Source organism: Rissa tridactyla, chromosome 6, assembly GCF_028500815.1.
Source record: "Rissa tridactyla isolate bRisTri1 chromosome 6, bRisTri1.patW.cur.20221130, whole genome shotgun sequence".
Lineage (NCBI taxonomy): Eukaryota > Metazoa > Chordata > Aves > Charadriiformes > Laridae > Rissa > Rissa tridactyla.
The window spans coordinates 39,757,637-40,028,794 of record NC_071471.1 but is presented as its reverse complement, the minus strand read 5'-3'; the positions used below and the strand labels follow the sequence as shown (position 1 = coordinate 40,028,794).

The following is a 271,158-nucleotide window of genomic DNA, read 5'->3' as shown; positions in this document are numbered from 1 at the left end:
TGCGAGGGCTCCCGCTGCCGCCCCCGGGCGGGTGTCGCCGCCGCCCCCACGGGGGGCTCTTCGGCCGCCGGGGTGGCCGGGCAGCGGCGAGCCGCCCTTCCCGCCCTCGGGAGAAACTGCTTCCAGGAATTGAGGGCTGCCGCGGCAGGAAATCCTGCGGGGCCTGCGAGGGAAGCGGCCGCGTCCCCTGGTCCCCCTCAGCGGTATTGATGTACTTTAGATTGGGACTACAGTGTGACTGGCGAGGACACCCTCCCCCCCCCCCAGCTCTGTGTAAGCACGCGCATAATGAAGTGTTGAATCCAGCTGCGGGATCCCGGGTGTGTGTGTTTTGGTGGAACGTGAACAACTTCTGTGCTGAACATTTCTGTCTGCTGAGTACGTTACTCTGCACTATTCACCTCAGTTTCCCCACAGAGAATTTGCATGATGGATCGTAGCTAAAAGTCTTGATTTCCTACCAGGATGCTTCCCATTTACACTGTCCTCAGGGTGTCTGACCTCTCCATCAGTAATACACTAACGCCACTCTTTAAAGAAAACAATACTGGGAAGTCATAAGTAATCCAGCGCCGTAAGGTATTTAAAAGGGCTGTAGAGCATATTGCTGAAATGCTGAGGTAAAGTTTGGGGCATGGCCCAGTAGCCTGGTATTAAAGGAATTCCCTGCTCACTCAGTGTCTTGTACTTGATCTTTTCGCTCTGGGCCTTTCTGGTTTTGGGTTCAGGAGGACTTCGGAGAACCGCGGAGACCAAGTACTCAGCAGTTGCCAGAGCTTCATGTCACTCAGCAGTGACATTTAATATTGGTTATGGAGGGTTTCTGACAGCGTAGCTCTTCTGGGCTAAAGAAAAAGTGATACAGGCCCTAAAGACAGCAGGAGCTGGCAGTATCACAAATAGAGGCAGGCTGAGCTTGCTGTCAAAGTGCTCTCCCGTTTGAATGGCAGAGGTCAGATATCCTTCTGTTTAGAACTAATTAATCCAGCTCCCAGATCAGAACAAAAGAGGGGTTCATTGAATTTGCTTTCTTTTTTTTTTTTTGATACTTTATATTTCACATGCTTTCCCGTGGAGTCATGAAGGCCTGAAACTTAGCTGCTGTATACTATATCAATACTGCTGTATACATGCATACTGTATCAATACACGCTGTATCAATATGCTGAACTGTACAGCAGGGTGAATTAGCCCATGTGGAACTCCATGCTGCTGTGGATACACTGCCTTCAGCACATGTATCATCACTTTAGAGTACTGTCAAGCACGGGCATACCCTGTGCTTTAACTTTGTCAAGGAAATGCGAGAGGATAACCACAGGATTCCAGGAGCTGGGCCTTTAAAATAAATGACACTTGGTATTCTGAGCCCCTCATTGAGGGAACAAAAAGAAAAAAGTGTTAACAGCTTGGATAGATTTTAAGATTTTGAATAAATCCTGAAAAGGAATGACCTTTGTTGCACATGTGCTACCAAGGGCAAAGAAAGATGGCTGGGCCATAGTTACTCCCAAGGAATGGAAATATTATTTTATTTGGGAAGAGTTTATTCAGAGTTCTGGTAACTCATATTTAGAGTCCCCAGTGAGGGAGCTTCCACAGTGCTTCCACAGCTTTTGCGTGCAGAAATGCATAGTTGTGCAATTTCAGTTAGTACAAACAAACTGTCTAAATTCCTATAACTTGTGCTGGAAACACACTATCATTTGCAAGGCGATTGGAGCAGACAGCTGAGCTCACAAGGTTATCATCTGCGTCTGTTCAGAAGATGGCCTCAAACCTTGTATTGGCTAACATTTTTAGCTCTGCAAAGTAAACCCACGTGAGATAAAAGTCAACCCATGCAACAGGTTCTATAGTTTGCTTTAAATCAGCTGGGTTCTGTGAACACTGAATGACTTGTTTCTTTTTCATGTATTTCCTTTAGCACTTCAGAATGAATTTAGGTTGTGTGAAAGGTTCTTGACTGACAGTTTTGGAAATTGAACTCCCTTTAATCCCAGACTGGGTCCAGCACAAGCTAGCTTCTCAGTGCTACTAGTGAGGAAATTTTGCTAGGCTGAGGATAGTCCATTCACTTGCTTTCTCATGCCGGCAAAGGCAGGATTTCCTATTTCTTCACTTACCTGTAGTTACTGGGTCTAGGACATTTTTGTTACATTAAAACTATGCCTTGGATACTAAGACTGCATGCTTAATTCAGAAAGGCAAGTATTTAGTAAGTCATCTGCCTTTTAAAATATGATTATTCTGGTTTTGCCTTAAATTACTTAGGCAGTAGTATGGAAAGCTAATGGTCTTTGCAGCACACTTGCTCTATTTTTACCAACTTTGATTTGTTGTCTTTATTTGATTTTTGAAAACAAATTCATTTATGCTTTTAAGATGCAGCTTCTTTTTGTGCAAAATTGCAGGTGTTGAAGCTATAAGCAGAGACAGAGAGTGTGATACTATCCTTCAAAGTGCACATGGAACAGATGAGGAAAAGCTGTGTAAGTCCTAGGCTTCCAGGAACGGATGCCAAAGTATTTCATTAAATTTGCTGTTAAGAATAATTGCTGTCTGACAGATGTGCAACTTTTATGACAGTATCTCTTGAACCCAGTCACAAGACAGCCTGATACCAGTCATGATGTCAAGACTGTGATTACATTGCTCCCCATTCACAGAAGATACTGTGATGACAAAAGTATTTATGGTTGTCTTTTCATTGCTGCACCATTGTAGATGAACTGCAGTTACGTTATTCTGACTATAGTAGCTCCAGATGACTCATGCCTTCCATTATACATCTAAGTTCTTAAAGGATAATAGATTTAGGAGAAGGTTTTGTTCTGTGGAGAAATGATACAAAATCTGTTCTGTGATGTTTGGTGCATTTGTCCTCTTCAGCACCCACTAAACATACAGGAAGAAGGTAGACTGTCTGAAGTTTCTGAAAGTCCTAACACCTGTTTTCAAACCCTACCTGGAAGCATTAGGTTGCACCATCAGTTAATAGAGCGCAGACCTTTGTGCTGTGGTGGAATAGGGAGTGTTCGTGCACTCAATTCAGCGAAGTGGATTATGGCTGTGGTTACTATAGCCCTTTACTGCCATGTTGGACAGGAACAGGCTTCAGATAGTGACATTGCATTGTTGAGTATTCTCTGACACTGCCCACAGGCTCCAGCAGGCTGTCACCAGCTCTGGCTTACATTCCTATTCTCTGTTGTTTGGTGTTAGGGCAGGTAGAACTCCTGTTCTCCACACCTCTGTGTGGCAAAGATTGCACTGCCTTGTGGCTGCTTCTTTGACCCAAGAGACATCAGAATCACGCTGTTTTAGCTACTGAGGGCTTTCAGAGCCTTTCTTAGAAGGTCTTATTATGGCTTTCAGCTGTAATACAACAAATCATTCCAGACTAGTGAGAGGTTTTAGTTCTTTCCAATGAGGTTTTGTCAAGTCCACATCTAAAACACTGTACGTAGTTTAGTGGGATTTGTGAGCAGAGCAACAGCTGAATAGAACATCAGAAGGCATGCTATAACCTTTTGCTGAAGGTTTACGTCATCTTTATAGGCTGTTATAAACATAATAGTCTAAACACTGAAGTAATCACCACTGTGAATCACTTTGTGTTCATACTAGACAATTCTTCTGTGTAAGACTGATGGAGGTTTGTCTGGGTAAAGATACTGGCTTAGGAACTACATGAGAGAGAAAGGATTTCACTGGCAGATTGTTGTAACAGTGACATTATTTTAACCTGAGCAGAAATACTAGTTAGGTTGTGGAAATGCCAAATCTATAATATACAAAAGTCATGCAGAGGGATTCCATTCCTAATTTTGCAAACCTACCTGAATCTCACATTGCTTTGGGGCTCAGAAATAGCAGGAGTGAAATGACAGCAGAATTTCTGAGGTCTAGTGGTTTTAACAAATACATTTTTGTTAACTCTGCTTTGTCAGACAGCTTCGGTTTAGCCAGCATCCCTCAAAATGGTGTCCTCATACAGCTCCTTGTTAAATAAAAAAAGCTTATTACCAGGTTGGACAAACCTATGTGGAATACACTCCAAAGAACATGGGAAAGAACAATACTGCTATGAAAAGAGAATAGAGAAGACAAAACTTTTCACTCTTTAATTTCCACAGTTTCATTATACATAGTGAATACATTTAGCCACACCCACCTATTCTTTTGTAAAGCACAAAGTTCAGCAAGGAAAGCTTATATGACTTTATAATTAAACAAAATTGATCCAGGCAAAAAAAACAGTGTTAGACTGTCTGAAGCTTATCCATTTTCGTGTTCAGATGTAAAACTGAGACAGAGCAAGAACTGACCAAAAATTCCTATCCTATCCTTTTTTATACACTGTAACTACAGAGCTCAGGGATGGATTTACTATGGGGAAGGAGAAGGGACCAAGTCCTTCTGTTTGTGTGCATCTGTGTGTTTCTGCAACATTTGGTAGAAGGATTGTGTCCATATAGTCTTCCTCTGCCTATCTTGAGTTGCAGAATTTAATCCCTGCTTGAAACCAAGGTGGATTGCAACAATGCATAGTGTGTGCGGTTGTTTGCCAATATAGAGGATTTACACCCATGTAGCCGCATTCCTAGCAAATCCTCTGTATAACAAGCCAAGGCCTGTGATACCACCTGGACTTAGTTCTCAGCAACCTTTCACCATAACCTTTCACCATGCAGAAAATGTGAAATGGTACCAAGCTAGAACAGGATAGTTTTACTCTGCTTTGGAAAGCATAAGTGATCAGAGGTAAGTAATGGAGAACAGGCCCTTAGTGAATTAAATGCTGGTTAGCTGAAAACGTACATTGTATTTAATCAAATTGCATGTTTGCTGGCACAAATTCTATTGGTGACCATCAGTTTCCAAGAAAAAGATACAATTTTTATTGCCCTTCCTAGGTTTAGCACAATTCAAATGTCAAATTGTTTTGTGTGCTTTCATTCCTGATCCTGAAGTCTGGGACCAGTGGAAGATGAGAATGAGCACAGTACCTCCAACCCTTATCACGTAGGACCAAACTCCTCTTGTGTAGTGTGTATGAGAGTCTCTCACAAGCATCACTCTCACATTTTTCTGGTGACTGTATACTTCAGTTCTAATGCTGGTTGCTGTAAAAGAACTCTGGAGCACATACTGGAGCTGCCATGCTTGCTCCCTCCCACCTCCTATTTATCCTGTTCATAAGTTAGAACAAGCAATTAAGGATATGAAATATGACTTTGTTTCTGTCCTCACAAATATGACTTACAGTACCAAAGGACTGTGGCCAAAACAAACCATTCTGTACAATTACAGGAAAAACAGTGCATTCTGATATCTCAGATTATGATGTGCATGCAAAAATGAATACACACATATCTGAAAGGGCAACACTGGCAATTTTGATAGTTGTCAAGCTGGTACAATTTGTTACTGTAATTACGTTGTGTTGTTGAGTGTTTGAACCTCATAGAAACATCCTTTTCCAAACCTGGTAACAGGCTACCGTCCATAAAAGGAAATTTAACTGTAAATAGTATTTCTTCATGCTATTTAATCTACTTGGTCTCTGTTTCCACTTCTTTGTTCTGTCTCCCATTTATCAGCTAAAATAAAATATAGGCGTTTATATAAAATTTTTCAACAAAAGTTTTGGCTTTTAAAAAGTCCCCAAACCAAGCCTCAAGTTGATGTATTACCTTCTGCCGTGGGCTGTCAGTATCGAGGTTCCTCAGAAGCCAAAGCCAACACAGCATAAGCTGAGAAGGCAGAGGACCTGGGTGTCAAGTAGGCCTTCTCCTTTGCTGCACGTGCAGTTTGAATCCCTGGTGTGCTGTTAGCTTATGAGACTCTAACAGAAGTGTTTGGTTGAGAAATCACCTTGCAGTGTATCACCAGGCTATGACCAGTGAAGACCAGAGTTGTCTCGCTGTAAATAAGAAACGTCTGCTACAATGGTGGTTTCATTGAACAGTCCTTGGGTCTGGATTCAGATTCTGTCCTCTTTGTTCTAGCAAGATGTTGGATCAGATGGATGCCTCCAAATGGTCTGGATTTTGTTTGTGGAACTGGAGAGCAAAGAAGGATCAAGAAAGAGGATTATGATTCTTGTATTACTTCTACATTTTAAGATTGTGGTATACTGCATGAGAAAACTTTCACATTTTCTCTGTGCATTTTCCAACAGGAGATGTATTGAAAAGATGCCAGATACATTTAAATGAACCCATTAAAATATAAGAAAATTTGAAAATATGCAGAAAAAGAAAGGGGAAACTGAGTTTTACTTTCAAATTTTCAGATTTACATTTTAATGGAAATAATTAAGTAAATAATGCCAAACTGGTATTTCATCTGCGGAGAGCTTTGCTTGGGCTGAAGGTCTATATGTCTTGATAGCCATAGAAAGGTTGTTTTCTGAATACATAACTAGCTCCTGTAAACATTGACTACAGTACTTGTAGATTAAAAAAAGAAAAAGCATGAAGATATTTTTAGTACAGATAGAAAATTTTGGCAACCTCCTGCTTCTCGTTACCAAGTACTTACTCTTTTCAGAATGAGTGCATATGCCACTAAACTTAAGAACGTTTTCCATTGTCCTTAATGAGATCAATCACTGTCAAAGCTCCATCAGTGTTTCTAGATACTGATTGCTACTCTGCTAGAACTTTCAGGAAACACAAGAGTTTTTGAAGAATCATAGTTTGAAATATTCCAGGAAAAGTACAGACCAGTTGGCGTAGGCAATGTTGTTACTTTTTATTTGACTGCCAGCTCTTAAGCAGATGCACTGAAGTAAACTTCAAACAGTTTGTAAAGAGTTAATATACATGTTCATAAGTACTTAATATTGTGGTTCAGCCATTACAATTATAACTTTTGATAATACTTTTTTGTCCATGACATGCTTAAAACGTATATTAATAATTCACTGAAGTTTTTAATATTATGTTTTTATTTCTATATAGTTCAGAAACTATGAACTGTTTTGATTTTCTTTTAAGGATTCTATAATTTTAGTGATAAACTTCTGAAATATTTTTGCCGCTTCAATTATAATCTATTATGAAGAACAACATCTTTAATTTCTCTGTTCCTTGTCCAGTAGACCTGCAAGCACAAGTGTAAACAACGTTTATTATGTGACTTGCTGTTTGTACCCTGGAACTTGTCAATGGTTAGGGTTAACACAACCCACTAGCACAAAAAAGGATCCATTGATGCTTGTGTCTCTCAACACAAGTATGCACCATTTCATTCAGCTGGGACTGTACACAAACCCACTAGCCAATATATGGAAGATACAAGGGAAACGGAAGAATTAAATCTGCCCACAAATTCTGAAATAGCAAAATAGTCTAAAAGAAGAGTCCTGCCAGTTTAGATGGCAGCAACTAGAGTTGCTAAGAGAAGTTGTTACAAGTTATCTGCATAAACCTCAGTTATTCCTAATTTCCCTAAATAAAACTTCTGAGACACAAGGCTAGAGGGGGTTTTAAGGCTGTCAGTGAATCTTCAATAAAGAGTCAGACTCCCAGCTTTAGGGATGAAGTTCTGGCAACTCTGATACTAAAATCACCAGCAGAGCCTACAGGGCATCAAGATTCAGTTCTATCAAAAGGGATTTGAACTTCCAGCTGTGCAGTGACATGCACTTTCCCTACCTAGTACAGAGAAGGAACGCTTCCGCAGGGTCTTATTTTGAGACTACTCATCAGCAGGTCATAGACCATGTTACTGATAGCAAATCAGTTAAAAGGACCTACCCTAGCAAGTAAGTCATAGACAGGAAATCAGTGTCAGTACTTCTGACTATAGAAAGTTTCCTTCGTTTCCACCCCTTTGAAAGATAATGTGGCAATCTGTCCTGTCATCTGTTCTATCGCATCGCCTATACTGTTACATATTGTGGCTCCCAGGAACAGAAAATACAGTGGAAAAACTTGACAAAATCCATAGTTAAAAGCCAGGTTATTTTTAAATTCTGGGTTTATTTAGTGGAAAATATATAACTTTTTCATTTCTTAGGCTGAAGTTGATCTTTGAGGTAAAAAAAGCTGTAGCCTCAGTGACGTGATTGACTTTCTGAATTATTTGGCCAGGGCATTAGTATTTTGGTATTTATCTGGGCCATTAGAAAGAGAACTAAGAAGTAGTTTGTGATTGGCCACTGTAAAATTGATTAATAAAGCATATGCATTCATCTGAAAACATTTTAGTTCTTAGACTGTATTTCTGAGCTTTCAAGCACTCTTGTTAATTATTCATTGATAATTGATCATGCTGGGAATTAAAAGCAAAGAACACTGCTAACTGGATAGTGAGAATAATATGGATTCATATCTACTTTTTAGTGGCAGAAAGAAGCAATGAAAGTGAAAAAGCCCATGGCACAAATTGGTGCAAATCTGAGAAATCCTGCAGCATGGGGATTTTTTATCTGGAATGGGTGTCTTTGATAAACTCAGTGTCTTCAATAGTTGCTGTATCACACACCTGGAGAACAGAGCTGTCATTTTTGCAACTAGAAAGCTACCCAGAAATGAAGTAAGTGAGCACTTTTGTGGATCTGCCAAGGCACCTTGTCTAGTTTATGCCTCTCTCTTGAGAGAACAAATAGTTCTGCAAGTAGTAGAACTGAGGAAGATCCAATTTCATGTTTGCATCTTCTGGGGATCTAATAGTTTCTGCACCATGACCAAAATTTCCCCCACTGTTGAGATATTCATTGGCTGAAATTGGCTAGGTATTAGGATGGGACTGGGTGTGTGCATATAAAGAAAGTGCCAGGCCATAAGAGTAATTGGTTTTTAAGGGGTTCTTTTCTTACTAGCCTGGTTTTCTGTAAAATATGCTGTGTCTTACTTCTCCACTGTGTAATGGATTTGGGCTTCTAGGCGAAAGCCCATCTTTTTGGTGTCCCCTGGTATAATGCAGCAGCAGCCTGCCAAATAGTTTAGGTATCAATAAAGGCTCAAATTGCCATTAGCTCAAATGCTGTCTTGGGCCAATGTGTTTACATTGGATTTGGTTCTGGGGCAGTGTAGGCTTCCTGGGTATGTGTCGTGCTGATCTCCTGTCCATGTTCTGTGGGAATAATTGGACCATTCTTATGGCCTTTATTTATGCTGATGCGCAATTACAGGCATTATCTCAGCTCTAACAGATTTAGCACGACAGCTTCTGTAAGGAAAGGTTTACCAATATGAATAAATGAAATACACTGAGTTTCTAAGAATCATACCCAGGCTTTATGAGTGAGGTGTGATGAAGTCACTGTGGGTTGAAGGTAAAATAAGGCATATCATTAACAAAGACTTTGCTGTTTATCAACGCCTGCATATATGGAACATTTCAGTTCAGTTGATTTTAAGCCCTGTACTTACTTTGCTGCCTCACTGTTCACTTTTTCCCTACCTGCAAGTCATAGGGTGACTGTTTGAAGAAGATCATGTGTCTCAGAGTGTGCGGGTGAATGGAAGGTTAAACATTTTGACTGGCATTCAGTTGAGTCTTGTGCAATCAATCCCAGTGATACTGTATTGAGTCAAAAGAGTTGACGGTCATGGGGAGAAGAAAAGGGAGGGGGAAGGTTAAGGGGAGGCTCTTGAATGTATCTTCCAATGGTGCATTAGAAAAAAAAGACCTGGGCTTTGATTCTTGCTGCAGCTGCGTCTCTAGCAGGTATGAGGATGTGCTGAATGCTTGCCCAAGTGTTCAGGAATGCAAGGGAAAGGGCTGGAACACAGAATCCCTCTGTTCACGCTCTTCTCAAAGTGGCAGGCAGATGGGGAGGGCTGGGACCTTGGCTGTATCCTGTAAAATAGTGACTGTTCCCTTGCATGCATGGTCATAGGAGGGCCAGATAGATTTCCTTTATGCATTTTGTACTTGTGTAGCAAAGCAAGAGAGTTTAACGTTTTTCTGCAGAAAGATGCTGAAATGTGTCAAAGATTTTGATGTTCATAAATAGAAAAGATAGCCAATGTTTAGATAATCCAAATGTGATGATAAGGTGATTTAGAGATTCTTTTTGGCCTGGAGCTCAGGGTTTAATGGGCCTGTTCTAGCAATGCTATCCACACATGTATCATTGTACAGTAACAAAAAGAAATTAGTTTAAACCTTAAGGTGAGAGGCAAAGAGAATGTCTTTGCATTCTTTTTCAGTTCCTGTTTCACTCAGTGAAGTGCTCTCAGCATACTGGTAACCACTTAATAGTTTGCACAAAGTTCATATTCTTGCCATTATGATTGGAAATCTTTTTTTATTTATTTTGTATATGGTGTTCCTGAGAAGCACTCAGTCAAGTGCACTTCCAGTTACAAGTTCATCTACAGACTGTGTTTGCTGGCTTACTATCGAGGTTTTCTTGTGGTGCTAGGATATTGGTTTTCCTGAAAGGACTGGGCTTCACTCAATTTCTATTCTGTCTGGCTGCCTTTCATGTAAAATTGGGAAGCAAATTTTTGCAGTCTTGTACATCCAAGGTATATAGGTAAATGCCAGTTTCTGTTATCTTGGAGTCAGTGGTATTAGTGATATTCAAATTCTTGAATGTTTAGGTTATTTCATATGATAAAGGAATGTCTGTTATCAGGAGTCAGGAATTGCATGCTATGTCATTATATAGAAGATACCTAGGCATAAATTCTTTCTTTTGGACGTCTGGGATATATGATGTTTGTGCAACTGTGCAGTTACACAGAAAAAACAGCGTGATAGAGAGAAGCAGATCAAGTAGTATTGTACAACTGATACTTACAAATATATACCTAACTGCAGAAAAAAAAAAAAAAGTCTTTCTGAGGTAGAGGAGGTAGTGGAGGGTGTTAATAGAAGGGACACAGGACATGAAATTTCATGTCTCCGTAGGCCTTTGGAGGGATTCCAAGAGTGATTTAGAATCTGAGGAGAGGTGGGGCACAGAGGCAATGAGGCAGCTGTGGATGGCAATGCATTCCTAAGCAGTTCTGCAGTTCTGTAGAAGGAGTAAGAGATAAAAAAAGAAAGGTACATAGGCAGAGAGATGTATAATCTGGTAGATTATCCTCTTAAAAGTGGAGCATAGCCTGTGCGCTCCTTTGCTTTCTAGCTTGCTGCAGCAGGGAGTGCAGCTAGATGAGTACTTTTACCTTCACAACTGAGAGTTACTTGAGAGAACAGTCGGGCTCCAAGGTCATTGCACACCAGACACTGGGGAAACATAAATACAGTTTATTTTAAAAAGACATTAAAGGTGGCTTGCACCCCTTAACCTGCCCTGCCCCTCCCCACCCTCCAATAAACCTCATAGCGTTTTAGCGTCATGTACCATCACACAGGGAGGTCTTTGATTACATTTTTTGTTTAGTTGCACACAATAACTGGGTGCAGCACAGCAGAAAGCAGATATAAACTAAGGAAATAACATAATCCTCCTCTGTATAGGTCTAGTGATCTCTGCTATAGGTGTTGCTATATCATGATTCTAAGGCAGCTTTATGAAAAGTGGACGCAACAAGGGAGAGTGTTTCCTGTAAATACAGAAGCTTCCAGCCACTAATGAAGGTATCTTATGTAGAATTTAATTTAGGATTTCATAGCCATCAGTTTCCCTACAGCTGCCTCATCTTGTACAGTCATTAAAACACTTATGTTTTGCAGATGCTGGCATGGTTTTCAAATGCCTAATGCAAAATGGAAAAAGGACATTTGCCCTTAATATAAACAGTGTTTTTTCTTGGAATAAAGCACTTTTTCTAAGATTTACTGTCTCATTGCCAGTGGCACTCATGCTGCCTTCTTTCTGAAAAGTGTGGAACACCTGTCCTTTGAAAACCCAGTCTTTTCAAGATGTCTCAAATTTGACATCCCAAAATTAAGGCACTCTTCAGAATCCTGGCTGTTATCTCTACTCAGCCCAGGTGACCCCACATTGCACGATGGGGAATTTCCTTATCATGAATTCCTGGTTAAGTCTTAAATGTCTCTCAGGCAGAGCTGTTATTATTGTTCTATTAAAATACAAAAGCACGTGAGCCAAACTGAAGGTGGTGCTCACGAATCCACAAGGAACATGGCAGTTTGACTCCATAAGCTTGAAATTACATTCCAAATCCAATTTTTCCCAAATGGCGTTCTATAAAACAGCATGTAATTTCCTTACTTACACATTTCGTACTTTGTGATCCCAGGCAGAAATAATGTTACCTGGAAAGAACCTACTTCAGAATAATGAGGAAAGGAACTCTGGCAGTAATAGGTCAGAAAACACCTGTGGCTGTGGGGACCTCTTATCAACCTTATTTTTTTCTCAGCCTTATTAATCTGGATAAAGCTAATTAAATATCTTGAATGCACTGGAGATATATAGAACACACATATGCCTTGTACCTTTAGTAGCCTTACCTAGCTCCTCACTTGCTTAATTGCTGATACTAAAGTATAACCCTTCAGACTCACAAAGGCCGTGTTTATGCAACATAGGGAATTACTTTGAGCCCAGGAGCAGAATGAGGGACATACAGTCCTACTCCAATAAACTATGGTGTTTGGGATCCATTTGGAACAGGAATGTCCGACTGAGAAGATAGCTTATACTTTCCCTGAGCTGCAGGTCTTTCATCTAATTCTGTTAGGACTTAATATGACCATCTCCTTTCTCTGCCATAGTGAACAGGCCATTTGAAAGAAGAACACCGAAAGTGGTCATATAATTTTCCTCCACCACGAGGCCTGACTTTGTGATCCCTTGATACCAATACAATCACTAATTCCTGGCTGTGATTCTTAGGGTTTATCCTACATGCCTGGCGCTCTCAGTCTTTGTATATATACATATGTGTTCTATCTGTGTCTCTGGAATATCCTGCTGTATTAATTTGTGGTTCCCCTACATACATTGTTATGAAGAAACAGACATACTGTGAGATCACAACTACATTAAGCCTTTCAGGGAAATGATATGGAAAGACATAGGTCAGTGAACAGGCAGTGGAAAATTGGACTAAATTATCAGATCAGAAATTGGGTTTTGTGAAATATAGTGTGTAGCTGCATATGGCAACTTCAGCCCCAAACCCTACATTTAAAGTAATTATGTAAAGGAAAAGTAGATCCACACATAGAAAATCAGTCAATTCCTGGAAAAAAACACCATCAATGCCATACTTTTCATGTGCAGATTTCTATCACTGTACTCTGGCTGCGCAGGTGTACCATAAATCATTCTTGACAATCCCACCTACTATGATTAATATCAACTGAGTATAAAGGAGAACTGGTTATTTGGCAACTTGCACAAACGTTGCAGCAGGATATTCCACGGTCTGGTTGAGGCTGGTAGAAAACTCCACTCTGTGGCTGCAGAGCTGCAGCCATCCCAATGCCAGGCTGGTCCCTAGCATATGTGATAACAGCCTTGGCCCTTGGGATCTGTACCAGCAGAGAGTGCACATTGCGTTCTCCTGTCCGTGCCTCTTGCAATAAAAGAGGCCCATTGGAGGAGATGGTGAAAGAAGCTACTCTGGCAGCTCCATGCCCCCTGAGAATATCCTCTCTACAGCAAAGGTCACTCACATAGTCAAATTCATCAGACTTAAGGATGCTTTGAGTGTCCCAGAGAACAAATCAGTGACCCAGTTCTTCCATTCCATTTGATTGAGCCAGAATTACCGATGCCAAGGGAATCCCTGGGGTTTGATAAATTTGGTGTGAAAAGAGATGTTTGAATTAAGTACTTAATGGATTAAGAGGGCAAAACAGCTCAAAACATCTTTGGCTATTCCTGCTTCCATTAAGAAACTGTGGTAATATTTGGAGTCTGCCTGCATGTTTTCAATGGAAAGATCTCCTTTCTCTGCTGTAGCGTAACATTTAATACATAATGTATAGTAGGCATACAATGCATTGCTGATACTGTTACGTGTAAATCACCTTTAGTATGCAGAGCTAAATAAAAGAAGTTCCTACTCCCATCAGGCTTGCAATTCAAAGACTACCCAAAAACTAAGAGCAAAAAAAATTTGCACGCCTATGGGTGGAAAGTAGCTGTAGGAGTGTGTCCTCCACACATGGAATGGGATTTGAGAATTTTTTTATTGTTTTCAAATGAGGTGAATGATAAGTTTTGCACTTGTATTAGTGATTCCCATATTTACTGAATGGTACATTAACTGGGTTGATTTTTGATGGCAAATATTTGTGTCTTGTTATCATAGCTACCAAGAAAGGTTCATTCTCCCTCAGTTCATCAACAACCCTTCATTTAAAAGGCCCCCTGAAAGCCTCTGACACAACTGCTGCACTTAGGAAATTTTGTTTTTCTTTTCTCTACCTCTATTTGTATTGTTCCCTAACACTTAACTCCACTGACTGTAGACTGTTGCTGGTATGCTTGCGGAGTAGCTACAGTATTACCAATGTTACTGCAAACTACTTATTTTAATGAAATCCTCAATCATTCAAATGCATTAGCAACCTTATGTATATAAGAGAAAAGTAGTCCCAGTTGCGTGAAAATAAAAAGTCATAAAAGATAAGAGTCTAGTGAGGTCATTCACACATATAAAGTGAACGTGATCATGATCGTGATCATGCACAACCCCACCTTTGTTAGAAGTTCATTGTTCTGCTGTCAAAAACTATGAATGCATCCATAGTAATTTTCTGCAGCAAGCACTAACAAAGACAGCCGTTTGGAAAAAAATCGGCTGAAAGGCCCATTCTGCATCTTGGGAATGTGAGAGATTACATCAGTCTGGAGGTTTCTGATGATTGCACTTAACAGTTGGAAACCCAAAACCTAAAGGTTAATACCAAGTTATTAACGAATCACAAATGCTCATTGTTGTTAGGCTTCCCTGTGTATTGCTTACAGCTTCCTCTAATTCTTCAGGACTTACTCATGGATGACCTATAATTCAGATTGGAACAAATACCATGTACAGTAAATTATGTAAGAAGATTGCACAAGGTGCCTCTCCCATGACGTAACTTACATTAAATTGTTAATCATAAACCTACGGCTTCTCAGCTTTAAATAGCATATACAGCTGTTTTACAGCCAGATGAAACATTGTCTGAGGAGTCTGGTGAAGCTGCACTGTTCTTACTGACATTAGTTGAAAGCCATACTCTGCACAAAAACTAAGAAGAGAGCAAAACCTTGCTTAAAAAATAAAAGCTTTGTGTATGGGAAGGATGCTGAATTTTGAAAAACTACTTTATTTTAGCAAGGACATCTTTATATTTGGTCTTTTCTGGACACATGGCAAGAACTAACCCTAAGGGAAATCATTTGCTACAGCTTAGTGGTGTGTTGTATTATTCTCTGACAAGATTTGTTCGCTATGTCAGTTTTAAATGCAGCTTATAAACTAGTCATGTAGATCAAAACCAGAAAGCTAAAACATTCTTAAACATTCATTGTGAGAGATGTTTTTCCCCCTTAAAACAAATCCTCTTTACTTTTTGTTAGCTTGATTAACACACACTTTTACTATAACGATGACTGGAAAAAAAACGTAATCTTTTAAGCTAAAGTTGTGCCATGTCAGCTGGAGTGTACCATTCCCACAGTGTTATCAATCATAACCCAGTCTATAAAACAATACTATGTTTCTCTGCATGAGGTACGCTAACTAGCTTGCAATTTCACTGTTTTTAGCCTAGCTTTGATTCTCCAGTGATATAAATCTTCAAGTAATGCCTGTTTCATTCCAAGAGGTGTGTTTATCACATTATATCTTTTGTTTTATTGCATTTTTTTTCTGCTCTTTTGACATTCTTGTTCTACTGTAGGTAACTGTTATACCATGTTTATAGAAGGCAAATGAACAAACTGTGTACTGTTGCAAACTACCCTGCATGTTACAGTATGATAGTACAGTACCTTACAATATAGGGAATCATGAGAAATACATAGGAGTGGTTTGGATCAGTTCCTAACAACCTGTATGTGCTGATGTGAACTTCATTAGATCATAACTGTTTCTATATTTACTGATATCATGACCAAAAATCTTTTCTTCCTCTTAGATTTAGTGCTTATTTAAAATTTTTTTCAGATAAGTTTCAAATCTTTCAGGCATTTCTAGACAGATCTGTATATACTCTTTCACCCTCATTGATACAGTGCTATCCCTTTATACATATTTGCGCTTCTCCAAAGCCAGAAACACCTTTCCTTATGCTGATAAGAAAGGGACCAGGTGTGATTGCAAAAGAATGTAGTACAGAGAGTTGAGCACACTTCTCCTCCTATGCTGGCAGTACCCAAACTAGCTAATTCAGAAATTAAGGATTTTAGAGAGTAATTAAAAACTGTTGTGCATTCAGTATGTTTTAAGAGTCCATTAGCAAGGGGAACATCTTCCACAAGTTTTCTATCAACAGTTAACTACGGTTGAAACTTGCTATTTCTCCTTTCTGTCTCCTGCTGGGTATTGAGTCTTCTTTGCTAGCACACCCTTACCTGTCAGTCACTTGCCCAGGAGGCTTAGACAGTGCTGAGTCAGACCTTAGCTTGCAAGTCCATGTCTAGACTTGTCCTCTGTGTCCCAGACCACTTTGGCTGGCACTGCCACATTTTGCCTGGGGCTGCTGGTGGCTGAACTCTGTACTTGATTGACACGGTGGAAAGAGGCTTAAAATATTACAGTAGGTGCAAAAGTCAATGTGCCAGTATTGATGACTAATTGCCTTACGTCATTGTAGCGGTATGGCATGCCATGCTGTTTTCCTCCACTGCAGGCCATATATAGCCTGTTACACTTTGATCTGCCCAGCAAAACAGAATGGATTCCTTTTGTCTGTAAACAGCAGCTGGGCAAAAGGAAAGGGTAATGGAGCCTGAAGGTATTTGATGGATTGGTGCTAGCTTTGAGTATATTCGCTGACAAGATAACAACCCATACATGTATTGCCAATGTCAATTTGGTCTGTACTCCTTACTTCTAGAGCTCAGTTGTGGTCTAGGCTCATCTGCTCTGATTTCACCCTGGGAGATGTGATTCTGGGAGGAAAATGTGGCCTGGCTAAACTGGTGTGGTGTGCCTTCCTGTGACCTTCTCATCACATGAGTTATTTCAAATAAGACTCCCCTTGCTCTTGGCAAAAAGGACATATTCATTGATGGGTAGCTTGCACGTCCTCTTACTTTGAATGTGGATCTTCACATTTAAGGATTTCCAACTATGCAAATGGACCTGTTTTGTACCTTTAATCAGATGCAAAGCTGACTTAAAATGAGCATATGGAGGCATATGAAAGGCTTGTACTGCAGTTGAATGTGTCTGAGGGTCAAGGAGGACTGACTAATTTAGAATAAATACTTGCATTTTAAAACATTTATTCTTGAGCTGGGGGAAGTGTCCATGAAACTTGAAAGATAGTGTCATCTCATCCTACCTCATCCCACATTTTCTAAGCAAGTATTCATGGTTCACATCTGCTTTATTTACTGTCTGTTAGATTTACTGCATTCTTATCATATATTAGAAAAGAAACATATCTTCAGACAAACATGTGGTTTTAAAATGGGATTATAATTCCAGGGCCTTCAAATACTCATGTTGCAATGAATAAAAGCAGACTTTACTGATTCATTTTGCAGAAATGGTTGTTACATGGTTCATACTATATAAAATGATATAGAACCGTTCTCTCTTTGACTACTAAATCACATACTTAGTAACAAGGATAGATTGTGAATGCAAAATTCATAACTCTTACAGTAAAGTGTAGAGTGTGAGACATATTAAAATTCTTAGCATACCAGAGGGTGTGAACCAGATTTGGAAATCTGATAGTGGTTTTTAACACCTCTTTTAAAATGAGGTAGATGCAGAATAATCTAATCAAGATGTATGTCCAAAGTATGGAATGGAATCTGTTCTGAAGCCAACTTCCTATATTCAGGAACTGCATGTCCGTGAAGCTCTCAAATAAAGCAATGTACAACCCAGGTTTCTTCCTCTTAGTGGGCATATAAAATGTGAGATTTTTAAGCTTCTAACAGAACAAAAGTGCTGTGTTTTTGCAAAATCCTGCTTTAAAAGTAAACATTGAAAGCAATTGCAAGTGCAGAGGCAAATGCCCCATCTCATGTGCTATCCATTCACATCAAGTCAGCTGATTATGAGTAATTATAAACATGCTTTTGATTGTGGTGGAGAGCAAGGCCTAATGAAGGCTTGTGTGGCTTTGTGGATTTGCAAACGTAAAGTGTTTTAAACCACTTTTAGTGACAGCAAGACTGCTGCAGGACACAAACACAATTTATGTTCTACCTCTGTGAAAATAAATGCATTCCTCAGCTATAACATAAGTTTGTTTTGACCCTGGTTAACGTAGATTGAAACAAGGCAAGGTCTTTCCTTAGCATCCAAAGTAGGGAATGCTGGGAGAAAGGCAGTTTAAGCATAGAATTGGCAGGGAAAAAATTCCTCCTTTTGCCTTAGCAGAAAAAAAGGGGTTACCTTCATTGCTTTCTGTCCTTTTCACTGTCTCATCTTTACACCATTAACCTGAAAATCTTTTCACGTTACATAGTTCATTATTTTTCCTGTGGCTGAAATTTCTTTCATTTAATTTTAAATCCTCCTATTTAGATGTTTACAGCAGGAATCAGTTGCCTAAACAAAGACATGTAGTGCCATTTCAGATGCCTTACAGTGTCATTTGAGATGCCCTATGTTTTGTAGGATACTGACATAGGGCTGGCAGGTATGACACAGGACTTAAGGCAAATCTTTGCTCTTCTGGAGCAGTAGTGGTTACGCCAGGGCATCTCACATGGGACTAGACTCTTGCATTCAGTCCATAGCCTAAACACATTATCTTGGCTCCTTGTGTGGTCAGAGAAGAGAGAGGTTGGCTCTTTCAGAAAATGGTTGTGCGTGTCTGTCTTAGGCATCTAGACAAGTCAGTCATCCCTTTTTAGTATTTGTCCATTCTACTGGGGAGCCCAGGTGACAAGATAAGTTTAGGATTCTAATTTGTGGATGGCAGAAGTTAGTTATGGTAAATCTTATCCTTTGTGAACAAAAAAATACAGAAATTATGGGGTTTTAATTTGAAGAGTTTGATCTAATAGTGTTGCTGAGATGTATCACTTATAGTTGAACTGTGGGAAGTCCTAAGGATGAAACTAGCTAAAACTCATGTGAATTTCAGATGCAACCGAAAATCTGAATTATAACTTCTTTCCTAGAGTTAGTTGGTATTTAAAGAAATACAGAAAGGCTTTTATTTGTTTAATCAGCCAGGGGAACTCTACTTCGCAGTGTTACTGGAAGATACACATATGTATTTTCATATTAAGCCATTCCTCTCAGTTTTAAACTGGCTTGTTAACTGTCACCTGTCTAAAGTAGATTTCTTGCAGTTGTGGTGGCCTGTGGATCAAATGAAGCATGGTTTGTGAGAGGTAACATTATATTATCTTTTATTAGACCGCTACTCTAGCAGGAGAACACAGAAGAGCATTCAGCACACAACCCACTCCTTTAGGTTCTGCAAACTTCTCTGTTTTCTTCCATTATTTCAGTGCAGCTATTTAAAGATACTACTCTCCTTACAAGACTAGCCTCATTTATTAGTCTTAAGGAATGCAAATCTATTAATAGTGAAAATGAGGTAAGGAGGTCAGGATTGTGAACAGAACACAAGATATAACCTTTAGAGTTGTCCCTGTCTCACTTCAATTAGACTCAAAATGATAAAAAGATTCCTTTGACATTCTAAAGCGGTACAGGAAACGCAGCAGGACGGTTTAGTGTGATACAGTTTCCAGTACCATTTGAATGCCAACAGCACAATTGTGAGGTTTAGACAAATTATTCAGCACAAAGCTCCAAGAGGGAAAAAAGGACTATATATGTCACTGTCATATGTCCCGACAGATTCACACAGGATGCAGGGTGAACACACACATCCCGTACCAGAGAACAGTCCCCACACTGTCTTATGGTGCAAGTGGAGGCCTGTGGAGGGCAAAGCATAATAAAGTCCAAAACTGGAACTTTCCCAAATGTACAAATATAATAACTTCTTGTTTAATTTTATATTACCTTTGTTTGCCCTTTTAAATATTCGGGCATCATTACTGATACAGAATCCCTTGCTGTAGTTTTAGGGGATTCTGTCATTTTTAAATAAAATGAGAGTGGAAGCAAATATATTTCTTGGCTTTGAATTTAAAGGCTTAGGGATGTTTTGGTTTTGGTTTCGTGTTTTTTTTTTTTTTTTTTTAAATAAATCTTAAGGGAGATAAGTGACCAGCTTTTGGGTTAGATCTGCCAATAAAGAATTTGACACTGAAGAGACTGAAGGCGTTACCTGGTGGGGCTCATCCTACAACTGTGAAAAAAGTCTGTACAAAGCCATCGGTAGGATATTAGATGTTAAAATGAGGTTTAATCAGTGTGTAAGTAAGTGGCTTAATAACTGTCTGTTGGGTTTGGGATCTAAAGTGATTTCCCGCCCCTTGCTTGTTTTGACATTGGTATTTTGACTTTGGTATTTTAAATATATGCAACGATAATGTTATTCTCTTTGTACTGGAAAATCTTGTGTATAATGGACACAACCTGCTGAACTCTGAATATTTATGATGTTTTTTTCTTCCCTGTATTTCTTTGCTTGCTTCCTTGTATGTGTGGGAATATGTATGTGTAGTTTCTTTTTTGGATTTCTTTTGCATTCTTTTCATGGACTACTTTATGACAGGTTATGGTCTGCCAGTGATCTCTGGACTGAAGTGAGGTTGAAGAACATTTTGAACCATAAACACAGTTATCTATGTGCTGTGGAAAGGCTGGAAAACATAATTTGTTTTGTTAAAATGATTTTATGACATTATTTGCTGTTGAAAAATCATAGTCAACTAATACTAGGATTTATTAATAGAGTGACTAAGTGTGCAAGGTAATTAACAGATGAGATAGCAGACAGTCTGCTAGAAATGTCTCATCTGAGGACTTCTTTGAGGATTTTATGCCATATTCTTCTGTTGAGGTACTGGTGATGAGGCTAGGTAAGAGATCACCTATTGCACAGACTGTAGGGTCTGAACAAATAGGAATGAAAGCTCTGCAGGATCCCCTGGAAATCAGTTCAGAGCTGGGCAATAGCAGCCAGTGTGTGAGAGACGTTGGTGACTGCCCAGGACCATCAGGCTCAGGACTGTGTGTACTTAAATGACTATTATAGAGAGAAGGTTAACCATAGTTCCCCATTTTAAAGGTTCTCCTGGGAATACTGAATTAATTAATTATGAAGGCAACATAATGTTCCTAGCCATACTAAGCAAAGTAACTATTGATTAATGTTTGTTTCCACCTCAGTCTGAAGGGCCGCTATAATGCATGATCCAACAACATATGTTACTGATAAGATGTTTGACGTCATCTTGATAAAAACTTTTAATCACTTTTCCTTAGCTACCAAAGTTTTCTGAAAGTACAGATGTTTGTGTTGTCAGCTTTGAATATACAGAAATGTTGAGGCATGTCCTCACAAAGTAATTTCATACATTAGGTATGAATTGCTTAGTTTGTGTTTCACAATGTACTAAATTTTTTATGATGAACATAAAATTAGAACAATCTGATACTACATGTGCTGAGATTTATGACATTCCCCATTCCTTGAAATGCAATTTGCAAAAAATAATGGATGATAAATTATTTGATGTAACTTCTTCTGGAAACAAATAGAGAAGTTAAAAAGATGAAATTTATTTTATTCAGAGATCTCAAATACCTGACTTTTAATTTTAGTGAATAAAATTATCTTAGCTTGATTCAGCTAGTCCCTTAAAAAGAGGTTTATGTTTTAGAAAATTGTAACAAAAAAGTGGGTATGGATTATTTGAGGACTATTATGTCCTGAGAGATTCAGTAGAACGTGTTCTCACACTTAAGAAATCTTGGATTAGAATATGATCAAATGTTTTATGGTCTCATTCTCCATGTTCATATACTAGTTCTTTCAGTTTATTACCATTTGAAGAATTTCTTCTGTCAGTTCCTATGTTCAAATGCTGCATCTGAAAGACTGTTTTCCACACATAAGCAAATTTGGGCCTGATAGGTTGATTCAGTTAAGGCTGAGGTTCAGATTAACATTTGTATGTATTAAGAGGTTAATTGTTTAGATAACCTTTCAGTTATAAAATTGGTTCAGTTTTGTGAAATAGAGAAATTCAGAGATTGCTTTGAAAAGTATTAAAAGATATGATAATTTCCATTTAAAATAATAAAGGGAAGGTATGAGTATGCCTTATGCACTGTATCTTTGAGGGCAGTAGAAATATGCAATTGAGAGGACAACATATGGCATGTTAAAGGTAACATTACTTCCCTAAAATCTGCTGTAATATAAAACATTGTTTATTATTTTTTATCTGGCTATTTACATGGCTAGTTATATTTATTTATATCGCTGTTTCCATAGAACAGAGCTTGTCACCATATCTCAAGTACAGCCCTTTGAGAATAATTCCTGCTGCGGAAAAAATTTGAGAAAAGTACCATATCTTTAACATGTAACCTCTTTGGGTGAGATCTGAAAAGGTGCATCTGAAAATCTGACAAATTCGTTAAAAACAGTAATGGACAAAAATATTTTAGGTGCAAGAATGTGTAGTATTTTGAATAATAAAATAATGACAGAAGTTTTCTGGTCTTGTTATTATGTCCTTCCTTTCCCAAGCTGGGACATCTGATCTCATTGCTTTTTTGAAGAATGTTGCCTTTCTGGTGAAGTCTCTCCTTGAGCACATAGCTGTAGTGCTTCAAGATGTCAGGAAAAACTGTATTAGGGCATGAGAATTTATATACAGCTACTCTAAAAGGCCACTTCAGAAAAATCTCTCTGTAGCATACATGAGAAACAAGTATAGTTCAGACTTGCTGTGGCAGGAAGAGGTCAAACCACTGAGTGGTGACCGTGCTCATACAGTTTATCTTGTAAAAGTCAGTAAGTTTTGATCCAAGTATGGTATGACTATTTGCATTATATAACTACATATATATATATATATTTATAGCATAACCCTGGAAAATTTGCTACTTGTATCTGAATGTGTTGAACTAGCAGTTCAAGCAAGTTAAAAAAACCTGAAATGACAGATTTTCATTGCATATATATAAACCTTTGCCAGATTTTTGTTTTTAATGCTTACCCAGTGACCTCAGTCAGACTACACAGTGAAATCTGCAGAAGTATTGACATGGGTTGTGTATTGCTTAGGTAATGTTAATTTGCTGTCTTTGGGAGAAGTTAATAAATTAGACCAGTGGCCAAATGACGCTAACACATAATCTGCTCATAGCTGCTAAAGAACTATGTAAGCTCTTGATCTAATGCACTTTCATTCTAATCCATGGTCTTGTTTACAAAGGGTAAAGTTGAGCAGAAATTTTGAGTTTCTGCAGAATTAGGCCTTTATCATGCATCTAATATGTTTTCCATATATATATATTTACATTCATATATATACACACACATATGTAAGTTATTTTACATTTTAAAGTGCTTGAAACATATGATAATGGATATAAATATAGTGGCTACGAATACTTTTTATGTCATAAATATCAGTTGGCACAAATAAGATCTTTATCTCTTCTTGCAATTTCTTGGTAACAAATGTATTAATTAAAACCTAGGAGTCTTCAACGAGGTTCTACTCATGGAAGATGAGAACAAATGTATTTCTCTGATCTACTGACAGTAGAAGATAACAGTGACACTGAAGCTATTGTTGTCTACCATCTTCATCCAAGTCTGATGAGGAAAGATGTAAGAATCAATGACTTGGTGAGCTGGAAACAAACTTTAAAAATGAAAGTAAGCCAATTATAGTAAAATACTAAGTAAAGTGATGGATTCTCTACCTCCTGGTGTATTTAATCAAGTCTGGATGCCTTCTGGAAAATATTTGGACAAACGTCAGTGTTTTCAGCAATATAGAGGCAGGATGGGTAATGATACGATGTTTGTTTCAGAGACCATGTTAAATGATCTTTGACTCCTGCAGCCATGAACGTTGTATACATCAGGTCAAAGAATAAGTTAAAATTCATCAGGCTATTTTTATCCACATTGCTACGCGTAAAATGCTCGTGAATTAGTGATTCAAGGCCATAATATTATAAAGGCACCTAAAGCCTTCAGAACCCCACCATCTCTTCACTAAAGAGGTCTGTGGCAGACTCAAGTGTCTGCCAGTGACCGTGACACAACACAGCAAGGGTAGATAGGAGAAATAAGACAAGGCACAGTGTGTCCATTCATTCACGCTGCATAAAAGTGTGTGTCTAGGCTTACCTTCATGGTAGAACAGGACACAGCATGCCTTGGAGCTCACTGAAAACTTCTCCCACTCATGGGTGGGAGAAGAGCTTAAGCTCAGGGTTGGGTGTAAGTTGGAACTCATGCCTCAAATACGGTGTAGATCTGCCTCATGCACTTGAAGATTCTGTAAGTTCTGGAGAACCTGCGGTGGAGAACCATCAGTGATAAAATCTTACAGCTCAGGATTTACAAACCACTGTCAGGCCTTACATTTTCAGAGTACCCATTTGTGTTTATGTTATGTTTCTCTTAAAGCATTACATATCTGACTCTGTAGTCTGATAGGCAGCAGTCCCATGACAGGTTCATGGAAGATGTATAATTGCTTGCTGTCTCTAGTTTCCTTTGCAAACTATAGAAAATAAAAGATGGGTTTGATAGAGACATTGGTAAGTTAAGAGGTCCACCTCCTTGCTTGCAAGTGGTGTCAACTGTAGCAATGACAGCCTTAATAACCATGGCTGGAGAATTACTGGCTGAAAGTAGGATGAATAAGTTGTAAAAAATCCAACTATCCTTTTTGCCTTATAAAAGCCATTGAAATCCAGAGTTAGACAATTCTGCATGGCTTAGAACTGGGGCAGCTGCATATGCAGCAGCAAATTTGATCACAGCTCTGGGTTTGTTTGCTCAGTTGCTCCTGGAAATCCATCAGCATCTGTAAAAATGCGCAGTAGTACAGCAGATAGTATTGCAGAACAGGGCATCTTGTTCTCATTCACAACTGAGTGTTCCCATGTATCATCATCAAAAACTCATGGGCATAATAGGAATAGCAAGAGTCAGAGCTTATCATAGCACAAAACCATGGTCGTCTTGTCATGACTAATAAACAACCCGTATCATAGCATGTGAGTCATATCCTCTCCATTTAGCTCTGCAAGGTAAGTGGTTGTTCGCATCGTAGCAGTTACCATATAGCCAACACAAAATAAAAGAAGGTACAAATTGGTCATCTTAGCGCCAGCAGAATAATGGATTTTTTTGATGTGCTGAAGGTGTCAGCAGAGCTGTGTTTAGGTGAAAAGTAACAGATTGTGACTTGGAAGGCAAGGCTGGATGTAATTACTTTATTTAAAACTTATGAAATATGAAAGGTAGCATCAAAGCTGTTCATTTTCTACAAACAGCAAACGTTCTCAGTCTGCCTTCATCAAAACTTTCATATGCTTAATGCCAACTGCTAGGCTACTGGGCTGGTTCTAGCAAAAGCTATGTCTTGTTCTTTTGTGTATGTTTTGTGCAGATCCAGGAGATTTTTCAGAGTTGTTGTTTTTCATGGTGGTATGGATGGTGTAGTGGCTGTTGGCCTTCATGGAGCTGCCAATGAGATAATCATTGTTCAGGCAGACTTCAGATACCTCTTTGTGTCCCATTTTTGGCTTTTGTTTCTTAAATTTTTGTGTATTCTCTGTTTTGTTTTCCTTCCCACTGGCTGGGGAACCTGAACTGTTGCAGTGACAGCTATGTTGGCTGGAGGTTGTTGGCTGCACCTGCCTGAGATGCTTACATAGTGGGGCGGTGAACTCAACATCGTGTGAAAGTCTCCTCAGTACTTTAAAGGGGATTTCCTCTAACAGGAAAATCAGATATTTATCCCAACTTTATGCTTTCCAGCAGAGTCCTTGGAGAGGGAGTGAAAGACTGCGAGACTGAACCAGTACTAAATTTGCTTTAATTTTCTGCACGTGTAGAGTTTTTCAGAAGAACACCCAAAGACCAGCCACATAATAGTCAATGGTGCAGGTTTCTAGGGCATCCTCTGAATTATTCCTTGTCCTATAAACAGTACCCAGTCTCCTTCCACAGCACCATGCTTTTGACCAAAGAAATAGCATACTAGCATGGAAGCAATTCCAGGAGTTTGCTACAAGTGGCAAATTTTTGATGGCTTTAGTAGTGTGTTCATGAGTGTTGTATCTATATGCAGTGGCTTTACTTGGCTGCAGCTTGAGGAAGTAAAGATTGTTGAACGCTATGCCAAGTCTGTTTGAATGAATTACTTTCTCTAAGGGAGCCATCTCTGTATTTATAGGCAAGAATTGAACCAAACTTTGCCAGAAAACCTCAATAAGAAAAAATGCTATTTCTCTGCTTATTCTCTACCTGTATGTTGCTAAAGATGTTATTTACAAGTTTGTGTATAATTCTTGTCTTTAGGAAATTTTTCCCCTCTTTTTTTCTGTTACATAGCTGAAAACCATGGAAACAAATGAAGAATACATTTTGTATCTATTCACTGTTACTCAGATATTAGTTTTTGTAACATGCCACATTAGTTCTTAAGGGTTGGGATTCATTGCACTAGCAAGAGTTGTTATAAATGTGCTTTACTGAGTATTTATTATCTCTTGTATGGATTTCATATGCATAGATGCATATGCAGTATGCCTATGTATAAAATACGACTTAAGTATAGATGCCCTGATATTTTTTCAGGTAGTTGAAAATCCAAGGAAAATCATGTATTCCTTGTAATATTACTTCATCTATTTCTATGCCTTACAGGAGATTTTTCTATTGTTGGTGTTCCACATTGTGAAAACAGTGTATATTTTTTAAGCAGCTATTGCAGGAATCAACTAAATGCAGATCAAACGATGACTGTGGTATCTAACTCCTAAACAAAAAATAAATGTAGCCTAGTTAAGCAGCATTTTTGTAGAAGACAATATTAGTGTTGGCCTCTGGTCTTTAATTTATTTATTCTTGTTTTACCAAGAGACTACACATCAGAGAGGTTCCCCCCATGCGCCATCTGTTTCCTTGCAATCGGGAATGGTAGAATAATTTTCTGAAGAATTGCTGACAAGATGTGGCAAGGGAACAGTAATCCATAAGGACGAGATTTCTCATTAAAGTCACTCAGCTCATCTGTGATACAGCAAGCTCTTGATTTACACTGGTCACCTCTGGAGCAGGGAGGACAGTGACTGGTAAGTTACGTTTTTTATTGCTCAGGTTAATGGTGAGGTTCTTGACAGTAACTGGGATTGCTGTCAGATCAGTTTTCATGGCGCAGACACACTTATCTAAGTGAGATTATTCTAGTTAGACAGTTTATCATGATAACAGATGTGACCATAGATGCCTCTTGACCTTAGTTACTTCATGATGTCTTAATGTTGTCTGGCTGTTGTCATACCATTCTTTAGGCTTTTGCTAGGAAGGGCAGGTGGACTGCACAAGGCCCCTCATGAATTAGAGCAGACCTTTCTTTTTGGCCTTGTGGTAGAGACCTTAATTTTTTTTTCCACGTGTGCCTCCTGGTCTTCTCTCATGAACAGAGCCTTAGTGCAGATCTCTGCTTCTGCTCTTGCTGAGCAGCCAGTTTATGGCATATTGGCACAGCTGGACATGTCAGCCAGCTGACAACAGTTGCAAGCAGACAAAGGAAATTCCTGTAGGACAATTTAAAAATTAAATATCTGCCATAGAAGCTTGGGTGGAGTGAGGAGAGCAAGGAATAATATAGAAATGAGAGACTGAATCACTGACAAGGTGGTTGGAAAGGATCCCGCGAGTCATCTAGTCCAGCCTCCTGCTTAAGGCAGCAGCATATACCTTGGAGGGCTGAGAGCACAGGGAACCATACATAAGTAGGAAGTATAGCTGGGCTGAAACAGAAAGAGGAGATGTTCTCTTCCAGTTGAGGAACCATGTCTTTCCACATAAAATTAAAGTTACTTTTAAGATTTTATTGTGTAAATTATTGGCTGGAATAAAAGAGTTATTTCTCCTTCTCTGATAAAGGGCAGCTGCTTTGCTCATTTTTTATTCTTAGTGTATAAGGAACCTTGGGACAGAGATCTTTTCCTACCTTACACAAATCTGAGTAAAGAAGTGTAAAAGCCAGTCAGTTTTCAAACAGAATCATGTTTAGTCTTGAGCTGCCAGTATTGCCACGTGAATTTCACATCTGGAAGTCCGTGTTCCTTCTGGCTTATCCATTGTTAACAGGAGAAAAACAAATGAAAAATCTAAGGTTGGAATTTCAGCCCAAGCCCTGATGTGCTTATTTTCATAGAAACATAGTTAAATGAGCTCAGGACATGATTCCAGTCCAGTTTATGTGGTTGGAGGAGCACTTCCTTAATTATCCATGCTGATGGTGGGTGATGGGATGCTATACATTTTTAACAGGAGTGACAGTCTGCTATTTGGCAGATCTGAAAAATAAATACGTTTTCATAACATTTCACTCCAAACTTTGCTTTTAACAGCGGTTATTCTACCCGTTCCTTCTCCCATATACTCCAAGGAAAATGTGAAGATGCAGCTGGTGACTCTAAGAAAATCAAGATCACAGCACAAGGTAGAATATCTAATCGAAGTAGCTGTTTGGTAGACAAAAGGGTACATGCCTTCAAGCAGTGAGAGCCCCAGCTCTGTCATGAGGTGGTGGATGTACTGACCCACATTAAAGTGTTCTGCTTTGCTTCCTGGCAGTGCACATTTGTTTTGGTTTTGTTGCAAACCCTCTAGTTGGGATTCTCTGGAAATAGGAGCCTAGAGGAACAGCATGATTGGCTTCAAAGATTATTTTGTTTTGATTGCTAAACCAGCTGCACTCTTCCACCAGCTCACCATGTCAGATTCACATAAGCATGCTCCAGTGCATAAGCACACTTTTACAATGCTAAATTCAGCCAACCATCTCTTCACTCCTCAAGGGCTGAGATAAAGAGGAGTGTGAGTGGCAGATACCGGAGGACAAGACTAGCAGATCACAGACAGCCAGACTAACTGCTGAGTTCTGAGTCACTTAGTCAGAACCACTTAGTACTGCCTTAATAATTCAGTAAGACCAAGGATATTTTGAGCTAGGTGAATAGAAATGGAAGATTCAAGAGTAGTCACCCACATATCCCTCTCTCACAAATATGAAACATAAGAGCAAAATTTGGTTGCATCACTCCAAGTAACTCCTAATGAAGCAACTTAAGAGGATGTTCCCAGAGAAAGTTCTACGATCCAGCTGTCTCCGGCATGGTCTTTCTAAGATGGGTGTTGCTGCCTGACTGTTTCTTGTTGGCTCTTCCTCCAAGCAGACAATCTACACATATGTGTGGCCTTAGCCTGGAATATATGCTAGCAGTTTTCTAGAATACAAGCTCCTTTAATTGAGATTCATAACTCTCTCACAAGATAATAATACAAAACATCTGAGTCAGGCCAACAACTTCACTTGTCTAACACCATATAAACAGAAAAATCCATTTCTGTTGGCTACAATTATTGCTAAGGTTCATTAAAGCCAGTGCACAGACACTTGAATATGCTGGTAACATGCAGCTTTGAAAGACTGGTTATTTTTTGAATAAAAAAAAATGCAGAACGTTTAGGATATTGTATATGAAGACGAAAGATGCATGGTTTAAATTGAATGCGATAGGGGTGACACTGGAGTGAAGCTAATGTGTCTGAAGAATGGATTAGTAACAAATGATTTTTGCCAACTGTTTGACTTTTTTTCAGAAGTGAAAGGCATAACTACCTGTGTGTGAATACACAATTCTAACTTGTCCATAAATGCAGAAACCATCTATGTAAATTACATATGGATTGCTCAAAACCAAATTCTCTGTGTATCTTATTTCACTTGCATTTGCAATCTTCAGTCTTTCCAGTGAGTCCGGTAAGGAAACCTCCATCCTGACATACTTCCTATGTTTAAACTCATAATGGCAAAGTAAAAATAAATAAAAAATGCTCTGTACTCCTGAAATTTAGCTGTCTTCAGCTCTTTTCATCATGGACACAATCTGAAAATTTACTAGCTTTTATGTGATCACAGCTATGCGTATATTTGCAATTTACATAAGGTCTCAGCAGCCTTGAAATCATCATACAGGTGAAAGTTTAAGAATAAAACAGTGGTCATTGACAGTGTATTTATCATCATGGATCCTTTTGCTATTTCTTACTTGTCTTGCATAGGCAATGAAAAGGCTGAGAAGAGCAGCTGGTGATTTCTCTTCATCTCTGTACCTGGGCCCCTCGTCATGACAGGATTCTTATCTACACCGAAAGAGGGGAAGCTACTGCTGTTACAAATGTGCTCATTAAATCAGGCTGATGCTTTCATTCAAAAAATATTTGCATGTGTTTGGATGTTTTTCTTGATGTATTTTTGCCATCTGTGGTGATGGATGCATGCACACAAGTACATGCAAAGCTTAAATGCACTTAGGGAAAGCCCCCAAAATGCAAAGCTTACGGGTTTTGAAGCTAGATGGTAGTCTCATATTTGACAGAGAATATTTAGATATATACCTAAAAGGAACACATTCACATTGCCTTTCATGGTCCTTTTTATCCTATGTTTTGTGTTGACTATCAAATGATAAGGGAATCAAGACAATTGTCTGCATTCTGAGAACATGCTGAATAACCAATGCAAGAAAAAACAGGTTTGAAAAGAGATTTGCAACTGAAAGGTCATGTGGCAGTATGGCAACTTGTTTAATGTACAAGAATACGATAATTTAACATGCTTCTCAGGGATTCTGAAAAAAGGCCTAGTGTTCCTCTGTGTCTGGTGTTATTTGTATTTGGAGGCCTTTTTCTGTGTTTGGAGGCCTGTATTTGGCCTGACATTGTATTTGGAGGCCTTTTAAAACACACAAAGAACTAGTGTTATTTAAGCAGAACTGTCCCATCCTGATGTTCACCACTAAGATGACTTAGAGGATTACATCAGAAATTGATGATGACTAGAACAAGCATTTAATGTTTATGTAGAAGGCTCTACCTCATACCAAATGTGTTCATTGACAAATATATTACAGTATTAGTGCATTAGTGCACATCAGCAGATATTGGAGTTTGGGCTTTGCTAGCTGTTGGAAAGAGGGATTCTACCTATTTTTCGTCTCCACAGCAGAAGCATTCTGAATGTTACCTTTGGCACTTGCTAAGGCATGGGCTGGCTCCCACTTTGATACCCAATGCAAGACAGAAGGCGTTTTTCCCATGCTGCAGCTTTGCTTAGATACACCCAGTCCTTCAGTTTACAGTAAGGATGCTTAAAGGGAGTCACAGTTTGGTTTTACCTGAAAATGCCTGTAAGAGATTTACAATGCCTATCTCAGATTTTTTTTTTTCAAACCATTTTCTCAAATGAGTGGGGCAGAGTATGTCTTGCTAAATAGTAGGATAGGGAAAAGCTTTACCACAAGCACAGGTTAAGTACATCTTATTCACTTAAGTTCTTGCCCCGAGGTTAGAGACTTTTGTTTGAAATGCATCTCCTTATGTTGATCTTGCTAGACATCTTTAATGGGTGTTTCCTGGTCAATCAGTCCTCCCATGCTAGTTTGATTGTTGGGTATGAGGACTAAGATTGGTTGCACTTTGCATAATAGAATTACAGTTATTTGCTGAGACACATTATAGTCTTTACTCATTGGCTTCTCAATGGCAGCCCAAATTAATCTCTTGCAGAAATACTCTGTAGAAATGAATATACTGCCAAGTAGCAAGAGAGAAGTTACATGCCTGAGGCGGAACACTTTAATTTATTACAAGGGAATCTTTCAGAAATCAAATCTATATGCGCTCATGAAAGATACAGAATAAGGTAAAGGAGTACACCTCCCATCAACTAGTCTTCTGTATACTACTTAAAATCTTATTTTCTCTACTTTGGCAAAGAAGTATTGGAGCTCCTGCTGAGTTTACAGAAGAACAATAAATAATAGAGATGAATTAATAACCATGGTCTGAATGACACCATGGAAAGTACTCTGCAGCTTGAGCACTGTAGAACTTTCTGTATACAGTATTTTCTTCTTAGTTGTTCCACTGGGTGGCACAACTCCTACATTGCCTTTTTCAAAGATATCACTCAATATTTGAATATGTTAAATTATTTTGCCGTATTATTTTGTGCTGGCAGCTGCAGCCTTGAGTCCTGATCGCATTGCCTAGCCAGGGATTTAAAATAGGGATTTAAGCTAATTGGAAGGCAAGTGCCACTGTACTGTCTTTAATCCAAGACAAAAATTACCCCCTCACGCTTGTTCCAAACTGTGCTTATCTGACTTTGAATGAAATCTAATGTGTTAGGAAAACATGTAGCTCAGGACTTAGGAGCAACAAAAGCTTTCCACAAACAGAGCACTTTAGTTTCAGGAAAGAAAACAAAAAGTGTCTTCTCCCTTCACGGGAACTACTTCATGACCTGTATTTTAAAAAAATTCTTCTCAGACCCTCACAGTTCCTGGGGTGAAAGTGGTAAGGAAACTGTCCTGCACTTCAGGTGGATCCACCCACAGTCTTTTATTAAATACTTGCCAGTGGCAAGGAAGAAATCTAGACCTCCAAATCCTGTCTGCTTAGAGAACTGTCAGTAAGAACTCATGACAACATTTCTCTCCGTGTAGTTGCCTTGCTGATGAAGAATATCTGGTTTTTTGTCCTTCAATGTTATAAAATGCTCTGACGGACTAACAAGACCCAGCTGCTTCACAGCTCCCCCAACTGTTATTTGCTCTCCAGTCCTTCATCTATTTAAGGCTTTTACTTTAAAAAAAAATTAAAAAATTCACTGTATTCCCTGCCAACTCTGCTCTGAAAGGTAGTTGAGCCCACCATAGTCCCCATTTCTAAACCTATGAAGACCTTCAATCCTTAGGAGTGGTTGATTCCTGACATGACAAGGCTAGCTTGTTACCTCAGCTTGTCCTCAGGCAGAGGATGTACGGTGGCAATAACAGCACAAGCATCTCCTTTTAAGTTAGATGTTTGCTGTCTCTCATTATATATAGGTATGATTAAGGAAAGAAATTCTATGATGTTTTAAATGAAGTGTTTTGTTATAGTGACAGGATTCCGTGATATTTCCGGATTATTTTTTTTTTTTATTTGTAAGCCTGGTGCCCAAAGAAAACACTTCCATAGCGTAGTGGTTTTCTCTCTGTCAGTTCTGCCCTTACCTCCATTTACTGTTGGGCCCAGGGGTTAATTTCAGTGAAATCTGGAGGAGGAATAGGTAGAACTTGGAGGTGTCTAAATGAGTACAAAATTTGTGAGAACTGGCCTGTGCCTAGAAGAGAACTGTACAAATGAAGATCCCCCTGAGAGAACTCACATGTTATATTTAACATTTGGTTGTAGCTAATCAGTCAAAATGTACCTGACCATCCAATTAACATTTGTGCACTGTCAGATTAGCTATAACTCTGCTTTCTGGCTGTCTCTTGCAGGATGCAGCTGGAAATATTGCAGCAGGAACTGGGTCATGACAGTAGGGGACAAATCTATAAGAAAACCATTTCATTAGTTATGCTACAGATGCAACAACTATTTTTAAATGAAGGAGATGTCTCAGCAGTCAGTTGCACGTAAATCTTTTGTGCAGGCTTATGCTTTTGTCTTTCAATGCACTATGGTTTTTATTTTTTGAATAAATATATTTGGGTTTTGTAGGTTCAATTCTATTTTGCCAAAATCCTGTTACAGTAGGGTTAGCTCCTTTGTAACTGTAAAAGGAGCAAGGCTGTAAGGGTATCCTATATGGAAGGTGACAGCTCCAGAGAAGTAAATCAGGATTACTGAAGCTCATTAATTTACCTGTATAAGGAAATTTCTACACCTCATTTTTGTGTCTAGAGTGCTTCAACTTTTCTTCTTTCTTTTTAAGCTACAGCTGCTATGCCCCCAGATCTTTACACACATGGGATAATTCCCCTTGACTTCAGTGGAGTTCTACCAGCCAAAAATTTTGCTTCTGGCCTTCTTTAGGACTTAAATTGTGTGTGTTCGAAGAAAATGTCAGATTAGACTCAGGAGAAAAAGACATATGAAAAATACCCACATGTCTAAACTATGGGCTGAAAAAGGAAAGTGGGAACTGGTGTTGGATTATTTTCATTTAAATTTGCTTGGAAATGCAAATGTGGCTTTAGCTTTCCCAGGTTAAATAACACATCTGAAGTATTGTTTGGAACAGCAGACACTTAAGAGAAAGCTGATAGGAATAGAAATAATAGAATAGTATTGTTGTGTCCTAAAATTAAAAAAGACATTTTTAGGAGAAATAAGGAGGGCATTTTTAAAAAATCAGGTTTCCATACTTAATTTTTTCCCACTTCTAAGGAAGTTTCAAAGGAGAACTTTAACTTCCTTTTACAGAAAAAATATGCTAAAATATGCTATAAAAAATATGCTATCTTCCCAAAGAACTTACCTTTCTTAATTGTATTTAGTATTTGTGTTGCTTCTGCAGTTCCAATTATACTGATGTATCCTGGTGCCATGTATCAATGTCCTTGCTAGCACTTACATTATTAGTTCCCCCGTTCTGCTGCATCTCTTGCTAAGGTGCTGTGGCTCTGCTGAGGGCTTGCCCTTGGTTAGCTTGCCCTTTCAGATGCCTGGCAGAAATGAGGTTCTGCGAGGGCTCCAAATGAGAAGAGGGGAAATGACAGAAATTAAGTTGTTAGGATGTATGTGTCTGTGGATGATTAAAGGGTGAGTATGGGGTAGGGTGGACGACACCCTAACTCATAATACCTGTCTTTCAAACAGTAGCTTGGCTGGGTTGCTGAGGGATTGTGGTTAGAAGAAGAGTATTTCCCCTGTGGGCACTTTGAGACTGTAGCTACTCTGCACAACCTTGTTCTTCACTTGAAAGCAAGACCTGTAACTATGTGAGCAACAAGGATGTTTGTGTGAAAGGGAGAGGTTCAAAGTGAAGCTCTGTATGAATGAGAACCTACAGGTAAGGTGAGAGTGCTCTTGCTGGGACAATAATGAAAAACAGGAGATGAAGTTACTTGCCACATGTTTTCTCTCCTTTTCTGTTCTTTTCTCTCTTATCCTTTTCTGAGAGGGAACAGAGCTTCTTATCCCTTAATGGCCTTTATTTTTCAAAATGTATTTTTTCTTCTGGAAAATACCATCTCTGCACATGATTGTACCAGAAGAAACCTCCTTTTAGTGATATGTTTTTTCACTTTGTTTAGGGAACAGAGGGAAAGTATGCTGGCCAAAACATTCTTTCCAGAGGAAGGTGTGTCTCTCCTAACTTACCTTCTGAGCACTTCCACCCTCAGCTTAAGTTTCTTCCTTTAAAATCTTTGTTCTATTGGAAAGGGGGGGTCAGGCTTTTGGTTATTGCATACAGGAATCCCAATGGCTGTAACTTGTAACTTTACTCCTAGTCTTAAAAACATGAAACATTTTGTATTATTTACTACATGGGACATTTTCTTTATGAACTATTATCTAAAAATAGCCCATATCTTATCCAACAGAATAGCAATGAATTCTCATAAAACAAAGTGAAAGTTCATGATTATTTGTGGCTTCGCATTAGGGTGTGAATCTAATCCTTTAAACCCTAAATTGTTGATTTATTTTTTTGAAGCTATTTCTCTAGCTCTGATACTAGCCCGCCTAGCTAGATGCATAATTAGTTTCAAGATCAGAAGGACTTCAAATAGAACAGTGCTGTGAACTGGGTGGTCTGGTTCCTTTTAAGTGCTTGCCTGCTGCAAAACTGTTAGACATAGAAAGCATGGTTTTTCCTTCAAATTTTAACTTTACACCCTTGCTTGCACAGGTAGATTTGATATTAGTATTAAAAAAGAAAAGCAGTAGATGATTTAAAATGTTTTTTAAAGAGAAAATTACACAGCATCAAATTCAGTGTTAGAATAGTTATCAAAGTGCTTTTGGTAGCTAGTTGCAGGTAAGCAGTATTCCACAGGGGAATTCGTGTTGGTTACAGATGATGAAGACAGTAACAGAAATTTCATGCAATTAATAATAACTGATTTTACAGAACTTTCTACTCAGAGGTGAATCATTAGCTTACTAGTGATCTCTTGGACTGTTCTAGTGCCATCTGTAAGGAAGGAGGGCTTGGGGTCCAGGAACGTCTGTCATGAAAAGTGACTGTTCAGAGTACGTCTGTAGCGTACAATGGATTTGCTGTTAATGTGTAGAAATTTCTGCTATTGGGTCACTAATACCATTGTTCTTTGGACCGTCTAACTCAAAGCTGGTGCAGATAACTTTATCTGCATTGTGTCTTTGATGGCAGGCATTTCCAAGCCGAAAGAAGTAAAGTCACATCAGTAAGTGAAACCATAAAAACAAAGAAGATAGAGAAGGGATATGGTGAACCTTGGAATAAATCCAGACTCTGTTGCAGCCAACTGGTGGCATTTAGGTATCTCTCTATCTGTTGCATTATCCTATAGAATGCTTTTAAGGCCTGAAACTTAGCAAAGTACATAGTGAAGACTGAAGGAGGGGTATGGCAAAAAGTCCAGCAAACAAGCAGAGGTGGTTAACGCTAGCCATAAAGGATGAGGAACATGGAGATTGTAGTGATTCGGGTCATGTAAGAACTTGCAGACAGAGATAGAGGGAGGAACTTTACAAATGTCAAGTACAAATGTACTAAGAGAAAATAAGCCTTGAATGATTTTGAATTATGGATTTGATGTTAATGACACCAAAAGAGCAGAAACCCTTAGCTTTTGCTGTAGAATTGGTTTGGGTAGATTTTTTTACTGTTTTTAATTAAGTATTAGGGATGTTGAGAAAGCAGACTGACATGGTAAGATTTCTGCTCACTACCTGAGAAGGAGTTCCAAAACCAGTATTTGAAGGAACAAGACAGATCTTTGTTGAGGTATATTGTTTAAATGAATGTCATTGGTTTGTGAGTACTCACAAAGAGTTAAAAAATTCTGTGCTGCTGAAGAATACAAAGATGACTTAAGGAAAAATACTAAAATGTAGATCAGTCTCTGGAGGAATAAGCAGTAAATGAAGTGGGACAAAACTCAAAAAGTTTGTGCTGGAGTGAACTCCTTCAGTCCCGAAGTTAGTCATGTAATTGGTGCTGTATGTGGATTCAGTGGTTTTCCTGTACATATCAGCTTGCAAAATGGGGATGTGAATGATCTAATGCCCATCTTCTCTTTCAGTATGTTCACATCAGTTTAACTGCACCATAATTCACAGAGAGGTTTTCTCCAGTGCTGTTCCCCAGTGGCATGACGACACATGACATTAGATGTAATATCTTTTTGTATCAGTATATGAAGCAAACCTGATACTTTATTTAAGAGGGGAAAGTATGGATGAAAGAACCACGAATTCAAGATGTTAAGGTTAATAGGTCAAAATCTAACCTAAATAAAACTCTCAATGAGAGTTTTGCCTGGGCAAGGACTGTGGGATTTAGCCTTAAGAGAATTAACAAGGTACATCAGGTCTCTTCACTGTTCTGATTGCCAGAAGCCTGTCTGGACTGTGTCCAGAAATACATTCTCAATCACAGCAGATTAAAGCCGCTAATACAGGAAATGATGTGTGCTGTTTCACATTGTCTGTTCTGGTTTTATCTAGACAGGTACAGTAATAACCATACAGAGAAAATAAGAGGGAAAAATGCTGAATTATTTTAATCAGCTGATGTTTTTCTCACATACCTGTTTTCTGGGAAAGTAATTATTTTAAAGTAATTGTAAGCTGACTCTTAAAAATCCTGTTACAGTTCTTTCTTGACCTTGGGAATACTTTTTGATCTTTTAAAGCTGTTGTGGATCCCTCCCCCTTCAAAAAAAGCATCTCATAAAATGTTTACAAGTCTTGTTTATATTCCCATAACATTTTTCATTTTGCTTTGACAGCTTCACTGAAAAATTATTTTAATTATCTCAAAATGAATCGCACAAAGAGGGAATATGAAAATATAAATCTTATGTCTGACTGTACTTTAATTGCTTCGGCTAATGAAACAGGCATGAGATATCTACACAATGTGAAAGCTAAATTGCATGAACAATATAACCAGTATTAGAAATATGCTGAATCTGTAGTACTCACTCTGCTTCAGTGGGAAGATATGGGGACTGTACCTGTTTTGCAGTGCTTGTTTTCTGCTCCTGATATGACAAGCTAATTTCAATGGGAAATGGTGTTGAAAACACCTAATAATTATCTCTTCTGTTCTCTAGGTCAGCAGCATGGAGACATTAACGAACAAAACAAAGTAAATTTATGTTCCAGAAGCTATGGACCCTCTCCTGCCAACCTATCCGCAAGAGTTCAGTTATGTGAGTAGTTCTTGTGTGGCAGTACAATGTGAGACAATGCCTTGTATAGGTTATTAAAGCAAAATGTCCATTGATTACATTAAGTAACCTATTCCTACAAAAATGTCCACGAAGCAAGATAAAAGTGGGCACCAACAGGTAATAGAATGATTTTAAATATATACGCACATAACAGGTCAAATCTGTATATCTAATTACATATTGTCTGTTTCCACAGTAGAAATTTTTCTTCATCAGTTTCTAACCTTGTGATCTTTGACCAAATTTTATCCAACACATTGCACACAGGCATTTTACTTCTACAGACTTCTGACTTTTCAGCTGTTTAGAAGCTATTCGTTGAAGGTGATGAATGCAACAAAGAACAAGGGTATGACAGAAAACCAGTGTTCGAACTGTTACTTTGTCAGTGACTCCTCCACCAACATAATGCAGGAATGCTGCAAGGTTATTAACCAACAAATCTCTCCTCTGCAGTCTAAAAATATCTCCCAATTGGGTGCCTCAGTGAAATGCCATGTGTTATAAATGGCAAAGCTGATTTCCAACTTACGGGGATAGTGAGGAAGGACTGCAGGAGCTTTGATATTTAGCAGAGTGGTAATGGACATGTTGCCATACACGTAGCTAGACCTGAGTAATTGTCTTCCTCTATCCTCTTGTGATAATGTTTTAAGTTAAAATCCTGCCGTTGCTTACCATTGTCTTTATAGGTTGTTTTGGGTTTTGTTTTTTGTTTTTTTTTCTTTTTTTAGTTTTGGGATAATTATCTTTAAATCTCAAAGGGTTTTCCCTCAGTTTGCAAATATTGTACTGAGTTGTAAATCTGTATGATTAGTGACAGGCATTAAGGGAACTCGCTGACTCAGGAAATTAGTAGTAATTAGGAGAGGCTTTCACTTCGGTCAAATCAGCAGTGACAGGACATTTTTGCCATCTGACAGCTGTTTTAGGTTCATACTGGCCTTGGATGTTTTGAATCTTTATAGCACATTGCCTCTTCTGCTAGGATGTTTTACCTGCTGTTTTCAACAGTAACAGTTTCATCCGGTGTAGCAGTGGGACAGATTTGTCACTAGTGTAAATCAGAGGCGTACTATACTCTCTTACGCCAGCAGTTCATCTAATTGTATGTATCTCTAATAGCGTGACATGGCGGCATCAAGCCAAAACTGAGATACTTTTTCTGGAAAAGCTAATTCATGTGTTGTTCATGGGAGAAAAGGAGTGGGCATTAATAATTAATGCTGCCTTCTCACATGCAATAGAAACTTGCAGGACAATCTCAATTTCTCACAGTATATAAACCAGCATGGCACACTATGTGTCCAGAGTATAAAGTGTGTTCTTACCCAGCTATGTTATTTCAAACTGTTAAACATTTTTCTCCAAATAATGTCTTTTCTAGTCCAGATTTCTTTGTCTCCACTCATCACCTTGCAGTCCGCCATTCTGTCACTTTACTGTATTGCATTAACCTGTGTTGGGCAGAGTGATAATCTGACTCTTTGTCAATATGAACACCCTTGCTACAGGGGGCATCATTAGCTTTCTGTCTTCCATGGTAATGTGATCCCTTGGAAGTAACCTCTCACATACTATGGAAGCAGTGCTCGGGTTGCTAATGGATTTTCCTGTTACATTGTTGGTTTAAAAAAAATAAAGAAAAATTCAAGTATTATAAATACAGAGTACATATATAAGTCAAATGAACAGGCAGCAATTTCAGGAGTTATGTTGCAGACACCAGTTACACATACAAATCAGAAAAACCAGATTTTTACAACGTCACTGATGAATATGAATAGATTTTATGCAATTGAACATCTATTGTGTTCAGTTTGTTCCAAGCTATTGATTCACCTACGAAATGACCCACCAGTGAGCAGTATCATCTGTATTCTTCTTTCTAAATATTTAAACTAACTATGTATTATTTCATACTCATCAAATATTTCAAGGCTTTATAGTCTTTCTAGGCTGTTGTTTGGAACAAATAGTTTGGAATCTGTTATTGTGTGTTCTTGCTACTAATTCTGTTTCACCATAATTGATGCAAATGTTTACTTAGCTTCCTCCAGTGACTTGATGAGCAAAGAAGTCCGTGGTGTGCTATCATTCTAGATACTGCAAAATAAGTTACCACAAAAGGCAAGTTCAGTTCTTTAGATGAGATTATATGTAGCATTCTGCAGCATAATGAGTAAATACTATGTGCTAAACCCATTGTAGTGTACAATAAACAGAACGGTTGAGATTTACCACGTAATTCTACTATTGTTTATTATTAATACTTTCTTATACTTGGCAGAATTAGTGAGTGAATTTAAACATTAAGTGGGAGTGAAAAAGCTCCACGCTTCTAGAAGAGCATTAGTATTTTTAGGAGAAAAAGGAGTAGGTTCAGAAACTGAATTCATTTTGTGAGCTGTATTGAAGATGCTTCTTCAATCTTTATAATGATATGCAGAAAAACACTAGCTATAATCAACTACAGAAACAAAAGTACTATACACTGTATCCTGAGGAAAATCTGTGTGCTTTTACTAATGTTAGAGGGAACAAATTTAACTGAGATGGGTCCATTTGTGAAAATCGTGCCATTTTTGAAATATATTTGGAGAACAAAAAAATACAGTTGTTTATGAGCTAAATTGAATCAGGAAATGCTCTTGGAGCTGAAACGTTATGGAGAAGGCTTTGCAGATAAATTGCTGTAGTATTCATAATAGGAAGAGGAAAAATGACAGTATAAAGAAAACTGATTAGATACTCAGAGGGAACTTTTAGTCCCATTGAAGTAAATGGAAATTTTGCAGCTGATTTCAGCTGTACCATGATTTAAGTATGTTAGAATGATGCTCTGCTAGAGGTTCTTTGGTTTTGTGCCTCCATCACTGAAAATACATCATTAAAGGCTTTAATTTTAGAGGATTGCATTTGCACTGTGAAGAACTGTTTTTTTTAATTTCTTAAATACCCCATCTCAATTCCTTAATTATTTCAATAAAAACAAAACAAAGCAAAATGCAGTGAAATTGCTCTTAATAAGGCTCTTCATGTTGAGACACATTCTCAGTGGTTATAATTTTTTATTTGTTTTACCTTAGCATCTAGGAGGTCCCCTTCAGGACCAAGCTATAACTTTATTAGGCCAAAGCCCTCATAACATAGTGCCAGCCCCAAAGAATTAAGAGGGTATTAGAAGTTAGTATACCAATTAATGAACTGGAGTCAGGCTGAAGGCAATGAATTGAAATCCTGGCTACAGCTGTTGGCATCTTATTTTCACCAAAAAAAAAGGGGGGAAAAAATCACAAATCCAAGAAATTTTCATTTTCTTCTTCACTTCTCTTTCCTATACTTTACACTTTTCTCCTTTGCCCTACAACTTCCTCTGCCTTCAGTGGGAAAAGCAATGAAGAAAGCAGAAAAAAGAATGAGGAGGAGAGGAAAGATGTGCAAATTTAGATTGTTATCTTGAAATTATAAAAAGCTATCAAAATTGCTAAAAAGAAGAAATAGTGTTTCCACAGGAATATAACCTGTGGAAAAACACAGTGTCAAACAACTCCAATGCATAGAGGTTGGTCTATAATAAAAAGCCTGATGTATACAGCTGTACTATAATAAAAAGCCTGATGTATACAGCTGTAGAGCTGGTGCAATCTTCAGTGTATGGTGACCTACAGCAGGCAAAACAAGGGCTATTCCCTGACTTCCTAGAAAGAAAACTTTTCCCAGTAAGTTTATAATTTACAAGTACAAAAGACAGTTTTAGGTGGTGGAAAAAAAGAACAAGTGAGCATCTTCTACAAAAAATATGCACTTTCTCATGGAGATTTGACAAAGCAAGTTAAAAAAATTAGTGGAGAAAAATTAGTTGTCAGGAAATAGAATATCCTGAAATCTTGGGACTGGATCTTCATTTCTTAAGGGTGCTTAATAGTAACATTGAACCAATTTTATATACTAGGAATTTTATAGTATAAATCATTTCGTTATGAGCCACATAATTTTTCATTATGCAATAAAGTAATGCAAAATACAATGTATTCCTGTTACAACTGACCATGAAAGAGTATGGGTATTTCATGAATGTTAACCCATTCAGTGGGTTTTCGTCTGGGTGGGAATGGGTGTGTGTGTCTGTGTGTGTCTATAAACTGTGACCTCTAGTTCTGCTGGAAATATACTTATTCATCGTGTAAGGTATTTCACCATAATTGCCATGGGCCTGCATAATTTTTACCCAAGTTGAAACATTGTGTATGATTTCTTGTTGTTTTTGCAATCTGTAGAAAATAAAGCAGGACAAGGTGGGTCAGAGAAGTTGGCTTTGTGCTGTGTTGTGATCATGATGGGAGTAATTCTCATGTGTGTCTCTGATTCCAGAGTGAATGTTCTGTGTTTTGTGTTCAGTTCTTGTTCCCAGAGCTAGGGAGTCACTGCAACACCCTGAATATCTTCTAGCTTTGAGCTCCCTACAGTTGCCACTCCTGCAGCTCAGTCTTCCCTATAGCTGTACAGGCCAATGGCAGCCACAGCCAGTGTCATCTTGACATATTTGCTGCCCCTTTGGGGTATGTTGAGGACCTCCTTCTCCTTGATTTCTGGCTCCTGCTCTTCTCCTATCAGTTTGTTTCTTCAGGCAGGACACAGCTGATGCTGGACATTGTACTTGTGCACTGAACGGCAGGCCAGGGCCACAGAGGGCTCATAGGTACACGGAGTTCAATAATATGGCTCTCTAATCCATGTGGCATGAGTCTGAAAATCATATCTGAAAATCATATCAGTGACAAAGTAGCAGTACACTCTGTGTTTCAAGAAGAAAACTGTTGTCTTCTGTAGTAGTTCACACTGTTGCCCCAGGGCGGGTGGTCTTATTCCTGGGTAGAATGAGGAACTTCAGAGGAAGATCTCTGGGCAGGAATGCCCCTTATGTGTAGCCAGGTCTGGGTGAGATGATATGAGAGCATAGGCTCTCAGCCAGCAAGTGAAGAAAAATAAAAATGGGCCTCCCAAGAGCAGACCAAACTACATCTTCTGTGCAAAAAAGAGCATAAATGTTCTAATTCATTTGGCTAGTGAGACAGAAGAATTGTTTATACTAGAGTTGTCACAGAAAAGAGTTTAGGTTTGGGTTTTTTTTAGGTTGTCGAATCAGAAATGTCACCCATCTGGAGTATTAAATTTTGATCACTGAGTCAGAATGTCGGAGTCCTTTTGCTAGGTCCTCTGAAATTAGAATGCTGCTCTGTTGCTAGGCTGGGTCTCTCTGAATCTGTGTTTGTGCTGTTTATGTTATGGTTTGCTCATGATTAATAAAATATTAAGTCTCCCTTTCCGGGCAAAAATGAACAGATGGGGGAATCAGCTGATCTGATGAACTCTGTGTGTACGTATACGCAGTCAACAAATAATCAGAAAAATAGGAAGGATCATGCTCAGATGTTACCTATTTAAAAATATTTATAAAATCACATACTAAATATGCTGCCAAAAGGGTGGATTGACTAAGGAAAGTTTATTATTGTGTGCATTATTTATCTGCTCTTTCATTCACAACAGGTTTAATTAAAAAACTGCAGTTTTTCTAAATATTTATTCACAATGCAGTTATTAAATGTAAATGTGGCATTTTGCATAACGTCAGTGTTAACTTTTTGGATTAGAATTTTAAAGAGAGGTAAACAAATCATGAGTATTTCTTAGGAAGTGTTTGTGCTTTTCATTTCAATAACACCAAGTCAGCTGGCAAAATTGTGTAAAAATAAGTATCTATGAGAAGTAAGAAACGGCTCCGGAATATATTCAGAGTCTCTTTGGCATGTTTAGAGTTGCAAAACCCACCAAACCGCTCACATAAAAATAGCCGGAACACAACAAAAGAAAAAACCAAAATAATCCTCATCTGATAAAGTAAACCTGTACAATTACCTAGTTTACCCATTCCCCAAGTAGTGACTCACGCCAGTGTTAGAGGTGAAATAGCTCACAGAGCAGAGTCAAGCACTGGAGGAGAGTTGCCAGCCTTGGGGAGAGTGAATGAGCCCAAGAGAGATGTGAGGAGACAGAGGTGTAGGGAGTGAGGTATTCCCAGCCCCAGCTCCCAAACCAGGAGTGAGAGAGAGTCATTGATCCCAGATAGCTCTCATGCAGGTAGGGGCACTTTAGGTCAGTGGCTATACTGAGGAAGCAGGCCCAGCCACGTTCTTTGGTACAGAATTGTATCCATGGAGAAGTATGAGGCAAGAAGAACATGCCTAAAAGGAGTCAAAGTGTCTGAGTGCTACAAGAATACTGCAGCCCACTTCAAGCACACATCAGTTTGGCTGGATGTTCCCACCAATTCAGTAATAGCAGTCTCAACATCCAGTTTTGCCCCTGAAGTTCCCCAAAGGCTAGCACTGGCAGTTCTAAAGCCTGACCTTTTGTGAGTCTCAGGGACTCAACACTCGCAGCCCTGTTGAGTACTCAGGACTATAAGAGGCACATGTCCAATAGAAGAGATGCATTCCTGTGCATCACTGGGTAAACTATGTTTGGAGGACCGTGACCGAAAGAAGGAAAGCTATGTTCAGAGGACAGTTCTGAAAATGGGTTTTACACAACCTAAACTGCGCATGATATTGTTTCTAACCTTGAACAAGAACCACCCACAGTTGATTTAACACTGGGCACGGCTGAAGACATATAAAAGACATTTTGCTTATCTGTATTTCTAACTTCTTTGGATCAACCCATCAGTCTTTTACTGAAAGGTGATTTCCCCATTGAATGACAATCAGGCTACATTGCTATTAATAGAATTGAAGAAGCACACATCTGCTCTACCCTCCCCTCTTGCTGTCAAAGCTAAACACCTAGGAGACAGCAAATGTTTCTGTTTACTAATGGAAAAGTACCTGGACAGACCTCACTTGCCCTGGGAAGGCTAAAAAGTGGGCCACAGGCACTTTCAAGATAAAAATGAAAGCTTAGATAGGAGGCAGACAAAAACCAGCTATGAACCACTAGAGAGAAAATACAGGAAAAATTTCCATTACCTCTCTTCATCCTTCTGAATTCCAGCCAAGACGAACTTTCAAGACAGCTTTACTCTGTCCATCAGAACGCCTGTGATAGAGGAAATTTGCAATTTTCCCATTCTCTGACCTTCTAATAGGACAGAAGTTTCTGGGGTTGAGAAGCTATCTTTCCTCTCTAGGCTGCCTCTCTCCAGGTACCCTCTGCACTACACACCCTGGTTCATTGATAGGGCACCCCATTTTGTGTATGCAAGGAGACAGAAGTCGTGGAAAAATGTGGTATTAACAGAAACTGAATCTCATTTCCTGATAAATGTCTAGCCCTTCAATAACTCTTTACAGAAGCAGCCTTCAGAGCATGTAACAAGTGAGGTCATTATAATTTGGGACAGGGAAACTGAGGCAGCATTATGCAGTGCTTTCATACAAAGTTGTAAGTAAAATCACAGAGGCAGCATGAAAAATTACCAAGTATGATAATTACTGTTTATTCTTTGTACTGCCTGAGTGATGAACAGAGCTCTGTCTGTGTCTGTGCAAGCACTGGGTGAACTTACAAATGCATTTCGAATGCATTATGCACAATGATTTGGTTTAAGGGCAATTTAAAGCTTTTCCCAGCTTCTTCAGTAGTCTCGACTAAAGGTTCCGTCACCATCCTGGGATAGGTAGGACTGCAAAGACGGACAGAAGTTATATCTAAAATGTCAGGAAGTGTTTCTTGTGTGTGTTATCGAAAGGTTGCCATATTATGTCTCACTTGGATAGAATACAATTTGCATTCAATACACTGGCAGTCTTTGAGAGGGCTCAGATTAATGCCCAAAATGTTTCTTTTCGTGAAAAGAGACCTTGTCTAAATAATAAAAAAGATTTACCTCATACATGGATTGCTGTAAGAATCCTTTGTCAGAATTACCTCAAGAAATAGCGTCTCATATGTAATTGTTTTGTTAGTGTATAGATTATTTTATTAGTATATTGATAAAAGTTGGTCAAACCTCAGATCTCATCTTTTTAACCATTAATGTAGCTATGGGCAGTTCTGCGTTGGAAAACTGCTCTAACTTTTAGGCAAAGTATGATCCAATGAGTTCATGAGTTTCTCTGTGGAACAGATCTGATACCATCTCACCTAGTTTCTCTGTGCTTGAGAGACCTTGGTGCCATCATAACCCTGGCTTTTGTAATAACTTTGAGTGGGTCAAGTGAAAATTACAATGGCTAGAAAATTAAATTTGCTGAAATGTGAATTTTCCCTTTGGTGCTACACCCAAAGTAGTTTGCTCTCAGTCTTGTTGTGGCTGGTTTTGTGGAGCTACTAAGTGTCTAAAGATGTCTTACTTGCTAAACAGCCTAAGAAACGTGGCTTGGTAAAGGGTACTTGGGGCCATATCTTGGAATACTTTAATACAACTGAAACTGTGCCCATGTGAGGCTGCTATTGCATTTGGAGTTGAGGACTGAACCTTTTGATGGAGTACAAGATGGGAAGGTTTTATTTGCTCATCCACTCCAAGATTCGTGGTTAACCTTTTGGGCCAGGTGGCATTCCATGTGAATTGGTTTTAACTGGATTTCTGACTGTTGCATAGGTAGATTAGACAGACTTGTCAGAAGCCAAGTATTATCAAGTGCTCAGAAGGATCTTAGGGTATGGGAATGACTGCAGTCCTTCTGTGAACTCGTGCTTGCACTTTGAACAGACACCTCAGCGTTTTCTGCGCATTGCTGAGGAACAGAATCCTTGAAATGGCTGGAATGGTGCCTGTGCGTTCAGTGCAGGTCTCCTTCTCTAAATGGCATATTTTATACTCTGGAAACACTTAGTACTCAGCACTGTTGCAGTAAGCCTAGTGCATCCCAAAACAAGTGTCAAGTCCCTGTAAATTACAGAGTATAAAAGCTGTAATTTCCCCTATTCCCCATGGGCAAAGTGTAATTCATACATACCATTATTTTAATGAAAATCTTTTATTCTATTCCTTGGTGGGGAGGGAAAAGGTAGAAACTATCACAGTGGCTAAATATTTCTCCTTGGGCATTCATATGAATGTTTAAGTTGATTTTTCATTTCATTTAACACAAATACTTTACACTCCCAGGGGAAATTATTTTCCGTCATATTTTCAGTGTTACTGTCTTTCAAGGACTAATTTGTTACATACAGCTGTTCCAAGGTGGAGGTGAAAGGGGAATGAAAGGAGAAGAACAAACTAAACTTCAGTAACAGTTTGGAAAAAAAACCCCAAAACTTGTAGAGTATCGTAGGAATTATCCAAGTCTCCTCTACTGCCCACTAGGCTAAGTGGCAGCTGTTCTGCCTGCTTGACTCATCTGGGAAACATTTGTATTTGAATCATTTTATAAACCATCCTGAGAAAAAAACATTTTGTGGCTGTGTCACAATACCATTTCAGTGCAGTATCAGCTGCTTTTTACAATTTTAAATGAGAGCAGAATCAAGCTTAGTGAGAATATTACCGTGATCTTTATCAGACTATTTGGGATGAGAGTTGTTGCCATTAGGGATTACATCACTGTTTTAGGCAAATTGTTCCAGATGTTCTGCTCATTAAGGATATGAATCTTTTTAGAAGAATAGGACAAAGTAATTCTTTAAAAATCATGGTGGGCTGACAGACAATTACTGTATTTCTAAATGTAGGTTTCATGGAACTTGCAGGTCCTGAAATGGAGTAAAAAGGGGAAATTAAAGGAAAAAGTCCCATTTTAATAGGTACCTATCCAGAAAGAAGTTGAACAATAAATCTCTCATTGTTCTCACTGGAATTTGGGCTGAAGACCTGGTCTTTTCTCAATGGAGGGGAAAAAAAGGAGGGTTCATCTGTCCTTTTGTATTGCTAATTGGAATTTATACAATACATACAGTGAATCAGGCTTTGTAAGGAAGAAGCTGAACAGATGCTTCAGAAATCAGAATTTTCTGTGCATCACAGAGGAAAACAACCTGTAAAATCACTGAAACATATGAATGGTCTCATTGAAGTTAAAATGTTGTGTAAGGGTATTAAAATTCAGCCCAGAGGACTGTACACGTGAAAACCCAATTCATTCAAGTCCTGCTATGCCTTGCAGTATTCTTTCTCAGAGTGCTCACAAGCACATTTTCCTTTCTAAACATTTATCATCTGTTAGAAACGATCTGAGCAACCATATTTTGATGTATGCAAATTCTTAAATGAAACACGGGATTCCCACATTTGAAGACAAATATTCTCCTCAATTACGCTCCAAGAAGAGCTGTTCTTCAAGGACATCCTTTAGTGCCTATGCTTCTGTCCAGACAGACTCTTGTTTATATCGAAGCCATAGTGAACATTCGCAACTTCTAGTTCACCGAAACTACTCATATTTCCGTATAATCACCTTACTCCAGTTACAGGTCTTATGAGAGTTGCAGGTTTCACGGATAGCAAGCACAACTAGTTGCTTTTACAGAATACAAGACTTTGTCTGATAGAGGACAATATTAAATCCTATGTTTTGTATTAGGAAGAAAAGCTGAACAGAAGCCTTTTGTTGATGCTGAAAATCTTTGAGGTTACTATGTTTTTATATTCTCACAGTCAGCTGTCTTCCTAGAAAACATTTGTACTTCCAAGTATTTCAGAGTAAACTGTGTGATAGTTCAGATAATATATTTCATGGAATGTATTTTAGTTGCTTGTTTACAGGCATACACACGCAATAGGTCTGGATGGGTTTCTTTAAACATAGATAATTTTTCATGATTATTTTTCCCCAGTGTTTTTTGACCAGCTTGAGATAGTAGTTAAGCTATTGGTGGATTTGAACAAATAATAGGTAATTAAGAAGTGTATATGTTAGAGATGTAGGACAGCAGAGAAAAATGTTTAAGATCAACAAAATTATGAATTGTGGGAGGAAAGGGATAGTGGGAGGGAGGGAGGAATGGATAAAAAAAGGAAAGAAGAAAACAGAGAGATTTATCATGTGAGCAACTAACAAATCAAGGGAAGAAAGAAACAGTATAATCTGTCTACAGAAGCAGAAGTTTTTTTACATAATTTGCAGTGGGATTTTTTGCTATGTATGATAAAACTTTATAGATCTTTTCCAAGTATATACAGATATACATAAATGCTGGCTCTAATTTTGACGTGGCTTTAATAAAAATAAAATTAAACCCAGCCTTCATAACAATGTTTGGCTCTGGCATCCTGGAGGGGTGGATTCCATGGGCTAAAACCAGATTTTGAGAAGCAGTATGACTAAAGGGAGGGAGGTGCCTCAGTACCATTGAATGTTTGTAACCTTCAGTACTGAGACATCTGGCCTTCATTGCGCACAGGACAATTAGCATAACTTGTTATTAGTGAAATCAGTGATGCCTGTGAGAGTTACAGGAATGTTTAACACATTTCAGAATCCGAGCGTTCAATGTCATTTATCCTTAAGGTGCTCAAAGAGTAATGAAAAAATTAGCGCACTGTGTGGAGCTACACTTCTTTTATACATTCTACATTTACAGCTATTAATTCCAGCTGAATTCCTGTCAGCAGATATAAAAGCAGATATATCAGATAGCAAAAGAAATGCCTCTGCAGCTATTTCAATTATGATGTAGAACTCGGAGGATAATAGCCTTGATGTACTTCCTGCTTAATGAAGTAACATTCCTGTCGGATGGGTAATTGCTGCAGCAGGGCTCTGTTCAAAGAGATTTCTTCTCTCTGCTCTTATTCTGCACTCACCACTGTGATACCTCAGCTTCTTGAAGTTTAGGATGTTACTTTCCTTTTGTGAGCTGCAGTCTTAATGAGGGCAATTGCTCCATGTTGGCCAGCACTGATCATTGGTAACAGGCCCTATATTGTAAGTATACTCTGTGTGATCCCCACTGCAGTTAATGGGGCTGCAGGTAGAGAGTTTGTTGAATAACACTGATGTTAAATGGAGAGATTGATCTTGCATATAATGAGATTAAAGGTTGAATTTCCATTTTGTTTGGTGGGAGCAGGGCAGGGAAGATGTAGTGGCATAAAGTACTGCTTAAACCTGGAATCTGAGGTACTAAGAGTATGAATCTGGTACTGATCTGGTACTAAGCTGAATCTGGTACTGATCCAGCAGCATTTCTCTCTATTTGTACCTGTACTATGTAGATATCTATCATCACTGCCAAGCGTGTACCAGGAACATTCAATGGTCTTGACCATACAGGGCACTGATCTGGTAATAGAGTTCAGTGATCCCTCCACTGGGGAACTGATACCGTTCCTTATTAGTGAAAGCTGAAACAAGAACCAGCCAAAAAACAGGGAACAGATTTTAAAAAAAAAAAAAAGCCAATATTTTTACTTTTGTCACTCTCTTCTGCTATCTGTCTCCAAGCTGCATCAGGCCGTTGGTCTGAACTGAGTCCTGACACTGCTGATCGTGGGAACTATGGAGAAAAACAGTGGCCAAGAGGAGTCATGGGTCTACTCAGAGGAACTGGGAAGCTGAGAAACATGGGTTTCAGTTTCTCCATTTTTACTGGTTGCTTCTATCAGCCTGTCATTGCTACTGCTGAGTTACAGAATTGCTGCTGGACCATATTGCTGCTATTGTGATGAAAGCAGTGGCTGTGCAGGTTAATGCCTAGTCCATGTGTTACCCTGTAGCACTGTAGGCAGACTAAGATTAGGTAATCTAGGTGGTTTCCTATCAGTGTTCTTGTTTACATAGTGAAGAAAAGGTGGGTGCCAGAGACTGGTAAAGACCTGTGAGTTATAGACTGTGCTCATGTTAAAATATCATCATCAAACCAGCTGAACAGAGAATGTGTGTATTCTTTGTGCACCTACACATACATACATACATATATATAGGTGATAGAGCACATGGAATAAATGTCTTGTTTCAAATACTCTACATTGCTTTTAGGCTTTGAAGTCACATTAAACTGTGGATGAAACGGCATGCTCACTTCCCTCTTACGGTCTTTCCCAGTACTTTCTGGGCAGCCACAACAACTGAACACTTGAGGTAAACATAAACTGACAGAATTTATTGAGCTGAATCAGGTCCATAATTAAGGCTTTTCTATAGAATATTTCTAATTGAATGTTAGAAAACTAGAGGTTGTTGACATTTTCATAAGCAAATCACATTCTTTTAACAGTAAGTCAGGGGTTAACCCTCTTTATAGAGTTTAGATTGAATCCAGTTGAGATTTCACTCAGAGGGGAGAAGAAAAGGAGAAGTTTGAAGTGCATTCCAAGAAAATGAACTCCCCTCTTTTCCTTTTTTTTTTTTTTAAATTCAAATTGATACATATTTGGAGAATTTTGCTGATGTCATAGCTGACTCCAATGACCTCTAAGGGCATGAGGAACCTTGTTTGACTACACGGCTAAAGAGGCAATGCTGCTTTCCCTTTGATTCAATTGATGGCTGTAGTAATACGTGTCTTTGTGAATCATGAGCTGGATCTCTGCCATTTAACATGGTTTTAGTAATTTCACCGATGATGAAAACAATGTGTTCTGTTATTTGGAGAAAGAAACCACTGTGTGCTCCAGTGCTGTATGCATTTTAGATGATGTAGACACCTGAACTCATTTTTTCCCCAGGATCATCTGCCACAATGCACACCTCCACAACAGCACTGGTTCTCTGTAATCAGGAGATTTGTCCTAGTGGAGGCTTTGGTTTCCACAGAAATGGAAACCCCATTTTCCCTCAGCCCCACAAGCAAAAATGGAAGACTGGTCACTGCAGAGTATAAACAAAAGTCAAGAAAAGAACCTGTGTTTAAGTGATACGTAAAGAAACTGTGATGAGTAGACATGTACTTTCAGGATCAAAATATATACTATAGAATGTGTTTAAGAGAGACTGAATAACAAAAAAAACCCAACATAAAACCCCAACTAATTCATTTTTCTTTCCATCTGCCCCTTGTTTAATTCTGGCAATCACTGCATGCTTTATATTTCCATTTCAATGCATTATTTAATGATAAAGCGAATTTGGAGAAAGGGAGGAAGATAGTTTCACTTGGACAGCAATCAGAGAGAATTTCTGTAAACATCTGGTTCTATTTTAGACAGTTTTTAAAGCATTTAATATAAAATGCCATTAGAAGGTAGCAAATGAATGCTGAGTGTTCTCACTGTGTAAACAATGCATTTTTCCCTCCTGGAAGTTTGCATACAATTGAACGTGAGTCAAGTTTGTAGATAGGTTTCACAAAGATAACCTTGCATTATCTAGTGTGAGTGAAAGAGACTTGCAAGAACAGCAGTTAAAGTCATTAAAGACCTCTTTAAAAAAGAAGTTCAAAAGACGATAAAGCCCAACTGGATACATTTCAACCAGCTGGATTTCAGTAATTGAATGAACATAGTTGAACAAGTAGTTAGAGATGAAAAGAGAGTAGTGAATAAAAATGGAGACAATGGAAAATTAATGACACAATGGTCTAGTCTTTTTCTCATTTGGACAGGACTCAGTAGATAACTTGGAGGATTGCCTGTGTCTTTGATATTCTCATATTAAGTGATATGCTCAAGTGATAACACCGAAGGGTATGTTTTTAGCTCAATTAATTATTAATAGCATGTTTTTATTGTCTTGAAATACTTCAATCACATATTTTATTCACTAAAAATAAATGCTCCAAAAGATATAAGCAGGATTAGTGTCACAGCTGCAAGTAAATGTACTTGATTTAGAGATTATATTGAGTAATTGTAAATTTATAAATGTTCATTCATAGAGGAAACAACATAGGCCAAGAATGAAAATTGTGCTTTAGGACCTTACTGCTCAGGCCTTCCTATTTGGCAGGTCAAATGCTTTTGATGCTTAGTGAGCAGGCCGTAGTCAAGGTAGTCTTTCCTATAAGGGTTATTCTTGGGTCACATTTTCATTTTAGAACAGAAACACTAAATATATCAAAATAGAGTAAAGACAGCCAAATTCTTCTCATTTTCAAAGCAAGGAACTCAAAAGGGTAGCTGAGGCCTGAATAAGCAAACACATTCTGAGACAACTTTAAGTCTACAAAGTGTAGATAACATCCAGTATGACCCTTTTGATATATATGAAGACATAAAAATTTGAGGGTTCCTCAAATGCTTGGGCTGAAAAATGTAGGGTTTTGTATCCTGTGACCATTTGAAATTAGCTCTGAGTAGTGGATTAATATTATGTAGTTGATACAGGCCTGGCTCTTCCCAAACAGGTTTAATCTGAACAAAGGAACAGAACAGGCTGAGCTTAGAAAGGGGACATTTCAGAATGTACTTTGTCCCTAGGATTTCTGTTAGCTTGCTGTTTATTTTTTTTTTAAGAATTAGTCCTCACAGCTTACTGGTTTATGCTTCTGCCCCAGATTTCATGTTTCTGGTAGAGTCTGATGCAGATTTAAGGATGGGTCTGCAAACAAAGTTTTGTTTAATCTTTTTTTTCAAGCAGCCACTGTAAATAAGAATGATTGTGAAAAAAATACTCAGAATAAATAACTGCACCTCTTCAGGTTTAGATGTATCTCCAACCTTCCTCTAAATGGATTACCAGCCTTTGCTTGCCTCTTTCACACAGATTTTCTGACCACAGTCAGCTTCTTTCATCATTTCTCATCCTCCTGAGGTGGTTTATTGAGAATTAATTAGTATCTAAAAGTGCCCTAAATGAAGGTCCAGCTTGTGGCTTTACTTGTGCTGGTGAAATTGCACTTCAGGAATAACCGGCTGCTTCCTACTTAGCTTGATGGAAGGTGTGGGGCTGGGGTTTTGCTGTAGAAGTACAGTCTCAGCCACTGGCCTTATTTACTTACCACTTCCTCTTCTAATTTCATTCAGGTTTTCTTTCACAGTTACTCAGGGTCTGAAGTGCAAAATCACGACTTTGTCTCACAATCCAGTAATTTGACAAGAGAACAGCTGCGATATATGTTAGAATTCGGCTCAAATAACAATGGTAAAAGACAAAAGAGAATTTGTATTCCAAGTCTGCAAATGTAGATACATCACAACCGTCTTCTCTTAACAAGTACATTGTGTGTTTTCAGAGTTTTTACACTATAGAGTAACACCATTTTTAACTGGGTAGAAAAAGGAGTCTTTATGCCACTTGTGATGGTACTGTGAACCCTGAGAGCAGTAAATTTGTAAAACAAGAAACATTTGCTAAGACGAATCATTTAAATTTTACACCCATGAATACTAGGAACAGGCACTTTTTTATGTTTAGAGGTAGGGCCAGAGGAAGAACATGGGCAGCACAGTTTGCAGAATTCATAGCATGGCAGATTTTGGACCCAGTTTGGCCCACACTGGTAAATCTTCCTGGGACGATTTAAAATACTTCTTCACCTCAGCTTCTGATGGAGGTTACTGAACTTGTAGCAGGAAAAGATGCATGGGTATCATGTTCTTGTGTCTTAACAAGTGCAAAACAAATTTCATGGTCCTGAAAGGAAGAGATTTAGACACATAGTCCCTCCCTTTGCCCCTGCACTGGGAACAGTATGGTCATGAGCTTGGAAATAGTAGCCAAGAATGGTGACTTCCTCAATCAGCTCAGGAAGATATGTTGGATGGAAACTTTACTCGTGCCATGCTGTGTGGATGGTGGACGCTAATAGAATCAAAGAAGGTGGAGTAAGGGGAGGGCTAAATATAAACTTCCACCTCTCCCCACCCGCTGCTCCTTCGCATACTGACACTGCATTTGCACTGGGTATAACAATAGTGCATGGTACATCATCTGTCTCAAAATTGCCACCCTTAGACTTAAGTCCAGCTTTGCGCAGGGCTCGATTTTGAAGATGAAGTTGGAGACAGAAACAGGCAGTGGTTCACATATAGTATTGCCTTAGACATGTGAGCTGTCAGTGGCATTATGGCTGTTCAAAGGCAGAAGAGGGATTGTTATCTCTTGTACAAATGAGGAGCGAAAGCTCAGAGGTTGAGTGATCTGGCACATGCTGTTTTGCTTACTCCAAGGAAGCAAGCCTTGGTCTGTGGGCCAGTTCATATGGGTCAGCTCATGCTTACACTGCCTAGGTGCTGGCAAATGAACTTAGACAGCTGGGCTGTACCACACTCAGCTGGGATCTGCACTGAGTCTGATGTGACATTCTTCTGGCCCTTTGCATTGTTGCCCTTTCTTGGTGCTCTTTTTTAAAGGCTCAAATACTCAAAGGTATCTGCTGCAGCAGGCCAGATTGCTTTTTGACAACATGACACAGGGAGCATGGGCTTCACACTCTTGAGTATGCTGAAGTGGCCTGTATGGTCTTGTAGAAGGGCAGCGGTGCCTGCTGGGTGCTGTTCGAGGATTGATGCTTGTGGAGAGGAGACAAACCAGATGTGGTTCGTGTCCTATCTTCCTACTTCATATCTGGAGTGCACCCAGCAGTGAACTATTCTGCACTGCAGTTTCCTCTGGGTAGGAGCTAGTCACTGTTCTCTGGAGGGCAGCCCAGAAGTGAACAAGGAGACATGCAGTCTGGATTAGTAGAGGGCCAGGCTCAGGTGTGAAAAAAGGACTGACACCAATTGACAGGAATTGTGTACAAAGCCAGGATATAGCCTGGGTTCCAGACCAATATATAGTGCCATCCTTCCTTCCTACACTTGCGACCAAATAACAGTTTCTGCTTCTCCTGAGCGCTTTTGTATACACTATTGCTTCAGTATGACCCCCTCTATTCAGAAGGTATCGTTGCATCAGAAGATGACAGAAAATAGACATGCTTAAGTGCTACTTAATGACATTTTAGAACCTTTTGTGGAATGTGAAGGATGTGTGGCTATCCTGATATTTTAACTTTTACTGAGATGTGCTCAAAGAAGTGAGGTGACCCAGGCAACCTTCTCCAAGACCTCTTACTGCACATTTCTGAGTGTTCACATTCGCTTTTTTTTTAAGGTGAGAATCAGACAAGGTGTAGGCTGCATCAGGAGATGACTGTACTTAAAGGTGTTTGAAGCATAAAGTGGCACTGTGGACAGATGACATTTTTGTTTGATTTTAATGCTAACCATGTGAGAAGCCTGGCAATTTAAAAATTGACCATTTGCTTGTATTACGTGAAGGAAATGCATGGAAGGTAAACTGTGATACTTTGAAACTGCAGTACATTTAGTTGCCCAGCATCTACTGTACTGCTGTAGTAAGATTTGCAAGCTTTTCAGAAGAGACAGAAAGGATTTGCAAAGGCAGTGATACATTTCAAATGCTTAAGTAAAATTATTTTAAGGCAATATGAGAATAATGTTTCTATTTAAAGGCACCTTGAATTTTTCTGTTAAAAATTGGACTGCTTTTATGGCATTTTCCTAGAGAGGGCATGTGATCTGATGTTGGTAATAAGGGAATAATAGTGAGATTTGACTTGAATTTAGGATTGTCTGTCTTTATTACTAAGCCTACCCCTTAAAGTATGCTGGAGCAATTCAGCAGCATTGAAGTACCTTGTGAATGTCCTATCTTAAGACACTTTCTTAGGAGGACTTTGTCTATATCAATATACTTGTATGCTATGCTGCTTAGAAAAATTCATCTTATATATGAGTGTAATTCATACTGACAAAACTTACTGCACACACGGGTACACACACATGTTGAATCAGCCAGCCCTGTCAAAAATACACTTTTGCAGGCATCAGTTTGTCTACTAATGTGCCTTTTGCTGCCACATTGTTTCAGGAAGGGATCACATCCCTGTGGACTCTCAACTAATAAACCCATGCCAACAAAAACTTCTAATGAAGATGTAATTGTATTTAGAAATCATGTACTGTACTTCCATGTATATAGTACATAAGTTTTGCACAGAAACAAAACCCACTTGCAGTTTAGTGGATGTGCAAATATGCATTTTGTTGGTGTTTTTCTTTAAAGTGGAAAGAAGACCTTAGAAGTCTGAGATGAAATCGTCCTTAAATGAAGCTGTTGCTTTTGGCTGGTTTTACTCTCTCTGCACCCCTCTCAAATCAATATCACTAAACATTTGATTTCATATAATGCAGGCAAAATTTTCCATCTATTTAAAGTTTTTATGTTAAAGGAGAACATTGAAGTGTCAAGACATTGAAACAATTTTTATTACAAATGACCTTTACACAAATCACTGATGAGAGTAGTGATTCTTTGCATATTGCTTCGTCTTTGGGCCATTTTCAGGAAAGGAGAGAAAAACTCACATTGACTTGTTCGGTGGTGTGTATCCTGTGTCCCACAATAAAAGCAGTAACTTGCTACTGGCTTGATAAATCAAGCCGGTATCATTCAATTTCCTTACGCAGGAAAAACAACCTCAATTGTCATGAAATTGCACCTGGTGTGTCAGTAGGAAGAAAAGTCGTGCCTTTTGGCTTTAAGAAATCACAGGGCCTAGGGGAACAGCTGTGTTAGCTCAGTTGTGGAGAAGAACTCAAATTTGGCTAAACTCTGCTCAGATGTCAACTGATTTTAACTCATTTGATTTCAGTGGAGTCACATCCATTTTATACTAATGCAAACAAGTCCAGAATTAGGATCTCTTGGTATTGCACCTAGTCTTCTGCTTTGTACAGGATCATCATGCAATACAAATCATGGAGTTACAGTGGTATAGGCGATGGTATAGGCAGGCATATAGCCCACATATTATAGTGTTTTCTAGCATTTCTGTGAGGGCTGGTCTTGAATTTAATGCCATGAGAATTGTGCGAACCAAGTGCACTTCATGGCCATGACTATTATTTTGTTGTTGTAATAATAAGTTCAGCCAAAGAATAATTTGTGCATCTGATCACCAACTATCAACGGGTAGCCAGGAGGAAGATGAAAGGGAATGCAATCTATGCAATGAATTCTATCACCAGTAAGGTACCCCATAGATTTCCTTGAAAACAAACATTTAGGAGGTAGGCAAGGGGACTGCAGAATACGTTATGTGTGAGTAACTCAGTATTTCCCTTAAAATTATATTCTCGTTTGCCTACTGCTGCTTACAAAAAGTTGGCACTGTCACGGTAAATCATTCCTAATAAAGAAATGCTGAACCGATATTGTTAGAAACTGTTTTCTATTTCTGGTTGTCTGGATTTGTAGTGACAGATGTGTTATCCCTGCAGGAAAATACAGAAAAAACAATGATGCCACTCATTTTCACAACTCTGGTCTGGTAAAAATAACTGCTTAACCTGTGAGAACAGAGGCCCTTCAGCTGAACCACAACGTCAGCCCTATCACAGTTACAGCTTCATCATCTGTGCCTGGCTCTCAGTAAAGGAAAAGACCAGCATCTCTCCTCCTCATCACATTGCATAATACGTGCTCTTATATTCTGGATTACATGCACTCTGGAGTTTATTAATCATAAGGAATATGAAGAAGCTAATTAACACTTCCAAGCAGTTGTTAGTGTGTTACATGGACACATAATCTGCTTGCTGTATACTTCAAAGTGTAAATATAGCAATTTAAAAAAAACTTAGAAGCATAAGGAATAAACTAATGGTAGGAGTTATTAGAGGAGGAACAAGTTTCTTTCTTTCTCTGTAGAAGACTTTCTTTCAATATTTTTTAATTCATAGTTTCATTTAATGTCTTAAAAGGAATAAACCTCAGTATCTTGCATGGCTGGGATTGAGTAGGGAAAAAGGGTCTGACTTTTCGAGCATTCACTGCCACTGGTTGAGTATGTGAACAGGTAAATAATGGAAAAGTATTTATTTTCTATTTAAGCCTGATCCATTAAGAATCTGCATTGTTCTTTCCACTTTTTCCCTGCAGATCATGTTTACCTCAATTTTTTGACAGGTCAAGGTACAATGTCTTGAAAATTAAATATGCAAGAAACATGTATATTGGAAGATGCCATGAATATGATTAGTTAGCAGCTGGTTATTGTTCACAGTATTCTGTGCTTGGGGACAGACCTGTCTTTGAATTTTAGAAACTTTTGGAAACTATGACCTCTCCAACTCTGGGTAGTCTGCTTAAAGAATGTTAAAAGAGTCTGGGCTGCCTACTTCAAGGCTGCATTGAGGAGCAAGGAGTGTGGAAGTCCTTAGGCTCCTCATGATGGTCAGGAGGCTCAGTCCACACAACTGCCAGCCTTGTGACAGTGAACTTGGAAGCCTGACCTCTGTGGCTGTCCTGGAGCACACATCAGGTGTCCCTAGCAGACTGTTGTCTGATTTGCAAGTCATGGATGTTTAGAGAGAAATACTGTGTGTTTGCCCACACAGTTGCTACCACTTCGATGAGTCTATTTTGCTGAGATTTCTAATATACCTTGCAAATTCATATCATAGAACTGAGAAATGTCAGCACTTCTCCTTTCCTATTTCCACCCACAGGTGCCCCATGCTATGCCAGCTGTGTGTAGATTGCTTTCGGTCATGATTAGGTTATGATTGCACAGCATTTCCATTTACACTGGTTCTGCACCTCCCCATGGTTTAACTCCTCAACATTAATTCCGTAAAATAATTAATGGGATATCTTCAGGGATATTTTCCAGTTTTCTTCTGTCCCAGAAGGTCCCCTTACTTGAAGGCAGCTGGAGTAAATCTTTGTTTTTTGTAGCACAAATTGAGGATATATTTCACAGCACTGCATAGGTGTGAATCAGAGACAGAGAACTCTGACTCAGTTAAATCATTTTCTGAATAACTGGAACTCATCTCTTTTTACAGTCTGACTGCCAGACATAGAGACTTGGGCCTTTAAAAACTTCACGTATCCCTTCAGCCAGGAAGCATTTGCAGTCAGGCTTTGATGGCAGAGAAGGAAAGTAGCATTGTCTATTTTTGGTTCAAACCCAGCAAGTTTCTGTAGGAGCCACAAGAGAATTTTTGATTTTTTAAATTTTTTTTTTTTTTTCTCAGCTAGAAACTGCTTGAACTTTATTACAGTGCTGTATTTTGAAACAATAGCTAATCATTCATCAGAACTCCTTGCAGCAACCAGTTTTGTATAGCTTCTGAAAATGTTTTTTACATTTTAGCCAGTTTCTAATCTAATTTCCACAGCCTGTTTTCCTGCAGCATTTATCTGCTCCAGTGAAATTGTTCAAGGGAATTCCATAATCATTAACTCTCTCTCTGCATTTCCATGATGACTCTTTCCTAGAAATGGAAGGAGGACTGCAAAATTGGTTCAATGCTGAGGATTCCTCATTTTTTTGGCTACAGAAATTTGGGTAGAAATGTAAACCCTAGTGCTGGTACGTACCACCCAGGAAAGAAAGCAACAATGTCAGCACATCACCAGGTTATCCCTGGCTTCATTGTTGCCTGTTTTTGTATCTGCCACCAAAATGGAATGGGACAGACTTCAAAATTACATCAGGCTGATGCGACAGGGCATTTGTATCACATTGTCATGTCAGGGATATTATCTCATAGTCATAATAGCAAATAAAAATATCAGATAATGTTGCTTGGCATTACTGCACACTTACTGCATTTCAGAACTAGCCTCTAAGTCTATTTCCCAAAAGGCAAAGTGTTGCCTTTTAAGCCCATTAAAGTAATACTCATAAGAGTCAGCAAAACCATGGAAAACTCATTTTCACATCATTACCACTCTTATTTGGTTTTATCTCACATCTACCTCTTTCCCCCTTTCCATTGTCTAACACGTGCTCTTGTTTCTGGGTCAGACGTGTCAGAAGTTCCCTGTATGGAAAGCTTGCACTGCTAAACTCACAGGAAATTCCTCCATGCATTACCTTTTCATAAAACTGATGAAGATCAAGGGTTATGCAATTTTGCTTCTGACCCCAGAAATAAATAATTTCCCCCTTTAAAGTTACATACCACAAAGATGACCGTATCTGTTTATTTTAATAAAGATTATGATGATTATGTTAAGATATTTTCTGTTTATGCTAAGGCTTTTTATAAAGCTGTGTATAAACATATACGTGTCATTTATGCTTTAAAGAGGCAAAAGGTTTTGTTAGATCTTACAACAGACGTGAGAGTATTAGACCTTGAACAGAAACTGAAATAAATATGTCAATATTTAATATATGAAAAGGCACCTGGTTCCTGTTCATGGAGTAATAGGAGCAATTAACTTGGTCCACATTTAAGTTTTAGTTCAAAAGGTTTGAACTAACTAATGGAGATGTTTTAGGATTAACTATCCTTACATGACATCTATGAAGTCAGACTTGTTTTCCAAGACAATTTCAATGTTAATCTTTAACAACTCTGTAACTCAGATAATATTCTAACGTAAACATAATGTCAACTAATAGAATAAATGCATGGAAGCTATTCTGAAGTACCTAACTAATATTTATAAATAAACTAATATTTATAAATGATGTTAGGAATTACCTAGTTTGAAATTATTTTTAGCTGAGATTTCTGTATCTCACCTCCATCTTGTATCCAAAGAGACAGAGAAAAAATTTAGAAGTACAAGAGCTGGTAAGAGTTTGGTTTTGCTTGAAGGCCTATGAAATAAATGGACCTTAAGGGCATTAAACAGTTATATCTCATTGATTATACTGATATTTCCTATACTACTTTGCATTTGACTCCACAGGGATGTACAAATTTGGGAACAGGCATTTGACTGGACTCTTTATACAAAAGTTTGTAGGTGAAGGATGGCTTTTGAAAGCTTGCATATCCTCCAATGAATACATTGGGAATTAAGTAAAAATTATAAATTAGAATGAGCCTCATGATTCCAGTTTCTGAAAATGTTCTCAATGTGTAGAAACAGAAATTATAAGCATATCAAAAGTGAGTTCAGTCAGTTTTAATAAATGAGGCCTGCAAACTTTCAAATAGCATTTACTTGGTTTTCCAGTTGACTAGTCTGTCCATTCAAGAGTAAACAGAAACAGAGGTGGTGTTGAAAAGAGAATAATTTAGAGAAAGGGCCAACAATGTTGGATGGATTTTTTTCACTTCATAAACTCCAAATTGGCATATTTTAACAGGAGATTTCTCTGTTATTCTAGTTACAATGAGTTTAAAATTAATCTAACTGTTGATAAAACAAACAATCTCTCCTGTAAAAATCATTGTATTGTCTCGACGCTGATATAATAGCCACTATTTAATATAACTAGTCTAAGTAGGGTCTAGTTGTTTAGCACATGGGCAGGTTTTGCATGAAAGTGGTTGCAGCATTGGACTCATCTTACATCTTACAGACTGTGTTTTTTCATAGGGACGGTTGGAGTTTTTTATACACTTCCTGATAATCTGAGGTAAAAGTGCAAGGCTGGATTTGCAATATTTTGTATTGGCCACAGCAGTGAGTACTGCTTGGAAGGACAGCACATCTTAAAAATATGACCTGTAATTCTTAACCTTCCATCCACAGAGTATACCTCTTATTTGATGTAGACAAAATGTTTGCTGCTTTTCCTGAGTGAACCTTGTATTTATCACTCTTTACAGATACCTTAAAGAGCCTTCCTTAATAGTAATGCAAGAGGATCTATCAGGCATAACTAGAGGATTTTCCCAGGATTCTTCTCTGGAGAAATATGATCTCAGCATCTATACAAAAGCAGTGGTTGGTAGTAGAAGTGTGGGTCATTCCTGAGTTTCAAGTGATCATCTTTTCAGAGCTAGAAAAAGTTTATATGTGTAGTGTTACTACTCAGGAATGGACAGGTTTTGTTACTCATATTATCAGGGTTTTTTTGATTTATTTTCTTTTCATCCAGAGTTGCAGTAATTGAAACATCATTGTATTTCATTGTATATATATTTATATAACATGTATAACATCATCTCTCATCCCAGAGATTTCTGGGAATATCACCAAGGACTTTGTGTCATCATGCTGTATATGGACACTTAACAGGTCAAAACAAGCTAGAGTGGTCTCTGTGGCCAAGACATGGCACCAATCTATTTGTTTCCAAGAACGAAAGTTTGTTCTTTCCACAACTTTTGATACAGGTCAGTGATTCCATTAATGTCACCTGATAAGCAAGCCATGGCCTTTATAAATTAATGATCACATGCCCTTGTAAACCTAGACCTTGTTTTAATTTAAAACAGAAGTTCTTTATTTCTGGGAGGGCTTTCCCCCCCCGTTTGGAAGCAGTCAACTATGTATTATCTTTCTGCTGTGGCAGTTCCTGAGTATGTGCTGGAAAAGATCAAAGTCCTGTATTAATTGCTAGGTATGATATACTTTATCATTTTATTGTGATTTGTTGAGTAGAAATATATGGTACATTCTTCCAAAAATACAGAAAAGCCACTAAACACATAAGGAATCAGAGCATTAAAATCTCTAACTTTTAGAACAGCACTGCTAGTATTAAACAGTGAAACTGTCCCTTTTTCCCTATTGTTCTCCATGTTTCAGCCTAGATGCTGATGGGATTGTAACGGCACCGCTGCCTAAGAGAATGTAAATATGGAGTTTTTACTATTTCTGCATTTTAAAAAAATTACTTATGTATCACTGATAATAATTAAAGGTGTCTTGATCCTTTCAGGAGAATTAGTAGCTTTTCTAATATCTATCAAAGCATCAGTCTTCCAGTGTGCTATACATGGAGGCATGTATAGCTGTGACTTTCCCCTGTACTTAAAAACGCACGCCAGTCTCACTGGGCTTATCTGTTTTTAAGGAAGGAACACTATGCAGCTGCTTTAAAGGAAAAATCTGAGTAATAATGTGTGATTTCATTTTGCAAATCTACAGTCTCAAATCCTTAGTGATTAGGGGGAATTAATTTCCATTAGACCTGTCCTCTGCATAAGGAGACAGTTAAGCCATCTAACAGGCTGGGGTGGGAAAGAAAGTTAATGTTTCTGACAAGAAAACTTGGGCACAGAAATTGTTCCATTCATGTCATGTAGAAATTTAGTCAGATTCTTAAGTCTATTTCACAATACATGCAGTGTACAAAGCATTATCTCAAACCTGAGATTCTGACTGATTTGGGTAGAATTTCTGAATGGAGGGGTCAAATTCAACTTTTTGAACCATAAGAATTGTTGAACCCAACAGAAGTCGTGTGTGGATAACGGACGAATGGAGCAAAATGTTGAGGGATACTGAATGCCCTGAGCTTCAGCTGAAGTGAGCTTATTCTAGGACATTCACCATCTCCCTGTTGGATTCCTAGTCCATGTTACACATCAGCAGAAAGAATTGTCATGATAAGAACCAACACTTCAGCTGAGCAGTTGCCAGGGTCAGTAAAAACCAGCACACTCAGATGAATCCCAACCTGACCTCTTCAGGAGGTGGAGGCGCTATTTTGAATCTTTCCTGAAGTGGAAGATTTTGAGTTGAAACTAATTTTGCTTCCAGTTAGTGAGGGGACTAGCAACATTTATTTTGGTTCTGACATGCTACATGCTACAATGTTTTGAGGATATTGGAAAGTCTCTGTAGAGCCCAATCCCTCTCTCTCTTTCTCTCTCTCTTATTTTTTTTTTTAATTTTTCCAGGACCTGTGTCTATTCTTTGGTATTCCTCACCTAGACCTTACGGCTGGTAAGAGATGAGGTAGTGGGACTTCTTATTGTCTGTATCCTCTTATGCTCAGTATGAATTCCCCAAAAAGAAGCAGCACTATGCAGCTAGTATGAATCTGGTAGCTTTTTCTGTCTGCGATGTTGAATATCCTGGATAATGCTAAATGTGTCTTCAGTCTCATTCATTTTGCTGATTGCTTGTGAAAAATGAGCATCACAGGAGCGGAAGCTCCCAGCTTGGTGTTATAAGTAATGTTCTATTATATGTTTACAGGCTCATAAAAAAAAAAACAAAAACAAAAACAAAAAAATCACAAAAAACAAACAAACAAAAAACCAACCAACCAAACAAAAAAAAAACAACAAAAAAACCCCACACAAAACACCCCAGACTGCTCTGAGAATCGAAAAAAACTGAGAATGAAGTGATGGAATTGAACCTTATGCTTTTCAATGAACTGAATGGACTTTCCAATCCTTGATCATACTTGATCATATCCATCTTTGTTTATGCTTGGCTGTTTTATTAAAAACTTGAAGGGTATTCAAGTTAGTCTTAGAATGTAAATCTGTTTTTTAGTCAAGGAAAATAGGTGTACTTTGGAAAGCCAGCCCTGAAGCCTGGGTTAAACAGGCAGTGTAAAAAAGAATGCACAACCAAGTATGTACAACTCTCTCACAAGTGCTGAACCTGACTGCAGATTAGGAAATGGCCAAGTCTCATATCAAAGTACTGTGATGCAAAATATTCCTTCTTACCAAGCAGCTGGGTCCTTATTAGAGCCGTGCTACTCATCACACCTAATCCTGTGAGGTGCACAGTCTTCCTAGATCTTGCTGAAACTGAGCTCTGAATACCTTGTGCAGTGGCGTCATTACAAAGATGCTTTCAGGCTGCACAGGCGGGTTCAGAACACAGTTCTTACAGCAATTTCCTGTGTAAGGCATTGATGAGACAATAGATCCCTTTACGAGGCTCTGTTTGACTACAGAAATGAGCAATTGTTCACATTATATTTAATAAATCCCTCGACACCCTGTTAAAAGGACCTATGTTTAGCTGAAGTCTTGGCATAAATGTACTTCCAGAGGTTTAATGACCTTTCACTTTTCGAGGTGTTCTTTATTTAAACTAATGAAAATGAGCGCCACTTAAAAGGCTTTTAAATGCTGATTAAAAATTAAATCAGCTGTTCATTATCCCCAGGTGGCCTTGTTCTAAGAGCAGTAATTCAGAGAGAGTCAAACAAGTAGTCTTTTTTAATGTAGCTAGATCTCGGGTTGGGAGGACTTTATTAGAGCTGTTTATTAATCACAAAACTTTCAACTTCTAATGCAAATGTGCCTGCAAACACAGGACTTTTCCCCTACATTTTTGTCCCCGGTTCATTAGAAATGTATAAGAAAATCAGGTACATTTCTGAAGATTCTGAAGATGAGGCATGTACAGCAGAAACATAAACAGCTGTGGAGTTTTGCAAACAAACAAAATACTGATCAAGTGGGTACCATCACATTAATAACAATAAACTGAGAAATTAGCTATAGAAAGTCTCACTATGTATTTGATTATTTTGCTCTAGGGCTGAAAAAGTTTCAGAAGCATTTACAGTAGAAATCACAATGAACAATGGTAAAACCCCAATGGATTAGCTTTTTTGGTTTTGGTTGTTTTTTTGGTTGGTTTTTTTTTCCATTACGGCTGCTGAGAGCACTGGTCTGGGATTTAAGTAGTTAAACATGACATAAAATGTTAAGAGAACAAAAACCTTCAAGTTTATAAAGTATAAGTAAGTTATCTAAAAAGTAGGAACATTCACTGCTTGAACACCAAGATTGGTCTACAGAATTTTTCATGTACTTTCTACTTACAAAATTTCACTTGGTAGACTACCTCCCGATCCTGAAATGCAAGCCTAGCCAGTAAGAGATATACTTGAACAGAGCAAAATATTCATGATCACTTTGAGAAAAGATAAGGCAGTGCATTTTTGAGAGCCTTTAGACATAAGAAGAAAGGAATCAGTGTTATACCACACAGAACTCTGAGTTCCGCCATCGATAACACTTTCCTTCCTGTTTTTTATAGGCCATATGACTCTTTGCTCTGTTACTAGTAGTAAAATGAACGACAAAAGGCTGCTGGGTGAAATACGCAGCAGAGTATTAGGGGAGCCATGCCACGCTGGTACCTTGTCTCTTCTGCATCAGAAAGGGTGGAAAAACCAAGCCTTTGTTGGCCAGAATATTTGAAATTACCTGCCCTGAACAGACTCTAGGGCCTTCGCTCCTATTCCTGTCTAGCAGAGTTATCTGTTAATTTGCCTGCTACAGTGGCTGTTTTAGGGATGCGCCAGAAGTGCATCCTTGTATTTGCACATTGTTTTAAAAGTCTGCCTGAGCAGAACAAAACTATGTATCCCAAGTGGCTGCAAGGAAAACTGGCTCAGTGCTAGTAGCCAGCTATTGCTTCTCTGATCCCCGCTATTGAATGCTTTGTCTGGTAAAACTTGTAGGTGGCCAAGATGCTTCTATTCCCATGTTTATGAACAGGAGGAGAAGAAACTGCATTGGTGATGTTATGAAGACATGAATGTGTCCCACTAGCTTGTGGTGGTTTATGCAGTCACACTCACGCGCCTTTTACCTCGTGACTTTCTAATGAGTTTTGGAATTGGGCACATGACACCAGGGAATGCAGCGTGTGTGTCTGAGGTAATTGAGCAAACATCCCTAAATAGGATGCCTGGCTGGAGAAGTATTCAGACTTTGGTCAGTGAAACTTTAATTTCCCTCCCACCCCCCAGGTTAAAATAAGCTCTTTTTTTCTGTCCTCATATTGGAGAAGGAATAATAATTTAATTATAGTGTGAGATTCAGCTTTAAACGCCAAATTCTAGGAATCCTTTCTGCTCCAATGCTAATGCAGAACAGATTGTAATACAGTGGTAACTGCATGTTTAAATAATGAAAACACTGATGTTTTGAAGAATGTCTTTGGCTGATACCTGTATTTAATTAGCTAATGTAATTGGAAGTAAGTTATTTTCCAAGGTAAAGAATATTCTTCCAAAAAACTCCTACTGTTCCTACTGGTGAAGAAGCTTCACTATTTTCAGTGGAAGAAATGTGTTTGTAGAAAGAACAGTGCTTTGAATGCAAAACCCCAAAATCTGTAAATCTGGAAAAGTGTATTAAAAATGACATGGATGGAGTAACGCTAGCTGTCTGCATATATTAGTATTGCACGCAGTTGTACATGCAGCAGAGGTAGGATTCCATTCTACTTGTCATGTAATGTTACTATTGTTTAGCACGTGTAGGAGCCTCTATGAAGACTTGTGCCTTTTGGGACAAATGTAGAGAAATGGCAGATAAGCAAACACTAGTAAATAAAGAGCATAGCATAAAAGTTTCACCTTGAAATCCACTCCCTGACTGTTTCTGGTTTAAGAAAAATCTTACAGATTTTTACGTTTTTCCCCCTTTTTTAAAAAAAAGGAAACCCAAATATTTGTTCTGAGTGACTATAAGAAATTTTCACTTACTGTTGTTCAAAGAAATGCTTTATATTCCCTCTGCCTCCTCTGGAAACAAAATTGTTATTTTCCAGGGGAAGGAATATCTCTGCAGAGAGGTCAGAACTGTATTAGCAGAGGAATGAGATTTAACAGGCTCAAAAAGACTGAGAATGAGAAAATGTTATTGCAAAGACTTGTGTTTTGCTCAGCACGTCTCTAATCAGAAATCAAAGGTATGATGTTCTTCCCTCTCATCAGCAGCTTTGGTGCTTTTTCACGATTGGAGGGCGCTGTTGTTCTCATTGTTAGCAATATTTTAGAAAAACTTCAGTACGGATGGAGATACCCCTCCAAAAATGGATTTTTTTTCCCCCAGTAGACAAGACTTTTGTAATTAGTTCCAGAGTGTATTCTTAACTTTCCTACGTGAGAGCATTGCTAAATGAAAATTATGCCTGGTTCTTGGGCTCAATCCAAAGGTCTTGTGTTTTCAAGTGCTCACTGTGACTGTGTCCTGCTCTAATGTGCCTTGTTTACTTACGGGAATAAATCACAGGCTCACGTGAGGCATGTCAGCTCTCTAGATGATGTATCATGGCAGTTAGGAGCTGGTCATATTTCAGTTCACTGTACTGACAACCTAAATAGAGCATTCTCAGTCTCATTTAGATGTCAGAAACAATCTAGTCAAAATAGGACAAAACTCTGTTTAGATTTATTCATCCTTCTCTATGGAGTAAATTAGTCTAGTTGGAACGTGGTGCTGCCTTAAGGACAGTTTAAGCTGAGCCTGAGTGTTTACCTGGACAACTGTTCCAGACTGGTATGTATCAGGCCAGTTACTGCAGCTCTGCTGACAGATGGTAACTTGTTCAATGGCTGTGACTTATACTGTTTGCAGTTGAACATCCCTTGCAGATTTTGCCCAAAATGTGATGCCGCATCCCTCATAAAGTTAAATACTTTTCTTCTTTTGAGTGTATTCTATTCTTTTGAGTGTATTCAGTCCTTATTTTGGAGTACTTTTTACTTGGAAACAGTTTTGTTTAAAAGCGCATTCTTGATTTATGGGTTATGTCTTCCTTTAATCAATATCAACATTCATCTATATGTAAAACCAACTACACTTGAAAAGCAGGTGCAATGATTAGAGCCTTGGAATAATTATTTAGTTTAGGCATCTAAAAGAAGAGACAAGACTGAGACCTCACCCTAGTCAAGCCTTCTGGTTTTTACTCTTCGTGCTATTGAAGTAAACTTTGCTGGACAAGAGGATTCTGGGGTGTCCAAAGACATTTACGTGTGTCCTATGAAATAGATGCAGCCATCACTCAAATACTCCTAAAGAATATTCATTTTCCAAGCAGTTTATTACTATTGTGTAGGGAAGAGCGAATTGGGTATTGCCACTGTTACTGGGAAAAGTAATAAAGAATTATTGCCAGTGGTTTTATAACCAAATCTTGAGGAGAATTAATTACTTTGGGCAGACCTTAAGTTTAACTTTATTTAGCAGCAAGGAAAATGCATATCAGGAAAGGACATTCCTATTTCATTCTTTAATTGATTTAAGCATCAGAAATCTTTTGAGGAATGTCACAAACACAAGTGATACTCTTAAGTGGTAGAATCTACATTTATGGCTCTGATTTTGCTGAAGGGTGCATAAAACTTTATATATCTGAGTTCCTGTGTGCCTGAGCAGGCTCCATCATAACAATGATTGTTTCCAAAGTCCATTTTGACTTAATGTCAGAAGGTTGCCCATGCATCAGTCTCCTTAAGAAGGCAGAAGAAAAAGAATAGGTTAACTTCACCAGAACGGCATCTTGTATCCCAAACCAATGACTTTTTATTGGGTTTTGACGCTGCCAGCATGGAAGATAAAGGCCTTATTATGGAAGCTGTTGTTGGCCTTTTAAAAAATAAATTCTGAGCGTGCAGAGAGGATCTTGCAGTGGAGCTCCGCAAGTGAAGGTGTGAGCACTTGTGCCTGGAAGAACTGAAAAATGGTATTTGAAATAGGTCAGGCTATTTATATAACTGCAGGCAAACACACCCTCAAGTCTTCCTTTGGGAATCTCTACAGAAAACCATATCTTGTTGCTGTGGAATAAGTTTAGTCTCATGAAGTAATTATGAAGTCAAACTCAGGACACTGAAAACAAAGAGGGTGTGGAAGGAAGCTGCAAGATTCATTCTACAGAGAGGAAACGGTGATAAGATAATGCTGTTGAGACTGCTAACAGCCCTTAGGCCACTGAATCAGACTAGAACTCGTCTAAAGTGACTTTGCCATAATACATACTATGTGGTCGTCAAGTCCTCAGCACTGTTTTGTTCTTGCCTTCAGTCCTGCCTTGAGATACTCTTGTCCATATGGCAAAGAGGCAGGTGACTGGGAGAGGTGTTCTCCTTAGCTGAACATTTTAACACCAACCTGGGGTGCTCCTGCCAGGTGACTTGCTGTCTCCTTTGGCTTCTCCTACATACATGTGGTCAAATGGAATTGAAGAAAGACTTAGTAAACTAATTCCCTCCATCTACCTATCTTTGCTAATGCAGGAATGTTCCTCCAGTGCTTGGAAGGGAATGTCCAGCCTAGATCTTCCTGGAGCACATTCTGGACACGCCATAAAGACAGCTAATGGACAAGATGCAGTAAATATCGAGCACATCAACCAATCTAAAATTTGATTTCAGGTTATGCTACAATACCTATACTTGTTTCTGCAAGCTCATGGGTTTAATTCATTCAGAGACTGGCTTGTTTGCAGTCTTTGTGTTTGCTACTCCGTCAGTGTCAATATAAATTTCCAATACTGCTGTAGAAGCATCTATAAACTATCCTGTAAATGCAGAAGAATGAATCACTAAATAATATTCTTTCATCCATCAATCTAGTGGTAGGTTAAGAAGATGTACTGCTGGTATCTTCGGGATTGTCAAGGTGTTATTTTTGTGAGAAAATAATTCCTGTCACACGTCAAATATAAGGATACAATATGTCTGTACAAAAGCAATATGGGGTATTGTTATGAGGGAGTAACAAAAAAAAATCATAAGGACTTGAGTAATTAATCACTTGAAAACTCTCATTCATTTTGGTGCTCAGTCAAAACAAACCAAGCAAAGATATGGAGAGTCAGCTGGCCTTAAAGATTGTTCAGGAGTCTCTTAAACCTCATAAAAGAAAGGTGATTTACAGTAATAAAGCATCTTTGAAAAGTTGTTTCCCCTCCCTTTTTATCAGCTTGGAGATGTGTGGGCAGCTAAGATACGATCAATAACTCTTTTCACACTCCAGGCTTTCTCCAGAACATTTCAAGCCAATGTCCCATGTCAGTTTTCTGCTAAATTCTGTCCTAAGTTGGGTGCGCATCTTTAGGATTGGACTCCTGAGCTCATCTCCTTTTTAGTAAACACTGCAGCAGCTGATGCTCTTCTCTGTTTTAGTCAGCTTGCACATAGAAGCCAAGAAAGCCAAGGGCGTAAGGAAACGTGGATATTTGCTTGCCTCACCTTGTGGAGGTGACGGGTAATCTACAATTCAAGGCTTCTTGAACTGAGGTTTCTCCAAAAGCTTAGATACAGGCAGATTTTATTTCATGGCAGAAGAAGAGAGATGTTCATTAATTTCACATTATTTTCTAATATTGTTTTGAACATTCATCCTTGAATGTTCAAACCTTCTTGAGAGTATTCTCTAGGCACAACGTGGTTTTGTCTTAGAAGAAAGAATTTGATGTTCTCAAAATCTTGTGGAAACATATGAGCCCTGCAAATGTGGAATTTAAAAGTAATTTCTAAGTAGTGCTGAACACCCGTTGCGTTAAATGTTTTAGCTGAGATTTATTACACTAATTTTATAACCTCTTAAACATGATGTAAGAGTCTAGGCCTGCATAATTAGAAAGGCAGAGTGTTAATGCTCACATATGAAAAACATCTGTACCTAAAGTATGGGAAAATAGCATTAGGGTAATATCTTGGCTGCAGTCTTCCAAGAGGCTTAAAGTTCCCTGCACTCTCTCCCTAATAACAAAATGTAAACCTGCTTATTCAATCAAAGGTTTGTCAAGATGTGGTTTCACAGTAGTTTCTAACCCATCACAGGAAGTCAATGTAGTTTTACTAAATCTCCACTGAAAGCTCTTCATGTAGTTACGTTCCCTGATCCTTAGTTGCCTGGCCTTCTCTTAAGCCAGAGGATTTCTTGGGAATCTGGTTCTTTCTTCCTCCCCTTGCTGGCAGACATTCTGGCCTCAAATGTATTCCCCCATCCCCCTTCCCCTGCTGCTGGCCTACAGTGGATGGAAATCTAGGCTGGGGAACCCAACTGGAAAGGGGACCAAAGGGCAAGTGGAGCTCATTCTTGAATGTGGGCATGATTCTTGATCCAATAATACTTCCCTATGGCTTCCATGCAATTGTGCTGATTTCTACTATCTGCTCTACTCATTCAAGCAATTAACACATTAGATATTTATCTTCTATTCTCTCAAATTAATTATTTAAGCTGCTGCTTGATGTGAAAGTTTAGACCATTAATGTATTGGCGGTGTTAATATTTAATGATCTAAGGCATAGGGAAGAAGAGGGAAATCAATATTCGTGCAGTGTTTTTCATCTCTTAAGAGAGCTACAAAATTTTTGCTCTCTTCTATGTATCCATGGATGGTACTAATGTTAATTGAAGCAAGTGGATTGGCTGGGTACTGAAAATGGGCTCTCAGTCTTACAGTTATTTCATTCTAGCTGTTCTTACTTGTAGTGGGAAGCCAGAGGCTCCCCAACTTCTGTAACATAAACATGTTAAAAATGTCAAAAATCCTTTTTCTCTGAAAAGAGGAAGTCTTTCTTTTATGAAATTTCCTGGTCTTGATAAACTCTCAAGTCTTTCAGGATTAAAAGTGAGGAATCCATTTCTAGCATGCACATGTCTTTCAGGGAAGTCAGTTTTCAAAGGTACAGAAGGGAGAGGGTAGAAATCCGGTAACATGTGGGAAAACTTTTGGGGCTGAAATCAGTTGTGTTTATTTTCAGCAACTCAGTAATCATTGGTCTGTCTTGAGACTGGTATGTATAGACGAGGTGTTCATTTCTTCATACACTCAGTCTTCCAATAATGTAGCTGTTGTACAAGAATTCTTTCTTCCTGCTCCTAAGAATTCATAGTGTGTAGCAAGCTGGATATGGGTGGAGTTTTAGTTTCCTTTAGTGCTGAGGAACTTTGGAGTTAAATTGGAATTAAATTCTGTAAATGTACTGCTTTCTAGTAAATGGGAATGGGAACAGATGCTACCATTTGACAAAGCAAAAAGTCAACAAACTCTTGCTGTTGCAGCATTGTTTTGGGTGTCTTTGGGCTAGGAACCATCTCCAAAGAGAAAAGAAAGTTATTTTTCAGGTTGTTGTAATCCTTGTAAATGATGAGCATAAATCTCAGAACAACTGAGAAAGGAGACGATCATCTATCTGCTATTCCTTGTGGATTAGCTGTTTGCATAAAAAAAAATTTAGTTGTGTACCTCTTTCTACCATAATGCTACAAATACCCATGAGATTGCAGCCAATAACAAGACAGAGGAAAGTCTACTTTTTAAAAGGGACCTATATAAAAATGTTCATAATCTGAAGGAATTGTCAATCATGCAGTAGGCTGAAAGGGTTCCTAATTTATACAAAGTCCTGCAAAGACGAAATTGTGAAGTCAGCCATTCTGTTAAGCTAGCTTGGATTCATCTTTGCTGCAATCTGCAGTTGGAGGACTTACATCTTATTGCCTACTTAGCATCAAGAAAGCTAGCCAAACACCTCTGGGGATAGACATAATCTGGTTTCTGGGTTTGCTGCTTTCTGGGTTTGGGGAACTCTGAATGAGGACTGGCTTAATCAGGACATTTGTGGGAAGTCGGCCAGGACCTATGGAAGGGCTGTCCAAATACTTCTACTGGCCAGATTTACAGACACCAGCTGGACTGCGTTTGTTGGCTTTTTTTTGTTTTATGATGGATCTTTGGAGTGGCAAAGAGCTAGTATATTGTACACCAGTGATAGATTTATGTCTGTATCAATTGTATTCAGAAAGGCACTAACACATCTTTTAAAATTTGAATTTTAATATTCCTAATAATTAAAAATAGAAGATGAGCATTTCAAATAAAAGCTGATTCAAGTCAGTATTAGAGGGAGTTATGCTTCAAGGTTGCAATAGACTTTTTACTCTGATCAGAGTTGGTCAATTATTCTGACTACTGCTGTGGCTGAGTTAGGTTGCTGCAGTGGAGATGTGGAGCTGGATTATTCTTTGCCTCCTGTGTAGAAAAATTAACTTGCCCAAAAATTAAATTTTGGGATTATCAGATTTTAGGAATACTGGTAACGCTCTCAAAGCAGGAGGGAAAAGTCAGATGTTGAAGCAAAATATTTTAGCAGTCTCGAAAAAATACATTTTGATTCCAAAAGTTTTTCAGTGCTCTGTGTGGTTTGTCAAGGATCTGCCTCCACCAGCCTACCAGACTGGACCATACCTTTCTATCTCCGTGGAATGGCTTCTCATGTATTGGTTTGTAGATCTCAGGTAACCTTTAGAACAATGAATTTAGGCTTGCATCGGTCTCTTCTCAGAGACATTGTCCGCATTTCCCAATTGCATTGTTGCCTGCTCAGGAATCGCTTGCTGTTGCAAATGATCAGACCTGTGACATGGGTGTAACGTCTTGGCTGATGCTTAAGAGAATTCTGAATAGCAGCATATGGGAAATTACTTCTTTTCATTACCCTGAGTCTGTGATTAAATTCCAAAGGAACTTTTCACAGTCTCTTAAAATACATCTGGTTGCTTAACTTTTGGGTGTCTGACTTTGCTTCTGAGTATCGTGGAATGATTAAAAAATTACCTCCTGGGATTGTCAGTGTGTGTGATGAGAGTGAAATGAGTAATTGGGCCTCTCACCCAAGAAATATTTCTACTTAGAAAATTGTCTTTATAGAGGACACAGCTTCCACATTAGATTTCTTCTAACCCCCAGAAAACCCACAATCTCCTTCACTGTTTGTGACCTACATGTCAAGTTTTTCAGTGACCATCCTGCTGAGCTGATTTGAGTTGGGGAGGTGACAATATATGAATTGCTGTTCCTTCATCTTTCATCAGGAAACAGTCGGAGGAAGGAAACTGAGTGCAGTATGGAGTTAAAGCTGGGCGTGAGGGAACTTGCGAGCATCTTTTGTTCATGTAGCCCAGTTTTCCTTAAAGTAATCTTCATGGGTACAGGGAGGGGCAATTGTCCTGCTGGCTCTAGGCCAAGAAGGGAAGACTAGTATATCATAAATTCTTAGTAAAAGAATTTCTCTAGAAAAAACATTTCTCTAGAAAGCGCATGTGTTAGGTGCTGGAGGTACTGGCCCACTGGCCCGTAGGAAGTCATCTTTGTAGGAACAGGCAGCAAACACTGAGGTGGCAGAAGTACCTAAGCTCATTTTAACATATAAATAAGTATTCCTTTCCTACAGGGTCTTGCTCTTTAGAGGGGAAGCAGAGCCAGAAGGATCAAATATTTTTCCTCTTCTTGAGCTTGGATGTTTCTGCTTATCTCTAACAAACCCACTGCTTGGTTTATTTGCTTCTAGGTTCTTCTCAGAGCTCTAAGTACATTCAAGACAGAGTACCTTGAGAGGTTACACTCAGAGAGGTTCTTCTGAGTCCCACCCTCACTGACTCAAGGTACTGAGCAGCATTAAAGCAACCCCTCTCACAGCGATACCCTGAGAGCGCGTCATCATGCCCTGAGAGCAATTCATTCTGGGGGTGAATGAATCCAACTAAAAATAATGGGTCTTCACCGATGTGGAACTGGCTGCACGACTGCATGTTCACATGAAGATCTTCTGCTTAGAGATAGGAATTGTGCCAGTTTTTCACATAGAGAGAAGGGGAGGGGAAGATATCTAACGTATGTGAATGCTCTACAAGTAGCATATGTTTTATATATTGGATTTAGGATGATGAATGCATTCTTTTGTGTGTGTTGGCAGGATTTTATTTTAGACACGTGGTGTATGGTATCTCAAATATTACACGATTGGATGTAAAAATACTGTATACTGGCAACTAGAATCACAAACTTGGTATGTATGATGACAATCTCTCAATTATAATAATGACATATATGTAAAACATACATATAATAATGGCAGTCCCTCGATCAAATGTATTTTCATGCAATTTCACAGAAGGTTTTTTTCTCCTCTAGCAACTATATCCTTATGCAAAATATAATTGCTCTGGTTTTTTTGTCAGCCCTGCTAGTGAGGCTAGGATAAATAATGTGTTACTCATTCAGTGTTCCTCTGCACACCCAGAATCTGAAAGAACTGAAAACGATGGTGCTGATAATGTGGATAGTAACATTAGTCCCTGATTATTTTGTGATTACTTTAATAGCACGTGGAACCATTATGCCAGATAGCTGATACAATTTTGAGTGTGGTTTAAAGAGCAGTAAAATACTGATTGCTCAGTTTTATTCCATATGAAGAACGACTACTATCATGAGACTGTTGGTAGGAGTAAAGTGTTGTGCTCTTTACCCTGCCCTGCCTTCTCCGCTGCGGTGTTCAGACCGGGGCAGCAAGTTAATGAGCAGCCCTTGCAGCACTCCTGCTGCCTGCCCTTACAGTTACCCAGCTACAGTGAAAGTGCTCCGTGCAGGGTGGTTACAGTTCCCAGTGCCATCTAGTGGTGCTCTTCCTGAAAATAACTGGAGAAAAAGACACAGAAAGGAATTTAATTTCCCTGAATAATTTCCCACTAGCTTGGTGAATTCTTCCTATGTGAAATGGTTAGGAAACTGTAATAGGTGTTGGTCTAAGCTCAAGGGGTAGACTCAAAAAGCCTCCCTTTTTATACCCATGCACGCTCCTCTACCCTTGTACGGGCCCCAAGGTGGCACTGGGATTAGGGAAGAAATGGGAAATTGGAGGGATCAGAAACATCTCAGAATGCCTCAGGGGATGCTTATTTTCTGCACAGTGCCATGGTGTCTCCATACGCTGTCTTTCCATCCTCATCTTGTTCTTTGTTAGGGTCTAGAAGGTAGGTTAGCTGAAAAAAAAAAAAAGGCTGGGGTTCCCTATTTTCCTTTACCAGAAAATTTTAATGAATTCATTTTACCTGATGAAGCAAACAGCAAGAAAAGCCCTATTCTTTTCCTCATGCTCTTACCCCTCCCTCCCACCCATTCTGCCAAGGTCTCTCTTAAAAGCTCCCTTTTATATCTCACAGGCATATGTTTCAATTTTCACTTGCTGGGTGTGATATTTGGTAACATATGGATGAGTCATATTAATAACTTATTGAATCAAAACATAAACTGCCCTCAATCATTGCTGTAGCCTTTATTCTTGTGGTAGCACCTGTCCAGTCTTAATAACACTGTGCTGTTTACTGCACCTGGGCTTTTCTCAAATGCGTCAGACCTAGAAACCTCATCAGTTCTACCTCCAGCAGGAATATCTCTCTACTCTGATTTCCTGAAATGAATTTTCGTTTTAGGCCAAGAAAGGGCTATGAAAATCCTTTAACATAAACCATCTGATAAAGTCTCTTTTTAGAGCAACAAGCAATGAAAACTGTGGGATCAATTTAAGTAATATTTTTACTTTCAAAATAAAATATTGGCAAAATATAATCAAAATGTTAAGAAAACAAATGCTGAAACTGTGTGTCAAGATAGCCACATCTGCTATAAGCAATATGGGAGTATTACTCTTCTGTAAATTGCTATAGTTTTCCAAGCCATAGAACACCATGAAATCTGTCTCCAAACGAGACTGGAATCATCTCATCTCATATGAGCAAGTCAGAAGTCCTATTCTTCAGTAAAGTCTATAATTTTGACCACATAAATTTCTCCTGTCAGAATATAGTGATTCCCAGATCTTACTAACAAGGAGATTTCAGCCTAAGTCTCCCTTCACTGTTTCGTGGCCAAGATGGCACAGAACTGCTTCTCCAGGAGGAAAAAACAGATTCAGTGATGAATTCCTGCGGGTGTAATAAGAGCAAAAGAGTTAATTTTCTCCAGAAACACTTGACTCTTGTTGGATTATGAATTCCCTCACTGTCCAGGAAAACATCCTTGGTCCACGTCCCCATTTTGGTTACTTCCTTCCTAGCTGATCAGATTGTTCTCATGAGAAGCTGTACAGGCAGCCCTCCAGCCCTCATCCCTGCCGATGCTGAGAGAAAGGCAGGAGCCAAGTGGTTGGTGCATTAATGCTTACGGATATATTGCACATGATTTTCCACCAACATGTGAATATCAAATCATTATTCTAGGACAGACTAAGGTATGTAAGAGGATATATGAGCCATTTGAGAACCTAGAAGGGCAACCAGCCCTTTTGGTAATAGAAAGAGTCCTAACCCTGAGGGTCAGCTGGGAGTGTGATTCGCAGCTGGCAAATCAAAAAGGCCCAGGAGAAGGAAAAGAGAGATCAAACATGGCATTGTTTAGATGAAAGAAGCTGCTCTCCTGAGAGCAACAGGATGACACTCCTGTTGGGTATCAAAGAGGTGGTGTAGATTATTGCTGTCCTGATTTTTTGCAGGGTGGAGTTGCCATGTTCTTTTATTTGATGATGAATGTACACAAAGGAAGCTATGGTACGCATCATCCCGCTGGCAAGAGACAGAGCCAGCATGGTTCTGTACAGGTTGTGTAACTTCTCAGTGGTTGTTTACTAGCTGTGCCTAACCAAACACCTAACAGTCCATTCTAACCAGGATTAATATTTACTTCACTTCCATTTCCCTTTTTCAATGTTTTCTTTGAAGATATCTTTTTTTTTTTTTCTTTTGGCTGTTCTAAAGCTTTGTTAAGCTGTGGGAGGTGGTCAGTGTAGTATCATGTTGAAACATTCCTGGGAATATATTTTAAGACAAATTCTTATTATATTAGTTTATACTGGATTGAAGTTTCTCTGTATTTATACTGCTAGAGCCAGTTCTTCTTTTTATAACAATATTGCTACAGTTCAGGACATAGAGCCGATGGAGTTTTGTCTAGATTTTCATTTTTAGGGTTTTCTTTAAAGCTTTCATTTACACAAAGGGAAGAGGAACGATTTCTCAGTGGGCAGCAAAGCCATCTCATCTTAGAATGGGGAGTCCTAGCCTTAGTCTGTGAACAAAAATCTTTCCCAAGGAGGAATATATTGCCTTCTTTTTGTGTGGAAGTGCACTCAGCCCTGACATTGGATACATTTCTGTTCTCTTTCAGTATAGAAAACATCTAAACCTGTTGCTGATTTAACAGTACTACACAGATTAGTCTCATCTTTATTCTGCAAAACAAGTCACTCCAGATATCTGTGTCTCTTTTAAAAAGACCTGGTTTTATGGGGAAAAAAAACACCACTCCTTTCTCTCCTTTTTGACCTCTCTTCTTTGAGCTTGTTCTTCCACGATAAAGTGTTGAGTGCAGAATGTTCAGCAATTCTGAACTCGGGAAACTGATGTGGTAGAATAAAAACCCCACTGGGCAGCTAAGCCCCGCACAGCCGCTCGCTCGCTCACCTCCAGTGGGATGGGGAGAGAATGAGAAGGACAAAAGTGAGAAAAGTTGTGGGTCGAGATTAAAGGCGTTTTAATAAGTAAAGCAAAAGCTACACACACAAGCAAAGGAAAATAAGGAATTCATTCACAACTTCCCATCAGCCCGCAGATGTTTAGCCATTTCCAAGAAAGCAGAGCTTCGTCACACAAAATGGTTACTTGGGAAGACAAATGCCATAACTCCAAATAATCTTGCTTCTTCTTTCCCCAGTTTTTATTGCTGAATGTGACATCATTTGGTATGGAATATCCCTTTGGTCAGCTGGGGTCAGCTGTCTCAGCTGTGTCTCCTCCGAACTTCTTGTGGCCCCCCAGCCTGCTTGCTGGCCAGGGCAGTGTAAGAAGCAGAAAAAGCCTTGATGCTGTGTAAACAGTGTTCAGCAATAGCTAAAACTTCAGTGTGTTATCAACACTGTTTTGGTCACAAATCAAAAACATAGCACCGTATGGGCTGCTATGAAGAAAATTAACTCTATCCCAGCCAAAACCAGTACAGCAAGGTTTGTGATTGCCATCAAGAGAACTGAAGGACCAGATGTCCATGCATGCTATGTATCACCTATCAGAGAATCAGCTTGGATGTCATTCTGAACAGTGAAAGAGGAAGTAGGTTTGGAAATCAAAGGATCATCCAGGGGTACCACAAAGCCAGTTTCTGAAAGGATTGCTGCTGCAGTCCTCCTGCGCACCACAGCTCCAGTTAGAAAGGAGTTAGCCCAAGGCCAACTGCACTCCAGTGCATCTTGAATACCATTACCAAGCAGCATTGCCCCACGTAGGAGAATTAATCCAGCCTAAGAAAAGGCACATCAGCTGCAAAGGAATAACCAAACTGAATCTAGGAGATGATCAGCTGTCATAGCAAGAGTTTAATCTTTAATGATGAGGTCATTCCAGAGTGACTACAGCAGGTACTGATGGGATCTGAACGCCTAAGTGACAAGTAGGTTTCAAGTAATCATTTCAGTGGCTAGTTTCAGCCATATTCACTCCAGAAATTTCCCTTCACAAGGCTCAGTTCTCAAGGCAAAATGCAGCATCTGAAAGCAAAGTTTAAAAATGCCTTTTTTTATTATTTTATCTAGCACAGACTGGTTTATGAAGAAAGAAATGATGTGCTTTCCCTGGGCTCTCTTGATGTAGAATTTTATTCTGTAGCAAAGATTGTGATTATCGGTGTCTGTTGCTGAGGATGTTCATTAGATATTATCAGCTTCAAATACAAGAAACAACTTTTGCTCCTACTTATATTTGTGGGAAAAAATGATAGCACACAATGATTGCTAGTCATCAGTATGCTTTTCTGACAGTTAAGTCATGCAGCACACCTTAAAGAGATGCTTTTGCTTAAAGGAGAATTCAAGTGTATATATCCAAGTGTGACCTATGGCATGGTGGAAAATATACAAGAACTGAAAAAAGAGGTAGGACTTTCCGATTTGTGTTATCCCTGAAAGCTGTATGGATAATTAATGCTTTTTCAGGGGTTGTATGTGAAGGCTGGTTTATTACAATCTTTTTTCATAACATAATAGATTAAGTGTCCAGACGTTGAGAGGAAGATTCTATCAACTGGTGATGTGAATGCAGGTATCAAGTGATGCAATACTGCCAAATTAATTTTGTGTTTAAAACACTTTTACACTTTCTAGGAGTTTGTATCTTCTGAAATTTGTGCTGGTAGTTTGAAAAAAAGAAGGAAAAGATGATAAAAGGTAATAAAAATTAGAATAGCTTCTACTATTCTTGTTTAATGTGTTAAGGATACTAATGGATTAATGTTAGATATAATGATTTGACATTTAGAAGATGACTTGCTGCAGTTTCAAAATCAGCCTGTTAAGTTAAGTTTGATCTGTTGTCAGTTTATTTAATCTGTACCATATAAAACTGCAATAACAACCAACAGGGTGTGGATTAGAACATGGTAACTGTGTTTCCCAAGAGCCTTGGAAAATACTGCCAAAGCCTGAAACTCAATACACATCTTAGAGCCTGTAACTGTGCTTAGGCAGTGAAGACTTCAGTGTTATTCAGGAGATCTGACGCTTAATTTAGTGTGTTTGGTTTTTTAAATGTCAGTGCTTTGTGCATAATTAGTAAACTAACCACTTTCTATTCTAAATTCTGCTTATTTGTTCCATTCACTTTAGGCTATTTGCTGAGAAGCTATTGAGCTGGGTAGGGAGTTAAGTTTATGGCAGCTTTCATGAAAGAACTTCCCTTCAAAGCCTGTGGGAACACTGTTGATTGTCTTAAATGGCATTTAGCTCCTTTGGCCAGTCTGTCTTCTTTTGCGGATATAACATGAGATGCAGGACAGACAAAGCAGATAGATTTGGATTGAGAGCAGCCCTGAGGAGAAGGACTTGGGACTGTTGGTGGATGAGAAGCTCAACATGAGCCGGCAATGTGCGCTTGCAGCTCAGAGAGCCAACTGCATCCTGGGCTGCATCAAAAGAAGCGTGGCCAGCAGGTCAAGGGAGGTGATTCTGACCCTCTGCTCTGCTCTGGGGAGACCCCACCTGGAGTCCTGTGTCCAGCTCTGGGGCCTCAGCATAAGAAGGACATGGATTTGTTGGAGCGAGTTGAGAGGAGGGCCACAAAGATGATCAGAGGGCTGGAGCACCTCTGCTATGAGGACAGGCTGAGAGAGTTGGGGTTGTTCAGTCTGGAGAAGAGAAGGCTCTGGGGAGACCTTATAGCAGCCTTCCAGTACCTGAAGGGGGCCTACAGGAGAGATGGGGAGGGACTCTTTATCAGGGAGTGTAGTCATAGGACAAGGGGTAAGAGTTTTTAACTGAAAGAGGGGAGATTGAGATTGGATATTAGGAAGAAATTCTTTACTGTGAGGATGGTGAGACATTGGAACAAGTTGCCCAGAGATGCTGTGGATGCCCCATCCCTGGAAGTGTTCAAGGCCAGGCTGGATGGGGCTTTGAGCAGCCTGGTCTAGTGGGAGGTGTCCCTGCCCATGGCAGGGGGGTTGGAACTAGGTGATCTTTAAGGTCCCTTCCAACCCAAACCATTCTATGATTCTATGACTTATGTAATGTACATCTAGAAATATTTCCACCTGGAGAGCATGGGGTTTTTCCTAACACCCAGAGTAAAGACTGTCACTTCAGTGTCCCCCCCGCATCCCCACTCTTTTCACCTGAGCCTCCTGCTGTAACGTTAACACAGATATTTTTGTGGTCCATCCCCTTCTCCACAGAGGGATGAATGGGAATCAATAGCAAGCCCTTTCTCTGTTAAATGGATTTCATCAGACACTATAAATTTACTCACAAATGAATATTTAATGGAAACTATTTGGGTTTCAGGAAACTTGGACCAAAATGCCAGTTTTCTGGACAAAATGCTGTGTACCAGCTCCCTTGCTTTTGCTACTGGGAACTTTCTGGGGGTCTGATATCCTTGCTCCAAGGAGCCTCACAATCAGGGATCATGATCGTGTCTTCATGTGGAATACTCTGAGAGCCTCAGTTTGGTGAGGACTCTGAGGACTTCTAGGCTATTCTTACTCCAGTATGGGAAAGGAGCTAAAAAGTTTCATATGTCCAAATGTCCTGAGTTGCTCCTAGTATAGAGAAGCACAGGGAACCCCTGGAGATGGACAAACACATCCTCTTTTCCCCCATATTAAAAAAATAAATTAAGAATGAATGTTTTTCCACATTAAAAAGTTACTTTTAAGACTTTTTTGTGTCCACAGGAATCTTTGAAATGTCAAACTTTCTTACTCAGCTGGCATTAAGACTTGGGAGAGTTTTAAGCTCTAGTGGGTATGGTTCTTGAGAAATAACACATTCCCAGCACTGAGACATGATAATCTCTGCTTTTCAGAGACTGTTGTCTTGTCCAGAATCTCCCACTCCTCGATGCTTATTTATAAGGGTCCACACTAAATAACAGCCATCTTTCAGCTTCCATGAAACAATTGTCTTTTTACAGCTGGGAAACTGAGGCCCAAGAGGAATGTCATTTGCAATGTCATGGCTTCAGAAAGCTTACTGGAAAGCTTGGCAGTATCTTGATCTGATCTGACTCACAATGCCTTCCACTCGCTTTTCCACCCACGCTCCAAAAAAGAAAGACTCCTCCCTTTGTCTAAGGAATAATGCTGGTAAAAATTGTAAACAAAATGCTCTACCTTGTACTCCTTTCCTTCTTCTTCCTTAGCTAATCTCTGGAGCCTTTTAGTGGCTCCATATTCCCATCACTTAAGTCCTGGGCACATGGAAAACCTCTCACTGTTCTAAGGGGGAAGAGTTGGGAGGAAGTTGCAACCACATTCTCACTGTTAGAATGAAGGAATTCTGCCTTTGGCTAGGATCTTTTTACCTTCTTTCCAATTCTGGATTACGTTTTTCTGGGAAACTTGCCTTTGAGTGCAACTGGCAGCAGTTTTTGCTTTTTGGTTCCTTGCCAAGTCAGGAGTCTCAGCGTACAGACGTGCCCTCAGACCTCAGGGTCTAACTGAGCCTGGGCTACGTTTGTGCCTTGTGCCCTCCTGCATCCAGCTCCGTGACACTGATATGCAGTCAGGTTAAGAAAGGTGAGAGTATAGTTCTGTAACACAAGCAGAGCATTTAAATACGGTGTTCTTTTGTCTTTTTATTGTATTCATAAAAATGTTCCAGTGAAGGTACAGTAAAAAAGAAGAGTGGTTTTATTAAAAGAGAAAAAACAAGTTTGTAAAGTTGTTCCAGAATCTCCCTAGGATTCATCAAATGACTTGAAGGCAGAGGATTAAAATAAATGTGAAAGTAGCTGAAATTCAGAGCTACTTATAAAATACAGAGAGAAAAGTACTTCTATGCATAAAAAGAATAAAATATTAATTTTCTTTGCTGGAAAATGTGCTGTGGTTTGATGTTCAGATAGTACCTGATCTGGACCAGCTGTTGGGTGATGCAGTGGCTTGAAGCAGAGACCTGAGCAAAGTGTAACAGATGAGCTGGGGCTCCATGGAGATTCTGTGACAATAAGACACCTCTGAGTCACTTCTCCTCTTTGCCTGATCCTGAATGGGAGTGGGCTAAGAATTTTCCTTCTGACTTAAGTTAGAGCAATGACTAAAATGCCTTTCGTTTGTCATCCCCTAGATGTGCAGGCTACCTGGCTACTTCAGACAGTGAGGAGCTGGGAGTCTCTTGATTCTCCCCCACATGGAGCTTAGCCTTTGGGTGGTGGAACTGTTGGAAGAACTGGCTTTCTTTTCCTGTGTGTTGATTTCCATCCTGAAAGTGGCAGAACTCATAAGACTCATTGCTTCGGGTTTTGGTGCTCGGGTGACAAACATGCTGTGAGTTGTAATAAAAGCATATGCAACTGCTCTTGCTACTGTGGAGCTGTTGGTACCTACCAGTGGAGCTCATGTCAGAGGTTTCCCCCAGTGTCTGTGCCAATAGGATCTCTCTGCTTTAGCTTGCTGTTTGTTTTCTTGAAGCTTGTAGGAATTTTTCTGATCAATTGTTGTTGCTGTGCCAGGTTTAATTAACATTGGCTACTGGGTGTCCGAGTTATTAGGGGGAGAAAATGGTGGTAGCAATAGACAGACACACAAACATTTGCATAGGATGATATTACACAAGTCTTGTTTTCTTGTGTGTTCTTTTTCCTTTTTCTAAAGCCAAAATGTTTCTATATTTGGCATGAATTTCTGCAGAGTTGGCCTGAAACTTCAATTTCTTTGTCAAATCGACTATTAAAAGATTCTCTTCCAGTTCCATCCAATAGCCTTGGTTACTCCTCATCGTAGGCTGGTAAACAGTTTGGTGAAGAGTGGGTCTTCTCTATTCCAGTACCCAAGCATACAGCACATGTTATAGTGTAATTCAAAGAGCTTTTCATATCTCAGAATGGAGGCAAGGGTATCAAGACAGCAGGTATCCTAGGAGAAGAGTAAATGTCAACTTCTGTGCTTCCTGCAATTTTAAAAAAATATTATTATTATTATTATTTTATTTAATCTGAAGAGGCATAGAGTTGGGAAGGATGGCAAGGAAATAGGACAAAGAATTTGTTGAGTTAAAAAAAATATCTATATCAAGATTGCAAGTGTATAGTGAAAACAAGATCCTCCTTTGTTCTTTCTTATAATATGTTAACTTGATATTAAATAGAATAAATGTGGATCCAATAAAAGGAAATACTACTTTTATTCAGTGTCTGGTAAGTCTATTTAATTCATTGTCAAGGAAGGTTACCAAGAGTAATACTGTAGCTGGATCGTATAAAAGGGCTGAATAATTTTATGACTAATAACACTTCTAACTCCATAAGCTATGTAAAATCTCATGCTTCAAAAAGTATGTTGATAGCAAACCACTCTTCACCACTCTTTTTTTCCACTACATCAATGGCTAGATTTTGGCTTCAAGGTGCTTTCTGCAGTAAAGCACTAACTAAAGACAAGATTACAGGACGAATTGTTGAAAGCAATTTGGTGGTTCCATAGTTCCTGTCTATTGCATGCACAAGAGTTTAGTTTGAGAGACTGTGAATTCTGTCCTACATGTAATAGTACCAGAAGGATAAAAAGTTGTTGTGGTTTTTTTTTTTTTTTTAATTCAGGCATTTTGACATTGTTAGTTTCAGCTTCAGTGTTGTATCGAGGTCTGTAAAGGGTCCAAGTAAGCTTCTCACCTGTAAGATATATGTGGTCCTCTTTTGGACTACAATGGCAATTTTATCTTGCCTCAAGACTTCCAGTTCTCCAAGCCATGATTTGTAGCCTTATTTGACATGAAATAAAAATGGAAGCCTTTTGTAGTGCTTCTCACACATCCACTTTCAGATTAATTCAGGAAGAGAAATGTACTTTACTAGGTTTCTTATTTTTATCAACTTCTAAAAAGTTTCAGTTCATCTTAAGACTTATACTTCAGTCAATCCTAAGTCACTACTTCTTATGCATTCTTAGGTGTACTAGACTTCTAAATTCTTCTTGTCTTTCTAATTAGCATTTTAAATGCATGGCATTTGGTTTTGCTATTGTAATATTGTCATTGGGGTTCTCATGTCCAGCCATGAAGGAATGTGATTGTATTTCCTGTAGTAGAAGTCTTGAAAAATTGCATTCTCATTCTAAGTTTGTGTGGTTTGTATTATTCATTTGAATCTTCTTTTTTTTGGAGTGGGTAGTTACTATGGGGGGAACAGCTTATAAATGTAATCCAATTAGGATACTATTCATTGTGACTGGCATTTGCCTCCATCTCTCCTCCCCATATAAACCAATCTAGATCTGAGACAAAAATAAAATGAGAAGAATCAGAGAAGATGCAGAGATCTTTTAAGGTGCCTCAGGATGGGGTAAAGGGAGGTTGCTTTCACTGTGTAGCCTGTTGAACTGTCGAAGTTCCAGGCCAGATGGGATTCATGGCAAATGAAGACAAGACAGACACATGTGAAAGAGAGTAAAACCTCTGACAGTAGAATAGCTCAACAGCTATTCTAGACCCATTGTAGTCATATGTTATTGTGACTTTCATAGAAGCATTCCTTTGCCTACATGTGTGTCTGACCTTTCTTTTCTGTTCAGAATGCTTGAGAGAGAAGTAAATTTTCAGTTGTTTTGTGCGACCCACTGATTACACCCTTCAAAATTGTCCCATTTGTAAAAGATTTACCATCGGTGTGCAATATTGTTGCATCAGATATGACCAGAAATGACTGCGTTCTATTGCAGTCAGCTGAGACGTAAAATTACCTGTGATTTTCAATAAGTAGTGTCAATTTCTGGAGGTTTGTAGGATCTTATTTTTCATTAAATTCACATAATTTTTGTATTTTTTACTGCTTCTGTCTCTAGGATTTTGCAAGTTGCTGTAGCAGGTTTTGATTAGACATCTAAAAATACAGAAATTGCTTTGCTGCAATCAATTACTCTCTGGTTTAAAAGTGCAGACAGTTGGGATAAAAAAAAATATGACTTTGACATGGTTGGCTTTCAACACAAATAGAAAGTAGTCACAGGTTTTGGAGTAGTTCATAATGTTAAGAAATATTCATTCTAAGAGGTTGGAGGGTTTGTGGCCATGGTGTTAACTTAGGAAAGGGTAACTTTGGAATGGACTGGACTCATAATTAGCTCAGCTGCATTGGTTTACCTGAGGTGGATGAAGTCTCATGCCGAGGAATCTGATTTTCTGTAAGGTGTACCAAGAACTTCTCACTCTTACAGTTTCATAGGAAATTCAGTGAGCATTGCTTTTTCCAGGAATAATTTAGGTTTCACGTCCAGAAGGATTTCTGTTGTGTTTTTACAAAAACAATATGACATCAAGTTAAAAAAACCCACAAGGGTGCTATAGCAATGTATAGGACTTTTCTTTGCCATTTATCACTGCCCTAATCTGATGATCTGGACTGTTCAGTGCTAGTGACACCCATATAACCTGCTGGTCTGTTGATGTAATTCTATGTGATTCTGTCTCTTTCCCACCCTGCTTGGCAAGGAGCAGTTGCATGCCAAGCAGTGCATGTGTGTGAGCTGACATGCTGTGGCGGCACTCTTGGGAGAAGCTGCCATTTTGGTTCCAAAGAATGGGTGTAGTAAGTAAAATTCTTTGTTGCTCCCTTAAGGAGATGACGGTGTTTTAAATAATAAAATGACAATGCAAAGACCAGAGGGAAGAGCTGTCACAGACTAATTGAAAGTTCGTTATGCTGCTTATACCATTATCGTAAAACTCTTTATCATGTGTCTGTAAATGTGCAAATTAAAAACCCAGAGGTAATTTTGTATTTTATCTGCATGTAAAAAGATTGTGAAATTATCATCTCTTTCATAGTTAAATAACTTTAACCTGTATGGTGACCTTTGAATATGCAAATAACAGAGCTTTGTTGGATGGAATACATTTTGTTAATTGTAAAACGATAAGTGGAGAAAATCTGAAGAAAACAGGAATTCATTTTGAAGTAATCATAGTGGAAGGTTTATGTGATAAGGAAAAAGGAAACGTTTTATATTTATGTGCAGGCTCAGAAAAATGATTGTCTACTGCTGTTCAAATCTGTGACTCTGCAGCTGTAATCAAAACCAGCAGGAGAATTTCTAACTTACATCACCAGCAGCAAACTTGGTGAATACATAATGCATGCCCAGAGACTTAAAGAATTTCAATAGGCTCTTAGGTAACAGGGCTTTTTCTTTTTTTTTGTTCTCAGTTTGTAAGACGTCTCTGAAAAAAACCTGATGTTGCGACCATGAAACTGAGTAATAATTAAACATTTTTCTGCAGGTCAGAATGATCATTTTCACATAAAGAGGAGAGAGAATGTAATGAACACGAGGAGAAAATTAGTTGCTTTTAGGCATAGTACAAGTTGGTTTTGAAAAAATCTGTCTGGTCTCTTGTCAAGACAGGCACACTGACTTGCAACGTTACTGTCTCCAGGCCTGCTCACCTCTCTGTGCCTGTGCATGTGTCCACATGAACGTTTTAAGTGACCATGTCTTGATTTGGTGATCTCTGGAATGAGCTGGGTTTGGATTTCACTTTATACCTGAGACTTCAGTTTACCTCTCCAGAGGTCTATACTGGGAGTCATGAACTGCTATATTGTTTTAGCCATTTTGGAGTGCTCCCACATACCATTACACTCTGGAGGCAGCAAAGTCCAAGTAAATTTCACCACTGCAAACTCTCAGTGTCATTTGTAGCTGACTTGAAAGCAAAGGTTTGGAAAGTGCTGGTTATAATGCCTGCAGAATACAAAGCTTTCCTTGAGGGATACTTACTTGAAGGTATGGTTAATAGTGAAGGTAGAGGAAATCTATGTTCTTGGCCCATTTACTGTTGGTATACCATTCACTGGCAAAGTTAAGATTCATGACTCGGCATAGCAGAGTTCTGTATTACTGTAATAATGGTGCTTTTTAGGCAGCTTGAGCTCTGTTGGATTACGTATAAGAAGGAACGACAGAATCAAATTCAAACTGTAAATCTGGGTGAATTCTATTAATGTCTTTTTATAGGCATTTACTTATTTTCATAATTTCCATATTAACAAATGTAAATTACAGTCAAGTCTTTCTTTCATCTCTCATTTTCTTTTCAGAGTGTATTTATTCTCTATTGAGCTATACCGTGACCAATTCAGATTTGTTGCTTTGAGGCTGCATTTTTTGTTTTGCAATTCTGCTCTGGAAAAGCAGAAGATAAAGCCCTTTTCTTTGGTCTCATTGGATCCCGCAAAACTTACTCATTCTCACAGATGATTTTTCTGATTACTGCTTACTATGTAAGTTTTGACAGGAAGTTAGACAGACTTGGAATTAAGATTCCACGGGGCTGCAAGCATTCAATGTTTTGACTACTGCATATGAGTATTTTTAAATGCTGCAAACTATGCTGTCAGTCAGAAATACATCATATGGGCAAAATGGGGTTTTTCTGGCTAAAGTGTGAAGGGCTTTATCAAGGGACACGGACATTTTTAAAAAGGAAAATCCCTGAAGACAGAGTTAGTCTGAGTCTCTCAAAAGAGCTGACAGTAATGTAAATAAGTCTTGAGAATATTTTGCTGTAAATACTCTTTTATAACATTCATATGCTCTGTGCCGTAAAGAGAAACCTCTTAGATTGTTATGTTCCAAGAAGTGCAATAAAGGTGTATGAAAGTAGAGAAAATTGAATTCTAACATGTAGGCAAGTTATGGACCATTTGTTGAAATAGTCTCATATTCGTACCTCCCCTGGTAATGTTTCTGCTCGGGGAGTGCGGGCAGAAACTTCAGCGCTGCCACCACACAAGTCACAGCAGTTGAATTTTCTATCAGTTTCTCACAAACTCCTCCCTGGGGGTTTTCATTCCAGAGTCCAGTACTTCTGTTGTTACCCAGTTTTTGTAGGCATCCAGTTCATAACAATATCATGAAGGACTTGGGGCAAATTCAAATGCAGGCCAGACTCTGAAACTAGTTCTTGACATCACTCTATAGCTGAAATCAATGGCAATTGCTTAGTTTACATATTTCCTTCTAAATTAAACCTGTTAGAAATTGTGAAAGCATCAAGTTCGCTGGCACAGAACATTGTGTGGTTATGCTTGGAAACTCTCTGGGCCTCCACATGTGTAAGTACTGTAGGCTGGGAACAGCTACGGGAACATCATGACTCTAACATACACCTTGGCATTGTAGGGGCGAATACTGTTTTGCCTGGGTCAGAAACGTACCAGGAACCATACTATCTGTTTAACTGCATAGATGTTCCCATTGGAGTGTCTGGAAGTGTTCAGGGGCATTATTTAATTTATTATTGCACTTCAGCGTGGCCATAGTGGGCCAAAGAACTTCAGTGAAGAAGTAGAATCCAAGTACCCATCCATTGCCATGTGCGCTCCTAAGAGTACAAGCAAAGTTGTCTGGGCAAGAGCAAGCTGCAGGAGTATCATGTTCTGAACTAAGATCCTGCACAGATCAGCCTTGGCAACCCTTTATGGAAATTTATTTGCTGTGCTGGAGAAAGCTTTGTTAGATAAGTACCTCTGTGTCTTATCTTGTATTTCAGCTTCTTTGGCAAAAGAAGGTGATTGCAGAGATGGTTGTGGTGCTGTCTGGATGGAAAAGAAATGCTGTGTACTTTTATTCATTTTTGTGTTGCAAAGATAGAAAATTGCAAAAGTTGGAAACATGAGCAGCATAGTAACACATGCTTGGTACTGGGTTCTGGGGACTATGCATATGCCAAAAACTCATTCCTAGCCTCATACTGATAGCAGACTTATCCCAACAGGAAAGTCAAAGCCTGCAGACTTCTGAATCCAAAAGACTTGAATTCACTGATGTTGGTATCTGCTGATTCCTAGACATGTAGAGGGAGAAAGTCAGCTGGATCAGAGTAGGAGCCTGTCCTAAGAATGGGTGAAAAACTCAGTTTCCTATAGCATCAAATTGCTTTGGGTTTCTACTAGCGATAGGAAGACATCTGAGGGAATCTATTTACCATTGCCATTCCTGGAATGGAGATGAGCTGGTGAAGGGAGAAATGCAAGCAACAACTTCCCACACATCTTCCTGTTCTCACTCTTCCCAAAGAATGCCAGACCTCATTTGATCATAGCTGATTTGGACAGTATTCTCATCCACTTGATTTGGAAAAAAAAAAAGAAGGAACACCTTCCTACGGGAAACCAGGGTTAACTTTTCAGAGAAGCTACATTCCATAAGTGTGCTCATTTATCTTTTCACAGTAGAAGAGGTAATTGTACCTCTGAAACTGTAGTGTTTTTAATGTTTGCCATTATTGGGTATAAAAGTGTAGTCATATACTAACAACTCTTGTGATAGAACTGAGAAGCAAACATGTTCTTCTTATGCAGAAAGGCTGTGTTAAAAATGGGAATGGACTATTACAGGAACTTAATAGAAAAAAAATCTTTTCCACCACCATATGGTTGTGATATAACACAAAGTGTTTTCCTGCCAAGATATCACATTACAATGGCAGGCTGCCAGTAGCTTCTCTCTTCCTCATTTAAACAACAAAAATACCAAAAAACTTCTTTGGCTGAATCAGGCTGTTGCTTATAAACATATACTATTAGCTAGTGCTCAATATACATGCTCAGTGTCTCCAGAGAGCCAGTCCATTTCACTGTGTTCTATTCAGAAGAGTACTGGAAAACGGCTTATCCATCTCAGGTGCTCTAGGACATTTCTTTCTGTTCCTGGCCTTAGAGAGCAGGGGTCTTGCATAGCTGCAGTCATCTGTCCTGATTGCTAGTTCCTGCTTGAACAAATTTAGATGTCAGTGCAAAACTCAACCTGTCTTAGTCATCTCTCTTTGCATCTACACTTAGGAATGTGCAACTTGAAGAGGTGTGAGGTCACTATTCTCCAAACACTTTGGCAAGGTCCATTTGTTCACTACAGCTCCGACTAGGAAAAGCCTACTGAACTAGACCTTGTCTCTGGCATAACAAAGACTTGTGGGATCTGTGGTTGCTCCCTAAGGCTGCCTTATGTGATTAACGTATGTGGCATCACATTATACTTCCTGTGTGTTATAATGAAGAGACCCTCTTTCTTGCTTAATTCCTACCAGTAGAAAAAGCATAATTGTTTAATCACAGAGCCTAAGGTAGTCACTGATATCCCCAGCATCAAAGCGCATGACTAGCTGGGGATACTGACTCTGTTTATGGCAGTGTCCCACATTGATGCTGATGTGTGTTAAGGAAGCATTTGGCCTTTATAGCCATTGATGTCCATTCCTCTGCCTGAGCTATCTACCTCTAGGAAATGCATCTGGTAGCTTTTACCTGAAGTCTTTAATGAGGACACTGTTGTATATTGGGCCACACCTTCAAATGGTATAAACTATGACAACTTTTTTGGCCTTTGCACAGACATCTGTTTTCTACTTCTGAACTGTATATATCTCTACTAAGTAAAGTGCCATTAGATGTAGTTATTTTGTGACCTGAAAGCACATTATCAGTACCCCAGGACATCTGACTTCATTATTGTTCTATCTGTCTTTATCTGTACCTTTGTTTCTGTGTAGTTCCCTGGAGATCATGGGAATATATCAAACCAAATAACTGTCCTTCAGGGGGCAAAAAAATATTTGCAAAATACTGAATGATTTGTCTTTTGGTAAGACAAATTCTCACTGTATGTGCAAAGATTGCTGAGCTTCCAGCCTTGCTGAGCATAAGAAAGGGCCCTAATTTCCTTGCGGTCCTCACTTCCTAACCAGCTAGAACTGAGTGCGGCCCCAATAAATGCTCATATTGCACTGCAAATAATTTTCCTGAGTTTTGTCTGTGTTAGTATTAGTCACAGGTCATTTCATTTTGTGTAGGCAGAGTAACGTGATTAGCCACATTTAGATTTACCTGTGTGCTGAACTGGGCTGTATTATGTTGTGTGGTTTTTAGGTGCAAGTGATATGGTTGTTGATGTCATTTCATGTTCTAAATAAGTGTCTTATCATGCCACTTTTCTCCTTTCAGTAATAACTACATTGCTTTTTATTTCAGTTCACTTAGGTGAAGATTGTTCACAGGTTCTTTTCCTCAGACAACTAGTGTTGTTGGAAACCTTTGGAAAACAACTAATGAGTCATCTTAGATATTGCATGAATCTTTGACAGTCAGCTTTAACAAATAAGGAATGATAAATGGAATGATAGATGGAGATTCCTATGGTTATCGTCTAACCTGCGGGGTTGCCATTTTCTTGCTGTAAAAAAATTTGAGGAAGGTGTAACCAGTATGATTGAGCTGTAATGGGTCTGTCATCCTCCAGTACCAGAACTCTGGAAACCTCTGAAGATGTTTCACCTCTGCAAACAGGCCACTCTTCATTTGGAGGCTGCAGATTCTTTGCTCAATTTCTTCATGCATGTGACTTTCAAGAAATGGATCTGTCACTTACTGAACTTAATCTAACAAAATCTCTTTGTCTTGCAATATACTGAACCAAGATTTAGCAGTTGATCTAACACCCCCAGTCTCCAGTGTGACAGCTGGTGCTATTATCGTAGAAGCCCAAGTCTAGGACTAGGCCGCCAGTGTTAAGTAAACTACAAGTGAAAAAATAAATAAATTGCTGTTGTTTGTTCTCCTGAGCATTATGGAAGTAATCTTTTACCCAACATTGGACACTTTTAAGATTCAGCTGGACAGCATGCTGGGTCATCTTGTCTAGACCACGCTTTTGCCAAGAAAGGTTGGCCTAGATGATCCTTGAGGTCCCTTCCAACCTGGTGTTCTGTGATTCAATCTACAAGCATGTCAGTGTAAATATTTGTCAAAGTGTGTTACACAATGGTAACAGCATCTTCTCCATACCAGAGGACAGAACTTCATCTGCAGACCCAGGTGACAAAAGGGAAGGAGCCTGGGGGAGAGCCCTGCAGCCAAACACGTGGGTCTCATGGACCCCCTCCTTCATCGTTAGAAAGCTGGAAGATCCAGCGTGAAGCACAGCAGAGTGATGCTAAATAGAAAGATAATTGTAAGATCAAACTCTGTCAAAAACAGGGAAGTTGGAGGCTGAGAGGCACAACATCCTGTCCTTTATATAACTAATTACTGTCAGAAAAGATCATCGGTCTGCAGGGAGAGTCATGTTTCCCTGAATGTAAGGGGCTGCTCAATATGCTGCCGTAGCTGTAGGGCAACATGAAAAGGAAACTGACCACTATTAACTACTCTGGAACTCTGGTCTGACAGACTGGGATGATTCTAGAAGAGCTTGACTGCACAGCTGTGCTTGTGCTCTTCATATCTGGCCTCTATTGTCTCCCTCTCACTCTGTCTGAAAATATGAATATAGGCAAATGGAAAACTGTCTGAATCACTTGGTATTCAGGCAAGCTATAAACTAAAGAAGTTTATATCTTGTAAATGGGACCCTTAAGTCACTTTTTAAGTCACCTTAAAAAAATTCCCCCAAGTCTCAGACCTGCCCCTAAAACAGTGATTTAATGAGATTTTTTTCTTCTTCTTCCCAGAAGCCAACCCGACAGTGCTAGTTAATCATCCATTTTCTGGCTATATTTGAATGCAGTCAGAGCCCAAAGTGGATGTGGCCAAAGAGGTCCGGACTGTCATTACCATCTGGGATCCCAATCCTCTTTGTTATTGAGGGAATACAGAGGAGTGGGGAAAACAGTGGAAAACTGGCAGAGCTGCCCTCCTCTGTGTTCTGTTTGGGGTTTTCCCTTTGGTCAGTCCTCCACTCCAGTTTCTCATCACTGTCTCGTAGTCTCTTGTTCCAGTTGCAAGCAGCTATTTTGGATAGACTTATTCCACTTGAAACATAAAGGAATTCTGCTGCTGCAGTTTGTCCTTCCTGGGAAATTTTCCAAGTGCAGACAAATTTGAAGCGCTTTGTGCTGTTTTGTTCGATGTTGTGCACTAGACGGAGATACCCTTGGATAATCCTCCTGCCATATTGTGGGAGTCAGCAATAGAGAAAAGAGAGCTTCAAGTCAGTAATGATCCGCTAAATGTGAGCCTAATTGTTCAACAGTTAAGTATAGAAACAGTTTCCTGATCTGGCTCTTTCCAATTAGGTTATGTGACTTGTCATTCATCAGGCAGTTAGGCAACACAGCTGAGTTAATGCAACAACACTCTGTGCCTCTTTCCCCTACTTCTGCTTCCTGGTTTTCTGCTGAATTAGTAAATTGAATCAAAGAGCTGCTAACTGCAATCAGGTGAGCCCCAGGAGCAGCAAGAAGAGAAGGGAGGGGCATAGCGAATAAGCAGTTGGGAGGGTGAAAATTTTTTCTGTTGTAAGCGGGGAATTAGATTAGTTTGAATGCTTATGTGTTTGTGTTCTTGGTCTCTGAGATTTTGGATGGGAAATGGACTGCTCTTATGTGGTAAGAACATTTTCTGTTCTTCTGCGTTGATAATGAAGTTGTGAATTCAGAAGCTGGTTATTTTGTAAAGTTTTCCTATGTCTGGTCAGGGCAGATGCAGAAACAGAAGGGATGGAGATGTTAATCATAACATGTGTAGTCCCATAATGAGGAGAGAGGGAAGACAAAGAAGTAGTTCACCATCTGCTAAGTTGGCTGCTTCAGGAGGGTTTGTTCATGTCTTGAATGCAGTGGAGAGGAAGGTAACCCCTTCTAATGGGACTTTGTCCTGCTTGAGTCTGTCTGCAGACTTCCCATTTACAGGACAATTGAAAGCGAAGGTATGCAATATAAGTAGAGCTGGCGAATCCTACCTGTCTTTTACAACGTTGAAGGTGTGTGGTGTGAAGAAGTGTGTGTTACCCCAAGCTTGGACAAAACTGTGCTGAAGTCATTACAGAAAGTATTCAATTATGGTAACCTCAAGGTTAACTAAGCCTTCTGCCTGCCCAGGGCGAGGTGCAAATGCATGCTCTGTTTCTAACTGTCTAACTACTTTTCTCCCTGCTTTCCTCCCAATGCCCATAGCCTTGTGTGTGTGTGTATAAGCAAAGTGCTTCTAAATGACATCTAGTACCACCTGAAATGTTATGAAGCATTTGAAGAAGACATGGTCCCTCACTTTGTCCTTGAAATGTGCAGATAGAGAGCTTGGCTGTATGTTCTTGTACGTAGCTGAGTCAAGCCTCCCTGTGCTGTTGTCCCTTCTCCCACACCCCATGTGACTATTCGCTTCTCCTAACAAAGCAGTATCTCTGTTCACAGTAGCACTGGCTTCCACCAAAAGGGTGCCTGTACAGCATTTTCAGTTGTTCTCCTTAACCAGAGTTCACAACTGCTGTGAGATGTAGTGGGAAGGCAGTGATGCTTGGACTCTGTGTGCTTTTATTTTCAGTTTTTGCATACCTTGAGGACCATCTTTCAGAAATGGCTGTAAGTAACAAGAGATCCTTGTCCATGAGGCTCCTTGGAACAAGGCTCTGTAGGAGCTCTCAGGACATAGGAGTAGGGTAGAATGAAGAGGATTAACTTCCCTTGCTGCCGTTATGACTTGGTAAAGGACTTTTTTTCTTTCTTTCTTTCTTTTTATTTTCTTCTCTTTCTCTTCTTTTTTCACTTTTAAACACTTGTCGAGGGTAAGATCCTACTTCCCATTAAACTGTTTAGCAATGACTCATTCTAGAATAAATCCTTTCATGCTCTAATTTGAGTATAATGTTTAATACTGTCTTTGCTGCTGCTTAGACCTATGATCTTGTAAGGTGCTTATAATAGCTGTTTTGCTAAATCTTCCACCACACTGTGACAGTGTGGGCTACATGCTGTGGGGTTGGGCAGTTTTGCTTTTTTTTGTGTGTTGTTTTGGGTTTTTTTTGTGTTTTTTAAATTTTTTTTTCTTGAGAGTGCGAGGGCAGTATAAATCTGAGGTAAGGAAGTAGTGCAAATAACAAACAACTTTTACTGATGACAATAAAATAACCAGCAAAGAGCCTGAAGTCTATAATTAGGACATTACACAATAGAAATTAGATAATGGGAGGCTAGGGAGTATAAAATACTGAAAGTGGGAAGCTCACGGTGTTTTTTAACTCAGAGGCCATGTTTTATGCTCTGTCCTGGATATGCTGTCTTGGAGATAGAAGAGTGGCTGACGTGCTTCAGACCTTTTCTTTTAACACCTAACTATTCTGTGGGACAAATGGTGTTTTTTCTAATTCCAGGGTAACTTCTATTTCCTAGTAGGCACCTGTTCTCTCGGTGCAGCACAATAAAGTATATTGTTCTTCAGAAAAGGTTTGGTTTTCATGTCATGTGAATAGTTGGTGCTGTTGCATGTCTGCTGAGACCACAGTGACAGGCTCTTTAAATTGCAAAATGGAAGTTTGCTGAAGTTCATAATTGGAAACACTTCCATAGAAAAGCTACTTTGAGAACTAGCTAGGTGCATAGTCTGTTCCTGACATGTTTCCTTACAGGCCATGTTTTCTTCAATTTTCAGTCCTTTAAAGAGAAACTTGGCTGCAGAGCTAGCTAAAAGGACAACTTGCTATAAGAAAGTCATGTCCAGGGTGAGTTGTATGGATGTAGACACAAAAACATTCAGTGCAAACTAAGATGTGATCAGCTGAAGATTTCCTAAAGGAGGTATCAGGCTTGCTCAGCTCACTTGATTCAATCCAAGAGGCTTGATGTAAGCTATCCCATCTACAGAAATAGACCTTTAAAGCACAAGTGTACTGCCTTAAGCTTTTCTGGAAGAAACAGTTCTGTTAAGGAAACAATGCTGTAAAAATCTTCCCTTCTCTGCTCTTGTTCATTTTAAAAGGATATTATTTCTTATACCCAGCTGATGAAGTGAAGGCAAAGATTGTGACTTCTGAACTGTGTTACTGGTAACGGTATTTTCTGAGGTATTGCTCTGTGGCATTAAGGGCCCCAGTTAACCTCCACAAGGTGAGAATAAAGCCTTTTCCAAGTCTAGCTTTATGATGTTGACTTTCTGTGGGCCAGTCTACTTCTTGTTTCATTCCTTCTTTCTGCAGTGGAAAAACTGATGTACTGGCCTTTTTTTAATAAGGAAATGGACTTGAAATCATCTGATGGGAGCACTGTTGAGATAACACACTTGGGGAAAAAATAAAGAGCCAGTTTAAAATCCTTTCTTGTCCAATCGTGAGTCCTGTCGAAAATCCTTGAAAATTGTATCCGGACAGACTCAGTCTTAACTTCAAGTGGCTAAAGGTTGGCTGATGCGGTACATAGGCTGCAGGCAGAGTGTGAAGGTTGAGTGTCTTCTCCAGGAGCAGCCCAGCCTCTGTGTCTGCTCTTTCATAACAGTGTGTATATGTATTTATATAGCTTGCTATACAGCCTGTCGATTTTAAGACTTTTTCCTTTTTGCAACGTTAGAGCTTTGAATTTCTGTTTGCGTGTTTACACATTACCTCAGCCTTTGCTTGGACTGTGATATACAACTACCGCTTAATTTTCCAGCCTTCAAAAGATTTGCCTAAGTGTATCATCTTTTGATCTAAGGTCTCTCTTTCTTTCATTCTTCTGAAATTTCAAAGGGATTGTCCAACTTCAAAGATCTCTTTTGAACATGCTTACTTATTGTGGGTTATATTTATTGCTTCTTTTAATTGTTTTCTACCTGTGACGTTTTTGGGGCCATATCTTCGCTACTACAGTGGGGTCTAGAGCCTCCCTATGTAGGAATTAGCATTTCTTTATATTGTAACTTTAGAGTCAGTATTTTATGAGTAAAAATACAAATTTATCTGAATTCTATGGAAAAGAACCCAGTACCTTTTAGTCATATTAGCTTTCAGTTCTCAGTACTGATCATTTGAATAAAGGCATCGAAATCTGAACCTCAGTTAGGTGCATATATTTGTCAGAAGTGGATGCACTTATAGCTTTGACACTTGTTGTTGTTGTTGTTGTTATTGTATACGGATTCTAGGAGATGTTAATGGAGGTTTTCAAGTGTCCTCACGCCGCTGCATGTGTGTTGCCCAATTGCTAATTTAGCTAGGCTTCTCTCCTGACCATCTCTTTGGCAGGTTTGTGCTACAATGATTGGTCCATCTTCAGCAGTTCTGGTGAGTCTTAATTTGTCTCTGTATGCAGCCATGATATCTCTGCCTTGTCAGATATCTCTGCCTTGTCAGACATCTCTAAGGGAACTGCCTGCCTCTCTAGTCTGTAGGTTTCTCCTCAGCGTTTGTCCCTTCCTGCTTGTTCTAATACCTGAAAAATGATAATATTTTGAAAAGAGATGTAGGGAAAAGAATAATACTGCAAAATACAATGTGATGGAATTAGGATAAAGATTTTGTAGGAGGCGTATGTACTTTCTCTGTGTATTTCATAAAGATGATTATGATCAATTATTTTCAAACCTTTAAAAGAACCTTGCATTTTTATCGTAGTGTTCTGTGTCTTCAGAGTGAAGTTTTATCCTTTTTCTCTATATGTGTAGGTGTCAGCAATCCCTACAGGGTTTTGGAGTGTTGTGCTGTAAGGGAATACATCCACTGTAATCAGCCCTGGTTACTGCAGAGTGTATTGCTATTATTTGAAATCAATATTAGTATGAATTGATTGTGGTATAAGAGAGACTAGACTCTAGCCCCATCAGTTTAAACTTTGAGGAAGATAATCAAAGGGAAATACAGTAGCGAAATCTTAGTTTCATTATATCTGATTTCAAACTAAAGATCTGCAAAAGCACTCCTTGATTTGTTTGAACGTTTGTGGATTGCTGTGACCTGGCATCTATTAGTCATTTAAGTAGTCCTTTATAACGACCACTATCTTTTCACTCGGTTTATTCTTCTCACTTTTCTCAAGCCTAAGCACTGCATTGCAACACTGTAAAAGGTGCAAAAATTTACATAACAGAGTGGTATGGGTATTTGTCCTTCTAGAACATACTCTGCTGCAGCACAAGTACCTTGTAGTGTAGAAATTGCCATAGTAACTACTCATTTCTTATTGATTAGATGGATAAAAATTCTCATAATATACAAGCAGAGTAACTTGCTGGCATATGGCTTCAGGCCACCCCTGTGGCAACTCTTACTTATGCATTCTCTCCTTTTTCTGCATATAAGAGGGTTTTTTTTATGAATTAGTATTCCTTGGATTAGACCACAAAATAGTCCTTTCTTTTTTGCCACAATGGAGTTTAAATTTAAAGTTAAACTTGATATTCAGCTCACAAGGCAGAATATTAACTCATATTGGTTTGTTATTGGATCAGGACAACTAGATTTCACCTCAACATGAAATGAGAAAGGAGAAGGAAAGAACAAAGAGTTCTCCCCTTTTCCGTCATTTATGGAGAAGGCTAACTACTTCACAGATTTGACCTCTAATGTGTAAAGGAGAATATTCTAGTTTGGCAATTGAGATAATTCTCTTTGGAAGGTGCTTCTTAAAACAGTAGAATTGGTTGCATGAGAAAATGAGTCCTGTTTTTATGTTCCTCTAGTAATACTATGGACATAGTAATGATCTTCAGCAGCGGCATTGTGAATGCTTACTGAAAGCAGGATTAGGCCTACAGTGAGTTATAGTGTCTGACAGCTGTCTTGGTTCATGTGCTGTGGTTGCCGAACATACTATTGTCTCTCGCAATCCTGAGAGATGCTCCAACAAGGCTTCTGCCAAGTTTGTTGTGAAAGACAAGCTTTTTGGGAATTCTATCGAGGGGCTGAAATTGTGAAGCACTTAAACAGAATGACGGATAAAATTAAGCTCAACACATTCCTCAAATGTGAAACATCAGTTTATTCGGAATAATATAAAATGAAAGAACAGCAACACTCAACCAGTTTTTACACTGTAAATCTATTCTAAAGCTATTCTGGAGTCTTCTGTGAAGCCTAGGTGTTAGCTATGATTATATCTGTTTTGTATGATTATTCCGGGATGCTATTAGCTCACGTATATTAGGAGACTGAAGATTTCAGAGCAATTTTCAATTCAGATCTTCCAAGCTGCTATTATAGATGATACCCTTGCAGGCCTTCTTTACTTGTCTTGGAGGCCTTTCCCATTAAAACGCTGGGTTAGGGCATCACTTTTACAGTGTACCACCCTTCAGCTCCCTTGTTTTCACCTACAGTCTGACAGCCTCATGTCAAACTTTGTATGACCTTAAGATTGTTTGAAGGTGATATTAATCCATAGGGCTACAGGAAATGATGCTGCTGTTTCAATAAGCTAGTCCTTCACAGAAAGGTCGCTCAGGAAAACATTCTTTTCTCTGTAGTAGGCTACAAACAAATGGAGGAAGCTCTTTGGCAGCTGTAGATACCTTCCATCTTTAACAGGAAAAAATAGGCTTGGCTTTTAATCTTTGATTGTCATGAGTTCTTGTGTGCTTTTGTGAAGACTTTCACAGGCAGCAGTGGCTAGTTCAGTGTCTTTTGTCTGCGTACTGAGATCTGGTTGGTGGGCCCAGAAAGCAGCTGGAAATGTAGACAGGGAAAGAACAGCATTATGTAGAGGATGAGGTAAGAGTTTAAGTGGATACATCACTTTCCCTCCCAATCCTTTAATCCAATATAAAGGGAAAAGACAGGACACAAATGAGCCCAAATTAGGAAAAGTTTGCATTGAGCTTTTTAGGGTCACCTGCAAGACAGTCTCCGGACCACTGGAACTCCTGTATTAGCAGCTTGCTGAAGATTATTGAAGTGGAGCTGGCTGACGAGAACTCTTCCCTTGCTGGCTTTTGATGGGCCAGGGTGGGTTTTCAGAACACATCTTGTGTGGTTTTCTCAGTCATTAGTACCTATTACATTAGGGGTCTGTGTCACTGTATTTCCCTGCTGGTGCAAAGACCAGTCTTGGGCAAATATCTCTGTCACTTCTGCCATCATGACTCCTTTCTATTGCCTCACCATTACAGATTAGGAATAATCTGTTTTCCTTCCTCTCCCATGGAAGGAAAGGCTTCCTTGCTTATACAACAGCGTGGCAAAAAATGGAGAATGGAACCCAAAGACTAGAGGGCCAAGGATTCTTCAGTCTTGTGATTTCAAGGCTTGCCTATTTTCTATTGACACAGAACCAGTGAATCAGCCTTGGGCAGTTTTAGATGCTCTTGTTCTGTTCTAATGCTCTTTCCAAAAACTTTATCTTTGAGGGGGAAATAGCGTTTGGGTAGGTTCCATTCAACTGAGTAAGTCTGCATGGAAAGAATAAATTCCAGGGAATTTACAAAATATTTTTTTTTATCAGTATATTGTTGAGAGAGTATCACATGCTTAGTATTTAGAGCCCCAAGCTTTAAGATATTTGCAATGTTCAGGTATTTCTGTAAGTGTTTTACAGACACCTGCAGAGTGTTTTCATCAGCAATCTTGCACACAGAAATAAAAGCTGAATGCATTAGGCATTGCCAGGTGTGTATGGGTATCTAAACACATATACGTATTCGCGTGCATCTGTAAAATGTGTCCTGAGTGCAGATATTAAACCCATCCTCTCTGGGATTATGCTGTGACTTGCATATTTGGAGGTGACGGTTCTGAATAAAGAAGAGCCTATCCAGAATAAAATGGAATTTACTGCATTTGTTCTGGGTTTTCAAAGCAATGGCTGCAGTCAGAATCTGGCCTAAGTAATTAAGTTATGAAGGATGGAAAGGAAAAGCAGCATATGGAAGATGTAATTAATGGGAACATATAACAGTCAGCTCTCACATAATAAATTGGCAGCTATGCCTGAGGTAAATGCCTTTTATTTGCAAAATACAGTTGGAATTTTTTAAAAGTAATTGCACATTTTCTTCCATTTCCACATGGTCCCAGAGAACATAGTACAGTACAAATACCAACAGAAACGCAATAAAATCATGGTTGTTGGTTTGTTGTTGGTTTTTTTTTTCAGGCTTAGGGCTATGATTTCAGCCAATGTCCAAAGGAAAGGAAGAATACATTTTAGCTCAGGAAAAAAACAAGTGGTAAAACATTTTAGTGAGGTTTAATATAGAATAATCTAAAAGTACAAGGCAGGAAAAACCAGAATAAATAATGGTAAATGGCTAGATATCTATTTGCAGAGGAGATTTAGTAATGTAATTCTCCTGACTAGAGTAAAAAACCAGAGAAGATAAATGCTCTGAAATCCTTCCATTTTGAAGGCTTGAATTTTCCCTGTCTGAAAGTTTATTGCAGCTTTTCCTGAATACCAAGCATGACATCAGTTGTTCTTTAGATACGCCACAGATGCTGGCAGATTCTCAAGAAAATGTATTCTGCCACTTGCCTCGTGCAAAGCTCTGGAAGGCTGCAGGATGACACAATGCCCCACACCCAGCTGCTGATGCAGCTGCCACAAATGGCCTGCTGGAAAAACAATGCTGGAGTCCTCCCCCTCAACAAAATTATCAAGAGAAAGGTGAGGAGGGCTTGCAACTGGGGTTTGCCACTGTGACCAAACATACAAGCTACCAGGCTTCTTAACTGCCATTTCCAGGTATCTCAATGGAGTAGAGGGAACTGCACGTCATTCCTGCTGCTACCTGGCATATGTGATGAAAGGGTGGGGGGTTAGACTACCCACCCTTTAAGTGCTCGGTTTGTCTGTTTGGGTTTTCTTTTGTTTTTAAGCAATCCGTTTGTTGTCATCCCTGATAGTAGGGAGGAAAAGGGAAGTCCAAATCCATTCTATCATAAGCATGCGGGAGATCTAGTCTATTTTGTCTGTGAGTGAATGAGGATGGGATCTAGTAGTAAAAACCTAGCATTGGAGTGAGTTCTTCTCACAGTAAATCTGATTAGAAGCTTTACTGCTGTTTAAAATGGAACAGCCTGAAGACCAGGAAATACAGTGCTCTGTAAAATATTCCTGCTGTAACTAGTCTCTGTATTGCTGGCCCCGGGGGATCTTGCATTTGCTGCAGGCTGAGCCTCGTAGGCAGTTTGTTGCTGAACTAAGCCCTTTAAATAGACAGCAAGTTTTAAAAAGTATGTCCTGCAATTTTTGTGCTGATGAATTTAGAATGATGTTCTAGCAAGCTCAGTACACTGCAAATTAATTAGCAAGGATCCTTTTAACGGGATAATTACTATATCAGCAAGTGGTAAACTCAAAATGAATGTGAGTAGTCCTGGCTTGCATCAACAAGGAAGAGATGTGTTGCAGTTCTACCCACTGATTCTAAATTCACCCTAATGTGAAAGGTTTTAGACAGCACAGCTGGTCAGCAGCAGCACTCCAGCTTTTCTGCTTCTAGACTTGAATTAAAATCCCAAATGAAGTTGCATTCCAGTCTCCATATGTCTACCTCACAACGCCGTGGCCAATGATGATCTTTTTTTTTTTTAATTTCTTCTGGAAAAAGGCCCAAAATAAGAAAAGCAGGAGGTGTTGCACGTTATTACTAAAGTATAAATGTTAGAAAGGGCTATGAAGTATATGAGACTTCCTTCCTTCTTTATGGCTGTGCATTTTCTTCTTTCATAATGGAGGGGCCTGGTCCTGCGAAGAATGAGTAAGAGCTCACAAATATAAACACAGGTTCACATGTTTGGGGGTTGGAATTTTTAAATAGGTCAATCTTTCGAAGAATAAACTTGTCCTTGTCATTGCTTATCAGACTATAGATAAATAAGCATATGGCTGCTGCAGTGGTGACAGAAACACCTTTATTCATTCCCCAGACCAGATTCTGTCTTTAGGTAGTGGAGACTTTAGAAAATAAGGTTTAACTGGGAATTTTTAGTAAGGGAAGTTACCTTAATTAGGTCACTTCACATTTGCTAGGTTTTTTTATATGCTTTTCTGCACTCTTTTAGAATCTATGCAGAAATTTGTAAAAATATCTGCCACTTTCTGTGAAATACAATTTTTAGGCAGACTTTCAAAGATCACTTATCTTACTTTCAGCTTGTATAAGCTAAGCTTAGCAAAGTCAATGGTCTTGCACTGATATAAAGTGTGTTCTTAGGAGAAATTAATCAGTCCCTATGTTGTTCACTCCAAATGTCAAAGTATTAAATGAATAGTTATTAGCCATTTCTTAAAAATGGATCTTGACAGTCAACAAACCAGACAATCTCTCAAGCTATTTTATGGGACCTTGTGGTGCTTTATAAAATGTGAAGCACAAGCCTGGATCCTTTTGTCTAGATTGTCTTGTCAAACTTGAGCAGTGCCATTTTCTTTCTAGTTAGCTTGTATGCCTGAGTCAGGCTACTTTTAAAAATCATATAAAATGAAGACATTTTAAAAACTTGTCTCAACTGCAAGCACAATGAAAGCTGCTTTTTTTTTTTTTTGTAAGGTTTAGGTTATTCAGACCATGCAGGTCCTAAGAGACAGTTTTGTTTATGCCGTTTCATGGTGTTGCATAGTTTTTAATTGAATCCAGCCAAGGATGAGGTAACATTTGAATAAGTTTTTCTTAAATTTCTTGAATGAACAATGTTTCGATGTCACAGTAACAGTAGAAATCCGTCATCCCCCCTTCAATTCTATGTCTGCCCAGTTGTTGCTGCTGAAGCTGCTTCCATACGCAGTGAACATACTGTTCGTCACACTCTCTAGTTATAGGCCAACCACTGAAGTTGGGCTACAGCTGAGCTAAATGCTTTCGTACTTCCCATCATGGACAGGCGTGTCCTTCTATTTGAATACATGTGAGTACATATGTTAGCACAGTGTCACCAAAGGTAATAACCAATTTTGTCAGTGTGCCAAACCTTTCTTGCTACTACAAACTATGGCTACAAAATCCCTGTGGATAATATAATAGGGAACTAGTCAAAACCCAGCATACAAATGGATACAAAAACGTCCCATTTCTATGACTTTGCTTCAGAAATTTCCCCTACAATTTAGAAGAAATTATTGATCTCTTGGTGGAAGAGGTGACTTAGGCGCTCGCTCAAGGTGTGTTTGATCATAGAAATAGGCTAAGCCCTTCTGAAGATGCTGTGGGAAATGCAACCTCTTTGAAGTCGGTAACTGCTCACTGCTCTGCTGATGGAGCTTGGGATTCCTCTTTTGGAGGAAAAGCAACAACTTCTTTCATTTCGGTATCTTGGTCAGCGATAGCATGAGTACTGGCTTCATAAGGCTCACATGGGCAACAGCCGACTTCTCCTTTCCTGCTCTTCTGTAGAATGGTAGCACGGAAGTCTAACGTTATCACTGCCAAACGATACAATTGTAGAGTCACAACTAGGATATTCTTAGCTGTAAAAAACACCAGCATTTGATTGAATATTCTGAAGTGGCCCATCAGGATTGAACGCACAATGAGGAAGGGACCATCCTGTATGAAAAGGCTGACCCCAATGTTCCACAGTTCCGCGCTGTACCTGCACAGCAGCAGGCTGGGGATCCGTCTAGTCGATGCAGTTGGTTTGCAGCCAATATGCTGTACTGGAAATAAAACACGTTTACGTTAAAACAACTCTCTAAAATTGAGCCAGGATTGGCCCAAATGGCAGTTACAAGCCAGGGTGCCCTGGATTACAAATGCATTCAACTCTGAACAATTCAGCATAAAGCATATCTCGCTTCTGGGATCTGTTTCAGCAAAACACAGTAAGCTCATGTTAAGCAGGCGCTGATGTGGTCCGCCAAACAGGACCAAAACCCGCTTCCTCTTTTCTTTCCCACAAAGCTATCGGTATTTATACACTTCTAAAACAAGACGCAGTAGTAGATCACCTAATCTTTCTGTAACATCTTCCCCAGACACTTTGCTGTTAAATCAACATGCTAGGCTAATACGTATCTTTAAGGAAAAAAAAACCCTACCATGCTGAATGGGAACAGCCTGAGCTGCAGCACTTCAATTTGCTCCAGGCTAAGCCCTTGCTTTTAAAAGATTCACCAGAGCAGCATTGTCTTTTTCATGTGTCATAGTAAGAACAAGTCATGTCAGTGCAGGGCAATATCGAGCTTTATGGATAGGAAGAAACTGGTTGCTGCTTGCTATATAAGACTAGAGCCACAGTCACTCATTCTTAGCCTTCTGGGTAAGAAATTGCATGTAGCTGTTGGAGCTTGCATGGATGTGTGTCCCTCGGCTATAAAAGTGGTGGTGGGCTGAAATGCTCTTTGTGGCATGGTGTCTAGAGAAGGATCATCAGAAGGGTTTGTGGGTGGTAAATATGGCTGTCTCTTATGAAAACATGTGTAGCTCAACTCGCCTGTCTCTCAGGCAGTGGGATTTTATTAGTTTTAAAAAACATAGCTACTTGCAATGCAGTAACAACCACCAAATGTTTCAGCTTATCAAAAGAATTCTATTGTTTGAGTAAATGCTGGATGGTTGGGGTGGGGGGGAATGACTCAAGTGGAAAATGAGTTGTAGAATACAGACATTTGCTGAAATCCATTAGGCAAAGCTTCAGCAGCAGCTAATTTTTTAATGTTTTTGTACCATTGCTGTTTAATAGTTCTAACTGCGTTGCCGTAGTCCAATAACTGCCTATAAATTTCTATTTTATGTCATGTTTGATGTGTGAGTAAACATACTGATGCTTGAATAAAAAGTACTATCTGTGCAACTGTATAGAACTACCTAAAATAAACTGTACCCATATTAAACACACATTGCCCTGAAATTTACTAACTTAAATTTTAACTAGTAAATGTAATTAAACAAGCAGAAAAGCAATAGCCAGAGAAAAAATGTGCAGTATAACAGGTTACTTCACTTAAATTCAAACAGTGCTTAAAAAATCATGGCATTAATTTATTTGGGTAGTGGTGATGCGTATGGGTGGTTTGGGGTCTGTTTGTTTTGAGCCTGAGTTTAAATACATTCTTTAACAGAATGTGTTTTACCAGTAACAGGAATTTTAGGTGTGATAAATCTGAAATGCGGTGGCATCAGTTTTTTCAAGAGGTGAGCTGCTGAGCTGAAATATTTTCATAACTTCAGTGTTGAAAACAAAGTCTAGTGCTGTCCATGGAGAAAAGGCTCATGAAAAATTCCTGGAATGATTTTTCATTATTACTTTATTCACTTATTTTAATCAGTGTGTCAAACTAGTCAATCCGTTTTATATAAGGTGCTAGTGAGGATAACCTGTCTTTGGACTGGTACAGTTGAGTTGCAAGCTTGTAGTGATTGGAGGCCAAAATGGTGGCAACTGATGACGATTGAGGCGGCTTTCATTATTCTTTTTGGACACAGAGAAGCCCTTTCTGCCTAGGGATGAACACTGGCCTGAGCTGGCTGAATGTTGGGCCGGTAGTTTAAGATAAGGGTGCAGAGTCCCAACATGATATTGTCCTCTAGGTTCCCTGTGAGTAGGTAACTTCTCCTGTGATAACTTCTTCTCTGCTCTTGGCTGTGCTGTCCCCTGTGGTTAACAATAGCCTGTCTCTCCACGGGGTCTAGTAACCTACCGAGATTAGAGCCATAATATAATCCAAGACCAGATCGAACTCGAGAGCTCATATAGTGAAGTTTAAGGCAGTAATAGGTGACTGGAGCAGAAGCTCCAATACCATATTGCAATTTGAGTTTTTTCTGTAAGTAGAAAGTTTTATCAGGGAGATCAGAGGTTAACCAGAAACAAGTGTTTCCTCAAAAGAAACCACAATGGGCTTTCTTCAAAAACCGCCATTAGCATATGAATTGCTCTCCATCAGAAGCCCTTGGTATAGCCTGTAGCTGTGCACAGCCACAAGATATGGCAGCAAGAACTTAAAGAATTTGTTCTCTTGTCTTGTCTATGCGCAAGTACTAACCTGCGAGATCAAGTGGAAACTGTAGCATACTCCAGGTCCATACAGCAAGAATTGCATTTATGAGGGCGTAATTCTTCCTATGGGAGGGAAAAAAAGTGGTAACGGTGAAGATGCGGTTTCCTTATGTGATAACAAAAATGTTTCCTGTAGTATTTGGAATGTCGTTTATAGGGTGGTTGAGCAAAACAGTGATTAATTAGGGCATGCTCTTGAGATGTAAGACTAAGGAAAACAGAGATACTTTTTGGTATAGAATTTTTGCTGTTCAGGCCACATGTTTCAGGTGTGGAACTACACTAAATATCTGATGCTACCGTTATAACGATAAGCACATGGAAATAACGATAAGCACATGGAAATAGACTCTGGCTCAAAGAGGAGATTCTTTACCCTCGTAGTGATTACACATTCCTTGCAAGCCTGAAGCTTCTCTGCCAAGTGGGAAGGACCTCTTTTCCTGCTGCAAAAGCTTTTCTTTGATATTTAAAAAAATAATAGTAGTATGTCTGTAAGGGAGGATGAACCTCTCCTGTGATTCTTTTTCTTTATGATGCATGTTCACAGCTCATCTCTCAGTGCTGTGAGGGGGAGATGGGCTTATTTTCTCCGGGAGATATCATAATGCCGACAGTTCCCACCAGACTATGCCGTTCCCTTTCTTCTTATCTTTGAACACTCTGTCATTCTATCATGAAGAAAGTGGGAGATAACCAAAGAAGCAACTTGGATAATGAATCACTAAAGCAAACCGTAGTTGTTTCCTTGTTAGTCTAAAACAATTCATTACCCTGAAAGAGGCTTACTGTGTGTCCAGTGCTCCAGCTCCCGTAGCTGTAAGAACTGAGGCTGTATGTCAGTTATGCTAGTTGTTTGGCTCTTTGTGCCCTTTTATTGTGATGGATGCAATTTCTCTGCTAGCAACAGACGAGTAATCCCTAACAAAGCTGACAGGACTGTTAGGCCTTCTACAGAGGGAAGGGTAAGAGTAGGAAAACAGAGCCCTTGAACGCAACCTTCTGTTATCTGTGGGAAATACAGTCCATTAGTCTAAACATTGCAGATTGCACAAAGAAATGTTCAAACAGAACAACTATCTTGCACTATACAAATTATTTACGTCAGCAGATAGTCCTTACCGAACATCTTCGATGTCCAAGGTTTCACTAGCAAATTCAAGTATATCTGCTGCTGTTCCCACAAACATGAGAAGTAGCTGAGACAATTGATCCCGGGTGATTTCAACTCCAATGGGGAGAAGCCATCTCCCAACCACTAGTAGCAGTAGAAAAGTCTGGTGGAGGGCCAGTGTCCATACAGTCTCACAGATTGTGGAGAGCTGATTCACAAAAACTTTTGCCTGTTTAAAAGACAACAACAATAACATAATGTCAGTTCAGGGGACTGACATTATGGGTATCTTCAGTGACTGTATTCATCCTTGAGCCTGCTTTTGTTCTCCTTCACATTGTATTAGAGCAAATCATTTCTATGTGGCAGGCAGAATTTGAAAAAGGCACACTGATACAAACTTCAGGTAATGAATAGTAAGTCTTCCTCTGTCTACTGCTACTCCTGTTCTCACTTGTCAACTGAGCAGTATCCTTTGCAGAACCATCACCCAGACACTTCCTAAATTCAGTTACTGAGATTTGGAAGAGAATGGTAGGAGAGTCTCTTCTTCACACAGAGACTTTTGCTACCAACAATAGTTAGTATGCAGCATGCTGTTGACCACTTTCACAGTATGGCTTTCTGAAACTATTTTTTTCTTTTATTTCTTTTTTCTTTTTTTTTTTTTTTAGTTTTAATCACTGTGAGAGGAGCTTGCCCAAATAGACACAACAGTCATTTCTAATTGCCCTAATATCATAAGATCTCTACTATGAATAGGAAAAGGTGTCCCACCGTCTGAATGATGTGGTGATCTGTTCTCTCACTTCCATGACTGCTGTCTCTGGATTGATTGAAGTCTTGGTTGCTGAGATTCACCTGAACTGCTCCGGGCTCATTACCGCAGTACTGTTGGAAACAAATCATCACATGCATAAACATCCTGCGCAGGGAGCAGATGCGCTCTGTGACTGAGAGAGTCCTGTTTTGCTGAATTGCAGAGGGTTCATTTGTGAAAGTCAGTTGATGTTTACAAAGGTACATGCTTGCTCTGAATGAAATTCCCCTCTTGTTCAGAAGGGAGGAATTCCTCTCATGAGGAGAGGAGTGATGTGTTGCTAAGTCCCCTGAGTAAGATTGTACTGTAGGAGAGGATGTAAATTCAAAGGCTGATGGAGTGGGTGACACCTCTGTGCAGTTAAGACTGCACTCTTTGAATGTGATCTGCCTGCAGCTCTCCTGAACAGGTTGCTGCATTTCCTACATAGAAAACAGTAGGCTAAAACAGTAAAATAGGGTAAAAATTGGTCATGGTCAGTCTCTACATTCAAACTTTTTCTCAAAATATCTGCTTCTCATCTCTACTATCCAGGAAAAGTTCTCTAAAAAATGCCATTGTTTCATTCTTCTCTATGACTTCCCTCAAGGCTGGAATGAAGAGTTGGAGTAGGATGTTTGGGTTGTATTCTCTGTTCCTCCTGCCCCTGCTTCCCCCCCAGCTGTGCCTTATTTTGCAAGGAAATTCATAATGTGAGAGGCAAGATTTAGGAATAATTAAGAAAAATGGGCCTGTAGAGCAGAAAAACGGGTATTTTTACTTTCTCCAAGTACCCCATCATCTGGGAAATCGAATGTTGGCTAAAACTTCAACTGTTACTTCAACTGCAGTAAACCTGTGGTGAGACTGTGTCCCATCCGAGGGCTGCAGCACTGCGCTCCCATTCTACCTTCACTCCCAAGGCTGGCCCTAGAGCAACCGGGGTACGGTTCTAAAATCTATCTTCATAACAATCCCTTAACATCTCTCTTCGTTGCAATAAAAAAAGGGGATAATTAGAAAATCAAACCATGCTGTTATTAAAGACTTTTATGCTGCCTTATTTGTGCCAGAGAACACCAGATGATTTGCATTTCTCCACTGGGCCCCCCACCATTTTATTTCATGGAAAGCGATTTTCTGCAACAATCGGAATGTGTTCTAGTGCATACTGAGTAGCTGTGTTCAGCATAATGCCTGCCAATATAAAGGCAACATTTTCCAGCAAATGTCACATTCTAGCAAATTTCAGATTCCACTTTATCAGAGACCAAGTAAAGTACCAATGTTGCTGGCTATCTGGGTAAAGGCTGCCTCTTGCCTGACCTTGTCATAGATAAATGGAGCAACTTCCTGTGGTCTGAAAAATCTGGGGGAAAAAAAAAAAGTCAGTGCTTGTTGCATTTATAATTGATGGTAAAGGCTCTTAAGCTGAATTCTTGCCTTATTTGGACTGTGGGTGTTGGAGTGTTGAAAGACTGACATGCAGATGTGGTGAAGAGGGTATTTCCAGTTGGAGGACGGAAATCTAAAGTTCTAGCCATGGAGACAGTGAGACAGAGGGGCTGGTACTCTGCTGGCTACAGCCTTGTGGGGCTAATTGCCCTGGGTTAGCCCCTCAACCAAAGGAGAGAGACAGAACAGCTTGGTCAGAGGATATTTCAGAAATGAAACTTAACTGGTGCTCTGGAGAAGCCTTTTTATCTGTTGATTGTAGAAAAAGTCTAAACCCTATGGAGGCCAGCCCCCAAGGTCAAAGCCAGCCTTTCTGATTAACCCCCACAAGCAGTGTGACAGACTCAGCTGAGGAGACCATGACCTAAAAGTACTGCATAACTGGGGTAGACGCCCCAGAATATTAAGGAGTATCTAACTTGTAACAAGTAGCCTGGGTAGGACAAAGGGATGACTAACTTATGCTGGAGGAGAAAGGCTAATAGACCTTAAAGCCTTTGGTTTGTCATTAAAGCTGCATTTGAGCCCACTCCTCTGCCCCCTTGCCCAGTCTGGCAGGGGTAAGAGGAAGGGAGCCATGAACTTCCATCAAACTTCACATCAGAGTTTGGGAATTTTTTGTTTATTTTTGAAAGCCCTGTTGGAGGAATTTGACGAATTTGAGGTAGGACCCATGTAGGACAGCCTGCTGCGTTTGCTGTGTGTGTAAGGACAGTGGAACTCCTTTCCTAAACACTGTGAGAACTCCCAGCGAGTAAATCCGGTGGCTGAAGGACAGGAGTGCAATGAGAGGAGCAGAGGTGCCTCTCAGCAGATGCTGCGGCTCTCCCCATGCCTACAACACAGAGCAGGTAACTCTCATGGCTCCGCAGCAGCTGCTCTCTTAACCTGCACACAGGGCGGAGAAGCTGCACTGCTGGAGGGAGGTGGAGGAGAGCACGCCATGGCTTCTAGGTGGCTTGCAAGGAGGCTCTTTTTTGTTCTCTAGTGGCACAAAGGTGCAGAGAATACTTCTTTAAAAAAATTAATTTGCTCTATCAGTGTCTTTTGTAGGTTTCTTAAATGTAACTTTTGCAACTACTCCCAGCTGAACACAGGGGGTTACTATTTCAGTGCAAGGCTCTGTGAACTCTGACTGAATGGCGCTCCTCAAGGCTGGGTCCATATCTCTTCTTGACTGCATGCAGGCAGGAAATGGAAAACTGCATCCGCAATGCCAGTCCTTTAAATAAACTCCTAACTTTTAATTTAAGTATGTTCATATCTTGTTTTAGTTTATTTCTCTCTGAATATTTATTAAGTGGTGATTGTGGTGGTGATTCACTTGAAAGTTTGGAGAAGAGCCTTTATTTTCATCATGTATATGCATGTAAATAGGACTGTTGGTGCCAGGCATATTTGCCTAGCCAATTATGTATGTGCAGTGACTTAATGGGAATGTGACAGGGAAAAAGTGAATACTAAGTTTCATAGGCAGTTGATAAACATGGTTTACCTCTTTACCACTAGAGCCCAGTTACTCCTAGGTATCAAGACCATGCACATAGCTAAACAGAAATGCTTTTTTTTTCTTTACTGTGCAAAAATCAAACAGGAAGACACTGTATACATTTTGCACAAATTCTAGCTTGGCTTACTTCCTTTGTTTCTTCTAAGATGAAGCTTGCATTCATCTGATTTATAAAACATCTAATCAAAACGGAAAGTGTGTTGCATGACATGGTGCTGTCCTATTGTGTGGCCTGCACAGAGCTTGCTGTCAGTGCATGGGCAACTCCTGAAACACTGAACTAATTCAGCAATTTTCTGTTTGCGTTTTATTCACAATCCATTATTCTCAAATAAAAATGAGGTTAGCTAAAACTTTCTTTGCAATGTGTCCACCATTGAGATGGTAAAATTGACAGCTGAATACCAGGGCAGAGTACCCTCAAGCCTGTTAACGTCTGTGGAGGCTGTCAGCCTGAGTATGTGATAGAAGAGGCTAAGCCCTTCCCTGCAGCACCCCTCTGCCAAGCAACAGGTACCCAGCTTGCTCTCTGCCATTCCAGCCTTTCTTGCTGGAAACAGTGTTCCCGTCCCTATAGCAACACGTGTGATGTCAGAAATTCAAAGCAACCGTGACTGCTTCATGTTGCTCACGCAGGAAAAGTGAAATGTAAAACAGGGAGAAGAGATTGCTTAAGCTATGTTCCTGTTTGGGGAAGATAATGGGTATGGGAGGGAAGAAATGATGAAAGATAAAAGATCACTCTTAGAGTGATACACTAGAATTTTAGCTGGTAAGAGAATACCAGCTCAGAATAAAGCTGAGGGAATGGGCAGTAATATTGACTATTTCCTTAAACTGTGCAAGTTAAGGTGGTTAAAAATAATTACAAGGTTTATCAAGTATCTATCTTATTTAGTGACTGGGAAGCCTACATCGACTACAGCACTGGTAGTCAGGTAAGCCCTGCAAAAGGTGGCAAGTTATCGCTTTCTGCAGCAGTGATGCACCAGGCATTTAAAAAAGGTAACAGGTTATTTGTTTATCTGAGATCTTATACATTACGAGGAAAGAATGTTTGGTTTTTTAAATGGATTAAATGGTTTTAATGTTCTTGCCACTCTGTTTTGCAGACAGCAATTTTTTCACTCAGTACAGTTCAATTTACTTTATAGTCTCTCCCAAACATGTGTTTTGTCCACAAATACTTTACTGCAAAGCAGTATTTTCTATGCAGTCAGTATTTCACCATTGATATATGAATGGTATTACTCATGTCCAGTTTTGCAGTACGCAGAGGCAGAATTGCCTCTGTCTTCAGGAGGAGAGGCGGCATATTAGCACGTGCCCTAAATAACAGCACCGACACAAGCAGCTGATGTTTCCTATTAAAGATTCAATGTGAGATCAAAGTTCTACTGCCTTAAAGTCCACAAACTGTTTTCATGGTGGGTATATTAAATGTGTGGATCTAGCAGCTGCATAATTACCCATTCTGTTTGTATTTTAATAAGGAAAATCCCAGCAATATGTTAGTATGAGAAGTAGTACTAGTCTGGGTGCTGTGTTTGAGATTAATTGTTAGGAGGGCTGCTCCCCTTCTGCAGGTATTGTTTTTGAATCTATTAGATTGTGTGTTTCCAGAACTCTCTATCCTATCTCTCCAGGTATAAAGTAAGCTGTTAACTTGATATACTCCCTCTTTAATTCACAGTAGCAGTATATCAATAAGAACAAAGTATGCCATGTTCTAACATCATTTTGGGAAATAAACTGCTGCCTTTGACTACAGAATTAGCCTGTTTCTTGGACCAGATTTAACTATGACAAATGTTCTCAATATCCACATTACCTGTCTGTGACTGTTTAAGGAGATTTGGCAAAACAAGAAGACAATAAATTCCTGCTGCTGTATTTAGAAAAAGCCTCAGGCATTTTCAGTGTAAACACAATTTTGAATATTTGATTATGCTTCTGCAGGCTCTAACAATGTTTCAAAGGAGAAAATGAGGCACTACATCTTCTTAGTCTAATTTATGTATTTTCTTCTGTTGCTTTTTGCTCTTGTTCCTATCAGGCCCTCTTCTGTTGTGGATGTAAGGTACTGCATATGTGCAAATTCTGGGACAGACAAAATCCCCTTTTCGCTACGTGGAAGTGCTATGGGGACTTATGAGCAGCCTGCATGGGAAGGCGGTTCACTCAGCATGGGCTGCTGGGCTAAGTGCCTCTGTCCTGGCCCTAGCTGACGCCATCTGCCAAAAGAACAATTGCCTTTAAAAAATTTTACTGTGTGTTTTAGTCCTGAATTGGAACTCGGACACCCCTCTCACAGATTACTATACAGCACGAACAAAGAAAGGATATAAACACTGACAGACAATTTACCGTGTCAGCTGTCTGCGAATATTCTCCTAGGTTGCAGCAAACACGAGGTAATTTGAGTTTAAGACCCCTTTTGCTGACACCTGTCTCAATTTTGGCTTGCTTCAAGTTGTGGTATCTGCCTGTAAGTGCTGTGAAATTCATACTTTATTTTACAAAGGCCTCTAAAGCAACAAAATTGTTTCACCGGCCTGAGCGAGATTCAAGCTGGTAACCTGGTGGTGAAAGGCTACTTTTCAAACTTCTAGTCCTTGGCTCCCCGGCCAAATAAAAATAAATGGTCTCATTTTTAGCTAGTAATGGGGTTCATTATTTGATATTTAGGAAACGCACAATAGTCATAGTATAGCTGTAGCTGGACTGGGAGACCTACTAGTATAAAATAGAAAATTGGAACAGGACCTGGCAGGCTTGTGTGTGTGTGTGTGTATACACAAATCCAACCCATCAAATAATGCATCAATTTCAAACTACTCCATCTTGTCTCATAATAAATACCTGAGTCCCATGATGAATTTCTAGCAGCCATAGTGATGGTACTGTGCAAATCAGATATAAAAATATTGCTGGTGAAAACCTGTGAAGGAAAAGAAAAGATAGCTTGCTATTATATCACACTGTAAATACCACATATCCGATAGTTATATGTATTGAAAGTATCTTGTGCCTCCTACCATATGGGATATCAAGAAGTAGGGTAACTGCAAATAAGAGTTGCTGTTCTTGCTGAATTCCTCATGCTGTCAGTATTATGAATCCTAGGTTTATTTGTACATCCACCTAAGATCATATATGGAAGTTTGTTTAAAATATCTTTTTAAGAATTAACCAAAGGCACTTTGCTGTTTTTATTTTCGTCACAGCATTCTCTGTCCTTAAAATAAGAAAAAAGCCTCTAGCTAACATGCTCTTTCTGATTTCATGAAGAGTGAATTAATACATTGAGTCATTCCACTGAATGATGCTGGGATAAAGGCTGTTGATCAGAATCCTGTGCATTGACACAGGGAGGGTAGGAATAGCATCAGTTTGCCTAAAACAAGCATTTCTTCAGTAGGAGGTCTTTCAGTGCAAGCTAAAACGGTTTATGAAAATGAGTCTTGGCCTTGTTTCCGCATTTGTGCTGCCAATTGTGTAATTTAGGATTTCTGTCTCTAGTTCTTCTCTCCCTGTCAGTCTTCTATATAAGTTACAATGGTGAAGGTTTATTATCTCCAGCTTCCTGAGCTGAGTTTATTCAGAAGTACTAGAGAGGCTTCATTACTCCTCCTGCAAGCACTGATTCTTGTGAGGGTTGCTAATGTTTTCTCATTAAACATGTGACAGCTTGTTGTTTGGGGTGGGCTTTTTGGCAATTTCTTTCACTTTGGAGTAGGAACAAGGTCTGATGTCACTAATGTTCCATCTAGCTCTGCCGTAGTATGGAATGAGCATCGCTGCAATGCTGCCGTTATGCACAGCAGCCTTTGCATTGTGTACATGTACTGGCCCAGGACAGAGCAGTGGAGTCAAACTTGGGATTCTTGCCTGATTCCTTCTCTCCTGTCACTGACACATTCTGCAGTGAATTTAAATTGCCTATAAGTATGTAACTGCAGCAACACTTTGGTCAAATGTTGTTGCATTTATTGTTTGTTCCTATCCTTAATGTACCTTTATTTTTGTAATGATGACTTTTCCAGTGGAGATTAAGTATTGAGGAAAAGTAAACAAAACCTGTCTGCTCAGGAAAATGAGTGGGTTGCTGAGCTGTTATGAAATGTTTCAATCAACCCCCTCTAAATAAGATGGTCCTGGCTTGTTGTTTTTGTTTGGTTTGTGGGGGTGAGGAGCAGTGTTTGTTTGTTTTGGCAGTGGGGTTTTTTGTTGTTTGTTTTTTTTAAAAAAAAAAAAAAGGCAAAACAAAAACAACAAAAACCCTTAGTGATTCTGTGGGGTTTTAGCCTGGCTATTTTGGGAGAGAACACACCTCTCATTTGAATGACAGAACTAACATATTTCACAGTATTTCCTGTAGGACTTGAGCACATGAGAAATCCATCCAGCTGGCAGGTCAGCAGCACTGAGCTAATGATACCAGATCAGGCCAGGAGACTTCGGGGGCTTTCACCCTGCCTTTCTTTCAGGCGGAGCAACGTAGAGGAAATGTTACGTGGCCAGGCCCACGATAATACTTTTTCTCCACGTGTGTCACTTACTTATTACACCAACGCAAAAAAATTAATTCTTCTGTCAATAAGGAATGGAGAGAATATGAGGGTCTTGGAGGCAGGAGAGTCCTGTGGCACAGACTGCCCGTTGCCTGGATCGGTGATTGTCTATGGAGTTGTTCCTGTAAACGCAGATGATGCTGCCAGTTCTGAATGTGAGTGTTATCCACCAGAGCAGAAAGTTATCCTGATACAAATAGATGCTGGCCATTTGTCTACAGTTCTCACCTATAAACGTACTTTACTGTGCTGCCTAAAGTTCTGGACAACATTCATTTTCAAATTTTCCTTCCAGATAGATTTAGCCCCATCTTCTAGCACATGTATTCATCTAAAATGGATCTGCTTTCTGTATTTTTCTTTGGATTTTCCAAAAGCCGCCATAGCAAGTGTTCCTTCATAAAGTCTCTGCTGCTGCCTCCTCTCCTCAGTGAATTGTGTCTGCTCACTCTGCATTTGGAGCTCTGCTGTTGTTAAATTTTCCTGTATCCCAGACTTCATCACTGCTTTTATTCCATTCGAATTTTGAGCATGGAACGCTTGCGTGAATTGTCACACAACACTGCTTCTGTTGTTCTAATGAGTTTCACAGGTTGCAATGAACAGGAATTTAAGATCATTGAAATACTTTTTGGGCTTTTTTTTGTCCTGGATTTGTCCCAGGGCCTGCCTGCAGTTTGAGCTTTTAAAAATAAAAGGTCTTAGTAAAATCTTGACAATTAGTTATGTGACCACTTCCTTTTTACAGAGCATTTGTTTTGGCTGACTGAGCACTGATGAGCTGTAGATGACAGCAGTAATTCTTTAGATGCATGTAAAAACCCATGTGCTTGGGCAAACACTGCTATGACTAAATTCTTTTTGCTTATTTTCTGGAAGCCTTTCATGCATGAAAGTTCCCCTGTGGAATAGCCTCTCTATCCAAATATTTAAACCACTCATGCTGTATTGCAAGAGTGATTGCTGCTCATCTTTTATTTGTCACCGAGTTTTGGTTCATGCAGTAGCGTGGTGTTAGTGCTGTTACAAGTAGCAGGGATGGGGAATGCAGTCCCAGGGAAGGAGGCGCAAACCAGGGCATGGCAGGATGGGGTAGGAGATGCTGAGCATCTGCATGGCATAGCCTGTGTGGGTCCCCCAGCACCCTTCTGCACTTCCGACTTGTTGTCCCTGACACATCATTGCTTAGAAGTTGCCCAGTGACACTGTGAGGGAGTGAGTGCCCCCTGCTATGCCAGCCCACTGGATCGGCAGCTCTAGAGCCACATACCTCTTGCCTGCGGCTACGTTTCTCACATTTTCCAGCTGTTAGTACGGATACACACGCACACAGACCTGTACAGAGAGTGACTCCCAAGTAGTCTGCTGCAAAACTGCCCCTCCTGAAAGCCCTCCCACCCCCCAGCTGCAGGAGGGAAGAAAATACAAATCCCATGGAAGCGTTGGCAGAAACCAAGCCGAAGGCAGCCTCACATCTGCGGCAAAGTACATGCAAAGAAGCGAGAGGGGCTCCGTTGGAGCCGGCGGGATATGCTCACCATTTGTAGCCTCTGCCTTGCTTAAACTTGAGGGTGAGCCCTGTCTCCAGGCACAGGAGCAGATTGAGCAGTGCCAGCAGCCAGTACTTGGGTTCTTTCTTCGCTGCAGTCACTCTCCAGACCCCGATGAGAGAGTGCAACACAAAGAGCAGGCGAGTAACCAGAGCATTGAGCAGCACCATCAACTCCATCCTGGACCAGTCCCCCCTCCCCTTTTCCCCCGCACCGCAGGAGCCCAGCGCTTTTTAGGAGCTCTGGGAAGTTACCCTGGGAATCACTGGGAAGCCTGCATACCACACGCACACAGATCTCTTCTCCTCTTCCATCTCCACAAAGGGGCCCATTATAACAAAAAAGAAACAGCATTGCCCCTCCCCCAGACTTCCTGAAAACTTTTTAAAGGGAAGGGAAAAAAAAAAAAAGCTCCCACTCGCAGGCTGGAGTGGTTTGCAGAGCTCAGTACGGCTCTGGCCGCCCTAAGACGGCAGCGGGAAGGGTTTCTTTCTGTCTGCTCTCTAGCATCTGCTCAAGAACTAAACGGCAGGGAGGCTTCCATCTCGCCCAGTTACCATCTCCCTGCTAGCCCCACTTGCTGCTCTCAGCTTGTAGATTTCTAGCAAAGAGGTGAAAAAGTGTAAGAAGCATTATTAATTTGAATGTTCCTTGCTAACAAGCTTCGCTGCATTACCAAGACTGCGAAACCCTCCTTCCCCTCCCCCTGAAAGATGTAATTCATATTTGGGACCTTTTAAAATTTTTCATTTAACATTGCAATACAGAATGTAGAAACTGCGTACATAGTTCAATATTGCAATCCCTGAAATCAGGTTGAAACCTGGGCTAACGCTAACGTTACCGAGTAGGCCAATAGGGACAGATACAAAAAATACAAAGAAGTTTGACTGTTAGGTCAGTTACCTCTAGATTGACCTTTATCTTCTATAAGAACAGTTTATAATGTAGAGAGTATGTTTTAAAATTGCTTTGATGTTTCTCATAGAGATTATAAAACTTGAATTTACACTTGGGTAACCAAAGAGGAATTTCTTCTTGATCAAAATTGTCACTGTGTTGCTCCAGTTTTGTGTTCATTTACTGCCAAAGCACTTGAATTGAGATACACCATCATAAAATATAAATGGAGAATCAAGTCCATGTAACCTGCTGTGGCACTCCACAGGTCCTAACTTCCTAGCTGATTTAATTTTAAATATCCTGTTCTAATTTAAACACAAGGAAATACTCTTCTAAGAGTTGTGACATTTGTAAGAATGTATTTTTCCTCAATTGTGAAGATCCGAGTTCTCCTCACTGTAAAACGAAGCCTCTTTCTCTATGAACCGCTGAAGCTTGGTGCTGGCAAGCTGATATCCTTGGGCGTGGCGAGAGGTGGGGGAGAAGACTACTTAAAAATAATCCAACCCAGAGAAAAAGGAAAACAGAAGGCATTCCACAGTATGGATCTCTCAGTCAGGAAATGCCTGAGTAAATAAATGGACTGTGCAGCATGCCTTTTTGAAGCAACAAAATGAAGTACCTCACACTCGGAGGAAAATTAATTCAAGTCAAGGGCCTACTACTGATAATCCCTTGCCAACAGCCACCCTGCCATATCGTGCCTTGAGTGCTGTTGGTTCACAGCCCTTCCGTTGGCATGAAGGTCAAACCTAGTTAAAGAGGAAACAGGGAACAGACAGAATTGAGAGATTGTTTAAACAAGATACTCCTCTGTGAGCGTGCTTGATGTCTAAGAAATGACATGGGGGAACTGGTATGTCTAATTGTTCATGGAGATTCTAACAGTGTAGACGTCACAAATGTGGAAAGATGATGATCAGTGGGACATTCCTGTGATATCGTGTATTCAGGAAGGAGGCAGTGAGCTTTGCTGATGGCTAGTAGTTCTGCATATTAAAGACGCTTTGGAGCTGAACTGCGTAACAAAGTAGTCTCATCAACGAACAATCCCGACTTCATGTCGGTGGAAGTCCCAAACTTAAGTAGGAAGAATATGTAATACTGCCTCTGCCTAGCTGACCAGTGGACCGTGATGGCAACGCAACAGGCTGAGTAGAGGGAGGAAGTAAGGAGGTATAGATGACTTCAGTTACTCAGTCTAGAATAGGCAAAAAATGCATTTTGTGGAGCAGCTGGTTCAGGAGTCCGTGAGGGCAATGCTTGACTTTAATCCTGAGTGTTTTACAGGATACGATGTAGAGAATAACAGCTGAAGAGCTCCCCCGAAATGGGGATCTTATGTACTTAGATTCAGCAACCTCTCAGGAGTAAGACAAGCCAGAGTTCTCTACCATTGCTGTGCTCAGCTTCAAAAAAGAGAACTAGACACAGATCAGGAAGCTTGGTGAGAGTAAGACTGACGGAGGACCCCACTCTTCTCGGGGTGCATGGACACTGCTTCAGTAAGTCACATGGGAAGTGCAGAGAAAATAACCGTGTATCAAGAAAAACTTGAGAAAAAGTGAAAAGAAGCCAGCATTAGCAGGGTAAGGGAGATTGCAGGAGCAAGCAGGCAACCTTCGAAAAGCTGAAGCTGTGTCCAGATGAAGAAAACTGAAGAGATTACAAACTCTGTCAAGTTAAATGTGCAAACATGTTAAGGCTGGCTGAAGAAGTGTGAGGGACAATAGGCAAAAAGCATAACTAAAACGTCTGTTATCTGTTCAAACACATCATGAACATAAAGTCTACCAGGGAATTGTTAGGTCAGTGGATGGTCAGGTGGCACAAAAGCCCTCAGGGGGTGATAAGGCTGTGCAGGAGGAGCCAATGAACTCTTTGGAGTCCCAGCACGAGCATAGATGTACACTGTAGCATGGGACAGCACTGACTCCTGCTCAAAATCTTATAGAATTAGTGGGGGTTTTCCTCATGATGTTATACACACTAGTGTTCTCCTAATTCAATTCTTTTCATAGCTTCTACTAATTTGCAACTTACAGTTGTTAGGCTAATTGATCATGGGCTAGGCAGTAGTTGGGAGAGAAACTTTGTGTTTACCTTGTTCTTGTACTCTTTCCCTGAGCATGGAGTTAGGTCCACTGTTGGATGCAGACAGTGGAATAGACGGACCTTTGCTCTGAACCAAAATGGCTACACTAGTAGAGGCTTTCTAGTCTCTAAAGAAGTTAACCTGGAGTGAGAAGAGGACGGTTTATGCAGATGGTTGGTTGGTAGTGTTGGTTGGATCCAAACTCAACGCAAGACTCATGTTGGTAAGGAAAACTCTGCTAATGATATACCCTCTCTTTTTTCCTGTCTGGAAACTTTGTCCATGTGGATGCTAAGAATTGTCTGTATCTGGGAACCTTTGAGAGTTAGGTGATTCCAGATGAGCTGTCGTACTCTGGCAAATCCTGGACACAATGACATGAAAAAGTGGTGGCATCTAGGACTTTCATCCAAAACACCTTGGCGAGAGCTACTACACATCTCTTCCATATAATAGCTAATTGCAGCATGTCTGATGCATTTGGGAAATCTTAAACCTTACTGTGCCCCCAGCACTAGTGACCTTCTGCAGGAATAGTAGATCTGGCAGTTGAAAAAGCTGTGCTACAGAATCCTGGCACATGCATTTGTTTAATCTCTGCTTTTTGGCTGAGTCACTATGCTGATTTCACTAAACAAACCCCCTAACTGTTCAGAAATTTAAAAATGCACCAGTTCCCAAGAAGAAACTAGCTTTGGACATGGATCACAAGCTTAATGCAAGTCAGCAGTACCATGCTGTTGTGAAATGGTTGGTCACATTAGCACGTAGAGCACAGAACTGAAAACTACAAAGTGTCTGCTATCCTCTACTTGGGAAGGTCTCAGCTGAAGTGTTGCCCTACGCTTGGTCAATGAGGGAGGATCCAGCAGAGAAGTGCAAGTGTTTCTATAGTAGGAAGTGAATAAATTGCATAAACAAATGGTTCATTTGTAAATAGCAAAAGTGATATCCTTATTAGGTTGCAGGGCTTATAGAATCAAAAGACCCCTGTTAAAGCACCTCGAAGGCTCCAGTTTGGATAGCAGTGCAGGGGTTGGAAATTCTGTGAGGACGAATTCCCATACAGAAGTTCTGGGGGCTTTGGTGATCGTGTGCCGTGGGTTTTTTTTGGTGTAACTCTGAACAAAGGAGACTGTTTCAGAATTTACTTCAGTTGCTTACATACAAACTGGAATGTTTTGGCAGTGAAATTTGGGGGTAGCATCTATCTGCCACCTTCAGTTCAAGAGACTTTGAACATTTGATTTACAATATTCATAAAGAAAGAATTATAGGGTAGTAAGCAAGTTGCTGACTTGCATTGAATTTATGACCCATTCTCGTTCCTGGTCTCTTTCAGCTATGTTGTTCTGCTCTGAAGGAGGTGGACTGGGATGTGTAAACAGACTTGTAACCTGACAGACATGAGCTATTACTTCCACCTTCCTTTATGCTGGGAAGGACCTCAGCTAAACTACCCTAATTCAGGTGATGCGTTTCCAAGTGAGAACTGGCAGAACAGAGTGTCCAAGAGATGACCAAGACTGCCGAGGAAAGAAAAAGGGGGTGCTATGATTCAGTCTAAGAGAAAACTGAGGAGAGATGGAAGTGGCCAAGTGTTCAGGAAGCTGTTGCAGGGAGGCCAGCAGTAGCCCGTTTCCCAGTCCCAAAGCATAGAGAAGGAAGTAAAAGGTTTAAACATCAAGAAAGATTGCATTTGACTGTCTGGAGACATATCTTGCTAGGAAGGATGGTGAAGCACTGAAATAGATTGTGCAGAGAGATGTCAAATCTCCATTGTCGCAAGCTTTTAAGCACAGATTAGGGAAACATCTGTCAGGAAAGACAGCGGTTTAGTTGATCATGCTGAGGGGCAGAGGGCTGACTAGAAGATCTCTGGAGGTTTCTCCAAGTCTTACCTCCTAGGGCTCTAAGGTTTATTTCTTTATTATCTGATCACTGTCTTGGGTCTCTGAGGAACTTTCTTGCTTAAATTAAATCTACTTACTTTTACTTCCAATAGGGCTCTTAAAGAGGAGGAAATTGTTCTGTTTTCCAAATGCTTGACTGCAAACTGTGAATAATTATGACAGCCTTATAGAGAGATAGCAACAAGTGGCAATTAACATGCATGTTGAAACGAATGGGAATGATTCAATTTTACATGTGAAACAAACAAAAAAAAATCTATCTGATTTTGTCATAAGTGAAAGCCGATCAAATGCAAGAGGGGGAAAGCCAAATCTTTTATAACATGCTATGTGTAGAAGGCAGGAGCTAGCTTAGTAAGGGTGTGAAGGAAACGGATAAAGGAGTGAAAAAACAGAGTATAAAAAGATTAGCTCCCCAGTAAAGAGCCAACATGATTGCAGAAGCATTAAAATCCCTGCAGGAGATTTACTGAGGACTCTGCCCTGGATTAGAATTTGATATAAAATAACTTAACTGAAGTCATACAATTTCTGTGCCATTTGTGGCTGAGTTAATAGCATATGTTCCTGGAGGATTACAGTCAATGATTAAGGAAATTAGGTTTTGTTTGAATTTAATTTAGTTGTATAAAGCTGCTACAATAATTTACAGCTTTGATATTTAATATTTAATAACCCAGATCTTAAAAGAATTCGAGATATAGCAATGTCATTATATATTGAAATATTATCCCCATAAGTCATTTATATTTGCTAGTTGATAAGAATGTTCATCAACTAGATGGGCTCAACAGGAGCTACTTGATAAAAACCAATGCAGTTTTGCAGGTGGTGGTGGGGAAATCTTTCTATATCTGTTATCCAGTAAATCATAATTCACTTAAAAAGAATTTTGTAGTCTCAGTTTCAGTAATCACAAGAATGTACCTCTTGATAGTTTTCTTTTGTCTCATTTCCTAGCTTTTGGCTGCGTGAACACTGCAAACCCTGTCACTTCTTTCCTAAACCCTGCTTCTGCCCCTCTCTCCCTTGTTTAAAAAAAAAAAAACCAAACATGCTTTCCTCAGTCTCCAATTTAGCAGGCCATCCTACCTCTGTTCAGAGAAAAGGAGGCATGTAGAACACCACCCCCATCTGAAAATCCAGTCCCCAGTATTTTCGAGCACCTTTCTATTGGCCACTAAGTTTCTAAGAGCCACAAGATGCGGTCCAAGTTCCACACTACAAGCTGCAGAATCCAGTCTCAAAAAATACTTGTACAAGCTTATCATCCAAAGTGCAAAACTGCACCATACAAAGGAAGAGAGCAACAGGTTTCCAGTGCCCAGCCTTTGTTCTCACTTTCTCTCTTTCCCCTCTATAAGCTGGACATGATTTTAATTCCATGCTTCCCTTTTTGTGCTTGTAGTCATTTCTTCTCCATGTCTACCCCCTTCTTGGATGATGGGGCCCATCGAATGGTTGGCTGTTTTGGGTAACTACCACCGATTGTGGGCACTGCCTTCCAAGACGCAGATCTGATTCAGGACAGCAAGCTTGGCACAAACTTCAGTTCCTATTTCAATGCATTGTGAGGACAGCCTTTTAAAGAGCAAGGTGAAAGCACTTACTACATGGCATTGTCAATTACTAGTGGGCATGGATCTGCAGCGAGCACTAGGCCCCTGGCCACAGTGTCAGATGTTGTTAGCTGGCAGAGCTCTGCTGACATCAAAGCTTCTCCAGCCCCAAAATATGGCACAGAGGGGTATGTTTTCCCCTTTGTTTCAAGCTAGGGGAAAGCATATGAGCAGTTTATAGCTCTCTACGGTTATTCATCTTTTTTGTTGGTTTTATAGTTCAGAAAAAAGCCTTCTGGAAACACCGTTTTTTCTTAAAGAACTAGGAGGGGAAAAAACAGTTTCAAGAACTTTATTAGGATTTATAATTCATTCTCCAGTCTGCGCTCTATTTCTGAGAACGCACAGGCATTCTGCAGTCACGATTTCAACCATGGTTGAACTGGGATAGCTACAGTTACAAACAGCAAAAAAACATAGCATTCATCGTCAGCAAAGAGGAATGCTTTAATACTTTCCACTTCTGGCTAGGAATCCTTTTGAATGGTCTCTCTAGCCATTCTCTGTCTTGTTTTCTAGTGTGAGAATTCTGTGATGACCTAACAGGAAAAATGTAGTTCAGGTTTGGGACACAACGAAGTGGTGGCTGGGCACAGGTTCCTGGGGCAGCTGTTGCTAGTGAAAAGGTCAGCTCCTTGCGCAGATGGAACATCAGGCGTACAGGCAAAATATTTCAGGCTTTATAAGACAGTTGCAAGGATAAGTTTGTAAGCTAAAAGCAAATGGCACTGCTTTTGTTTACACTGTGGGTACCTCTGCATAGTATCTTACAAGTTCTTCCTCCATGATCTGAACTCGCTAGAATTTCTGTGAAGGTAATTATTATGGCACCAAGTCTAAGCTAACACAACCAGTGTTAGCAGCACAACCGGTCAAGCTAGTACAACCAGTGTCTCACTACAGCTTGATTTCTTTGGGCACGGTGTCTTGGTAACTACAATCACATGCCTCTGATAAACTCAAAGCATAAGTAAGAGAGTTTGATCAGTTGGCAAAATGCTGAATATATTAAAAAAACTCAAACACCTGTAATGTTAGTACCGGGTACATGAGAAGTCAGGTCTCGCACAAAGCCAAGCTGTATCTCACTGGGGGAGCCATGGAAGGACACTGGTTTCTCTGCACATCTGTGCCTGATAAGTAGTGTCTTTGTTGATATCTTTTTTTATATTTTCCATGATATGAAGGTTGTGTGTAGGCCTCTGCCATCATCACTCAGAGCAGTTAAACAACAGTACTTGACTATGGTTCTAATAAGCCTCTTTGCTCCCTGGGAATATTGGGGTCCAGTGATGATATGTGTATATATGTATGTATATTTGTATGTTCAGGATTTAATGAAGAAAATAATACTGAAGCTGTGTGCAAAACTCCTTAATATTTCTACAAGCTAATTTGTTAAGCAGGCTCTTTAGTCTCTATGTTGGAAAGGACTCAAAGATTGGGCTGTACCACAAAATACAGCTTGGCAGATTGGGAAATTATTGCATGAATGCAGACAAGGGGAGGGGTAGAGTGTAAAGGAAACAACTTACCCCTCCACAAAAACCCCTTAGTCACAATCTGCTAATCATATTCATCGTCACTGCAGTAGAAATACAATGACATGGGCCTTTGTCTGAGAGCAAGGTTTTCATAAAGCTGTCAAGATGCTTAATTATGTTCTTCTGTTGCATTTGACTGCCACAGATCTCTAAGTAAAAAAAATAAAATAAATAAAGAAGTATGATTAGCAATACTCTTCTTGAACTAGAATACTGTACTGACTTCCCTGTTCTCTTCTTACCGGGGGAAACTTCCTAAGGATAAAAATTTCCACATCTTCGTTGGTTGCAAAATATATTCAATTTTACAAACAATCTTCTTCCCAAAGGCTACGGTTTCTGAACAAACCATCTGCTCAATCATTTTCTTTCCTAGCAAAAAGAGAGGCTGAGTGCCAGAATTCTCTTTCTATAATGTTTACCCATAAGTTATTAATACCTCTCTGACACCTATAGAGATTTTCAACTTTTATTGAGTAAAACAGTATTTTTGAGTTGTCTGACAATATCAAAAAAATGAGAGAGCGTTGTTTCTGATCACCCCCACCATATGGCTAACAATGCCAGCTTGTTTATAAATAATATCATCTGTTGCCTCCTCTTGAGTGCTTTATCCCATTGACTATACTCCCCTTGTCCTTTATTTGAGACATCTGTCTATGCTGGTCCTGGTATACATAATGACTTGAGAGACTTGAATAAAGAGAGCTTATATGGTGTAATAGGCACGTACAAATATCTTCTGGAGTTTAGACTCAGCAATGTCACAGTATGTTCCTAATGGTCTTTAAACCGTCTTGAAGTCAAATGTCAATTCTGAGTACTGCTGATGGGGGGGGGGGGGGGGAAGTCGCACGTGGAGAAAAACAGTTTAAAAAAATCAACCAAATAAAAAAATCAAAACCCCCCAACTAATGATCCTAGCAAACGGCTACTAGTTCTCATGAATTCACTGAGTCTGATAAAGCTGTGTTTGAAATCTTAATTGACAGGAGAATCTTCAGCATTTGACAAGAAATAATAAGGAAAGGTTTTAGACTGAGTTTTGTAGTTATCTGCTGACTTTTCCGTGTTTAGTATATACTAGTAACAGCACTGCAGGATTCAAATGAGAAGACAAAAGGAAGGGATATGTGTTTAGGGCAGCTTTCCCTTCAAATTCCTTCAGAGAAAAGTTTAGGAATACATCTCAGAGTATTTACTGTACTAAACCACAGTTGGAGGACAAAACCAATAAAGTCTCATCAAGCTTTATTTTCATCTTTTTTTAAGGGCAAAAATTAACTATTTCATCCAAGAGTTTCCACTGGATTATTTCAGTTGTGCCAGTTTCTGTTAACAGTTCCAATGGGGGAAGATAGTCCTCCTGCTCTTTGAAACATCTTGGGTGATTAATGCTCTCTTGTACTTCCATTGATGAGGAGCTGTGGAGTCCCAGTTTGATTGGGATCTACTCATTTAGTGTTTTAACATTAACTTTGTAGAAATCAAACTTTTTCCAAATGTAGTATATTTTTAGAAATCCTACTAATTGATTGTTTTTGTCAGTAATAGAATCAGAAAACAGGAGCTCTTTTAGAACAGGAGACGTAAGATTCTCTCAGTCCTCTGCTTGAGAGTCCCTTTCGGTGTCTCGAAGACAGAGAGCGCAGTTTTGACATGCTTGCTGGTGAATTTGAGGAGAGAGGTAACTCGTTCACAGAAGGAGCTTTTATTATTTTGATTGCATGGAGTAGAACCAAAATCTTCTAGAATAAGCCCCTTAAAATGTAGAGCCTGGAGTTTCAGCCCAAAGAGAGAGCTGCCATGTTCAGTTGTTCTACAAAAATGGGCCACAATAACAGTTATATCAGAAAAACCTTTCTTCACTAATTACAGCCTGTCTGTGGGGTTTGAGTTTTGTGTGTTTTGGGTGTGTGGGAGGTCTTTTTGGGGTGTGTGTGTTTATTTGGTGGGAGTAGGAACCAGAGAAAGAGGTGAGCAAGAATGATGGAGGCCTGATCAAGCTGTCCAGAACTACTTTTATTGCACAGAGGGTAGTATAAATCCTATGATAAGGTACACTAGTTTGAAATGCAGCCCAAAATGCCCAGAAGCTCAGGATCCTGATTTACAGTACTCTATGAGCTGAAGACACTTTGCCAATTCTTTCATTTCTGTCATGAGTCAGGAAATATTTAGTACTCTTCTTAAGAATATTGCAAAATCTCAGGCTTTTCTGAAAGTATCTCTAACCTTGGCAGGAGAGAACTTTGCAACTCTGAGATTCGGAAAAACCTTTATTCTTTAAATTCACTGAATTTGTGGGGAGGATCTGGCTCCTGATCTTTGGAACAAGGAATGTTGCCTTCTGTGACCCTGAATTGCTGTGACTGTTGCAGAAGTCGTGTAGGTAACGCTTACTCAGGTGTGGTAGATATACGGGAGTACTGAGCAAAGTGAATCGCTGGTGCTACAAAACTGGAAATTGAAATCAGTGTGCCAAAACTGAAGCACTAGTATGACACAGTGAATGGCATATGAGCTTATGATTGATAAATTGTAATTTGGCATGCTCTGAGGAAACATAATACATGCAAATGATGTCCGCGTTATGAGATACTGATGTTGTAATATAGATGGATGGTATGGTAGTTTTGGACTGCTCCAGTTTCTGCATAAACTTTTTGTATGTATTTAACTGATTAACTCATCTTTATGGCTGGACAGGTGAGTTTTTTTTCCCCTTAACTGTCTTATGCATGTTTGATGGCAACAATTAGCTACAAGTCTGTGAACCGTCGTGCACAAATGAAATTGATAGTTTCCAAATATAATACACTTCTAGAATGGAGAAGGTTCCACCAAAAAAAAAAGACAGATTTTTTGTATTACTCATTGTTATAATTACTTATTATTTATTAACTTATTTATTACATTGATAGGACAGTATGAGGAGGACTATACTGGTACTTCTTACTTATGATTCTCATGTTTTGTCATTGTATGTTAATAGCTTTCTTGTGACACCATTTTATTCTGCACAGTATGCTTAATGAAGCTATCCCAAAGCATTTTACTGCAGCTCACCCATTCAAAGGATTAAAGGGTAGTGGGACTGTGATTTGAACTGAGATGCAAAATCGAGTAAACTTCTTGGCTGTTACTTACAGACTCTGAGAAGTCAGAGGAGAAAGCTGTTGTACCACGTGTAGAAATTAGGTGGTGTTAGTGTATAAGGAGAGGTCAGTCGTAGCTAAATTAGGAGCACCACAACAGGCACAACTTGAGATACACTGAAAGAGGCATCTGTAAAGGAAGAAGTGAACCTGGACCATGAGAGCTAGACTCCGAAATGACTCATGTGCTGGCTGTTGCTACAAGTTCAAGAATCTTCCAGTGTGGTGCCTGGATATGCATTCTTGAACTTGTAGTAAGCATCAGTTCATGAGCCTGTAGAGGAACCAAAAGGGTAAGACGTGGCTGAGATTTCAGATAAGGTAGAATTGAAGCTGTACTGGCGACGTTGAAGGGGTGATTTACAAATGTAGCAGGGGGTGAAAGAGGGCAGCATTTAGGATGATGTCAGTAGTGAAGCATGAGTTAATATATCTAGCAATAAATGGAGTACACTGTGCAGTATTCTAAAGGGATGTACTACATACTCTGGAGGATGTGGATGAACTGTCCACCCATTCTTGGCAAGCTTCACAGTTTTGAAGTCCTACATACCAAGGCTACAAAACTGAACATTTAAAGAATGAGGCATTTGGGAACTGGAACCAGAGATGCGTTATGCTGTAGATAAATATGTTTACAATCAAAGAGAGTTGGCTTCTCATAATCTGGAGTCCCCGGCTCTTCCCTTTATATTTCAAGGCAGTTACTCAAGGGAAATAAAGAAGTCATAGGATTACTGATTTAGTGGTAGCAGAGATGTTTTACAAACTCAGCTGGGGGGAGGGCTTGGTTTTTGGTGGGGTTTTGGGGGGGTTTTTTTTGTTGTGTGTGGGTTTGTTGGGGTGGATTTGTTTGGTTGGTTTTGCTACCAGCTGTACTGCAGGTTCCTGCAGGCCCTCAAACATATACTTTTCCATCTTCTCAGTAATATAAATAGCTTTTTAGCACCAGCTTTTAAAAATGCTTCTTTCAGTAGTGCACCTGACCTCTTCTCTTCAATCAGTCGCTACCAAAAGCTAGTGAGGGGGGAGGAGGTTGTGCCCATGCTTATTCTTGATGCTGTTTACCTCTTAATTTGCATGAATATCACATTCCAAAAGGAGGATTTTCTTTATTTTAAGAACAAGATATTTAGTTACTGTCACCCATGTATTGTACACTAATAATACTGGTAAGAGGAGAATGTCACAGTAAAGCGTATTAAGTAAGGGACACTTCATGGAATATGGAAGATATCATCGTAAGTCAAAATAATTAGCCTTGAAAAACTGGCAACTACTATTGCTGTAAATACAGCCGCACCAAAGCGGTTAAAAAAAGATGTCTCCATGGAGGTATTTAAAGGTATTTTAATACTTCTGTCACTACAATAACTACATGCTATCCATGGGTGCAGCTGTAAAATGTTCACATGTGTGAGAAAAGAGCTAAATATGAAAAATCTAATAATAACACAAAAAACCTATGCATCTTTCTTTTTGCCAGGTATTTATTGTATAAAAAAGAAACATCCTTTAAAATACAGGGTCTGTGTCCCTGACAAACATGCAGTGACTTAATTTGGTGGCTCCGAGCGGGTTCATTCCACTTCTTGCATTAGCCAAGGGCAAGCTTTTAATGGAGTTTTGATCTCTTTTGTGTTTGCACATAAGGAGCTTTGAGCCCTTGCAGTAGGGTGGGCAGAGCTGGTCGATGGGTGTTGCTCAGGAACCTGTTCCAGACACGCTGCCTGCATGAGCAGAGCTACCAGCATAAGAAAGGCAGTTGCGCTGTAAGGCTTTGGCAGATAAACCATTGCTATATCACGATGGTGTCTACTGGATTGAAAGTGGTTTAATGCATTGTTGTGTGCTGGTCTGAAGCCACTAAGGAAGGAAGCTAAACATCAGACTAAAAATAGGTTGATGAATCAAAGCCCTCTTCTGGCTCTTGAGGAGCTGTAGATCAGGAAATCCCTGCAAATGTCTGGGGCAAAGTGGAAAAAAAAGCATCTGGGTGTGGCTTTACCATTTGTCAAGGATGATGCTGTATCACCCCAGGTTTTCAAGGACAGTCCTGTAAGCCAACACTACATGTAACAGCATGATCGGTTACTGTGAAATTACAGGTTGAGCCTGCATTGCTAAAGCAGAGATGTTTTTTCAAACACTTCCTTATAAATAAAATACTGCTGGCTAAGTTCGAGATAATGTAATTGAAGCTTCATATTGCTGTTCTAGAACAATCTGGATTTGGGCCAAGAGGTGAAACTGAACGTGCTTTAGTAAAACTGTGGGGATGATCTTATCAGGGAGGGATTCACCCTGGGTGAGAAGCTGCACCTGCAATTAGAGCAAACTCTTTCCGTTCCAATCCTTGTCCAGCTGTTGCCTGCAGAGGACTGGACTGGGCTATACTATGAAGGTGACACACATCCTATTTGACTTTTTCTACATATGACCAAACACCTGTCCTGATACCACGCCATGCCACTGCAACATGGCATAGTTAGCTTATGGCTGAAGAACAGATGGGAGAAGCTAAACTTGAGCAAGGTGCCAATGACTCCAGTTAGCTGACAAGAGCATTTGTAGATACCCTTGTGATGAGACACCTTTGTAGGGGAGCTGAGTAATACTTCACCATAAAGCCTTGTGGGTCTCAGAAGCTACGAAGAGCACAGGAGTGTCCTCCCCACCATGAGCTCCCTGAGCACATCAAGCCCATCTTCTCCACTGCGCTGACTTACTATATGGCACTGAATCAGGTTCATCTCCTCAGCCCTTCTATTCAGAGACCCACGGTTTAGGCTCGGGCCTGCTAAAAGGCAGCTGACAGCTCTCTGGTTGACAACTTTCTCTTCAGACCTAATGGAACATCCTTATGATCAAGATACAGGCCTGTGCCAGAAAGCAGACTTTCCAAAGGGGGCAGTGTAAGACCATGTTATAAACTTCCCCAAGGGCTGGGGACCCTCACAGATATCATATCCTACTCCAAGTGCAAAATACATCTCTTTGATCTTGGTTCCTCCAAGATAAACATGTAGCTGTGTACAGTTTTTTCTTTTAATTTCCTACCAAAACAAAACACTTCACTGCAAATGCTTTTCCCCTTGAGGGACGAGAGTACTAATGACACATGACAGATGTTAGTCATGGTTGCTTCGTACACTACTGGAGGGCACTTGGGTGCTACAGAGATGTTTATGGCATACGAAGTTTTAGAATAATACATCTGGAGCTTACATTGGTATTTAAAGTTAATCACTGGCTTTCAGTTCTTTTAGCCACTGAGTTGACAATTATTTTCAAGCCATGTAAAGGGCAGATCTCAGGCAGGAAAATAAGTTATTTTTCTGCCCGAGATCAGTGCATTAGTAATAGATGATTTATGTTCAAGGGAATTTGAAATCCAGTGCTTAATGGTGAGGTATGAGAAGGACATGTGTGTGAATGGGGAGAGGTACTGAGGGAAGTGAGTCTCTAATGTTTGTCCCTGGCCTGCTTGCAGTGTTGATAAAGATGCTAATGGACCTCTGTTGTGCCTGTATCTATTTTGATAACCATAATGCAGGGGAAAAAAAGCAGTAAGTTGAAGTGCTGCTTCTCCAGCTTATTGAGCTGTTCTACAAAAGTCAAATCTGGGCTCCTAGCTTAAGCACTGGCTTCAGATATTAAATTCTAGATATTGCGCACGTGGCATGACCCTTGTCAGAGAGGAGCTTAGGGCCAGTAATGTTCACCTATTCTTACAGTCATCTGACAATATCTAGGTTTTCATTTATATATTGTAGACTGAGTAAATGCAAACACAGGTAAGATCCTTAGCATCCCAAAGGGAAGTTCCCGTTCTAATCACAAGGTTCAGCAATTCTTATATACAACCTCGTCTGTACTGCTTCTCTTTCACAAAGCCTTGCAAAATAAGATGCCTTAGGTACTAGCTAACAGATTTGGACTGTCACTGTAGTTGAAGACATATAGCAAGTTTTGCATGTCTCAGCAAGAACATCTGTTTGGCAGCTGTTTCTGGTTTCAAATCAAATACCACATCCTACCTCCCCACTGTTACTAAGAACTGCAGATGAGAGGAGTTAGCCGTGGCTTGCTTCCAGTTCTGTTGTGTGATCAGCTTACACACCAATGGGACAACCAGTAACGCAGAGAGCACTCACTAAGTTTGGCTTCTTAGCTGTCAGACAATCCACAACTTGAAATTCCATAAGAAAATTTAGTATATACAAAAGTATTTCCAAGGGTGTTTGAACTGACAATTCATTTTCATGTTTTGAGGAGATAAGACCTCATCCAGTATCATGGAAGAGATTGAGCATTTCTCAAGTCCAATAAACATAGAAGCAGGTCTTTGTAAGAGGAGCTATCTCTGTAAAATGGCATTGAAAAAAAGGACTTGTTGGTGGGAGCATTTTGACTTTTTGACTTGTTGCCACATCTACAAAGGCCTACCACATGATCAAGGGATTTCCCAGACCGCAGCTTGTAGGCAGTCCATGCAAGAGCATCTCCCACCACTGCCAGCAGGGTTGCGCTGCCCCAGGGGGCTGCTGGCTACACAGGGCAAGGAGCAAGCAGGGTGCTGAACCCAATGGCACTGGGCTTGGCCACAAGTCAAGTTCAGCTCCCACGGAGCTATAGGATTTCGGAGCACCATGGTTCCTCTGCTCCACTCCCTCATGGCCCTGAGGTCTCTCTGCATAGTTTGTGACTTATGGCCATGTGAACCTTTTGCTGTGCTGGCTGACGCTGTCAGCAATTATGATGGTTCTCCTGCAGTTTTCGGGTGTTGCTGTATTTTCATGCATGCGAATTGCATTTGGTATAATCCAACCTATATTTGGTATAACCTAACTCCTAGGTATTATGTACCTAGTAGATCTTCGCCTGCCTGACACCAGGAACAAGGAGGAATCCAAAGCAGTGAGGTGACTAAGGAATAGAAGATGGTTTAGAGAGAGGGAGGAGCTGGGGTGAATTCCCATCGTATTTGCTGTGCACGGGTATGAGCCCCAGTGCTATTGGTGCAGTTTCAGATACCTCTCAAATAGTACACATGAAAAAGTAGCAAATCCTGGCATATACCGCAGTTTGCTTGAAAAAATACAATATTAAATGGTTTGTGCAGTAATTTGGGAGTAAAGACACTTTTTGAAAGAATAAGAGCCGATATAGCTGACTTGCCCAAAGACCAGCTGATTAAAAAATTCCATTGTTCAATTCTTTGGCTGTTGTAAGCGCTTGTCTGTCTAGTTGTTTGCGGACAGTTGTTTGCCCAGTAGCTTGAGTTCATTTACCTCCATGAGCCTTCTGGGTGCAGAGGAAGAACAGGAATGGATAACAGGTAGCCAAATACAGCTTTTTCCACTGATTTTTGTTCATCCTCTGAGAGAAGTACTTGCTGTTCAAAGGAGACTTCAGTTCAGTAAAGATGGGGGATACGAACAATGTTCGTTTCAAACTGTATGAGATTAGGGTAAATGTTATCATTAAAAGTACTTTAAAACAGCTATCTCTGAAACCAATTAGCAAGGGTTTTTAATTGGTGGGGGCATATTTTTAAGGACCTCGTCTTTAATCTTTTATGGTAATCAGGCTCTCACATCTACAATTCAGCAGTGTGCTCCATACAAATAACTAGTTAAATTTCTTAATTAGATTATAGTAACTATAGGAAAAAGTTGTTCTAAAAGTAAAATCACAGACTGTTATGACTAATGCTGTACAAATTAGCCTAAAGTAGCTCAGACCAAATTATCCCTGAGAGTTTGCAATTAGGAGCACCTGCTATTAGTGCAATTGCTAAACTTTTATCAATTAATCATTACTTCCTCGAATAACAAGAACAAAACTGAATGTTGTGAATATTGTGAGAATGATTAATTGCCAGTGGTAAATTGCTGACTAGCTCCATTATTACTTCTACTTTAAGGATTTTCAGAAATGTGTCTATCAGTTTTATGAATGCATAAATTACGCTAATGTACTCAGTATCAATTGGATTTTTTTTGTCCTACTTAGCTGGTAGCATCTGTTCTCAAATTTATCTAAGTCTCAGACTTTCAGAGCAGGAACTATGTAACAGAACACTATTTTTACCTTGATTTTTTTTTGTCTTCTCTTTTCCAATATGGATGCCAAACTCAGACTCCTAAATTCTAATGCTGGGACACTAAATCAATGGCTTTAATTCTTTCAAGTATTGGGCATAGGGTAATTCCCATCATCTGAAAACACTGACCTTTGACATTCAAAAAAATGTTTAGTGTTGTTAACATAATTGCCTAAACTTAACTGTTTGTCCCAGCTTTATGGAATAGAGTTGTCCTGCTGCTTTTTCAGTACATACATTAATATATAAGAGAGTATTGTGCCACTGGTGTGTAACTAAAGTGGATATTTTAGTCCTTCATTTTTCAAGAAGCCTCTGTTCCCATGGGTCTTAGACATTCTGAAAAGGTCAGTGAAGTAGAATACTAATTAACGGTTCAATAAATTATGTTATTTGAAGCCTTTTTCTTTACACTAACTGGGTGTTGGAATAGATCTTAAATTTTGCCAGTCCAGGAGTGCTTTTAGTCCTGTGTAATCAGAGGCGTTGCAGCTTTAATATAAATTGGAAAAATCTAAATAGGAGAACACGTCACTACAGCTGTTGAGTGAAACAACAGCAGATCACTAAAATGCATGATACGATGTTACCAGATTCATAAGAAATATAGGAAAATCTGGAAATTATCAAGAGATACATGAATGCTATGAAATGGCTAGAATTGTTTATCTTGGCTGTTCTGAGATGAAGTCACTACATGGATGGAACAACTCTGAAGTGCAGCTTGTGAAAACTGCCAGAAATAAAGATTTCACAAAGTTGAAGAAAAAAAAAAAAAAGGCTGTGAATCAGCTAGCAGGAGAAGAAAAAAAAAAAAAAGCTAGATATTTTTGACATGCCTGAGATGTAAATGGAGAAGGTACGGGTGAAAAGCTCTCTTCATTCACAGACCATCAGAGATGTAAGGAAGAACCACTTTCTGATAACCCTTTAGCTTCCTAGAGAAAAATGTATTTGTAAATTAAGTCTACCATTTTTATTATATTGCTGATGAACAGGTGCTAGTAATTATTGCTTAGATTACTTAGGCCCTTATAGTGAAATGGAGACAACAGAGGAGCTGCAGAAAACATGTAGCTACCATTTAAAACTAACCTGGCACCTGAAATGTTCTCAAAGCTTTATGAACATAATGAATGAGAAAATAGTAGCCTTTGTCCTAAATGTAATCAAGAGCCTTGATACGGTGCTGTGGAAATTTCTACTGAGAGCTTTTGGTGAGACAAGCTTTGCGCCTCTCTCTTCATTTGACTCGCGAGGCTTCCAAGCAGAAGCCCAGCTAGAGACTCTCCTACTGCAGACAAGGACGGCAGGGAAGGTTCTGTCTGTAGGGCCTTTCTAGGGAGTAAAAGCAGAAGATTCTGGACCACTTCTCTCTATGGCTTTTTTTTAGACCTTAACCTGGGTTGAAGAGGAAATTAAGAGCAATGAGGCATTTCTGTGCAGTTACTATCAAGGCAACAATTGAAGTCAGCCTTAAGCAGCCTTGTCATCCAAAGCCGTGTTCCTCTTCTCTTACGCTGTTCTGTCCAAACGCCGTTGTATCTTCAGGATCCGTTGTATCTTCAGGATCCGTTGTATCTTCAGGATCCGTTGTATCTTCAGGATCCGTTGTATGAGAGTACCTGGCAGAGCAGGTCTGCTGTAATGAACTCTCCTTTGTGATTGCATAAATTGACTATTTGAAGGTTAATATGATGCTTATATGGGGTGCTTATCATGTTTCGATAATATATATGCACAAGTTTCAATTATTTCATAATATAGTTATAGAAATTAATCTAAACTCAACTATTTTACTGAGAGCTTAGACTTGAGGCATGTGAACCCTGGAGGTGCACGCCGGAGCACTGTATGCGAAGCATGGCAATCATCTGAACAGAGGTAGCCATGTAATGCATAAGCATAGTGAGGGGGCCACTAGCAACACCCTCAGGAAATGCAATGAGAACAAAACGTTGGCAGCATGAAATGCCCTATTCATCAGAGATTCCTCTTGATTACTACTTCTGTGATTGTTAAACTGGCCAAAAGTATAGTTTCAGCAAACAGCAATGAAAATTACAGAGCACCTAATGATGATCATGCTCAAAAGTGTGAAGATTTTTGCTGTTTCTCTTGCTGACGTTTCCTTATCTCCCAGCTTAAAGGCCAGGTACTTTTGACAGATTAAAATCTTCTCCTTCTACACCTTATCAAATGTAAGACAAACTGAATTGGTGTTTTTAAATGAGCCATTTGTGCAAGATGGTTGTGTGCCTGCCGTCTCCTTTTCAGTAGCCTCCGGGTCTGTAAACTTGTTTTCTGCCTTTCTCTCCCTGTATTGACCTCACCCTTTCACTGCACAGCTTTAGCAAATGAAGTTGTTTTATGTATGACATAGCGCTGAAGCCTAAGAAGTATTTCCTTTGATATACCTTGGATCCCACTCATATTTGCACAATGCTGCAGGTAATAAATAGCTTTAGTCATGACAGGTGGCTGTCACTGTAACCCTTACTCACCTGAAGCTGCTACCACACCATGATGAAAGAGATGGGTGCTACTGGCTCTGGTCAAAAGAAGAAAAAAAATAATCAGAAACCCTTGGGACAGATGCTGAACATAGTAGCACTGATTTTAAAGAAGCTGCAGTGATCGGCAAGAGTTGAGTATTGAACCACATAAGGATATATAGGTCACCAGGGAGCTGATGTTTCAAACAGTTCTGCTAGGCATTCCCTTTGACAGTTTTGTTGGCCTAGTTGGGAGCAAATAATGAGGAAAAATAAACTGATTCAAGTGACCACTGTGTGGCACTTTTATCTCTCTGCTTCTCTATATTTACAAAAATCATCAAATATTTAGTTTTAGGTATTCTAGATGCCTTTCTCTTCTAAAAACATAAGGCACGAAGTGTCACAAGAGTAGATGTTTTTCATGAGAGTTTCAGCATTTCCCCATTTGGACTTGGTTGAAAGTTCTCCTACAAAAGCTATTCTTGTAATACTGCCACTAGACACTTCGCCAAAATCAGAAAGAAAACAAACAGGTATCTTAACAAATATTTCCCCAACAATTGTAATGCACATTCACTTTGCTTTAGTTTTTAGACCAAAGAATGCAGCTGCTCTCACTTTACTGAGCTAATTCCCCACATTCTGACTACTATGGGCTTCTGTTTTTAAACTGTGCTGCCATGTGGCTGCATTTGAGTTATGCTCATATCTCGTTTGGAATGAATAAATTGTAGTTGAGAGCTGGCCCCAAAATGCAGTCCTAGAATGAGAGCTGTGCTTTGCTTTTTTGCCCCCCCCCTTTTTTTTTTTTTAATGTGTGTGCGATTCATATGCAGAGGAAAAATCAACATAAATGTTGGTGGGCACATACACAAAAAATCAACTTTATGTGCCAACGCTTATCTTGTTCAGTTCTGTTTCTGCTGATCTTGCAGCAAGTGGTGATAAGAGAGTTCTTGTATTTTCGTAGCAGACAAATGGCTCACCTCTCTTGATGCTATACCAGCACCTCCACTTCGAGTCATGATAGGAATGTAATCAGGAATCAGGTAGTTCTGGTCCTCAGCTAGCTGGCCGTACATTCGGATTAGAGCTAGCTGGCACAGGCTAGAACAGCCCCATCTGTAAACTAGACTGCTCCAGCCCAATCTGCTGAGATGGACTGATCCAAACCATCAGGGGCTGAGAGCAAACTCTTCTGCCTGGTCAGAGAGCATCTGAGTGTGAAGGAAAAATTGTTGTACTTCAATGATTTGTTGAGAACATTCATGATAGTTTGCAAACAATCATGTATATGTCACCATTCATATATATTTTAACATTTTGTGAATCTAACCTTTGGAATTTTTTCAAAAATTGCAGTGGTATTTGAATCAGTTTTAGACTTATACTAACAAGTCTGCTTGGGTTTTTTATTGTTCTGTACCAAATAACTGCTAGCCCATTTTGACCAAATTTAATGGAATGATGGAAGTCGGAGTTCATCAAGTTTTTAATGTTTCACCAACCAGAAGAAAGCTCTTATGTCACTTGGTAGATATCAGGGAAAGTCACAAAAATGTAGAAACAGCTACAACCAAAGTTTGCATACACCTTTCCAGATATTGAAGTCAATCAACTGCAACACACCAATCCTAAAGAAATCGGTCTGTTACCCTACTAGCGTTTGTGGGGCTGAATTAATTGGTTTCACAATACTTTCTGTTCTTTTCCCTGAGACATTTAATTGTCAAAAAGTTGTTTTTTACAGAATGTCTCTTGGAGATTGTCAGTTGCTCGGTATCGCCATTTCTAAATCTGTGGGAATTTGAGGGAATCTTTGAAATACTGTTGTAGACACTTAGGACTCATTTTGAAGACTTCCATGGCACTGCAGAGACTGAAGTATACATGACTTACTGAGTAAATGTAGCTCATGCTAATTGTCTGTGGACCTTAGTTTTAGCAATATATTGCGTTTCCTGTTCCGCGAGATCAGTGTAGTCAATAAAAGGCTGGTTTTTTTTGAATATAGGAAATAACTGAAATCCAAAATTGGATATCATTATAATAGACATCTTAGGAACCCCACAGAACAAATGAGATTAGGTTATGTGCACAGGCCTTGTTAGAGGTGACTGACTCTATTCCTTTCCTGAAAAAGTTGTTTTACTTGCACACACGCGGTGCTAAGTAATTGCCTTATATCATGAATCCATTTTTCAGTACAAATTGGTCTCATTAAAATTGGCTAGTGAGAGTTAATACAGCAAACTCTTCTAGAGAAATATGTTGCTGCATGTAAACAGGCAGTCTTAGATCTGCCTTTGCTGGCTGGCAAGGCAAAAAGAATTCCACTGTGTACCATGCAACAATATGTCATTTGCTTCTTACTTACAGCAACGTGGTAAGGCTCGCTGATATTACCAGACCTCTGAAAATACCCTGGAAACAGTTAAATTTCACAAGGACAAACTCTATTCCACTGTACCCCTGCCAGTCATAAGCAGCAAGAATGCTGTAATTTCTCAGGTGAGAGAGTTAGCGTGGTGAGTGTCAGCATGATTTATAGATCTTGATTTGTTTAGGCAAAGGGCAGTGTGTCTTTGTGTCATGTATACGTTGTGCATATCTGCAGAGACAATCAGTATTTGACTTTACCGTGTATTCCTGAGTAACTCTGTGCTCAGTACTGTTTGCCTTTAGCAAACATTCTTCACTGCTTTGCATTAAGTATTTTCAGTGATTGATAGTTTTCTTGTTCAAGGATTGATAAATGTGAATCTGCTTTTCATCTTGGCCTAAAGGGACCCTTGATGGAGTGGAGCTTTTAGGGTTGTTTTTTTTCTATAAGCTTTGAAAAGAGACTGAAAGGCTTGAAGACTTGATGTTGAGTCACTGGGGAATGCGAGTTAGAACGTGTGGCTCGGTCTATCACTCATTATGTAGCATAATCAACTAAGTGACCAGTTCTGATGGGAATAAAAATGCTGTCAGTTTTCTCGGAAACAGTTTTCTCGGCGAATGAATATCCTTCGGCAGACTTCTAGCCAAACTCCAGTCTGAGAAACAAACTACGCTGTCTTTATGACTGAAGAGTAAAATCATAGGAGGCTTGTAGAGAAGCAGTAGAAAAAAAAAGGTCAGTTCAAAGAATGCATCTGTGTGCAGATCGGAGCAACTATTTTGCCAGGTCTTCAGTGGTAGTGGTTTTTTAGGTCTTCACTAAGAATAGTGATTTGAACTGTAGAAAAGCACATCTGCAAGGTTAGCTATGTGTGAGATCTAGGAGGCAAACCAATGGGGTCTGTCCCAACAGTATGTTACTGAGAAGGGAGCAGTGAGGGAGGGCATCGTCATACACAGTGATTCCAGCACCAGCCTACAGCACACCTGGGCAGTAATTCTAGTCATTGCCTCCTTGGCAAAAGGTGACTCCAAGCCTGACTGCTGCTATCGTCCCCTAGCTGTGCCCTGCTGAGTTTGCCCGGATGGCTCTTGAGCTCCCGACCCTCACTGCCTGCCTCAGTGTTAGGCTGCTGCATGAGGAAGGCAGCCTGAGAGTGGGTCTGCAGCACCCCGGCTGTTCTGCTTGCTTGCAAGCCTTTGCTGCCCCTGGTCGTGGTGGCCATCCCAGCCATGCTGTGGACAGCCAATGACTTCCAGAGACAGCTGGGGAAAAATAAACATGGAAAAATATGAGGCAGACTTGTTTGAAGTTAAGGGCAAGGAAGATAACTAAGGTCCTGCAGTCCCTTGTCTACAAGGAAAATCTGAGGCATATGAGTAAGTTTGGGAACTGTGAGCTTTTTATTTGTTGTGATTTAGGGTTCAAAAGAGAATAACCTGTTTCTCATAGCTCTGTACCATGTGTCTAGGGTATAGATTTATGGACTTCTGTGATTTAAAAATGGAAAAACCAAAAAACAAACAACTGCACTCCCCAGCACAAACAACAAAACCACCAGGAAAAAACAAAGTCTTAACATAGTTAAAAAAAAAACAACCACCAACCAACCAAAAAGACTCCAACACAAACCAAAATGAAATAGGGGTTCATATCTGTGCCCTAAAACTGAAATATGCAGGTCTTGGAACATCTGAATATAATTTGGAAACAGTGTTCAACAGAAGACAACAGATAAATAGACATTAAGGCTTAACCTATAAGATGCTTATTTAGATATTAAGGCTTAACATATAAGATGCTTATTTAAAACAAAACATCCAGGAAACTTTTAGTAATCATAGTGTTAAAAATAATAAATGTGAAGACAGAGCATTTAAAGGACAAAAAATCCCTTACGAAGTTAGCAGCATAAAAATCAAAACCTTCTGATGATCATATAGCTTTTGCATCAGAAAAATGTAAATAAGCGCTACTTATTGCTAAGCCAATTTAAAGACTTAGCTGAACATTAAATACACTGTTACACTAACAAAAGAAAGTTAGCAATGTCACTGATGGAGAACAACTATAATTTTTCAAGCTTAAGGTGGCAGCTTTGCCTAATGCTTGTAACCTCTTCCTTCTGCTCTGATGGATTCTGCTTTCCCTGCTGGCCTAAGAAATCTCACATCTCTTCATGTGAATCAGGAGGGAAAGATGCAACCAGAGGGGTAAAAAAAGTTGATTACACATATGGAACAAACAGTGAGTAATATAGCTGCTGGTAACAGTAGCAGAACATAATGAAAGGCTTAGTTTCAATATCATGCAAATGATATAAAACACATAAACAACAGGATGTGAAATGAAAATATCTTGAGAGGTAGGCAGGAGTGGGGAGAGAGGGAAAGAAAGTGTCCTAATATGTACCACATTAGCTTAAATGGAAACGTTCCTGAAAATAATTCTGTTTCCCTTGTTTGGCTCATTCATTTTCTGTTTTTACTTTTCCTTTTGCCCTCATCCTTATTTTCTGACGTTGTGTTTGGAGGGAAGCGGTAGTCCTCAGCAGCCACACAGACTGCAGTCATTCCTGTAGTACTGTGAGTGCGTTCTCGAAAGAGAAGAGTAGCATATTAACGGAGAAGATACTCTGGGCCAAAGGAACCATGGTTGTCATGTATGTGAACAGTGAATCACAGCAGCTGAGCCAGAAAACTAATATACATGTGTTTCTCATTTCCCAAATGAAGGGGCACCTTTTCAGGCACTATTTGAATGGCAGTGATTAAAGAGAATTTTCAGGTTAAAAGCAATTTCCTCTATATAATGGTGGATATGAATTTGTAGTGGGTATCTCGCCATCCATTAGATAACAAACTTGTTTGCTATGGAGGGAACAGAATCTTTTGAACCCTTTTAATTTGTCAAATACATGTCAAGAGGTATATAAAGAAAAAAAAGTACTGATAGAAGTTATAGAAGAAATTTATATATAACAGGCACCTCAAAAGATGTTTTTGTTTTGTATAGCAGTAGCATTTAATTTTCTCAAAATGCAATTTCTTTGAAATATCAAGTCTGAAAAACTTTTGGTATGGAATTTTAAAACTCCATCAGAATTTTGAAGTTTCACATTGGATTTCCATTTGGGGGACAGGAGTTATTTATATATCTACTTGACGTGAAACTAAACGATGAGCTGTTTTCCAGTGCAAGGAGCAAACATTATGATCAAGGAAAGGAAAACCACATTTACATTAGAACTAAGTATTTGCTGCTGTTATTGACTTTTTTTAATCCACTACAAACAAAAAAAAATATTTCAACTATTATGTCATAGCGCAACACTAGTAGGGGAGCATGTTATATTTGCTATTATTGGCAAGCTGTGAATAACACTTAGATCAATTTATGTTACTTTAAACAAAATATTTCCAAGAAACACTTATAAAAGAATAATTTCATTTCAATGTACTTTTTTCCCTCTATAACAATTTTTGCTAAGGTATGTTTTTATGTTGGGGTGGGAAGGCAGACTCTGCTGAAAACAGCATTGCTAAGGACAAGCTTTCATGCAGGTACACACATACATGCAAAATCTAATTGATTATTATCCGAAATAAGTCTAATACTACAGAAGGCAGGGAAGCTATGTAAGATGAACCTGGGAGGTGCCACCTGACCCTTAAGCCTGTGAACAGAATCAAAAAAGTAAAAACACTGTGAAACACTGTCAGCTGGACTCTCTGAAGGTTTATGGGAAGAATGGCCAGGTTTTTTTGCATGCTTTGAAGTATCTTTTGTTCCCATGCAGGTAACGTGGCGCTGGACACACTGTGCTGTCTTTGCATATCCCAGCACCTGACCCATTAACCTGGTATTTTCTCTCCCTGCCCTGACAAGGTGCTAAATTTATTCTTACGCAGTCATAGTTCCCTTTTTTGGTGGGTTTTTTTGTTGTTTTGTTTTGTATTGGTTTGTTGTTGGTTTTGGTGTCCTACCAACAGTTCAAGTCTGACAAAAGCTTCCATATAGGTCCACCCCACCTCTTGGCCATTCCTGATTTGAACCAGTGCGGTTCCAGTGATTTCAACCGCCCTGTATCTTCCCATGCTCGGGGCTGTGTCTCAGTGCTCAGACAGGATGAATGTGGGTTGCCTAGTGTGCTACCATCCCAACTTTTTCTGGAGACTGAAATTTTACTATATATATAAGCAGAGAAAACTGGAATGGAAGTCCTCTTTCTGGACTACTTTGCTTCTTTTTTTTTCCCCCACTGTAGCCTTTACCACTTTCCAGAGAAAATAAGTTAAAATGACCAAAATGAATCTCTTGAAACCTTTAATCAAAGTACTGGAATGAAAACAGGGAGCTTTAGAACTCAGAAGTCTTATCTGCAGGAGGGAGCTAATATCATCTATTCTTTAAAAAAAAAAATTCATATCAAACTGTTGAAGCGAATTTTCTTTGGGAAAGGAATTAAAGCAAAGTAATAGCTTAGGGCCAAATGCACTCCTTTACATTCCTTGATTTTACAGAGAGGCAGGGCAGGTGCAAAGTAGCTGAATGATTACAGAAGATAGGAGCTGCAGTGGTTCGGGTCTACGGCCTGCCATTTCATCTCGAGATCCAGCAAAAGCCTCTTCTCACTCCCTCACCTTTGATCTTTTAACAGGAACTAGGGAGCAGAGCTAGGGGTAAAGATACCAAGCAGCCAATTTCTCTTGCAGCCTTTAATTGCACAAGCAGCAGCTCCTGTTTTCTCCAAACGCTGTGGAGCTATTTCAGTCCTGTGCCTTTGGAGGGGAGCTGAGGAGGGATGGGGGCTGCTGTGGGAGGGCAGGCAGAGCCCCCTGGACAGTGAAACAAGCCAAGAAGGTACCAAGTGCTGACAAATGCCCAGGGTAAAATTTGGGGCTCTGTGCGTGCAGGATGAGAACATAGGCTAAAGTTACCGTAATAATCTTTGTCTTGAGATCATCAGTAGCAGATAAAACAGCTCCTGGAAACATGATATTTAAGCAAATACCCCCAATACTTTCGGTTCAATGCAGTCTATATTTGGGTAGGGAGCACCATGCTGAACTAGTTATCCTAAGCTTGTGTTTCATGCATTGCCGCTTAGGCAGGCCAGCAAATAGCTCAGTAACACCACCTGAAATATCCTGGCATGTATCTGACAGCTCATTGAGAGAATGTCCTGTAAAATTGATGACCTGACTCCATTACTCAAGAATAAAATCGAGTTGGTGTTGCGAGGTAAACATTGGTAAGGGTGTTCGGATGCTGTTACAGGAAATGAAATCCTCTGCATATATGGCAATATTTATTTTACACTTTGCATGCTTCAATAGGAAATGAGCTCATATTTACCTTCTCTCTCTATAGCAAGAGGAACAGAGCTCCAGAGAAAGTACATCAGCGTTCTCCAAAGGTTTTCATCTTAAAAAGCTGTATCTCTGAATCCCTGTTGCTTTGCCTTACGCTTCTGCATAGGATGGAGAGGGCAAAAGCCCTTTGAGATGCCCTTTCTGCTTGCGGACTTACGTGCTGCAGTGTTGTTGGGGGGGAAAGTGAGGGAAGCAAGAGTGTTCTTGCTGAGAGGAGCTCACTTCTTTCCTTGTTTTTTAGCAGTAGAGGCTCAGCCTGGATCCCAGTGCTCTGGTCCAGGCACTAGCTTCAGGAGAGGGGTCTGGGACAGGAGCTCCGCTGTGGCAGATGAGCACAGACAGTATTTCAGTGCCGTGCACCATGCCACGCATTGCTGCTCTTACGGAGGTTTGCTACCCCAGTGGCACTGATGTTGCCTTGGTCAAGTTCTGTGCCCCACATGTGTAGTGTGGGTTGCCCCAACACTGAGATTTCTCTTGGTCTCTAGGGAGCTGTCAGCAGCCAGCTTGCTTGTCACACTCCAACAACAACAAAACCCCACAACTAAAAAAATATTAGACTTCACAAATTACTTCTGCACTTAGCTGGCATAACTTATCCTCCTGATGCTCCTCAGATGTTTGTCCAATACGACTTTTCTGGCTGCATCTTCAATGTTATCGGAAATAAAAGTACATAATATGTTGCACAGGGATATAGACACCAGGGAAACTTGTGGCAATTCTGGATATCTTTGCATACATGAATGAAATTGATGTTCGTTCTCACTTACTAATCAATCTAAATAACACCATAATACAGAAATAGGAGAGGAAAAAAGCCCTTTTGTAACTTATCTTCTTTTCCACCTTAGGATCATCTTTCTGCATTAGAAATTAGTATCATCTTTAAATACCGGTCTTGATCTGGTCCTGCTTAAGAGAACAGCAAATCCTAAACTGGAATGGAATATAAGATGTGCTCTATTTCTTACCTTGAACTCATTCATATACTGCACTATTCCTCATTCATGTGACCATAGTGTCCGGGACCTGAAATCTTTTCCCCAACAAAGCACAGTTATCCTGTAGAGCAAGCTGTGCTTGAGGAAAGTTTGCAAGTTGGACCTTAAAAGGGAAAGCAAACAGTGGGATTGGTTGTTTATAGTTGTTTATAGAGATAATTGGGTAACACATATTTGTCAGATATGTTAGAGTTGAGTGACTTTTTTTTTCCTCCTTAATGTAACACTCAAAAATATGATAGCAGAGAAATTATCTTATCCTGTTTCTTTATTCCTAGCTCAATAGTTGCTTTGGCTCCACAATTTAAAAAAATACTTCCTTACAGAAAGCACTTATCTAACATAAATTTCTCTAGCATAAATTGACTTTATTTTCACAATAGCACCCTGAGCTGAGAAAGCTTTCAACCTTGCTAAATAGGTGGGGAAGAGGGAGAGAGAGGAAATGAAGTGCCTTGCTTACTTTTCTCAGCTACCTGTTGCTGAGAAGTCAGTCTTTCCTTCCCTTGTCTATAAAGGGACTGTGATTTTCATAAATACCAGGAAGATCCTTCCTTTCCTTTCGTCTCTCTAACAGTGGGGGAAGCTATGGCAGGCCACTGGGGACATGGAACACAAACCCACCAGCTTGTCACTGTTACTTTAGAAAGTAAATGTTTGAGCCTGGTGATGGTACAGGCAAAAGGGGGCTGTAAAATAGCTGGCCTCTGAGGCTTGGCTTGAAACGGGGAACACTCCAGTTTAACCAGGGGTAGCGTTATAATCAGGTAGTAAACAGAAGCTAATGCAAAAGACATGTAGCTCATGCTCTTTGTTCCTTCCCAGCAGCACTTGCTGGCCAGTATTTTTCTTCTAATATTTTTTTAGTCAATCTATTACATTAAAACCATATCTTAGGTAGACTCTACACCAGAAACCTTACCTGGTGGTTTAGCAACCACCATCATAAACATGAGGGAGCGAGGCATCTTGTCCCACCTGGAAGTGCGTAGAACCCAGGTGCGTGTCCCAGAGGTGCGTGTCCCAGTCGCTCTTAGCCAGAGTGCTGGTGTAGGCATTGCACCCAAGGACACATCTGCAGAAATGACATGGCGCAAGGGGAATGTGTTCTGCATGCTGTTGAAATTGCTGCTGAGCTCCTTCTGTCTTTCAGAGCAAAGAATCTGGTCAACAGCCTTCATCTTACCATTCTAAACAATCCACAGTGAGAGGTGGGTCACCAGCTAGAGCTTCTTCTTGCGGCCAGTGGGCTGAGAGTATTTGCCCATATGGCCTGGGTTTTTATATTGTGTCTTTTCCACATAAAAAATGTGAGTACTCAGCACCAAATAGCTGTAGTTAAGCACTTTCATAATTTTTCTGCTGAAAGCTCTGAAGTGCATAAGTACATATCCAAAATGTATTCGAAGTGGGTTATGCCTTTGTTTCGGTTATGCTAACAACAAATACTTGATTTCTTTAGGCCACTCTTCAACTTTTCTCCTCATAGCATTTCCTAAGCATAATGCAACTCTGTTTTCCAACCTGTCTGTAACCATGGCTTTAATTTTTTTCCCTTCGCTAATGAAAAGAAAAATCAAATCAATTCTATCAAGCTACTGGTAAAGTACAGAGAGCGTTTACCGTAATTAGGACATTGCATTACAGAAATGATCTAAAGAATCCTGTTAAATGTCATTTGCTCTTAGCAAAGAAACCACAGAAGTTGAAATGGAAATGGAATTTTGAAAAGGAGAGTTGAGTAATTTACTTAGCTGCTCAATCATGTTCACTGATGTACTCATGAGCTGTGTTTTAATTTAACAAATTGGGGTTTCTTTCCGCAGTAAAAGATTAGGAGAAATATTTGATATAAACCAGGTAATTCTACACTTGCCCGCTCTTTGTTTAGCAGCTGTTACACCCCACTGTGTTCCTTTTGGCAGTTGGAACAATGCAGGTAATGACGAGGTGCATGATGACAAACACCTGCATTGTCTTGTTTCCTATTGATTTCATATGCCAGGTTCTTCAAACCACGACAGATAAACCCAGCGCTGATTAGAGTCTAATTCTCTACCCTTTTTAAGGAATATACATTTCCTTCCAAGTAAGTCTGGCCCTTCAATCTTATCTATATGGATGTAGCCTGTATCATTAATTCATTGGGACTAGGTGCCTATCCTCCTGGACATGAGAACTGCCACCGTTGATTGGATTGCAAGACTGGAGCCTAAATAAGAACCCCTGTATTCTGCAGACAGGAAATATCGTACGATGAAGATCTGCTTATATATAGCACCATTTGGGAATTAATCTTGCAATCAAATTGAATACAGGATTTACTCTGAAACCCCTTTCTTATATCTGACACACATTACACTAACCTACATTTCTAAGAGGCAGGCGGCTCCTTCAGGGAAGTGTAGTTATTGGTCAGTTGCTAAGAGTTGGCAAATATACAACGGTAAAGACTTGGCCCTGGCTCCTTCTTTCCTTTCTTCAGAACTGGTGAGAGCAAACCTGGCCTGCACTCAAGGCAGAAATGTTCCATAGTTCATGGAATCCTTCGGATAAATTTTATTCTGCTGACTCGCTCACCGTGCCTGCTCTAGGCTTACTTGAATTCCTCACACCTTGGCTATATGCGTGAAACCCCCTGTTCTGCAGAGAAGAATTTGACCTTCTGTTCTTACTTTCCTCCCTGAGTAAGACTATATCCTCTTGTTAGCACAACTGTGTAGCCACATAAGAGCCCCTGAGCAATGTACAATGCGGAGGTGGTGATTTTGTTTAAAGTATTTTATTTTTTCATCCCTTATAGAAACATTTCCTTAGATGCTGAACTGTCTGTATTTTATAACATAAAAATCAAATGCAGGTTGGGATGTGAAGGAACTTATCCCTATAGACACAGAGTATAATACTGAATATATCAACTGTATCTCTCCCCAATATGTCCAGAATTTTGAAAGAAAAGGATCAAGCAGTTCTTTAAAGTTCAGATCCTGAAATCGATAAATTTTTATCTGCCTCCATCTGCCCTCCCCCACCTGCTATCTAATGATCTCTAAATATCTTTAGATAGAGAAATGTATTGTGGTATTTTGGACTGACCTGGTTTGAGGATAAAGTACACTCTGCAGAAGAAACAGGAAAAGAAAGTGAAAAGAACACAAAGGCAAACATTCAGGGGTGATCAAACACGCCATATTTGTAGACAGACAGGATGTCAGGGTGAAATAGATTATGAAAGCATTAAGGTCTGGCAATTGAAAGGAAAGTAAAGAGTGCTTTTGATAGTTAAACATTGAAACTTTATTGAAAAAGGGGTTGGGGTTGTAATGAAAACAACATCTGGCTGTGATTGCTAAAACTTGATTGCAAGAGGGAAAACTGAATGATGTTATCTCACACTGATTGACATAAAAAAAACTTGAAAAAATGGACATTAAAAAGGAAAGTTAGACAGATGTAGCAAAGTAACAGCTGCTGGAGATGGACAAGCTTTCCCTAGGGACACATTGCCAAGGAAAAATAAGAGCCTTATTCTGATTTCCTGCTGCTACAAATCAGCATTAGCTCCACTGAAGTCAAACGAGTTGTGCCAGTGCAAAACTGGCATAAGATCAGAATCAGGTATTGAAAGCAAAGCAAAGTGATAGAATATGGCAAATTTCTATCAAGAATCTAATTAGTTTGGTGGTGTTGTCGTGTGTAGCTGAGTTTGTAACCAGGTTTATTTTTTATGATTGATGAACATATTCCAGTATTGGCAGCATGGTCGGATATTCCACCAGGTGAAACGCTCAGAGGACAATTCTAGACATACAAAGCAGAGAAAAGGGTAAGCACAGGTTCTTCTTGTTGTACCATATCTTGGTGACAGCAAATTGGTGCTCACCTATTCTTTTGGGCGTAAGGGAAGGATCCTTCCTTCCATCATCAGAAGGAAGATGAGTCAAGCCTGCTGTGCTCCTCATCGTGTTGAAGGCTCCTCAGCAATAGTTTCCACTGATGGGAGGATAAGTGTTCCCCAATCCAGGATTGCCTGGCTTTGAGACATATCCAGATCCCCAGCTCTGGAGCACTCTCCAAACTTTGCAGCCCAACACGCTCATGCCTCCGTGGAGGTGCACAGGTTCTGGGTGTGCTGCTTGGACTAGGAAACAGGCACACCAGCTTCCTGCTGCCGGCAGCAGTTATAGAACTGACACTAGTATCTGCTTTGCTGAGCTTCCTCCAGTGTGAGGAGCTCCTTATGTGTATGAGTTTCATCCCCAGCTGAGTTAAAATAAATAAACAAGCAAATAAAGCCTGCAAACAAGAAAACGTGCTTTCCAGCCAGCCCTCCATATTACATTTGTCTAAACAGTTCTTTTGATTTATAGGCGGTTTTTATTTTTCATTTTGAACTGTGACTGTGTGTTAAGGGAAAGCAGTTTCTTACCATCTTTCTTAACTTGCTCTAAAGAGTATGGGTGGGGGCCACTGCGTTCTGGTGAATAATCCCTTATTCTCTACCTCACGGACAAACGTCTGCGAGACAAAGAATTAGAAGTGAGTGGGAGCAGACTTAAAAAGCTGTGGTAGGGAGAGAGGAATATGACAGAACTAGGAAGGGACAAAGTATTGGAAAATCAAAATGGATTTCCAAAATAATCTTTTAAGAGGCAGTTGGTAATGAAAATGTTTTAACGCAGTGTTTTGGTTTTATGTGACACAAAATAATATGCTCATAGCACTGTGATGCAATTCAAAGAAAGAGGGCAGGAATGGAAACGTTTGGAAGAAGGTTGATATTTAGAGCCGAATTTGCACGGTCTGCTTCATACAGCTATCTTGAGTTGGTAAATCTGGAATCGGGAACACACATATGGCAGTTCAGAGCAATTTATTGCATCTTCTATCCTATTTGCTGGAAAATCATAAGGACCCTAGAGAAACTAGCCCTCCAGCATGAGTGCAGAAAGTCAGGTGCCCCAAGCAGTGACGGTACCCCATTAGTGCTGCCCCACAAGTGCAGGGCAGCAGGACAGAACATAAGTCCATTCAATTTTACCTGCTCTCAGAAAAAACATGAGATTAAATAAGTCACACTACTGCTAACTATTGGCTAACAGAAGAAAGGATGAATGCTCTGCTTCCCTTTCTCATCAGGCAGTTAACTGCATGCTTCCTTTGCCAACTTATATGTACTTTGTGCTCCAGCAAATTTCTTTAAGCTGACAGGAATAGAAGTAATGTCTCTCATCAATCGGGCTTTCATCCTGTTTCATCAAACTTCTTAAGCTTTTTTTTTCCCCCCCCCCCCGTCTTTCTGATTTGTTTCTGAATCTTCTGTCTCTTCCTCTTAGACCTCCTCCAGAGTGTTGTACAGTGGTTTCCTTCTACAGAAACTAGATTTGTGGGATTTATAGCATAGAGGGATCTGCTTTACAGTGACGGTTAGCCCTTGGGTATCAATATATGTTTTCCATGCTAAGGAAAAAGAAAATCTGTTCACTTTTTGTATTGTGTGCTATTGTTCAAAGTGTAGTATCAAGCTCAAGGGGGTCACCAAACTGAAAGCTATCACGTAGCAGTGCTTTCTTGCTTTACAGGCAGAATAATTTCCAAACAGATTATTGACCCTGGCAAGAAATAGCAAAAGCGTGCACAAACCCTTAGTAAAAGATTGTGTTCAGGAAACTAGTATCATCCAAGTAGTTCTGAGGTTTTAGGTGGTAAGGTAATGGCACAAAATTAATCTCCTCCCAGTTTGAATCCATTTATGCTAATTGATTTTAAATCTATTTTGTGGTATCAGGAGGCAGCAACCATATCTGGAGGCCTGGCACTTGTGTTAGTTGGTTGTTTAATGCTGTCTGTAAGTCTGCCCTTTCTGCTTCTCTGAACTTGGGGAGTCTCATATTAAGCTTTACCACCTTCACAGAAACATGCTGTAAATGAGTTTTTTTTCTAGGACAGGGTACACACGTGGGAACCTCTCTGCTGGTCATCTCAGAATGTATTAAAATGGCCAAGTGTAGGTAGCCCAGTGTGTGCTCTCCCATCGCCCAAGCTGATGCCCAAAGCAAACATCAGCCTGGGGATTGCAGATGGCCTTCCTCTCCATGGCCCTGGTACCAAGCTGGCACAGCTGCCTGGAACCAGCTTGCATCCAGCTGACTTGAAGTGCAACCAGAACTGCCTGTTTCCATAGAGCTACCTTTATGTGGTCATAGAATCATAGAATGTGTTGGGTTGGAAGGGACCTTCAAAGGTCATCTAGTCTAGCATTAGTCTTACATTTGCTTTGTGATGGAAATAGGCCATTTTGATAGCAAATATTATTCATACAATAATATTTCAAGTCTCCATATTCTTTCTGACATTGCATGTTGCCTAATCATTTTCTTGGCATTTTTAGAAAGCTCCTTTTCTCTTTAACCATGTACCAAAGGTACCCATTTCTGATGAATTAGAATTCGTGGCTTACTTGACCTTCATAGGAATCTAAAGAAATGGTAACTGCTCTTGAAGCATAATTTCAGTATTCAGTTGCAATTCCAGTTTATTACAGTTGGTGTCAGTTATAAATTCTTTCAGAATTCCATCCCTAAGTGGAAAGCTCATCAAATTACTGATTTCTATTAGCTGTGTTTAGTGTCTGTAACTAAAGTAGTTTAGAACCTTGTAAATAGGTTCTAAACAAAAATTCAGCTTCATTTCATCAGGCTTGAAACATGGAGTGAGTCTTGCAAGACCTATAATACATTGCTTGTCTTCTTGCTTGTCTTCTATGCCATGTACTTGAGGTCTTTTCCCTTTCAGAAAGTCAGCACTTTTCTGTCTGCCTGCAATCTTAGGCACTTTTTTTATATGAGGGTAGTGATGGATATCATGTCAGATTGCATTGGATATTGCAGATTGCAGGGTTATTATTGGGGAATTTACTTGCATGATAATTTAATTATTCTTTACAAAATTATATCTTAAAACATACTTTTTGTGGCAAAGGTTACCCCTTTTATTTCTGACCAATGTCTAAAATAATGGATCCTTGAGCTGCACTGGAGTGTCTTGCTTATATTTAAGCATTAGTTGATAATGTTTTTATGCATCATGTAAATCTTTACATAATGAAGTGCTTTGGCATTCCTCTCATGCAGTTATATTTGCTTTTTGATGACAAACTAAACTGTCACCAGTGTGTGTAGCATTCCAAGTGCCCTCTACCATTCCAGCCTGATTTGCTTCGAACTTGTGTGGTTGTATTTTAAATCAGGAATATAATATTAATGCACTTACTGGAAATACCGACTACTGAATACTTAACCCTTCCCAACTGGAATACCTGTGGGTTAAGTGTGGTTTTTGATGTACAGAAGTGCTACTTTCCTGTTGTCTCTCAAAGGACTTGCTCCCTGTTACTTCACAATTGAATTTGACCCTCAGTTTGCAAGACCCCACTCTTTTTTTCTTCTGATATGCAGTGATCTGTGACAATAGAAATAATGTTCAACCTTGTTTTGTCTTGTTAACAGCATGTGGTTAGAATATTGTGCTGCCATTTCAGTAATATTTTTTACACTTGTCCCCTACTGTCTTGGCGGGTTGCCAGCACAGTGATTTATGCTTTGTTTGCCTCCAGATGTGATTATTGCTGTTCTTTCCTGGATGGGCTGTCCGACTTCTTCGCAGATTAAAATGCTGGAGCTCTCAAATCAGGGACTTGCTTAAACTAATTTTCAGGGAAAATGAGCATAAAATTTCCTAAAGGAACAGAAAACACCTGCATAAAATTTTGATTTCAATAAAAATTTGAAACTAATTTTTCTTGGCTTTAAATGATGATGTAAGCTAGCAGAGATTCAAAATATGTAACCTCATCTTTTTAAATGCAGCCCTGGGCTGCGTTTTCTAGTCAAAGGAAACTTTTCTACAACACTTAGCATGTTTAATAAAAACCCACACCTTTATGGTGAAAAGACAGCTTAAACAGAACATTTTTATAAGCCTTTGATTTCTTTCTTCTTTCACTTTAAAAATTACTTTAATGCCCACTTTAAGATATGTCAAACTTCAAGGAAGTTAGAGTTTTAGATCCCTAACCAGTGCTGCATTCAGAGCACTTAACCTTATAAATATCTTCTGTTTCAAATAAGACTCCCTTTTCCCCCCACCTTCCCCAAGTATCTGTGGACAATAGTTGACCTAAACAACTATTGAGATCAGGCATGTTGGAAGCGAACACAGAACTAATCATGCTTTAGTGACCAAAGGAAAAGAATTTTGAATAAATAAATAAATAAAATTATTTTTAATCCTTCTAACCTTCTGTATCCTCCCTTCTATCTTTCTATCAAGCTTCTCCCAATATACATGCTCCCAAGTTTCTTGGTTTTAAATGTGTATTGCCTCTGGCTTTGCTATGAATGATACACCAGCATAGTTTTCCATAAGATGTAACAAGAAAATGCATTATTAATTTGGAAGACATATGAACGTCTTTAGAGGAAATGACTTGAATTCAGACATCTGGAAAACGAAAGCATTATGTATTGACCTAGTGTAATTTGCTATGATGCTGGTAATTTCCTATTCATTTGCCTTGGTACCGGTGAAAAGAATATTGTATTTAAAAACAGAACTGCTTGTACTGTATTATTTAGAACAGTACTCCCAATCCAGAAATGGCTATGGAGAGCCACTGCAGCTATATCTAATCAAGCAAGACACATTCCAGTTACGTTGCCTGTAAGTGTACAGGGTCAACGTGTATTCATTTGCAAAGGCATTTTCACTTCTGTAGCAACAGGAGGCAGATCACCTCGGTAAACTTATACCGGTTAGTGCAAAAATGCCCCACCAGCTACAAGAAATCGGTGCTTTTTACCAAGTCCCTGTACTGGTTAGCCCCTGGAAGTCCCTGCCCCAAGGCAAAAAGGGCTTTTTAAAATTAAATAAATAACTGAAGGAAAACATGAAATAGCAATGTGCATGTCTAGCTTGCAATTCTTTTTATTAAGAGCAGAACTGCGTCGTTTGTTCTTTAGGATCTGTTTGCGCTACCTTCAATTACTCGCTGAGAGCTGCTCGGATCCGGCCTCCGTGTCATTGTTTGTATTGCACAGAAACATGAATCAAGTCTGTCAGGCTTTTGATGTGTGCGCCAAGTCAACGGCGCAGTCATTGTAAGTACTTATCAAAAACCTCTCCCTGGTGTCTACCAATGAAGACAGAGCAATTTTTTGCCCCTTTGCTTGTTTTTAGCACTCTGTGGAAGACTCCTTTAAAAGTGACATTTATTTGTCAGCTGGAAAAAAATAATCTCGTCAGATGTTGTTCTTAATTATAGATTTTGAGATTTATGAAGTTTACATTTTTTTTTTCACTTCAGGACATAATGTCTCAAAAAGCATAAAGTAAATATTAGAGCTAGCGTTGCATTTTTATGTTTTCTTACTTTGGCAACTACCTTATAAAATTGCTCTACTTATAAGGAATCAGACCTAGCAATAGTCCTTCCAGAAAGCAGAGGTTTGGACAGGTTGGACGTTTGCTGAATCCCAAAATACAGTTAAATACAAGCTATCCTAATCTCTTTATAGAAGAATATTAAGCTGGCATTGTCAGTTTAATTTCATCAAAGGAATAAATGTCCTGGTGCCCCAGGGACTCCAGGAAAAGGTATTTTGAGTTTTGGTCATTATGCCAGGCATAATAGTCCCTTTTCTTCTGAATCAGTGTTATGGTCTTAAAATAGGAAAAGCAGCAGCATACAGAAAATAATATATCAAAACCCCATGCACTTTAATTTGGTCTCTGTAATGGAAAAAAGCTCTGAGACAAGATAAAACTACGGTAAAATTCCAGCACTGGAAGTTAGGAGGTCTTTGTTTCTGTATCTAATATTGTTAATCTGGTAGCTTTAATTAGACTCACGGGTTTAGTTCTGCCCTCCTTAAACTTCAAAGCAGTCCTAATTGCATAGTTGATGCTGGCGTCACAGTTTAAGACCAAATGACAGTGCAGGGACTAGATAGATTTGGATACCAAAACGCTTCAATCATGGATATATGCAGTTTTTTGGAATTTCACATCTTCCCTGTTCTGTGGAAGAGCTGGCACAGTCCAGTAGAGAAATCAATGGGTTAGCTTAATTGTTCCAGTCACACCACATGTCCTTCTTTAGAAATGACCATCCTTTTCCTCGCAGGCGTCCCTGGAGACTGAAAAGATGGTCCCAAGACCAGTCACAGGGCTGTGGGTCCCTGGCTTCTCTCCCCGCGGGTCTCCAGGCACTGTCAATAACAGCGTCGGGCAGAGAATACCCGGTTCTTTGCTGGCTCATTCCTGCACTCGGTGCCCGAGCACCGCCTCAGTGTTGCTGGTGCTCACAATCTGCTCCTCTCAAAGGTTCCTCACCATAAGTGACTTCTCCATCTTATTACTAAATTACTCCCTTATGCTGTAAGGTTAACCTGCTACAGCAGGTCATTCCCTTTAAAACAGGTCTGCAGTGAATTTCTCAAATATGTACTTATTCATTAGATGCTAGGTATTAACCCTGGAATTACTGTATTTAAATTCTTACCTATAGCCCTACAGTCAGTTTTTTATCCCTGTTATTGCATTTAAAACAAACAAACAAAAAACCTTCCTAACTACGTTGCTGCTAATGACATTTGCCATAAAGCTTCAGCTGTATGCTTAGTGCAACAAAATAACCGCACTAACAACCACCGCCTCATCCCTGGCCCCATTGAAACAACAACAAAAAACCCTGCGGCTTTATATAATGCAAAGATTTCTCAATTGGATTTGATCCAATTTATTTCCAGTAAGTTTCACAGTCAGGAGAAAAAAAAAAAAAAAGTTGCTCTGTGTAAAGCATAATAAAAAAATAAAGTTTAATGGATTCATTTGCATTTTTCTATCAGTTATCCATGATTCATACTTACATCTTGGAGTACAATACATAGATGAGTCATACAGAGAAACAGCCTCTGCATAGGAAATTACACTGTCATTTTAGAGTAACGTTGCTTTCCCAAACTGAAACAAAGATGGGCCACTAGTAATCACAGATAAATCTCCACAGAGTTGGAGTACTTGTTTAGAAAACCCACTCCCCTCTCTGTATGCCAAACCAGAGCCTGATCCACAGCATATGGAGTACACAGTTACTAATTCCCGTTAGCTCTGATGGTCCTGGGGACCTCTCAGACTCACCACTTCAGCTTATATTTTTTTCTAGGAACAAGATATCTTAAAGGACAGCTTGAACTTTGGTGTTCTGACTGAGCCTCCTTCCAGGGCTCTTCTCTCTTTCTTGGAGCTGTATCTACATCTGAAGTCAGGTAGGTAGGCCTCAGACTTCATGTCTGTACCTCTCTGGTACATGAAACTGTTACAGAGCACGCTCTTAGTGATCTTTAAAAGTGGCTTGCTGAGAACAGCAAAGTCAGATGTGTGTGCCAGGACAAGGTCCTTCTAAAGTGGAACTGCTGGTGTGACAGCCAGTGGCTGTTCCAAATTCGATAGGAAGCTGAGCAGTATCTGCCTGAAGAACTGCAGTTATTGAAGCACGCTGTCTAGGGAGATGGAATTACCACTTCTAATACAAGACCTTTGATGAAGCAGTGTCCTTTGTACATTAATGTGCCCTCTTAAAATTTCTGGAAGCTCAGAGAATAGCCTTGTCATCTTGTTCTCTTCTCTATGAGATCATCATTCAAGACAGAAGGAATGAAGCCCAAGAGCTTCCTAGCTTATCCAGGGTGCTCTGAGTACTCCTGAATGATGGAAATGGTAGAAAGAGAAAGAAAATATCATACCAACAGCATCTGCTGACTGCCAAATACGTTGTAATTCCCTAGCCTTTTAAATAAATGCTATTCATATGCATTGCAAAGCCTGCAGGAGGAGGAACTAAACATACCAAGGTTTGAAGCTCTGTACTCAAGAGGCTGGATATCATTCAGCCTGTGGTTTCTGAGTCCAAATATGAGTAAAACACAAATTTTCCTAAATCCTGGAAACACAAGACTGCACGCCTTTAATCACTGGTATATAGTTTACCTGATTAGTGTTTTCAGAGCATTAATAAAACTCACAGAGGGAAAACAGACATGAAAACTAGAGTATATGCATGAAATATCAGCGATTATGTTATAGATGCATCTGAGAATTGTACTTTATTCAAGTCAGGATCTAATCCAGCTTCCATTAAGTCAGTGGGAATTTTGCCAACGAAAACAATAGTAACAGGATCTGGCCAAAATAATTTAATCCACCCTCTTCAGCTGCTGTGCTCACAGCAAGAATGTTGCCATTAAGAAGTTTATATGGACATAAATATTCACTTTAATTTCCCAGAGTTTGTCTACTTGCTTAAAATTGCATTTGTGATTAAAAAAAAGAGCAACACAGTGTATTATGGCTGCATTTTAATCACTATAGGTTCAGGAATAAATAGAAAAACAGTTTAAATATTTTATACAGATTATATTGCAATCTTGAATTAACAATTCATTTTGGAGTTATTTCTCTTTCTTTCTGTGTGTGTTGTTTTTTGGGTTTGTTTTGTTTTGTTTTTTTAATTCTGTTGGTTCAGGTTTCCAAGCTACTATGTGAGGGTGACTGTGATGGGTTTGGATTTTTTTTCTCCTCTAATTGCATTCTGGAAAATTGTCACTATGTATGTTGTATCACTGAATCACATCTTGCCTCATGCTGTGATTTCATTCCAAGAGGAGGAAAGGTTTAGGGGTGTATCATAGTAAGACCATGTTTAATAGGCTGCTACAAACTGTTGAAGGATGCAAGACATTAACACTGGGAAATCTCCAATAGCTGAAGAGGTTTTGAAAACAGTATTCAAAGGTTCACAAAACCAGACCTTGCTCATCAGTGCTGCCCATGAACTTCGTTAGGAGCTGCCCAGCTTGGAAATTGCTCAGGTTTACCTCTTTGGCTTAGAACTTCCTCGGGGAGGAGAAAATGCCTTGTTTGTAGACCTGGTGGCTTGTCCCCCTGTGCCTGGCACCTGTTCTGAGCTGACTTCCAAATGGGTAGTACTTGAGTAGATCTGCAACTCTATGCCTTTCATTTTCCTCCCTTTCCAGGGTACAAGACCCAGTTGTGAGCTGTGTAAACACTGCAGCGGCAGTCAGCCCTTCACAGAGAAGGCAAGAACTGGTATGCTCCAATACAGGCTTCCAGATTCTCAGGAGTGTTGGGAAAATGTAGTTGTTCTTCTGTTTGCTGGACATGGAAGGGAACAGCTCAGGAATCTGTAGGGGACAACCCGGAGTGGTGAATTAGTGGTGAGTTAGGGGCTGTGGCAGGTGCTCCTGCTGCCTCACTTTACAACCTGCACTGTGCCCATCTACAGACACCAGTGCAGGGTATGTTACACCTCCTGAAATTGCCACTGAAAGCATTTGGGATTTGAAATAATTGTCTCTGGTTTGTTTGCATGACAGCTTGGAGTGAAAGGCAGCAGAAGCAAACCAGACAGCGTGCACAGTGGTTGCCATTTAAGAGTTACCATGTGTCTAATAGTACCTTGCACTTACAGTGTCCGTGTCCTGTTTTAGCCAACTTCAGGGACCAGAATAACCATATCTTCTGTGCCCCACCACCTCTCTTCCCTTTTTTCCTCTTGATGCCTCCACAACCTTGTAATATCATCTTGTCCTTTCTTACTGAAGTTAAAAAGTCACCGAAACTTCAACTCTTCTCCTCCTTCCTGCCTTCCCTCTCCTCTTTTTCTCCTTGGAGTCTAGCTGTACTTTCTTCTGTTTCTGAATCCTTGAGAATTTTTGGAGGCTAAACTAAGGCAAAACACCCTTTTATTGCCTCACACAATGGCTAGTGTTCTTATTAGGCAATCTGTTAATTTTCCCATCTTAGTTTTAAGTACCAAGCAAAAGAAAATCATTTTGGTGAGGCCTAGGCCAGGCGGAGGGGAATGCAGGAGGCAATAATGTGCCTGCAGTGTGTGCTGTCGTGTACACGCATTTCAGTTGCCTAATGATGCCACAGAGAAATTGTGTATCTAGACCCCACCTCCTCATAGCCAAACTTTAAATTCTGTTTTGGATTTGCTCTATGTTTCCTATTCTTGCCAGAGTCTTGGATGCAGTTTTGGTGGTGGTATCCGAACCCTTCTCTCTGCTGTTTCTGCTGGCTTTGATACTGTGGCTCACTTTGCTTTCCCCTCATTGTCTACTCTTGGTTTCTATGACTATCTCTGTATTGCAGTGTAGAGATATGTGCGTTAGCTATGTTGTTTGTTTTTTTTTTTTTAAAATGTTAATATTATAACTGTAAAGGCTGTTACCCAGGAAATATTTGGATCATTTCACAGTGGATATCTGAATCCTATTAGTGGGTAGTGAAGGTTACAAAATTTCATACTTTGTCTTAAAAATATTTGGAAGGATTTTATGTGTCTCTCTGCAAAACCGTTTAATTCTACATTCTCACTATCTGGTTATAAAGTTGATTGTATATTAGTTTTGGTTTATGAAAAAGAGACAGCAAAATTCAATGGATTGAATTAAAATCCTGAATAGGAAATGAGATACAAGAACATTCCTCCTGGATATATTGAGTTATGAGTTCTGCGACTGAACATTATTTTCTATTTATATTTAGTAAACCATTTATTCCAAACAGATTAATTACAAAGATGACTCTGAAAAGAAAACAAGATCTCTCAACATATAGCTCCTTGATTTTTGGGGGGTGGGTTGGTGGGTTTTTTGATTACCCAACCTATTGAGAGAATCCATGAATCTTTATTAAACTACTTAATGGCCTGGAAACACATTACAACAGCATAGTAGCTTATTTATAGCCATATAAAGTTGAATTGCTTTTAATGAGACATTTGCATACAATTATTGCAATCACACTGAAACGGAACAGCTACCTCAGCACATTTTTGAGACTTTGACTGAAGAACTCTGAGGATTTCCCTCTGCGGCTGTTGGAAAAACTGAAGTTCTGACCTGTCCTCCAGGATGTCGTACATGCACTACAACCCTTTCTGGAAGGAGGGAGCCCGTGTTGTTCCAAATTGAACTGTAAACACCGATTCCCCTGAGAAGTCCAATAGGCTCGGCGCAAAATATGAGTAACTAATGTTTTCATGGATGTCAGCTCTCACAGTAAGTCTGTTTTCTATTTCAATTAATATTTTGCATAAATCAGTGTCTCAGTAAAATAAGCAATACCAGACTGAAAAGAACACAAGGCAAGTGTAATTAAGCCACATGTTTAGTAATGTGCTGAACAAACAATGGAAAAAATTACTCTTTGGTTACTAAATCAATTGTAATCAACCTCATTCCGCCCACTCATCCACCTCTGTGAGGGGATAATACAGCTGTAGATATCAGGAACAAATCCAGCAACTAAATTAATAAAACAAAATTGGTGGTTCAGCTACACGTGTTGGCATGAATGTACTACTCCCTACAGCTTTATCTCTACAAACATCTTTTTGCTCCCAGAGGGCACTTTAAAATACATACTATTAAAATAAATATAAAGAAATTACTCAGCCTTATAATTATAGCATCTTTTAAGAGTTTCTCTGCCTGTTGCCCAATACTTTGAAATATGACGGATTGTTGCTAATAAACTATTTATCTCCAATAGTCAAATATGACCTATGGGCTTATATTGCTTTAATCTATAAAAAGTGAATAAGGGTATCAGAATATCAGGTGTCAGTTTGCTGTCAGGCAGCTTGTCAAGCTCAAAACGGTCACACATAAGATACGGGATTCAGTGGTGCAGTGACTACCATCAAATGGTATGGGATAACAAGTCAATATGGTTCTGCCACTTTGATGTAAATACAGGATACTACAGGGTCATCATTCATCAAACTTTCCCTAATAGATGTGGCAGAGGAAAGGTATTTCCTGCCTGCCAGAGTGAGGGGGGAGATGCAAAGGGGTGGCTTCATCATCTTCTGTAGCCTGAAGCCAAAAATTACATTCTTGTTAGCTACACGAAAGGTTTGGCAACCGGTCGTGGCTGCTGGCTGTTCTGCTGTGGTGTATCGCTTGTTCCTGCCAAAAAGGAGTGGTGCTGATAACTAGAAAAGCACAAAACAGGGCCTGCTCCATGTCCGCGTGTTTGCAAGAAGGAGCAAGGCAGCATCCTTGCTGCAGCAGAGGGAAGCCGTTGTTTAAGGCACTGATACCCCTGTACCCAGGGCAGCTCTGCTGCGCCTGTCCAGAAGCCAGAGTGAACAGAACTGGACCACAGACTAACCCTGACCTTAATCTTAAAATGTGTCATAACGCACAGGCGTTGCTGGAATTCATAAACAAACTTTTATAATCCTTGCTAACTGCAGCAAGGGAAAGTCAGCTGAGTTACCAATGACTCTACATTTGGTTATCTGGCAAATTGTAGTATTCATGTATGGTATGAAGTGTTTGGGAACTCACCTCAGACAAAAAGCATGCAGAAAATGTGCTTTATGCTTTTATCTTATTGACCTGTAATTATTAGTCAGTGAACTGTTTAAGGAGCTAAGTATGATTTAAAAATAAAGGATGTCCCCTTGCCAGCTTTTTGGTAGTCATAGAAAAGTAGAGATGGCTTATGGGAATGGAAGACAAAGAAAGAAAGAAGCAACATCTACCAAGTCCTGTGTTGAAATTCCCTGGAGGTGCTTGTCCAAAGAGGGGAAAATCCAGATCCCCAGAGCCTATTCCTAAAGAGAATACAGAACTGCGTTACTTTTATATATTTCTTATGTAAGATTCCACTAATCAGGATTTCCTGGGTAAATGAATGTCAGCTAAATCTTAATTTTTGCAGGCTTCCCACAGAGTAGGGATTATTAAATCCAATAAATACCTCCTACAAATATATATAAGCAATGCTAAAAGAGTAATTCTTACTGTAGGAAAAAAGCTTTACAGCTTTACTTGTGGTTTATAAATATGAATGAAGTAATTTTTAGTAGGTCCTTGTAAACTGAGAAGATTTCTAGAAAGTGTATGCAATTACTCCATAATGAAATCAAGAATTTGAAGGAAGCGGAGAGCAATCTTGAAAGAAAATTTAAGTTTGCGTGAAAGGTTGAGATACACCCCTTCAGTGATTTTTAGAAACGCTCTGAGGTCTAAGTTACAATAGCCTTGATGCTCTGAAAATCCTGGGTGCCTATTTTTATATCGAAATCGCTTTTTAAAACTCTGTTAGTGGCTTGACCAAAACCACAAAAATGTGCGAGAGGCAAAGTTAAGAGCTGGAAATGAAAGTCTTTATTTTCATTTTTACGATCATTCTGCCATAACCAGCCTGTTGTGTGTATTGGAGTGATTTTGTTACAGTTTTCTCGACTCCAAGGATATACAAATGTTGCCCTTCTAACTGTCTTGAGGTGCCAGTGGGTTCAGCTTTGACTATTCAGTGAAACTATGGCATGAGACCTGTGGATGATGATGAGACACCAGGCACAGACATCGTGGACCTTGTGATAACATGCAACTCGTTTAGCTGAAGTACCAACTGCGGCACTAGGCTCCTGCTCTCATCCGCCTGCTTGGAACGTTCGGTGATAGAGGCTACACTAACAGCTAAATAAAGAAAACATTAAGCTACAGATAAAGCATAATTGTGTGGAAGAGCTGGCAGTGGCTGTGTTTGTGGATCTTCAGTGGGAAGTGGAATAGGACAGGTGCCCTACAAGCCCATTTCTTTCTTTCAACGTCGTTATCCTATAAGGTAGTCAGAATAATATCCAGCTTGCAAATAATCCTGGCATTGGAATGCAAAGCTACTCCCTTGATGTAGAACTGCCCTCCTAGGGAGGGAGTTGGGTGCAACAATGTGGATGCTGCTGCAGGTTTACTGATGAGAAGCAGCTGGCCAAGGCAGGAGCCCAGATGAGTATGTCATTCTGTACTGTATGGACATTATAGACAAAGGGTTAGGAATAAGCCCAGGTATTCTCACCAAACCTGAAATCATTCCAGAGTGAATTGCAGCCTGCCGCTTCTTTCATTCCACCTTTTCTTCATTGGCAAATGGTGAGGATGTGAAATAAATATTATAGCCATATGAAATAAAATCCAGGTGAACCTGTATCTACAAACTTACCATATGGCAACTTGTTTGAGATGTCAGTTCTGTGAGTTGGTAAAAGCGGTCACATTTGGTTTGGTGTCATTGGCTGGCAAGGGGCCGAATGTACTGCTAGCAATCATTTACTGTTACATTTACAAAAGCAATGCCAAGAAGTGCTCACGCAACTGAAGGATGGGAGGCTGAACGGGATGTGAGTCAGACCCTGAGTCAGCTGCCCTCCAAACAGCCAAAAGCTGCTTTATCATGTATCTCTGCCAACGCACTTGAGTAGCGTGTGCCGCTCTAGAGGGATGCTGGTCACTGCTGGGGAGAGGGATGCTGGAGGAGCTGTTACACCTTGTTCCCTGGCACCCTGCTGGGGGGTGGCTGTAGGGCCACTGTGCCGCAGCCACAGCTCCTCTTGGCTTTCTCAAGCTGGGCTTCAACCCATTTAAAACCTTTGATTCTTACGGTGGTACAGGCACTGTGGAGTGAGGGATGCTCAGGGGAGCGTCTGACTCTCTCCCAGCTCAACTGGGCTGAGATGTGGGGTATCAGCTATTTAGAAGTGGAAACGTTGTCCAACTGAAATCACATCAAGCTCAGTGGTCTTACAGTGTGCTTATATGCATTTTAAATGGAGTGAATCAAACAGAAGCGAAGGATAAAGAGAACAAATGTTGACTTCATCAAGATTTATAACATGTCAAAACCCAGGAGAAAAATTTGCAGTAATGATCTGGCAGATGAAAATAAGTTGCTTTGCATTACTAATGGACAGTTTACATTGCAAAGCCGCTATCCCGTATTACACAATATACATACATTATATAATGTCCTCCCTATCTCCAGTGGATAAATAACATTAGCACAAAGCCGAGAAGATTTATGGCAAGAATGAATCTCTCTCTATTACTCTTTTCCGACTAAGTTTCTGTGAGTATTTCTATCGCGTATGAACTACTTCACTGGCCAAGCTAATTCCTGGAGTAACTCCCTTGGCTCCGGTGGAAGCACTCCAAAGATGATTTTGTAGCTGTACACTAAAACAGGTCATACATCGAATAGATGGATGTTATAAAACAAAGTACTCGTGCTAATTGGCAATGACATCATCGCATCACCCCAGAGCAAGTGGATTGCTTCTAGCCTCCATTACAGCTATTTCTATTAAAAGCCAGTCATGTCTGTCTTTTCTTTTTCTATTGTTTGTATTCTACAGCAATTAGCTCCTTGAAAACTATTTTTCCTTTCATCTGGAGACAGATTCTACTTCTGCTTATGTTTTTAGCGTTACTAGAAGCTAAGATGATTTTGCTTGTTCTGATAGAAGTGCACCATTGTACTTACACTGCCTGTCACCTTGCCCCTGAAGATCTCAAAGCACATTACCAATCTTATGCCTCATAACGTTCAGAAGGTAAATAGGTACTTTTATAGATATTTAACAGACAAAAGAAGTTAAAACTCTGTCTTGCCTAGAAAATTCTAATGGGTTTAGAGTGCTTGCATGTTGGGAATGGTCCTTGTACGTTCACCTACCAGTTGTTCTTCTGGTGGAAATCTGAACGTTGCTCGGTGGACTGTGCATCTAAACGGACTTCATGTTGTGGGTGGAGGTTACATCAGCACGCTGACAGTTTGCCTATGGTCCTGGAGCTGCTGCAACAAGCTGTTACATTTCTTCCTAACATGTGTTTCAGATCACTGCAGAGTTATCACATCATCATACAAATGATCCAATGCCCTTTTGAATCCAGGAGGGAACCAAATATAAAAGGAAACTGCATATGCACAATTTCAGAATTTTAAACGTGAGCCGCTGCTAAAAGGCTCATAGGAAAATCCTGCTACATTCTGAGGTGAGAAAAATGTCTTTATAGTTTTAAAATTTCAGATCTGTTTTTTCCAGAGAGCTCAGCAACATTAATCAAGATGAAAAAAACCTCACCCCAAAGTTGTGTTAATTATGCATGTACGAAAGTCTGGGAAATCTTGAAATTGTGAGAAAAGAGTTTTATATTCTATTTAATATTTAATTTTATTCACACACACCCATAATTAACAAAAAGCTAAATTGTGCCTGAACTTTTTAAAATGCATATGGACTGACACTAAGTATGAACATTTTCAGTCTTAAAGGAATAAAATTGAGAAAATGGCATGCAATCAGAAACAAAAGTTAGATTACGTGCCTAACTATTGTATCTATAGTGGCCACTACTACTCCTATTATAATACACAAGAGAATTTGAAAGCATTTAGATTTGCTTTTTCAGCTGACAATCTGCCGCAGGTGCTGTGCTATTATAAATAACTATTCAGCTGTTATGCATTATTGTCTAAATCACCATTTTGAACCTGAAGTATAAGCTGTACAACCCATAGATCAAATCTAAGAAATGGGCTCTTGTTTACAATGTAGTTATTTTAAAGGAAGAAAATACCCAGGAAATCAAACTCGCAAAGAATTTTAATTATGCTACTTGTTCCTAGGAGCAGTATTACAGTTTTCCCATGCACACAGTGTTGGAATGTAAATGAAATACACAACACCTGTTAACAATACGTACTCTGATGAATGCTTGGCTAAAAATTGGTTTCTGATTATTTTTTTTCTATAAATTATATAGGATGGGGAGAAAGAAGATTGAGTCCGTTTTTTCCATAAGCAGATAAATATTATCAACTTAGTGTAATGATTTACATTTTATTAACATCAGATGAAATCATACAGAGAATTTTTTCCCTGATACAGAAATAAATATGATTACCATTATTATACGAACAATAATGGGATTCATGAATAGCAGCAAAAGGTGTAGGTAAGACTGGAAAAATGGTTTCCATTATAATTCTCTACTTGCAGCCTCTAATTTTTAGTTCTTTTTTGGCATCAAAAATTTACATGGCTGAGTTCAACTTAAAAAATGCTTTATTTGGATTGCATTCAATTTCTCTGTATTTTCAACAAAACAACTTTTCACTGTGGCTATGAGAAAAAATATTTTGCTCATATGTATATAAAACATCCAGTTACAGTTTATACTTTAAAACGTGGCAGAGGCAGTTAAAATTTAAATAGTCATTTATCAAGAGTAATGTCTTCATTGGCTTGGGTAACATGGAAAAGGTAGTTACCAAAAAGTAACGCGTAGTCTGTGTGCTAGTGTAAAAGCAAAAGGTAGGAGAAAAATTAGATTGTGCTTGATAGACCCAGGAGATAAAACTTTAAGGTCAGTTTTATGTAGGAAAGCCTATAATCATCTTTTGAAGATAAATCTGGTTTTGGAGCTTGATCTTTTCATCAAAGGGAGTTTCAAAATTTACATAAGAGGAAGGAATCACAGTTGAAAGAGCATCCACGATCCTCCGTTTTTTGGGACTGAACGTTTTCCCTGCATTCAAGTTCTCATTGCTAATTTAATGAATAAGTAATGGCTCGGTCCTACCATCCTTGTGTGGGCTGGACCCCTACTGGATTTTGCTGTGAATTGGGGAGCTGCCGTCCTGCTCAGGTGGCTGCCAGGCTGAGTGAGGGGAGCCCTGCCCAGGGATGACAACGGGCGGGTGCACGGCTGCTCCTGAGCAAACCCAAAGGTTGAGGACAGCAACTAGAAATATTACTCGTGCAGCCCAACAAAGCCGTGTACTTCTGAAGACAAATGCTTTCACTGCGGGGTTCCCAGGGAACAAAGGAAGTCGTGGCCTTTACAAAGTACACAAATGGAAGAAATACTTGTATACAAAAGTCTGACTCACAGCTCATGTAAAGAATATGACAAACTTCTCAGTCTAATTCATTAACTCTAAATAACGTCCTTTCAAATGCCATCCCCAGAAGCAGTTTCTATTGGAGCTATTTTTTCTCCTTTTGCCACAGATTGTTTTTAAAGAATTATGGGAAATGACAACAGTAGAACCAAAGTTCAATTTTTCACAGATGAAACCACAAAATGCACGGAGTAATGTAATCCAGTCAGACAAGTGAGTAAATTATAGCTTGGTTGCAACAACGCACCACTTGCTGAATATCAATAAGGATATGTTCCCTTCTTTAGAGTAAAAATAATATCTGCTCTTAATGTAAGTGGTTCTGAACATCCCTGGCAGTATACGCACGGATGCCAAACAGCATTAAAACTTGAGCAGAATCTCGTATGTTTCGTTTGCGAGGAAGAGGAAGACTGTTCACAGATATTAAAACAAGGAGGATGATTCATTTACATTGCTTTATAATAATGAAACTCCATTAACTTCTGTCATCTTCCTTCAAATTTCTCTTCAAGTAAATGAGAAAAGCATAAGCTCATGCTCGAGGAACATTGTCAAACGTTGCACCGAGGCTTTCATTCTGCTTCTAAATTTCCTAGGGTCAGCATGTGGGTAACTCTGCTCCCTGTGGACCAAAATATGCCATTGCTCTTCATAACTCAACAGTCACAAGTATCAACAGAGTATGTCTGGGAGCTGTGCCCCATCTTTGTCTTCCTTTGAATTTGGAGTTCCAAGAATGGATTAGACTGGGTTAGACTAATTAGACTTTCACTCCCCAAGAGGCTAATTTTAGATTCTGCCTCAACTAAGTCAATAATGTATTTTAATAAAGACCTTATGGAAGCATTTGACCCCAGTTCTAGAACGAATCCACAAATGTTCCTTATGACATCACAGGCAGAGCTGGTGTGCAGTTAGTGATATTCTTAGCACAAATATATGTGCTGGCCTCAGGTCCTCTCCTCAATGATTTTTATTTTTACTAGAAGTAATATACTTAAGCTCTCTAGAGCTCTGCAAATTCATTTTTTACATGCAACTACATAATCTTTTTGGAGTGAATATGGACATTAACTCCTCCTTGCAGTTCTCTATAAACATCTGCTTGCACAGCAGATATTTCAAATTCAGAATCCAGGAAGGAAAGTGCTCCCAGGACTGATTACTGAGTTATATACCCTTTTATTTTAATGTACTCTGCCAAGATGAGTCCATAACCTCAAATAAGTCAGGGAAGAAAAGAGGAAGGGCAATAGCAAACAGCTTCATCGTAATTTTAACCATATTGCCTAGTGATCACAGAATAACCTTTACGCTTAGATATTTAAAGAGACTATATGGACACATTCTTCCTGAGTGTGCACATCCACTCAGTGGGATTTGTACTCTGGGATGCCAAGTACACGAGGAGAAGACACGTGTGCCATCTACCCCAATTTTATTACCTGGTTCTCATGGCAGGGGTACTTTAGCATTTTTTTTGCCAGGCTGCACAGTGACAAATTTCACTCTCTTGAATAGACCCTGCTCTGTAGAGTGGGGATACGCTTGCCATACAGACTCTCCAGGTATTGTTGCTATAGTTGTGATCCTGCTCTAAGACATCACTTAAACATTATGTTATGTCCCTTTAATTCAGGCTTGCCAGTTGATATTAAATAAGTAAAGAAATATCGAGAAACCTTGGAAGCTGTTTGTGTAGTCCAACACATGTACAAAGAAAAAAATACAGTCAATTTAAGCTGGAAATAATGACAAGCTTAAAGTTGCACTCAGATCTAGGCTGGCATGAAAGTCACAGGGCATTTTTTTTTTTTTTTTTTTTTTTTTTTTTCAAAAGATGGTTTCGTAAGCTCTGATACACAAGCCAACTTGTGTCTTGGGTAATTATAGTCTCTCTATTGAAAATCCCCTTGTAATTTCAGCTGGATGTATTTTTTCACTTACTGCCCTAAATTGTTATCTATTATTCTAAAAGCTGGTTAACATCATATGGAGAAGGTGGCAAAAAATAATCAATAGAGCTTCACAACGAAGACATGAAAGAAGTAAAATATGAAATCTCTGAAAGAAATGATGTTCCCATTTGGGGGCAAAAGGGCAAGGACAATGGAATCAGTGAATTATTTTTTTTCACAGGCTTTGCTGTGTTATTAAGATGTAATACTAGTTTCAGGCTTTTACTTTACACAGTTGGGCCTTTCTACATTCTTTGGTCTGCCAACAGAATGAACAATAGTTCAAACTAAAAAGTTAAGTTTTGACTATCAAAATGAAATTTGGAGACAGTTTGCCCAAAAGACAAATATCTTGTCTTTTGCATGGAGTTTAATATTCCAGTTCATGCACGTATTAATGTCACGGTTCCAGTTCATGTCAAGATTAATGGTAGTTTATATCTTTAGGAAAGACATAGAGGAGATGGGAATCTGAGCTCCAAAGGCAGTCTGAAGAAAGAACATATATATATACGTATTGCATAAAAACAATACTCACGTATATAAGTTTAATATATATTTTATAATAATATAAACATATGTAAAGTTGTATTTAACAACTTTTATCTTTGTTTGCCATTACAATATATTTTGTTGTTTAATTTGGGTTATTCCGTCTGGTAATTTTCCTTACTACATTAATTGGCGTGCTCTGGACTTGTCCCCTGAAGAATGTAGTTCTCAGTCAGTGAAATGCCGCTTTCCTATGTGCTCTCAATGAACCCAAAGACCTGCATTAAGCTTATGCTAAATTATTTGTTTGCTCATTGTCACCATTGTACTCATGGCTGTGTAAGACTTAGAAAGTCAATTCCTGTCCCGAGGGGTTCAGAGTCACTCAGTGGTCAGCACTGTTCTTTTTCTCTCTTGTCTTGAATTTGGGAATTCGTAGTGGATTGTTCTGGTCTGAATGCTGACTGTGAGGAATCCTTTAGATCTAGAGAGATTTGGAGTTTGTTTTAGCTGCCTTCTAAATTATCCACATTGCTTTATCTTAGGCATCAGGTATGCATAGTTTAGATTCTTGAACTAAAAAGTACTTAGAGGGGAGAAAATCCTAAGCTTTCTTACTTTATACTGATGGCATACTGCAATGTTACATCTATGTTTACATTACTTGTACAATGTAATACACAGGTAAGGGACTGTCTTGAACTACTGGGTTAAATAAATTCATATCTCTTCTTGAAGTTCTTGTTGGCAGGAAAAAGTACGGGTCCCCTGGAGATGGACTACATGTCCTTTTAAGTCTTTTGTATCTAATTTCCAGGATTTCTATGAACCTCAATTCAATTTCTTGGCACTAGATATAGCAGTCTTTTGGCTAAGATCAAGAATAGAACCAATTTAATATTTGCTTTTATTCTCCATTGAGCCACTTCTCTTTACAGGGACAGGATAATGGAATCATTGATAGAGTACATGTTTTACTTCTTTCATTCCTCTGTATGCGTATTGTTTTGAATAACTGAAAATTTACGATTTGCTAACTTTAACTTCTACTTTCTTATTGCTGGGCCAAGTACTAGCAGTACGAGTCTCTCAAAGTCGCTATCAAATCACATGGAAATTTTGCCTACCTATTAATTAAGTAGACTGGGGGAGATTCTGAGCTAGATTTTATAGGAGAATGGTGAGCTCAAAGAAGCAGCATCTCTCCCTAAATAAATCGTGACTCTGTCCATCCTGCTGCTGATACACTGAAGTAATTATCCTCCTGTACTCATATCTTACTTTAATTGGATATTGCCTGAGAAATGGCAGAATTAACTTTTTGTTTTAAAAACAAGTTTCTCTGACAACCTGGGATTTATGTATTTCTTTTTCTAGTACATAATCATGCCCTGAATTTTTCTCTGAAGATATATGATATGTAAAACAGAAGAACATTACCTAGAGGGAATACTGTTCCCTGGATAGAGTATCTGTGATGAATGTTATAAAGGAGCCAGGAGAGGATGATTAATTACTATGTTAATGCACCTACGTACAATAATGCATGACTCCTTGGTAAGAGCCATGTAGCACTAATGTAGTCTTGCTTTCACAAATTACCCATTTGTTACCAAGAGGGTCAAACCCAAATACCGTGTGCAAGATCTCCATACGTGCCTGTGTTTTCTTGATCCTTGTCCCACAGGGCAAGAATATAAGCAATTTGTTGTCATGAGGGCTGGCAGCCAGGGGAGCTGTATGTCCATCTGATGTTTTTGTAACAAGCAAGGCTCCGCTAGGAATTTCCATCTGCTTTTCCTCCTGAATTTGCCTACGTGCAATTACTGTGCTTAGTGATGCTTAACTAAAGGTGAATGGAAACATGTTTGCAATTGAACGTTTTCGTAGGATCTCTTTCAATAGGAGGATGTGTGAATAGGCTTGGAGTTTACAAAAACTTTGCATTTTAAAAGAAGGCTTCTTGAAAAATCATTTGTTTTCCTGAATTCATAAAATTCACCTACTGCTGAAATGCATAGACCTCTGCAAACAAGTAACAATATCAGACTAGATCACCTTGGTTATTAAAACTAAAGGACTTGGTGAAATATTTCGGAGCCCTCTTGTAGCTGTTTTTGTTCCAATTGCAGGTGGCCTACACCAACACAGCCCCGTAAAGCTTCACGTGTGGCTGTGACCTTCTTTCCCCTTCTAACATGGACTTGGGTGATGCAGGCGAGTCTGCTCCCTCCACAAAAGATGTGATCTAGTGAGGAAGAGGACAGTATTTCTAGGAAGACAGTGGTGCAGTTCATTATGCAGCGAGCAGCTTGGAATTGCTATATTCATCATGCTTCTCTGCATCATTAGCAAAATGAAAATCTGAGGACCTGATGAAAACTGAGGAAAGCAACCAGTTCTTTGCCCAGCCCCTGCCAGAGCTGAGTGTAAGTGGGCCACGTGGTTATCTTTAACACGCTGGAGGTGGCCCAGGCACCATGAGCCAAAGAGCTTTCATCAAAGACGGAAAGAAGAAGAAAGCGTTCCCTCTGAGATACTCATGCACTGGGTGATAGTGGCCTTGGCAAAACAACCTCAGAAACCTGAACTCTGGTTGCTTCTCAGGTAAGTAGAAGAGCACTTGTTGTGTAACGCTGTGTAAGCCCAGAGTTTTTAATATGGTCTGTTTAAATTAAGCATGCTGAAACCATGGCATCTAACACAGTGGAGAAGAAGGAGCTCTATTGCAAGAGCTGTTCTTCTCCTCTGACCTGGACTGTTTGTGACCATAAGCATAGAAAATCTACCCTGGTTACCTGTAGTAGAAAAGGACTAGATCAGAGTTTTAATATCACTACGTCTGTGTTGCACTTTGTCCTGCTTTTGAAGGAAATTAAAAAGCTGCCTGAAATGCTCACACGTGCATAAAAACCTGGGTTTTGTAAACATGAAACGTCCAGATGAAATTAGAAGGAATGGCTTAACGCTACTGTTGAATCTTTTTTTTGTGGGTATCTTTTTTACATCTAACCTTTGTGACACTGACTATCTAAAAATTTAAATTGAAAAGTTGGAAGTTTAGGAGCTCACTACTGGAAATGTGGGCTGAGCTTCAGTCAGTGCTCAGCTTCAGTCAGCCTGCTCAGTGCAGGTTTTGTGCAAGAAAGAATATAGTCCTTTAATATTGAGTAAGAGAAACAGAATTAGCTCCTTCTAAGGGCTTTGAGCTTCCATGTCTTTCACATTGAAAACATTCGTGGAAGTCGGTGGGCATTTTCAGTACCAGAGGAATGCAGGATTAAGTCGAAAATCTACCTGTTAAGGACTAGGTAACATCAGAATGAAAGTATACTATGTTATATTGCATCCAAATATCACATTTAATTACCTAGTTTTTACACCTTACTGCGTGTGGTGCTTGCAGCTCTGAATAATGTTCTTATTTGGTTAGATTTATATACACAGTAAAAGGGGAAGTAACTGCAGCTGTACTGCTGTCAGCTACAGAGCACAGCACAAATTGTAGGAATTCACAGTGTGGGCTCTACACAGAGCTAAGCAATTCTTTAAAATACGATGAATAATTCTACAAAACACTGCAGGATCCAGCTCTCTGAACCTCATTCAAACAGATTTCTGACTCCTTTTGTAAGCGCGATTGGTGTACGTGTGCCAGCGAGGGTCAGGGTGTTTGAGCAGGAAGAGGAGTTATGTACGTGTTGAATCTCAAACTATAAATCAGAATCTTAGTGGGTAATGGGCAGGTTCTTGTCTCTTGTGACCCAGCTAAGACACAGGTACTGTATTTAGTGGTTTGCACATTTTAAAAAACTGATGATGACAACCTTCAGAAAGTGGAAAACTGCTCAGAAACAGTAGCAGACCTTGAAACAGCTGCAGGAATCCCAGGAGGTCCTTGCTTTATGTGGGGCACTGCAAAGAAATTGTTTTGTCATACCAGCTCCCTCAGCACATCAATATACTTTGCAAAATAATTTAGCTTTTTCTTTGTTCTCATTACTGTTCACCCACCAAATGCTTGCATTTTACTTGTTCTTGCAGGTAAGTGCTATTACTCTGAGTCGTTGCTGCTGCTATGAGTCTGCATGCAACACAAACCTGACAGAAAATGTTTCAGCATAACTTAGTTTATTAGTCTTCCAAGTTAAAAAAAATAATGAAAAAAGAGTAGGACAAAGAGGAGAAACAAGAAATACTGATATATGTCATAATGAAAATGGAGTTCGGTCTCAAAGTCTTCTTCCGCTTGCTATAGTTTGTAAATTATTCCTAAATTGTACATAAAATATGAACATTTCAGTTAGCTCAAGTAACTCTGTATCCCTTCATGGGTCCCAACAGACCTGCTGATTTACACCTGCTGACATCTGAGCTGTAGTAATTGGTGTTGATATTCTTGAACTGTATTTAGGTTTAGGTATTTAGTTCGAACGTGGTTTTCAAGAAGCTGAAAATGTTGGGGTGTTGTTAGGGTAGCTGCAGGGATAACTGCATGATGCTATCCTTGTTATTCAAACAAGGCTTACTGGCAATATTTGAATTAGGAAAACGGTAAGATTTAAATTAAAACAGGCATGGAAACATTGCTTCCTGGTGCGTGATGTTCCTATGCCGTTGCCTTGTGAAGTCTCTCCACACAGGCCTTTCGATCGCTGGCTTGCAGATGTGGGCAGAAGGCAGATGTGGGCATCGCCCCCGAGGCGGCGCAGCCCTTGATGTGCCACAGTGCCCCATGCCTCTTCTGCCGCCTTCTCACAGGCTCCATGCCGCCGTGTCCTTACGTTCCTGTGCCGCCCTTACAAACACCACCCGTGCCCTTCGCTGTGTGCACTGCGCGGGTGTGACAGTGACTGGCTGGACACGCTGCTAGGCACGCTGGCGCCCTTGGGCTAACGCTTCCCTCAGGCAGCCAAGATGGCGCCCGGCCGGGCTGAGGGCTCCCCTCCGCGCCCCGCCCCCGTTCCCTGGGCGACGGCGACGCCGAGCCGCGGGCAACATGGCGGCGCCGGGGCAGGTACTCCCCTCCGCCGGGCCTGCGCTGGCCTCCTGGTCCCTTCACCGGCCTCGGCTCATCCCGCGGGACTGGGGGGTGGTCTGAGGGGCTGCGGCCGGGGCAGGGCTGGGGCCGCTCCCAGCGCCCCCTCCTTTATTTCTGTAATTTACTTTAAATGTCTTTGTTAAGCTTCAGAGAAGGTAAAAAGGTGTTAAAAATGCAGCGTTGGGCGTACGTACCTGTGTAACATTCGTCCCCGAGAGAGTTGAAGGGAGAGTTTCTGTTTTTTAAGCGTATGGGTGTTTCCTGTCTCATTGGCGGTGGGGGGATCTCCACGTTTGCGAGCGCTGAGGGGATGGGTGCAGTTTCCCCTCGGAGAGCGCTGAGGGGGGGAAACTCACACCTCCCACCCAGCAGCATCACGCCTGTATTTCTCACCTTTCCTTGCTTTAGGTAGCTAGAGGATTTCACAAATCCACAGCATTCTCCTTAATATTTGCTTTTTTTCCTTGTCTTTAGCCTCCTCTATTTGTTTTTTTTTTCTTGTTTTCTTTTTTTTGCATTGCAACCTTCGACTTGATTGACAGGCAGGCAACTCATCTCGTGCTGCACGTCAAGAGGCGTAGAAGAATACAAGTTATTCCTCCCAAGAACGTATGAGATCTTGCTCAGAATTTCTCCCTCAAGCCTGTCTATATAGTTGTAGCTCCTACGAGATAATTTTCTTCCAGTTGAACTGTGTTGCTGTTTTCTTAGATGTCCAAGAAGTTACCATGACTGTGGTGGAAGTGATTAACTGCCTTCAGCCAGTGTAATAGTCGCATCTGTTGGCATTAACCTACCCTAGTGATATTCGGTACAAAAGCTTAACATTTAGGTTTCCTTAAATAAATCCTCTTCCCTGTGAAATGTATTATTATGTATTCTAAATGCTTTATGAAAAAATATATTTGTCTTTCATGGTATTCTCTGTTAGTGTTCTCTGTAAATATTTTGGCAGTTGGAGCGGCGTAACACTGGGGTAATGCAGTCAGCTAGATCATAGTGAGAGGATACAAGGTGTACTGGATGGGAAACGACAGGCTGTCAAAAATAGGTTGTACATCCAGTTGAAATGTACCACTGAAATTTTCGTCATTTTTACTTCGTGGCTTTATAAAAGGAATCTTTGGAGAAATTCATCGAACGCGTTTTTTCCATGTATTTTCTGTTCCTTGTGTATTGAACTTTGTTCTACGCATGATAACTTACCTTTGCAATACTTTCTACTATCCTTTATTATGTTGTGGGTTTTTTTGTGAACTCTGTGGAATTGTGCATTTTTATAAATTAAATTAGATAGTCTCCAGTTTTGGCTGAAGGTAGCTTTGCATGGTCTATATGTAAGCTGTAGGGAACACTGTATTCTGCCGCTCTTTTTGTTATATTGTTTCTTAGATCTTGAGACAGTTCCTTCTGATTTAAATTGAATATTTTTATAATTGTTCAGACTTGTAATTACTTTCAACAGAAAGCATATTAGAAAAATCTGAATCCTCATCTTAGCAAGTCTTGTCGCTGCTTTATTTTTAACAACATTTTTCCCAATAAGTAGTCTGCAGCTGTGAAAACATCAGTAAAGTTTAATGTCATAATTCATTTAGTCATCCATAGATCTTGAGGTTTGGACCGTATAAAATTTTTTTAAACATATGTTGTTATTAAAAAGCCACTATCAGCATGTGTTGTTTATAATGGTCCTCTGAACGCTTTCCTTCCATATAGGTTTTATCTTTTACATTTGATAATCTGCATATTTCTCTTTTGAATGTAGCTGAAATTAGCGTTACTATTTTTATTTCCTTATTTGTTTGACAACAAAAGAAAGATTATGACTAAAAATAGCAACTATTGATTTTAACTTCCCACTGTGGGAGCGGACAAGTGGGGCTTTTTTAAAACAAGCAATAACAGTGAATGCATTTCTGTGTCTGCCTTAACTATTTATGTAGACAGCTTCAAGATTTTCTGCTTCTGGTGAAGTATTTGACAGCTTGATAACAAAATGCTTATAATAATACAAATAACAGCCTGTGTTGCTGGTGTGGTTTTTCTTTTTTTTTTTTTCATTCCCGTTTTGATTAAAGTTGTAAGTGATACGCAACACTTTGAGGGTACATCTGTACTGCTGTCAGCAGTATCGTTCAGACAGAGGTAGCTGAGCTAGCTTTAAATCAACTAGCTCAGGTACTGGAAACTGTCAAGCTGTGGCAGCAGAGTTTGGTCCAGACTAATTTCCCTGATGGAGTGAGGACAGGAGGATGTTGGGTTCCTTACAATTCAGGTATCTGCTATAATTTAAGAGAGCTGATAAGCTATTCCTTTGTGAGTATATTGTTGAAAGTCGTTGTTTTGCAAAGCATGGTGGTGTTTTGTCAAACGAATGCAAATAAGTACCATTTTCAGCCACTGCAGAGGGCTCATCCCAAAGGACTAGCTTATTTTCCTCCAGGAACACTGGTGCTCGTTTCCAGTGTTGTGTTTCAAGGTTTTGCACTCTGGAAAGGCCCTCACCAAAGCTCCAGATGGGGGGGGCATTTTGTCTAGCCAGAGATGACTCACCTGGGGTTTGGGTTTTTGAGAGAGTGTTCTTCCCCACCCCCCCAAACATAAAGGTTTTTTGTAATTTGCCATTTATTACTCTTCTCCTAATGTTTTCTGCTTCATGGTGGTTTTGTTAACATTGGCCGAGAGATTCAAGGAAGGCCTTATTCTTTTGTTTTAGAATATCTGATTTGGTATTTTGATTTGATGCTGTTGACAAGGGGTGCCCAAAGTGTTTGGAGTAATTTATTGAACAGCGAGAAGCATATTATACATTCAGTACAGCTAAAAATTCTTTGAAGGAAAATAAAGCAGCAACAAATAATTCTCTAATACTAGTCTGTATTTCAATAGGTTAAGTCTGCTGCTGGGAGTATTGGGAGGACTGGTTTGTTTTTTTTTTTCCCCAACACATGAGGATAGCATTACCAGAATTAACTCACCTTGGATTACCTCAGTCAGTCACTACAGTTAACGGTAAAATGAATGGTAAATTCTTTGACATCAGTCAACACATATATAAAATAACTTCATTTTGAAGTGGTGGTTAAAGACAGCAATCAAAAGGCAAAAGAGTATTCAATCAAAAAAAATATAACCTTTTAGCCATTTGTGTGTGTGTAGGTTCTGCCCAAACAGAAACTTTCCACAAATATGAGATTGTTCAGATGATTCATGGACTTTCCCTACTTTTTTAAATTACAGAAACATTGATAATTTTAAAAATTAATTTCTAAGTTATGTTCTTTCTTTCCTGGGGCTCCTCATCAATCGTTTGGAACAGTATTTCTTATTATCTGATACCTGTGCTTGTTGTAGTGGGCAGCGGGGCCACAAATCTGTCCTTACCGTGAGCAGTAACAGAGAGTAACACCCCCACGGGTGAGGGGTGGTGCTGCTGGGAATATCGTTACAGACGCTGGGTGATGAAATGGTGAAATGGGAAGCGTTCACTTTGCCGTGTAAACTGTCAGATTCTGATGTGCAGATTACAGAGCCTTATCTGCAATATTGAGTTACAACAGCTTGAATATCTCTTAAGTTTAAACTGCAGACCTTAGTTGGTTAAAGAATATATTTCTAATGCTAGAGGACCTTTAAATGTGTTGAAAGAGATTATAGGTGACTGAGTGCAAGGCACCTGGAGTTATTTTTAAATAAATTTTTGTAATCTTATATAGTTTATATATTGCTATGATAAAACACTACATACTAAGACTTCGGCAAATTTTCCCAGAGGTCCTTCTTGCTGTTTGTAATTCAGAGAATGAGATGAGCCTTAGCATCAGCATGTTAAGTGTGCTGGGCCTGACAATGCCATGTGGGTTAGAAAGTTTCATGCTGTAGTAAGCCAGGTACGTATTGGAGACACGAGAATACTCCTTTTTGGACAAGCATTTTCTGACATGATGGATGTTGCCTGATATCTTTCAAGAAGCAGTGAGGAATTAGTCTGAGTGAGATTCTTGGGAGTTCAGGTAAAAAGTTGCTTTCCAGAAGGTTCAACTTTTTGCCTACTAACCTGTTCCTTACAGTACGAGATGTAAGCAGTGGGAGGAAAAAAAAAAGACTTTTGATGCATCTCTATTTACAGGACTACTGCTGTGATCTTGAATGGTGGAGGAGTGTTGTGCAGGTAGTTGAGAATGTTATGGGAGGGTCTTTGTTCTTACTCACACCTGGCCTGTAACTACAGAGGATAAGCCAGAAGATAGCTTGGTGAGAACAAAACTACTATGCTTTGAACTTTCTTATGCTTTTCTTTCTGATACAGTGCTAAATTCCTCATGGTGTACTGATAAAGTCCATCTGGAGTAATACCTGTAAAACATTAACATTTTGCCTTATAAAGAAGTATGGTCAGTAAGGTGTTGACTGAGTGACTAGTAATATGCCATTTCTATAACGGTGCAAAAATACATAGTAAAGTATGCTACGTATTGGCCATTCTGAGAGAAAGAGATGAACTGGTATCAATTCAGTTCCCAAAACCTCAATATCAGTTATTCTTTTAATTCAGCTCTCACTACTTCTAAAGAATATCTTGTTCAACAAGTTCCTAACACCACCAGTCACTTCAGGAACGCATTCATATTTTTCCTACTTATTCAAAAGAATCTTTCAATGGTTGTGTAATATTAGCATGTAGAGCTATTCTTTTTTTTTTTTTTCCCTAGCTAGGGCATGCAGCTTCAATTACATCAACATTACTGACTGCAGGAGTACTTCTTTTTATACTGCATGAATTATTGCTAATAAAAGCAAAAGCAAACTAATGTCATGCTCCTAACTACATGAAGGAAGCCTTCATTTACTTCATTCCTGTTGTTCTGCTGAGACATTGTGTCTGAGACTAACTTCTTTACAGTTGGGAACAATAATTTTTTGTGTTAAAGTACATGTGAAAGTACTTTAGTACTTAATTAGAGGAAAAAAACTAGTCTGTCCACTAAATGTTCTTTGTTGCCCTCAGTCTTGTTTCGTCAGTCTTGAATGTTGTCATTCAGCTGGTCCTGGATTTTTAAGTATATCTTGCAGTTTGGCAGCAGCAGGGGGAGTAGTGTAGCTTTATTTGGGGGCTTTCCTTGACCAATTCTAGAATTAGTTAATTATTAGCCCAGAACAATGCTGTTCAGGCTCAAAAATCAGCTCATGTTAGGAAATCTTCCACTTCTCTCTCTCTAGGTGAGCTAGAAACATTATTCTGCAAGCTTTGCCTTGCTGCGCTGCTGTGAAGCCCAAGGCCCACAGATGTGGAAGTGTGCCTGCTGCTAGTAAATTATGATCAGATTTTCTCAGACTTTTTTGTGTCCTGGTGCAGAAACAGGTTAGGCCTATTAGACTGTCAGTCATGAGGGACTGGAAGGGATCTCTGGGACGTGAGCTGGTTCCGCTGCCTGCACAGAGGTGGGCCAGCACTGAATGCAGACCAGGGCTTTGTCCAGTTTAGTCCTGAAAACCTGCAAGGATGGAGATCCTTGCACCTTTCTGGGTAACCTATTCTAATGCTTTAATTATGTTCATAATGAAATATTTTTCCTTATGCTGTCCCATGCTAATGTATTGTACGTCTCTCCCAACTGAAATTATTCTATTCTATTCTATTACCATTGTCCTTTGTTTGCCTGCCATGCACCTCTGTAAGCAGTCTGGCTCATCTCACATTTTATAATGTGCTTTGACACCTCCCTTTGTCACCTACATATTCTATTGTAAAGCAGGGGTTTTGTCCACTATTTTATTTATATCATAGATTTCTTACTGAAGTCTGTGGTTGAATGTTTTTGGTTGGTGATACACACGAAATAAAATAGTATCAAATGTTCCTGTTTTTTGTAAGAACGTTGCATTATTGGTTCATGCTCAGTTTGTTATCCGCTATAACACGTGCATCCTTGTGTTTCCTATAAGGAACTGCCTTCTGTATTACAAATATACAGACCTTTCCTGAAACAGTAGTGTCAGGTCATTATATGAGTATTATTGCGTTGCAGCAAATATCTTAAGACTTTTTTTTTTTTTTTTTTGGTTAGAGAAGGAGTCAGTGTAGACAATAAATTTGAAAATGCAATCAAGTACAGGGTGGAGAGCAAATAGCACGGTAATGTGTATGTGTACTCATCATAAGCAGAAACTGAAATTTAATTACTGTGCAGTCTAGTATCATGTTGGTCAAATCTAGATTCATGGAATCTTTTTCACCTTTATATTTCTGTTGTTTTTACTTGCAAGTTAATTTAATCTTGTGCTGCACATAATATGTCACTATGTTCCCACATGAATTTAAGATAAAAATATTATTTTCCGTGTATCTGCCCAGCTTTTCTCTAGTGAAAATGTGTTAGAGTATTGTGTGGCTGCCATGTAATTATAGCTGTGTTACATTTTTGGCATTTGTTGAATTAATCCCTTGCATACTTCCTCAAAATAATACTGTTATTTAGATAAGTTACTGACATAATAAAATAAATCTTTTAAAATTCTATTCCTATATACGTGTGTGTGTAGGAAGAAGACCGAGATCAGGATGCCATAGGTGGAAAAAAGATTATTAATCGGACATTTCTTTCTCTTTCCCAAATTACTGCTTTGTCAGAACAAAATGTGGAAGGAGTTCAAAAGTAAGTGGCAATGATAAAAGTGCTAGAACCAATACAATAATGAAATAGAAATTATAGACTTGTTTGTTAGATTTCTTTTGTGATGGTTACATCATTAGTCTTAATCGTGCAGTTAAATGATTGCTATTTAATGCGAATCATGAAAGACAGGGAGAAATACTGTTGATCTCAGATCCAATTTGTTTTACTATATTTCCTGTGTCTCGTGATTATTCTTTGTTTGTTTTCTTCCTACTGATATTTCACATTGATATGGTTTCTGAGTTTACAATAGTATTAAATATGCTGTAAATTAAATACCAAGATGTAAATAAGAACAGCCAATACTGAGCTTTTTTTTATAAGTCTCACTTGGTAGCTTTTCTGCTAAAACATTTAAGATTCTGTACTGTAACATGAGTTATTGAAAAATCAGAAAGGTTTTAAAAGTTCAGAAAGAGATGGAAATCATAAGAAGGTATTAGTAGGTAGCCATTATGGTGCACTGGGGAAATAGGAGGCAGCCAAAGACTTCTGATGTAAGCCCATCTTGTCTTTCCTGTAGCAACACTCTCCCTTGTTATTAGCGCTTAATAGCAGCTAAATTTAGGAGGCCAGGAGTTCAACTTGAGACTCTAGACTTACATTTTAAGGATGGGATTTTTCAGAAGTGCCCAAATTATTTAGGAGCACGTGTCCACTAGCAAATTCTTAGTGAATTGAAAGTCAAAAGGCTGGTCCACTGGATGAGTTTTGGGGGAGGGGGGAAATAAAAAATCCAACCTTGTCCCTCTGAAAAGATAAACCATTAATTAGAGATTAAAATATTATTCGTGAAATACATTCTGTTCCTCTGATTTGTCACTGTACTGAGGAAATAAAAGTTCTTTCAGGTTTGTTTTTTATTTAAAGAAAACTGGAAAGAAGGTTTGTTCCCATCAAATAATAAAAAATAAAATTTCCTTCTTTTACTGTTTTCGCTTGTACAATAGACCTCTTATTTTAGAGGAGGCTGAAGCGTATAACTTGCTGGAGACTAAAATGTGCTTAACGATGCAATTTATTGTGAAACTTTCTCATTAAGATTTGAAAAAGAAGCATTGGAAAATACTATGTTTCTTCTTAGTCTCAGCTGATCACATGCCTATTTTTATATATATACACACACTGTACTAGTGGAACATAAAGTATATATTGCATCTGACTGAAAAGAGGATAGTTACAGAGTATTTTATGCACTCTAAGCGGTTTAGCAGCAGCATTAAAATTTTGTTAGTTTACCACAGTGTCTGTACACAAGAGCAGTTTGAAGGCCACGGCTAAGGTTAGAAGATCAGAATAGATCTGATTCATTATGAGAATTTTGATGTCCTGCGTTCCCATCTATCATGGAGTTTTATACTGCTGCCCATCGCCGTAGGACTTGAGCACCTTCCGTGAAGGGAGAAATAGCGATCAGGGTAACTAGGAAATCTAAATGCCCCATCATTTGCCAATCATTTATAGATGCTGTTGTCAGTGACATGCCTTACAGAACATTGAAAAGATGAGTACTGGCATTGTTAGCAGCATCAGAGAAAAATCTAAATCCCTGAGAAGCTCTGATTATGAAAACACAGAGTTGGCAGGAGCTTCAGAAAGAGAGGATATGGACTGTTTCAAACCTTGGAAAGTTAAGCTGGCCACATTCCACTTCTATTTCAGTACACAGTTAAGTGTTTTTAACCGACTTGCATGTGTTCAGCAGTACAAATTTGTCATGCAGAACAAAGGAATACATGTTTTAAACAAAACTGATTGGATTATATGGTTTACTTTGTTAGCTATTGAGGATTTAATTAAAAAAAGAAACTCATCTTATTTGACAGTGTATCTCTACTGTCTTGGTGAAAACCCTGAAAAACTAATGGTTGCCTATCAGTAGGTCTGAGATTAATGCCCTCCTTAGGAAAAAAGAGAAGCAGGGGGCGGGGGGCAAAGGCTTTGCTCTTTTACAGGGGACTAGAAACTGTGATCACAACTGGCACCTGTATCGTCAGGTATAGTTAAGAAGCCAAGGATTGCTTTAATGTAAAACTTAACTACCTGAGACATGGCTGATGTTATAATGGAAGAACTGCAAACTGAAGCCCTAGCCCCGATCCCCTCTCTTCATGTGGAAAAATGTGCACAATTATTATAAAAGACATAACTAATTCTGTGTTTGGATAGAGTAGACATAAATGTGTCAGCAACAGCATGGTCTCCTACAAGGGAGTATATTTTTTCATCACTTTTTCAAGTTAAACTAAGTGGAAAAATTTCCACAGTGTGCCAGTAAAATAGGATGAGGCTCTTCTTACATGTTTTGACCATTATGAAAGTGGAATTTAAGTTTCTAAATATTTTAGGTACTTTCAGTAATTCTATATTATATTATTTACATTAATTTTCAAATGTAATTTTTCTTCAGAGGCTACATGAAAAATAATCTTGAAAGAGAAACAAGATCTTTTTAGTACTGTAAAACTATTCAATCAGAGTGAAAGAGTGGTATTAGAACGTGGAGACTAATTGTGCCATTTCATCCTACAGACTTCTTCCTGAACAAACACTGGCATTTTCAGTGCATTTCTCTTTGGGTTTTGTAATGCTTTTGTATTTGTTATTTCATTAATCATATCTTAAGATTTAAATAGTGTCTGTTGAAAACCTGTAGGGGTGTGTGTACTTTTTTCAGTTGATACGTCCTCTGAATATAAATGTTCCTATCTAGAAATTGGCGTAGCTAAATTCCAGGAAGATATATACATATACGTATAATATAATAACAGTGAGTTTTATAGATATAATTATAAGCAGACTGAGTTAAACTTTGGAATCTGTAATTTATTTTTTAATTTTATTATTTTACTCTGCAATTTCTTCTAGAAAGCTGGAAGAATTCTTGAATTTTAAACAATTAAAGACATCTTTGAAAGAAGCTATTTTGCTAGATTATTATACTGCAGGATTTTGGTGGGCTAAAGAAAGGAACTTCAGTGTTATACAGCTTTCAGGATTCATGGATCTATTAAATTACCTGTTGGAGAACCTCAGTGGTAAGTATAATTAAAAATTGTAAAATAAATATCTGAAGTGGAAGGCAAAAATGTTTTCCAGTGATTTTAATAGAGCGATATTTAATTACAAGTAATTGTGAAATTACTAATTTTCCTCTTGAATGTTGGCATGTTGTACGTTGTACCTGAAAATAATTCTTATTGGCAGACATTAAACTCTCATTAGGGAGCACTGCAGTCTTTTTAGCAGAATATCCCTCATTCTTTGTTTGTATAGTATGTGGTTCAAAAGGGCCAGGTCCTGAAGAGACCTCGTCTTTGCAATGGTAAAATAAATAACAATTGCAGTAGAGTAAGAGCAAGAAGCTCCTAAATTCCAATTCTAGCTGTCTTTGTGACTGACTCACTGTAGCCTTGGGCACATTTCTCTCCTGTTTGAGATGTTCAGTACATCCTGTAGCATTACAGCAGGTGAATTACATTTATTTTATCCTTGGAGGTCAACTCTCAGGCAGCTTTCTATATGGCAAATGCTGCACTTCTGGCACAAAATATATTGGTTAACTAAAGACTGGTGAGGGAAGTAAACTGGCGTCACTGCTGAAGATGAAAAATGACAATGAAAGGACTGTAGCTCCTGTGGCTACGAGGAAATTTGCAACAAAGCATGTTGCTGGGGTCTAGTGGGAACAAAATAGCCAGAAAAAATGGTAGCAGCGTCCTCTAAAACCCGTTTTTCAGAGATCACAATGCTTACTTAACATTCACTTTGAAGGTGATTATGTTGAGAAAAGTCCATCCCAGAGGAAGAGCAAAAGGACTCAGCGGTTCCATTCAAAGAGAAGATGAATATTTAAAATCAAGCTCATAATAGTTATTATACTCTTTCATTGTAATTTAATTCAAGGGCCTTTCTGACTTGGAATTTTGACAGAATATGTACGTGCTTTATGATCATTGGAATTCCAGTTGTCCTTCCTGTCTCCAATGAGAAAGTATCTTAACATATGCTAACTATATTAATATAACAATGGAGAAGAATGGAAACATGTCAGAAATTAGTTTTATGAGCCTGTATGTAATGCCTGTGTACTAGACAGGCTGGTAGCACAACCGATTATTAAAGCTGACTGACGTTTCTCAGGAATGTGATCTTAGTTGCATAAAGCTTTGCCAGAGTTTAACTCTTTAAGCTGAAATGTTCCATGGCAATGTCTGTCTCTGATTAATTTCTATATATAAAATTACAACTAAAGCAGTTCAATGGGCTTGCAGACAGAGCCTGTGGGAAAAAAAATGTATTATTTTGTGCCCTTTTTTTTTATTATTTTTAACAACTTTAATACCCTGGTGCTTTGAAGTAAAGAAATAAGGTTTGGCAAGCAAATGTGAATTTGCTTTTTGCTGTCCTGTGAAAATCCATTCGAATTTGGCTAAGATACATGGCTTTTAGGGAAAGAAAATGCAGTTTGTAAATGCTTAGAGGAGACTTTTTATATTCTTTTCACAGCTAAGTTCCCCGAATAATTCATCTTATAAAGTATGCTCTAGCCCAGGGCTGAGATGAATTTCCTTGTAATTACTGCTCTCAGCCGGTGCAAGTTCCAAGACCAAACGTTTCAACTAAGAGCAAAATGCTGATGTCTTCCATATTAATGACCGTTTCTTTTGCCTTCCCTACATTGGACCCAATCGGCCTGGAGAATTAAGCTGGTTTGACCATAATAGCAAGAATAGCATGGAGCAGAAAAAATGGATTTGGAGAAGGAGGGTAGTGGAAACTCATTTAAGGCTGGTAAAGGAGAGGGGGAAACTGAGGTTTGGAAAATGGAGGCTTTGGTTGATTGGGAGCCAGGATGAATTAATTACATGATTTGGTTCATCTTCTGTTCTTTGAGGGTAAAGTGCTCCTTACCTGACAGAAGTACTGTGAGAGCCTTCCTGAGAGAGGTGGTTGGGTCTGAAAATCACTTGCACAGAAGAAGGAGAAAATTTTGACTAGCTGGCGACAGACCTGGGCCTGTGTGTTGTGACTTCTCATGATCTTGTTACGTGTCTTCGCGTCCCTACTAACTGTGATATTTCTGGTTCTATTGCTCTTTCTCATTTCCCATGGCTTCTACTCTATTCCATTGTATTCCCTCCACATTCTCTGTATTTCTTTTTTGTTCCTTCCATTATGGTTATTTATATTGTGCTGCCTCTGTTACTGAAAACTGAGGTGAAATTTTCAGGGTTTTGATTGCTGTACCACTAAAGGGCAAAACTATAAAGACCCGAATCTTCTAAGTTTTTTGTTTTCTGTACGAAGAACCAAGGAGCAGATCAGGGGAGAATTAATAAGGAAAATAAATCTATTTCACCACTGGTGGATATTTCCTAATTTGCTACTACTCTAGATATTTTTAGACTTAAAAAGAACAAGTAAATTGTGTTCAAAACTTGTTTTTAAACTCCACTATAGTTCTAGTCATGGCGCAGACTGTGTGCAAATCATAAAGATGAATCCTTTCTTTTTAAAGGTTCACTGATATAAAGCGAACACTGATATAGTTAAGAATTTTCAGGTGCAAAAATGCCTCCCAAGTTTGATGACACATGCAGAATATTATGCATATTCATGTTTAATCAGTTATGACCTTAAGCACTTAAAAAAATGGTTACCCTTTTTAACATCTGTTTTTGTACCTGTTTTTACTGGTTTATATTGCAAGGGGCATGGTCAGAGGAACAGTCTTTTACAATACATAAACAGTAGTAAATTTGTTTCAAAGACAAACATACTATGCATTTCAGATTTACATACTGTTCTGCCTGTGGTTTTCTCTGTGTAAGAGGCCAAGCTGTAGTATTTTAAACACCCATTATTGTGATCCTTACATTATGAAGGCGGATCAGTGATTTTGTGATGGAATTTTAATGCACGTTTTATTGATAACAATAATGGCAACAGACAAAAACGTTTGACTGCTGTTGCTTTTTCAGTTTCTACATGGCTTGTAATGTAACTTAAGCTTCGGGAAGTCTTACGATTAAAATGGACCAAAAAAACCCACCCCACCCTGTTGCCTTTATATTTAGTTTTTATTCTTTGGGATTTCTTTGCAGACAAACATATGACCCTAGGAGATAATTTAAAAGAACTTGCAAAAGCAATGGCTGGAATAGGAGAAACTGATTCAGAAAGAAGTGGCGACTTGAATTTCTTCAGCATTGAGCAAGCCAAAGCAATCATTGATTACTTGAATATCAGGTATTTATTTCTACAGGATCCGTTATTTCTTATTTGAAAAATTTAATGTAGTAGGAAATCAGCAGATAAAATAAGTTACAATTATTTAATTGGATATGTTCATAGTGTGCTAACATAATGCAGACACCAAACTTTTAAAATATTAAAAAGAAGAGAGAATATGCAAGTGGCAGTAAAGATCTGACCTCAGATATCAAAGCCCATGAAATTAGTTTGCACTGGAAGTTTATCAAAATGTAAGATTGTGCTGAAAAGCTTCCTCCTGGGTTTTGTTTTGGGTGATAAAAGGGAAAGGGGAGAGTAGTGTGTAGAGAGCATTCTTGGTTTGCTCTTAAAACATGCTGGTTTCGGATTCCAGTTGAACAAAATCCTGGGGCTTTAAGTATGTGTCTGGCCTTCAACAGCTCTAGTGGGCTTCTTAAATGGTTTAAATTTACATACTTTACAGAACTAAGGCTATGGTTGTGTATGAGTCACAAAAATGTTGCATTTGAAAGTTGTCAAAAGTTCAGTATCTACATGAAAAGGTTTCATGACAGGTCTCAGCTTTTAAACAGAGACACAGAAAGACATGCAAACAGCAGTAATTCAGTTATTTATCTGAGAAAAAAATTAAGGGTCTAATGGCAGCCAATCACACCTCTCCATGCGAAGTCTTAACTATACAGTAACATATACAGACTTTTCTCCACTGAAATGCCATAGTTAGGACAGTGGCTATACTCGTATACCACTGCTTCCAGTATATGATGGACAGAACGGTTCTCAAGCTGTTGTATCACCCAGGAATCTGGGGGGCAAGGAGATGGAAAATGGAAAAGGTACTGTTGTAATATATGCTCATATGCTGTACTACATCTGTACCTTTCAGCCTGTTTTCTGACCTGAATGGTGGTTTGGAGCGTTTTCTTGGATGCAGAAAAGTATTTGCTCTTGAAGACAGACAAAAGTACTAGGTCAGCTGATAGCCCTCCAGTTAAGGGTACTCAGATTCAGACTGGGGATTTAAACCCATCACAGGTGATTTCTCTTACAATTGGGCTATGAAGTTTGTCTCTTTCTCCTGCTTTCTCATTTTTTTCCTTTTATTTCTTTTTCGTATAAAAACGAAAATATAAAAAACTTCAGGTTCCTCCCATATGAAATGAGAACATCTCTTTAAATCTCAAATTTCCTCAGTCAAGGCAAACCAATGTCCTGCCAAGTACTAGACCTAAATTAAAAGGAAACTTGGCATTTAAGATGTCTCACTCAACTTTTTTAACTTCTCCCTTCCTGTCTCTGCCTTTTGCATATTTATTTGGAACAAATGTTCTTTCCACATAGCATGTCTACAGCTCTTGTGTAAATTATCCATTGAAAGATATCTTGTCCATGAAATAATTCCTTCACAGTTGCAAGAATTTAATCCAAGAGATTAGGTGCTCCATCCTACTACCACTGAAGTATTAACTAGGTAGGAATACAATCAAGCCACAAGACTTTTGCAGCAGAATGGTATTTTGGCCACCAAATATGTGGCTGTATGTTCAAACTGCTCAATTTATTACAAGTATGTGCTGTTGCAAGGTCATGGATATATACACATACACTGAAGTGTGTCATATGTATCCAGTTTATACAATCCATTGTTTCAGTCATTTGAACATTTTTTTTCTAAATAAGAACTGAATCAGCACACTTCTTTATGTGGGTGTATTTTGAACTTTATGAACTCAGAAATAGGTTGACTGAGTTTTATTACAATTCAAGTTAATGTATTACTTCAATATTTTTTCTTGTTCCTCACTTTTTTTTGTTTAATTTTAAATGAGAGGCCTATCGCTTTTTTTTCTACTCAAGATAATATGACATGTTTTAGTTCAGATCACATTTTTACAGATGAGCTATAAACCCGTGGGATTTATAATGGAAATGGGGACAAATGCTTAACCACATTGGCACAAACTGTGCAGCAGCTATAATGACACCTTCAAGTTTGGTGGAAGGTGACAGTTATCATCTTTTTATCTTGTCTCCTTGGGCAAACACACATCAACATAGCTCTTGACATTTTCTTTCAGGAAGCAGTGGAGCTAGGGAAATATGTCATTGTTAATCACCTTCAGACTCTCATATGACATCATAAGAGGGTCTGTTCTTAACAATCTCACTTGCACGAGTAAAATTATTTTTGTGGAACTTCTAAAAATGTTGGTGCAGAATTTTTTAATTGTTCACAACAGATATAAACAAAAAGCATTTTATGTAATGCCTGATGGAAGAAATTACACTGTTGTTTCATAATAAATACTGATGTGTAATTTACATTATTTGATTTAAAGAGCGTGTAAAAGCGCATTTAAAGAGCATGCTTAAAAATAAATAAATAAAAGTCAAAAATGCCAAAAGTAATTACTCCTATTTTTGGGAATGTTATAAATTATCTGTATCTGTAACATAGTCCATAAAGATTATAGCACATTTAGAGGGGAAGGGAAAGAACTGATTTTCAGGTGCTGTAAATCTGGCTCTTTTCCAAGTCATGAGAAAAGTTTGAAATGTTACATTCTGCCGGTGGAGTTTGAAAGATATATATCTTATTTCTTGTGTGCCTGTGATGTTCGTAAAATATTTTTTGTCTTTTTCAAATAATCCCTGTTAGAATTTTACCAAATAATAGATGTATATGTGAGGGGGGCACATGTGTTTTCATAAGTTGGTGTGAGTCATTTCCATTTCAATTCCTATAGTCTGCTTAAACATAATTCCTGTATCTCCTCTGAAACACGGCAGGAATTCTTTGGTGAAGTACTGCAATAAAAATTTATGGCAAATGAAATGGCAAATATTGTAACAACTTGATTGCTTATGTGCTTTGGGTTTGGGGGAAGGGAACTTGTAATTTATGGTAGCCAAATTTCTTATGCAAGTTCATAAACAGATTTGTTTTTTAACTAATGGTAATTGAATGACTGAATTAAATGTAACTGTGGAATAAAATTTTTATATGGCACTTAAAGAGCCAAGTGTTCAATGAGGCTGCCATAATACTTCTCACCAAATTAGGAAATGCATCTGTACGTATGTACAAAAATGTTTGCACCCATTTGGGTAAAAACGTATTTGAAAGTTTCGCAGATGCGTTTGACGAGCTGCTAGAAGATGTGCAGTTGTCATGTAGGAGAGGCAGGCCATGCCGCTATTTCAGTCTCCTAATTCTGAGCTGCTTTTGTGGGCTGGAAGAACCACTGCTGTACATTAATCGGCACTTCAGCACTGCTTAAATTAGAGCAAATTGCCCCTGGACTGCAGTATTTCATGGACCCTCTGGTACTGTGGTAGCATGTAAGTACCGGTGGTGATTCAGGGAAGAACAGTCAGCTAAAATAGTGCATACTGAGCATCAGCTCCCACAGCCGGCATCCCCATTGCCTCCCAGAGCCAGGATTGTGTTTCAGGCACCCATGTCCCACCGCAGCAGCCTCTCACTTTGCACGCAGATGGCTGGTCAAGCCCTTCTGCCAGCTGTGCCAGCGTGCGAGGCTGCTGAGTGGGAGAAGCCCCAGAGCCATGGGGCACCACCAGCCGACTTGCAGGAGCTGAGAGCCTTGGGCAGGACCACGTCCCAAAGAGCAGCCTGTGCTGGGTTGTGTGGCCAGGCACTGGCATTGTAAACATGTTTTCATAGCATTTGCATGATATCCTGCATCTAGTAGCAGTGCCTTTAGCTAGATAATTGTGTATGTTGAGTGCAGTAGGTACTTTCATAGACCCATGGAACCATAGAAAAATGGAGGTTGGAAGGGACTTCTGGAGGTCATCTAGTCCAAAGCGCTCCTCACAGCAGGCTTCAGTATTCCAGATGTGGCCTTGCATGTGCCAAGCAAAGAGGAGAGGAATTGCCATTGCAGGTGATGGCTTTCTTAAGAAAAGAACTTGTGTCCTGTCCTTAGCTGGAAAGCACAGGAACCCGTTACAGATGTTCCTTGCAAATATTGCTGTACCTTTCATGGGTACATCAGGCAGGAGTACGATAACCTCTTAGAATCATTCTTCAACCTGGACTTCCTATAAAATCATGGAGCTGTGTTTTAAGTCATGTGTCATAATGACATGATAGAAGCCAGAAGTTCTGTATCATGATTTTAAGAGAACAAGTAATTGTAACAGATGGACTGTGAAAAGCAAACCTTTGATTAAACAAATGACATATCATTGATCATTAGGAAAGGGAACAAGGAAAATTATTTAAAACACGTGAAAGGGAAAGCTATGTATGTTTTAAGGAAGATAAATATTTTAGACCATTGAGAAAGTCTACTTAAAGTTACTTTTGTTGTAATACACAAAACTCCAGTGTGTCATTTTTTGGGGTTTTTTTTGAGGAAATTATGATGATGATTCATTCTATGATGATGATGAATTCTATGATTCTGTGAAATACTATGCTGATTTTGAAACATGACCTTGAGAGAATAAATGCTTCCATTCTTTATTGTTTTGGTGTTCCAAGACCAAACTTGCACCCTGGACTGGCAGCCCATCCCAGAATCTGAAAGCTGATTTGGCTTTGTTTCCTTTGTGTCCATTGTTGCTGATATTAAAGGCATAGGTATCCTGGTGATAAGAAAATACCTTTTTCAGAGTAGAACTTTGTCTTCTCAGAGTTCAATTTCATAAGGACAAAGAAGATGTATTTTTAAGTATCGTACTGTATTTTTTTATGGCCATCTGATACTCAATCCTGTAAATTAAATATTCTGCATTTTGTATCTGCAGCTATCCAACCATTTCTTTTTAAAATTTGGAGCATTACCATGCTGGAGTGTAACTCTTAGTTTAACAGGATTTTAAATATTGTTACCTTTCCAAAGATTTACAGCAGTAATACTACCATATCCTCTTGTTTTCCAGCTTATTTAAACAGTATAAACTATATGAATATCTCTTCCACAGTCCTAGAGAAGAAGTTGTGATAAGTAATGAGGTAAGTCATTTATATAGATGGAACTCATTATGCAGAGTTATTTAATGAATGCACTGTGGCATATGTTTTATATTGCTCAAAGCAACTTCATGTCAACATTACCACATTACTAACGTAAAATGGCTGATTAAAGAATACAAGTTAGATGTTTTGATCCCCATATTCAAAATTAATTTTGGATTTCAAAAAAGTGTAGATGCATTGCTTGGTTAAGATGTTAACTGCGTTAAATCAGGAATACTTTTGTGTATGCATTTATAAGTTGATGCATGTAATTTGAATTAGCAATGCATGAGTCTGACTCTATTTTTAAATAAGCAATCAAAATCACAAAAGGTTGTGTACCAAGCCTGGTCTGACCACAGTCCTAATATTTATGTATGCATGTGTACGTACAGAGTTTTGTTTCTACTGTAGCCACCAGTAGTTAATTATACTGACTGTAAAGAAACAAGCTAGCTAGGAATTCAGCATTTTGAAAGCATTCAGTTAATAATAGTGAATTGGCTTGACTGTAAACTTTGCCATGTATTCTAACTTATATATGAAAAACTACATAGGAAAATGCATTGATGCAGGATGTGGTCTTTAATCAAATGGACAGATTCAATTCATCAAACAAAACCTTCTTTTAGCCTGACTGTGCATTTTGAGGGTTTGTGTTACAATACATTGGAAAGGATTTACATTTATAATTTATATTAGGAGACAACTGGCTGTTTAGAGAGGCATGGTAGTGGAATTTTTTTTGATGGCACTTATATTTTAGCTTATCAGTACACAGTGAAGTTAATGCACTGGAAAATTTTCTTTGCACTTTAAGCTGGTGGTTTGGCTCTGTAAATGATGTGGGATAATTTCTTCTTGTGTTGCTTTTAAATAGCCATACTATAAAAAAAAAAAGGACTCTTCTTGACACGGATGCAAATATTTGGAAATTATTCTAATAATTTGTAAGGTGGGTTAAAATTCCAACTATGATGAAATCAGTGACAAAACTGTCATTAAGTAAGTAGAGCAGGACTTCAGCGTTACTGTGTTAGGGTTGATTTTTATATTAGCTAATCAGATCGATGGCTGGTTGACGCTTTCTAATTGGTACAATTATTTTTAATGAGGCTTTGATTAAGTAATTTCTTCTGTAAATTTTGGTAATGTATCTTATCAGTTGTAGACTAGCTTAAAAGAAATGTCTTTTTGTTTTCTTAAAACCCATTTCTGGATGGCTGAGATCCGTGTACACTGTCCCAGCCACGGAAGAGTGGTTGCTCTGCACAGCGTGTCTGCACCACCTCCGCTGAAGGTACCACCTCCACTAAGGAATGGCAGAAATGTGTTTCTGTGAATTACTTTGGTGACGATCCATCAAAGGAACAAGTGCAATATACAATTATAACTGTCACAAAAAACTTCATGGCAATTTTTAGCCATAACTGTTTTAAGGACATTTCTTACCTATGCACCAGTTCAGTTTAATCCATCTGTTTTGTGTTCTGAGTTCCATGGCAAAGAGTCTTTAATCTGTCCAACCACACTGCAGTGCCCAAGAAAATCAATGCTTACATTCCTGTAGAGTTTATTTTGATAGGGTGATAGATTGTTCTTCAATAAGTAACAGTCTAAGGCATTGAAGCTACACATACTAATTTATGGCATTATTTGCACTTGCTTTATGTGTTAAAATGTGATGAGAGGTGAACCCAACATAGACTTCAAGTTCTTCTGCTACAACTTTATTATATTGAGAATGCTTATCCATAAAGCGTTACCTTCTATGTTTGCATTCCCTTAGATGAACAGCTCAAACCCTGTCAAATGGGGCAGATGTGGCTTGGTGTGTAAGGCTATGGCAGGCGTACACCGGGAGTCGTGTGCTCTGCAGTGCATCTGCTCAGGGAACCGAATGGGGCAGGAGATGGACTGGGAAATCTGCATACTGAAAGTAGACAATAAATCTGTGCTGAAAGGCTGACTGCTGTCTTGCTGTGTAGATCAATGTCTTTCCAAAAAAAACCAGCCCATGTAGACACACTGTGGCCCACAGATGGATGCGATCCTTACTCTAAAGTGAGTGTGCTAATGTCTAAAAAGTTTTCTTTTAGCTCCAGCAATAAAAGTCTGTTCTTTTGGAATGGGGGACTGTAAGTTGTAATGGCCAGATTTGCCCAAATAACAAGAACTATGGTGTTCCAGGAGCTTAATTACAGTATTATCTACTTTTGCAAATGAAGACTTTGAGACAAGTCAGACAAATTACTTGCTCCAATTGAAATGATTTGTGTCGACTGAAATGGCTTGCTCTAGCTCAGTGAGTAAATTTGTGCTCCACATGTGCCGAAAGCATTACCTACTGAATAAAGGTCTGATAGCCTAATGAGAAGACCTGCTTCTTTAAGAGAGATGCAGCTAGAACAAATAAAAGCAGTATTTAGTGTTGTAATGGATATCTTTTTAGAGAAACTGCAGTGTGTGTTTTCCAGAGAAATCTTATAGCTATGGATTGTAAACTCAGTGGATTTTATTTTTTCTCTAGCACAGGCAATTATACAGTGTTCTCAATCAGGTTTCCTTTTTGATCTTTCACTGCAGTTATTTCCAAATGACCCTGTCATTTCCTGTGTAGAATAAAATCAGACAAGAAAAGGGAAATGACTCAAAACTCAGTTAGATTATGCATACAATATCTGTGGCCATGCCACTTAACAAAATTTAAGTTACTTAAATGTGGCACGTAATTAGTGGAGCTTCACAGTCTGATTAATATTCTGCGTTTGATGCAGCTAGTGTAATAGAACCACCTTTGTAAAATACAGACAGTATTTAAGTAAAAAAAAAAAAAGTAACAAATGCCTGGCTAATTTAAATATATTTTTACGTTGGCTGAAGCCTTTAAACCAAACTGCCTGAGGTGATCACATTGCCTAGGAAAAAAAAGGTTAAAACTGAAAGACATGAATGCTTGGTTAGATGATAAAACACACATAATACATCTAACCTACTTTGGCAGTATTTAAAATTTAAAACTTGCTTTTCCAGCTTTCAAATCCCTTACTTCTCCTTCACTCCAGATCTACAAAGACCTATATATTATGTATGCATGAATACCTGTTAGAAAACATGACGGTACAAGGAATTACTGAGAAATGATAGGATTGCTAAGTAAGTTCGTTGCTTTTTTTCCTGTTACTATTATGAGCAGTTCCCCACATTTAGAATGATTACAGAAGAAGCAGTGCTTTAGCTGTTCTGTGGCTATGATCCAAAATAAAATGCATGTAGTGCTAACGTACCAGAGTTCTTCAGGAATATTGTTGTTAAAGGTACTGGTTTTTTCCTTTTGCCTGTTCTGGAGGTTTTAATCTGTAGCTGAGATTTAGTACACCTATATTAGCCTGCAATTGCAAAGAAAGCAAAAGGAGTACAGACTAAATCTTGACGTGCAGGGATTCAGTGGAGCAATTCCTATTAACACATGTCAGATCTTATAACACAGGTTTAAATTGTTAATACATCTATTGTGTTGAAGTTTTTAGTCTTTTCCGTTTCTGTGTTCAGTTAATTTATTTTGCTCTGATAGGATGATATATTACAGCACATCTTGTATTTTTTTTTCTTACATTTACAAATTGTACCTTATAATGCAGTTCATGTTTTTACCACTCTCTGTTGTGTATTTTTGGATGGAATGAGGCTAAGGTCTTTTGGGATTATGTCTGCTTTGAAACATTTCCTAATAAAAATAATGTGGTTGGTAAATCTAGTTTTATTCCTAGTTGCTTTAGCCAGCCTGATGGAGTAATCTGCTATTTTATGGCCCAGATGACTAGCTAAGTTTGACTTCTTGAAATAGTAGTGTACAATGTAATTTTCTTTAGAGATGTCATAGTGGGTCAGGTTGCAATAAAAATATCGAAGATTAAGTTTAATGGCAGTGCAGATTCAGTATTACAGCAGTCACTAGATATCATCCTCTGTACTTAAGAGTTCCAAAACAGTTTCCATTAATGCCTTCTTTCCATGTACTCCTTACTTGCTGAAACATTAAGCTTTTGGACTATGTCTGGACTTTATCCAGTTGTGGGTTGGGTCTTTTTTTGAAAGGTTGAACAAAATCCTTTCTGTGTTTGAATTTAAGGGGGTGGGTAGGAAGAATATACTATTTGAAAGCTAATAAAGCTTTTTTTCGGGTGGCAAAAGACCTGAAGTCTGGAACTTGACTTTGATATGTAACCTCGTTAGGTGTTGCATATTTAGATTGCGTAATCAATCATTGTTTAAACAAATTTGCTCAATGATTTCTTGGGAACTGCATTTTAAAGATGTATGAAACCAGAACATTTCCATGAGCGTATCAGTTCACACTAGAGAGACTCCTTCCCCAGCTAATGGAGCGCATGCTTTTCAAAGCCTGGAGGTTTCAAATATTTGTAATGCTTAAAACCACTGAGTTGATTTTCTGTGGCTTTGTTTTGTAAATATCACCATGGCAAAGACATCAAGACTACTTTGAAGGAAAGAAAAGCATAGGACTGGAAGGGACCTCTTCAGTTGTCAGCTCTAGTGCCACTTTCTCATAGGAAAACATATATAATCCTCTTCAGAAACTTGTCAAACTCTGGCTTAGAAAGTTAACTTTTTTGTCTGTGCTATTCCAGTTAGAAAGCTGCCCTGGTGCCTGATTTCTGTAACGGTTATAAAACTTTTAATTTTTGGTCTAAGTGTACTCATGACAAGCTTATGTGCGTTTGTCCTTGTGCCAATTTGTGCCAGTATTGACCTTTAGTTCTTGTTCCATCCCTAGTGTTTATTTTTCTAGTGTAAAAGAGACAGCAATCTTATTGTCAGCCTTCATTTAGCTAAAGTAGAAAAGGCAGCCTTTTCTAATCTTTGCTTTTAAGGTAGGCTTTTGATACATGCGTTCTTAAATTCTTACCAGCCTCTAGTCATCCTGTTGGCCTTTTTCTATAATTGTTCCCCTTTAAATCAGTTTTATTTGAACATAACTGACTAAACTGCACATAATATTGTTGCTGAGATAAAAGCAAGGCCTTGTACAATATCAATAGTGCTTTCTTGTTCTCTACTGGGAATAGCCTACATGATAGGTCCTAGAATCAGTCGCACATTTCATACCTGTGTCAGGTGGCTGTCTTGTCATAGGTTGGCTATTCTTGTTCTCCTTTATTACTGTATTTTCCAGCTGAGGTACTCCCAGTGCACAGTAGGTTTTTAAAAAAATTATGTCCTTACAATGTCACCTCACAATTTGTCATTGAATATGAGAGTGAATATTCTTCAAGGTCATTCAGACCTTCTGTATGATATTCCTGCCCTGTCATGAACTGAATATCTCTCTCACATTTCTTTTATCTAGAAAATTGGTTATCTTATTAAATAAACTATGAAATTAGTTTGGCATTGTTTATCTTTGATAAACCAATGTTGTGTTTTATCCCGTTTTTCTTTAATTTCCATGTCCTTATTTATTTTTTCTTCAAACCATGTTCCTCAAGCTTTTACTACTATGAAGATCAAAACTACAGCATCAGGAGTAGGTTCATTATATGACGATTATGAATGTATAAAACTAGCAAACTGGTACTTGGTCTTTTGATGTCTGAGGGGAAATTTTTGATGTCCGTTACAGAAGTGTGTAGTACCCAAGACCGGATTACTGAAGGAAACAGCTGGAGAGCCAGCGGGTTTTGTGACAAAAATCACTGATATTCAGTCCTTTCATCTTGAAGTTTGCTATGGCTATAACCAGAGAGATCTCGAAGGACTTGTGATTAGTCTGAATGAAAAGTGGAGTCTGTTGGAATTATATGCAGTATTACATGAAATATTTTAAGCATTTCTTGCACAGTAGAAATCATCCTTGTTTTTCGAAGACTTTGGTATACTCAGTAGCCAGTAGTGGAGATACACTGACCTTTAACAGTAATGGTTCCATGTAGGTCACATGCTGATGGTCTTCTACAGCAATTTTAACATTCCTGAGTTTTGGTAGCTGTACTGTGCTGCCCTGAAAGCCAATGAGAACTCCAGAGAGTTAGTGGAATTTGTAAGCCAGTGCTGAGTACTTTTACAAATCTTGCTTTAGAGAATGATTGACAAAATGTTTTTTAAATTATTTTCTTAGGAAACATCAAATACAAAACAAACCTGCTTTTTAATTCAGTAACATGCATGAAATCATGAAAGTAAAAATTCAGGCAGGAAAAACACCAAATAGCTGCCATAGGCTATGGCTTCAGTATGCTGAGCACTATGGTTCTGACCCAGCCAGTGTTTAAACAAATGCCTCTTTTTAAGCACTTGGGAACTTTTATTTCAACAGACCTATTCATATACACAGAGTTAAACTGAGAAGTCACTGGAGTCACATTGCTCAGCACGCTGGAGGATGAAAAGCTAAAGAGACTAGAGCAAAAGAAATTTTGGGCTTATCGTAACTTCTTATTTCAGTTGTATGGTTGACAAAGCATCACATTTTTTAACTGTGTGATGTTAAATAAGAGAGAGAGGGACAAAAACTTGAATTGTTGGCAGTAAAACATTTCTGGAACTGTGCAGGAATTAATATATACACAGATGTGCTCTCAGAGTTTTTTAATTATTTATTTAGGTAGTGGATTGATTTCTGTATATGAGTGTGTGTAAACATATATCATTCCGATAACGGCAGTAGTGGCTTGCTTATTTGCTGGAATGCAGGTCAACGAGGAATTGTAGGATTTGACTGGAAGGACAGGCAGTATATTAATGACAGCATGGTTCTGCTATTCATCAGAATGTTGTAAGATCCAAATGACTAAGTACTATATCAGAAGACTATAGCACACATTTGAAAATATTTATCAATCAATATGTAAATTTTAATTGAAGACAATGAGATTGGCAGAAATGTATTGACTTGGGGAAATTTTAAAACGGTTAAGCAAAGTACCTGAAGGAAGACTATTAAGATATTAATTTTCTTTTACTTTTCTAGTGTTCCTGAATAGCTTATTCTGTTGATGCTTTTGGGGAGTTCTTATTGTGTTACTTAAACAGAAGTAACTGCAGCTGAGCAAAGATGAGTAATCTTGTTTCATAGAAGATGCTGAGATTTTTGCAGTTTGATGTAATTCCAGTTTAAAACCAAAAGTAAACACTTTCAACAAAATTCCTATTCTTACATGTCTCTGTTCAAACTCCCTTACACTAAAGCAGTGGTCTTGAAGATGGTTTCAGAGCCCAAGCTCTGTCCTGGTGCCATACAGTGTAGTTGGCTCTACTGGCGCCAAGGTGTGCCCTCAGTTGTCCCTAAGGCATGCTGTTGGGGAACCAGGAATCTAGAAGGAAGGCAGGTTGCTGGGTCACCAACGTGGCAAACTGCGTTGAAAGAGCTTTGAATGTAAGCTGGTGAGAACCAGGTAGACTGCTGTTGGCATGGTGGTAGAATGTAATTTGCGCAAACTCCCCCCTAATTTTTTTGTTAGTTCAAAGAGCAACATTTGTAAGGAATCTGCCAAAAAAAAGAGGACGCTTTTTATTTGAATTAACCCAACACATTATGTCCGCTGCAGAACAATACTGTTTTCGGTGTTAAACTCTTCCATGTAACATAGCACGGGTCAAGGAGTTATTCAAGAAGGTACTGTGTTTCATTTATATTTTGCTCATTTGAATTTAGCTACTTTTTTTTTTTAATCGTTTGTCAGCAGGTAGCATTTCAGTACTTACTTCAGTGTGACTTACCGGAGACTGGTTTGCCAGAGAAATTGCCCTATTTCCAAAATTTCCACCGTCATTTTTGTTAATTGGCAGGCAGAGATCCATGAATCTATACTACAGTGGACAACTATTTCTGTACCCCCTACCTTTATCTGCAACTTTTCATCATCCTGAATATTGAATTGTATTCATAAAAGTATCTGTGGAACGGGCAATTGATGTGATATTTCATGGGAATGTATCCCCCTGGGTGAATATTTATTAATCAAATTCATACATCTTATGACCTTAGGTTATGAATAACATGTTGACCTTATTCATATAAATAAACTGCATGGTATTTCTTTACTGTGATGATTTATAATCAATATAATTTTTTATCCTCTTAGTTGGTGTTATGAGGACAAATTTATTCAAAGTCTAAATAACGGACAAGTTTTGCAATCCTTTAAAGTCCCTCTTTAAAATGCACCAGAAAGTTTGCATGTTTTCTAATTTCACCTTGGATTTTACAACTTGTCATAAGATACAGCATAAAATATTTTTACTGAACATTGGGTCTGATGTATTTGAATATTTAATTCATAAAACATTATTTTGATTTCCTATAAATATGCTAAGCTCAGCAAAATGCAGTGCTACTAATTAGAAAGTTGAGTTTTATAGGATGTCTGGTTGGTATGTGAGGTAACTTATATGGCTACTTAGGCTTACATTTAATAAACCTTAGCTAGGAAAATTGTTTAAATTTCAAAGAAAAGATAATAAATAAAATGAGGGCATAGAATATTAATGTGAACTGTGCCTTTATTTTGTTAAAGCATTCAAAGTTAAATAGTGGTGGTCTGTTAACAATCTAGGGCTATTTGGCAAGTCTTTAAACTTACTCAATAATCAAAACATAAAAGGACAATGGAAACTTTTCACAATAAAAGAAAAAGGAGTTGAGTACAAAAACCAAACAAATTATTCTGTGCTTTTTCTTGGTAAGGAGGTGAACTTTATAGGAAGGGCAGCAAGCTCTGAGTTAGGGTTGCCTTTTCCTGTCTTTGTTATAAATTACATCTGTCTCTGAAGAATCCTCTCCAGTTACTTTGTGGTTCGTGGGTACGGGGGAGGTGTGCGTGTCTATCTGGAATGGAGCAGAGAAAGACAGATTCGGGGGAGCCTTCTTTTAATTTTACTGTGTTTTTTCTTTTCACTTAGGAAATGGCAATTCTTCACGTTAATTTGCCTTGCCTACTAAATACACAGATGGATAAAAATCCTAAGATCCCAGCTGTGTAAATAGGATATTAACAAAACAACTGTTTTCTTCAACGTTTGTATTATTTATTCTTTGTAGCTTGCTAGACTTTTGGAAGACTTTGACACCATTTAGGTTCAGCATAATCATTCAAAATGGTTTTTATTAGGGTTTAAATGGGGAAAACATTTGGCAAAGGGATGGACTTTATCCAAAGCATAATGCTTGATTCTTTCATCAGAGTCCGAATGCACTGCAACAATATTATGAAGCACCAGAAATATGGGAAGAAGCTGCTAAATGGTACTAGAAGGAGACCCATATATGTGGACTTAGTGCACTCTTCATGTCCTCCTTTCCCTGTACCTAGTGAGCACCTAAAGAGAACAAGCTGAGGTAGCCCATGTGCAGCTGCGTAGACAGGAGAGAAAGAGGCCATGAACCAAGTTCCTATACTATTTCTTTCACCATTTGATCCTGAAGCAGGAGTCATTTACAGGCTGCCAGTGACAGAGAATAGTGGGAAATCTTTCCTTCAGAGTGGGCTGATGGCCAGCTCCAGCTCGCTGAGCTTCACTATCTCTTGTTCTTCTGTTTTGGGAAATAGGAACCTATCTGTAACTTTCATCAGCCTTAATGAACCTCATGCTTTGTAAGCCTCCCTGAAATCCTCTGTGTTGCTTCTAGAACCTAAGACTTCATTATATATTTCCAGCTATTGCACTCAGAAAAACAACATCAAATAAGTAGCCCATACTGTATCTCCTCAGGGTGGGCTTGAAAAGACAGCACCTGGAGTCTTTTAGAGTGTTTCATGATTAAGACTACTATCTGAAGTATTGTAAGATTTGGTTTCGCATTGCACTGTTAAAAATTTGGTAGTGAAGTCATCCTGAGTCTCCTCTTGACCGACTTAAAACAGCTGAGGGGGAATACTTAATTGTTTATACCTAATGTTTGCTTTTTCTTACTTGTAAGAGTGGTCAGAATCTTTGGCTGACCTTAAGATTCTAAGGTGGTGTGTATTTGTATGAACTTTATTTGCCTTTTTTTTGCCCCCCAGACTGATTTCACCCTCAAATTTTGTCTTTGTTTGCAAAGCCTATGCCAGAGCCCACGTAAGTTCTGCAGAGTTACACTGCAGATCATGCTGTGTCCAGGATAAAACCCAAACAAACACGGATGTTTTCAGCTGAAATACATTAACATTGTGCTCTCCACTTTTTATGATGAGTCGTCCTTCTGATCTTTTTTGGTTGGTTCTACAAGAATCCAACAATATTATAAAAACATATTGCAGAAAATATTGTTACTGCTCAGAGCACAGAACATTTTGCATTAATTACATGCTGATACATGTATTACTCTATTTTCTCAGTGTTAGAGTTCATGTGCTTGGTAAAAGTTTTGTTCACTCTTTGTTCTATTCAAATAATGCTACACAAGAAACAATATCTCCTGTTCAGTTGCTCTGCAGTTTATTTTGACTGAGCGTATCAAATTTAGCTTATGAATACAGTCTAAGGAAATGGCATAGATTCTAAGTGATAAAGATGAATGTTGCATGTTTCATTTATAGCGAGGCCATCCAAATATGGTCTCAGAGTTGTGAAAACATCCCGTGCTTGAGAAGTCTTAAATTTTGGATTGATCAAGGCTGTGGGCAACTTTCAGGCACTAACAGGCTGGACTTCAGGTCTATATCTTCAGATTGACTCGATGCTGTGTGTTGTGAATACATTTGCAATACACGGCAACCATTGACAATGTGTGTAGACTCCATATATTACTCTTGTTTAATAAAACCGAGTAGTGATAGGGATATTCCTTAGAGCTTATTCTACTTTGAATATCTGCCTAACATTCTCTCAGAGTTTTTCTTAGCATTCATTTTGTATTCATGACACCCATTTATCATTTTCATCTCTTTCTGCTCTACATCTAGGACTCTTAATGATTTTCTTTTGTTCTAAGGAACATGCTTTGCCAGCTTTTTGTATTTTTCAGGAGTTAGGATGTAGTTGAAGATTTACATTTGGAGAAATGTTAAATTACCTGTAATGATTGTATTTCAAATGAAGTATTTAAAGGTTTTACCCTCACTTATGCTTGCTGTGGGAGACTATTTTCAGATTTTAGCATTACAGTTGTCCCTGCAGGCCTAGATTAAAAGAAAGTTGAGGGCTAGAGGCTAGGTTGCTGACCTTTTATTTTATTTTTTGTAAAAAAAGTCCTACCAGTGGTGCATTGCTGTGCCCTCCAGTGGGATTTCTAAAAACACCGTTCAGTTTCTGTCTATTTTGAGAATGACCGCTTGAGTCTATTGGTAGCTGCATGCATGTTGGTATGTAACTCAGTACTGAACCATTCATTTCTGTTTCATAATCACATTTTGTTTGAGAAATCAAGAAATTGTCAAGATGGAAGTAAGGAGCGAAACATTACTTGTTTTACCATGACAGAGATTTTATCCTTTGTCCCTCCCTCCTTGCTGCATTTGCAAATATATCTCTCTGAATTACTGAACGTAAAAATAATATCTTTTTCTTTACAACCCTGGCAGAGCAAAACACAATAGGAGAAGTTAAAGACAGGATTTCAGTATTATCTCCATGTTTCCTAACTACTGCTGGCTTGACTTCAGTTCCTACTCTTGTTATTCATACTGGTTTTATTGCAGTGTATTTAATTGTCTTTCTTTGTTCTGATCAATCCTCAATTAAATGGGTAAATAATAAAAGAAAGAGGGTACATAATCAAATTATCAGAAGTAATTGGTCAGTCCAAGCATTACTGGAACTTTGTAATGAGCGGAAAGAACAGGGCTTTGGTATCAGTCATAAAGGCCAAGCCTTTAAAACTGACAACGCAAACACATTGCTACATTGGCACATTTTTTGTGAATTTAAATTACAAATTATTGTGTATAATCAGAATCAGAGCAACTGAAAAAATCATACAGCATGGATAGAATTTATTAATTTTGGATATAAATGACAGACATTAGACAAGCTTAGAAGTCTGACAGACTAGGAGAATCTTAATATTTGACAAGTGCAAGATAAAATGAGAACTTGTGGATTTTTTTTTTTTTTCTTTCGTAGCAGCAGGAACATTACACAAACTAATAAGCAGCAAACCATATGCATCAGAATAAAATGTACAAGTCTGCGGTAAGGGAGCTTATTTAGGAAACAGGAAAGTTTAAAGACTGTACATTAAACGACCAACAGGACATGCTATATTAAACAGGGGACTGTGAGTTGCTCTGGGAATTGGGAATTAGACGCTAAAGTTTTTCAGTGCTCGATTGCTACATTTACCACTTCGCAGACTATAACATGAATTGTTCTTGTTCCACTTTGTAGTGAATAAATACAATTAAAAAGACAACCTGCTTTCTTCATTAGCACTTATCTGTTAATGTATTACCAATTTTAGAAGCAAAATTAATTGCTTAATCAGATAGGTATCAATAACTCCAACTTATACGGAAATACAGAATTTGATTTCTTATTTTTATTTTCCCTTTTCCCTTTCTGCCAAATTAATTGTGGAAGAATGGATGAAGAGTAAGGAAAAGGTAGCATGACTGTTAAAAACTAAACCTTGCTCTGTGGAATTCAGTTGTATAAAAGGCCATTTTTATAGATTTGTGCCACTTACAGGATTCTGTGTGTCAAGTCGAGTAAGATCAGTATGGCAGGGGGAATAAATAAAGGTTCTCATTAAGAGTACACTTAAACTTGCCCAATGCTACAGTAAACACCAAAAGCATACAAATAGCCTAGGATTTGTACATTTGCTTCTTGTTCTCAAAGAGCAAGAAGGTTGCCTGAAGCTTTTGCTGCTTGTATAAATTGGGAAAATTTGTATGCTGCTACTAAAGGACAACTTCAGCACTTACTTTTTCTTCTGTCCTGCAAAAAAAATTACTTTGCTTTGGGATAAATTTGAATGGTGCAGGGGGGTATAGCAGCTTCTTTTTTACCCGGTAGTCAGATTGACTCTTCTCAGCTTGTTCCCTGTTAAGACCCAATTTACTTGGGCTACGTAAAAACTTCAATGTGATGCTAATATTTTGTTGAACTCTGTCTTCAGGTAACAGTAGTTTCTACTCATCAATGGCAGCTTGAATTTGAAAATTAAAGAAATTGTTGAGATGTAGACTTTTGGACAAATTCATTGTGGGATAACCCATGAGAAGGCTTTTAATGTCTACTGCTGTCAGGTATAAATTTTGAGTGTCCAGTTAGGAATTACAATCCAATTCAGGTATCTTCAATCCACTGTACCCCAAGTAATTTCAGGGGATCTACTAGGATTGTATCTAAAATGAACACTACATTACCAAGGTATGTAATGGTAGCAAAGTTTGTCCTCAAACTGAAAATTATTAAATTCAAGAATATTCTTGCAAAAATGCAAGCTTCCCATATTTACAGTTGTATGAAATACTGCTGTAGTTTTGTGATGTGTGTGTATGTATGAGTAGAGTAGAAAGGGCTGTATAAGTTCATCTTATGGACCATTCCCAAGTAAGACTTTATATTCAAAATATTTTAACTAATTTTATATTGTATTTTCCATAGTAAATTAAGGATCTTAATTTTCAACATTAAGAGAAGGTTGCTGTGGTATTTCTGCAATTTAACAGGGATTATATTTGTTAATATACTTTGGGAGCATTTAAATTCTAATCACACAGACGAAAAGAAATTTCAAGTAATGGCAAGTAAATCTAAATTACACAACAGTAAAGACTTTCATACCTTTGAAAATATTTCAGCACTGGCTTTTTTTTCACTTGCTTTGATTATCTGTGATCACAGCAGCAGAATTCTATTGCTGTTGCCATAATTTCTAAAGCATAACTGTGCTAACATGAAATATGTATATATAGGTACATTTGCCAACTTGTTTTAATTTTTTCATTCGTTTTCCACCTCATGTACTGGGAGGGGCTGCTGATCAGTCCGCTGGCTGAAGGAAAGTGCAGAATTGTTGCAGGAGAAAATGGAGATACTCAGGCAACGTTTGCAAAAAAGTAAGCTTTTTTACTCTGGTTTCAGAGTGAAGAAAATTAGATTTCCATCACATAAGACCTGCCTCTTAGACCTCTGGGATCCCTCAGTACGCTAGCAAGCATTTGGTGGCCATGCACTTGAAAATGTCTCTCAAGGACTGTGTAAGAGAGTATTTTTGCGCCACGTAAACTTGCCAGCTTTACACCCATTGAACATTACTCTGGATCAGGCCTCACAAGTTATATATGTCTAGTAATCTGATTCATTCAGCTTGGCTCCTCCTGTAAGCTGGGTCTTGGCTGAGATAAAAAGCTTCAATACAAGACACTTAGTGACCATGGAAGTGAGGAAGATTCTATCCAAGGAAGCATTTTCCAGCCTGATGCCCTCCTATCATGACACTTTCCACCTCTTCAGCAGCACCTGCTTATTGTAAAAATGAGAACGGGGAACTGAACACCACTGTGACCAAAAATAGAATTCCCCAATTTTTTTTATTGCCATGTTTAACCTCTGCTCTTTTAATCATATGCACAGCAGGAGAAAGGGGATATGCTTTAACAACTTGTCAGGTATTAAGCAGTGCGAATTTTTAGCTAGAAATCATGCTATCAGTTGGAAGTAAACAATAAGGCCACATATATTTAATTTTTAATAAATTTTGAGTTATGTATTCTTTTAATTACATTAATCAGGCAGGCTCCAACACTGCAAGCCTTAGGGCTTGAAGTGCAATTTCAGTGCTTTGTAATAAATTTGCCAAACTTTGGAAAAAGATGAAATGGCTTAATATTAAACATTTGCTTGATTTAAATTTTACTAACCCATGCACTTTATAATTCATATTTTTTCAGTGCAATGTACTGCCACAGCAGAACGATCATAATAGTAATTGTGAGTAAGCATTCCTTTTGCACACAGGTTTTGCTTATAAACTAGATGAATAAAGGGGCCTGGAGCATCAAGGGAATGCTAAAGATCTACAGAGTCTTTCACTTCAAGGTCATTGGTTCAAGCACACATCATTAAAGACAGAAAGTTAACATCTGACTGCTGCTTCATAATATACATGAAATGAGTTTGTGGTGTCAGTGGATACAAGGAAAGGATATAACCAGTTTAATAACAAGAAAAGAGGTAAGACTAATGCATAGGTCCAAAAAAGAGGAAGAGTCGGGAGGTACGCAGTTTACCAGGCTCCTCTCTCCTTCTGCGTGCAGTCCTAAGGGTTGTGTTCATTCTTCAGTCTGGAAAGGTTAGAAAGATTGTAGCCACCCTACTTGGTTTCATTTGATGTCATAAGCTTAATTGAGTTTAGCTGGGTAAACACTAGGTCGGAAAGGATCCAAGGAAAATTCAGGTAGAAGATGATGAAGTAATAGTGAACCTGGTTGGACGCTGCTAGGGCACTGCACAACAGGCTCTTTGAAAGAAGATGCAAAACTGATATCCTGACCACTTGTCATTATCTCAAGCATATAAATCACAAGCAGAAAACTCTTGGTCATGGTACCCTCATAAATACCTTCCAAGTGAGTAATTACAGCCTGACAATGTTAATTCTCCAGTGAAGTTAACCGAATGAGGTACTCTCTCTTTTGATCAGTTGTGTGGTGTTATTGTTGTTGAAGGCTTTTTTAAAGAAGTAGTTGCTTTTCAGTAATGTGATCCCTTTATGTGAGACCTCTAAGAAAGAAGATTAGGTGTGTTTAGAGGAAGGGGTGTGTGTAACATAGCACTGATTTTTTTTATTAGCCATTTCATATTTAGTTGTCAAAATGAAGTAAATTGCTTATATCTACTGTTGTAAAAAATGCGTTATTTTTCCCTTTTGTTCTATGAACCATTGAGATTTTAAAGGGTACTGTTCCACAGCTGTCTTTTCTCTTCCTTTGGTCTTGTTGTTGTCATGGTTTGTTTTGAAGTCTGGGCTGAGACTGGACCCAGGATGCCTTTGCTGAATGTACATGGGTTTTAGTGGAATAAATTCTTTCAACCATTGTAAACGAGCCCTATGGCTTCTTCTGCTTTCCTTAGTGGCTTTAGTTATGAACATATACAAAAGTGAAAAAAAAAAGAAAAAGCTTCATAAGCTCTCTTAAAAACATTTTACGAGTAAGAAGGAAATAAGGTGAGAAAGACCTGTGAAGGAGAGAGAAACTCAGCCTTCAAAACAAGGGGAGATATAAAGGAGTTTGCAGGTAAAATATAGAGATACGCAACCCCGGCTTGGTTTGGTTTGTTTCTTTTGCCCTTTTGCCCTTGTTACTTGTATACTTAAAGTTTTTATACCTTTGGAAGAGGTTTTAGTCACAGGTTTTTTATGGTTTTAATATGTGTATATGTTGGAAATATGTAGTCATATTTTATATTTAGCATGAGATTTTATTTTCAACAGTTGTCTGGAGCAGAAAGCATTTTTTTGAAGAACTCTTACCTGTCTGAGCCATTGAATTAATCTAAGGTAGCAGATGTTAATTTAAAGGTGGCTTCACTTAATTGTAATGGGGACATGCCACTGGAGGATTTTGTAATAGAATTTTTTGAATGAAATTGTGGTTTACTTGTAAATAAGTACGTGATGCTCAATGAAAGGATCTCTGGAACATTCCTGATTTTTTCATTCAATAGCCTTAGCCCATGTTTGTTTTTATGAGGAAGGTGAAGTTCCAAGTATTTCATTGAAGAGGCTAGATGTCTTTTTGAGTTAATACGACAAAAGCTTCTTTATAAAAAATAGATTTCAACCACTAGGTATTCACACATTGCCAGAGTATTATTTCTTTTCATAAAAGATTCCATCTAAATCATAAGTTTATTTTTGGCAGGGACAGCTTAAAACCAAATCAGGGTCGAAAAAAGGAAGGAGTCTGAGGTCAAAATGTAGATATTTTTGCAGTAGTCCAGGGGGAATCGTGCATAGTATAAGTCAGTGCTCTTCCTGAAAGAAAACATGGTAATTAACCCCACATTTTGCACCTTGGTTTTTTCACCTCCAAATTTGAATATAAAACTTTTTTGACATAAAAATCAATTAGGATTTAAAATTCTTTTCATCTTTGTAAGAAAATGACACAGACTTGAAGTAATTTTTAAAAAAAGTAATTCTTCAATCACAAGTTATGGTAACCTACACTATTTGGTTGGAGGATTTTTAGGGTTTGAAAGAAAAAACCAGATCCAATGGAACTTTTATATTTCAAAATATTAGTGCGTCAGCTTTATTGAAAAAAGCTGAAATTGTTCAAATGACCTCAGTAAAACAATTTGGACTACGATTCCCGGAATGCTCATGAAGCTGACATGTCTACATGTTCTTAAAAAGTCATAATCCATCATTCTGATGCTAGATCGATGGATTATGACTTTCTGATGTCAGATCTGTGAATTAAGGTTTTTTGAGTACAGCCTGCTATCCAATTATTGCCCCTATTCATATATTATAAATCATTATTCCTTCACCAGGTAGTCAGCAGTTTCTATTTCCTAATGTTTCAGAGCCGCCTTTTTTTAGCCATTGTGGCGTTCCCATTGAGCAATCGAAAACGAAGAGTGCTGACCTGAAAAATAAAGCTTCTATCACAGTAGATTGTTGAGGGAACAGCATTCATTTCTAATTCGTGTAGTTTCTGCTGAAATAAAGAGAATTAGATTAGATTGAAACAAATCTTATCCCCTTCCTGCACAAACAAGCAATATAATAAATTAGCACAAAAGCTGTTGGCACGTATTGACTTAATTTTTAAGTGCTCATGCCTGATTTTCTTTAAAATTATGCTTTCTTCTGGTAGGTTGATTTATTATTTTTTTTATATGAAGACAGATCAGCTTCTGATTTAAAGCTGAAATTTGCCAGCGTGCTACCTTAAGTGATTGTGTCTATTAGGTGCTGCTAAACTGAAGTTCCTTTGAATGAATTACTTGTCGAATAATAAACTTACTTCTAATGCAATGGAGTACATGATAAAAGTACAAAATGCTTTAGTGTAACCAGTTTAGGTATGTCAAATCAAAATACGTCTTAAACAACTTTATTAAAAGATACTCAGAAAAAGAAGAGCTATTTTAGGACCTATCATGCATGCAGAGAAGTCATTAAATGAAACGCAATCATGCTATATTGGAGAGTTATCTCAACAGATTGCTCAAGCTAAGGGAATTTAGGTCTAGTCCCATATGTGGATGGAAAAAATCAATAGTATGATCTTGTTATTGTTCTTTATTTCATTTTGCTGTACTGATAGGTCTTCATTAGGATGCAGTTTTCACACTAGACGGCTGTGCACAAAATATGTCCAGTCAGTACATTGCTAGCGGAGTTGTTGTCAAAAAGGACGGTAATCGATGAAAGGGAGGATGGTATAATGAACGTGGTAGAATTTGTCTTTTAATAACTCTTTGTTCTGTGTCTGTCATGAGAGAGCTTTCAGAGAGCTGGCTCATGCCTCAGTTTCTCCTTTATTTGAGTGGCCATGTGGATTCTAAAATCTGTGTCCCAAGGACTATTTCCGTGGCACTTTTCTGAAAAACAAATTTGCGTATCTGGTGTTACCCCTGTTGCAAGTCAACATCAATCAAGGATGTTATCTGAAATGGCATGAGAAAGTTAACTTAGTATTTTGCATGTCCTATCATCGGGTAGTTGAGGGGGGGAAAGTAACACTTTAATATGCTTTTAATAATTTAATTCTTCTTAAAGGAAGACATTGTTTTGGCATATTTATCTCATTCCTTATTGTTTATTTCAGAAGCCCTGGACATTAATGGCATCCTTGCTTTCACCTTCCTTTTCCTTTTATCTCTTTTACATTGTCAAATATATTGGCCATTAAGACTTCCAGGGTGCTGTAGAGTGTTCGAAAGAGCCGGTTTGTTGGGAGAGCGCAGAAACAGATATTTTTTGAATGCTTCTGGAGAAAACATGATTTCAAGACCAAGTGCCAGCACAGCAATGGAACCACTGGCGGGGTTTCAGTGCCTTTCTTGCTTTAGGTAGATTTCCAGTATGATAGAGCTTTAGAGCCCAGTTCTGCTGATGGGAAGTCTGGCAAAACTCCTTCTGCCATCTGCGGAAGTTGGTTCCAACCCATTTTCAAATTTCCTGTGAAGTGCAGTTGCCCACTAGATGGAGACATAATATTTTATACATTAGTGGATATACAGATGGTAATCAAACCCACCAGCTGCTGCCTGCTCTTTCTGGGCACCTTGCCAATTTACTGGCAGTATGTTGACTGGGAAGCAGACAGTGACACACTTTGATCGAAAAGCTTGTATGATGATTTTTTTTTTGTTGTAATATTATTGTTTTTTTAAAAAATGATAAAAGAGATCAAGATGTGTATCTTGATCAAAGGGTACTGCTGTCTGCTTCCCCATCAGCAACTTCTAATTTATAGAAATCAGATTGCGTGGAAAGCAATCAGAAAAGGTTTGAGGTCTTTCTTGTTCTCACTGCCAAGAGATGCTGACAAGTGAGAAAATTAAAATCAGAGAAGGTAGGGAGAGAACTAGTAAAACACTGGTTGAAATATAATTATTTAAAGTTCACAATTTTAGTAATTTTAGGGCTGTAAAAAAATATAGTTGAAGTGCTCAAATTGGCTATTGCTTGTATTATAAGAGCACCTTAAGATCTTTCTCTGATGGAGGATGTTGTTTTGAGACTAAGCTACCATTGAGACAAATATATCTGTTAAGTTACTTATTGTCACAGAGAAATATCCTGTCTCTGGTTTTGGGGCTGAGTTTTTCAAAGGTGTCTCCTGTCAGCTCTATTTCTTCCACACGGAGCTGTGCATCCAGTATGATTTATTAGGGTGTATACATGATATAATTAACACCTGCAAAGAACACTTAAACCAGCCAGTCAGTCCTGTAAATGTGAAGATAGTGGGTGCAGAGGGACTATACTGAAACTTTGTCTATTATATTTGGTGAAGTCTTTTCTCTTTAGGGTCTTTAGTAAGGTCTTTTCTCTTTTCAACTCTTGATATCATTCCTTTTTCAAAAGCCATTTTTTGTTTCAGATTTTTTTAGTCCTTCTAAGCTTAAACAACAATTAGCAGTTACAGTTATATCCATATATATATGGATTGTGTCAGCTGGAGAAAGAACATGTTTCGCTGCATAGGTGAATATTTCTGGCCAACATAAAAGCACAAACCCAGTGGCAATGGTGAGAGTTGCTACACATTCTGCCAAATGTTAAAATCAAAATAAGGAATCATATGACAGGAGGACCTCGGATATGTGACGATTTGTCTAGATGGAGCAAGGGATTATCGGAGGGAAATAGCCTGACATAGTTCAGGAAGTAAACAGGGCCCACCTCCAGAAGTCTTTAGAATGCCATCTTTGATATGGTCTTCGGGTTATGAAAGTATTGGAGAAGTAAGTTAAAATCTTGGTTTGGTGACAAGAGATTCTGTTGGAGCCACACAGGACATTCAGCTGCTTCATACAGTCTGGCATACTTGGCAGTTGGGGCCAAAGGGGAGTCTGAGGCTAGAATAATAATTGTTACAGTTCAGCATTGCACTCTGCTACCGGCGTGATGGAGATAGATCTGTTCAGCCACGCTGCTTCTCCTCTGCATGCGAGGCGTTTGACTCTGTTGTAAGCTACTTCCCATTGCTCCTGCTCTCTTCCTCTGCACATTGACCCACGCTTTTCCCTCAGCTGCTGAATAAGTCTTTCCTTCCACAGGACCAATTTAATTCCTGTGTCCCCATCCACCCTACCTTTCTCTCTATTGCCAGCTGAGCTTTCCAGCCATTAGTGATTTTTCTACCCTCTCCTCAACTTCCCTGCTTGGCAGTCCAGACACATTTGATGTTCCTGATAGGTGTTTTCATCTGAGGGTTAGATCTAAAGACAGCAGCTTGAGAGTAGTCAATGTCATGTTTCTGGGTATAGCTGTGCATTCTTAAGAAAGAAGGCACTGCTATTTGGTGTTCGCTCCCTCTAGGTAGTTATGATGTTGCTATTTAGGAAAGCTGCCAGGGAAAAGGTGCTGCTAAAAGGAATAAATAGATAAATCCCTTTGACATCATTGCTTCATTTTTTTCCATCAAAAGCTGACCATCATGGACATGTTGTCTTTATCTCATCAGCAAACTGTGTGCTAACTTTGTGATGACATTGTCTTTGCTTATTTTTGTAGAACAGAGTTTCTCAAAAAAACAAAACACAAGGGGAGGAGAGGAAAGCCTATAGCGTACAATTCAACCCAGTACCCTTCATATTCACTTATTCTATAGCCGACTCAAGATTTTCACTTCAAAGTTTGAAGCATTTGCTCTTAGTCCTGACTTGTGTTAAAATTCTGTATGATTGAGGAAACCTCCTTTGAACAAATGTCAGATGTTTGTTGGTTTCGTTACTTGTGTGTGTTTTTTAAAAGATGAAGTTAACTTAGAGTTTATAAGGTATAAGAAGTGAGCGTTGGTTTGTTTTTTGGTTCTGTGTTTTTTTTTTTTTATTTGGGGAGAAATGATTCAGTAGAAATGCTTGTTTCTTCTCATCCTTTGTTTAAAGAAATTTTGAAATATCCACATTTGATTTTACAGTTTGTTATGAGCTTCTTAACAAGTCAAAGCAGAATGAGATTTATGCACTTTTTCACCAGAAACCATTTCATGCCCCAACAGAAATGGAAATGACTCTTCTTCTCAGAAACCTTCCAAGTCAAAGTGGGAGGAGATAATCTGTAAGGAGATGTTACCGTCTCAAAAACAACCTCACCTCATTCGAGGTGTGGTTGGCTTTGGCAGTTTACCAAGAGGAAATTATTAGATTTCGCATCACCCACCAAGCCAAGCTATGCTGAAACAAAGCTTTGTTTAACTCCTGCGTTCATCAGACCAACCCTGCCCCTATCCACAACTGCATTTTTATTTAATGTGAATGACAGTATTATAAGAGAGAGTTAAAACCAACCCCAGCATTCAAACTGAGATCCAGTATAAACAGATTTATGAACATGTACTGTAATAAGGAGAGGCTGTTTACAATGGGATATGAAAGTCAAGTGTGATATAAGGAAGTGGTAGTTTCTTTTGACTAACAGACTATGGTTAGAATACTGCAGATTCAAGCTATATGGAAACGCAATTGTAAAGAAGGACTGATATTTTAGACTTCTGTGGGGTTTTGTGGGTACTGATCAAATATTCTGGTGCAAAAATAGACTAGTTTCACATAGAGAGGTGACTGAAAACTGTAACTCTGAAATTTGAGAGAAAAAATTGCCTTACTTCTGCATTCCCAAATTGGAAAATGTATGTTAATAACTTAATTTTGATGATAAAAACATGAAAAATAAGTCCCTAAAATAGTGTCGAGTCAATTTTCTGATAAAGTAAATTTGTTTTCCCATTTGTGATTAAAATGACCTACAGTAAGATTTTTTTTTTGAACTAGGTGTTAATTAAAAATATGGAAATGGATTTAAAAAACATTGCAGTTCACAGTGGAAGAATTACCATAACTTATTTGTTCTCAAAGCCATGCCTGTTTTAAGATGTTTTTAAGATGTCTAAGTTACTGGTTGTTTTTCTGCATGATTGTTTCCAAAGCAAAATGTGATTCCAATAAAAACAGTAATTGAATTTACAGTCCACAGGACAAATTGTTGTTTTAACAGAAACTTACACAGTCAAGTAAAGACTTTATGTTTTAGGTCTAATAACAAAGAATGCAAGTTCCCCATTTTTATGTGACTGTACATCCTGAAAATTTTTCTAATGTAGCATATTTTAAAAAAAAAAAATCTATATTGTAGTTTTTAAATTGTGTGAGCAATTTTTTTTTTCCTCTTAGCTCAGAATCAATACTCTTTGGGTTGTTGGGTTTTTGTTTTGGTTTGTTTTTAATGTAACCTTTTAAATGTTAGAGCAGCTTTTTCTGTAGCGTCAGCTAGGGGTGAATCAATATAGACAAGCCTATTTGCATCTAATGCACCTGATGACTGAGAGGAGTTCGGAGAGAGCTTCTTGCTTTGTCAATTGGTGGTGCAGGAATGTACGGGTCTGGGGCAGTTGTGTGAGGGACTTGTCCATGACCAGTCTTGCATGGCGAAAATTCTAGTTTTGGAGGGAATGGATAGGAAGGGAAGGCTGTCCAAGAGTGGCAGCGGACAAAGGCAGGAGGTGGGACCTCTCTCCAGCTTGAGGCAGTGGTTATACATTACTGTATCAATGGCAAAAAAAATCTTTTTCTGCTCTCAGATTTTCTCAGCAGCAGCTCCCAATCACTCCTTGAACCCTTTTTGTTTCAAAGGTTTCTTTCAAAGTTTTCCTAGTTTTTTGGGAATCTTCTTAGTGCCTTTCTTTCACGTATATTGTACTCAATGTTTACATAAAGCCTAACAACTATGCTTAATGAACGAAGAGAAATCCGGTGGGGGTAACACACAGCTCCCTACACACGCCTGCTCTAACTAGCATGTACACAGTGTGAGACATGCCAGAGATAGACATACATGCTGGAGATAGGCATGTCTACATTAGCATTTTATGCTCATGGGAGCAAAATGGGAGCTCAGTGGGAGAGGTAACAGCCTGTGCTTGCTGTGGACCAAGGCAGGTATATTAAGCAATTGTTAAGTACTTAATTTGTCTTGGTTGCTCTGACTTTCCCTCAGGAGATACAGTCATCTTTGCACTTACTGCAAGGAGGGGTTTAGGGGGTTGACAAAGGCCCTAAAGCAGGTGTGATGAATACCATCCCTCTAAGCAATTTAATTCTTATAGGCCACTTTGTTGCCAAAGGCACATGCTCTCATGCAAATTTTTCTCCGTGTATAAGACTGCGGCAAGTCCTTATAAAATGTATGAAGCCTCCTCTCAGAAAGAGGTATCAAAATGCACCTGGCCAAATATACTGTCATACTTCTATCATAATGTTTTTAGCATTCACTTCAGATTTTTCCTAATCAAATGATTTGGAAAAAGGGATGCACAAGGAAATGTAAAGCTCTGGCCTGATAAGGCATATGCCTCCAATGTATTAGACTGCCTGTTGTGCGTTGGGCTCAACAGAACATACTTTCATGGTTTTCTAATGTGATCACATGAGTAGTAAAAATAAACTTACTTTTTTTTAAATATTTGTAGATCCAGCAAGGTGGTTGCTATGGGAAAGACTCTTGATTACTTTCATTTTTTTTAAATGGCATTAGATCCCTGTTGAGTATAACTGTACAGCCAGATTAGGACCTGCCTTCTCTTTGCTTGTTTGATGGGTGCCCTTGAAGTGGAAAGGGGGGATGGCACTTTGAAGAGTCCTGACATGCAAGAGTCACACTTTCAGGTACTAAAAATAAATCCTCATCCCTCCTCAAAATCTGTATGCATTGTTTTTAAAAGGATTTTTTTAACCTCAAGCATTTTAAAATGGTGAGACAGATCCCAAAAAATCATGAGATGTGCTTAAAAAGAATTGTTGTTTGGTTCCTTTTGCTTGCAGTCTAGCTTTTGAGCTTTCAAGATTTGTTTTCAGTCTTTCCTCTGCAACCATAAGAGCTAGACACTAACTTTATTTTTAAATGAAAGCTGAGATTCTCTTGTAATCCCATAACTCTAGGAGATTTGGCAATGCTAAACACAATGTGAATTTAGAGTGACCATTCCAAGGTGAATCATTTAGAGATGTGTCCTCAGCATGAAAGCCAACTGGGGATTTTTTTTTTTTTGGACGACTCTTATTTTGTCTTTCTAAATAATCTGTGAATTGGCAGTAATAATTGGAAGCTTGGTAAAAGCAGAAGTAGATGATTGCAGCCCAGTAAAATCAGTATTATTTTTTTTCTGGTATGTTAGGATATTCTTACAGCATCTAGGTATTAAAGGCATTCTGCATTAAGATATCTCTAGAGAGGAAGGCTTTGGTTGTTTTTGTAGAAGCACCCTTTTCTACTCAGTCGAGCATTAAAATTGGCAGCAGTTCCTGGAGTAGCAAGAAAATCCTGGTCGTTGCCCTCATATAGTTACTGAAAACAGTAAGAGGATATGTAAAAGCTTTAACTCCAAGGAAAAATATTTATAACTGTGACAGCGTGTTTCCTTACAATAATTTATGGGCAAAATGTAGGAAAGGAGGAACACAAGCTATAAATAATATTCCTTATGTAAACATAATGGCAGTGGCAAATTCTTTTTATTTAAAAATTAATATTGATGTTCATTAATATAAATTACCACATTTCAGATGACTCTGATGTCCTTGAGGCCAGATGTCACTGACTGATTTACAGCTTCCTGGGGGGAGGAGTAGATCCTGTTTTGTCAATGTAGGCACCAAATTGCTTCAGATAGCTATTTTGGACTAGATTAATTACTGATGTATTGTCAACAAAGTTGATTCTCATCTCAGCTCAGAAACATGGAAAAGTATCTTTAAAACGTATTAACTTGAATTCTGAAATGCAGGAAAAAGAGCATAAAGTATACCTCTGACTTACTGAACTTTTGTCTCATTTAAGGAATAGTGGTTTGAAAACTCCTGCCCAGGAACATGCACACAGAATTTCCATGTGCATCACTAGCAACCGGGGAACATACTTCAGAGGCCAAGTTTAGTCCCACATTGATCTTATTTCTACTTTAAATATTAATACAAACGTGTACAGTGAAGGAGTTCAGAAGGAAGCTCTGCCATCTCAGTCACACCGCACAGATCATACATGTGGATTAAGTTTTTGAGTGCTTCATAGTATCCTTCAGACCTTGTGTATAGCACTGCTGCAAAATAGGATGGCAAATGTATTTGTAGGGCTATCAGCAGCCTCCCAGAAACCTCCTCACCTGTGAGAACACTGGTGGGCGATGCCTCAGAAGGCAAGTAGGGTGGATTTGTTGTGTTTGTGTATGCTGGCAGGTTAAAGAGGGGGAAAAAAAACAAAGGCGGGCTGGTTTGAGTCAGTGTGAGACAGTGCATCTCTGTCCATTAGTTATTCATTCAAATTCAACCACATGAAATACAGGCAGCTAACAAACCATATCTTGTAAATGCCTTTTATTCCAGCAGCTGAAATTCAGCGCATTTGTAGGTGTGTAGCTGGGCATGCTTAGCATGAATGGCAAACTAATGTAAATCCTGTATTAAATATTTTGGTTCATAGCAAATCTCACATATGATCATATGTAAGAGAGAAGTCTGTGCAGGTCTCTGGTAGCATAAGGTCCTATGGCATACAATTAGAAACTACAGAGATGATAGGAATATGGAGAATAACACACAAAAACCACCCTTTTAAAATGCATTTATCATTCATATAAAATCAAATCCATATCCATTGAAAGGCCTTGAAAGATGTTACAAGGCTTTATAAAGGGTCCCTACTGATTTTTTCCAATCCTTATAAATAATTATTTTCCTGTGTTTGGTAAGATTAGCTAAAGGGAATTTATGTTAAGGCTCTGTGGAGAAGAGTACAGAATTTCAGTTAATATTAAGCTGAAAAGGTGGTTTTAAAATATTTCTATGATACAGAGGCCTTGTATCAAAGAGGCAAATACACCACTCCCTCAGTCACTTTTCTCATTTGTGAAATAGCTAGGCATAAACTATAAATTCTAATTTTCAGCAAGTATGTTAGTAAATCCAAACTGACCTTGACCTTAGCTTTGCTAATTTCCAAACTCTGATATTTATTCCCTGAGTAGATTGTTTGCCTTCATACCACATACATAAATACTGCAAACCTTTCCAATGACTTGAATTAGAGTGTAAGTAAATAGCTGGTTTTAATCTACATAATATTTTGAGAGCAGACGTTCTGTGCTATGACTATTAAGATATACCCAGCAGCCATTTGTATAATACTAAAACCTCTTACATATATTATTAAAAGTAATGCTATCAGCCGGGGCTTGTTTTATGCCACAGAAACTTAAATAATAAAATACTGTGTGGATAAAATCTGCAATAATAGTAACTTAAGCAAAATTAATTTAAGTAACAGATAACATCTGGGGGAAAATGTAACGGTATATTGGTAAGTTATGCAAAGCTAATTTTATAATAACTACCACATCTGTGGAACTCATTTATTAGAACGTTTTACCAATCTTCTTTCCTGCCATTATTCTGTTTTAGAAATTTTCCTGTATACTATTTTATTGTCTTTGCTCTGCCTACATTTGTAAAAAGGTAATTTGCTGGCTCTCAACAACGAGAAAAGTATGTGGGTTTACGTACAGAACAACATGACACTTTCTATATTTACCTCTCTTTATGCACCCTTTTCCTGGAAAGAATTCCAGAGAAAAATTGTGGCATGGGGCTGTACATTGTGAGCAGCGCCTGAACTCCAGCTACAGTCCTCGGCTGTGCCTACGCCGGGGCTTGGTGTGACTGGGGTGGGAAAGTAAAGGTGACGCTGTATGATATTTCCCGCATTAACCTCTGCTGAATGTTAGAGCAGCCTCTAGCCTGCTCTAACTTGTCCAGATTCAAGTGGGCTTTTGGCACCCCACCACACCTAGGGATTAGTAAGAATATTGCATGTAATTTCTGTTCCCTCCAGTCTCTTTCGGAGCATCCTTTTATCTGTAGCTGCCACTGATATGCCCTCTACATTTGTGCAACTGCCTTACGGTTGCTTTATTTTTGAATTCGCACGCACCCCTTGGACCGCAATGTGCAGGCAAATATTGCCAATTAATTTTAAGGCATTATCATCCTGCCAAACTGTTTCTCACATTTCGATAGTTATATTGATTCAAGAGGACAGTTTGAGTAATACGTCTTTGTCATAGTGAATAATACTCACATAATGACAAATCTTCAGGAATTAAAAAAGGAGGATGATTTTTTTAATGTAGGTCAGTGGAAGTAATTCACCGTAAATTTACTCAGACTTCAGAAATTAGCAACGTTTTTTAAAGCTAACCGTAACTGTATGAAACTTACTATGTCTCCTTCTCTGTTTTTAAATAGATTTTACTACAGAGCCATTGGTGCTATTAAACATGAGGTTTTGTTCAAAGGAAATACAAAGACTTAATTGTATTTTTTAAAGGAAAGTATTGCATCAGAAGGATTCATTTAAATACGTTTGTTGGCTTCGGGCTCTCACCACAATTCATTCGTTCTAATTTTCCCCTGGACTTGTTAAGGACACAATGTATAGGAAGGAGCAATGCAGAATGGCATTTTTAGGTCACTATATTTTGGCTGTAAACTGTAATACTGCTCATAAACTTATTATTACTAAACAAAATACTTCATATTCTGCATTGAAGTTTCCCAGTCTTTTAAAAAACTTTTGGCTAAATGTTGAGACTATTATGGCTCATTAAAGAGACTAGTTCTGCTGTAATTTAGTTATTTCTTAATGATCCAAGGGTTATTATTAGACACAGAACAGATGAGTAAAGAATGGCTCTCTTTAAAAGGACGCAGTGAAGTAAAAATATTATTCTAAAACAGAACCTCTGAAAATGTTATCCATGCTACAAAAATGTATTTGATCAGCCAGGAATTGATTTTTAAAAACCCAGTCTAGTTTTTTACATTATTTCATTTTTTTAAAATTTGGACTGGAGGAAATAAATGGAATAATGATTTAATCTAGATAAAGAAAATATTTAGAGTGAATAGTTAATTAACTAACCAAAAAACATTATTTTAAAGAAGCGGAAAGTAATTTTGAATTCTCATCCAATTCAACTAATATTTTTAATAAGAAAATATAAGGTGAGAAATCAGAAAACATGGAAATACTTGTTAAATCAAAATACCTCTAGTTTAAAAAAAATACAATTAGAAAGCAAAGCTTTTTATTTTAGAAAGAATAACGTTTAGCTCAACATAAGGCTTTTTAATTTTGATGCAAAACCTAAACTTTCTGACAATCTTGAAGACAATGAAAGTGTCCAAACATAACTTCTGAAAAGCTTTTAGGACCACAAAAGGAATTTTTAATACAATAAAGAACAATGGCTAGGTTCCACTGTCTATTTTCAATTTTTGCTATCACTTTTGCAACTGTCCAGAACCTTTAATATTTTCAGCATGTTTAACAGTAGCAAGTAACTAGATAAACCAAATATCAACTTCACTATGATTTCAAAGGTATGAGGAAATTAATTTATGGGAGCTGCAATTACCCTGATGTGAATTAATGTAGTTGACTTACACCATCCAAGCAAAATCATGTTTGTAATAGCTGACTCAGAACTGGAACATCTGCCTGGTATTCTCAGTGGGCTCTTCCCATTGTAGAGGGCCCAAACATATCATTTTAGTATTATACTGTTTCCCCGCTCCTTCAAAAATGCCTTTCGTCGCCCTATTTGGCATGTATGTTCTGTCATCCATTTTTAAAAAAAAAAACCAACACAAACCCTTGTCCCTTTAGAGGACGCAGGGCCGCCTTCTGCATCGCCCGCCAGAGCCTGAGGAAGGACTGAGTGCTGCATCCAGCTACTCCAGGGGGGGAAAAACCATTTCCTTGACAGAGCACTCCTGGAGCCACAGTTCACACGCCAGCAGAATAGCAGTGAGGTTCCCGTGTTCACAGGAAAGAGAAATGGGAGCAAGTTGATGAAGCAGCAAAACTTGGACTATTAGCAATTCTTAAATTACAGTCACATATTAAAATATTTTTCTTAGGGCCTTATTTGATGCAGTGTCACTACAACTTTACTCCAGCAGATTCCTTTGAAAGAATACCCTGGTGGTCAGCTGGGCCCTTTAATTCCAAAATGCAACAAGATCCCTGTTCAGAAGTGACAAATTTGCGTTGGGAAGACTGCATGTTACCCAAGCTCTGTGTTTTCTAAACTTAATTATCCACATGAGTAAGAAGCTGTAGTGTTATGAAATGACAAAAATCATCTGTTCTTTCCAAGTATTATAAAGAGGGTCCCTTGAGATGCAGCTAGAAATCAAAGCTGATCTATAATAATTTTCAGTATATTTTCCCATTCTGAGCACCTGGATAGTAACAAAAAAGGTATTGTTTTTTGTTGTTTGCCAGCCATTTCATTCCATTTTAAAAAATCTGCAATGAACCTCTGAGCAATAATTAAACCTGAATTACTTTTTTTCTTTTTTTTTTCTTTTTTCTTTTTTTTTTTTTAATACTGCCAGTATGTGATTGAACTTGCCCCACCTGCAGTTCCCCCATTCCCTGCTCTGCTGGAAGAAGGCATACCTTCGGATATTTATTCATCGTTCATAATATCACCAGCAACCGCAGAGACAGAATCTAAGGTATGGAGGTTTTTTCCTTCTTTTTCTTTTTTTTTTTTTTTTTTTTTAAAAAGGTGCTTTTCTATGACTCTCCTCTCATTTATTCTCATTGGAGCCTGGCACTAATAACATTTATTCCCCAGAATATAGCATGCATTCTCTTCCAAGATAAAACGAAGTTGCTTTTAACGCGTTAATCAGTCAATAGAGGATATTTGAGTCAGCCCCTCTGGGCTCTCTCCCCACACGACTTCATAACCTCAGGATCTGCCTGGCCTGGGCAGTGAAAGAGAGACGCTGACAGTCTCTGTCAGAGCAGTTCTCAAAAGCAGGCTTCATGTATTGTTACATGTCTTTGGGCTGATGCTGTTTGGTCTTCTAGAGAGCAGGAAGATAGTCTCACTCACGTATTTCCTGTGGTTGGTTGCTGCTAGGGGTCTGATCAAGACCTGGAAGGTTACCTGGAAGAGCCTTGTCCAGAGGTAGAGTCCTTCGAGGCAGATGCTGTGGCTGATGTCACTGATGAAGATCAGAAGTCCACAGTGGGTGAAATCCCAAATGAAATTATTGTCAACCTTGAGGTACTATTACTAGAATGTTGTTCACTAATTCTGTCTATGGTTAATTAGCTAGCTCAGCCTTAATGAATATAGACTGTATTCATACTAAAGCTGGCAAAAAGCACATCCATATGCTGTAAAAATGTGAATTAGCCTCTATAAATAACTCCTAGTTTAGTCAGCTTACATGTGATAAGATAAAAAATATTCAGTAATATAACAACATATATCTTCAGCATTACTATGTGTTAAGAAACATGGGCCGAATCCTGCTCTCAGTGATGTCAGTGATAAAATCCCTTTTTGGGGCTTCAGGATTAGCTGCTGTGATGGAGTATATGCAATGTGTGCTTAAACGGAAATTGTTAGTTACATCTATGTTACACATCCTTCAATCTGTGTGAGAAATAACACATTTATGCCAATTCTGGACTTCATTTGGTAGGTGCATATAGGAACAGATGAGGTTTCAGTATGTGGTCTGCAGATTCTGAGGAGTCCATGAGTTCTTCCTATGGGGCTCATGAAAGGGAAGGACACTATTGTCAGTGGACTTAAATTTGTTGTAGGGTGATCTGCTTCTCTACAGGGAGGCCTACAAATTGAAACACGTGGAAAACCAGTGGAGTAGATCATTGTTATTTCATAAACTGCTCCCTCAAGCATGTGCAATTATTGAAAGCAAACCAGCTAGAACTCAGTTCCACCCAGGAACTGGTGGAATTTCGTCCTCTTTGCCACAACCAGGTGGCATTAGACGCTTTAAACTTTTGGTGCAGCACATTGGACGCTGCTGACCAAGCCACGGTTTATTAAATATCTTATATTGTCTGAAAATAGTGTGATATTGATAAATTGCTTTACATGTATTATGTATGAATGGGGAATATAAATTGGAATAATGATGCTGTCATTAGATCTACCTATTTGATTTCATATTCCATTTCAACACATCTTTAGAAACAGGAGGGAACCTGGCCTATGTTGTCTTAGTCCTGTCTCCACCTACAAGAAAAATGAAATGCGTGGTTTTCACTTGACTTGATTTCATTAGAAGTAGTGCTAAGAGCTTTTTTTCTTTACAGAAACTGCACAGATTAGAAAAATGCCATTTCTTCTTCCTTTGCAACTCTGGTTATATCACAGGAAATAATTTCCTTTTAGTTTTTAAAAGTCCTTTACCAATGTATCACCTGACTTCTCGGTTTGTTGACTTCTGAGTTAATCTTATCATTAGATTTTTACCTGATACATGGTCAAACTCATACCATTTTGTTGTTATGAGTGAACTGTGACTTCACAATCTGCACTACATCTCCAGGGGACATGAGGTGTGTCTTGCTGTAGTTGAGTCTAGAAAATAACTTTTAGTCTGAAGTCACAGTGCTGACGCTCAGTGATCTCAACAGCAGCCGTAGTGAGTATGGTGGCAGCTGATTTCCACTGAAGGTAGAATCAGAGACAGAGGGATATAAAAACTGGAAAAGAAAAGGCAGCTGGGGTGGCTGAGAGGGGATTAGCCTGGAGGATCAGTGTTCCACAGCAAAGCAGCTAAGTGTATATATAATGTAAAGGGAGAGACATATTTGTTGATACTTGAGGATGGATTGAATATGGTGAAGGCCATCTCTACAGATACAAAGTTGGGATAGAAATTCCAGCTTTTTGATGCTAATCTGAGCTACTGAGAACTTCAAAAAGGTTTTAGCTGGGGTTATCCATTGGTAGGTTGCAGTATAGCACTAGTAGGGATTTCTAGGACTGGCAAGCCAAAAAGTTCCTAAAACGGCAAGTTACTGCAAGCTTTTGTGGGCCAAATCCATTCACTTTATCAAAATTACGTAAAGTCCATTAAGAATGTACCTCCAAGTTTTGGATCAGTTTATGTGGAGTCTGTAAAGGATCTTTGCACCCGTTCCAGTTATTTGACCAAAACTTTGCGACTTTCGGAAAGACTGTCATTGTACTCCTTCTGTTTCTCACGTGTTTTTGCCATGATGAATGCTGATATTGAGAAATATAGATAAATTCCCCATAACCCCCACTATTTGTGGCCTTTTCTCCAGTGATCCTACATTGCCAAATACTATAAAATTAACGATTGCTACACATCATCACTGCCAAAGATTTCACTAAAACATGTCACAACCCTTGTACCTTCCCCACAAATGTTACTTTGCAAATGAAAGGCTCCATGTCTACAGCAGTCTGGATTTCCAGAATGAGATACACATTCATAATTGTGTTTGTAATTAAGAAAGACAAGCAACATCACAGAAATATGGGTTTTTATTGTTCATTTTCAGTAATGCTTTCTAATTTCAGCAGTGTTTCAATAAAACGTACTACACTAGAGAACATCTGCAGCAAAGGAAAACAGTGGCAACAACCAAATCCCAAAGCAATTTTTCTGATTTGGTGTTTATTGGTAAAGGCTGTCTGAGAATACAGGCAAATTAGCCTATCTCCCAAGACAAGGTCACATGAAAAATGGCTGTCCAAGATCACTTCCTGTTCATGGCAGCCATACCATACATCGGGATTGTGCACAGTAATACGATAAAGTGTTATCACGTAAGTACAGGCTGAAACACCATTATGTCTGCAAAACAGGAAGGTGTGTAGGATAATGTCTGTCTTACTGCACTACAGTGTGTCAAAACCACAAAGACAATGTGCAGCCTAAGATAGCTCCATCATAACCACTTTTTTCTTCTGATTTTCTTTCCAGGCAGAGATAAATGAAAAGCTGCAAATGCAAGAAGAAGCTTATACTTTGAGAACGGAAAAATTAAAAAGTCCTAAATAGACAGATAAGAAAGGTGATGTTGAATTTTACAGAAATTGGACAGTAGGGGATGGCGTGCACAGAAGACTGGCTCCCTGCCTGAACGTAATTATTTTTGTGTAAAGGAAAATGGTTCTGTTAACATTTACCTAGAAATAGTTCATCCCAGTTCCTCAAATTTACTGTCTTCTGCCAGTGTCATTATTTAGTTTAGACTTAAGTAGAAGATTATAAACAGAAGGATACGTAATTAAAACATGTTGAAGTTCAGTTTATTTCTGAATAGAAATCTCAATTTAAAAAAAATTGCTGTAGTTTCATTCTCTTTTCTTTTTCCAGTTGTGAAATATTTAACAGATTCTACTTTACACCTATGGCTTTTTTCAGGTAATTTTGCTAGGAGAGTACATAGGGAGAAACATAATTTTGAGGCACTGCAGATATAATGAAGAGAGAATTTAATTAACATTTAATTACACACATTTCAGTGTAGTTATTCATTAATCATATGTATGTTATTTCATTTTAAATTGTTTCCTAAGCTTTAAAACAAATTTCATACCTTATGCTTCTTTATTTTCACCATATTAAAAGCACATAAATTAAGAGCTTGCACTTTTAGAGTGTTCTCAAGAAGAGTTCCTTTTGATTTCAGTGGAAATTTTTCTGGAATGCACGTAACCTTTCATCTGAGAATGTTTCCATATTTTGTCAGAGGTTATAGGAACGTTTCAAAGTCAAAAGGAATCCGACCAAATAAATGACCTCAGAAGAACTGGTTTAACATCTATGTTTCAAAATCGTAGCCTGTGCTAATTGTTGTGTTACAGAACTCTGTGCCCTAGAAAGCATGTTGAATGCAAGTCATGCTTTCAAGCGTAAAGGCTGGATTGAATTACATGTTTAGTGGAATATTTGAGAAATAGAATGTTTTATTCATTATGACTTCAGATTTGTTTCCCATTAAGTAAAGAGTTAGTTTTTGTTTCATTTCATCCCCATTTTTTATGGTGATAATGAAAAAAGTTTGCAAGCCTGACTCAGCCCAGTCAAAAAAAAAAATTAAAAAAAAAAAATATCGCTTGAAACATTTTTCCTTCTTTCCTGCAAGTCCTTGTTCGGCAGTGCCGGCCGGGAGCGGCCAGGAGGGGGCACCGCCTGCCCTCTCCTCCAACCATGGTTTGAAGTTTTCAGCGGGCAGAATATTTTGCTTGGTCTCAGGCGTTGAGGAAAATCTCTTCCCCTGGTACGTGATGAGGAGCGATAAGCTCTGGAACAATGCACTTCCAAGTTTTTCTTCATTGCTCTTGCCAGCGCTGGCCAGCAAAATTAGTGAGAGCTTCCTTTCAGCTGTTAAAAGCTAACTGTTCTGCTTTGAACACTGAAGGAATTCATGAAGAATTATTAGTTTTGCCTTTAAAAAAAACCTTTTGAAAAGATTTTATTCTTTTAAAATTGTGAAGAGTCCTGGTTATGTTCTTTTTTGTTTTATTGCTTTGAAATATGATTTTTTTTTGTTATCAAAACTTTCTGAAATCAAAGTGTCCTTTATTTTGATACATAAATTCATCTCCCAGCACATTATGCTAATGTCACAAGTTTCCCTGGTTTTGAACTCAAAGGTGAGAACAGAGCTTCTGAAGAGAGCTGTCCGTATGAAAAAAGGAGTATTTTAAATACTTTTTAGTGAAAATGTGTTAGTGGTAATTTAGCATTGTTTAGCACTTCAGACTTAAATCTGAAGACTACAACATTGCTGCTATAGCACTCAGCAGAAAGGGACTAACTATGATTTATGTTAAGACCAAGGCTAAACAAAGGCTTTTGCCCATATCTCTTCCTCCCTCTCCCAGATTTTGTAGAACCTCTGGGAAATTTTAAAGTGCTTTGAAGATGAGAAATTGTATATGAACATCAAGTATTACTGCAATGATTTGTTAGCATTCAGTCTTAGTACATATGCATAACAGCTGAGGTATTGCAGAAATTCAAAGTGAAGTTCAAATCCCACAAACCGTATTTGTAACTATCTTCCTGCTGAACTAAATAATGCTACCAATAAAAATAGCCCCAGGGATTTTTTGGGAGTGGGAGGGACGATGGTTAGGAGGCTGGAGGAAGGAAGATGAGTAAAAGGTAGACATAACATCTCTCTAAGCAGTCAGAGTGCGTGTTCTGACACAGCATATGAACATCAAATTGAAGAATCCTTTAATGTCTTCAGAATGTTAATATGAAATGCAAAACGTCATGCTTTGGATAGATGGGTAGGAACAAAATGTTCAGATGCAATATGGTGCATTAAGAACAGTCTCCATTCTGCATTCCTGGCTTTTCCATTGGTTTAAATCAGGCTTGCTGTTTCTCAGGTCTCTCGTGTCTTGTTGAGTTACTGCTATAGTCATCTCTAAAAATAATTATACTGTCATTCCTGGGACCTACAGTCGAGGCTTTGCTATAACAATCTTTGATTTTGTTTTTGTTTTTGGTTTTTTTTTTTTTGCAACACTGTTGATGTAACATAGTTCTTTACAATACACATACTTGTAGTAGTTCCTAACAAGTTCCCACCCTACAGAGCTTTCAATTTAAATCAGACAGATCTTGTAGAAAGAAGGAAAGAGGGGTTATGTTCTACCTTCTCTGCCAGAGAAGTGGTGGTTTTCCAAGGGGCAGAGGACAGATGAAACAGTATAGTTTTTCCCATATAAGGTATAATATTAATGCTTTTCAGAATCTTCATGGTAAAATCCTGGTCTTCACTAGGATTTATAATGAGACAGTGAACAACTAGTAATTATGCTCTAGTAAAAGAAAAGCTCTATTTTCAGGCAGCGCTTTGCTGCATTACACTGACAGGGTGATGGAAGTTTAGAAGAGATGGAAAGCAGCTTTTCTAGTAAGAAGCTGGCTTGAAAAAGATGGGAAAGAAGACAAAAAGAGAAAACAGTTTTTTACCTGTTTCATAGTGCTTTGCCATGACCTTTTCTTCTCAAGCCTTGCTTCTCCTCTTCTGCGCCAAATCTTGATTTGAATTTGGAAATTACCACATTGTTTCCTTCCTAAAATTGTAACTGACATTCCTAGAAAACTTGCTTTCCCAGAAAAGCCACTGTGCGTGGGCTTCAAATTCAGCTTTTCACAAGTGAGAAAAAGACATTTTCTTCAATAACCTACACTGCCAACCTGAAAACAAAATGGTTGTAAGCACATGGTTTAGTTGACCACAAAAACACATTCATCCAGATGTACAAATCGTACTTATCTGAAAAGCCTCTGGAGCATAGGTTTGATGCTGGTCTAACCCAGAAGTGTGTAGAATCATACAATGGTTTAGGTTGGAAGGGACCTTAAAGATCACCTAGTTCCAACCCCCCTGCCATAGGCAGGGACACCTCCCACCAGACCAGGCTGCTCAAAGCCCCATCCAGCCTGGCCTTGAACATTTCCAGGGATGGGGCCTCCACAGCGTCTCTGGGCAACTTGTTCCAATGTCTCACCACCCTCACAGTAAAGAATTTCTTCCTAATATCCGATCTAAATCTCCCCTCTTTCAGTTTAAAACTCTTACCCCTTTTCGCTCCGTTCCCTGATAAAGGGTCCCTCCCCATCTCTCCTGTAGGCCCCCTTCAGGTACTGGAAGGCTGCTATAAGGTCTCCCCAGAGCCTTCTCTTCTCCAGGCTGAACAACCCCAACTCTCTCAGCCTGTCCTCATAGCAGAGGTGCTCCAGCCCTCTGGTCATCTTTGTGGCCCTCCTCTGGACCTGTTCCAACACGTCTGTGACCTTCTTAAAGAAGAGAGCTGCTCAGAAGAAAGGATGCTAACATGGGCTGTACCCTCTCATCTGCAGCTTGCACCTATTTATGGTAGAGCGTGGATGTGACAGGTGAACTTCAACATGGGTTACGTACATAGCAAGGCTGGGAAAGAATTCATAGCTGCCACCTATAGATTTACTGGGGTGTGAAAGGGTTGTTTGTACTCTTATTGGTACCAGCCAGTATGGCATGTCATCCAGCAGTGAGAGATGCTGCAGGTAACTGGACAATTCACCCTCTTTCCTCTGCCTCCTCCCTCATTTTAGGATGGTGTTGTACCTGCCCCTGCCACAATGTGCAACCACATAGTTCTCCTGTACGCTGGCAATCTAAGGAGGGGTTGTGTTCAAGGTGAAGTCACCTCCACCTCTCTGCCACTGTTCACAAGGAAGTGACAGCAGTGACAAAACATGTGGGCAACTTTGCTTGCCATGAGCAACTCAAAACTGAATGTAATGTTTCAGCCTGTTTTGTTGTGGCACTTCAAGTGTGCAGAGCAAGCTTCAGGCTGCAGCAGTTGTGGATTCAGATTACACATACATGACCAAAAAAAAGAAAAAAAAAAAATCAAAGGATAGTTGCGGTGACTGGTGTAATTGAGAGTCCCATTCAGATGCAGAGCGTTAAACAGAACTTGGAATTAGTAATACAGCAGAAAGAACAGAATGTTAAATATTTCCAGGGTAGAAACAACTTGACTTTTTACATAGTAGACTTAGTAGCCCGCTGCTTTTAAGCTTGCACTGTCACTGTTGCAACAAAGACTCCATTAAACGTGAGGTTTGTGTTCGTGCAGAATTCTGCACTCACAGTGTTTGCCTAGGCCTGCTGGCAATTTTATGTATTTTGCATATTTATGCAGCTGACTCAAAGAACAAAAAAGGAAAAGGTGAGTTGCTACAAGCACCCCAGCCAGGTGGGGTAGGAGGAGCAAGAAGGGACACTATGGCCTGACAGGAGGAGATCATTTAGAGGCTACAAGGAAGAATGGTCCATAAAAGTTATTCACCTAAAATAATTTCAGTCATTCTCCGTTCCTGGGAAAAGACTACTGGAGCTCTGTCAGTTTGGGATGATGATGTGGATGGTGATTCCTGGTGAGAGCCTCTGCAGGGTGCTCTGAAGCATCTTCTAGATGAGCCAGTTCCTGCAGTGACTGAAGAGAAGGCTTCAGGATTTTGCCTCCTTCCACTGAGGTTAGTCTATGTGAATATTTCAAAGTTTTCAATTAGCTCTTTTTTAAACCTTTCTGTAGATGTCTCATACAACATTTTCTTAAAATTTGAATCTTGCATCTTTTAAACTCCAGATAATGCAATTTTCTTGTCTAAACAGTCTGTTTTTATGATTACATTCATTATAGTGTAAGAAATGTTATGTCTGGATAGAAGAGAATCCAAGCGTCCCAGGCTCTGTCCTTTGGCATTGGCTATGGGAGATGCTTAGGGAAGAGTGTAGGAACGGGGCACCCTGAAAGTGATCCCCACATGAAGGCGTCCCTTCCATTGATCAATGCTTTAGAAACTTGTGGAGATAAAGCGTGCACCCAGACCCAACAGTGGTTTGAAATCAAAGCACATCTCCTCCATGGATTTGTCTAGTCCTTTTTCGAACTCAGTTGTACTCCTGGCCACCATGCTATTCCATGGCAATAAATTCCATGCTTTAATTCTGTGTTGATTGACCCCTGCTGAAACAGATACAGGAGGCGCAACATTACTCATCTGAGAAGCTCTCAAGGTCCTCAATTTTATTGGTCTCTTGGATGTGTTGAGGTGCTGTCAGTGGTGAACCACAGAGAAGCTGACTTCTCATGTAGACCAGGAGCAGACAAGGTCCAGGTAAGAGAAAGCAGTGTCGTTCTCTGCAAAACAGCCTAAATCTCTGCCACCTGCCCTGTTACTTTTTGTCATTTCTTTTTGTGCCATCTCTAACTTAGATTAAAATCTTCCTGAGTGGACGTGCATCAGTCTATCTTTATTTGCGTGTCAAGGGACACATGCATGGCCCTGCCTGAACAGAGCAATTCTGACAAAGGGAGGAAAAATTACCATCTTTGGTTTGTCAGGCAGACAGTGAATATTTTGCTATCCTAATCATCAGCGTAGCAAGTTTCTTTGGAGCATGTAAGTCATGAATTACCATGCAGCTCCAAGAGGAAAACTTTGCCCTTTGATTGTTTTCCAAAGAAATGTTCTCAATTCCTTTTCTGCCAAATTCATATTACAGATCATGCTAACAAATTTTCCCAAGCCTTCTTGACCTCCTCCCTTCTTCACAGTAGTAAAAGAAATTTCACTCATCACTGAGAGATGTTGAAGATTGCTAAACTTTGCTGATTTAGGAACTGAGTGAATGAAACAAGCTTACAAAAATGTAGATACTGCATTGCAGAATGCAGTTAGCGCCATTAATAAGAAAAATGGAACTTGTGATATTTCTGCTATTTCACAGTACATTAGTAAATTGCCTGCTAATGTGTTATTAGGTTGGGGGTCTGCAGGCGCTCCCTCGTGTCAAGGACAGAAGTGTGCATATGGTGCTGGAGAGCGCTAATTTGGGGAAGACTGATTTTTTTGTGTGTGGTTTTTTTTTTTCCTCCCTCTCCTCTTCCTCCAGCGAACCTGTGCATGGTTTTACCAAAGTAATACAAGGTAACCGATGCTTAACTGCGTTGCTTTGAATGAGGTGTTTTATTTTGATTGGAGTTTGGAGTGCTCAACATTTAGTGGCACCAGTTCCTCTGCTAGTAAATCATTTGTAGACAGCTGAGTGAGCCTGCCAAGCCTCTAGCCTGAGTAAGGACTTTTGGGTTGTTTGTTTTCTGAACAAGCAAGGTGACAGAAAGCCACCTCTTTACTGTACTTCCCTGCTATACACAATTATAGTCGCCTGTAATTGTCACGGGACAATTTTGCCACTACCACCAATTTTTCACCGGAGTTTTCTTTCCAGGTGCCTGTTGGGATAAAAGCAGGATTCAGATTTTGTGTTGGTTTTGCTCTGAGATCGTTCCAGCCTTTTTTTGAAATGTCACATTTCAACTTAACCAATTGCCAGTTCGTGCAGCTCCAATGCCCCAGAAACCATTTCCAATGACGTGCTATAAAAGCAGGACCGACACAGATCTCCTGACTGACTGCATTTCAAAGACGTACCTTTGGATTACAGAGTTGCAGATGAGACTTTAATTCTGTGGAACTCAGCGGAGAAATGTTCATTTGCTAACAAAGGCTCTTGCTTTAATTTTTTTTCCTTCTACTCCAATTTTCTGTGAGTAATGTAGATATGGGGGCTGATCTATTGAAGCAGTTGAATCAATTATTCAATTGAATTCAATTACTATCAATGCCGATATTTCTGTGAAATTGTTATTGTGTAGGGCTACACAAAGGTATGTCTTTGTTATGTATGACAGCTTTTATACAGTCTCCTAAATATAAATTATGGGGCTGATTTTTAAGCCCTTAATCTCAGTCTTACTGACTCCCTACTTGGGCAAAATGCTTCCTGCTCCCCCACTGCACCGGGTGCTGGTGCTTCCACACCATAGGGGTCTCGCATTCACTTCTGGTTTTCTCTGAGTAAATACAGAGCTTTAGGTGTGAGTCCGTCAGGCTCATAGCAGGAATTAGGATCTGTTTGCACATCTCTGCACTGTGCTCCTAACAGGTTAAACGTGCGTGTGCGTTACGTTATTGAGAAACAGACTGATTTAGATGGATGCATATTATTCCTCAGCTCTGTGTCAACAATCAAAAATGAACTGTTGGATTTATTAGTTCCCAATCTTGCACCTATCTTAAATCATTACCATATAATAAGGACTCTATATGGTGCATTGTCAATAAAACCTAATATTGAGAAGATTACTGATCGTCTAGTGCAAATGGAGAGCACTGTAAATGATTTAGAGAATACGTGTCAAACGTTAAAGCTATCTAATACCTTCTAAAGTAGGTTGATACTCATAAATCTAAGATAAATGACCTGTAAAACCACTTAAGAAGAAATAATACTCATTTAATCAGGCTTCCAGTGGAAAGACTGGGTAGGAGAGAAATTCATAAGGAATTATGAAATCTCTTCTAATTCAGTACTTTGTTGATAGAGAACGTAAACCTACATTTGATAAGGAATTTTAGTTACCTGAAACGATTGTTGTAATAGCACTAAATTATGACCCCACTGAAAAAAGAAAAGACCAAAGGGCATCTCTTTTATGGTTTATTGAGCTCTCATTTTTCCAGATTCAGCACTGTATGTATCAAATGGAGATATAAAGGGTATTTATTGGAATTACCATTTTGCTGGATTGTGGGGATGGGCTTTTGTTGGTGTGGCTGTTCCTGATCGCTGACAACAGTAGGTTTGTTTAATGCATTTCCCAGAGAGGAGCGAGACATCATTTATTGGGACAAGCCTGGTTAAAATCATAGTAAAACAAACTGCGTGTTGTCGCGTAGTTGAGTGGTAACTTGTACAAACTTAGTCTATTGAGTTTAGTGGTATTTTCTGCACTTTGATCCTGAAGAAAATTATGTTTCCTTTTTTACTTTTTTTTTTCCCCTGGAGACATTTGAAAGGTGGCTAAATGTGGGTGGTGGAAAAATTAGGTCATGATTTTCATTACCGAAATTCTGATTCTTCAGTTCTTGTGCGGACAGAACTTCCATTCTTTTCAATAGGTTTTTAAGGCCACTTGTTAATTCCTGTTCATCCTTTTGGTTTTGTGACTGCTCAGAGCTCGGCATTGCTGCCAGCATTTATTAGAAGTTGACGCAGATCTTTTCTTGAAGTGACTGTAATAGTATATTTAGCCATGGAGAAATCTCTCCGAGGAGCAGTGTGCTGTGACTCATGTGACTGTGCTGCTGCTCTGTTGACCCTAGCAGACTTACTCATCGTTTACATAGTGGCAAACGAGATCAGATTCTGGCTTGATGCCTTATTTCCCTTGATCCAATAAATGTGCAACTTGCAAATGCATTTTACTTCAGTTCACATTTTTTTTAAGATAAACGGGGTATTGAATGTCTTTCCGCTTACAGTGAAAAATAAGGACGCCTAAATGCTGCTCTGAGTGGTATTAGTGAATGAAATGCAAACACATCTGATCCGTATATAACTCATTTATACTGCAAAAATAACCTGGGGATGACATGGTTGTGGTCAAAATTATCACCTGCTTATTTCTTGCTTGCCCTCACAGAGGGCAAAGCATACATGCAAACATACATATGCTTGCTATGCAATGGCCAAGGTCACACCGAGTTGTAGCAGCAGTGTTTGAATTGGTTGTTTTTGTAACAGGGGTGCAACCTCGGTAGCAAATTTCCATTGGTTGGGAATTTTTGAGATACTGAGGTCTATCCAAAAAAAAGGCTTGTTGATTTACTTTCTCTTCAGCTGGCATAAAGCTAGAGTCATTTTACTAAAATACCGGTTAAACTGAGCTTACATTAAAGAAAGATCATTTCAGAAATCTGTCAGCCTTGGGAACATTGCTTTTCCGTTTCCCAAGAATACCTGGGAGTAATTGGGTTTTCTACTCGGAGGCAGAGCAGCTGTTGCGTGTGTATGTTCTGTGTGCATCGTGTGTTTGGTGTATTTGTTATTAGTTTAAAAAAACCCAAAAATCGGAGGCAACAGCTGGCCTGACTTTTACCTGGTTGCTGGTGGTGACAGGCACTGTAGTGTCTGGCTGTTGACAGAGAGCAGGGAAAAATGCGCAGATGATTGAGGACTGGAGAAGCCTCTGAGAACTGGAAGCTGAAGCCTTCAATCATGGAAAATGGCTTGTGAAGGGCAGAATTGCTTGGAGCTGATCAATTTTTATTTTGATGTCAGTGCTTTTCAAAATCTATATTTTGGGGTAGGTTTTTTAAAAAAACCTAAGGGATGACAGAAACGATGATGTCAGGTAACTAGTTATTAGTTATTTTAGGCCAGTCAGGTAATGGGTTTTTTATAGGTGTCAGGTAACTAGTTAACTAGTTATTTTATGGTAGTTAATTTGCTGACAAGGCTGGGAGATGCGGGTGGCTCAGACCAGTTGGAAATGGAAGGCCACTGGGATTTGATTAGGTATTGAGAATTTGTATTGTTGAACTACAAAGGGCAGCTAAACAAGCAAACGGGACTGTGGGGCACATCCTCCACTTACATCAGCTGCAAAAACAGCAACGAAGGGCCCTTAGCAAGGCTTACCCCAGCTGAGGACCTGCCCCCTCCTCTCCCACACAACGTGTGGGACAGACCCTCATTCCTCACTTACAAGGAGGCAAATCACACATGCACACACGCTCCTCGGCTATAATTAAATTAAAATCTCGCTAATTTGGAAGCATACCTATCACGTTCTCTTCTAGGAAGAAACTATTATTTCTTCTTTTATTCTTTTCTGCTTGAATCCCAAGCTATCAATGGCTTTCAAAGAAAAAGGAGTTTTTCTTTAGAAAAAAGTCTATTCAAATTATTCATGATTTATATCAAGAAGGGACCTTTCCTCTTTCAACTAGCAAAAAAAGGGGAGTTTGATCTTCCTCAAAATCATTTGAGAACCTTGTGCGTTTCTTTCCAGAACTAAAACTTTCTTATAAAGCTTCGGATATTCGGCAGAATAATGACTATTACATAATTGAAGCTCAATACAATACCGCGGGGCTAATAAATGGTCTCCTGGTTCTATAGAAAATGTAACAAATCATAATAGCACTTATTGGGACGAGGCCAGGCACAAATGACAAAGCTGCTTTTGAAAGTAAGTTGTGGCCAGAAATACTCTTGGACCAAAATCATTCTCTTGATTGTCAGGGGGACATTTGCTCCCTTTAATTTTCAGCCTAGATTTTCTGTTGAACCTGCAACACTGAATAAGATCAAGCCCAACAGAGCCGCTACTGCAGCTGTTACAGATGTAAATGTGGAGAAGGCCATTTAGGATGACTCTGTTTCCCTGAATATGTTATTTGGAAAGTATGCAGATTATATTAAAAATGGCTTCATATGTCCTTATTGTGTGGTTTTTTAACGGAAGAAAAAGACGCTGCACTATTAAGTGGTTTATTAACATTTATGATCGCAGTTCTTTTACTTAGAAAATAATTGTTCTATTGTGTGCTGCGAAGCTGCCTGTAAACAACTGGCAAAGGGGTATACTGCTTTGTATTCTCCATGGAGAAAATATCAAATTCAATTGATTAATCAAAGGGGACATTCTTTGATGGAAGGGAACCTTTTCAAACTTTATTAAAAATATTGAATAAACCATAAGCAATCAAAGTTCATAATCTGAACTCCTGCTCTACTTTCTCGGATACAGTAAACCTTCAAAATAACTCATAAAGCAGGAGATGAGATGTCTGTAATAAAAAAAAAAAAAAATCCACCCTCAGAGCAGCATATTCCAAAACCTTTATCTTGATCTGGGTCTCAGCTACACCATTGTGACTCCACTGATTTTACTGGAGTCACTCTGTGTTTCCACTGGAGAGAAGGATAATAAGAATTGAGTCTTGGGCCCTTTTTCAGTGAGTAATTCAGAAGCATCCTCACACCCTCTGTCTTTTCATGGAGGGTTTTTTCCTTATTCTGAAAGAAAAAATTAGATTGCTGTCAGCAAAGCTGCCTGGTGATTAAAGATAATCTAGGTATGACCTGCAGGCTGAATGACTGTCCCTTCTGTTCCAGGAGGAAAGCAATCGTATGGCCAAACGCAGAATGGCTGGTGGGAATGAAGACAAGGGAAATGGAAAATCCCAGAGCTGAGGAGAAAACAGAACTCAAAAAGTTATTGGAATGCTTCCAGGAATTTTGATGGGAAGAAAAAAACAATCGAGGGAAAGAATAATTGAAGGTATACAGGCAGAGAGTGAATGAGAGGGAGTGAACACAGTGATTGATCGCGGCACAGTAATGTGATGCCATTTTTAGTTAGGTCACAAGGTAGAGCAGGCTCAGAATAGGAAGCACCGAGACAGCACAGAGAGTGAGAGAACGGTGTCCTCTGTGGCCATAGGGGCTCAAATGTACAGACTGGAGTGAGACCCCGGGCAAGCAGTTAGCCTAGGTGGCTATCTAGGACAGCAACAACAAGAAATGTGAGCTCTGCAATCTCTTTTTTTTGCATTGCCTTCCTGTATTGTCCTTTCCCTGTCCATATTCCAAGCAGAGGTGGAAGGGCAGAGCTGATCTCTATGCCTCAGCTGACACACAGGCTGAACCGCACCAGGGGATCTTCACAACCGCACCAGACAAGGAGGTGAGGGTGGGAAAGGGGCAGCTCGCAGGCTGGGGTAAGCTCTAGCTAGAAGGTGGGATGGAGGGCAGGGAAGGGGAGGACATCCAACGATACCCAGCAGTGGCTGTCAAAGACCTTTGCTCTGAAGGGAGCAGTTTGTAATTTCTTTAGAGTAGCACCCCTGACCCAATGGGGAAAAAACCCAAAAAACCAAAACACACCACTACCACCACCCTGTGAGCCTTTGGGCCAGTGCTCTTGCCTGAAAGAAGTGTTGGGGATCTGTCATCGAAGCCTCTGTCTCTGGTTGAGCCCTTCTTTGCTCTGGAAATTAAGACTGTCCTTGGGAGCAAAGAGATTTGCAGTGAAGACCCTTGCCGGTCCCCAGTCAGGGTAAATACAAAACCTCTAAAACTCCGATTAGTTGTTTGGGTCAAAAAAGATCATACTATATAAAAAGCAGCCTTCCTACATGTCATCCCATCCTATGCAGTACTGCTGCTTATCCTAAATACTTGATTCTGATAAGGCAACACATTAAAAAGAAAAAAAGACACTTTATTAAAAAAAGAAGCCCTTTCACAGTGTGACAGATGAATGTAGTGACAGATTAATATAAATTTTAAAACCTGAACAGTATCCTTCAAGGGGAAAAAGCTCCTAAATACACATGCAAAACAAAAATGGCAGAGAAAAATCTCTGACAATGCATTGCACAGAATCATTTATTAGGTCTCTGTAAGTGATCATTTACATGAAACTTGCATTTAATCTAGTATTCAACCATTCCCTTTTATCTTCTGGCTGCATGTGTTTATGGGAAACAGTGGTCCCTCATCTCCCTTCCAGTACCAAGCTGCTTTTTTTTTTTTTCTGGGGCATTTGTGCAGGGGGACATAGGGCAGAGAAGGGAATTTCAATACCCCAGTTGCAAACTCAGCTCTCTTCCTGATTCTGGCTTAGACCAAAAGAGGAAAATGATCACCTCTGCTTTAGAGGTGAGCAAGTTATTTCAAAAACAAATAAAACCTCAGTTGTCCTCTTGGCAGTACAGCCCTTTTGAGCCAAAGCACAGGGGAACAGTCTGTAAGCTATAATGTGGTCCAGGGTGCACAGAAATATTAGCTTCATTATCCTGTGCAGATGGACTCTTTCTGGGATGTTCGCAATGCCATGTGGGCTAACTACGGAAATTATTTACTTGTGCTGCTATTGCTAAAGCACCCAAGCAAGGTATTTCAAAACTAAACCTGTGTATCTGCATGTGTGGCAATCACTGAAATCATTGCACTGTGAACTCAGCTTAATACCCTGGATTTCTGCTTAAAACTGTTGCATGCCTGGGTTGAGATCTAAAGCCATCTCCTTGACCTGCTCCCAGGAGTACCTTGCTCAGGGAAGTTGGCATGATGTGAAATTGTCTCCCTCTCAGAAGAACGTGGCTCGTGGCTTCTCAAGGCCATGTTGACACCTCTTGACAAACAAGTTGATGGCAATGGGTATAACATTCGCTTTGGAGGTCTCCAAAAATCGGAGTGCTTCTTTCCTCAGGTATCCCCTTGTGGTGCCTGCCCAGCTGCCCTGCCCGTCTCCGCCACTGATTTCAATGAGTGACAACCAAAGGCATTTCAAACTGAGAGGAGGTATTTAAATACTGTCAGGAACAACAGATAAAATGACCTCAAACAATCCCACAGAAAGTCCTTTGTTATTTTCAAAGCACTTTCCCAGCTTGACACCTTTGCTTTTTTATATCCAATATAAAATTCAAAATGTTTTATTCCAGTGCAGTACATGAATATAAAATATAAATATATCAAACCTCACGCTACCTTTTTTGTGCTACTGCTTTGAAAAAGGACCTGAAGTAAACTCAGTATAAAGACCGAGAAAATTATCAAGAAAATTCCACTTCTCAAACTTTTGTTCCCCGTTGTCTTGTATGTATTTAGAGCAACTTTTCTCAAGCAAGCATGCTTACAGCAGTGAGGAGCAGCCTGGATGCGGATGGCTGTGTGGGCGACAGGTCAGGACTGGTTGGGGATGAGCACACTGAGTATTTTGGGTATCCCTTGCACTGGGGTCCCATGCAGACAGGCTGTCCGTTACCTCCCCTGAAACACCATCCCCCCGACGCCTGCGCTGCTCCTCCCCGTGCCCACGGCTGCTTTCCTTTACACACCTTGTCCTTGGCGTACACCAGTTGTTGCCAACCTCTTGATGAAGCCAGAGGTTGCTCTTACGCTGCTGCTGAAGGGGCAGAACCTGTTCCACTGGCCTTTACATGCCCCTAGGCTCTGTATTGCTCCGATATGCCCCTCAACACCACCTCTCCTCTCTCTTTGTTACTACCATTATCTATGTTACTGATGTTGCCGGAGAACGAACTTCCACAGTGCTGCTGCCCTCCTGTCTGGTGAACATGGCATCCTGCTGCTGCTCGCTGTTTCACAAGGTTTCTTCTGACCCACTCAGTACGCAGGTGAGTACAAGAAGCACTAGGATGACCTTCGTGCTGCGCATGGCTCAGCACAAGTTGGTCCCACTGGTCAGGAGCAGGGGAGAGAGCTGGAGTAAAGAAACCCTGTCCCATTTGTCAGGGGCTGGCAACCCCTCTTGGCTTCCTGACACCCTTTCTCTGGGACGCAAAAGGTCAGTAGAAATGGTCTGGTGTGGTACTGTGCCCGACAGGTTGATACCTGATTTCTGCATTCTTTTCTGCTAATTGCTGGGATTAAACGGCTTTGAAATTACCTCATAGTAACCGGGGACGGGTTTGGGGCTGGTGTGTACACAGAAATTGAAGTAAATCAGTTCAGAGACGTTTGGAATAGGTACACCTGGCAGCATGCAGCAAAGCAAATAGTTGGGTGAATTTGCATCTTATTTAGTACGTCAAAAAAAGTCTTAAGCTGTGACTTGGAGAAGTCAAGCCAGGAACAATAAGCTTGTCTGGAGAATTCTGGTATTAGAAACTAAAGGATACGGAACCATGTCCAAGGTAAATATTGACGTGACTCAAGATGAACTAGTAAAACATTTAATGAAGCTGAAAATAAGGCATCTGGGATAAATGTTTATTGTTAAAAACGAAACACTCGAGCAAAAGTAGCATAGTGATGATGGAGGTTATTCATAGGGAAGCCAAGTTGGGGAAACAGCATCATCTGAAAGAAACTGACTCCAGCTATTTATGAAACATGGAAAAAATTAGAATTATAACAGAGCTAAAAATGTAAGTGAATAGCAAACAGTCGTTATGGACATTCAGAGTGGATTTTGGAGACTGAATCGTACCAAGGGACAAATTACTCCAGTGTCCAGAATAACTCTATTGACTTTGATGGATTTCTCTGTATTTGCCTTTGTGTAATTGAGAGTTTACTCTCTTATGCCGTATGAGGACTGAATGTTAAGAAACTTTGAGAAAAAATATTGACTTTCATTCATTCCAGTGTCATTCTCTTGATGATAGAGAATAAGTCACATTAACTTCACAAGGCATTTCAGGAACACGTTAGGGCTTTTTTTCCCTTTTGTGGAGCAGGAAAAAAAAACGCACCTTGCACAATGCTGTGAAAATAATCAGAAAGGCTCCATTAAACTAGAAATGGGAATAAATTGTGCTGCTATATTAGAAGTCTTACAAGGAAGTCTGTGGTGTTATCAGAATGCTCGTTTGTAAAATTCATTGAGCCAGGCTGTGGTAAGCCAACGTTACATTCACACATTTGCCAGTGGTGGAAGTATTGGGGAAGAGATGCCAAAAGCTGAAACTGTCTGCCTAGGCATGCTCTATAAACCAGCTTTTGTTTCTACCTCAGGAGTGCAACACTAACACATAAGGACTGATTACATACAAAAGGTACACTTGATCTGTTCCCATGTAGCATGCCTATAGGTGTAGTGGCATTGCTATGTTAGATATAAAAAAATTCAATAAACTATCTGGTGATCATGCACACACAGCTGCAGTCCCCCAGATGGCTTCGTAGTGCAATACAAGGGCACCCGTTCTCCCAGCCCCAAGGCAGAGGATAATCTGTACGGCTGACCACGTGGCAGAAGGAATAGAGGCAGGGCAGGAGGAGAAGCAGGGAGCAATGCCGAGGGAAGACATCTGTTAGGAGACCCTGCCATGCTGGGACAGTGCATCCACCCTTGCTCCTTGGCTGCTTCTAATGGATTTGGTTAAACAACAATTGTCGTGTTTGGCTTTGCTCCATCTCTCAAAACCTTTATCCTAGGAAGAGGCGAATGCTACAATCTCTGTTTGTCCTCCAAGCAATCTTTTGGAAAGCTGGGGTCCAAAATAATTTAAGACTTTAAAGCATAACCATCAGCTTCTTGGACTAGATTTAGAAAATCCACAGACAGCCCATCCACTTCCTTCATCTCCTATTTATTGAGAAGGTTTCCTTTGGCTAGCCTTCTTGTTAAGGCCACGATCAAATCATAGTTGCCAGTAGATTTTATTACTAACATAAACAAATAACAGGTTATTTTGTTATTGTCCCAAGCTTCAAAGCTGAAGCTGTCTTAGCATCAGTAGGTTCTACCAGTAACTGACATGCAATTGGAATATAAAGGAGATGTTGATAATAGAAAACATGTTGCTTGTATAGATCATTGACCGTCACTTCAATGCTCTCTGCAAAGCACTTCAGCACATTGATCAACCAGCAACCCCAGCCAAAATAACGCTAGAGCTGCAAATTCTTTGAGACGCTGCACAGCAGCATCCCAAAGGATGCTCTTCCCAGCGCTGCTCGCCCCAGAGGAGGATGTTGACAAAAGCAGCAGATATGTAGGATCACTGCTGGCATTGCTCTCTGAAACTCATGTGCAGCAAAGGTCTTCTCTGGGCATAGAAAGAAGGATTTAGTGAATATAAAAATTCATCAAAAGCAAATAAGGGCTTTTTGTTGTCCTTCCCCCCACGCTATTTTATTGGTTTTGTGCTCATAAAAACATTAGCTGATTAACTCACTATCAGAAATGCAAAGCTGCTAACTAAAACTTGTGTGCAAAGCCAGATATGTGTAATGCCTTGATAGTGGTAGGGTGAGATTTTCCTTTTTCCTGCTTCCTCACTTTTAAAACTCAGCCAATATAACTTTTTCCTGTCATCATAACATTTGGCGCTATTCCCATATGTGCAGATTGCAACATCTGCAAGTTTTAAAAATTAATATAGAGTTCCGTAATTGTATAAGCCTTGATCATTTTAATGGTCCTAAACAAGCAACTTAGCTTTGATGCAAACCAAGATGCAGTCAGTAGATAAAGCGCTCTCCTTGTACAAAGCAAGCTGCTGTCATGGGGCCGGTGTGTCTGTGTCCGTGTAGTTGATACTCATGTGGGTGACGATCATGCTGTTGAGGAACAGAATGTGGACTTAAGTTGCTGGCACACAGAAACTTAATAGGTTACTAGTAAATGGAATCATGGGTGCTAAATTGCAAAGCAGTCACATTTATTAGAGCTTATTTCTGTCACGCACTGTCCATGGAGATCCAGCAGGAAGGTGTTCACAAGTAGAGGGTGACCTGTCGTCTTCCGCGCTGCTAGAGATTTTGTCATTGTTATGCAATGATCACAAGGTGATGCACAAGCAATAGGAGGCTTTGTGGGGGAGAGGGAGTCATGCAGGAGGTGAAGGAGCAGGCTGTGGGTGTCCGGGCTCTACTCATTAGCCCAAGTCAATGCACTGAGCAGTTGTACTGATTACAGAGGAGCTCGTCCAATGTGAAGCGAAAGAAACCTCATAATCTTCCTGTTTACAAGTTACCATTTCTTATCTGTGTTTCTTTTTGCCATCTGGCTGTAGTGTTAAAAACTGAAAGTTAAACATTTAAAACCTCTTTCAATTGTGTCTAAAAATGTGGTGGCCACGTTGTGGGTGAGTATTTGCCACAAGAGAGGGATTCCTGGAGCTGCTGTGGCCAGTTAGCATCCTACACCGGGCAGCTGCTGGTGCTGCAACGCGTGCTCTGGAAGCGGACAGGCTGCGGTCTGAGATTCTGCTTCCCAAGAGCGGCTGCCCCAGAATTTGCGGCTCTAGCACTGGTTTTTGGTACTGTGGTCCATGTACTTTCCTCCAGGGTCTTCCTGTGAAGAGGGGGCACAGCATCAGCATGGCTGATGGTACAGTCTATGGTTCTACTTAAAAAGTTAAATCAAACAAGAGCATAAATTGTGGGCCATATGAGACACAGCACAAGTAATGGCTGCTGGCACGTTCCAAGGAGCAAGTCACCCATCTCTTGGCTTCTTTTTCTCCTTTAATTCCTGTATTTCTAGGCTTGGTGTGTGAGGTTTCGTTTTGTCCATTTGAAAAGCACATCATATGTGGATGTGTACTTGACTTTGCATGTATCATTGAAAGCCATAAAGTGGCCTAGTCATTACACAGTCAAAGATGTTGGAAGTATGGTTCAGTATTTCCAGGTTTATTGAAATAATGGTCCCTTGTTTGTTTTTCTACAGGCAGGCAACATAGAAACATAGCTGTGAACAAGAACATAAACCTTGCTGTTACCAAGCACTTGGCAAGCAGTTTTAGGAATGCTTCTGCTTTTCCTATGTGTATATAAAGCCTTAGAGAACTCTCCAACTGCAACGTATTTCAGTGTAAGGGAAGCAGAAATAAAATCAGGCCCTGTATTTCATGTGTTCAGTAATGGAGGACCAAAGCAGGAAGAGACAGGTGCTTTTCTGAAAAGAATGAAAGATCTGAGCAGCTGATTCATGGTGAAGTAATATGCTTTTAGCTGAGAAGGTTTATTGTAGCTGAACCTCATGCCATCCCTCTAGCCGATATCTTAGATGAATCAGCAACTTGCTATTTTTATCTCAGCTGTACCAATAGAGTTTATAATATTGTTCTGTCAGGGCTATTTATACATCATCACATGCCTGACTACTCCAGGCTGTGCTTTTTTTCCACAGTCTTGGATGATGTCATTGTGAAGTAGGCAGTTGTATTGAACAAAGGCTTTCTTCAGAACAGCAACAATTAAAGCTTATGGCAGAGTACAACACAAAATGCCACTGAAATACAGAGATAAGCTCCCCAGTTTTAAGGTAGCTCTAGAGAGGGCTTTTGATGCATCAGTAGCTGGTCCCACGGGGAATGGCTTGAAGACAAGTCCTACAGCTGTCATTGCCACACCTGGCCTTGGAGATGTGTAGGGAGCAGTGTGCTTGGAAGCCTGGGACTGCTCTGTATGGAGGACTTGCTAACGGTGTAATTATTCAGGAAAATAAAAAGAAAAAAGCTCCTCCAAGAAGGGAGATTTTCTACTGTGAACCCATTCTACATCTTCTCCTCAGTCATCCATAAATAGAGAAACAGGGGTTCTCTTTTCTCTTCTGCCAGAAAATAGCCATCCACCTTAAATGTTTTTGCTGTATTGGGCGGTTTTGAGGACGCCTCTGCAGGCCTGGCCAGCCTGGAAGCCTGCAGCCTTGCCATGTGTGTCTTCCCAAAGCCAGGGGACTGGAGCCTATTGTAGTATGAAGCAGTGAAAGATCTACAAATGATTTGCAAAGGAAGAATTCAGTGTCCTCAGTTGATCGCCTTTTCATTTGTGATGTTCCAGCGAGCCTGAAATTCTTCACTCCATCCCTCTTCCCCAGTGCATCACGTGCATTTCCAGCTGTTTATCATCATTCCATAAGGCCAGCAACATGTCAACATCAACAGCTGTGTTCTTCTCATCTGCTACTTGTATTTGAACTCTCAGAGTTTTAGCCACTGAAACTGTCAATCAGCGCTGTTCCGACACGGCACGTATAGCTTTTCCCTAGAAGCGGTTCCTCAGGAGCTCCATATGTCCTCCAGCCAAGCCATGACAAGTGTGTCACTGGGTCACAGATGGAGGTAAAGGAAAGAAAGTGTTACCCCCCACATACCCTGTGCCTACGCTTTGCTGTATGATCACAATAACTAAGCAACCTGTTGCAGAAGTACTCATCGGGTGGACAGAATTAGTAGCTACTCCAGAGACAGAGCTGGGACATGCTTATGCTGTGGTTTTCAACCTCTCTTGATTTCCAGACCTCTACTTCCATTTTTCCAATGGAGGTTCAGACCCAGGTGTGGAAAGCTGCTGTCAACAAGGTTAGTTTTCCCCCTCATTAGCCTTCACAGACTCTCCAGTACATCCCACAATTCCTCAGGAACCTGCTTCCCCCAGGCAGGAGAGCACTGGCCCAGACCTGGAGAAAACTATCCCAATAGCCTTTTTGCAGTTACAGTGGCCACCCCTCGCTTGGGAATGGCCCTTCCCAGTGCTCTGACATTTTTAAGCTCCCCTTAAATGACTTCTTTCCAAAGCCTCCCTCCAAGGTTTGGCTCTGCGCAAAACATGTCAGCATCTGATAAAGGCTCAAAACAGAAACAGAATGGTATAAATAGAAATTAAGTAAATTAGGAAGAGGTGCCAAAGCAGCCAAGCCCTAATGATAGCCGTGGCTGCGTGTGCATGTGCAGTGTGGCTTCCAGCACTCACCAGAGTGCCAGGCTGCCCCTCAGTATTCTTAGAAACATATGCATCTGCTGTGTCACTGGCACTGCCTGCTCGGCCTTGGACGGGCTTTCGCATCTTCTCGCAGACTCTTTAGAAAGCTTGGGTTCATGCAGAGATTTGTTGCCAGAGCCCCAACCAAGCCAGCAGCAGCCTCTCGGTGGCTGGATATTTTTTCCACGCTTGGTAAACTGTGCTTGTGCCATCCGGTCAATGCAAATAGCCTTACTCTCCCTCCAGACAGATTTTGTGGAAATTGTAGTCTACCTGGGCTGTCAATTCAGAAATGATAGGATATGGTTTATTTCCTTCATGAACCAAATGAAACTTGGGCCAGATTCCCAGATGGTAAGAATCAACATGACTAAGGTGAAGTAATTTGTACCACCTGATGGTCTTCATTATAGCCAGTGCTGGAAAGATAGAGCACGTCATTTGCTACTTATTCGTTATTGATGCTGGTTTTCCATAGGGCTGTTGATCACAAGTGAATAGGAGATAAATGGGTGAGAGCCATTCCCTGTAAGCAGCATGACAATGGTGGGTTGAGGTCCTTCCAGAAATGGCAATGGTTTTAAAATCACGTGTGTGGTGCTGGGTCTGCTAAGGTAGCCCTTAGCCCCTGGATTTATGCTGATCCAGATTGCCTTGTGCTGAATCTTGTCCTGATGCCCCTGCTTGGCTTGCAGGTATGGAGGGGTGTGGACTCTGGGGCAAGGGAAAGATGATATTTGTTCTTCTGTGAAGAGATGTTGGTCTCCTGAAGTTCAGGGGAACTGCCAAGTACGATCAGTCAAACTGGAGATCTTCTTTGATGCTGCAAAACAACTAGTGAAACTGTTAAGCAGTGTTTTAGGGAAAGGTAACATCTCCTGCTTCTCCTGTTACACCAACTGATAAGCTCAGAAAAACATGGACAAGGTTTTGGGTACATGGTTCTATGTAATTAAAAGGAGCGCACTGAATGAATGGGCCTGGAGTAAGGGAGGCAAAAATAGAAACAGCCATCTGTCAATATGCTACTGGACGGCTAATTGGGAAGCCTCAGGTCTCAACTGCTAAATGTCCTCCCTCATTTCCGTACAAAATAGCGACAGCAATAGCAATCTGTCCTCAGGGACTGGGCACAGCTCAGTGCAATGGGGCATCTGGGTGAGCTCCCCCAAGGAGCTTCTGCAGCGGGTAGGATGCTGCTGTGTGTGCCAGGAGGCGTTTCTGTCCTGAGGACCACCATCTTCCTGTGGTCAGGCAACAGGAAAAATCCCCATGGCAGAAAAGGTAGGGAAAGGACTTGGGACGGGTTCATCTCTGTTGTCACCGCCTGCTTGGGCAGGAGAATTTCCTTCACAGTAAACAGCACAGCTGCAAAGCCTGAAACAGAGAGGAGGCAGCCCAGCTGGGGCAGCTGGATTATCAAGATGAGACCCTTACATTACCTCTACAAATAGTATTTGAACATTATAAATATATATATATATATGTAACGTGTATTTGATGATTGATTTCATAGCCACCACACATGTTGGAAACATCATTAATGCGATGTTGTAGACAGGATCTAGTCCAAATTAAAGGCAGGAAATTCCAAGGTATTGTTCTTATGGAAACTGTGACAGCTGAATTATACGGGCTTGTTAAGGAACTAAAGATAACCCCATTCAGAGTAGATAAAAACATTATGTATGAGCAAGGAAACTGAATTACAATTGCAGTGGGAGCCGTAAGTCTGAATATCTTGACTGTTGCATGCAGTAAATGGAAACTCCACCATGCTGTTATATTAATTTGGCACTTTTTATTTAGGGATGAATCTTGAAATTCTTTGCCTTACAACTCCAGTGGAGGTAATGGAGAGTTTAAAATCCAGAAGGACATGGGGATTCAATGGGGTTCGTGTAGGTGGGATGAACTTCCATCTTGATTGTTCCTTCTGTTGTGGTTTGGTGGCGGGTGTAACTGTGGAAAGCATCCTGTGTCATCTTTGGACTTGCTGAGGGGAGACTGCACAAGTTGTAAACAAATACTGGAATTCATTTTATGCTGATCACAGCCTCTTCTTCTGGGACAAAAACCATGCCAGGATCCTGGAGACCAAAAGCAATCTGTCAGCATCTATGGCACACATCAAGGGGCCAGTACCCCTTCCCACCACTGCATGCCTGTGCTCATGGACAGGGGCACTCTCAGGCTGTGAACAGCCTCCCAACGGGATGACCATGGGGATGAAGGCCTCCAACATATCTGGCTGCCATGTGCCATGCTGCACCCTTGCAGCTGCCAGAAATTCGGGTTGGAGGAGCATCTCAGGGGGAGCACTTTGGGCTGAGGAGAGCATCCTCAGGCAAGGTCACCATTATCTTTTTTTGGGGACCACTGAAAGAGGCAATGGGGCTTGGTACCTGCTGCCCCTGCTGAGTGCCCCTCCCGAGGGAACGTCCCGGCAGCCGCTAACCCCTGCTCCAGGTAGCCAAAGCGAAGGGACGCCTCTGCCAACAGATTTGGGAGGGGATTCTCTCCTTTTAGCATCAAGTCAGAATTCTACAGTATGAAAATCTGATGAAAAAAATGTATTTCAGATGGTCATCCAGTATTTGAACCCTGGCATCAGTGCACTGGCCGCGCTTCTGAGACGCAGGGGAGCAGCTGGTCAGTCAGGCTCTCTCTGGGCTGGGGCGGGTTTGGGGTCTACCCCAGGTCTGGCTAAAAAAGATGGCTGGGTTTTCCAGGGTGGCTAGAGGAGAAGGTTTTTTTCTGTAATTTTATTGCAATGCCCCTACCTTGCCACTAGTTTTCCTCCTTCGAGACAGTAATCAGACTCTAAGTTTTGTTGCCATAATGTTACGCACATGGAATTTGAGACATTTTGCTTCTGCTTTGCTTTCTTTTAATCGGGCTTGCTTGAAATGTCATATTTAAATGAGAAAAACAGCAAGGCTGTGGAAATCTCAGCTGTAGACTGTGAGGCAGAACTTGGCATGAGGCAGCGGCACTACCTGAGATCTCTAATTGCCACCTATAAATATCAAATATCAGTACGTTTAGAGAAGGTGAGTGCAGAGGACAGAAAATAGTTTTCCTGTATGCTGTAGTATGATTCATGCTTTAAAGATCAAGATTAAAAGTCTCTGTTAAGTTCCCAACTATGATTTTATTTTCATTTACATCAAAGGATATAAGAGCCTCCAAACCCAGTATTTTTAAAAATAACTTAAAACATACTGTCTGGCAACGCAAGTCCCAGTTAGTGCAGAAGCAGCCAGGCTCTCCTCATATAAAGCAAATAACTGAAAAAAAGAATAAAGCAGAATTAAAGAAATACCTTGTCCTCAATTTAACTCTGACAGTTTGTATTGTATTTTTGTTTCAGGAAAAAGGTTTTATGAAATGTCGGCCCTTGCAGCCAGGACGTAGCCCTGGGTGATACGCCCTACAGATCAGCCAAAACCATGCACCGTGACAGCTTGTGCAAAGGCTCAGAGCCTGGATTTGAATTTTCGGGCTTGTTTGTATTTCAAAAGCAAAGCCACCAAATTGCATCTTGGACAACCCTATGCCAGTGCAGGTTTCCTCAAAACACAGCCCAGGTTTGATCAAAAGGTTCCCAAGTCTGCAAACCTTTTGACAAACCCGACAAATGTTTACACTTTCAAAGTAAACCCCAAAACAAGTGCATTCGCATGGTCTGGCATCTTGCTATGGGAATTTATTCCCCCCTCCCCCTTGCCAAAATCCCCTCTATGCCCTGGGACTGGGCTTTCAAGGCGGGCATTCTAATATTTTTATTGATAAACACACTAGCAGGCACAAAAAAGAAATATCTATACCCAAACAAAATATTTAGCTGTATTTGTAAAACCCCAAATAAAAAGCCATTTTGTACTTTGGTTTAATTTAATGTCCATTCATGTGGATCAGGCTGCACAGCGTTCACTTGTCCAAACCGCTAAGATAATCCTTACTGCGTACAGAAATACAATTTAATTACGGAGCAATAAATATTGTGTCTTTTTTTTGCTGTATGCATTTTTTTTTATCAGCAGACAAAAGCTGACATTTATTTTACTGATAGCCCTATATTTCCCCTCCCGCTACCACCGCAGCAGAATTTCCCTTGCCCAAGGAAATTGAGAGGATCAGAGCACATCTGATGTTCCATTAATTTAAAACGGCTGCCAGGACTTGCATATTGTAGCAGCTTTAAAGTGATTGAATTTGGATTATTTCAAACTCTGGAAAGTCCTGCCTTGCCTGACAGAGGCGTATCAAGTGACAAAATAAAATACGGTCCCGCTACGAGAATATCTGCGCGTACATACATTCTCTTCCCCGCGCACACAGGCAGATTAGAAGCAATGGAAAGAACAACCCTAATTTTTTATTTATTTAATATTTTTTTTTTTTTTGGTAGCAGGCCCCTTTTTTAAGCCGTAGCCCAGCTAAGTGGAGACACCTGGTGTTTGTTGCAGCAAATTCACTAAAGCCATGCGAAAGGGGGAGAGGAGGAGGGTGCAGGGTGCCCTGCCCTGTGCCCCCTGGCAGGGTCTGTGTGTGTCTCTGCCCCCCTGCCAACCTGGCAGTGCCCCCCATGCCCAAGAAGCTCTGTGTATCAGAAGCTTCACCCTGTCAGGTGTTAAATTAAAGCGCTGACGTAGGGGTAATAACTGTTTTGCAAGGCTCAGCGAGCGCCTTGTGTAACGTCGTTCCAAAAGCCGAAAAAGTTTACGCATGGCCAAAGGAATATGAAAGTTTCACTACAAAAGAAACGCTGTGGCTGCCAAGGCCTGATTACTCATAAAATCCACAGCATTATCACCATCCATCACTGCCGTTCTTTTAATGACCAAACTAAAAAGAGAGACATCAAAGTTGGGGGGGGGGGGAGCGGGGAGGTGGCGTCGCCGTCGTTTTTTCGAGAGTAAGGTTCCCTAAATAGAGGACAAGTACTGGAGCTCGACAGATTTTTTTGACCAAAAAAATTGAAAAATCATTTGAATGAATCACAAAACATATGTTATGTTTTGCTGTAAAAGCCATGAAGTTTATGCAGTGCTCTATTATGGTGACTGCTTGGCTTTTCATGCATTCCTAAATTACCATGTAATCTAAAACCTTGTTTTCAGCTGCTCTATATTGGAAAGTCCCTTGCAATAATCAGGATGATTACAGGCTGGTGCGGAGAACAAAACTTGTTTGTATTATTGCAAATAAAAATGCAGTTTATCAGAATTTTTACCTTTCAAGGGAAAAATAAAAATAATAATAATAACAGTAAACTTTCTCTTTTCCCTTGCTGGAAATATTTTAAGCACGGAATTAATTTTGGCCACTCTACGACTTAAAAACACATGGATACTTGGTGTAAAAATACGTTTCTTTCCTGTAGGGACTTGACTCTAATTGGTGTGCCAAAACTATCTCACAGAGATTTCATTGTCTTATCTACTTACATCATCTTAATGCGATTTTATTTTACTTTGTCAAAGTCATATTAATGTAAATGTGTTCTTGATAGCAAACAGAGTTCTTTTTTATGCTAAACAGGATTCAGCTGACTCTAATAAAACAGCTTGCAATCCATTAGACTATAACTGTAATATAGTTATTTTGTTTCCCAAATAAAGACCGTGTCAGAAAGCTGTATAAGGATTTTTGTCTTGTTTTTCCACAATAATTGCTTGGGTGGGGTTACAGTCTGATCTTTAAATGAATAGTATCGCTTGGAACAAACACTTCATATATCTTTTATCTTCCCCTTGCAATACAGTTCTGAGTTTTCTTTGAAAATGCAAAGCTACTTTTCCAGATAAGTCATCAAAATGTTTCCAAAGTATTTTAACTGCCAGATTAACTATATCTTGAATACAAAGATAGATGGCTTACATTCTTTATGCAGAAATCTTGCCAATGCATAGCAACTAGCAACAAATTAATTTCTTTTGCAACAGTGGGGGAAAAAAAAAAGAAAAAGAAAACCCTGCTTTGCTATGCAAAGCTCAAAAAGGTAAATAGGTATTTAAAAAGAAAATAAGGTTACTCGTTCTGAAAGGGTAAGCTGTAAGCGAAGAACAGAGGATTATAAACGTACATTTGCTTTCTTTACAGAATCTGCATTCTAGCCTTCTCTTAATGTATTCAGCTAATTAAGGACCGCAGTGACCTTGTGGCAGATTTTGAAATCTAGGAATTTCTTTTTTATTTTATTTTTATTTCTTTTAACGCTGCCTCCCCCACAGAGCTTAATACAATCTGTTTCGGGTCAAAGTCTGTTTATGTCAGCAATGTTCATACTACACAACTAAAATGTTTTAATGCATTTATCAACTGGAAAATATTGCAAACATTTCATTTCCTTTGATACAGACACAAAAAACCCTCTGCCTTCATTGCAAATTCTTGTTCATATGAATCACTCTGAGTAATATTTGCTTTAACTTTCGTGTGGTTCTACAAACAGCCTTTATATGGCTGGACTTCAAAGCTGGTAGAAATAAAGGTTAGAAATGTGATAGGAGTAATCTATTATTAGGCATGAAACATTAAACCACTTTTAGTTATAAGCCTTAAAACCTGAATAATCTGGGTTTTTAACTTGCTGCATATTTATTGTGTTTTCAGTTACTTAAGTCATTTAGCGTGGAGGGACTGTTTTGAACAGAAATATTTTCCATAGGAATACGAACCACAATTGGGTTTAATTTTTCCTAATATTTAATTTAGAAAAACTGCAATATTATAACAGACGTCTCCTATGTCAAAGCTGAAATACTCTGCTCGGTGTTTCTTGCAGTGTAAAATTAATCTCTTACCAGCACGCTGACCCGAAAGGCAGGTTTTAGTGAAATAGGCATGGGGTGAAGGGAGGGGGGTGGGAAGATAAAAATCTCCTTCTTCAAATAGCAGGGAGGGAAAGGGGAAAAAAAAAATAACACAGAGGAATGTCACAGCCCGCCGTTGACATCAAATGGCAAAAACCGACCTAAAAGTGTGTGTCTGTGAGAAGTTTCTGTGACCAAAACCTCCCACTTTACCTGCGGTTCATCCCTTGCTGCCCCCACGGCGGGGGGGATGCTGGTGGTGGCTCTGCACGGGGCATCGCTGGGGAGGCAGCACCTTGGGCCCGAGCGCTGTCACCGTCCCCCCTTCCCTCCCCTTGGGGTAGCTGCAGCTCAAAGATAGTCCAAGAGGAGGTGCATGCTGCGGAGGGATCACTGTGGGTTTGGGGGCCTTCCAGCCGCTCAGCTGGTGGGGGGGTAGGTAACGTTTTGTTCTTGGTTAAGTTTGTGTACTAATACAGTAGATTAAAAATAAGCCCGACAGTCGAAAACACGTAATAGTTCAAGCCAAACAGGTCAGCCAGAAATAAACCATCATTTGAAATCCACAATTTTAAATCCTCATGAGCCTGGGAAAGCACCAGGGTGCAGCCTGGGACTGATCCTGGTCCCACCAGCACCACTGGGAATTTTACCATTGACAACACCAGACCTGTTGCCTTTTTCTGTTAATTTCAAACCTAAAAAATCCATTTTGTTTTCTTAGGTCACACTGTGCCAAGTTACTATGGCCGCTGGCTTTCCCGCTGCCCCACAGAAGGTGGGACAGGGGCATCTGCCGCCTGTCCCCAGCCCCTCGTGGGGACATTGGCCACCTCAGCCACCAGGAGAGAGACTGGCAGGGAGACCTCGGCAACCTGGAGAACGAACCCGAAACATCAGGCGGAGCGGGTAATATTCAGATTTACAGCATGTGTGTGGGGATGGCGGTGTCTCCAGGCTGCCCTGCTCTCCCACTGGTTTCGGGGGGGGTTGAGGAGTTTGGTGGCTTCCCTTACAGCCGCCGGCGGGACGGTCCCGGGGAGGGCGCAGGGACAGAACCCAGGGTCCCACTTGGGCCAGGTCTGAGGGAGGAGGAGGGGAGGGGTCTCGGGGCCATTAGACCGACTGGGCGAAGTCACCCACGTGTGAAATCCGGAGAAACCCAACAAGTGGCGCGGTGTTGGGAACGGCTCACTCGGCGGCCATTTGCCCATCGGGGAGTGGAAAGCTCCGTCTGGCCATTTATATTTTGGCCGGTAGGAGAAAGGAGGCACACCCGCCCACCTCATTAGTATAAAAAAAGTCATGGACAACAACGTCGTCTCCACCTTTCCTCCTCCCATGCCGCTCCAGCGCGCCGGGTGCCGAGCCAGCCCGGTTTAATGGGTTACCCTGCGGCCCCCGGGACTGCGGCACTGCGCAAGGCTGCGCAGTCATGGGACGCGCGTGAGCACGAAGCCGTAACAGTTGCCGACTAAGGAGCGAGAGCCCTGGCCAGCCGCAGCGAGAGATGTGAATATTGCTGGGGAAGGTGAAAACATAATTGAAACCGTTTATTTGGGGGGGTGGGACAGCATGAGGCGATAGTTTCTGAGCAACAGATACCTGTAATTCACTTGTCCTGGTCTTACGGACTTTTAATTTGCCCTACAAATTGGGTTAGTTGGAGAACGTGTAAACACCCAGAACTGCACGGGGCCATCCATTAAACATTAACTTATTGTAGACTTAAAAAAAAATCCCACTCTTCTGATATTAAAAGCATAAGGGGAGAGAGATGCCAGGCTAGTGAATGAAGCCAGCTGACTGCTGAGAAGAGGCTATGGTTTTGCTCCACAGCTTTGCCGTTTTCAGTAATCTGACTCACTGAGGTATTTTTAGACACAGTAACAACTTCCATTGTCAAGTAATTTTTTTTCATTTGAATTTTCCTCAAATTATGCTGTCCTCTTGGCCCCCAAATTCCTTTCTTCAGCGGGGCAGCACTGCCCTCCACGCCCCGAGGAGGAAGGGGAGCCGTGGAGGACTCTGATGATTCGGACCACATGGTGGAACAAGATAGATCTCAGCGTCAGGTTGGCAGGATATTTCCCTTTCTTCAAAGGTCTCCAAACCCAGCGAGCTTTTCTTTGATATCTTTCCAAATGGATTTATCAGCATTGGGGCATACATTTGTTTAGATTGTTCCTGCAGGGTGGGACTTTCAAAAGAGCAGAAGAGTGCCAGGTGCCAAATTCTCACCAAGTTCTCCATAAAGATTTCCTCAGCTCCCTTTGAAAATCCTAGCTGTGCTCCCCGTCGCTCTGCGCATCCCTGCTGGAAAGGTGCCCATGGTACCCGCACAATGTGGGCACAAGGGATACAGGAAAGATTGTGACATTTCAAAAAACAGGCAGAGGAAGAACTGGCTCTAGGCAGAGGAAACACATGAAAATGTGGAGGTTGAGGAGGAAACAAAGAGGGAAACGGAAACCAAACTCCCTAGACCCATCATCTTTCTTTTTCCTTTTTTATCCTTCCTCTCTGTTTGCTATTTCTCTCAGGTTTTCCTCGACGCATCTTAGTCAAAGAAAAGGTGAGCATACGCTGTGCATCGAGAGCATGGGCAGAGCTTGGGCCCCGCCGACGAGATGCAGGTGACTCGAGGGCGCCAGGCTCTCGTCTGGTCCTCCTCTGGGCTCCTAAAGAAAAAGCAGAGGCTGCTGCCCTGGGGCAGAGGCCATAGGGAAGCCAGAGGTTTGGCAACTGGTCATCTTAATGTACTTTTCATAAAGCAGTAGCTAAGACCTCACTAATTTTAATGCAGTGCCCCAGAAGGAGATCTATAGGAAGCTGCCTAGAAACATTCCAGCTAGGAGCTACCGAATAGCAACCACACTGATGGCCAAGCAAGGACTGCCAGAGAGATTTGTTCTCCTGCCCTGGGGAACGGGCCTGATGAGGGCTGCTTGGAAAGGATGTCAGAGAAGGAATTCTTGGTTTATGAGTAAGGAGATACAGTGGCTATACCTGATCTGTTCTAGGTGCGTTAATGATTTGCGAGCTGCAGCTGGGTTTGTGCGTCCTCTGCTTTTTTTGCAGACAGAGATGATCTTTCCAAGTTCTCTAATACCATACTTGTAGTCACGTACCTGGCTGTTTTTTTTGAAATGGTAAGTACCTAGAGATTGCCAAGAGCCGCAACGTGTCTTAAATCTAGTTTGTCCTTACTGCTTCTTGGTTTCGAGACAGAATTTAAGATGTCTATTTTGCCCCCAAACCCCCATGGCTTGGTCTTGGCATGGAAAAGTGGTTCTGCTAAGGTTGGTCTTACATCACGAGCTAAGTAAGCCTCAGCACATCCCTTCTCATCCCACATGGACCCAAGGATTAGGTGTTGGCTCCCTACTTCAGCAAGGCCGGGCATAGACCTGGGGCAGCAGCCGTGCCTGGAGCTGCTGAGGAGGACAAGGGCAGTGGGGTGCTGGGGTGGGGAGGCAGGGCCCCCGGGTCTGCGTCACTCGCAGAGAGCCGTGGGGCAGAAGGGAGAGCCTGGAGGGAGCTCTTGGAGAGACTCCCCAGTTTGTCCCAGGGCCAGCGTCTGGCCGGGGAAGTCCTCAGATCTCGGCACAGGAGCTGGGTTTTGAAAGGAAGCTGGTTAGGCACTCCTGGCTGTAAGCTTTGGGAAATCAGCATTTCCCTTTGGTTTATTTCAAACACTCAGCGACCAAGAATAAGATAGGGGCCTTTCTTACGTGTTTTGGAGACTGAATAAAACATACAAGTCTGCTAAAGTCCTTTGCCATGCACAATCAAATCAGCATTGCAAATCTATCTGAACGTGGTGCTCCAGCATCAGCCTCCAGATGACACGTAACGCGCTTGTGGTTTGATGGTCTTCACTCAAAATGCTGGCTAAAATATTTTTATCCTTAGATTTATTTTTAGAGTTTATGGTTGAAAGATTTCAGCTCTGGGCAGCCCTTCCCGTGGCTTTTAGCAGCGACACTTGCAGTTGTGTTTCACATAATTAAACAGCCAACAATACTTAATGAAGAAATAAATAACATCAATAAAGTAGTAAATAATTATATGCAGGCAAACACCAAAGACATTATCCATCAGGCAACAGCTGTGAGCATTAGTTTTGATTAATCAATAATGTTGTACAATAGGAGCAGGAATGCTGGCCAGGCCTCTGGGGGAATCACCTACGCTTTTCTAAGCAGCAAGCGTTGTGATTTTAAGCAGAACTTTCAGCAGAATCCTTAATTAAATGTAACAGCCGGGAGCTCCTCCGTCAGCAAATGCCCCACTTCTCACCGAGAAGTTAAACGCGGAGTTTAACCAAGACCGACTTAAGGCCTCGTCTGTAGTTCGGAAGGTTTGTTGGTAGGTCTGTGTCAGGGGCATGCTATGGGGTATCACGTCCACCAGCGAAGGCACTGTCTGGCTGAGGGCACTTGTATTGTGTATCGAAATGTAAATACGAATGAAATTTTGCACACATGCTGCGGCTCCGCGCCGAAGTCAAGAAGTCTGGTTCATCTTTAACCGTACGTACCTCCTGGACGGAGAAGCCTTAACGACGCTTTCAGGAGAAATGGATCTCCTTCCAGGCACATCCTTCTTCCCGGGTGCTCTAGCCAACAGCCCATTGATTTCTGCGGCGCCTCTGTGGGCAGCAGCCCCGAGCCATGCTGAGGAGGTTCCTCTCCGACCATTGGTCAGCCAGACTGCTGCCTTCTTCCTTTCCTTTTTATTTTTTTCCCTTCTTTCATGTATACAGAGCTGAAAAGAATGCAAGCCTTTCACAAAGACTGATCACGGCACTAGATCCCAGCCTAGATAACAGGCACAAGGTTTTATAGCCCTCACCCCAGTAAAAGAGAAAGAGGAGAAGGGACGGGAAGGGTTTCTAGCATGTCGGGGACAGGTTTCCGGAACTCACGCTCACGTCTTGATGGCTTGTTCCTCATGAAGCCGATCACTGACGTCTTCTTGGCGTCTGAATAAACAACAGCACCACATCTCTTCCAGCGTACCTCCAACCCTGGTGACACCTCTCCACCAGCACAAGGAGAAAGAGGGGAGCGAAGCGAAGGGCTGTAGCTGGGCTTGAAGGATGCGAACAAAACAGAGGTGCAGACCCACATCTGAAGGGGTATTTTAATTCTGTGCGATGGCAGATGCACGTAGGAATTTCACGAGCGTGAGGCACAGGGGTTCGTTGAGCTAGAAATGGCAGCACTTCGGAGAGGCATGGACAGGGAAAGCCCTCAGCACTTGTTTGAAACTGGAGGTTTGTGGAAGGCAACAGAGGAACCATCTGCACTGCTTAAAAACCCAAACACTTTCCAAAGATCCGTCTTGGAGCCTTTTTTCCCAAACCCTATAAGAGGGGGGACCAGGAACAGAAATCTTCTCGCATGATAATTGCTGATAGCGCAACAAAACCCAGAGGGTTTCCTTACCCTCTTCTCGACATGCAGGCGCTAATAAACCTCTGTGATAACATTGATATTCCTGATAGTCTCTGTGGGCTCCTTCTCCCAAACGTGAATCTCATCATCCTCTGCGAACCCAAAGTAAATTTGTGGGTGTTTAAAGGTGTAGCCTGTCGGCTGTGGCACCGCTGCCTGTTCCCAGCCCCTCTTACCACCCATTTTGAAAGCACCTGCCAGCTGGGGTACGGCAGCGCTGACTGCGCTCCTGGCGTCTGGCGTGGCAAATAGGCATTGCCCAACCCACGTGAACCCAGTTCGGTCCCAGATAAACGTGAAATCAAGTGAAAAGTGCTCACGGTTCCTCTTCAAGATCAGAAGACAGGATTACAGGTCTCCTCATTCATCCATGGAGTTCACGGACCCCGTTTGGGTTAATCATCCCTCACGACGTCTGTGATGCATCCAGAGGCACCGACACATTTCCCTACGTGGATGCTAAGGACGAGGATAAATCGAATATGTTTCCTGCAAAATAAAATCTCAGTTGCATGTTTTTAAATAATTAATACAGTGTAGGTAACCTATAAAATTAATGGCTTTTCCTTTCCCTAGAAGACAGGAAAGCGTATCAATGCACCAAAGGTACGGGCAGGGTGTGGGGCAGTGGGAGCGTGTGTGTTTACCTCTGCTGGCTTCAGGACAGTATTTACGGCAGGTATTAATCTGTTCAATGAGATAAAATTAAAAAAAAAAATACAAAGAAAGAAAAAGCTTTTGGTAAGATATGGATCTCTCTGCAGAAAAGCAGCGTCTTATTAACAGATAACATATATTGACTTGACTTCAAAATAAATCCTTTTCCTATGTCCAATTATGAAGTACCTTAAATAATATTTTTTTTCCCTAATTGGAAGAAGGTTTCTGCGGACCTTTTTTTCTCAAGCAGACGATATTTGGCATCCGGTGAATTGCATCAGATAAGACAAGTGGATGATTTTCAGGTATTTCTCTGCCGTCCTGTTATTCCTGCTTGCTCTTATTGAGCCGGAGTCCTGTGTTTCCAAACCCGGGAAGGGCAGATCTCAGCAGGCCACCCCCTTTCTCGCCATCCCGAGCCTGCGGTTCCCATTGATGCTGCTCAAAATGTGTTTTCCCTTGGGTTGCTGTGTGCTGGTTATTTTCCCTGTGGGGTGGCAGCGATGCTCCCGGTGCGTGGTCCAGCTCTCGCATCGCCCTCGGCCCCCAGCCCTGGGGCTGCCACCTGGGACCTCACCGTCCCCTGGCTCGCTGAAATTCAGAGTGTTGGGAGTCACATCTTGTTGAAGGGCCCTGCCATTTTCGGAGCCTGTTTAGATTGCAAAGCTAGGTAAAGCACCTCTCAAAATCATTATTCAAATGCGGCATATGTTTTGCTGCGAATCTTCAGTAGAACTCTTTCCAGTGATTTCCAAAATAAATGAGACTTTGCATAGTACTTTTTCCGTATTTCACATTGCCTTCCCGGCGTTGCAGCCAAGGCTTCCTTTTAAAGGCATGTGCATGAGATTATGCAATCGTAGTATTCCGGATACCCAGAGCAATTAAAATAAATCAGGCTAGGTATAATGAAGATGAGCCAAAGCATCTGTTTCTCAAGAGGATTTAAAAAAAAAAAAACAACCACCAACTCTCTCTCATCCCCAGAGGCTTGGATCCATGGTGGTTAGACCTCAGAGATTCTTGTACTTTGGACGTGTCCAACGCTCGCTTGGGTAAGGGAAGGAGTTGGAAAGGCGAAGAAGACAGGCTCTCTGGTACAGCAGATATCTGCGCTCCCTGGAAGCAGCGGCTGGATAAGCCCCTGTGTTTGGCAGAGCTGGACTTGCAGATCAATTCCTTTTCCCTCCTGGTATTTTAGTTTGACGCGTGTACCTGCATTGAGAGGAGGAGGAATGAGTTCTGCCTCCTCTCCAGCGCTTACCAGGCCAGTCTTACGTTTATAATCTGTAGTTACTTCAGCCCAACCGCAAGGCCGGTTGGGCAGGAGGTGCCGAAATGGCCATCCCCCCTGATGCCAGGGACCGCGGCCGCCCGGCACAGCAGAGCACTTGCCTATCGAGCCGGTTGTCCTGTGAGGCAAGAAGCAGCAGCCTTCAGGCCCAGGAGCTGAGCTACCAGCAGCTGTTTTGCTTTGTTCCTCCTCTACTGCCGCTTGGCGCCAGGTGCCAAAAGCCTTTTTCAGGCAAAATTTGGGTAAGGCGAGTTGCAGGGCAGCCCCCAGCGGAGTGTTTGCTGCTCTGCCTCGAGTAAGCGCGCAGGTAGGAGCAGGTTGATGGCAGCTTCGCCAAAGGTTAAACGCTGCTGAACTGCGCTGGATGATGGACTCATTGTTTTTGTCACATTTGTAGCTCGGATAAAGGATGAAGGCACGGGAATAAATGCGTAGAAGTGACCTTACAGGGGAAACTCTGGGTGTGGAGGGAAGAGGGAGGTCGTGGTGGTGGACGCACCAGCCCCGTGTCCTCCAGCTGCAGGCGCGGGACCAGCCAGCAGCCCGGTGGGTACAGGGGAGACTTCAGGAGCCCCTTCTCTGTGTCACTGCATCTCATCCTAGTGCTGTTAAAAAAGATCCTGGTAACCGAGAGGTCAAATGTCCTTGCATGAACCAAACAGGGAAAAACGGAAAAACTCAGTCCCAAAACAGAAGAGCAAGAGCTGCCATAAGCACTTGGACGTGGGCAAGGTATTCAGAGTCAAGGAGGAGGTGAAGTCCCCAGCTTTCAAATGAGAGCAGGGCAGAAAAAGGCAAATTTTGGGTTTGGCTGGTGCATCCCTTGCCTGGGAATGCCCCCCTTGCCCTCCCTGGCAGCACCGGCTGCTCCCTCCGAGATAGCCACTTACCCTCCTCCGGGGCCCACCAAATTTATCTAAAAAACCCATTTTCTCAGAAAAAAAACCCATGACAGCTAAGACCTGTTAAGTGGAAAGAGGTCAGCTTGTTTACTTAAACCGATTTAAATCTGGCACACCAAGAATAGCAACTTGCCTTGACCACTGACTTGGGTAAATATGGCCTGGCATTCTTAGAGACGAATATTTCCAGCTATCCCCATCATGCAGGGATATATATAAATATATATATATATACATATGCATATTTTCACTAAAAACAGTTGAGGTAAATTATTTGACAGGAGCTGGATGTGAAATGGCTGTTGTGCGTGTTTCCAGCGCACCATTTGCAAACTGAAGCCCATCGAAAGCCTCACCAGGCGACGTCCCCTTCCGAGCTTTACGGTTAAAAAAAAAAAAAAAGAAATAGTTTGGTCGTATTTAGGATTGTTTCCAGCGGAGAGATTTTATTCGGGATTTTGTGGAGAGGCAGCTATTTCTAGCAGATAGATTAGCATGTTTTCTGAAGTGATAGAGGCAAGGAAGGCTAGCCGGGGATAGCTCGCTGGACAGTGACGGTATTTCAGCTTTGAAATGACAATTCAGCCCTTCCGACTCAAGATGAAATGATCTCCGTGGCCTCGGCTCCCTCTTTCTTTCGCAGCCGGCCGCGCCACCACCGCACGTAACAAGGCATAATTTTACATAAGTAGAAGACTGCGCTCTGAGCCAATAGACGAGTCATACCTGATTGAATATTGCCATTTCAGAGCCGCCATCTAATCACATTTTTCAGGCTGTGTGAACAAAATAATGTTGTTATAATTACACACGCTGTTTGTGTGTATGCGCGCATGTGTATTATATATGTGTAATGACATTAGGATGATAATATAGCTGTTTCTATTAGCTCTGCGGTATTAATAAGGTATGACAGAAAGTTATTTGATACCATTTGAAATCCCACTTGCATTTTCATATTGCTCTCAGATGTAATTCAGGGACTTGATTTTTATGAGTTATGGCTCTGATGTCACTTGTATTTTTGCCCGTAAGAGGTCCCACTGGAGCAAAATTCATCAGACTCAATTAACAGCCTCTGAAAAGTGTATCTTGGTTAGCAACCCATCAGGTGGAAACCGTGCGGGCTCTGTTTCAGCTGACCCATGGCCCTGTGCCGCTCTGTGACACCAGCTTCCCAGGTAGCGGCCGCCGCAGTTTGCTGCTACCGGGAGAGTTCAGCAAATATTTTTGGGGCTGCTGAACCGCCGGCTCTTCCCGTCCCACAGCTGAATCCCTTGTTACGGGGCTCCCAATGCTCTGCAGCCGGCTGGGCACCCTCCTAGTTCCTGCATTTGCAGGTGATCCATCCCACCACAGTCACTTTTTAACCTCTCGATACTCGGTGGTGATTATTTTGTTAACCAGCCCACTCCGGGAGCCCTGGGGCAGCGGGGAGAGAGCTTAAAAACATCACGCCAGGATGACAAAAAGAAATGGAAGGTAAATAACTCCAAAAGCACGTATGAATTAAAGGCTGGGATTTGAAAGCTGATCTCAGGTGGGGTTTTGTGCTCGGTTAGGTTGCTGATTGGGACTGGGGATATTTTGGAGGGAAGAAAAACGCTCTGACTCCTGGTATTTTTAATGCTTTGAGCTGGTGATTCAAATGCCTGATCCAAAGGGCTCCCAAAGCCAGAGACTGGTCCCAAAACCCACTGAAGTCACCATGGAGCCTCCCAGCAACTTCAGAGGGCTTTGCATCCCACACCACGCGCCCAGCGGGAGCAGGGGCTGGCATCGCCCTGGCAGCTCCGCCGCTGCCCCATCTCCCGCCCCGAGCGCTCCCGGAAAGCCCCTCTGCCTCTTAAAAGCCTGGAAGAGAAGGGCTCCGAGCAGACAATGAGGGAGCGAAGTAAAGCAGCCTAAAGCGGCGCCATCCATCCGTCCCCACGCGGGACAGCCCGGCTGGCAGAGGGGGGGTCAGGCTGGGTTCCCTCCCCAGTGGAAAACCCAGCCTGGAGACTCCAACCGCTTCCTGTCTCCCAACATGCCCGACCACAACTATTTTTAATTGTAAGGCATGAAAACGAAGTTATTCAATAAATTAACACTTCAAATGCTTTTTGGTTTAACCTTGGCTGTTTATTAGGACCAGTCATTTTTTGGCTTTTATGCATTCATTTCCAGCTACCGCTCTGCCTGATCCCCATCTTATTTCCTTCGGAATCTACAGATCTGCTGTTGTTATCATTGCTGTGTTTTATGCTTTTGCATTACTTTATTGACTCGGCATACTGTAGGCTGCTTTTCTTGTCGTCTTTTTTTTTTTTTTCTCCCTGCACTGAAAATAGCCTTTTATGAGAAGCTTAAGCAAAAGCCTGGAATGTCCAAAGGAAAGCACAGAAACATTACGACATTTTGCACATTTCTTTTGGCCAGAGAAAGATACAAAATATTCATATGAAGAAACTTATCCAGTGCCTGCAGGACAAAATCCAACTTTTGATTATATGTGGAATTTCCATTTCTGCTGTAAACAAGCTGTGTATTTTATTTTTTTTTATTACTAGTATTATTATTTTAAGTATAAAGAGTTTTTTTGGGGGGAGAAGGCTCCTATACAATTGATGTCGGAGCAATGATGAACACGCGTACCACGGCAGCCGGGAATACGTGCTCTTCTGCACTGCCACAGCCTCCGTTGCTGTCCCATTCAAAACGCCGCCGACACGAGAAACTTCAGCAGGACGCTGACGATCCCACCAGGCAGCAGAACTGGCTGAAGGGACACGTGGGCTGGGGGCTGGAGCCATGGGGATGGAGAGGGAACCCCTCCTTTTGCCTGTGCTGGGCCCCCTCCTCTGCCCCACGGATGTGGGCGGGTGGCAGGGAAGGGACCTGCGGGGCGATGGGCAGATGGCCCCCACGCACCTCGTCCTCCTCTGACAGCTCCGTGCACCTTTGCTTCTAGCAAAGCAAATCTCCACCTGCGGCAGACAGCGTCCCCTGCGCGTGGCGACTGGCCTTTGGGAATCGCCTTTGCTGGTGTCTCAGGCGCGAAGCTGGGCCACCAGCTCACACCAGACACCAAACCTTCAGATAATCAAAGCTCGGTGAGAAGGGACCAACCTACTCAGGGGACCTCTGAGACATTCTGGGTCTTGAAGTGAATATCAGCTCATTCCACCACCTGAATTTTAGCCATAGTTGTAACCCTTACGGATATAAACTCAAGTACGGACGCTGGAGTCGAGCTCCCCCAGAATCTGGAGATGAGATGGAGTCCTGCAGGAGGTCGATGCACCAAGTGACGGCTTGGGGTCATGGTGCATAACCCCTGCCTGCCAGCTTGCCCCAGCCTCTGCTGAGAGGACCAAAACGTGCCCTTGCGTGGTTATCCAGCCTCACCACCTTATACACAACTGGTAGCAGCCGTAGTGCCGTGGCTTGGAGGGAAGGACGGGGCTCTGCAACAGAGCCGTGAGTGATGCTCCGTGCGGGGGCTCAGGGCCACCACTGAGGTTGCTGGCAGTGCCTGGGCCCCAGCTGCTGGGGAAGAAGCAGAGGGATTTGGGCACAAATGGAAATGGGAGGTTCTCTTTGCTGCTTGCTTGTGGGAAAGGAGCAGCCCTACCTGCCTGAGATAAAGAAAATGAATAAACAAATAAAAACCTGTTTGTGCCCAATATATTGTAACAATCGTTTGAGGACGGTTTTATCTGTATGAGAATATAACCCTGATTAAACATGCCAAAGTCAGTGAAAACAAAGGTGAATTGCTGAAGAAATGTGAGTTATTCCGGCCGGGAGTTCACTGGGGGTGAAAGGGAGCACCACTCCCCGTTCCGCGGGGATGTGCCCACGTGTGGGTCTCCCTGGCGTCACCTCCCACACCTGCCCAGCCCCTGCAAAACATCCTCCCCCGGGTGGCTGAGCTCCCGCGCACAACGCACCCGGCTTCAGTGGCTGAAAGAGCTGCTCTCCACAGCTCTCCTCAGCTCTTCTGCTGGGTTTGCCCACCCAAGGCACGCACCAGCCACCGGGGCCGGGTGAAAGCCCAAGCACTGGTACCAGCCCAGGAGCTCCAGCGCCTGCCCTGCAGCTCCTGAAGCCCCAGGAGAGCGCAACAGCTTTCCCACAGCCTGAGCTCCGTCCGGCCATCTTCATCTCTGGCACGCCGAACACTTGAAGCACATTCCCCATCCCTGGCGCTGAAGATGCCTGCCTTCCACCTCGCTGTGGGGCCACAAACCCGACGGACACTCGGAGCATCTTAGGAGGACGTGGGGTGGGAAAGATGAAACCGCAACGGAGCATTTGGTGTTTCCTCAAGAGGATCCAGAAGAAACACAACCTCCCCCTGGAGAAGCACCCAACATCCCAGGGGATGCTGGAGCAGCTGTATGGCTGGAGGCGAGTGCCGAGGAGGTTGGGGTGAAGCCCCCGCCAGCAGGGCCCCGTTGGGAGCGCTTCCTGCCTTCCCGTATGGGCTCCGTGCCCTCTGCCCGAGCCAAGCCTCGCTCCTTATTCCCAGTCACCAGCAACCACCCCCAGGGCTCAGGGCGAGGTGGCCCCCCATGCCCAGTGAGATGCCCAAAGCACCGAGGCAGCCCCTTTACCGTAGCCATTTTGGCCATGTGCGCCACACGTGAAACTGGGAGGGTTTTTTTGTGACCTGGAAAACGTGTTTCTATACCCAATGTAACCAAAGCACCGCGTATGCGGGGGGGAGGGTCACTCGGGCTGCGACCCCCCTCCCCCCCCCCTCCCCCGAGCAGGGATGGGTGCCCGTGACTCCCCCGGCCGGGCCGCCGCCGCCCGCACTTGTTGCTGCTCCCCGCGCCGCGCTGTGTCGTGATGCACGCAGTGCTGACGTCACCGCTGTCGTCATTATTAAGGATTTTTATTTATTTATTTGCTTGCTTATTTATTTCTTTCCGTCCCCGCCGTTTCGCGGCGGCAGGGCCGGAGCTGCCCCGCCGGGACGGCTTCCCGTCTGTCCTCCCCCCCGCACCCCACCGCGCGAGCAGGGTCCGCGGGGGGCGCTTTGGGGAAAAAAAGCCAAAAAAGGGGGGAGAAAGTGCCAATATTGCGAAACGGGGGGGGGGGGGGGGGGGGGGCAGGTCCCCGCGGAGCCGCTTCGCACCGCTCCCCCCCTCCCCGCGGGGCCGCGATTGGCTGCGCTGGCGCGGAAAAGGGTGGAAAGGGCAGGACCCCCCCGGCCACTGACCGGCTCGTCACTGCCCAGGGTGGGTGGGGGCTCCGCGGGCGCGGAGGGCCGCGCACCGCCGCAGTGGCATCTACCTGCGGGGCCGCAGCTCTGGGGGCCCCGGTGGAAACTTTCCCCGC

The 271,158-nt window shown here is 39.9% G+C and overlaps 2 protein-coding genes across 6 annotated transcripts; one reads left to right on the top strand and one right to left on the bottom strand.

Annotated features, from left to right (window-relative positions):
* Positions 1–97,264: 97,264 nt before the first annotated feature.
* On the top strand, positions 97,265–230,671 carry CABCOCO1 (ciliary associated calcium binding coiled-coil 1). Of its 5 annotated transcripts, none has more exons than XM_054207041.1 (9): positions 97,265–97,515; positions 164,316–164,463; positions 185,292–185,316; positions 188,206–188,375; positions 191,445–191,589; positions 196,486–196,558; positions 226,652–226,774; positions 227,188–227,334; positions 230,045–230,671. In XM_054207041.1, the coding sequence occupies exons 2-9, from the start codon at positions 164,445–164,447 to the stop codon at positions 230,120–230,122; spliced, it is 780 nt and encodes a 259-aa protein (XP_054063016.1). In that variant the 5' UTR covers positions 97,265–97,515; positions 164,316–164,444; the 3' UTR covers positions 230,123–230,671. The 5 variants fall into 5 exon arrangements, with proteins under 5 accessions (XP_054063016.1, XP_054063014.1, XP_054063019.1 ...); XM_054207042.1 differs by having other exon boundaries at positions 97,318–97,394; XM_054207039.1 differs by lacking the exon at positions 164,316–164,463 and having other exon boundaries at positions 185,204–185,316.
* Positions 105,932–121,027, bottom strand: TMEM26 (transmembrane protein 26). The gene is made up of 6 exons (XM_054207038.1): positions 120,702–121,027; positions 117,452–117,530; positions 111,603–111,716; positions 110,834–111,054; positions 109,698–109,774; positions 105,932–107,369 (listed from the first exon to the last, which is right to left on the bottom strand). The coding sequence occupies exons 1-6, from the start codon at positions 120,890–120,892 to the stop codon at positions 106,954–106,956; spliced, it is 1,098 nt and encodes a 365-aa protein (XP_054063013.1). The 5' UTR covers positions 120,893–121,027; the 3' UTR covers positions 105,932–106,953.
* Positions 230,672–271,158: the final 40,487 nt, after the last annotated feature.

What these genes read in the sequence shown, in the direction of transcription:
- TMEM26 (XM_054207038.1), bottom strand. Translation starts at nt 120,892, where the DNA reads ATGGAGTTGATGGTGCTGCTCAATGCTCTGGTTACTCGCCTGCTCTTT. An exon ending in ATCACCACATCATTCAGACG is followed by an intron (nt 111,055 to 111,602) that starts GTGGGACACCTT and finishes TCTTTTAAACAG; the next exon opens with GCAAAAGTTTTTGTGAATCA. An exon ending in TTGGACATCGAAGATGTTCG is followed by an intron (nt 109,775 to 110,833) that starts GTAAGGACTATC and finishes TCCCTCCCATAG; the next exon opens with GAAGAATTACGCCCTCATAA.
- CABCOCO1 (XM_054207039.1), top strand. Translation starts at nt 97,477, where the DNA reads ATGAAGAGGATTAACTTCCCTTGCTGCCGTTATGACTTG. An exon ending in AATGTGGAAGGAGTTCAAAA is followed by an intron (nt 185,317 to 188,205) that starts GTAAGTGGCAAT and finishes AATTTCTTCTAG; the next exon opens with AAAGCTGGAAGAATTCTTGA. An exon ending in ATTGATTACTTGAATATCAG is followed by an intron (nt 191,590 to 196,485) that starts GTATTTATTTCT and finishes CTTGTTTTCCAG; the next exon opens with CTTATTTAAACAGTATAAAC.